This window comes from Aethalodelphis obliquidens, unplaced genomic scaffold (genome assembly GCF_003676395.1).
Source record: "Aethalodelphis obliquidens isolate GAN/ISIS:26980383/991018 unplaced genomic scaffold, ASM367639v1 scaffold17, whole genome shotgun sequence".
Taxonomy (NCBI): Eukaryota; Metazoa; Chordata; class Mammalia; order Artiodactyla; family Delphinidae; genus Aethalodelphis; species Aethalodelphis obliquidens.
Window position 1 is genome coordinate 22,774,368 of NW_020837961.1, and position 279,934 is coordinate 23,054,301.

Genomic DNA, 279,934 nt, shown 5'->3' on the forward strand with positions numbered 1-279,934 from the left:
AATGGACAGATCATCCAAAATGAAAATAAATAAGGAAACACAAGCTTTAAATGATACATTAAACAAGATGGACTTAATTGATATTTATAGGACATTCCATCCAAAAACAACAGAATACACATTTTTCTCAAGTGCTCATGGAACATTCTCCAGGATAGATCATATCTTGGGTCACAAATCAAGCCTTGGTAAATATAAGAGAATTGAAATTGTATCAAGTATCTTTTCCGACCACAACGCTTTGAGACTAGATATCAATTACAGGAAAAGATCTGTAAAAAATACAAACACATGGAGGCTAAACAATAGACTACTTAATAACGAAGTGATCACTTAAGAAATCAGAGAGGAAATTAAAAAAATACCTAGAAGCAAATGACAATGGAGACACGACCATCCAAAATCTATGGGATGCAGCAAAAGCAGTTCTAAGAGGGAAGTTTATAGCAATACAATCCTACCTTAAGAAACAGGAAACATCTCCAATAAACAACCTAACCTTGCACCTAAAGCAATTAGAGAAAGAAGAACAAAAAAACCCCAAAGTTAGCAGAAGGAAAGAAATCATAAAAATCAGATCAGAAATAAATGAAAAAGAAATGAAGGAAACGATAGCAAAGATTAATAAAACTAAAAGCTGGTTCTTTGAAAAGATAAACAAAATTGATAAACCAATATCCAGACTCATCAAGAAAAAAAGGGAGAAGACTCAAATCAATAGAATTAGAAATGAGAAAGGAGAAGTAACAACTGACACTGCAGAAATACAAAAGATCATGGGAGATTACTACAAGCAACTCTATGCCAATAAAACGGACAACCTGGAAGAAATGGACAAATTCTTAGAAATGTACAATCTGCCAAGACTGAGTCAGGAAGAAATAGAAAATATGAACAGACCAATCACAAGCACTGAAATTGAAACTGTGATTAAAAATCTTCCAACAAACAAAAGCCCAGAATCAGATGGCTTCACAGGCGAATTCTATCAAACATTTAGAGAAGAGCTAACACCTATCCTTCTCAAACTCTTCTAGAATATAGCAGAGGGAGGAACACTCCCAAACTCATTCTACGAGGCCACCATCACCCTGATACCAAAACCAGACAAGGATGTCACAAAGTAAGAAAACTACAGGCCAATATCACTGATGAACGTAGATGCAAAAATCCTTAACAAAATACTAGGAAACAGAATCCAACAGCACACTAAAAGGATCATACACCATGATCAAGTGGGGTTTATTCCAGGAATGCAAGGATTCTTCAATATACGCAAATAAATCAACGTGATACACCATATTAACAAATTGAAGGAGAAAAACCATATGATCATCTCAATAGATGCAGAGAAAGCTTTTGACAAAATTGAACACCCATTTGTGATAAAAACCCTGCAGAAAGTAGGCATAGAGGGAACTTTCCTCAACATAATAAAGGCCATATATGACAAACCCACAGCCAACATCGTCCTCAGTGGTGAAAAACTGAAAGCATTTCCACTAAGATCAGGAACAAGACAAGGTTGCCCACTCTCACCACTCTTATTCAACACAGTTTTGGAAGTTTTAGCCACAGCAATCAGAGAAGAAAAGGAAATAAAAGGAGTCCAAATAGGAAAAGAAGTAAAGCTGTCACTGTTTGCAGATGACATGATACTATACAGAGAGAATCCTAAAGATGCTACCAGAAAACTACTAGAGCTAATCAATGAATTTGGTAAAGTAGCAGGATACAAAATTAATGCACAGAAATCTCTGGCATTCCTATACACTAATGATGAAAAATCTGAAAGTGAAATTACAAAAACACTCCCATTTACCATTGCAACAAAAAGAATAAAATATCTAGGAATAAACCTACCTAAGGAGACAAAAGACCTGTATGCAGAAAATTATAAGACACTGATGAAAGAAATTAAAGATGATACAAATAGATGAAGAGATATACCATGTTCTTGGATTGGAAGAATGAACATCATTGTGAAAATGACTCTACTACCCAAAGCAATCTACAGATTCAGTGCAATCCCTATCAAACTACCACTGGCATTTTTTACAGAACTAGAACAAAAAATTTCACAATTTGTATGGAAACACAAGAGACCCCGAATAGCCAAAGCAATCTTGAGAATGAAAAACGGAGCTGGAGGAATCAGGCTCCCTGGCTTCAGACTATACTACAAAGCTACAGTAATCGAGACAGTATGGTACTGGCACAAAAACAGAAAGATAGATCAATGGAAGAGGATAGAAAGCCCAGAGATAAACCCACGCACATATGGTCACCTTATCTTTGATAAAGGAGGCAGGAATGTACAGTGGAGATAGGACAGCCTCTTCAATAAGTGGTGCTGGGAAAACTGGACAGGTACATGTAAAAGTATGAGATTAGAACACTCCCTAACAGCATACATAAAAATAAGCTCAAAATGGATTAAAGACCTAAATGTAAGGCCAGAAACTATCAAACTCTTAGAGGGAAACATAGGCAGAACACTCTATGACATAAATCACAGCAAGATCCTTTTTGACCCACCTCCTAGGGAAATGGAAATAAAAATAAACAAATGGGACCTAATGAAACTTCAAAGCTTTTGCACAGCAAAGGAAACCATAAACAAGACCAAAAGACAACCCTCAGAATGGGAGAAAATATTTGCAAATGAAGCAACTGACAAAGGATTAATCTCCAAAATTTATAAGCAGCTCATGCAGCTCAATAACAAAAAACCAAACAACCCAATCCAAAAATGGGCAGAAGACCTAAATAGACATTTCTCCAAAGAAGATATACAGACTGCCAAAAAACACATGAAAGAATGCTCAACATCATTAATCATTAGAGAAATGCAAATCAAAACTACAATGAGATATCATCTCACACCAGTCAGAATGGCCATCATCAAAAAATCTACAAACAATAAATGCTGGAGAGGGTGTGGAGAAAAGGGAACCCTCTTGCACTGTTGGTGGGAATGTAAATTGATACAGCCATTGTGGAGAACAGTATGGAGGTTCCTTAAAAAACTACAAATAGAACTACCACATTACCCAGCAATCCCACTACTGGGCATATACCCTGAGAAAACCATAATTCAAAAAGAGTCATGTACCAAAATGTTCATTGCAGCTCTATTTACAATAGCCCAGAGACGGAAACAACCTAAGTGTCCATCATCGGATGAATGGATAAAGAGGACGTGGCACATATATACAATGGAATATTACTCAGCCATAAAAAGAAATGAAATTGAGCTATTTGTAATGAGGTGGATAGACCTAGAGTCTGTCATACAGAGTGAAGTAAGTCAGAAAGAGAAAGACAAATACCATATGCTAACACATATATATGGAATTTAAGGGAAAAAATGTCATGAAGAACCAAGGGGTAAGACAGGAATAAAGACACAGACCTACTAGAGAGTGGACTTGAGGATATGGGGAGGGGGAAGGGTAAGTTGTGACAAAGCGTGAGAGAGGCATGGACATATATACACTACCAAACGTAAGGTAGATAGCTAGTGTGAAGCAGCCCCATAGCACAGGGAGATCAGCTTGGTGCTTTGTGACCCCCTGGAGGGGTGGGATAGGGAGGGTGGGAGGGAGGAAGACGCAAGAGGGAAGAGATATGGGAACATATGTATATGTATAACTGATTCACTTTGTTATAAAGCAGAAACTAACACACCATTGTAAAGCAATTATACCCCAATAAAGATAAAAAAAAAAACAAAAACTTGGAAACTGCATTGTGAGATGGGCTTCCTGCAGACAGAGAATCCACCCCACGGTGTGAGGACTCTTAAGGCTCCATCAGAGAGGGTGTCCCCTTCTGGGAGTCCCCTTGACTCTACCTGTTCTTCTGCAGCCCAGCAGATCTCATAGGAAAGCTTCCCTAACCCTTGGAGATTCCTGAACTCCCAGAGTTATAGCTTGTGTGAGTCCGGGGCTTCCGAACGTTTTCCCAAGAATTCCTGGCCTTTTAACCTTCTGGTTCCTTCTATCTTCGCTCCTACATCTGTTTCTCTAATCTGAGTTTCATCCTGTTATGGGCTGAATTATGTCTCCCAAGAAAACATGTTTAAGTTCTAACCCTCAGTACCTCAGAATGTGACCTTATTTGGATGGAGGGTCTTTGCAGACGCAGTCAAGTTAAGATGAAATCATAAAGGTGGGCATTAATCCAATATGACTGGTGTCCTTCTAAAAAGGGGAAATTTGGTTACAGGAGCAGACCCTCACAGAGGGCTAATGAAGTGAAGAGATACAAAGAGAAGGTGTTCATGTATGAGACAAGGAATACCTAAGGCTACCAGAAGCCAGGAGACAGCTTTCCCCAGCACCTTCAGAAGGAGAATAGCCCTGCTGACACGTTAATCTCAGACTCCTGGCCTCCGTAACTGTGAGACAATGCGATTCTGCTGTTTTAAGCTATGTAGTTTGTGGTACTATTTTACAGAAGCCCTAAGAAACTCATCCATATGCTCTACAAGCCTGCGATCAGAGCTCTGCCCCTTGCCTTGAAGTACCAGCAAATCTGCTCAGGCTGGGCCTCTCCTGGGTTTACCATTTAGGTTCCCCAGAGCAGTGGCTGCACAGCCTCCACACTGCAGCCTGTGCGTCACACTCTACCTTCAGAGACACCTCACACTACAAGAAGCTACCTCAGAAGTGTAGGCTGGGCCCCTGACCGGGCCCATCTGTCATCTCCAAAGCTCTTGGAGTTCTAGGAAAGAACACCTCTCCCTTTCGTTTCACTATCATGAAGTTTAATGCTAGGGTTTAGGTTGCTGCTTAGATTTGCACCTACAGGCCTTTGTCACTATCAACACAACGGAGCAACAAGAAGATCTAGGTGTTACAGTGAAGAGGTGGAAAGAGAAGAGAGTTTGGGGCCTTTCCTTTAACTCAGCCTTGGCTTGACCAGATGGAGGGGCTGGTCCCCAGCAATAAACTCTCAGTGTGGTCAGGAGGGCATAATCTTGAAACGGAATGGCTAATCCAAGGGGCCTGCTTAATCTGTATGAAATATAATTGTCAAACATGCTGAAACACTCAGGTCATCGCTAAAGAAAAGTTCTCTTTTTTTCCTCTTCTAAATAAAATGCGTTGAGATAGGGAGAACCATGTTATGATCTAGGTTAGTGACAAACATCAAACCAGGATCATTGCAGGTAGCACACCCTGGTTATAGAGATCAAAAGCATGAGCTCTAGGGGCAGACAGAACTGGGTGTGAATTACATTTCTACCTCTTCTTGGCTCTATAACCTTGGGCAAGTTCCACAGTCTCGGTTTCTTCATCTGTAAAATGAAAATAATAATAACGATCACAGGATTATTATAAGAATTACGTGAGCTAATCGTGCCAAGGGTTTAGCACAGTGCCCGCCTAATCCTTCCAGAGGTTGTCTATTCCACATTTTAAAAGGCCACCTCTCTAAGCTAAGTGGATGGGGGTTAGTGGGAGGCCCCTAGCTGTTATTGGGTATTGTGTGTGGTTGTTGATAACAGGAACTTGAAATAATGGTTTAAACGAAGTAGAAGATATTCATTCTCTCTCTCTCTCTCTCTCCATCTCCCTCTCTCTCCTCTCTTTCTCTCCCTTCCCCTCCCCCTCTCGCTCTCGTCTCTCTCTCTCAGAGAAACAGTGGGCAGCCCAGGGCAAGTATGGTGGCTCACAGTCACCAGGGACTCGTCATCCTTATCTCTCTCCTCTTTGCTCAGGCCTCCTTATCATGTTGTTCCTTCCTCAAGTTCACTTCATAAGACAAGACGGAACCCAACCATTACATCTGCATCACAGACAGCTGTCTGTCTCCTTGAAGGAAACTTTTCAGAGTTCCAATGAACAACTTCTGTTCACACTTCATTAACCAGACCATAGTCACACGGTCACACCCAGGTGCAGAGTGGGCTGCAAAAGGTAGGTTTTTAGCGGGGGGCACTTTGCTTTTCCAAATAAAATCAGAATTCTCTTACTGAGGAAGAAGAGGAGAATGGATTTTGATAAGCAGCTCTGGTCTCTGGAAAAAGAGCCTTCGTTCTTCTCTAATTTAATCTTCACACAGGCTTGGAGCAGGAAAGGACCCGTGGCTCTGAGGTCCAGAGAGAAAGAATGGTCACCCAGAGAGGCCAAGAGAGTGCTGAATCTAGGAGATTAGCCAGGATCTCCTTGATCTAACAACAAGGTTGTTTCTAGAGACAGAAGAGGAAAAGCTCCAGGAAGAAATGAAGGCCCTGACTTCATAGGGCTTCTCAACATTTTATTTTTATTTATTTATTTTTTTCTTTCTTTTTTTTTTTTTTTTCTGCAGCGTCAGGTCTTAGCTGCGGCATGCAGGCTTCTCTCTAGTTGTGGCATGCAGGTTTTTCTCTCTCTACTTGTTGCGCTCGTGCTCCAGAGAGCGTGGGCTCTGTAGTTTGTGGCACGCAGGCTCTCTGGTTGAGACACGAGAGCTCAGCGGTTGTGGCGCGGGGGCTTAGTTGCTCCATGGCATGTGGGATCTTAGTTCCCCTACCAGGGATCAAACCCACGTCCCCCGCATTGGAAGGTGGATTCTTTACCACTGGACCACCAGGGAAGTCACTCTCATCAGTTTAGAGAACAGAACTTGAACAAGTCTCCATATCACTGCCCACTATGGTCTGGTGCTTTTTTAATGCCTGAAAGGCAAATGATGTAAAAATAAATCCTGGACACAGAAACCTGAGTCTGAGAACTGAGTCTACGGCTCCCTCAGTGCGGGGCTTTGAACAAGTTACTCTCCTTCTGGAGACAGAGGCAGGAAAAGGAGTAACATTTATGGAGTGCCTGTTTTAAAGAAGCTTAATATACTTCATACCATTTTATCCTAACAATGGTGAGGCAGATACACTTAATTCAGGGCATAGATGATTAAACTGAGGATCAGAGAAGGTCTAAAATCCATAAGGTAGTCTAGTCCCTTAGGGAGACCTTGGCCGAAAACCCTTGATAATGCTACACTCCAACCATATGGAAATCTTTCCAGTTCTTCAAATGTTCTACCCCATCTTTCCTCCCCACCTTTGCGTACACCATTCCCCCTGCTCGGCACACTCTTCCACCTCTTCATCTGGTGAACCCCAACTCACCCTTCAAGTCTCAGCTGAAAATTCCTTTTGCTCAACAAAGCCATTGCCCAAACCAGAAACAAGGTTCTGTTTCCTGTCTATACTTCTTCTTCCCTTGTACTTCCCCCGTCAGAGCGCTCATCACTGGGAATGTCTTGTTTAATGACTACCTCCCTCACTGGAACAAGACCCACTGCTGTTTACTACTGTGGTCCTCACCTCCAACAAAAAGCCCAGCGTGGGCTTCCCTGGTGACGCAGTGGTTAAGAATCTGCCTGCCAATGCAGGGGACACGGGTTCAAGGCCTGCTCGGGGAAGATCCCACATGCCGCGGAGCAACTAAACCTGTGCACCACAACTACTGAGCCTGCGCTCTAGAGCCCGCGAGCCATAACTACTGAGCCCACGTGCCACAACTACTGAAGCCTGCACGCCTAGAGCCCATGCTCTGCAACAAGAGAAGCGGCCCAATGAGAAGCCCACGCACCGCAACGAAGAGTGGCCCCCGCTTGCCACAACTAGAGAAAAGCCCGCACACAGCAACAAAGACCCAGGGCAGCCAAAAATAAAAATAAATAAATAAATTTATTTTTTAAAAAAATGCCCAGCGTATCCCAGGCACTTAGGAAACATGTACAGGAATTCACGAGTTGTTTAATTTAATCTGACAGTAGAAATACATGCTTATTTATTTACATTAACTGAACCCATTTTAGAAAATACTGTTCCACATATTAAAACTGTTCTCCTTACCTGGGATTCAAGGGTCTTCAGAATCTTTCCAGCCTTCCTTCTCAGTGGTCTCTGTTCTCACCTTCCTATATCGGGGCCTTGAGGATAATTATTCTCTCCATCTGGAATGTAAGGTTCTGGTCTCTTATCTGCCCTGAAACATAACCACCCAGCAAAGCACAGCTTAGATTCAACCTCCTCCATGGAGCCTACTCTGCCTCTGCAATTAACACTAATTTCTCCCTTCCTTGAATACTTCTTAGAGCACTAAAATCCTGTCCTGGTCATTCTGCCTCTGGTGTTCATGGCCTTCTTGTTGTACAGTTGTATTTTTCAAACATTAACCACTATTTTCTCCCTGGGTCTTCCTACTTCCTTCCTCTCCCTACCTCATTTAAGGCCACGGTCAGACCTGGCCACAGGGAAGGAAGCAGGAAAAAAAGAAATTTCTGGGTTTGTGTCCCACTGATGAAATTTCCAGAGTGATTTTAAAAATGAGATCAAAGTGAGGAAAGACTAACAAAGGGTCCCCCCTTGGGGCAAGGTGGAGAGAGGAGTAGGAAGGAGCCGTGCTGAGCCAAGAGACATCAGTGGAGCCGAACAGCGTGTTTCTCCACCCATTTTAGGGCAGAAGCCTGGGGAGGGAGCGAGATCCCTGAGAGGTGTGGGGTCTGAACAGGCATCTGCCTGATGTTGACTGCACAGAGCTCCAGGGAGATGTAAGACCCCAGAGGAGCTCTCTGAAGATGGGTCTGAGCAGAGAAGCACCGGAACATCACAAATACTCTTAATCTCAGCTTGGCAAGAAGGAAGCCGAATAACTCCTGGGCCTCCCACGCACAGCATGGGAGTATTCGAGAAATATACAGGACCTAAAGGGACCATGCAGACCCTTTAGAAATGAAGGACATCTTAGCGGCAATCTCTACACAAAAGCAACTAGAGCGTTGGATGCTGCCTAGACAAATCATTCAAAGAATAGGTGGACCCCCTCCCAACATCTGGCCACTATTTATACCCTCTAAAGTTTAGACAACTTGAAGATTAACCCTACTGGACTATAAGCTTCTGGATGGCAGAGATGCCAAAAAACTTCATACTGACTAAATCGTGTTTCCTAGAAGGACATTCCTGTTCTTAAACTGGAGTCTCCTAGAGGTATATTCCTCTAAGCCAACCCACTGATACCTTGAAGCCTGGGTTACTACACATGGAGCTCTGGGGAAAAAAAAAAACTACTTTATCCCACTGTAGAGAGAAAAGGCCCCCTGGTGGCTCTATGGAACAGGGGTTGCTGAAGGGGTATCTGGGAGCCACGGCTCACCTCATCATGATTGTGCTTTCAGTATGGACAGTAGGCCATGGAGCTCTTTGCAATGATGACCGTCTCAACTAGGCCTCAGAGCTCCTACTTCTGCAACGGTGGAAGTGGACTAAGGGTCTTCGTTGAATGTTCTCTACCTTTCTATACTGTTGTTAATGTATATGTTTCTATCAATTTACTGAAATTTTATATTTAGGTATCTAAGTGCAGGGATAAAAGGGAAAAAAGAAGGCTCTTTGTTGGAATACATTAGTGCTTACATTTATATGACCTTAAATGACCATGAAAAAATGTGTAAAAGAAATCCTGCGAAAGTATGCACAGGTTATAATAGTTTCATACTCCACTACAAAACTGCATATGCTTGTACAATAATTGCATGAAAATTCTTAAGGTATGAAATAAGAGGATAAAACATTGACTAGAAAGCAGTACCATTTTTGGAAATTGCCAAGCAGTGTACAGATTTTAAACATCCTAACTTTGTTTTTATTGACTCAGAATGGCTCACAATTATAATAAGATAGTAACTATGGTTTTTGTTTCAGCCTTTGCTCATTGCCAACTTTTTGTCATGCAATTAACAATCTGAAGATCATTAATCCCTTATCCAGGAATTCAAAGATGTAACTGTTTCCAGATAAATATATCATCATTTTTCACTGAGGAAATCTCTGGACTTAACATTCTCATAAAAAAAAGAAAGAAAAGAGAACCACAATAAAACATATGGCTAAACCATTAGCTATAATTTGTGCAAAATAATTTTGACAATGAACGTAGGTAGACATTGGGTTCTGGAAATCACAGTTTTTACATCAGGGGGTTTGGAAGTCTGAGGTGAAAGGCCTGACATTCACAAGCATCCCAATGGCAACAAAACACTGTCAGCGTCTCCGTGGGCACTTTCCAGCCTTGCACCTTGGATTCTAATTGCTATTTAGATTTGGGATCTCCTTTTCTCTCATGCTTCCCGAGCTCGGCTGTTCGTAGATTTATAGATCGAGCAATACCAAGGTCTTTAGTGGCTTTGTCTTTGGTGCTGTCTGGATCAGCATTTTTATCAAGCAGTTTGGAAGAAGGTGGAGGTGAGGGAGAAGGTTTCTCCCCGGTGACCAGGTGAGGCCAATGAGGCGACCAAGGTCATTCACTCATGTAGACAAGAGTACTTCTAGGCTGAGTCCTCTATCAGGATGACCGGATTCTCCCAACTTCCTTTCTCTCTTACTGAAATTTGTATCTGTAGTTGCCCCCAGTTCTAGTTATTCCATTTGGTTTGCAATTCAGATTTGTCCCGGGCTACAGATTTCTGACACCCCCATCTCGGTACCTTTTACAAAAATATCTGTGGCCAGCTCAGCTGTCTGACCACAGTCCAGCCTTATAGATATTGTGCAACATCTGATACCCAATTGAGACCCCAGTCACTGACTGAGTATGCCCCCAGATTGAGTTTCAGACAAGCCTAATCATGCTAGGGTACAAGAGAGCAAAGTCTTCACATCTGTGGATGACCTGAAGCTAGGAGAGATGGCGAATATGAAGACTTTTAAAAGCTCTTGAGTGTTTTGGAAGCCTGGTTCAAGAGCAACAAAATGAGATTTAACAGCCGTGAGTTTGAATTCCAAATACCATCTCATAAATATAGATGATGGAAAAAATGGCTTGACTGTTTTATGTGAAAAGACCGGGCTGTTTTTGTTGATCATAAGTTCAGTGTGATACGACTTAGCTGCTCTAAAAGCTAATCCTCTTGTGGGCTGCATTAATAGGATTGCGTCCAAATCACGCAAGGCAATAATCTCTGTAGGCGCACCTTCAACTGGTCAGGCAACAGCTGACTACTCAGTTGTGATCGTCGTTCTACAAGGGGATCATTAACAACCACAGACAATTCTGGGGAAGCAGAACCGGGTGCAGAGGTCTGCGCTCTCCGTGGCACAGAAAATTGTTGGGCCAACTGTTTAGCCTGAGCAGTGGCTCTCTAACTGTTGAAACTCTTGGTTCCACAGAAAACTCAGCAGGCTTAGGCAAGAGGGGGTCATGAATCCTAATGACATAGACAGGGCTGCCACTCAGATAAGATACATAGGTATGGCTGAACTAGTTTTTTATCTCTGGCATCTGCTCTGATTCATTGGTTTCCATAGAGTACTGGCTTTAAATATTTTGAACATCACCCCTGGAAACAGGAGTGCCTCAGAGAATCCAGGGCTAGAATACAGCTGAGCTTTAGGAAGGGCTAGAGCCAGGAAACGGAATGTCACTGGAAGCCTGGCAGTATTGGCTCTCTTCTCCTCCCGTCTGCTTCATTCGTCTTTGTCTGTATGAGACAGCTTTCTCTAATCCCTAATCCACTTGCCAGAAACTGGCTTTCTCTCGATTCCACCTCCAAGTTCCCAAAAGGACTTGGGTTAGATTGGGATGCCTACCCCATCCCTATCAACTGTGGCCAAGGGCATGGAGTACATTAGGCAAACATGGCTGCAAGAAACCCACCCCTATGGGGAATTCCCTGGCGGTCCAGTGGTTAGGACTCCATGCTTTCCCTGCCAGGGCCTGGGTTTGATTCCTGGTCGGGGAATTGAGAACCCCCAAACCCCGGGGCGCGGCCAAAAAAAAAAAAACCGTCCCCTGTGATTGAGATGGGGATGATTAAGGAGGTCATTCTGTGGCGGGAAAATACCCAAAACGTTTTGTATCACTTTCTTAACTTTCTTTGATGTCATAAGCCCCTTTGAAAAGTTGGAGAAACATGTTTTACTCTATACAAAAATACACACAAATTTTGTTTAGACTTTCAAGAGATTCCTAGAACCTTGGAATATATCCGCGAACCGCACAGTAAGATACCCTGACCTAGAGATGAAATACTTAGGGGAGAAAATATGAGTGTCTTCCTTCAAATAGCTGAAGAATTGCTGGAGAAGAAGATTAAAATTATGTAAACGCATGCATAGGAAAAAGATTAGAATGCTATATAAAACTGAAAACGGTGCTTCCCCGGTGGTGCAGCAGTTGAGAATCTGCCTGCTAATGCAGGGGACACGGGTTCGAGCCCTGGTCTGGGAGGATCCCACATGCCGCGGAGCAACTAGGCCCGTGAGCCACAACTACTGAGCCTGCGCGTCTGGAGCCTGTGCTCCGCAACAAGAGAGGCCGCGATAGTGAGAGGCCCGCGCACCGCGGTGAAGAGTGGCCCCCGCTTGCCACAACTAGAGAAAGCCCTCGCACAGAAACAAAGACCCGACACAGCAAAAATAAATTAATTAATTAATAAACTCTTACACCCAACATCTTCTAAAAAAAAACAACAAAAAACTGAAAACGTGGTTCCCTTTGGAGATAGTGTAATGGGTGATTCTTTTTTGTGTGTTTCCCAATTATCCTGCCAGGGATATCTATGGTTAGTTTTATAATCACGTAAAGCATACTTTTTAAAATAAATTTATTTATTTATTTGTTTGTTTTTATTTTTGGCTGTGTTGGGTTTTCGTTGCTGCGCGTGGGCTTTCTCTAGTTGCAGCGAGTGGGGGCTACTCTTCGTTGCGGTGCGCGGGCTTCTCATTGCGGTGGCTCCTCTTGTTGCAGAGCACGGGCTCTAGGCGTGTGGGCTACAGTAGTTGTGGTGCGCGGGTTCAGTAGTTGTGGCGCACGGGCTTAGTTGTTCCACGGCATGTGGGATCTTCCCGGACCAGGGCTCGAACCCGTGTCCCCTGCATTGACAGGCAGATTCTTAACCACTGCGCCTCCAGGGAAGCCCCATGTAAAGCATTTGTTAAAAAGAAATGTAATCAAAATTTCAAATGCTTCAGAGTTTAGAAGAGTGGGTAAAACTGATAAGAACGGAGATTTTGACTCAGTGGTACTGGTGGCCTTAGGAGTAATCACAATGTCCCTGAATCGATCCTTGCCCTCCCGTAATCTGTTCTCAGAGCAGAAGCCACTTGTGTTAACACATAAGTCAGAGTATTTCTCTCTGCTCAGAACCCAGCAAGGGCTCCCCGATTCACTCAGAGCAAGGGCCAAAATAAGGCTATAAGTCTCCATGTGACCTGTCCCATGTTGTGCCCCATCTCATCTCCGACAGCTGTCCTCCAGCTCATTCTGATTCCTCGTTCCCCAAATTTCATCACTTCCTGAAGTCTCTGCACATGACATGTTCCCAGTGAGACCCCCTCAGTTTTAAATTGCATACCTCACCACTGCTGTCACTCTCCATGGCTCTTGCCCTACTCTCTTTCTTCCTTTCTTTTTTTTTTAAAATAATTAGGGACTTCCCTGGCGGTCCAGTGGTTAAGACTCCCATACTTCCACTGCAGGAGGCATGGGTTCCATCCCTGGGCAGGGAACTAAGATCCCACATGCTGCATGGCCACCCCCCCAAAAAAATTTTAATTGACTAATTTTTAATTGAAGTACAGTTGATCTACAATGCTGTTTCAGTTTCAGGTATACAGCAAAGTGATTCAGTTACATATCTATCTATCTATCTATATCTATGTATATCTTTCTCAGATTCTCTTCCATTGTAGGTTATTCCAAGGTATCAAAGATGTGGTATATGTCTACAATGGACCTACTTGCTTTCTTTTTTCTCATAGGACTTATCACCTTCTAAAATACTATGTAAAATTTTTATCGTCTGTTTCTCCTCACTGGAATGTAAGCTCCATGAAGACAGAGGATTTTGTCTTTTCTTTCTTTCTTTCTTTCTTTTTTTTTTGTCTGGTTTGCTTAATCCCAAGCACCCAGTGCCTGGCTAAGAGTGGACACTCAACAGACATTTGCTGGAGGAAGGGAGGGAGGGAAAAAAAGACTTGCAGTGGTCAAGCAGAGACAGAATGGTTCTCTCATAGAAGGAATTCCTGATATGGGGGAGAAGCCTGGACAACTTTGAAGTTTCATTGCAAATGTGAGATTCTACATGATGGACTCTTCCCTTCCACCACCATAACCCAGATTTTTACTTACTTAGAGTACTTGCTGATTGTCTTAGACAGGAATCGTTTGGATGCAAGGAAGAGAAACCACTCAGGTTACATTAAATACAAAGCAAAGTTTTAATTTAACGCATGGAATCTCATGGATTCCAAGGGCAAGAACTCCAGGGTGGCCCCTTGAGGAGCTGAAACCAGGATTGTCTCTGCCTTTCTGGTACTTCATGAGATTTAATCTCTCCCTCAGCAGACATCTCATTTCTCCTTCCTGGAGAGCTACAAGACCTCCCAGCTCCACGGCCCATCACTAACTAATTAAAGTCTGTCTCAAATCCAAATTCTTCAAGAGAGAATCTGATTGGCTTATCAATTGTTTTCCCATTCATCAAGTGGTACTGTCAGCTGTCAACGGAGGCAAGAGCATCAGAGAGTGCAACCATGACCAAAGAATCCACCCTGGTGGGCTTGGGAAGGGAAGCAGTTCTCAGAGAAGCAACACATGAGCTGAACAGGCAAATTGGCTAGCACTCCAAGGCACCACCCCACTGGAATCTAACTGCACTAACATTCTCAACAATCTAATTTCATTTCCCCAGCAATTTCCTGTCTGGAAGAGGTTGCTGATTTCTTTGAAGCTAAAATCGGCACATCCCTCACTTATAAAAATAATAAACAGCTTTCTGAGAAACTTCTGAGGAAATTTTTCTACCACCTGGAAAAGCACAGTGAGAGGATTCATCTCCTAGAATAAGAGTTGCAGGGACTTTACCCTGAAACAGAGCTGCAAAATGTCACAAAGTTCTGCACCATGAACACAGATGTATATAAAATTGCTTTTTATAACAAGATTTTTTTAAAAATTGAAGCATAACACAAATACACAAATGTGCACAAATCATAAGTGTTCAGCTGGATGAATTTCCAAAGTAAACACACCCTCGTAGCCAGCACCCAAATCGAGAAATCAGCATCATCGTCCTACTTCCCACCTCCCCTCTGTCTGCCCCACCACCCGCAAACACACACTAGCTCCTGACTTCCATAGATTAGTTTTGCCTAAGTTTAAAGTCTTTGGTCCTTTTTTTCCTACTGGGTTGGCCATCTTGTTTTGTTTTATTTTTAAAGCAACTTTATTGAGGTATGATTGACATGCAATAAAGTATACACATTTAAAGTGCACAGTTTGATAAATTGAGGTATATGGACATATCATGAAACCATCACCACCATCAAGCCCTCCCAGCCCCAGACAACCACTGATCCATCATTGGCTGGATCAAGGATATCATTATCAATTGTTTCTATTTCTAGAATTTTATATAAATGGAATCACATAGTACATTTTTGTCTGGCTTCTTTCACTCAAAATAATTATTTTGAGATTCATCCATGTCAGTACACGGATTACTAGTTCATTTCTTTTTATTGCTAAGTAGTAACCCGTTGTATGGATATACTACCCTTTGTTTATCCATTAACCTGTTGATGGGCATTTGAGTTGTTTCCAGTTTGGGGCTATTTAAAATAAAGGGGTTAAGAACATTTGCGCACAAGTCTTTGAGTGAACATATGATTTCATTTATCCCAGGTATTTAGGAGTGGAATGTCTGGGTTATATGTTATGTGTATGTTTAACTTTACAAGAAGCTGCCAATACGTCTTCCATCATACATTCTCACAAGCGGTGTATGAGAGTTTCAGCTGCTCAATCTTCTAACTCTTGGCATAATCAACCTTTTCAATTTTATGCATTCTAATAGGTGTGTGGTGGTATCTCATTGTGATTTTAATCTGTGTTTCCCTAATGACTAACGATTTTGAGCACATACATGTTTTGCTATGGCTTGTTTGCCATCTGTATGTCTTTTTCAGTTGTGTGCATAAAAATCTTCTGCCCATGTTTTAATTAGGTTGTTTGTTTTCTTATTAAGTTTTTTTTTAAAGAATTAACTTTTTTTAATAGATTTTTAAAAATTTATTTATTTTTGGCTGCGTTGGGTCTTCATTGCTGCACGTAGGCTTTCTCTAGTTGCGGCAAGCAGGAGCTATTCTTCGTTGCGGTGCGCAGGCTTCTCATTGCGGTGGTTTCTCTTCTTGCGGAGCATGGGCTCTAGGCGCACCGGCTTCAGTAGTTGTGGCATGTGAGCTCAGTAGTTGTGGCTCGTGGGCTCTAGAGTGCAGGCTCAGTAGTTGTGGCACATGGGCTTAGTTGCTCCACGGCATGTGGGATCTTCCTGCACCATGGCTCGAACCCGTGTCCCCTGCTTTGACAGGCAGATTCTTAACCACTGTGCCACCAGGGAAGCCCTTATTATTAAATTTTTATAGTGCTTTATTTATTCTGGAGACAAATCCTTTATCAAATATGTGATTTGCAAATATTTTCTCCCTCATTTTGTGGCTTGTCTTTTCATTCTCTCAATGATGTCTTTCAAAGAGCAGAGATTCTTAATTTTGATAAAAGTCCAATTTATCATTTTTTTCTTTCATGGATCATGTTTTGAGCATCATATTTAAGAGATCTTTGCATACCTCAATCACGCAGATTTTCTCCTATGCTTTCTTCCAGAAGTTTTCTTTTTATCAGGTTTTACTTTTCTATTTATAATCTATTGTGAGTACCCTTGTGCATGTGCCAAAGGTATGGACTGAATTTATTGCTGTTGTTTTTGCATTTTGATATCCAATTGCTTCAGCATCAATTACTGAAAAGACTATCCTTTCTTCTTTGAATTGTCTGGGCACCTTTGCCAAAAATCAATTGAGGATATATGTGTGAGTCTATTTCTGGACTCTCTATTCTGTTCCATTAATCCATTTGTCTACTTTTTTTTCTTTTCCATTATAATTTATTATAAGATATTGAATATAGCTCCCTGTGCTATACAGTAGGACCTTGTTTATCTGTTTTATATATAGTAGTTTGTATCTGCTAGTCCCAAACTCCTAATTTATCCCTTTCTCCTTCTTCCCCTTTGGCAACCATAAATTTGTGTTCTGTGTCTCTGAGTTTGTTTTTCTGTTTTGTAAATAAGTTCGTTTCATTTTTTTAGATTCCACATGTAAGTGATATCATATGATATTTGTCTTTCTCTGTCTGACTCACTTCACTTAGTATGATAATCTCTAGTTGCATCCATGTTGCTGCAAGGGGCAATATTTCATTCCTTTTTATGGCTGAGTAATATTCCATTGTGTGTGTGTGTGTGTGTGTGTGTGTGTGTGTGTGTATATATATATATCACATCTTCTTTATCCATTCATCTGTCGATGGACATTTAGGTTGCTTCCATGTCTTGGCCATTGTAAATAGTGCTGCTATGAATACTGGGGTGCATATCTTTTCAAATTAGAGTTTTCGTCTTTTCTGGATATATGCCCAGTGGTGGGATTACTGGATCATATGGTAACTCTATTTTTAGTTTTTTAACATTTGTCTCTCTTGATGCCAATACTACACTGTCTTTATTACAGTGGGTTTATATGTCTTGAAGTCAAGTAGTATAAGTTCTCTAACTTTGTTCTTTTTCAAAGTTGTTTTAGCTATTCTAGGTACTTTGCATTTCCATATGAATTTTAGAATCAGCTTATCAATTTTGCAAAGAAAAAAAAACCCAGCTTGCTGAGGTATTGATTGGTATTGTGTTAAATTTACAGATCATTCTGGGAGAAAACTGATAACTTAATAATATTGTGTTCCCACTCATGAACTCAGTATATCTTACTTAGGTCTTTTAAAATTTCTCTGAGCGATACTGTGTCTTGAATCTATGGATTTACAGTTGCAACAAATTTGAATATTTTTTGGCCATTATCTTTTCAAATATTTTTCTGTGCTCCCCACTTTGGAGACTCCAATTACATGCCTATAAGCCATTAGAACTGGTCCCATTTTCACTGATGCTCTGTGCATTCTTTCAATCTTTTTTTTCCCTCTCTCTGTTTCATATTTCTATGTGTTTAAATTCACTAAACTTCTCTTCTGTGATGTCTAATCTGCCATTAATTGCACGTAGTACATTTTTTTTTTTTTACGTAGTACATTTTTCATGTCAGTCATTATAATTTTCATCTCTAGAAGTTTGATTTAGGTCTTTATAATATCTTCCATGTCTCTACTTAACATGTTAAGTCATTCCTCTAGCTTATTGAACATATGAGATATAGCTATAACAACTATTCTGTTTGCCAAATAATTTTACCATCTATATCATTTCTGGGTTGGCTTCGTTGATTTTTCTCCTCATTGTGAGTCATACTTACCTGCCTCTTTGTAATTTTTGATCAATGTCAAATCAAGAATTTTTGATTATTAAATCAGATTTTATAAACAGTGGAAGAAGCATGGACTTAAAACAAGGCATGCTAATTAGGTTTTGTCAAATTTTACAAAATATGTGATATATATTTATACTAAAACTAGATAATCTTCAGATTTAGGAGAGCAGTCAGTTAATATTTTTAGCAGATTAAAAGAGTATTAAATACTGGTACAAGTTGGAAATTGAGAAAACTGTGGGTAGAATTATAGAAAATGAGTTGGTGTTAGACGTTTTTTTTTTCCTATGAATATACTGAGCTCTGATTTAGGACATAGTTAAGTTTCTTGGGAGCAGTTTGAACCTATGGGATCTTGTTATTAAGTTTTCTTAGGCAGAGTCACAGCAGCATTTAGTCTAGGGCTAATTTTTAATTTTGCCCACTACTAAGACAAAATCCTACAGTGCTTTGTGAATTATGATGTTTTTTGCTCTGGTTGAAAGAACAGGAGCTATTTCCACCCTGAATGATTCCCTGGTGATTTTTTTTTTTTTAGTTTTTTTTTTAATAAGTTTAAAAATATATATTTATTTATTTGGTTACACCAGGTCTTAGTTGCAGCACATGGACTCCTTAGTTGAGGCCAGCGGGCTTCTTAGTTGCAGCACGCATGTGGGATCTAGTTCCCTGACCAGGGATCAAACCCGGGCCTGCTGCATTTGGGAGTATGGAGTCTTATCCACTGCACCACCAGGGAAGTCCCTTCCCTGGTGATTTTTTCCTGTTGTTCTTTCCAGTGACTCTTGTCCTAGTGTCAGGAAGTTTCTTCACCTTCATCTGCTGATTCAGCTGAAGACATGAGGGGACCACCTGAGTGGGGATGGCCAGAGCTCTCTCAGTGTAGCTCTTTCCTGTCTGGTCTAGTGTCCTGCGATCTCTAACTGCATTAGCCTCTCTGAATTCCCAGATCCACCTCCTCAATTCGGAGAGGACTGCAAGCACGCTGTGCTGTGACCCAGAAAGTAAGGCAGTAAACAAGCAGTGCTCTCCTTGTTTGTTTTACCTTGGGTGTTTCATATATTTTGTTCTTTTTAAAAAAGTTGTTTCAGTAAGGTGGGCAAATCTATTCTCTTTCACTCCATCTTGGTTGAAAGCTGAAGTCTTGGATTGCCTATCATCTTCTTATTGATTCTAGGAGTATCTATATGTTCCAACTACAAGCCCTTTGACAAATATAGGAATTAAAATATCTTCTTCAACTCTATCTTCTTCCACTCTGACTTGTTTTTGTATTCTCTTAAACATGATTTTTGATGAAGAGACGTTGTCAATTTTAATGTTGCCCAATATATTACTTTCTAAACTTTAGGGTTAATGCTTTCTGTGTCTGTTTACCTTTCCCAAAGTTAAGAAGACACTTCTCTGTGTTTTTGTTTGGAAATGTTCTGGGTTTTTTACTTTAACTTTAAAATCTATAATGCATTTGGCATTGATTTTTGCATATGTTATGAGCTAGAAATCAAGATTCTTTTTTTTTTTTATATGAGTATCCAATTGACCCAGCACCACTTACTGAAAAGTCTATCATTTCCCCACCGTAATGCAGTGTCAACTTTGTCATCCATTTAATGACCATGCATGTGTGGGTCTATTTCTTGGTTCTCTGTACATACAGTTTTAACCTCTGTCTGGTAAGCAGCATTGATCTGAAGCAGTCATTTCATAATTTTCAGTTTAAAAGACAACTGAGTTCATTTTTCTTTCCTTTTTTTTTTAAAATAAATTTTATTCCATTTACTTATTTATTCTTGGCGCCTGGACAGGGACTTGAACCCTGGGCCCTCAGATTAAAAGTCTGATGCTCTCCCAGCTGAGCTACCCAGGCACTCTCTAGCCTGTCTTACTTTAACTTAAGTATACATAAGTTTTAACTTAGTAGACTATTGTTTTTCATCCAAAATAAAGTACAGTTTGAACACAAGAACTGTGTAAATGTAATTATATTAAATAACTCTAATACTATTATATATAATGTTTTAATGTCACAATTACTAAGGGAGTTTGGTTTACATTTTACAAAATAAAAACTCTCTTTTACCCCATGAGTAACCTAAATTTTGAAATGTCAGGTTTGAAACAAAATGATGCAATTCAGGCAGTGTTATTATAATCTGTTTAAAGTTATCATAGCCCCTAATAAATTATAACTGAAATATTCTAAAAACAAACAGTATTTTATTCCTTTGCAAAAGACCATCTTCTCACTATATCTATATAAACCTTATTCCAAGGATATTTTCGTTTCTTTTTTAGAAAATATACTGAATTTCATTAATATGCTGTAGACAGCCTGAAGTGTTCATCTCCACCTCTACCTTTAAGACTTCCGTTATGATGTACAAGGTGTATTTACCCTCTAACCAAATAACTTTTGAGCAACGTAGTGGAGCCTCCAGTTTACATATCTTACAAAATATTTTCATTGCAGTTGCAAATTCTTATACTTTGCATTGCTGGCAACTTTTAATGATATATATGTGGGGTTATAGATTTTATTTATTTATCTTTTATTGGCGTAGAGTTGCTTTACACTGCTGTGTCAGTTTCTGCTGTACAGCAAAGTGAATCAGCCATACGTATACATACATCCCCTCTTTTTTCGATTTCCTTCCCATTTAGGTCACCACAGAGCACCGAGTAGAGTTTCCTGTGCTGTACAGTAGGTTCTCATTAATTATCTATTTTATACATATATAGTAGTGCATATATGTCAATCTCAATCTCCCAATTCATCCCACCACCCCCTTCCCCCTTGGTATCCAAACGTTTGTTCTCTATGTCTGTTTCTATTTCTGCTTTGCAAATAAGATCATCTATACCATTTTTCTAGATTCCACATATATGCATTAATATATGATATTTGTTTTTCCCTTTCTGACTTACTTCACTCTGTATGACACTCTCTAGGTCCATCCGTGTCTCTACAAATGACCCAATTTCGTTCCTTTTTATGGCTGAGTAATATTCCATTGTCTATATGTGCCACATCTTCTTTATCCATTCATCTGTTGATGGACACTTAGGTTGCTTCCATGTCCTGGTTATTGTAAATAGAGCTGCAATGAACATTGTGGTACATGGCTCTTTTTTTTTTATGGTTTTCTCAGGGTATATGCCCAGTAGTGGGATTGCTGGGTCATATGGTAGTTCTATTTTTAGTTTTTTAAGGAACCTCCATACTGTTCTCCACAGTGGCTGTATCAATTTACATTCCCACCAACAGTGCAAGAGGGCTCCCTTTTCTCCACACCCTCTGCAGCATTTATTGTTTGTAGATTTTTTGATGATGACCATTCTGACCGGTGTGAGGTGATACCTCATTGTAGTTTTGATCTGCATTTCTCTAATAATTAGTGATATTGAGCATCTTTTCATGTGTTTGTTGGCCATCTGTACGTTTCAAGGATATTTTCATTCCAAATTATTTAAACACAACTTCCTTAGAAATATTTAGATGTGTGAAAATTTCAATGTTTAAAGTTTAGGTTTAAGTTACTTATTAATTTGAAAATATTATATCACTTCTGTTTTTTAGAACTTGGAATTTCCTATTACTAAAGGAATACATTTTTGTTATAGGAAAATCATCAAATATACATAAGTGGAAAATTTTAAAAAGAAAACCAATCTCACCTTTAGGTATCAATAATAATATAAAGCACAGTTTGTCACTTTTTGGAGTCTGGTTATTCAGGGGACAATTCCTACCTGTCTTAGTCCATTTGGGCTGCTATAACAAAAAAACCATAAACTGGGTAGCTTATAAATAACAGAAATCTATTTCTCACAGTTCTGGAGGCTAGGAAGGCCAGTATCAAGGTGCCAGCAGATTCGGTGTCTGGAAAGGGCCCAATTTCTGGCTCATAGTTGGCACCTTCTTGCTGTGCCCTCACTTAGTGGAAGGGGGGAAGGGAGCTAGCTCTGCCTCTTTTACAGAGTCATTAACCTCACTCACTAGGGCTCTGTCCTTATGACCTAATCACCTCCCTGAAGCCCCACCTGGGGGTAAGGATTCTAAGGGGACAGAAACATTCAGACTGTAGCAATACCCAAACACCTCGACTCCAACACCAACTCCTGTTACCATGTCAGGAGCGAGCAAACATCTGGGTCATCAGCCACCTGAGGAAAGCCCTTCACTTCCTTCATTCACTCATTCATTCCACAAATATGCATTAAGAACTGATTACATGCCAGGTACCCTGGTAGGTGTTAGGGGTACAAATAAAGTGAATAAACAGAACAGACAGGGTCCTTTCCCTCCACAGAGTCCATTACCTAGTGAGAGCAGTCAACATCAATAAAATAATCTCACAAACGATGTAAAATGACAACTATGATATCTATTTCTTACAACAGGACAGTAAGAGGGTAGAGTAGGGAATATGACTCAACCAAGGTCTGAGGAAACTTTTCCAGAGGGAGAGATGGGTGACCCGAGATCTGAAGGGTGGGCAGGAATGAACCAGCCCCAATAAAACAAAAGGAAAGTCACACAAGGGAGATAGCAGCATACCAGGTGCAGGAACAGAAAGAACATAGAGGCCCTGGAGGGGAAAGGAAAAAGAGTGTGTTTGAGGAACCGGAAGAAGGTCTGAGTGATTGAGCACAGAAGGAGATGGGTAAGTGGTCCAGATGAGGCTGGATGGACACCTGTGGAGGGGAGAGGCCACTCACATCTGGTTGGCCACGTTAAGGATGTTGGTTTTTATCCTATGCTCAATGGGCAGCCATTGAAGTGATTATATTTGTGCTTTACAATGATTTCTCTGGCTGAAAAGTGGAGAATCTATGGGGCAGGGGAAAAAGGAACCAGATACATTAAGCATATGACCAAAAATCCAAGAGAGAGAGGAAGTAGCTTGAAAAGAAGTGGTAGTACAGAAATGGATGGAATGGAAAAATAATCCATAGACAAGCTCATCTACATTTGGTAGTGGGTTGGTAATGGAAGACAATAAAGGAAGATGTAAAGAGTGACTCCAAGAGAAACTGGAGTTGATTTGGTGAGAGTTGAGGAAGAGATCATGATTCTGATTTGGTTGATTTTTGTAGAGCAAAGTGGCATGTAAAGAAGGCAGTTATATTTACAGGTTGGTGGTTCAGAAGAGAGAACTGGGCTGGGGATGAAAATTTGTGAAGTGTCAAATACCACCCACGTGAGAAAGTATAGGATGAGAAGAGTGGTGGGCTAGACTTTACAATGCCAAGGGCCAGTAAAAGAAGAGCCTGCAAAGAAATCTGAGTGGAGCAGGGAGATAGGAAGGCTCAAACCTGTGATGTCTCAGAGGCCAAGGTTCTGAGAGTTTTAGGAAGGCGTGAAAATTCTCCTCTGATTTAGTGACGTGGGGGTCATGACCTTGGAAAATATAAGAGAGAAAGTGGGATGGAAGCCAAGGTGAAGCAGATTGAAGAGTAAGGGAGGATGAACAAGAGATAGAAACTATAGCAACACTCAACAGAAGTCTGGCTGTGAAAGAGGAGAGAAAAGCTGGTAGAGAAAAAGGTAGCTAAAAAGCAATATATGGGGGGCGGGTAGTGGTGGGAGATTGGGATTGACATATATACACTAATATGCATAAAACAGATAACTAATAAGAACTTGCTGTATAAAAAATAAAATAAAGTTCAAAACAAAACAAAACTAAATGTGCAGGGACTAAAATACCTACAGAGGGACTTCCCTGGCGATGCAGTAGTTAAGACTCCACGCTCTCAAAGCACGGGGCCCGGGTTCGATCCCTGGTCTGGGAACTGGATCCCACACACATGCCGCGACTAAGAGTTCACATGCCACAACTAGGGAGCCCGCCTGCCGCAACTAAGACCCGATGCAACCAAATAAATAATTTTTTTTTTAAAGGCAATATACGTTGTAGAGGATTTTTTACATTGTTTTGTCTTAAGAGATGTGAGTATATTTAAAATGGAATGGATAATTTCACTTAGTTTCCAGTTAACACTGAAGAGAACTGTAGTCTGTTGCCTACAATCCTTTTGTCAAATACAGTGCAGCCAACTTTCATTTTAATGTTATGGTAGTTTATTCAGAGGAACAGTGCTAACATTCAGAGAGAATTAAATAATCTGTACCTGCATGTTATCAGCAATTTCATATAAGATTCCTCTCACAATAGCTGTTTGAAAAGGCATCATAGTAATGGCTCCTTTCCATTTAAAAAAGAGTTGGGTGTGTATGCGTGTATGTGAATGTACACCCTATCAGAACATGGTGGTATCAAACAAAATTTGGCAAACTACAGCCCTTTGGCTAAATCTGGCTCACTACTTGCTCACTACTTGTTTTTTTTGTTTTTTTAATTTATTTTTGGCTGCATTGGGTCTTCATTGCTCTAGTTGTGGCAAGTGGGGGTTACTCTTTGCTGTGGTGCACAGGCTTCTCATTGCAGTGGCTTCTCTTGGTGCAGGGCACGGGTTCTAGGTGCACAGGCTTCAGTAGTTGTGGCACGTGGGCTCAGTAGTTGTGGCTTGCAGGCTCTAGAGCGCAGGCTCAGTAGTTGTGGTGCACGGGCTTAGTTGCTCCACAGAATGTGGGCTCTTCCCAGCCCAGGGCTCAAACCCTTGTCTCCTGCATTGGCAGGAGGATTCCCAATCACTGCGCCACCAGGGACGTCCCACTATTTGTTTTTTTAAATAAAGTTTTATTGCAACACACACCAGTGATACAATTACATAGAGAGTATTTAGATATAGAGAGAAGAGATTATTTATAGGGTGATGTTCTTGAAAAGATGCAATGGCATGAAATCCAAAGCATAAGTGGAGGGACTGACCTCTCATAACAGGAAAGTAATGCCTTTCATTTGCCGTGGGAAGGGGGGAGTAGCAGGACTGAAGATGGTATGTAGGTTTGCACGTTTGATGGCTAGTGGCTGAAGGAGTTTCCATCTGAGCACTTTGGCTTTCTGATGAAACTATAAGATCTTTGGCTGATGGAGGGTTTGGACATTTGAGATATCTGAAGCTGGTTTAAGAATTATTGCAAGCATCATTCATAATAGCCAAAAAGTAGAAACAATTCAAATGTCCATCATCTGATAAATGGATAAGACAAATGTGAAATAGCCATATAATGCAATAGTATTTAACATTTAATGTTTAACATTATAAAGGAATGAAGTACTGATGCATGCTACAATAATGGAAAAACCTTGACAACATTATGCTGAGAGGAACCAGTCCCAGAAGGTCACATGTTGTATGATTCCATTTATATGAAATGTCCAAAGGAGGCAAATCCATAGAAACAGAAAGATTACTGGTTGTCAGGGATGCAGGGGAGGAGGAATGGGGTTTCTTTTCGGGGTGATGAAATATTCTGAAATTAGAGAGCGGTGAGGTTGAAGAATTTTGTGAATATACTAAAATCACTGAATTCTATATTTTAAAAATGTGAATTTTATGGTAGGTGAATTATATCTCAATAAAGCTGTTGTTTAATAAAAAGAAGACAGAAAGAAAGAAAACTTTTTGCAGAGAATATAGTGCACTGTCCAGATAAAGGAAGTGGGATTGCCAGGTACCAGAGACATCCATAAAGCTAATGAAGCTGGCTGCACAGGTCCCCACGAGAGTAGGGAGCTGCTGGGAGAGGTTGGGTGTCCTAGTTGGGAGGGGAAGTTAGGATGCACTCAGAAAGCATACCTGTGTAAGGATTCTGGCAAATTATCATAGAGGTCTCAAAAGAAAGGCATCTGTATCTCAAAGGCGCCAGTAATTTGTTCCTTATTCATTTCCTCATTCTAGATTCATATTCATCGTAATTTTTAATTTGTAATTGTATATTCTTTTCCTTTAAAATGACTCCCCAAACTGTATATGCTTCAGGTTCCAGAAGACCGAGATCTGCCCCTGCAGAGAGCTGAGGATCTATCTATTTGAGGTCACTGACCATGAATTTACAGTGACATCACTGTTTCTGTTGTGTAACTTTCTCCAACAGCGCTTGGCTGTTTGGGTGCAGAAGAAAGTGCAGTCAGGTTCACCCAGTGTTGGGGTTTTGTGAGTCGGAAGCATGTTATTAAAAATGTGGACCGCAAAATTCAAACTGGATAAGGGGGAGGGAAGTGAAGACGGAGAGGTCTGATGGGATATGCGAAAGCAGAGGTGTCAACAGGCTAGAAAGCTGTTGGAGAAGAAAGATTACAGAGGAAGAACTTGAAAGATCAAGTTGGAAGACGCGTAGCTGGAGTGGGCTGCTGGAGGTGAATGACAAAGTCCACAGAGGGGTGATGGTTTGAGGCGATTTGAAGGCCATGGGAGGTGACAATTGGCACTTGCTCTGAGGAAAAGTCTAAACTCTAAGAAGATCTCCAGGCCTCAGCACAACCTGTCCCTTGTCTGCTTCTGTCACCTCACCCAGTCCAATGTCCCTCTCATTCATCTCCCTGCTGCCTTCATTCAGGTCCTCCGGAGTTTCTTCCAGCCTGAGGATTTAGACACCTGGTAGTTTCTCTGTTGTCTGGAATACTCTTCTCTGCTGCTTGGCCAGGCCATTTCTACTCACCCTGAGGATCTCAGTTTAAAGTCAGTTCCTCAGGGAAGTCTTTCCCCACATACCCATCCTTCTCCCAGGGGGTAGAGCCTCCAGTTGTATGCCCAGGTAAGACTCTTTGTTTTTCCTTCACAGCATTTATCAACTGTATTGTAGAAGTTAAGGGGCTAATGACTAGTAAAATGCTCTTCTCTAGAATAAAGGAGTGAGGTAATAGGTCTGGCTAACCTCCCTATTATATCCTGGGTCCTCAAGAACTTGTATATACAAAGACATTCCATAAATATTTGTTGTATGAATGAAATTTAAGATACTGATGTGTAGTAGTGTTTTCCAGCATACCTTTTAACATATAAGGATACAAAATGTAATTTTACAGATCATCTAAAAATGGCATATAATGTAAAGATAAAGCCAATTTCCTTTCTAACATACATACATGAAGACATATCTATCTTCAACCTCTCCTCACTTATTTGATCTCTAGAAATATAAATCTCAAACAACATAGTCGAAGATAAGGGAAAATACTTAATGATTTCTTATATGGAAATGAGATCATTGAATCCCTTATTTGAAATAATGAAAAAGATTACTGGGTATACAGTCGGTCCTTCCATATCCTTGGGTTCCTCATCCGAGGAGCCAACCAACCTCGGATGGGAAATACTCGGAAAAAATCCAGAAAGTTCCAAAAAGCAAAACTTGAATTTGCTGCATGCTAGCAACAATTTACATAGCATTTACATTGTATTAGGTATTATAAGTAATTAGAGATGATTTATAGTATAAAGATGTGAATACTACACCATCTTATACAAGGAAATTGAGCAGCAAAGGATTTTGGTATGGGGAGGGGTCCTGAAACCCATTCCCCAGGGATAAGGAGGGCTGACTGTATTACAGTCTTCCATTAAAAAGAATCTGAAAAAGCAGATATGTATGTATATATATATACATATATACACACACACACATACATAAACACACATGTGTATCACTGAATCACTATACCATACACCTGAAACTAAAACAACAATTGTAAATAAACTATACTTCAATTTAAAAAAGAAAGAACTTTAGGGATTTCCCTGTCTGTCCAGTAGTCAAGAATTCCTCTTCCACTGCAGGGGGCATGGGTTCCAGCCCTGGCTGGGGAACTAAGATCCTGCATGCCACATGGGTGTGGTCAAAAAAAAAGAAAAAGAGACAGACACAGAGATTTAAAAAAAGGACTTCATAACAGGAGTGGAGGAAGTGGTAAATTATCTAGCCAACAGTTAACTATGAAAGAGTGGACTAGTCTTAGCAATGTTAATTATAAATACTTTGACTCAGTGTACAGACACACTGCCTGTGGGAGAAGTGGAAAATGAATTCAGTGATTTATTTTCATTTGCATGCTTGTGGTAAAACCTGAGTTCACATAAAAATTGCTTTGGTTTATGAACTGCCATAAAAATTACACTCACTTGTATTCTAAAAAGCCTTAAAATGTAAGAAAAACAATGAACCCCCTTTGCTTGTTTTTTCTCTCTCAATTCTCCTTACGGTTATCCCTTTGATCCTTCACAAAACAAGTCTGATTCTCTTCTTCACAACATCTTTCAAATCTCTGGCGAGCTGCCTCTTTAAGGAAGACTTGTCTCATCCTATCTGACCTGGTCCCACCCTGGTTATTCTTCTAATTTACTGTGTTTATTTCCCCCAGGGCACAAGATTTATCACAATCTGTACTTGTGTTGACCCCTGTTTACTATCCAACGCAGCCACAGAAATGTCACTTCCATGAGTGCAGAGACCTCTAGTTCTCACCACCCCAGCACCTAATTTCCTACAACTGTACAAGCTTTTCAAACTCAGAGGAACTCCTGAAAGTGAATGTTGTATTAACAAGAAAATGCCTGAGGTTATTTTTGCCAGAAACGTTCACTTATCTCCTACTATTTTTAGCACTTTTATCTGATTATTTATATTACCTTCCAAAATTTGTGTGAGGTCTTTGTTTTCCATAAATAAACTGGAAAAGATATTTCTATTACAGGATCGTGTTAAACTCAGGACCACGTATCATAATTGTAAAGCACACGCAAGAAAGCAAATAGCGCTAAGACATCCAGTAAGTTTCCCTTTTCTGGTCCAACACCCCAAAGGTAGATTTTAAACAAATGCCAAGTCAAGTGGAAGAAACTGGCAACAAATGGAGGGAGTGTGAGACTTCAAAATGTCCCAGAGATCGATTCAACCAAATCCTTTGGCCCCGCTAAGCGTTCCCACACCACTCAGGCAAGGCTGCTCCGGGGACCAGCCCACACCAGCCCGGAAGGGTCCCCCTCTGCCCTCCGCTCCAGGCTGGTCGCCTTAGCGCGTTCCCCCGAGTCCTCGCCCTCCTGGTCCCTGCCCTTCAGACTCGCGGGCAGGGATCCGGGGGTCGCAGACTCTCCAGGGCGCGCGGTCTCCCTCCGGGCTGTTTTGCTTTGCGCGCTGTCAAGTACAAACACCCCAGCCCCTCCCCCTCCAACTCCTGATCTCGTGCACAGTACTAACTCCGAACTGACTGACACTCGGCTGAGCCAAGATGGCAATCTCCAGACTTGAACATTCGAAGGTTCCTCGCTCCGCCCGGAGCCCGAGCCCCGGCGGCACCGCCCTCGCCGAGGCCTCGCCGCCTTCCCCGGCGAGCAGGCCGCCGGGGGCTCCGGTCTCCACGGCCGCCGGGCGGCCGAGGACCCCTCTCTAGCTTTCCGAACTACAGATCCCAGGGTGCCTCTCGGACTCCCGCTCCCTCCCTCTCTCGCTCCCTCCCTCCGTGCGTCTCCTCCTCCCTGGCCCTTGTTTTGGCTGGAAGCGCTCCGGCGGAGTTAGAGAAAGTCTGGGCAGAAACCGCAGCCGGCCCGAACGTGGGAAGGGGAGGAGGAAAGGAAGAGGGAGCCGGGAGGCCGGGAGAGGGAGGGATCGGGGCCGGGGGCCAGGCCGCTCAGAACCTGCCGCGCGCCCGGGGGTGGGGGAGGCGGCGCGGGAGGAGCGCGAGGGGACTGGACGGTGGGCTCTGTCCCCGCAGCCAAGCAGCCGAGAGCTTCGTTCCTTCGCCGCCCTCCGCCCTCTCTCTCCCGCGGCGGCGGCGAGCGCGGACCCACCCTCCGGCGGGACCTCTGCCCTGCCCAGCGACGCCGAGCCGGCGGCTCCCTCCGTGGCCCTGGACCAGCCCTGCGCCCGCTGTCCACGGGACCCTCGCGGCTTCCCCTTTCCTCCCGGCTGCCCAGGCGCCGCGGGGAAGTGACCCACCCTCCCGCGAGGAGGGGGAAGGAGAGGATCGCGCAGGGCGCACCGAAACCGAGAGCGGGCGAGCCGGAGTGGGCACCGCGCAGGGCATTGTGTGTGTGTGTGTGTGTGTGTGTGAGTGTGGGTGTGCGCGCGTGCAGCGTCGTGTCTGTCTAGAGAGCGCTCTGGGAGGTCCCGTCCCGAGGGGGCGGAGCGCAGGGGGCCGAGGCTTGGGCTCCGCGCCGGGGCAGAGTCCCGTTGAGCCCGAGCGCGAAGGAGGCAGCCGGCGGGACGGCGCGCCTGGCGGCTGGGCGGGCGCACTGAAGGGAGGCCGGGGCGCCCTCGGCCCGGCCGCGGACCCTGCCCCGAGGTATCGGCCTCGGCGGCGCGGCCCGCTTCTACTCAAGTCCGCGGACCTGCTTGCTGGGGAAGAAGCTCGGAGGCCGAGAGCCGGCGCGCCGCGGAGCCCGTCCGCCCGGGGTGCGCCGCGGGAGAGCTAGGTCCCCGCCGCTGCGCGGCTGTCCGGCGTCGGCGGTGTCGGGAGCGCGCCCGGCCCGGAGCCGGAGAGGCGCGCACCATGAGCGGCGGCGAAGTGGTCTGCTCCGGATGGCTCCGCAAGTCACCCCCGGAGAAAAAGTTGAAGCGTTATGTAAGTAGAGCTCGGCCGCCGTTCCCCTTCCCGGGAGGCTCGCGCGCGGGCTGCTGCTTACCCTTGGTCTCCATCCTTTTCCCGTGGGCCCTTTCCCCGGCAGGCTGGGGACCCAGGCTGGACACTCACGCCCGGGCCTCCTCTTGGCCGGGCATCTTTCTTTCTCCAGATTCCAGACATCGGCCCGTAGGAGGGCCCGGCATGGCCAGCTGAGCGCCGGCTGCATGTTTTTATTGTTCCTTTTAGCAGGGGCGAGGGGGAAAGCATTCTCCTTTCGTTATATCTGCAGGGAATCCTTAGGGACTGCTGTATAGTAAATTTCCCGCAGTGGGAAACCCACGGAGGTGTTGGAACTCATCAGCCTTCTATTTGGTCCGCGCTCCCTCCCGCCTTCCCCTCGGGGTGGTTGCCGGAAGCGGGAGGGGGACCTGGGAAGTTGGCCTTAGAGCCCAGCATCTCCAGTCCGCGCACACGGGAAAGAAAAGTTATTACGCGCCCTACCGTTTGCTTAGCACGGTTCACATTTTCGCGGTTTTGAAGCGAGGGACCTTGGAGTTTGGCCCGAGAGCCTTGGCAGTTTGCTGCGAAAGGAGGGCGCTGTGGGGAGCCTGGTGGCTGGTGTTCGGGCGCCGTGGACACGCTGTCAAACCCCGCAGGAGAGGACAGCTGGGGCCAGTCAGGATTTCTGTGTGTTACGGTACTTTCCCAGGCCACCCGAATTGCTTCTGCTGATTATGTGTTAAACCGTTTTAGCTGTTAAGGAAGATATTCCTTGAAAGAACCAACCTTGCTTAGGTGGAAATCTGTGTCCTCTTCGGGGGGGGGGGGGGGTGTCTGCGATCTTATCCCCTTCTCCCCCATTGGCTCTTTGTTGCTGCCCCCTGCAAAAGACAGAAATGACACCTTCGCCCTGGCATATGACGCAAATATTTTTCTAGTAAAGTATGTCTCGAAAACAAAATGTATGCCCCCTTAAATATAAATTTACTACCAGGGGGCCGACACTAATAATGGAACCTGTTTCTTGTGGAAGGGTATCTACATCCAGAGAGCTCGAGGTAATCCTATTAGTCACTGTTTGCTTGCATAGACGGAGTGAAGTGCAATATTTAACTTCACCAACAACTCACCGGTGAGTTTCTGGTTTACTTTCTGCCAGAATTTGTTATAGGCAAGTAATTCTTATTTAAGGATTTGATGCCGCAAATCCTAAGAAAGTTCTCCAGAGATTTCTTGAATCCTTCCAAATCCTGTCTCTCCACCTATCACACTTTGCCTGAATATTCTGGTAAATATGCTGACTTTAATACAAAAATTGGGGAGAGGCAGTGTTGTTTTCAGCTCTGAGTTCTGAAGAGAAGGTTGTATGTGTGTGGGAAGAGGGAGTGGATTGATAGATGTATTTGTTTTGAGAAGGCGCTATTTAGGAAATGATTGGGTCCTTGGGGGAACTGAAGAGCACTACATTAGCTGAAATAGGTAGTGGTAATAGAGGTTTAATGCTTTCTTTCACATGATTGGTTTATGGCTCTCTCAAAAGATGCCCTGCACTGGACTAGGGACCATAAGATTAAAAAATACAGTAGGAAAAAAGACTTGCCTCTTGGGCTTGCAATTTAATGTAATACAAACCAGGAAGAAAATCAGCCCCAAAGATTATGTCTTAACAAGGACCAAGAAAATGGAAAATCTGAATTTAAAAAAATTTATTATTTCATTTGATCATTACAACAGTTTTATGAGGCGGGTATTATCTATGTGTTTAACAGATGAGAACACAGTCTACATAACCAGAGTGTGCCAGAGGCAGGGTTTGAACCCAGATCTGCCTGCCTGACTGGCCTTTAAAAGGTTAATGAGTCATCTAGTTGATTTCAAGCGGCACTCAGGCGGGTCATCTGTAAACAGCCTTTCAAGTTGTAACTTTCTGTGAGTCTATGGATATTGGTTGAGCATGCAAGGAAGGGACGGGCTGTGCATCAGAGGTGCAGTGCTGAAGAAACACAAGACAAGCATGTGTGCACAAAAGGTAGCTAGCAACGCCACATGGTTTCTGATTGTGTGCCCAAGTGGATCACTATGGGTATCGCATAGATGTTTTGAGGAACAAGCTTCTTGTAGACTGAAACCACAGGAATACTTCAGGGAGACAGTGGGCTCCCTAAATTGTTGTCAGCTGAGGGGAGAATATACCTAACAGCGGAGGGAGGTGGGCTTTTCTTTGTCTGGCTGGGCACTGGGGTTTTCTTTCCACACCAGTGAAGTACATAGAGACAGCCCAGGAAGAAAGTGGGCAGGGTGGCCACCAGAATTGAGGGGTCCAAGAGGGTGACTGGAGACTTACAAGTTAAAATGAGTCTTGTCTTATATTTGCACTGTCAAGTCGGTTGCCCAGATTTTGACATTCCCAGATGATTGCTCTTTGGCTTGGTATCCAATTCAGACAGTTTTGGCTAAAGAAGCTTTGCCCCTCAAAGACATTGGCATATATACATGCATCTCCTGTGCTGGTTTGGTTTTCATGTAGAATCTTTATTTTCTGGATGAAAGGAAACATTGTTGGCCACCCAGTAGGCAAAATGTTGCTTGATAATCGTTTTGAATGAACAGATTCACTGTGATAAGATATCTTGGATGCCTGGTACTGTAATTGTTAAATGAAACTTCAGGGAGTTTGAACATTGATTTTGTTGGGGAACATTTGGCCAGAGAACTTTGACAGTTGTCTCGCTGTTTACAGTATTTATAGGGTAGTCCAAGCATTGATTAAGATGATCCATCAGGGCTTTTAAGTGACAAAAAATTGTTTTAGTTTTATCTTCAAAGTCATCTCAAGGTATGGCCCCCATGCATTCCATTTACAACTCCATTTTATGTTTGCTTTTTTATAGTCAACAGCACTGTTTTTTTATATTAGTATGTTCCTCAGATATGGAAGCTTTTCTTGAATTTCCTAAAGAGAGTGGAAGTGGCATAAAAGACAGTTAAGACAAAGACTAGCGAGCAGATTCTCCAGCCTTTTTGCCTCTTTTTAATTTTTTCTATATTTATTTGCCAAAGGGTAAGAACCTCTTGTATGTGTTCCATCCTCTGAGAATTTTTAGAAGTCCACTTAATATGGAGGGGAAGATTTTTCTGCTTTCTCTTAGTTTTGCTACTACTGTGTTGCCGTTTTCATCCTGTGTTATATATTAAACAGCTGATTTTTCACTCTGTCAAGGACCTGAGTAGAATCACATACAGATCAATGTCACTAGGGTTGTAGAAACCAAGTAGACTCTTGGTAGTATGCACTCAACGGCAGCGCTCAGATGTTTAAAGGGCTGTTTAAAGACAAATCAGCCATTTGAAATAATGGTAGAATTTTCATCAGGATTTGAAATTTTAGCTGAGATAAAAGGTAAGTCTTAAAAACAAAGGATTGCTCCAAGCCAGCTGGCTGTCTCCCTATCTCTGCAGGGGGGAGCTTCCCTGTGGCCTGCCTCAAGCCAAGACACCAAGTTGGGGCTCCTCCATGGCCCAGATGTCTGCCTTGGGCCGGTGTGCAGTCTCAGCAGGAGAACCTGCTTCTGGACCAGGGCAGGGTGGCCAGCTAGCTGCCAGCCAGCTGGGGAGCAAAACGTCAGCCAGTTCTTGGGTGTGTAATCTGCACCCAGCTTGGGCTCTGCTCTTCAGCTGTCAGTTTATAGGATGTTTTTTGTCTGAACTTGTGGTTCTGGGAATGGACTTAGAAACAAATAGCATCTTCCTCTGGGTGGGCACCTGACATCTTACATGGAGAAGAGAGGCATGGGGAAGGCAAAATAACAGCATCTCCTTGGTTCAAGGACAACCCAGGAGCTGGGCTAAGTCCCTGTTCCATAGTGTCACTACAACAAAGAGGGCTGGGATGTTTGGAAGCTTTTCCTGCCCTTTTTTGGCAATTCCCAGTAGCAGATTCTGCTACTGGGAATTGCCAGTAGTCAACAGATTCTGAAGCTTTTGCTTACAGTGACTGAAGGAGCATAATTATTCTGTTCAAGGAAATTTTTTTCCTGCAATTCTCCCATTAGTGAACATACCATTCAAATTTCGAATGTTTTCTTTTTACCTTTTCCAATAAGGCAGGAACATTGTTTCTACTAAGAAAGATCATCAACTAGAAAGTACATTGTCTTTATGAAAGTTAATGATAGTTAATTCTTTTGTTGTGCCTGGGCTTAGTGATATGAGTTGCTGAATCCCTAAATCTGATTGTTGTCTTTTGGGATTCAAAATTACTAATAAGGTGTATCAGCTTGGAGGATAGTTTTAGAATTCTGCTGTTTTTAAATTTTTTTTTAATTGATCATCTTTGAACAAATACAAAAACATGGCAAGAATTTATACTTGGATAATCTGGTTGACAGGTGAACTGGTTATTTCAGTGTGTTTTGCCATAATGAGTCTGCTGAAATATGAAAGAAATGAAGTGACAAGGCACTTTTAAGCCTAAGTAAGATTCCCTAGTTTGGAGTTGACATAAAAAATACGTAGCTAAGGTCTTGATGATTTGCAGGTTGAAGACATTTAAGAGGTGATTAACTGTCGGCACTGCTAATTTTCTTACGGAGACTAACACACAAGAAAGAACATCGTAGCAGGTGGATTACCACTTTATTTTTGAAGGGTTTTGGGTAAATTGGGCCATGGTGGAAGGAACCCTGAACTGAGTGTCAGGACCCAGAATTCACCTGGGCTTTGCCACTATTCACGTGATCTTTGGAGCCTTCTGATCCTCAGTTTCCTTATCTGTAAAATGGGGACGTGGTGGGCACCACATCTACACTCTAAGCTCTCTTGCCCTCTAACATTCCTCTTCTCAGACTTTCCCTTGGCAGGGAGGGGCAGATGGGGGGGGGAAATAAATCTTCATTTCTTGCTCATCTTAAATAGCCTAGTGAATATGTTAGAACTACAGAAGCAGAATTCTTGGGAGACCCTTCGGCGCCTCCCTTAACAGAATGCAGGCTCACTGAGCCCAGGGCTGCCCGAGTGCCTGTGCTGCTGTGTCTGATACAGAGTGGAGGCTCACCAGGTATCTGTTGACTGAATCGATAAACAGGTATCTCTGGAGCTTTTGTAAATGTGCCACGTGTTGAATACCGTGGAGGGAAAGGCCCACTCCCTTCCCTTAAGGAGTTTCTAATCTGTTCCCCAAGACAAGCTGTAAATGCATGTTCCTTTAAACCTTTTACAAGAGCTATGTTTATAAGGCTGTATATGATGAATTGCCAAATGGTTGATACAGACAATAATTGCTTAAGAGCTCAGACTAGAGGGGAGGGGGAGGGGGGCAGCCAGGGAAGACTTCACAGGTGAATTTCAGGCTCTATTCTTGGAAGAATCCAGGTGCTTCTGACAGAAATAGCAAAATCAGAAGGGCAGCCTGGTTTTCAAGGAAGAACGGGGACTTTGTGTTGAGTTCAGACATCCCTGTGAAAAGAACAGAACAGCTCCGTTTCATGCATGGAATTTGGATGTCAGCTGTAACTTGCAGTTTGAGAAGTTTCAGTTTCTGCCATGACCTAATGCTCTTGATGGGATCCTGACCACAAGTGAATTTTCTGTCCCAGGCTAGACAACAAACCAAACAACCCCACTTGTCCGGTCACCTGAACTTATTAAAATTCCAAGGGACATGTGTTATTTAAGATTTCTTTATGTCTGTTTGGAACTAAATAATTCATTCTGGCAAGCATTTAGTTGACAACAGAGAGGGAGCATGTTCTGGTAGGAGGGAGAATAAAAGAGCCTTTGATTCATTTGCTTCTGAGCTCCAGCAGGAGGGCAGGGGCTGCCTTGGGCTAGCGTCTTATTTTGGACTTTGGAAGCCATCTTAGCCCAGCTGTGTGAGTGCCAGCCAGTGCTGGAGGAAAGAGAATAACACCAATGGATCACATTAAACCCCTCCTGACTGTTGATGGAAGGGTTTCTCCCATTTCACATTCCTTGCATTAACATGGTGGCTCACTTCCCCCCAAGTCAGAGTTCCATCTGAATTTGCCACTTGAACTTGGATTGAAGGCACAGCGCTTCTGTGACTCTTTATCTCAGTCGACTAAGTACAGGAAACTTAGCAAGACCCAGGTCCCTGTCTGCTCCCCCTCTTCAGCTACAGGAACAAATAAAATCAGCATTCTTTTCTTCTTTAGATGACTCCTGGGCGAAAGTGGCTCATTGTACCATGGATTTCCACGGCCCTTAAATGTAGCCTCTTCATTTGCCAACTCAATGGCTGGGGGAGCCTTAATGAATTGGAGATGGCGATGCAGGCCTGTGGAATTACTGGGAAAAGTCATTTTAGGAACTTGGAAGCTTCGACCATTCCAGGCTTGTCTGTGTGAGCACCTCAAATCCTACAAGAATGCCTTAACTGGAAAAGAATCTTTTATATTTTAAGCAATTCTTTTATTCGTAGGAGCAAAATGCTCCCTAACTGAAGAGAAAAATGCTCATTGCTGAATGTGTATAAAGTAGAACCCAGCAGCTTTTGACCCTCCCACAGCCTGCTTCATAAAAAAAAAAAATAGTTAAGACTCTGCACCGAAATGCATGCTTGGTCGTTATCTGGGTTACATTAGCCCTTGAAGCATTCTGATTACAGCTTGTAGCTGCCAAGCCCTGTCCTGCAGTGTTATCTGGAACAAAAATTTTCCATGTGGTTGTTTTTAGCAGAGCTACTATATGCAAACTGCATGTGAAGATGTAAGTCGCAAAGAAATAGAGCTTCTAGAAGGGGAAATGTGAGTGATCTTAATTTTTTTTCCTACTATTTAACTGTTCTTTCCTTTCTGTGTATTTCAGAAATTTTTTTCATATTTCTAAACTGAGTTTTCTTTTACTTTTATACACTGGAAAGAATCCCAAATTTACCACAAGTTTTTCATATGGTGGTGTTTTTTTTTCTCCCAGCTTTTTTCTTTGAATTCATACTTGGCCTAGGTAATTCCCCATGTGTTCAAACAACAACAACAACAACAACAACAGCAGTGTCCTAAAAGGAAAAAAACAAATGGCTACATTGTTCCATGAGTTAAAAACAATATACCAAGAGTCCAAACATTTCTCTTCAGTGTAGAAATCTTAGGTCATTTTTTTTTTTTTTAAGGAAGAAAAATACCAAACTTTGTTTTAACTATGCTGCTCATTGATTTTCTTTTCCCTTTTTTATTTATTTTCCTTTGTTTGAACTCGTGTCGTTTAATTTTTTTTGAAAAGTTTTACATATGGTTCTTCTTTAAGAATATCACACATGGAAAACGAAAACATTAAAATTTCATTTTACTTTTCATCCTCTGGTCTGAAGAGGGGAAAAAATGTTAATTAACAGTAAGGGTTTGTAACTGACTTCGTGTTGCTTGGTGGAATTGAATATTTATCATTATTGCCTAGAGGTATTTAGCAGTTTTATGTGAAATAAGCAGGTAAATATTTTAGTTAAGAGGCTTTTTTGCTTTTATGAAATAAAATATGCAGGACGGTAGCATCAGGGGATTGAGAACTCAATCTATTTTTGTCATTTTTACTGTAGTTAATATTTGGTCATTGATATTTTGTATTAAATATTTATTGTATTTAATATATCGGTTAGCCAGTTGCTATAAAATTTTATCTGCTAACTTTTTTAAGTGGGAGAAAGGTAAAAAGCACTCTTTCCCCTAGGAATCCCTACCCACTTGCCCTTTTCCCCTTTTCCCTTTGTTTTCCACTTCTTCCTCTGTAGTAGAAGCCTCACTACCAACATCTCAAAGTATTCATGTCAGAATCCTTACACACACAGTCTTCCACCTTTTCTCTAAAAAAGGGGGAGTTATTTATGTCCTGTTATGTAGTAATCAAGACTAGGAATCATAATGTTCTACCCAGCAGGTAGATTGTTGTTCTCTCCTGAAATGCAGTTTTTAGTTACTACTGTATTGGGAAATGCGGTCAGGCCACTTTCTGACTAGCAGGACTCCTCCCTGAGATGACTACCTGGTTAAAGAATTAAGTACCTGGTGTGCTTTGTCAACTCCAGTCCATCACACATTCCCATCGGTGCCTTGGCTAGGGTCATGGTAGCCAAGAGGAAGGTGCTTCTGATTGGAGGGAGGACCACTTGATTTGCGGGAAAGAAGTGCTTTTATCTTTGTCACTTGGAAGAGAAACACTTGGTAAAATGCTACCTCCAGTGCTGGGAATTCCAGTGGCGTTAAGTAGAACTTGGTGAGGAAGGCTCACCCCACTGGGTTAGGGAAGCATCATATGAAGCCCCTACCCTCTGGCAAAGTTATAATCGACCCCAGAGTTGTGTAGGAGGATTGTATTTTACAAGTTCTCCCCGACAATTTCAGATTTAAATGTTTGAAGTGTTGGAAAAAGGTAAAAGGAAATACTGAGCTAGGAAGAATGCGAAATATTTGGGCAGTTAATTTGTTCCTGGTGGTGCTGTTACATAAAACCAAAGCCTTCTGAGTAATCTTCACAGGGTATCTAGGTCATTTATCTCCGAAGAAAAGTGCACAAAATTAAACTGATGCTGTAGTTCTTTTTTCTTTCTCTTCTTTTTTCTTTCTCTTCATTTAAGCAGTGGAAGAGTCAAAACAGGAAAAGCATGCCTGGTACATTTTTCGTTTTAACATATCTTTCTAGATGATTTTCCTAATGGCCCACAGTATACACAGTTGAAAGCGTGTACACATGATCTATTTACAAAGAAAATTATGGCTTCATTTATCATCCTTTGGTGTTTGTAATAGGTTATTAATTTCCAGAGGACAAAGACGGCATTTGTTCTCTGCGTCTGAAATGCACAGAGTGGTACCTGGCACAATCTCTTGAGTAGCGTGACCAAATACTTGTTGAATTTTAAGCCTAAAATGATAAATCATCTAGTTCAATGTTTCTCAACCTCTTCTAACCCATTTCTCTATCACGTATTGTTTGAGTTTCCCATGGCTTTTCATCCAGTTTTATTTTCTATGATTTGCATTACAAAAACAATAGCTATATCAAATATCTCTCCCAATTATACTTATCTCCTTCTTCCCTAGTAGAGAGTCCAACCTCCTCTTTTTACAGGGAGTGAAAATAAATAGCCTCCGAGAGACTTAATTGATTTGTCCGAGGTCATACAAGTTAACCAGCTGTTCTGGCGGGGCCAGATCTCTTACTTCTCAGGTCAGACCCTGCAGTCCTTGAGGGGATGCCCGCTGAGAACAAGGCATTGCAAAGAATTCAGAAGAGGCCCAAGAGGGCACTGCGTCTACCTTTCAGGAGTTTATATGCTACTAGGGACCTAGGAGGCACTCAGTACTGCAAATTGTGTTGTGATCAGTGATGTGTGAGGCCAGGCTTTAGAAGAATTCAGCCGAGGGAGGTGAATTCAGGGATTCCGGGAAGGTTTCATGAAGGTTTCATGAAGAGAGATTTCACCAGGACCTTAAAAGATGGATTCAGGGCTTCCCTGGTGGCGCAGTGGTTGAGAGTCCGCCTGCCGATGCAGGGGACGTGGGTTCATGCCCCGGTCTGGGAAGATCCCACATGCCGCGGAGCGGCTGGGCCCGTGAGCCATGGCTACTAAGCCTGCGCGTCCGGAGCCTGTGCTCCACAACGGGAGAGGCCACAGCAGTGAGAGGCCCGTTACCTAAAGAAAAAAAAAAAAAAAAGATGGATTCAATTTTCAAAGATGGGGCTGGAGCGAGACTCTATTGCTCCCTTTTCCAGCCAGACTCGTGGGTGGGTTGTGTCCACCTGGCGGCCCCCTCTTCCTCACCTGCTGCTCATCTCAGAGTGGAATACAGCCCGGGTCCTCTTCCACCATCCTTACCTAACCCGGCTCCCACTAAGATCCCAGATGGTTGCCCAATCTAGCAGAACTAGATCTGAACTTTTTATTTTTCATGAAACTCTTGACTACATCGTTGGAGATAACCAGTCCATTTTCTCAAAATATGTTCTTCCCTGTGCCTTCCTGATACCAGGCTCTGGTTTCTGGAAGTGTTGGAGTTCCTAAGCGTTCTAGTGCTGGCTAGCCCTGGATGCTCTCTACTCCCATGTCACACCGTTAGTAGTTCTTCATCCATTGGGCGTTCATGAACTTTTTTGAAAATTTCATAAAAGCTCCATGTTCTCCATTTCCATAGAATTCTTTCTTTTTTTTTTCCCCCTGCTTGGCCAGTGCCCACATCATGCTGGTTGCTAGTTGATTTACAGTTTTGTTAGTTTCAGGTGTACAGCAGAGTGATTCAGTTATATATTCTTTTTCAGATTCTCTTCCATTGTAGGTTATTACAAGATATTGAGTATAGTTCCCTCTGCTATACAGTAGGTCCTTGCTGGTTATCTATTTTATATATAGTAGTGTCCACAGAATTCTTACAAACTTACACACAAACCTTATTATCCCCTTGCACGCTTCCTAACTTTTAAAGCCCATCTGTGGATCATAAAGCCCAGTGAAATGCCCCTGAATTATATGCTGATGATCTGAAGACACCATTTCAGCCCATTTGTCACTCCACATCTTTGGCTCTAACTGGTTAGTAGATCTCTAACTGCTTAGATCCCCACAGCAACGGAGAGTCCGCATGCCCACAGCAGGGCTTACCATCCTCTCCCTAAACTCCGTCCTCTCGCTGTTCCCTCTCTCAGTCAGTCACACCACCATCCCTTTCCCAGTGGCTTAAGCCAGAGGGTTTTCTTTGTTCTCTTCTCCTTCTCCACATCCAGTGACCAAATCCTGTCAGCTTTACCTTCCAGAGATCTCTTGACTTCCTGACCTCTGTGTTGCCTAAGCTGCCTTTGCCTTTCTGCCGGATTTCTGCAATAGCTAGTTCATCTCCCTGTCTCCATCCTTGCGTCCCTCCAAACCAGCTTCATCAAGGCAGCCAGCATGGCCTTTCTGAAACCCAGATCTGATCGTCCCGGGCTCCAGTTTGAGGCTGTTCCGCAGGGTTCCTTTGCTCTGAGGAATGCCCAAACCCCTTCTCTTGGCTTGCAGGGTTCCCTGTGATGTGGCCCATGCATGTACCTCCTTCTCACTCACCCGCTCCGCTTCAGCTGTACTGAGCTTTCAGGTCCCGGATTGGCTTTGTGATCCCTCACTCTGGCCTTGGCCTGCGCGCTTCTCTCCTCCAGGGATTCCTGGCCCTCCTCTCTCTGCCTCCACACCAAGGCTACCCCGGAAGCCTGCCTTGAGCTCCCGCCACCACTATCACTCACCCACGCAGACCCAGCAGGCCAAGAGCATCTGTTTTGTTCCCCTTCGATGCTCAGCCATTCCCCCAGGACAGTGCCCATCGCACCGGATTGCACTTGTTTGTTTAATTTCTTGTCCCCCCTTTTGATGCTGGGGCTCATTGTGATTCTTCACGAGCCCCCAGTACTTTTGCCTTCAAGGGCTCCCTTCCTCTAACAAAAAAAAAAGAATAAAAATTATATTTTGCAACTGTGTCCAGATAGATGAATATATTCCAAGCTGGATTTATTATTAGATAGTTATTATCCTTATTATGTTCATGTTTTATTCTGATTTTAAATGAATTTCATATGAAGACACTTTTTGTGGGCTCCTGAAAGTTTTACGGGCTCTAGCACTTGGTGGCCTGTACCTGATGGACACCTTGGCTGTGTCAAGTGGACATGAATCCTTCGGCGATAAAGTTGACAGCTTCTTGATTGTGACTCGGAAAGGCAAGGAGCCCACTAGTTATTTCCTTACGTGGCACGTTTGTAGTGGCTTGAATAGCTCCCTGAAACCATATTAAGATTGTGTATTGTAGTCCCTGGTATCGGAAAAATATATTTTAAAAAGTAGGATCACAGACTTAAGAGGTGTATATTATGTATATTTAAAAGCAAAAATCATGAGATCTTTATGATGTCAAAAATATGTTCCTCGAGCTAATTCACTAATACGAACGTTTCCTCGTGATGTGTCCGTGTACAGCGGTGGTTTTTAGTGGAAGTGGGGAGGTGATTTTGCCCCCGCCAGGGACATTTAACAATGTCTGGAGATGTTTTTTGGTTGTCGCCACTGGGGGTGCTACTGGCAGCTGGTGGGTGGAGGCAGGGATGCTGCTAAACATACTACAATGCACGGGACAGCCTTTGCAACCAAGAATGACCCAGCCCCAAATATCAATAGGGCAGAAGTTGGGAAACCCTCAGGTAGAGGAATCCTTCATAAAGCTTGGTTCCTACAGCTGTATTATTCATTTGGTTTATTTCCCTGTGTTTCCTTTAAAAGCCATAATTCAGGTACAGGACTGTGTGGCAGCCTTGCACCCAGGCATTTCCTTTTCTGGCTTCAGTAAGGTTGAGAAAAAGTCATTTAGATGCCTGAGCTTTTGAACCCCAGAGGTTGGGGCCATGCACCCCTGTCACAAGGGTTTCTGCAAGAGACAGAAATCTCTCTCCAATGGTAAATGGTCTGTTATCATTTAAATCATTGCCCCAAATACTCTTTTTTTTTTTTTTTCCCCATGCTAATCCTAGCTGGAGTACAACCAATTGTTGTCTGGGTGGGGAGGGGGATGCTGAGTCATTTATTCATGCTTTTTATTACCTCTTGGCTTGAATATCACCATTCATTGTTCACAAGCTGCTCAGCTTGTTTACTTTTTATAAATTACATGTAATCAGTCTTCTTGCAGGTCTGGCTACTGTAATTGGCAGCAGCCATGGAGCAGGGCTGATGAGTCTGCATTTGTGCTGATGTCTCACAGTCAGCTCAGTCTCCAAACTTTGTGAGCTCCTCTCTCTGTATTTCAAAAGGAAGGTGAACAGAACTGCCATGCTGCTCTCTCTTCTCAGATGCTCTGACGGCACTTGTTCATGTAATAGTTCTGTGGAGTCCCTGTGTCCTTTGGTGAAGGAAGAATCAAGGGTTTGGGGCAGTGGACCTCAAACTTTAATGTGCATACAAATCACCTGGGTAACTTCTGAAATGAACATTCTGGAGACTTTGCCCTTTCTGAAATTTTTAGTAAATCTCGGTAGAGGTCCAGAAAACTGCATTTTCTAACTCTCAAATCCCTGGTGATTCTGATGTAGGTGGTCCTTACCTTACACTTGGATAAGTGCTGAGTTAGCATGGAGGAAACACGGGAAAAGGAAGAAAATCCAGTAGAAGTAAATGTGTATAGAGAGTGGGATAGGAAGGCAAGAACCAAAACTCAGAAAGTAACTTCAGCCCCTTTTCTGTGAGATAAGGGAAATATGCGGTGATCCTTTAAAAAATATGTGATTTAGATCAAAGCTTCCCCTAAAGGGGACATATTTAGAGGATGACAGAAGTGAAAGGGAATTTTTAGAAAGGTAAGAACATGAGAAAGTACCTAACCATCGCCAAGAAGCTCAAAGATGTGATGAAATCGAGGAAGGTACTGAGCAGGTATAGATTTGAAAAAGAACGCGCATTCGTGAATCGAGAGCTTTATGAATGGCTTAAAGATGAAGAGGATTGAGCTTCCCTGGTGGCGCAGTGGTTGAGAGTCCGCCTGCCGATGCAGGGGACGCGGGTTCGTGCCCCGGTCCGGGAAGATCCCACATGCCGCGGAGCGGCTGGGCCCGTGAGCCGTGGCCGCTGAGCCTGCGCGTCCGGAGCCTGTGCTCCGCAACGGGAGAGGCCACAGCAGTGAGAGGCCCGCGTGCCGTAACCAGAAGTTCTGGTTATTCTGGTTATGGGATCTGAAAGCCTATTATGAAAATACAGTCCAGGTTTCCTGGAATAGTTCTAATTTCAGATATTTTTTTCCCACTGTCTTTATAGTACATGTATAGTTTGCCCTAAGTTTTGGTTAGTTGAGATGTGGTTGGTTTGTAACAGAGCACCAAAATAGTTCTACATGACTAAAGAAGTTCTGTTTTCAAATTTCTGTCTGCCTGTCTGTCTGTCTCTCTTTCTCTCCCTGTGTGTAATGTATATATTCTAATCTGTTTCTTTGAACCTAAACTTTGATGTTAAAGTCCGTTTTAAAGAACGAGAGCAAGAGAGAGAGAGAGATAAGACAGACTCTATCTTAGAAAATTGGCCAAGAAATGGCCCAGGTGGGAATGGTTATTTAATCCTAGCAGAGGAATAAAGAATTCATTTCCAACTACCTACTGAGTTCACTCTGTTTTTAGAAAGCTATCAGATAGTATTTTCTTAGGGGAACTTTATGATTCTATTTATACCTTGCAGAAAGAGATTGACACCCTCCTCCCAAAATAAAAGGCATTGGGGGAGTTACTTATAAAATGATGGCTATCATCAGCTTTTGTTAATTCCTTCCTTACCCTGCTCTAACCATCTCTTCATCAGAGTGTGTGTCTTTCAATTTACTCTACCCTAACCGTCTCGGTGTCAAGAGTGTTCATTTCTCCATGCTGGGAACCCAGATTGTACTGTCGACTTTTCACCACTGTGGTGTCATACTGATGAGCTGGCTGACCTTTCCTCCCTCCCTTCCTTTTCTCCATCCTTCACTCTCTCTCCCTTCCCCTCCATTTCCTTACTCAGGGAGATACTCTGCCCATCTGCCTGCAAGATCTTAGAGACTCTTCCCATCTGCTTTGTAAGTGTTGAGTAGCATTATTGCTGTTACACGGTATCACTATTGTTATTATACGAAGTGTCTGCCACACCCTCTCACTGCACCGAGAGTTCAAGTACGTTCAGTTAGTAGATCACTTTGCTCCCGAAATGAATAGAAGGGCTGTTGCTGGCTGGTGGTGGAGACCCAGAACCAGCTTCTATCAAGAAAGGCTAGACTCCTGTGACTTCTGTCCTGCACGAAGGATTATACGGTATCACTATTGTTATTATATGAAGTGTCTACCACACCCTCTCACTGCACCCAGAGTTCAAGTACGTTCAGTTAGTAGATCGCTTTGCTCCTGAAGTGAATAGAAGGGCTGTTGCTGGCTGGCGGTGGAGACCCAGAGCCAGCTTCTATCAAGAAAGGCTAGACTCCTGTGACGTCTGTCCCGCACGAAGGCTGGGCTCACACCTTGCTCTTTTCATTTCAGGTGACTTTATTGCCTTGCTTTCCTGTATTTTTAAAACCACATACTTGGTAGACCTGTTTTCTTAGGAGTCTCTTGATAGTTCTAGTTATTTTTTCAGATTTTTTTCTATAATTTATTCTAACCCATATGTTGTTTAACACAGTGATAGATGTTTCCAATGAATATTTAAATTTGCTGTAAACAAGTGTAAATGCTCCTGGGGAGAACCGCAACATTAGTCATCCAAGTGCAGCGTAAAAAAATATATAGCTTATCAGTTTTCAGTGGGAGTATTTTAACTTTAAAATTTCTGGCTTTGCTTTAACATATAGGAAAAAAAAGTTATAAAATGTTAGTTAAGCAGAAGTTGTAAAATATTAGGTAAGCAGATGTATTGCCCTTTGCATGTTACTAAAATGTCTCTTTCATAATTAAATAAGACATCATTAAACTGAATATACATATTTTAACTTCTAATGATTTTATATTTACTTATATTTAAATAGAAAATGCATAGATTGACTTAAAATTCATAGGATGTTAGTACTTTGATTATTTCTGTTTTAAGATATAATTTTTAATACTCAGCTATATTTAAAAGTTTAGTATCTCCCTACTGATTTCAGTGATGCTTATTAAACAGCTAAAACATACTCTTTTATGGTAGGTTTTATGCATACTAAATATGTTAGCTAATGCGATATTTATTCCCAAGCTGGAGAAACAGTTATATGTTGAGAAACCCATGTTCTTATTAACTGAGGGATATTGGAACATGGATATTGAAGTATTTTTAATGTTTCAGATAAGGTTCTCGTGTTGAAAACATTCATGTTTGTTTTTCAAAGAGAATCTGTTGTTTCTAAACCGTGTATTTCCAAAGCAGAATAACTTTTCATAACTTTGAGATTTTTATTGAAATACTTAAGGAGAAGAAATGCTTTTCTTAAAGTAGTGAAAGGAGGAAAACTTAATTACTGATCCTATTCGCAGTGAGAAAATGAGGACCTAGGGAATTGAGGCCAAGGAAATACCCTGAGTTCAAGGCCAGTTAGTTGGTTTTAGCAGGCAGAGGTAGTCATGGATGCAAGCTTCCTGACACCCAGCCCGGTGCCATTCCCAATCTGCCGCATCTATCCCCATCTTCAGAGGGTTGTTGTACTTTCCAAAATCCAAATGCTTTGACATTTTAAGAGCATTTTAGCTGCCCCTCAGAGCAGTGACAATGTGGTAAGTTCACCCCAGTCTTTCACTCTTTTTTAAAATTTTTCTTTTTTTTTCTTTTGCGGTATGTGGGCCTCTCACTGCTGTGGTCTCTCCCACTGTGGAGCACAGGACCAGCAGCTCTGTGGCATGTGGGATCTTCCCAGACCGGGGCATGAACCCGCGTCCCCTGCATCGGCAGGCAGACTCCCAACCACTGAGCCACCAGGGAAGCCCTAAAATTTTTATTTTTTTAAAAAAACACATAATATAAAATTTACTCTCTTACCCATTTTTAAGTGCACAGTTCAGTAATGTTAAGTGTATTGACACGGTTGTGCCACCCCAGTGTCTTTTGCTTCTCCATCTAATCTCTGGAGCCTTGGAAACATCTGAAGGGGCTTTAGACTGGCACCTTTTGGGAAGGCATGCAGCTCACCTGTGTTTGCTCCTTTCTTGTATTGATAGTAGGAAGTTAATTATGTGGGATTTGCTCACCTAATCCACACAGGAGATCCTACTTTAGTGCTCATTTGGAAATGCCACACCCCTTTCTGCCCCCGAGAAAAAATTCTTTCCTGATTGTAGATTCCGTGCTCAGTTTAATCTTGATCATATGAGCATGAGTCACCCTGGGTAAGTATGTAATCCCATTTATACCTTCCTTCCAACCTCCCTTTAATTTTTAAACTTAAAATACTGGATCCTGTTTTCCTGTATAAGGTCTGGTGATTTGGGGCTAATTTAGGGACCAGGCGATGCTGAGATTTTTTTGGAACCGGCAGTTTCTAGTCTCCTGACAGTGAAGCTGCATGGCCTATTTTAAAATTCAGACTATGTGTGGAATGTCTGTGTGGATGAAGAAACAAGTTAAAGCTTTTTTTGGGGGGAGGCAGGGAGAAAGAGGAATGAAAACTTTTAGGTAGTCTGATTTTGTGGGGGAAATTTTGAGTTTTTTTAGAATACATACAAACCAAAGATAAAGCTTTGTGATTTCTTTGGGTTCACAAAGGAAATACTTAAGGTTGGGCTAAAGAGATATTGTTGAATAAATTCCTTAACCGATAAATTAACAAATTAGTAAACCTGCCGGTGATTTCCGGTTATCATTACTTTCCCAGTGTGTAACCACTAATTCCATGTCTTCGTTTGCAGAATGAAACATATGTCACTGGGAAGTTCTTTTTAAAAGAATACTTGTCAAGTACCTTGGAATCTTTAGGATACTTTGAATATGGCACTGAAAGAATGTAAATCATTGATGCTTATATTTTTACACCCATAGAGGATTACTGGAGTGGGAGTGGGTTGAACGTCGAAATATTCCTTTCAAAAGACAACATACATTTGAGCAAAGCCATTCTCCCTAAATGCTTATTTTAAATTGGCAGTCACTTAGCTAACAGTCAGTAATCTCACTTAGCAAGTGTCTGGCACACCTGTTTTAACCTGCACAGGTTCAGTTCACACAAAGAAAGGGAGGGTGGGGTGACGTGGTGGGAGCACCCTGTTAGTCTCATTAACATATTTGGAATAACTGTATTTGAATATTTGCCAGCCGAACTAGGCCATCTGGACGCCTGCCAAGTGAGCGATGGGAATTTCTGGGAGGAGTGTGGAGATTCGAGCCTGTGAAGTGTTGACGTTTTCTTCTTGAAGGCGAAACCTTTTAGAAGATGCTATTTAGGATACTTCCCTTACCCTCTGAACAAAATAAATTTTTCGTGTTCTCCGTTCAAATTCTGCAGAAATTTCAGATCTCTTTCCACCACCATTTTTTTTTTTTTTTAGAATAGTACCTTAGGACTTCTCTCCCAAAAAGCTTTTGGTAATCTCTCCGGGATGAGTTTGAGTTCTTGTTCTGCCTGGTTTTTGTCTCTGCAGAATTAGTCCTGAAGCTCTTTCCGTGAGCCTCGCTGGAGCACCTCTTCCGCAAGATTATCATGTGAACACAAATATGGGAACAGGACAGACAGGATAAACTAGGGCACCTGTGGAGTCACCGCCTACCCAGTGGTTGCTCAGATCATAAAGATGGCAGCCTGGCTCAGCTCTGAGGCGTAGAAAAATGGTCTTTACAAGGTTCTCTTTTGGGGGCCTGTATCACAGTTGATGCCTTGACACCTGTCTGGCTGCAGCCACAACTTTGGGCTCTAAAACTAGTCAGGGGAGTAGTCAGTTGAAACCAGGTGTTCTCAGGTATTTGGATATAGTGCATTTAAGGGTGAGATGAGGCAAGGCATATCTTGAGTTCTCATGTTGGGGGGCAGTACACAGATGCTCAGGGGTATACTCAGGAGAGTATAAAAATCAGCAGGGGGCTTCCCTGGTGGCGCAGTGGTTGGGAGTCCGCCTGCCGATGCGGGGGGCGCGGGTTCGTGCCCCGGTCCAAGAAGATCCCACATTCTGCGGAGTCGCTGGGCCCGTGAGCCGTGGCCACTGGGCCTGCGCGTCCGGAGCCTGTGCTCTGCGGCGGGAGAGGCCACAGCAGTGAGGGGCCCGCATACCGCAAAAAAAAAAAAAAAAAATCACCAGGGAGCTTTTTCAAAAACCATGCAGTTTGATTTTTTTTTTTTTTCCTGTTTCCTAGTGCAGCAAAGGGTAGGTAGGGATGACAAAGGAATGAGGTGAATCTAGTATCTGTTGAAGCTGTGGGTGCCTGCCACAGTGTGGCAGGTTGCATAGTTTAGGCCTGTTTGCTCTCCTGTCTCATGCTTACTCTCAGGAATGGAAAGATACCCCCTGATGACAGTAACATTCACTCCTCCTGCGAAAGATTTTGAAATAATATGTTAAATGTACATTTAATAAGATTGTCAGAAAAGGGTTTATTTTTCCTCTGATTGGAGCTTTGTTTTTTTCCTTATCTCTTCAAAAGTGGGCCATAAGACTGATATTTTAAAATCACAAGTATGGAGTATCAAAAACAGGAAAGAACAAATTTGATCATAGCTATTAAAACTTAAAAAAAATGAGAACCTAAAAAAGAAAGGGCTGGTGCATTAAACCGAGCCTAAATTTTTTTTTTTTTTTTTTTTTTTTTTTTGCGATACGCGGGCCTCTCGCTGTTGTGGCCTCTCCGGTTGCGGAGCACAGGCTCCGGACGCGCAGGCTCAGCAGCCATGGCTCACGGGCCCAGCCGCTCCGCGGCACGTGGGATCTTCCCAGACCGGGGCATGAACCCGCGTCCCCTGCATCGGCAGGCGGACTCTCAACCACTGCGCCACCAGGGAAGCCCCCAAGCCTAAATTTTTAACAAATATTATAATGAGCATATATATTTACATTTTATATGCCAATCATGTGTGTGTGTATAAATATATATGCTTTTAAGTGTCTAGACCAAAGTTATTAAATTGCAGCCAGCTTTTGTTGAACTTCACTGATTTCTTTGTAAGTTTTTCAGTGTTCTATATGATTCTTATATTTACAAAATCACCATCTACTCTTTTTTGTTTTTCAAAAATATTTATTTATTTATTTGGCTGTGCCGGGTCTTAGTTGCAGCACGAGGGATCTTTAGTTGCAGCATGCGGGATCTAGTTCCCTGACCTGGGATCGAACCTGGGCCCCCTGTATGGGGAACGTGGAGTCTTTTTTTTTTTTTAATTGGAGTATAATTGCTTTACAATGTTGTGTTAGTTTCTGCTGTACAACAAAGTGAATCAGCTATATATATACATATATCCCCACCCTCTTGGACCTCCCTCCCAAACGCCCCCCCACCTCATCCCACCCCTCTAGGTCATCACAGAGCCCTGAGCTGAGCTCCCTGTGCTATACTGCAGGTTCCCACTAGCTATCTGTTTTATACACGGTAGTGTATTTATGTCAAACCTAACTTTCTAACTCATCCTACCCTCCCCTTCCCCCTGCCATGTCCACATGCCTGTTCTTTATGTCTACGTCTCTATTCCTGCCCTGGCACTAAGTTCATCTGTACCATTTTTCTGGAGTCCACATACATGCGTTAATATATGATATTCGGTTTTCTCTTTCTGGCTCACATCACTCTGTATTACAGACTCTAGGTCCACCCATATCTCTACAAATGACCCAATTTCGTTCCTTTTTATGGCTAAGTAATATTCCATTGTATATATGTACCACAACTTCTTTACCCATTCATCTGTCAGTGGACACTTAGGTTGCTTCCATGTCCTGGCTATTGTAAATAGTGCTACAATGAACATTGGGGTGCATGTATCTTTTTGAGTTATGGTTTCCTCTGGATATATGCCCAGGAGTGGGATTGCTGGGTCATATGGTAGTTCTAGTTTTAGTTTTTTAAGGAACCTCCATACTGTTCTCCATAGTGGCTGTATCAATTTACATTCCCAGCAACAGTGCAAGAGGGTTCCCTTTTATTCACAACCTCTCCAGCATTTACTGTTTGTAGATTTTTTGATGATGCCCATTCTAACTGGTGTGAGGTGATACCTCATTGTAGTTTTGATTTGCATTTCTCTAATAATTAGTGATATTGAGCAGCTTTTCATGTGCTTCTTGGCCATCTGTATGTCTTCTTTAGCGAATGTCTGTTTAGGTCTTCCACCAATTTTTGGATTGGGATGTTTGTTTTTTTGATATTGAGCTGCATGGGCTATTTGTATATTTTGGAGATTAATCCTTTGTCCATTGCTTCGTTTGCAAATGTTTTCTCCCATTCTGAGGGTTGTCTTTTCATCTTGTTTATGGTTTCCTTTGCTTTGCAAAAGCTTTTAATTTTCATTAGGTCCCATTTGTTTATTTTTGTTTTTATTTTCAGTACTCTAGGAGGTGGGTCAGAAAAGATCTTGCTGTGATTTATGTCAAAGAGAGTTTTTCCTATGGTTTTCTCTAAGAGTTTTATAGTGTCGGGTCTTACATTTAGGTCTTTAGTGCATTTTGAGTATATTTTTGTGTATGGTGTTAGGGAGTGTTCTAATTTCATTCTTTTACATGTAGCTGTCCAGTTTTCCCAGCACCACTTATGGAAGAGACTGTCTATTCTCCATTGTGTGTTCTTGCCTCCTTTGTCATAGATTAGTTGACCATAGGTGCATGGGTTTATCTCTGGGTTTTCTATCCTGTACCATTGGTCTATATTTCTGTTTTTGTGCCAATACCATACTATCTTGATTACTGTAGCTTTGTAATACAGTCTGAAGTCAGGGAGCCTGATTCCTCCAACTCTTTTTTCTTTCTCAAGATTGCTTTAGCTATTCGGGGTCTTTTGTGTTTTCATACAAACTAAAATTTTTGTTCTAATTCTGTGAAAAATGCCATTGGTAATTTGATAGGGATTTCATTGAATCTGTAGATTGCTTTGGGTAGTATAGTCATTTTCACAATATTGATTCTAACCGTCCTTGAATGTGGTATATCTCTCCATTTGTGTCATTTTTGATTTCTTTCATCAGTGTTTTATAGTTTTTGGAGTACAGGTCTTTTGCCTCCTTAGGCAGATTTATTCCTAGGTATTTTATTCTTTTTGGGGGGATGGTAAATGGGATTATTTCCTTAATTTCTCTTTCTGATCTTTTGTTGTTAGTGTATAGGAATGCAAGAGATTTCTGTGCATTAATTTTGTATCCTGCAATTTTTCCAAATTCATTGATTAGCTCTAGTAGTTTTCTGGTAGCATCTTTAGGATTCTCTGTGTATAGTATCATGTCATCTGCAAACAGTGATGGTTTTACTTCTTCTTTTCCAGTTTGGATTCCTTTTATTTTTTTTCTTCTGTGATTGCTGTGGCTAGGACTTCCAAAACTATGTTGAGTAGTAGAGTGAGTGTGGGCATCCTTGCTTTGTTCCTGATCTTAGAGGAAATACTTTCAGGTTTTCTCCATTGAGAATGATGTTGGCTTTGGGTTTGTCATATATGGCCTTTATTATGTTGAGGTAAGTTCCCTCTGTGCCCACTCTCTGGAGAGTTTTTATGATAAATGGGTGTTGAATTTTGTCAAAAGTTTTTTCTGCATCTATTGAGATGATTATATGGTTTTTATTCTTTAATTTGTTAATATGATGTATCACGTTGATTGATTTGCATATATTAAAGAATCCTTGCATCCCTGGGTTAAATCCCACTTGATCATGGTGCATGATCTTTTTAATGTGCTGTTGGATTCTGTTTGCTAGTATTCTGTTGAGGATTTTTGCATCTATGTTCATCACTGATATTGGTCTGTAATTTTCTTTTGTTGTGGTATCTTTGGTTTTGGTATCGGGGTGATGGTGGCCTCATAGAACAAGTTGGGGTATGTTCCTCCCTCTGCAATTTTTTGGAAGCGTTTGAGAAGGATAGGCGTTAGCTCTTCTCTAAATGTTTGATAGAATTCACCTGTGAAGCCATCTGGTCCTGGACTTTTGTTTGTTGGAAGATTTTTAATTACAGTTTCAATTTCATTACTTGTGATTGGTCTGTTTATATTTTCTAATTCTTCCTGGTTCAGTCTTAGAAAGTTGTACCTTTCCAAGAATTTGTCCATTTCTTCCAGGTTGTCCATATTATTGTCATATAGTTGTTTGTAGTAGTCTCTTATGATCCTTTGCATTTCTGCAGTGTCAGTTGTAATTTCTCCTTTTTCATTTCTAATTCTATTGATTTGAGTCCTCTCTTGTTTTTTCTTGACGAGTCTGGCTAAAGGTTTATCAATTTTGTTTATCTTCTCAATGAATCAGCTTTTAGTTTTATCGATCTTTGCTATTGTTTTCTTCATTTCTATTTCATTTATTTCTGCTCTGATCTTTATGATTTCTTTTCTTCTGCTAACTTTGGGGTTCTTTTTGTTCTTCTTTCTCTAGTTACTTTAGGTGTAAGGTTAGACTGTGAGTTTATTTTGTTTTTTTTTTGTTTTTCTTTTTGCGGTACGCGGGCCTCTCACTGTTGTGGCCTCTCCCGTTGCGGAGCACAGGCTCTGGATGCGCAGGCTCAGTGGCCATGGCTCATGGGCCCAGCCGCTCCGCGGCATGTGGGACCTTCCCGGACCGGGTCACAGACCCGTGTCACCTACATCGACAGGCGGACTCTCAACCACTGCGCCACCAGGGAAGCCCCCAGACTGTGAGTTTTTTAACCACTGGACCACCAGGGAAGTCCCAGTCACCATCTACTCTTAACTAATTATATAAATACAACTTTGATTCTTTTTCTTTTTAATATATATATATTTTTTGGCCATGCCACGTGACTTGCGGAATCTTAATTCCCCGACCAGGATCGAACCTGGGCCCTTGACAGTGAGAGTGCGGAGTCCTAACCACTGGAATGCCAGGGAATTCCCAACTTTGATTCTTCATAGTTTTTTTTTTCAGTTGATTCCTAACAGCCTGTTTAAAATTAAAAAAATGTATAAGTGATTGTAATCATGTCATTCATGAAGCAATGTAGGATTAATATGAAAAACTAGCAGTTCAGTGTTTTCCTTTTTTATTATAAAATGTCAAGTATTATATTCTTGGGGCTTCTCTGTCGGTTTCTTGTATTATAGAATTAATAAAATATGTAATGTTACCAGTTTCACTATTTAGTACATCTTGTTACCACTTTCACTATTTAGTACATCTTGAACATCTCTGAGGGTGGTAGATATTGCATCTATTTCTTAAACAAGTACATGTGTGAAACTATAAAAGTTTATTGGCGTCATAGAACAGCACTAGTGAAACTGGAGTTCAGGCTCTTTCCCCACATTTAAACTGGCAGCACATGTGTGTGGGAAGAAGCTATTAATTACTGATAACCCCTTTAGAATGTGTTAATATTGTTAGGTCCAAATATGAGTTATTCAGTAGGTGCACCAGATTAAAAAAAACTAGACGAAATGTAAATATTGACTTTCATGTCCCTTTTAATTCACTTTAGTGACTTACTGGTCGGTATTTGTGGGGACACATCTAATAACTTTTTTGGGTCGGTTTTTGTCTTCTCCTTATTTTAACTATAAAGTGCTAGGAGGGAGCAGGGAAAAGCTGCCTTCAGGTGTACTGAGGTTGAACCGGTTTAACCATAGTTGCAGCTTGTCTGCTGTCAGCTCCCTCCTTAAAGCCCAGGCTTATTTCCATGTTATATAATCCAGACTGGTTTGTCCTGTTTGGTAGGTTTGTTATAAACTGCAGAGCTAAGTAAACGTGGGAGAACATTTTAAATGGCATTAAAAATTAACCAGTACTTGAGGAGGGATGTAGCAGAGGGGCCCAGCTGTCAGGTGGCCCAGGGTCAGCCTCCTGGGGAAAGAGGGGGGCATTTCTGTTTTCTCTGAGGAACAGGAAGTCGACGTGAAACTATAGCAACTCCTGGCCAGAGGACCACTCCTCAGTGCAGATGACAACCAGCCTGCCATGTCTGATACCAGAAACATCTGATCCTAAAAGCAGATGTTAACTTTGTCCGTTAATGAACTGTGTACACAAGCAGAAACGGACAAACCAAACCAGTGGGACCATTTTCATCCATCTGTGCCCAATACAGAAACAATGAAGGAGAAGGTGACTCGGTGAGTCTTGTCCCCCTCCTAGCTCAGTGCACAATGAGAGAACGTGTCCACATGCTTTGTGATGAGCGTTTCTGATGCCTGCTCACTGTGGGGTTACGCTGACCTATGGTGTTTAATTCACCCACAGTTATAGGGTTATTGGGTTTCCTAAGGCATCCTCTGTCCTTGTCAGTTGAACTTTCTGACAGGTGTGCATCCTCTCGTGTGTGATTCCCCTAAACCCTCTGTAGGACTGTGTGTCCCATTCCATATTGACCGTGTCCTTCCCATATTCGTTTATCATCAGGCCCCCTACCTAGAAATTGGGATCTCCTGGTGGATATTTTGGAGTCTTCCCTGGAATGCCTCTCCCCTCCATACAGGGCCTCTCTGAGGTTTGCAGGGGTTCCCAGGGCCAGAGGGTGTTGGTCAACCTAGAGTGATGGTGATGACCTCCTCCACCATATAACAGTCTCTCCCTCTAACCTGTGCCCATCGCGGGGCTTCTCTTTGAGCAAAAACCCGGGGAACCCTAACGTGGAAGATCTCAGTTTAACAGCAACCCACTTTCCCCCATGAGTCACTCTTAGTTCGAAATATCCTAAAAGAGGTTCTTATTTCTGAAGGTCAGGCAGGTTGCAGCCTGCTTGATTTTTCAGGATCTCTGGTTAATAAGGATTTTGGAGAGTAGAAGAGAAAACAGATCTTTTATGAATGTGGCATAAAACTATACGGCCTTGTGCAAATGAATCCTGGCTTATAGACAGAAGCTTCCTTTGTATGACTAGATTCACCACTCTATCCTTCTCTGAAATACTGAGAGACAAAAATCCCATATATATCACATAATTAAAATAAAAATCAGAATTCAGAACTGGAAAAATTTACAAACAGTTCACATTCTTCTGATTCTGATTTTTTTAAAACATTTTTGCTGTTTTAAATTTGCTTTTATTGTTTGAGATCGAAAATACATTTTCCTATTCTGACTGTTTATTTTTTGAACTGAAACCTACATCCATGGAATTACCATCTTTTCAGTGGTTGACTATTGGAGTTTATAATCAGAAGATTGTGAGACCTTTGGAGGATAAAATAGAAAATAAAGTTAGGTTTAGGACAAGGAATTCTTCTTGGACATTGCAAAAATAGCAAAAAAAAAAAAAAAAGTGTGTGTGGCAACACACACTTTTTCCTGTAAGTTCCTTTTTCCCAAACCCTTGCCGAAATACTAAAAAAAGTTTTTTTGTGCATTGCTTTTTCTCAGAATCCTGCTGCTTATTGTTAGTAAGAATTTCATGTGCCAAAGTTTTGTTTTTCATGTGATTTCTACACATGAAATCACATGGGTCTTATTGAAAATATGTTTTTTTTTAAAGTACAGTGGTAAACGTTGCTGATAATAAACCAAAAGAAAAATTTAATATGAACTTCTATACAATTTAGTTGTAGTGACTAGGGGAAATTCAAAAATGCATTATCCAAGGTGAATGAAGTTAGATGATTGTAGGGGAAATATCAATTCTAATTAAAGATAAAGTATATGAGTGCTCTTTTCTAGTTTCAGAAATTACACTTTTCATTTCCTGCCTGGTCTTTTCCCCAAGGATGTGTGTTTTTAAGATTTTTCTGTCAGGCTAGTATAAGGTGATACTCCGGACCGAGCTCGCTTAATGGAATGGCATCACCGTTTCTTTGGGAATAATCAAGCAGGGAGGTAAAAATTTAAGTCTATGGAGGGAGTCATTGGAATTCTTGAGCAATAGGATACCGTAGAGCATGTGAGAAAGAAACTGAATGCGTTTGAGGGGATGGCCAGTGTTCTGCATCTCTCAACCTGATAGTATCTAAAATATGACTGATTTTTTCGTACTATTAAAACACTGTGGTGACGCATTCATCCTGTCATGCCTTTTAAGAGATGATTTCAGAAATGCTCAGTAACATCTTGTTCAGCTGCTCACTCTGACTCCCTGACTTACTGGTAGGATCTCACCGTAATTGTTTACTCTGTAAATCTTATAGTGGCCTTTGACCGAAAGTAATAAAATGTCACGTGACTTGGTGTAGCCGTCTGGATTCTCAGGTGTAAGCAACAGAAACCTCTGGCTAATTTCATCAGGAAAGGAGTTTCTGAAGGCAATTAGGTAGCTCACAGTTTCCCTGGGAAAGCTGAGAACCTAGCTCAGAACCTCATCAACCAGGAGCAACACCACTGAACTGGTCCAGGGAACATCACTACTGCCTCCTGGGCTGTGACTTTAGACCCGACATCTTGCACCAGCAACATCACTGACACCACACCCCAGACGCTGCCACTACTGCCTCTGGAAGCCGCTCACACTGCCCCAACCCCAGATCCCGGTTTCTGTACAGTACTTGTTTCTTGAGATTTCTTGGGATTCAAAATCTGGGGTGAGTGTGTTTGGCGGAGCCAGCAGACCTGATTATGTGCCTGCTCTGTATTGCACGGGGGAGTGGGGTCAGGGGGAGGGCTAAGAAAACTGTCATCTGGAATATTCTGCTTTTGTAATATTAGGGTTAATGATTTTACAAACATAGGAAGGGGAGTTTAGATGCTGGACAACCTAACAGAGTCAGGTAACTCTACCACACCCAGCATGTTGGTGGTAGAGGCAGAAGGATTAAAACTAAGGACAGGGGCTTCCCTGGTGGCGCAGTGGTTGAGAGTCCGCCTGCCGATCCAGGGAACACGGGTTCATGCCCCAGTCCGGGAAGATCCCACGTGCCGCGGAGCGGCTGGGCCCGTGAGCCGTGGCCGCTGAGCCTGCGCATCCGGAGCCTGTGCTCCTCAACGGGAGAGGCCACAACAGGGAGAGGCCCGCGTACCGCAACAAAAAAAAATAAGGACAACAGTGACCCTCCCACAGAACTTCAAAAATAAAAACTCTGCTACCAGTATGAGGAAGCGAAGTCATCACAAAACCAATAATTTCTTAGCAGACAGTCCCCGACTTACGATGGTTCGACTTAGGATTTTTGTGACTTTACAGTGGTGTAAAAGAGATACGCATTCAGTAGAAAATGTACTTTGAATTTTGCATTTTGATCCTTTGTGGTACAATCCTCTCTCATGATGCTGGGCAGAGGCCGTGGCAGCTCCCAGACAGCCATCTACAATCACAAAGGTAAACAACCGAAAGACACACAATCATTCTGTTTTTCACGTTCAGTACAGCGTGCAATGCATTACGTAAGATATTCAACACTTTACTATAAAATAGGCTTTGTGTTAGATGATTTTGCCCAGCTGTAGGCTCATGGAAGTGTTTCAAGCACATTTAAGGTGGGTAAGCTATGATGTTTGGCAGGTTAGGTGTATTAAATGCATTTTCAGTTTACAATATTTTCAACTTACGGTGGGTTTATCAAGATGTAACCCCATCATAAGTCGAGGAAGTTGTGTATTCTCCTAACAGCCACCTCCACAGACATAGGAGCAAGCACTCTGTTTAGTGAACAACTGTTATGTGCTGGGTGGTGGTTTTTTGGTTGTTTGGGGGTTTTTTGTTTTTAAATTTTTATCACTAATCCACTCAACAACCTTGGAAAGTACACATTATTGCCACCACTTTTACAGGTAAAGAAGCTGATGCTCAGAGTAACTTAGCAAAGTTACTCAGCTGGTATATGGCAATGCTGAGATTCAAACCCATTTGTGACTGTTTCCAAACCTCTGTTCTTTCTGTTGTACCAGGTTTCCTCCTCACAGAAATTCTGTGGAAGAGCACAGATGCCCTCCCTGATTTAAACCAAACAATTGTATGTTTGCTTCTGCATTGTTTCCCTTCATAATCCATTACTTACCATTAATGTGAGTTGGGAGATGCTCCTAGGCTCAGGCAGGTGACTGGGGCTAGAGCTACAGATTCAGGAACCACAAGAATGTAAGTGTCCCTTGATGCTCTGGGCATCAGCGTGGTTGTCTGGGAAGAGTTTGTGGAGTGAGAGGACACATGGTGAGACCTTACAGAACCCTAGTTTGGGGAGTGAATCAGAAGGAGAGGAACCAGCAAAAGAGACAGATTGATTTTCTCTTAGTAGGAGGAGATCGTGTTAGGGGAGCCAAAGATCACAATGTAAGAAGGAAGGTGTGGTTGGGAGCCAGGTGCTTCAGGAATCAAAATTGGGTGGAAAATAGGCTACTGGGGTAGACCAGTCAAGCAGGAAGTTAGGGTGGCCTTTTGTAATTTGAAGTAATGTTCTCTGAATCTTACCCTTCTCTGTAAATCTGATAGAAACACCACCCTGTAGTTTAGGTTCACACACTCAGCGGGCCCGTGCAATTTTGTGTTTAAAATTTTAGTTCCTTTTTTTAATGATGCTTTAGTTTTGGTGGTCTTTGGGCCACACCCATAGAGTGACCAACCATTGGACTAGTGTTTCCTGCGTCCCATTCTGGAGTCATATTTGTTTATCTAGAGGCCATCATCCCTGAAGAATGACTTAGATTGATTCCCCCTCAGTCTGTTATTTTATGTCTGCCCACGTGGAAGCGAATCTGCCTCCTTCCTTCCAACCCACGGGGCCTGGTGAAATCTTCCAACCACTTAACCTATTTGTTTGTCTTTTTGCAAATCAAAAGAGCCTGATGTCATCCTAAAGCATCCTTGTGATTAAGCTTCGGAAAGGATGAATGATTAAAAATTAACTATTTTCAGTTTATCTGGTTCCTCCCTCTTTAGAGAACCTCGTTAGAATATACAGGCATAGGAGTGGAAGTATTCCTGAGTGAGTTATAGAAAATGATGGGGAAAATTGAGAGGTGTTGGGATGGATTTTAATGTCTGTGAGGTTATATGTCCAGGGCAGAGTCTGTCTTGGGTGGGCCCTGAGCGGGAGGGCGTTTTTCTCTTTTAGGTGCAGCCTTGTCTTGTCCATTCTTGATCACAGTGTGATTTCTCCTTTGTTCTGGGGTGGTGAGATTTCCTTCCTCTGGGTCCTGTGGTCCCTGCTGTAGCCCTAGTGTCTGCTGGTCCACTCCCCCCAGCCCACATCAGTGCCAGTCATCTCTGCCTGTGCTTGTTGGCATTGGGATTTATAAAAAAAGGGTGAAAACAGGGGAGATGAAAATGAAAGTTCTCCCTGCACCTGCTTTTTAGTTGTTCATTTCTGTCCCTCACCTTCTCTCCCTCCAATGAGGAAAGGAATGCATGATGGGAGAACAAAGAGGAAATTATACCTTACATTTCTAAATACTCTTCCTTTTCCGCTCATCAGACCTCTCCCCTCTCCCCACTCACCCTCACGCCATTCTCCTTTCTGACCCTTCAGTGTTTGTCTTCCCTGTTAGACTGTAAGCTCCGGAAGGATAAAAACCGTGTGGGTTTTGGTCTCTGCTGTGCCTCCCAGGGCCTAGTATAGTGCCTGACATAGAGAGAAGATGCTTCAAATACGCACATTTAGTGGATGAGTGAGGACGACAGCGAGTTTGGGGTGGAAGGGGGAGTAAGCCATGATTTCTATTGTTGCTGACAACCTTGCCCTGGTCCCATTTCTTGGTCATCCCCCATCTCTGATCTTCAAGGAGCCCACCTCCTGGCAGCAGCAGGGTGGTTCTCACAGAGGGGTGCTGGACACATTTTCCCATGGCACGTTTTTCTGCATGGTCCTTAGTCTGTTGGAACTATATACTTAAGGGAGTTTTAGTGGGCTGGCCAGAGAAGGGAGCCATTATGTACCACATTGTTTCTATGGGAAAATGCATTCTGAGTTCAAATGAATCTACTTACTTAGAAACTTTTGGATTGCATCCTTTCCATTAGTTGAGGACTGCCATTGCATGATCTCCCATTCAGGCTTTTATTCATTACTGATATGTAAATGAACAGTAAGCCATTTCTTTGTAGAAGGAGCAGAGCCAGAAGTCTTTCCTTCTGAGATGATAAACTGTTACATTAAAATGAATTTCCTGGGCTTCCCTGGTGGCGCAGTGGTTGAGAGTCCGCCTGCCGATGCAGGGGACGCGGGTTTGTGTCCCGGTCCGGGAGGATCCCACATGCCGCGGAGCGGCTGGGCCCGAGAGCCATGGCCGCTGAGCCTGTGCGTCCGTCCGGAGCCTGTGCCCCGCGGCGGGAGAGGCCACAACAGTGAGAGGCCCGCGTACCGCAAAAAACCAAAAAATGAGTTTCCTTCATCTGACAAACATGGTGGTTCATTTCAAATGTATTCATAGAGTGCCTGTTACATTCTGGGCTTTGTGGGAAGGATTCACACGTGAATAAAATAGGGACTCTGTCCTGGCAAGGGCACAGGCAGGTTTCCATTTAAAAAGGAATTGCACTCCTATAGCACACAAGGTCGCTTCCAGGCCAGTAATTCTGTGGTTTTGAATTGCTCTATTCATTTGCCCATTTTCCTTATCACATGTGGTTCTGTTATGAAATGTATTTTTAGATAATGATGGAGAAAGCATATTGACGTTCATGAGTAACAATTAATATCAATAACCCCACCTTTACAGCTTTTCAGTCATTCTGAATTTGTCTGTATTATTGAGAATGAGAAATCCAGGAGCAAACCATTTATTTTTATTCCAACTTTTTATCATGAAAAGAATGAAGCCGGACCCATCATGAAATTGACATAAAAATAGTGCCGTGGTACTTTAATTTGAAAGCATATTCCTCAGGGATAGTATGTATGGGTGTTGGTGTTAACAGATAGTTTTAAAATGCTCTCCTGCAATTTTCAAACTTTTTACAGTGTTTCTCCTCCATTGTCACCGTCACACACATACACACGTAACACATGCGTACAACACAGCATCTCTTCGTGTAAGTAAAAATATTTCAGTGAGATGTCCTTCTTTCCCCAAATTGTTTACCCATGCATCTTAATAAGTACTTGATGAACAGAATCTAGTTTCTGGGAACTGGAATGTGGGAAATGTGGATGTGTATATAAAAAATTCTACAGGTATTTATAAAATATACTTGGAACTCCCTGTAAAAAAAATAATGGGTTTTTTTGGGGAAAATAGTTGTGTTTGTGTGGAAATAGTCTTATTAGTCTGCCTTGAAACTTGGAAAAGTTACCTGGTAGTTTATTTCAAATCTGATTTGAGCCACAAACTTCTTTGTTGCTGGATCTCTTTTATTTTTAATTACAGTCTATAATTCAAGTAGTATATTAACTGTTTCTGGTAAGTGAATTAATGACTGGTTCCTCCCAGGATCTGGAGAGAAACTGGTACTATATCTAGCTTCTGGAATTCCATTTAGTGATCAGGGTAACAGGATAATTCCTGAATTAGTGCTTAAACTTGAATTTGCAAATACGTTTTGGAGTGTTATTTTTCCTCTCTACAATAACTACTAATAAACTACATGTTTTCTTGCCTTGTTGGTTTCTTATTTAGCAGTTTCTTTTAATGTAAAAAATCAATCCTTAGCTAGAATCTGGTCCCTGTAGTTATGAGAAGTTGAAAACCCACATTTGAGGAGTAGTTCGGTTTTAATGATAGAACAGTTCATAAATTATTCAGTAGCTTGCTTCTGTGAGCAAAATACTTTCAGTATTCTTTGCTGTTCTGTTTAATACAGAATGATACTTCATGCAGGTATATATCACGGTGTTCGTACTGTCAAAAAGATCATTATTTAAAGTTGGCAAGAACCTTGAATTATTAAAACAAACTGTATGCATATTAACTTGGTTTAATCAATACTTGGAAGATTGTTTTTAACTAAAGTTTCCTTATAGGAGAAAATCAAATTATTGCAGTGTAATGAACCACGTTTGAAATGAGGGAAATGCTTTTCTTGATAACTGGCACATAATAGGTACCCAATAAGTAATCCTGTCACTTGTGCTAAAGAACGTAACCATTTAGACTCAGAAGTTCAGACCGTCTCACAATGCACAGGTCGGCACATTGTGAGACATTTTCCTTCTGTTTATGCCTTAAGTATGTGCACATGGTATAAAACTGGTAAACTTTTTATCGTTTTATGTGCATCTGTATTATCTTTTTCACTTTCACTTCCTTTTACTCATAGAATGAACATTTAGCTAGATTTTTGCTTGTGATGAGTCGTTTTGCTCCTACTTGAGTTTTTTCTAAGTTCATTGTGTACAAAGCAAAGCACAAAATCAGAAATTTATGATAAATTTGACCCAGAAGAGGAAACTGTTAGCTTTCTAAAGTCTTTGAGTCTTTCTCAGAGGAAGACAGAATAAATTAAATACTAATATCAGGCCACTTTCTGTAATTAAGAACAAATAAATGAACCATCAACATGCACAAAAACGTGGCATCTGAAAATGTATGATTGGTCTTTTTTATATTGTCTTGGAGAACATATACAATGGAATGCAGCCCCCTGAGCTTCAATAAAAATGCCATTCGAAAATTAAACCTGATGCTATATAAAGGACACTAATCTTTTATACTAACTACTTTGTGTTCCAGTGTTAAAAAGCTTCATGTAACTTATTTATCATTTATTTTTTAATACTTGAAATGTACTTTGCAGGGTTTGGAGGGTTAGGAAGACAGCAGGTTCATTTCTTCTAGGAAAGTTCTAAGGCGGTGAACCTTAAACTTAAAAATTTCAACCTGCTGTTATGTTTTATGTCCTGTACATATGTGGTATTCTCGATACATAGTTAATATATATGTCAAAGTGAAAAATATGTATAGGGCACTAGCCTAGGTATTCAAATTCTATATAAATGTAAATATTAAATGGATTAATTTTATTTTCTATAACAGCTCTATTGAGATATTAAATCACATACTATCAAGTTCGCCCGTTTATATAAGTGTGTACAGTTCACGGGGTTTTAGTAGACTCACGGGACTATGCATCCATCACCACTATCTGATTCCAGAACATTTTCATCACCCTAAAAAAAGAAACCCCATAACATTATCAGTAACTCCCATCTTCCTGCAGTGCCCCTCCCCCCACCAGCCTTAGGCAACCGCTAATCTACTTTCTACCTATATAGATTTGCCTATTCTGGCTCTTTCATATAATGGAATTACATGTGGCCTCTTGTGTCTGGCTTCTTTTACTTGACCTAGTTTTTTTTTTTTTTTGGCTGTGTTGGGCCTTCGTTGTGGTGTGCAGGCTTCTCATTGTGGTGGCTTCTCTTGTTGCGGAGCACGGGCTCTAGGCGCGTGGGCTTCAGTAGTTGTGGCACGTGGGCTCAGTAGTTGTGGCTCGCGGGCTCTAGAGCGCAGGCTCAGTAGTTGTGGCGCACGAGCTTAGTTGCTCCACGGCATGTGGGATCATCCCGGCCCAGGGCTCGAACCTGTGTCCCCTGCATTGGCAGGTGGATTCTTAACCACTGCGCCACCAGGGAAAAGCCCCTGGCCTAATGTTTTTAAAGTTCATCCATGTTGTGGCATATATCAGAATGCCATGCCTTGTGATTGCCGAATAATCTTCCATTCTATGAATATATCACAATTTGTTTATCCAAAGTGGATTAAATTTATTTTTTCATTTTTTGCAATCCTCAAGACCCTCTGTAATTTTTCCAGGCTGCTTTCTCTTCCCTCTCCCTCTGTTCACATTCCATACCTTTCATGGCTGGGTTTTCACTGTACTGTTTCCTTGTTTGAAGACTGTCTCAAATGCTACTTCCTTTTTGAATTTTTTTCTTTGGTCCCTTGAGTGATAAGTAATCTCTCTTCCTTCAAATTGTCACAGTCCTTTGTTGTGCCACAGTTTCAACTTGTGCTTTTGGTTATTTATGTAGTTGTCCCTCATTTCAGATTTTAATGCATGAGACAGGGACATTTCTGTTGCTACCAGAAATAGCCTTGCAAAGAGCCAAAAATCAGTAAGTAGTTTTTAAATTAGTGAATGAAATCATTGGAGATCACCTGGGTGTCATAAGACTAAAGCCATAATTGATAGTTACTGTGTCTAGTCAGGATGCCAGAAAACTGAACCAGGAATTAAGGGAGATAACTACATTTTTGGAAAAACTTATCTTCCCATTATTCAGTGTCTGGCACATAACTGGAACTCAGTACATGTTTGTTGAACTGGATCCAGGATCTGGTAGCACGACTAGGGAAATCTTCAATGTCTCTAGAAAGGAAATTCTGTATTTATAAATATACTTAGTCACCCCTAGTTGAAATGGGAGAGAGTGAGAATGTATGTTGGTCCAATGAGGAAAATGTTTGGTGAGTATCTCTTTGCAGGAGAGCCCCAGAGCAGTTGCTTTTCACTTTTATATTAGGTATGTCATGTTTGGATATGTCATTAAATGTTTGCTTTTTTCTTTTGCCTTCCAGAGGCATAAGTTCTAGTAGCCAGTTACCACTGAAGCCTCAATAAAACACGCTGTCGTGAGTTCCCCTCTAAGTACAAGGGCTTGAGGGTACATCTTTCAGCTTTTTTGAAGCTGTGTTTGGACCATCCTTAAGTCAGGGGTCAAGCTGCAAATTCCGATGAGGATCTAAGTTCTGATGATGGGGCCATCCACAAGGGCTCCCCTCGGGTGTAACAGGGGAGGGACTTTGCTTCTAGGCTAGTGTTTTCAGCCCCATCCACAGGGCTTTCATCCAAGGGAGAAAGATGTTATTGGTGGGTCCTGTTTTTGAAGGAAAAAAAGAGTAAACAGGGGTTCCTGCCGGTGTAGTGAAGAGTTTCTTACATACTGGTACTAATTACTTTACGAAGTCAAAGTTCAGAGAAAGGGGGCCCCAGGCAGGATAGGACAGCAGCCCAGTGTTGAAAGAAGTAAGCACCTAAACTCTTAGGATTCGCTTAGTTTCTGATTTTTCCCTAACGGTGGTCTGCCCCAAATAGGACTGTGCTGTTTTTGGAGTAGATGATGCTACCCCATCATCCTGTGATTGTCTAAAACTTAGATATTTAAACAGTTTGAAAACTTGTTGCGAATATAATTATAAATTGAAATAATAGAAGTTTTATGGCTTTCATTTTTATCTTCTCCGTTTCTACCCACCTAAGCTGTTACAGAAGCCGAATTTCTGTAAGTATATACAATTAAAAATAATTATGATAGGGCTTCCCTGGTGGCCCAGTGGTTGGGAGTCCGCCTGCCGATGCAGGGGACGCGGGTTCGTGCCCCAGTCCGGGAGGATCTCGCGTGCCGTGGAGCGGCTGGGCCCGTGAGCCATGGCCGCTGAGCCTGCGCGTCCGGAGCCTGTGCTCCGCAATGGGAGAGGCCACGGCAGTGGGAGGCCCGCGTACCACAAAAAAAAATAATAAAGAAATAAAAAATTATGATATACAAGTAGTTGTTCTTGGCAGTACATTCCTATGGAGGTTTTTCTGCATATTTTGGGCAGTTCTCAAGGTTTTGTTCTTCTTCATTTAATAACTTAAAAAGTTGTCTTTATTTTCCTTTGTCTAAATTCATCTGGTTTTATGTGTACTTTTCCCACTTGATGTTTTGTTTGCTTAATGCTTGCTGTGACACTAGGCCATGTAAAGAAAAACGATTCTTACCAGACATTTTCATTCATTTTATACCACTCTGTTGGCAGTGAGAAAAGAATATTTCCCCACTGGATACATTCTTTATAAGATCAAAATCAATGCAGAGTGAAATTATCCTTTTGCTCACGTTCCTGCAAAAAGGCAGCCTCCATAACAAGGGATGAAAAGGAGAAGTTTAGTGGTGTTTGCTCTTTCACAAAGTTGTTTTTGGAGAAAGAACGTTAATATATATATGATTTCCTATTAACCGTTTTTGGTGTCCAGGTTTGATGCTGTTGTGTGACAACCTAACATTGCTTCCTTTTTCTGAAGAATTGATTGAATGTGAAGCCCAAATGCTTGCTAAAGTAGGAAACTGCTGTTCCGGAATGCACAGGAAATCGAGCTGTTTAAGCATTTCTGCTGAGACACAAGGCAGGCTGTAAACTGTCAGGCTGCATTGCCTTCCCACTGTCGTGACTGGTTTTGAAAGCTGGCTTCAAATAAGTGAAAGGCCTGGTGTTATCATAGCAGCACTAAAACTAATGAATAAGAATTATGGAGTTGGCTGAATAGAAAGGAGGCACGTCTAACAATTAGAGCTGTGCACCAGAGCTCTCCAGAACCTGCTGTGCTCCCTCCCTGTCCCTGGGAGCATTCAAACAGACACCGGGTGAGTCCCCGCTTAGCTGGTGCGCGGATCGGGGCCTGGTGGGAAGCAGGTGGCAACACTCCAGTTGGATAATTTGAGGAACATTGAATAAAAAAAACGCTTACCCAAATCTAGGGTATAGTGAGACTCCAAGGACAAGTAAGAGGGGAGGGCGAGGGCCAGTACCTACACCTGAAGAGGAAAGAGGAAGGAATATTCCCAGACCCCAGGAGGGATGGCTGTGTAGAGATGATGCCTTTCAGGGATGCATAGGGCTGCAGCCAGGGAATCAGTCTCCTGCCCTCTGGCTCCTCTCTCTCTTATCCCCATTGACCAAACCCATCCCAGAGCCAGAGAACCAGACATGATGCAGTCCTTAAGTTAGCCTCCCTCAGCTCAGCAGGACAGGACCAGGTGGAGACTGGATCTGGAGGGGTAGCTGGAAACTGTCCAGCACAGATGTTGTAAAAGAAGTTCCTATGTTGAAGGAGACATCCCTGTTATCCCCATGAATACTGTGGAACTTGTTTCTATGAAGAATCATTGGCTCTCAGAAATACTTGAGGTTACCCAGTTCAGGCATCCAGAAAGTGTAGACTTCCTATTCATCCAACATCTAGTTTCATATTTTCAGTTGTAGAGAACAAAATTTTACTTGAAAGAGCAGCTTGTTCTGTTGTGGAACAGCTCTAATTATTAGGGAGGTTTTTCTTGCATTGAAAGTGCCTTCCTGTAACTCAAGAGTGGTTTCTTGTTCCCTCTTGGAGCTACACAGAACAAGGCTACTGTCTCTCTCTTTTTTTTTTAAATAAATTTATCATTTATTTTTGGCTGTGTTGGGTCTTCATTGCTGCGCACAGGCTTCCTCTAGTTGCGGCGAGTGGGGGCTACTGTTCGCTGCGGTGTACGGGCTTCTCATTGTGGTGGCTTCTCTTGTTGTGGAGCACGGGCTCTAGGCACACAGGCTTCAGTAGCTGTGGCGTGTGGGCTCAGTAGTTGTGGCTCGTGGACTCTAGAGCGCAGGCTCAGTAGTTGTGGCGTACAGGCTTAGTTGCTCTGCGGCATGTGGGATCTTCCTGGACCAGGGCTCGAACCCGTGTCCCTTGCATTGGCAGGCGGATTCTTAACCACTGCGCCACCAGGAAAGTCCCAAGGCTACTGTCTTGCCCTGTATCTTTTGTCCCCATTATAGCCTTTTTGTTGGTTGTTGTTTTAACCGTCATTCATTTATTCAACATGTGCTAATTGAATGTCTGCTAGGAGCCAGGACTTGTTCTAGGTGTGGGATATTCAGCTGTGAACAGGGCAAAACTCCTCCTGCATTCATGAAACTCATATTCTCGTGGATAGAGGTGGACGTTGAACACAGAACTGTATAATGTGATGACCGACCAGTGTTGATAACTGCTGAGGCTATCAACTGTTTATCTTGTTCACAAGAGAAACTTAAATTTGTTGTGAGTCAGCTGTGTAATGCAGTTGCCAAAAAACCTCATTCCGTCTTAGGCTATGTAAACAGAATGCCCAACACTAGAGAGGTTATGTTTCCTCCGCCTTCTGACTGTCCAGCTGGACCTGAAGTGTTGCATCTACATTCTAGAAGGACATTGGAAAACTAGAACTTGATCAGCGGATGTCCCCAGTGTAGCCTTTTTTTAAAAAAAAAATTTGTTCAAGTATAGCTGATTTACAGTGTTGTGTTAATTTCTGCTGTATAGCAAAGTGACTCCGTTATACGTATACATATTCTTTTTCATGTTTACCTCCATTCTCTAGATGTGGTTTCAACTTGGGTAATGCTTAGTAGACTGTCTCTTCCCTTGACCCAGTAATTTAATTTTAGTAATGCAGCCATGGATTGAATTTCCTTTTCTTTTGAAACAACTGTCTTACTTCTGACTCTCAATGTTAAAGTACTGTTAAGCCAGGTCTCCAGCATTTCTTTTTGTACAATTTATGTTTATACTTAAATGTGGGGCTCAATATCTATCTCTATTAAAATGTCATCTCACGTAGCCTTCTGCATTCAGATTCTTCTGAATATTATCTTTCATCTGACTTCATGCCATCTACAAAATTAGTAAGCGTATTCTCAAACATCATCTATGTGATTAATATAATTACTCAATTAAAATCGAATAATGATACTAGGGCATTCCTTCAGGTTATGACAGCTTAATAATTAGTATTCTTTGTGGACGGTATTTCAAATAACTGTGACTACCCTTAACTATGTCATCCAGCCCACATTTCTCCATTTTATCCAGACCTTTTTGGAAAATGAAGAGACATTCTCTTTGTGGCATTTCTCTCTGATACCAGGGTTACCAGAAAACATGTTAGGATAATTTGACATGACACTGGAAATACAGTAAGCCATTGCTGCTCTGTCCTACCCCTGAGTCTTTAAAATCTATCTACTGAATTGTGTTTGAATTGATACCAGACTTGCCTGTGGTTTACCATTTTTGTATGTGCCCTTTTCTTCTTTTCTGGAACCTCTGCCTTCATGTGTGGAGAGCTTGCCAGTAGTGACTCCCTTGGTACCTAAGGATGAGATGAGGCTAAAATTGAAAAGTGACCTCTGTTCCCTTTTTTCAGGATGGGCCACCGTTGCCCGTATTAAGTCTCTTCCTTGATCAAATATAGAACATTGAGGTGAAATAGAAGTTGAATAATTGGGCCTTCTGACTTTGGTGAAGGTTGTACCATCTTTACCAGGATTTTTTTTCTATTTTTTTTTTTTTTTGCGGTACGTGGGCCTCTCACTGTTGTGGCCTCTCCCGCCGCGGAGCACAGGCTCCAGACGCGCAGGCTCAGCAGCCTTGGCTTACGGGCCCAGCCGCTCCGCGGCATGTGGGATCTTCCCGGACCGGGGCATGAACCCATGTCCCCTGCATCGGCAGGCGGACTCTCAACCACTGCGCCACCAGGGAAGCCCAGGATTTTTTTTTTTTAATATTTTATTTATTTATTTGGTTGCACCGGGTCTTGGTTGTGGCAGGTGTGCTCCTTAGTTGCGGCCGGCAGGCTCCTTAGTTGCAGCTTACTGGCTCCTTAGTTGTGGCATGCGAACTCTTAGCTGCGGCGTGCGTGTGGGATCTAGTTCCCTGACCAGGGATCGAACCCAAGCCCCCTTCATTGGGAACACGCAGTCTTAACCACTGCACCACCAGGGAAGTCCCTTTTCCAGGATTTTTTATCTTGCTTCTGATAAAGCTTAAAAGGAAGTGGGAGGGGATGCGGTGTCAAGTCCTCGCATGCTTGCAGGGGGTCAGGGCTCGCATGCAGTCTTCGTTCACGTGCCCAAAGCACTAGGACATGTTTTTGGTTTGGTTTTTGATTTGCAAGCTCCATGTAAGATTATAATGTTTTCTTAAGAGGCTACCTTGTTTATGGGTAAGAAAAAAGACAACATTAACCTTACTGATCCTGGGAATATTTTTGTTTTCCAAAGCAGTGGGTATCCTGTTTTCTGTTCCACTCAAATGCCCAGGAACCCATCCACCTTGCTGGTCATGGGACTTTAGGGGAGAGTTACTGAGGCTGTCCGTTGCCTAGTACAGAAGTTTCCATTGGGACCAGAATGTGATGAAACACACCATACCTGCCAAGACATGGCTTTCAGCAGAGGGCTTGCCTTGACTGCAAGTACCAGAAGTTCGCTTGGGCTGACTGAAGGGTCAGTGTATTAAGGGGATCAGTGTATTAGCTAAGTGGATAGACTGGAAGCTGTTTCACAGTTTTTCTTGCTTTTCACATGCCACAGAGAAAAGACTACGTCCCATCTGGAGCGCACTATTGTGGGAATCTCGTACTTTAGATTCATAAACAGAGTGTGTTTGGGTTTTCCAGATTTGCCTGTGTTGACTGTATATTCCTGAGTATCGCTTTTCTTTCCATTTGACTATCACTGATTTTTAGTTGACTAAGAAAGTGGAAGTCATACTTCTGTTTAGTGCCCACGGCTGTTCCGAGGTTCCTGTGGGCATCGTCTTCCACCAGGCATTCAGAGGGGCTGCCACAGCATAGCAGTCATAGCTGTGGTGAACATTGGTCCTGGTTTATCCTGTTGTCCTGGCATAACTCACTCTCAGAAGTTTCTTGGTTTGGAAGAAAAATTGTATGGTTCCCTTGGGTACATCCCAGAGTATCCTAGAAAGCAGTGGTTCCCATGGTGCAGTCACCGCTCTGACCTCTGGGCCTTCCTTACTCACCTTGTCCTACAAAAAGACTCCAGAATGACTTGCAGGACCTGAACACCTAACAATCCTTGGAGTACTGTTAGTTTTCCTGGACGCACCTGATCGTATACTGCTTTAGAAGGATAAAGATGCTATTCATGGCTGAGGAAGAACTTTCATCATTTTGGTAGATTGAAAAAACATCTTCTTAATGAAAACACATCATCTACTTTTCTAGCTGCACTGATCTATTTAAAAATTTGTCAGTGAAGGTTCTTTAGTAATATCTGCTCATTAAATGAAGATTTGATACCTAATGGGTCTTGAAAGAACCTGTGGGCTTTTGCAAGCCACATCACATCTTGCTACATCCAAAGCACTGACCACTGTTGATTTTCTATCTCTTTCACTAGATGGTAGCACTGGGAAGGCAGGGACCGTGGCTTATCCATCCTGCCTCCATCATTGATCATTCTGTGGGTTTGGATGAGAGAAAGAGGGAAATAGAGGAAGAACGGGAGCTGTGAATAAGCTCTGTTGCTTTCTGCTTCCCTTTTAGGAGTTGAAGCACCCGAGCTGCCTGTCTAGGAATATGAAAGGTAGTAAATATTTTAGGAAGTGGCTTCCACAACTTTATGAATCTGACAAGTCATTTAATTTCCCAGGTTTGTTACCCTACAACTTCCAGCACTATTGACAGTGCGGGCCTGGATGATTCTTGGTTTTAGGGCTACCTGCCGGTGGTAGGATGTTTAGTTAACAGCATCCTTGGTCTCTACCCACTCGATACCAGTAGCACACCCCTCCCTCAGCTGTGACAACCAGAAATGTCTGCAGACATTGCCGAATGTCTGGGGGGGGCAAAATAGTACCCCCTCTGCCCCCCCAAGAACCACTGCTCTATGGGAGCTCATGTCTGGGATAAATGCAGACCAGAGAAACCAGCAAATAATAGAACTCTGGAGTTGGAAGCGAACTTAGAAATCATCAAGCACGTTTTTTCCCCTGGTACTACCCACCCCCTCTCCAACACACACCACCATTTTATACCTGAAGAAACTGTGGCCCAGGGCAATTAATGACGAGAAAAAAGAAAAAATGCAAGTATTGGAGGTAATACTGATTTTGGACTGTAGGCTTATTTAAGATGATTTACAGGTCATGAAAGTGTATCTACTTTCAGGCAACTCAATAAGAAAACATGAGCTTATGGAAATAGATAAGAAAGATGAACAAGGATTCACATCACAGGAAAATCAGAGGCTAGCACCACTAAAAAAAGAATTTAAGATATTTATTGAATATTTTTTAGATTAAAAAAAGAACAGAGCAAACTCACTAGAATATGACTGGCTTTCTGGCACAGCCCCGTGGAGCCTGTATGGGCTTCATATTAGACTATTTTAAGTGTATATATATAGAGAGAGAGAGAGAGATGGAAACAGAGAAGAGGATTTAAGGTAACAATAATTGGGCTTTTTCAAACAATGATTTGCTTTTTAGATCTAGATAATCTAGACAGTGGTCCCCCCCCCCATGAGATATTTCCACTGTCGGTTAAGTTATGTTTTATTAAGGGCATTTTGTATCTTACTAAGAATTCTCACAGAAAGGCAAGAACACCAAATTAAATATTAGCCGCTTGTGGTTATTTTAAGACTCATCTCGATAACCAAGAGAATTTGGGTCTCACACTTTGTACCTTTTGATTACAAACAGCTCTAAAGAGGTTTATGTTGTACTTCATCAAAAATTAGAGAGGATCGGCCGGCTGAGACGCTTGGGGACTGACATTAGGCAATTCAGAGTTTCTCATGCGTGTTAGCTGCCTTTTGTTTTGATCCCTGTCATTCTTAGTCTGTCTTTTTCAAGATTCTTCGGGAAAGACTGTCCTGAGTGAGGACAGGATCCTGAGCCACCGGTCCACACAATCCTTCCTATCTGAGGTAGGGTAAAAGGCGACTGACAGATTTCTGTCTGAACTTTCGGTTGGGAGTATTATATTTAGATTCCATCTGACTGTTCTTTCTTGTGGTGTCAGTTAGGTTTGGTTTAAGCATAACCCAGTCACGTCTGAACTCACACAACAGGAAGGTTTCTGAAAAATGGTGTATAAATCCATTATTAACGAATCAAAAAGCATCAGGACAACTTGTTAATGGAATTTATCCCAACGTTCTGGTCACCTGTTTCCTTGAGTAGACACAGTGGTCCCAACCCTACTCTGATTTATCTTTTAATATACGCTGTATTTTTTATTTTAATCGTAAACCTGGCATCTCAATTCTTTTTTTTTTTTTTTTGCGATACGCGGGCCTCTCACTGCTGTGGCCTCTCCCCTTGCGGAGCACAGTCTCCGGACGCGCAGGCTCGGCAGCCATGGCTCACGGGCCCAGCCGCTCCGCGGCATGTGGGATCCTCCCGGACCGGGGCACGAACCCGTGTCCCCTGCATCGGCAGGCGGACTCTAAACCACTGCGCCACCAGGGAAGCCCTAGCACCTCAATTCTTGATGAGAGAGCTTTCAACCATGTATGCTGGGTAATTTGTTGAAAATTCATCACTGAAAAGCTGCCCTTCTGCTTTTAGCATTTGAAATCCCTTGGCAGGGAGACATTTTTCTCGGAACAAATCTTTTGAAGGGCCATAAAACGATTCTCCTGGCAAGAAGTCCTTTTTAAGCTTTTTAGATCATTACAGTATTACGCTGATTTGTCAAAAACATGGATTCTGACTTGAATAGCTGTAGACTTCTGGCAGACATAGGCATGTCAGATGTCTTGGCACAGTTTTGGGGTGGAAGGGGACTTTCCCACTTGTTTATGTAGTCCACACTCATCACATGTGGGAATTTGATGCAGTTTCTTCTGTTATATTGAAATGCTTAGCTTTTCATACCGGACATGCTGCTCCGTGAAAACAGGCTCTGGGTATGTCTGTATATATTTAAATGAAATGAAAAAGAAAAGCAAAATCCAAGAAATGCCTTCAGTTTGCAGTGGTGATTATTTTTAGGCCGTGTTCATATGCACCAAAAGCTCTCTTTTAAGTCAGCTGACTGGAACTTGGAACAGAGCTTCCCATAGAAACAATAGTATAGTATGTGTGGTGCTAAAGTTTCCAGACTAGCCCTCAAAGCTTAGTTAACCCATCATAGGCTAACATGCTTTGCAGCAAAGGGACAGTGCTGTGTAGCATATCAAAACACTGTTCGGATATAGAGAACAGACTTGTGGTTGCTGAGGGGGAGGGGAGGTGGGGAAGAGATGGATTGGGAGTTTGGGATTAGCAGATGCAATATTATACATAGAATGGATAAAAAAGAAGGTACTATACTGTGTAGCACAGGGAACTATATTCAATATCCTGTGATAAACTATAATGGAAAGGAATATGAAAAGAATATATACGTGGGTGTATAACTGAATCACTTTACTGTACAGCAGAAATTAACACATTGTAAATCAGCTATACTTCAATAAAAATAAAAAACAAACACTGTTTAATGATATTCAACCTGCAGCTTGTTTCAGTGCTAGACCTTAAAATTGAAAAAAAATGTATTGCATAGGGATACATTTAATTTCTCTTAAAAGGTGGGTTTTGAGGAAAAGTAGTTCTAAAGAGACTTGGCGTAGTGGAAGAGCCCCAGGTGGACCTGAAGACCTGCTACGTAGCAATTTGGGCATCTGAGGCCAGTAAATCAACCTCTTGATCCTCAGTTTGTTCAGTGTCATGAAGTGATGGTGAGGGTCAGAGCAGAAAGTGCACGGGAAGCTGATTTGTAAACTGTGAAGTTCTATACAGAGGTCCAGGGTAAGTTCTGATTCTTTCCTTAGTTATGAAAGTCCTGTGACTGGGCGTTTCTTTTTCCCGACACATGTGTACTAGTAGCAGCACTGCTTAACAATTAAGATTGATCCCATTTCACTCACAGACACAATAAATGCATGTTATTTTGACTCATTTGCGAGACCGTAACATTTGCTTTATTTTTATTTATTTATTTTTTTTTGCGATACACAGGCCTCTCACTGTTGTGGCCGCTCCCGTTGTGGAGCATAGGCTCCGGACACGCAGGCTCAGTGGCCATGGCTCACAGATCCAGCCGCTCCGCGGCATGTGGGATCCTCCCGGACTGGGGCACGAACCCGCGTCCCCTGCATCGGCAGGCGGACTCCCAACCACTGCGCCACCAGGGAAGCCCCACATTTGCTTTTTTGAGACGGTTGGTTGTAATTTCCAAAGCAATCTCTCTGTCATGCTCTCATCTTTCTAGTCTTCAAACCTCTCCTGTTCTTTCCTTTGTGTGAGTATCTCTTTCTTAATCACCTTCTCAAGTTTCAGGTTACATAGCAGGGCTCCCCCTCCAGCCTGGCCTCCCAGCGGCCCTGGCCTCTCTGTGACCCATGCCTCTGGCCTCAGACCAGCTCTGCACTGTCGGCACCTCCTGCAGTTGACCAGCTCTGACGAGGGGCCCCTTGTTCTCAAAGCCTCGCTGGACACCAAGCAGAGGCGGCCTGTCTGGAGGGACCACAGCCTTGGAACAGTATTTTTGATGGGACAAGCCTGGCCCTAGACCCTGATGCTAAGTGTAACACTTGAAGTGCTATGGGCCTCATCGCCCAACCCAGGAGCTTTTCTGGTGCAAGTGGTGTTAGGAAAGAAAATGGGGGCTCAGTGGCCATTGCAGAGCAAAGTGTTCCCATTCCCCGCCCTATTCACTGGGGCAGGTTGGGGTGAGACTACTTGTATACATGTAAGATTTATGGTAACCCACCAAAGAGGTGCATTGAAAGGGACTTATTAAAGTATTGCTTTTTGTGTCAAAGTTACAAATTTCGGGTCTAAACAGAATAATAACATTTAATATTGGAAGCAGCCATTAGAAGTCAGGAAGTACAGCTTATTACTTTTGGAATAGAGAAATCTTTTTTTTTTTAATTAACTTTTTAAAAATTAATTAAGGGCTTCCCTGGTGGCGCAGTGGTTGAGAGTCCGCCTGCCGATGCAGGGGGCACGGGTTCGTGCCCCAGTCCGGGAAGATCCCACATGCCGCGGAGCGACTAGGCCCGTGAGCCATGGCCGCTGAGCCTGCGCGTCTGGAGGCTGTGCTCCGCAGTGGGAGAGGCCACAGCAGTGAGAGGCCCGCGTACCGCCAAAAAAAAAAAAAAATTTAAAAAAAAATTTAAAAAATTTTTGGCTGCACCTCGGCTTGCGGGATCTTAGTTCCCCAACCAGGGATTGAACCCAGGCCCTCTGCAGTGAAAGAACAGAGTCCTAACCATTGGACTGCCAGAGAATTCCCTGGAGGGGAGAAATACTGAGCTGGACAAGTCAACTCATTTGCAAGTGTCTCGTGCCTTCAAATCTTGAGCTCTTTCATAGGATGTCCTTAAGGTGCTACATCTGCTCACTACCCACTCTGTTCTCTGGGTAAGGTTGGCACTGATTGGCACAGCTGTTCGCTGAGATCCTAGGATCTGCCTAACAGTCTACAAAGACCAGACGTGAAGTAGGGGGTAGCCTACTATACTACCTCTGATTCCTGTCTCCCACCATAGAGAGAATTAGTATCATTCATTAAGCAAGGCAATTTGTAGGAGCTACAGAAACAAGACACACGACAGTTTCTGATCTTTTAGAGCTTACAGTGCTGTATTATCTCACATAGTTAGAGGGAACCAATTCTGGACCACACAGCACGTACTGAATTGGATATTAGTGTTTCTCCTACTGACTCTAAGATTTAGAAAAGATCAATTTACTTCTTGGACCTTAGTTTTCTTAACTATAACGGGAGGAGATTGAAGTCTGAAGCCTTCATATCTGTACGTTTTGTGAGTCACAGTCTCCTGATACTTTTTCATTTTAATCATCAATCTTTTGATTCCATTTATTCTTTTTATTTCAAGGAATTCTTAGCTAAGATGTAGATGCTAATTAATTTACATTCTGATGTGTGATAGGCAACTTAGCCCTTTATAGAACCTCAGGCTGGAGAAAGTGGGGAATAGTATAATGGTCCATTTCTTCAATTTTAAGGCAGAATAGATCCCAAACCTATGTAAAATAATTTGGATTTTTATACAGCTCATTAGGAAAATAGAATATGCCTGCTTTTGAATATTCAAAGACTTAGAGCATGTGAAAGGGCTTTTGACTTTACAAAGGGATTTGACCACAGAATTCTTTTCCATAGTGAGTTAGTTCCTCCAGTGCATTTAAAATGTAATATGTTATTTTCTTTTTCTTTTTTTAAATTAAACTATAGCTGGTCAAGGAGTCTTTCATTATTATGGAGACAGTTCTCAAAGTAGATGAGGGCTCAGAAGGTTTTAGCAGGAGTTTCCCACTATAAATTTTGAAACCAAATTATTTTGCCACTTCAAAATAATTTGCATTATCAAGGCAGTCAACTGCCCATGACTAAATTTTCCTTTCAAATAAAGAATCTGATCTACTGAGACAACTTCAAAAAAAAAAAAAAGAAATGTAATATGATTTGCAGAGCTTATGTGCACCAGAAATATCCAGTTCTGTATATTTACAATTCATAGTTCTGCAGCAGTGCTGAGCATGTACGCACAAAATATGCTTTCTGTTACCTAACTGGAATTTTCTATGGTGTAAGAGGGTTTTTTGGCTGTTGTGTTGGAATTTTCCTGACCTTTCTTCCCTCTCTGTTCCTCCCAATCGTCCAGGCGGCATTCCTTTGTGAAACAATTAGTTAAAATATGGGAGTTCATCTGTGGCTGTTAGATGTGTCCCCCAGTTAGGGGGTGAATTTGTGACTGAGGTGGGAGATGCCTTCTGTAGTGGCCAGAACACAGACCAAGTACAGACAGATTTAGGTCCTGATGCCAACACTGCCTCTCACTAGCCTTATGCAAGGTATTGACACTTAACCTCAGAACCTGTTTTTCATCTAGAAAACGGAAATTACAATAATAATGCTGAGATCGCAGGATAGAAGAGAGCATTTCTCTTTTCTGAAGGGGCTGACATAAAATAGGCCTTCCATGAAAGGTAGCTCTCTGCCTTTCCCCTCCAACCCGTGGAGCAGCCAGAAAGCAGCAACAAAACTGCAGTCTGTGGAACAGCAGGGTCTGAGACCTCCGTGGGGTTAAGGCATATGGAGGGCAGGAGGCATGAGCAGGATTCAGCACAGGGTAGCCTGGTGTCGTGGTTAAGCCATTGGCCACCAGAGCCTGAGAGCCTGGGTTCAACTGTCCTAGCTCTGTGATTTTGGTAAAGTCACTGATCAGTTGAGTGCCTCAGTTTCCCGATCTGTAAACCAAGGCTAGTAGCACTTACGTCATCAGGTTGTTGGAGATCCCATGTGTTAATTTGCGTGCAGCGTGCAGAATGGTCCCTGGCACCTAACAAGTCTGTGTTTACTGCAGTCTGTTACCATGAAAATCGTTTTTTGTTGTTAGTGTCATGCAAACATTAAAACCATTACATGAAATAACTGTAGTCTTTACAAAGAGAACAGATCTTTTCCATCAAGGAGGAACAGGGCTTGGCCAGCATCTTTTAACAGGAGATAGATTTGCTCTTAGAAGTCTGCTCCGGTCTTTCATCTCGCTCCCTGCCTGTCCACTCTGTACAGCTTTTGTTATTAATGTGGAGCAGTTGAAGTCACTGACTTGGGTGCCGGCCAGGCCAGTGTTTCTGCGGGTGCATATTACTTTCCTAGGCTGGTCCTGAACAGGATGATGGAAATCAGAGGTACGGGGAAGCTGTCCTTCTAGGCAGCCTGCACATAAGGTGTGTTTGCCGTCTTCTTCGTATTGGTGCTGATGGATCAGAATCTTACTTAGTATCCTAGTAATTTTTTTTTTCTCTTACCCTACAACCTTTATCTCTTCCTTTAGCTGTCGTTTTGCTTGTTCTCGGGTTAGACAGACTGACGGTGATTTATTATTTGTCTTTCTCCATTGTTGTTTTATTGTTGAAAATCTTCAGTTAACTAAATATTTATTGAAGGCAGGTGAAATTTCTCCATAAAGCTGTATATTTCTGTACTGTGTGTGTCTATATAAAGAGATGTGACATTTGGGGACTATTCAATCTATATTGTTTTTTTTCTTTCTCTGTAAGTAAAATAACCCTGTGGGGAAAATATTTGTCGAAATAGCAAGTGAAAGTGTGTTTCCCTCAGGAACTGTGTCGCTTGAGAACCCACTTTTATTTTCTGCTCTGCTTTTGTATTGGGGGCTTGGGAAACTATGTTTTTGTTGTTTTGGAAAAGCCATGGAATTTTATCAGACATTTTCCTGAACCTCCCTACCTTCACCTTTTCCTGAAATATTTCTTTCAAAGTCCTGTTTTCCTCTGTTAGAGGATTGATCCATCATTTTAAAAATATAGGAGCTTGCTTGACTTAGGCCTTTTTGGTGATCCTTTGGCTTTATATAAAAAAGAGACGTTTGTCTGAGAAACAGCACTTGAGAGATCATATGACCATTAGTGTGAAACCTGGGGCAGCGATCTGTTAGCTTGAGCCATTACAAATTTTTTTTTCTTTTCATATCTGCAAACGAATGTGTGTCCCCGGACCCTGTTGGGCATTGTGACTGGGGGTGAGAGATACATTCTCCAGTTTTAGACTTGATCTAACTCCTGTTGCCTAATTGTGGGGCTTTCTGTGGTTTTAGTAACTCCCATTGTGAAATAGAAACTGATTTCTAGTTAATCTTACCAACTGCTCAATTGTGACGTGCATGTATTTCTTTTCAGTTTCACAGTTGTTTTCTGCTGTTTTCTGAATCTGTAAGCAGTACTTGGGAATTCAAATAACGGGAAATATTTTTCTTCCATAATGGTGTGTCACAGGTGTTTGAGTGCTACACGTACTCCCTACTCCATTTTTAATGTCAATTTAGTGGAGATAAAACATGGATAATAGCTGTGGGTGTAATGAATCTGGACCCTCTCCCCAGTGGCTCCATATCTCCATATGTTATGGTGCCCCTCTGATCTTTCTGAAATGTGCAGCGTCAGAGCACGGAGACTTGGTGTTTAATATAGGCATTTCTGAGATTTTTCTCTATGGTTTGGATATAAAATAGCTTGCACAAACCACATTCTGCATCCATTTACAGAATGCAGTGAAAGGAGAAAGCTTTTAGTGTTATCATACTCTTTATATAGTCTAGTTCTTTTAAAAATATACGTTTTTTGGCTATGTTAGAAAATTTTGAAAATGCCGAGAAGACAATAAAAATTACTTGTAACTACCACTCAGAGAAAAACTGACTAATTTTCCGGACTACTTTTTTATGCTTATTTATATGGATATGTAGTTATTCTTTTACAAGAATGTCTGTAAACCTTTTTGAAACCTGCCTTTTAAAAAGCATAATAATAGATATGAGAACCTTTCTCACATCCCAAAATTATTCTTTTTTTTTTTTTTTTTGCGGTACGCGGCCTCTCACTGTTGTGGCCTCTCCCGTCGCGGAGCACAGGAGACACTCAGGCTCAGCGGTCGTGGCTCACGGGGCCCAGCTGCTCCGCGGCATGTGGGATCTTCCCGGACCGGGGCACGAACCCGTGTCCCTTGCATCGGCAGGCGGACTCTCAACCACTGCGCCACCAGGGAAGCCCCCAAAACTATTCTTTGAAAATATGATTTTAAGTAGCTGCAGTTTGGCATCCATTGTCATATGGCTCTGGAAATACTTATTCAAGACGTGCCAAAGAAAAACGTGCATTTTGGGGGTGAGGTCTTTCTTCCTAATTTTAAAAATAATTGGGTTAAAAAAGTAATTAAGAACGTGTTAATGTTGTGCTTTACTCAAGATAAATTTATTTAATGTTTATTACATTTCTATAATAAAACATGTACTTTATATAATTCTTGGTATAGCAACAACTAATTATAAGTAATTAATGTTTAATTAGCTATTCACAGCTGATTAAACAAGTGATGTTTTCAAAAATGAACTTATCCTATTAAAAAAATCAAACTAGGGACTTCCCTGGCGGTCCAGTGCTTGAGACTCTGCGCTTCCACGGCAAGGGCCGCGGGTTCAATCCCTGGTCGGGAAACTGAAGATCCACATGCCTCATGATACAGCCAAAAAAAAAAAAGACTTAAAAAAAAAATCAAACTAATTTTGAAATAGTTTTCTTTTTTTTTTCCTTTTTTTGGCTGCATCAGGTCTTGTTGCTGCACGCGGGTTTTCTCTAGTTGAGGTGAGCGGGGGCTACTCTTCGTTGTGGTGCGCAGGCTTCTCATTGAAGTGGCTTCTCTTGTTGCAGAGCACGGGCTCTAGGTGCGCGGGCTTCAGTAGTTGTGGCTCACGGGCTCTAGAGCGCAGGCTCAGTAGCAGTGGCGCATGGGCTTAGTTGCTCCGCGGCATGTGGGACCTTCCCGGACCAGGGCTCGAACCCGTGTCCCCTGTATTAGCAGGCGGATTCCTAACCACTGCACCACCAGGGAAGCCCCTGAAATAGTTCTTTCTTTTAAACTTGAAATAAGATGAAAATCTTTTGCACCTGAATTTTGGGTTCACCTACCGCGGTCAGTTGGTACCATCAGCTAGGCTGTAATGTGGAGGTGAACTTGACTTTCCTTGGGCCTCCAGGCTGTACAGGACAGGAAAGGCCATGCCGTCAGGGAAACAGAGGCAGATGGTCCCCATGATGGGTGCCAAGACCCCAGCAGAGACGGCTGCTACACCTCACAGCCTAGGGTCAACAGTAAATGTCGGTGGCCTTGCTCACCCTTTCCTGGAGAGAAAAGAAGCTCCCCTCCTCTGCTGGCATATTTTGAAACTGCTTTGCAGCCTCTGTTCAGCCTGGGGTAGCAGGTGTCAAGGCAGTTAACTTCTAATGGGCAGTGAAAGAGGAGGTGGTGGCAAAGCTGGGGCCGAGTTGGCAGCCCCTGTGGCTGTCTCATGCAATCCACATTCTGGCATTCTCAGAGTCTTTCAAAGGAATCAGTCATTTAACCTTGTGTCATCCTGGCGTACTTGGCTCCTCACGGGGAGTAGTGATGAAACCAAATGGAGCCGTCAGTCAGTGAATCTTAGTGACGCTTTTCAGTTTGAAAACTAAGCCTGCAGTCACAGAACCTTCTCTGAAAATCACTCTAGAATTGACTACTGTGGCTTGTCCTCGACACAAGGGAGCTGATGTGGGCAGAAGAACGTGCTGGAGAATCATGTGTCCCCGAGTGTATATATCTGTGCAGCTACTTTGGAGTAGTATGACTTTGGGCATATTTCTTAATCTTTCTGAACGTCATCTGTAAAAAATGATGGGAATAAGAATTGCTTTCAAGATAAGCGAGAGCTTGTATTTTATAAGTGCATGGCACAGACTAAGCTTTTGCTCAATATTAGTTCCCGTGATGATGATAGATGCGTGCTGTGTTGATGATGTGTGCCGAGTCGTCCGACCACCCTGTGGGTGCTTGATTGATCATTGATTATGCGGTAGCTCTGCAACAAAGTCGTTTCCCCTTCTGAATACAGCCTCCTCGTGCACTGAGCTAAACTCGAAAACGCAAAGCTTTATAAAGAGATGCCCCAGAATACACTGACTTAAGTTAAAAGGTTTGGGGGGGCTTTTTCCTTTTTCTTAGAACAGTCCAGATGGTCCGTACTCCGGGAGAAGTAGGAAGCCTCAAATTCCTTCCATCTTGTTTCTCTGCTATCCCGTGAGTGCTGCCCCCATCTTCACAGTCAAGGTGACTCACCATGACCTCTTTTCAGCCAAGAGAAGGGACATGATCTGGATGTTGTACAGATCATTTTCACTCAGAGTCACACGACCACAACTAGCTGTAAGGGAGGCTGGAAAATGTCATCTTGAGCAAGCCAGACACCCTGCGAAGGCTTCTGGTACTGTAGAACGGGAGCTGGCAAACAGCGGTCTGAGCATCCAATGAGCCAGCTACCTGTCATTGTAAATAAAATTGGATAGGCTTATGGTTGCCAAAGGGGATAGTAGCGGGTAGGGAGGAAAATTAGGAGTTTGGGATTAACATAGTCACAGTACTATATACGCAATAGGTAAACAACAAGGTCCTACTGTATAGTACAGGGAACAATATTCAATATCTTATTGAATGGAAAAGAATCTGAAAAAGAATATATATATACACACACACATATATATATGTGTATATGTATATCTGAATCACTTTGCTGTACACCTGAAACTAACACGACATTGTAAATTAACTATAGCTCGGTAAAAATACACAAAATTTTAGAAACAAATTATATAGGAACACAGCCAGACCCATTCGTTTATGAATTGTCCACAGCAGCTATCCCATTACCATGGAAGAGGTGAGGGGTTGTGACGACCTTACTGCCTGCAAAGCCTAAAGTATTGACTACCTGGCGCTTTACAGAGGTTTGCTGACCTCTACTATAGAAAAGGGGGAAATGACTATTAAGGGAGCAGTTGATAGTCTCTGGTAAGCAGGTGAGTCACTGCCTTGGAAATTCAGAGTTAGGAGTTGGGTCTTATGAAGACTAATGAGCCCGGGAGAGTGAGTTTGTGTGTGGGTGGTCATTGAAGAAGCATTGGGAAAGCACTGGGAAAGATGTAAGGAGCCAGGCCTGAAGGAGCCTGGTGGAGGTGAAGGGGGCAGCTACAGAAGGCTGCTTCCTGAAGTGAGCTTCCATCTTTAAAGTGGAGCCTCATGACTCAAGTACCGCTCCCCGCCACCCCATGCCCTGCAGCCCTCTCCTCTGTCTTGCACTGGATGCTTGCTGCGTTCCCACTGCCGCTACCGTGGGTCAGATCTTCTTTTCCCATTGCGTCCTCACTGGTCTCCCTGCATAGAACCTCAGCCTCCAAACCACCCAAGGTAACCTCGTTTCAGTGTGGCTTTTTTTTTTTTTTTTTTTTTGATGTGGACCATTTTTAAAGTCTTCATTGAATTTGTTACAACATGGCTTCTGTTTTTTATGTTTGGCTTTTGGGCTGCAAGGCACGTGGGATTCCCAGCTCCCCGACCAGGGATCGAACCCGCATCCCCTACATTGGAAGGCCACGTCTCATCCACTGGACCACCAGGGAATTCTGTCAGTGTGTCTCTTCGGTTACTCCCCTTTGAAGGACTTCCAGTGGGTCCCGTTATCTACTCAATACAGGCCCAGCTCCTTGGCTGGTCACTCCAGATCTTTCCACCCTTTGATTTCCTATCCTGTTTTCCTTATAGCCTTACACACACTCCAGTCCCCAGGAAACTGGGGACTGGAGTGTGTGTAAACATACTCCAGTTTCCTCACAGAAACACCTCTTGCCCACTCTGCACTTGGCTGTCTCCACGGATCTGCTCCTATCACCACCTTAGCCTCGCTCTATCGAAAGGCTTTGGGGACCTAGGCTACGGTGGGTGCAGGGTAGGCACATTCATAGCCAGGCAGATGCGGGTGCTGACTTCCTTTTGGTGCCTCCCACATTTGGATTTCCCTTTCCAGCTGGGCCCTGTCTCCCAACCTAAGGGTAAGCGCTCCCTCCTCAAACGCTTCTAGTGCTTTGTTGGCAACTTACGGCACTCGCTACTTTCTGTGTGGGACGGGGCGGGGGGGGGGGGGGGGGGCGGGGTGTTGGTTAGTCATCCCGTGTCTGTTTCTAGTCTCTCAGGGGCTGTAAGGCCTCTGAGGCTGAGTCCAGGTCCACCTGAGCCCTGCCCTCTTCACTTTTACCTAGTAGGTGCTGGTCAGTGGTAGAGTGATGCTGTCTACAAATGAATGCCTGTAACGAACGAAAAATGAAACTGACTTACCTGGAGGAATTTAGGTGCAAATGAAAATAGGGCTCTGATTAATTATGTGGAAAATGAGTGCCGCTTAAGATCTTCAAAACTCAGTGCAGTATTTTAGCGAGTTTTTAGAAGATGAACACTACATTGTAAAAGTGTTTTCTTCAGATCCGAAGACATAATAAAAGTGTTTTCTTCAGACTGGAAGCAGTATTGAATGCATTCTTTTTTTTTTTTTTTTTTTTTTTTTTGGCCGCGCCAAGAGGCTTGCAGGATCTTAGTTCCTTTACCAGGGATCAAACCTGGGCCCTCGGCAGTGAAAGCACGGAGTCCTAACCACTGGACTGCCAGGGAATTCCATATGTGTGTGTGTGTGTGTGTGTATATATATATATACACATATACAGTTATATATATATATATATATATATAAAATGCATTTGGAAGTTTCAAGCAGTTCCTTGGAAGCCAAGGCTGAGCCAGAAACCAGACAGCCCTTGTGTGACGCCTAAGGGGGAACATGTGGACACAGACCCCGAGTACAGGAGATGGGCCACCTGCAGAAAAGCCTCTTAATCCACTCCCAGGGTGGGATTGGAGCCCTTTCTAACCAGTGCTGCCAGAGACATACCTTATCATGTAGACGATCCATCTAAAATCACTCCCATCATAATCACAGAAGGTAGCATTTTCACAGCTTCATCTTTCCACAGTCGCTCATCAAATGTCAGAGGAACTTTTATGTTTATAGAAATGATGTACCCTATGGAATGCCAACTGCTTTTGCTCCCTCTGTCTTTTTAACCAAGCCTAGAACGAGGGGACCCATCTAAATCATGAGATACTTGCTTACGCTGGGAAAGAATTCATGCTGTTCACTTATCCATCTCCTGTTAATTAAAACCTAGTGACGGGACTTCCCTGGTGGCTCAGTGGTTAAGAATCCGCCTGCCAGTGCAGGGGATATGGGTTCTATCCCTGGCCCAGGAAGATCCCACATGCCATGGGGCAACTAAGCCCATGCGCCGCAACTACTGAGCCCACGTGCTGCAACAGCTGAAGCCCGCGCGCCTAGAGCCTGTGCTGCACAACAAGAGAAGCCACCGCAATGAGAAGCCCCTGTGCACCGTGATGAAGAGTAGCCCCCGCTCACCGCAACTAGAGAAAGCAACTAGAGGAAGCAACTAGAGAAAGCAGCGCAGCAACGAAGACCCAGTGCAACCATAAATAAATAAATAAATTTAATTAGAAAAACAAGAACTTAGTGAAGTTGGCAATGATGGCAGGAAGCAGATGGATAAGCATGAATTTTAAATGTGTATTCAGACTTTCTGAAAGGGTCGGAAGGAACGATACTACCTAGACAAAATGGTACAGCTCCACCTGGGAGTTCAAGAGCTGATGCTTGAAGCACACCTAGAAATAGTGCTTACAGCCTCTTTTGTCAGAAAGGAGGGAAGGGGGGGCTTCCCTGGTGGCGCAGTGGTTGAGAGTCCGCCTGCCGATGCAGGGGACACGGGTTCGTGCCCCGGTCCGGGAAGATCCCACATGCCGTGGAGCGGCTGGGCCCGTGAGCCATGGCCTCTGAGCCTGCGCGTCCGGAGCCTGTGCTCCGCAACGGGAGAGGCCACAACAGTGAGAGGCCCGCGTACAGCAAAAAAAAAAGAAAGGAGGGAAGGGAAGGGCCTTCTTTTCTTACAGTCTGTGCAATTATTAAAGAATTAAACAATTTATTCTGGAATTTTTACTCAAGCTTAAGTTACGATTAAAAAACCACCTTCTGTCTCTTAACTCATCCTGTACTTACTCTTCTGTGTCCAGTGCCTGGCACAGTAATCAACAGACATTAAGTGTTCAATACATATGTGCTGAACGAGTAAATAAATGGCTCTTAATAAAGGAAGGAATAAATAAAGCTCTTACTTATAAGAGCTTTCTGGAAGATTACATGGACTCTTCAGCAAAATGATTTTTTTCCCAGAGGTGAAATGTAAAGACAAAAGAAGCTGATCTTTCTAATCCCCCTCTCGCCTTCACCTTACCAGTCTCCTCCAGTACACATGTCCCTGGCACCTCTCCTGGTTTTAGTTTAAAAAGTTCATGAGGAGTGAAGGTGTGTGGCCTCATATTACTGAAAGGAAAACCCCAGTGTTGGGTAAGGGGTTCATGGCCCCTTTCATAATAAGCATGATATTAAACACAGCCAAGATGAGCTCATTTTGAATTAAGCTTGTGTTACAGCACTGATTTGAGGTACAGATCTAGGCTTTGTGTGTCACATAATAGAATTTTGGAAAGGAAGTAGGTTTCAACGAGAAGCCTCTTTCAACTTGCTGCTGTCTGATTCCTTTGAAGCTTGGGGTTTTTTTTTTTTTACAAATTTTGATCTTCAACGAACAGTAGGTTAGCGATGTTTATGAGCAACCAAATATAATTTATACCTCTTCATTTTGAGCTCGTAATATTTCTCCTCCGGGTATGTAAGAGAGAACACAGCAGAAAAATCTCAGCCGGAGGGAGATGATTTGCAAAGTGATCCGTAGGGGACACTGCAGTGTAGTGGATGGGCGTTTGAATTTTGCATCGTACAGACCTGCAGTTTTGATCATTGCAACGTCCTTTTGTCCTTGGAAAAAGTCACTCAATCCTCCAAGTCTATGTTTCTTCATCTGGAAACTGGGAACAGTAACAGTACTTTGCTCAGAGGTTCATTAATGAGATAATTCATGGAAGGCTCTCAGAACAGTGCTACGTACAGTGCTTGCATCGACTGTGATAAAACCAATGCTGTTGGAACAAAGGGATCCCAAAATACAGTGAATTAAAGAAGATACAACTTTAGTTAGTGCATCCAGGCTTGCAAGGCAAGGCAGTCATACTCCTTGCAGAAATCCAGGGACTCAGGTTTTCTACTTTGTTACTCCATCCTCCCGACATCGCAGAGTCCATCTGCAGGGTCAGAGTGAGGTCATGGGCACTTCTGTGTCCAGGCTTGAGGGGAGGGGGAAGAGTGTGGAGGTGTCATGCTCAGTGTCTTCAGGCCCAGACCCAGAAAAGGTACACACCCCTGCACTCACCTGACCACATCTGGCTGCCAGAGAGGCTGGAAGTAGAATTTCTAGATTCTGGGTACTGGACAGCATGTACCCAGTTACGAGACATTCACGGTGGAAAGATGGAAAAACAGACTTGGGGGAGCAGGACTTAATCAATGCAACCATTATTTTTTTTTATTAAAAAATAACATCTCAAGTGAGGGTTTCAATATCCCGGCTCTGGGGGAAGAGGAATGAAAGAGCTGTTGCAGTACAGAATTTGTGTCTCCCCTAAGAGGTTAGTTGTTTTCTGAGGGAGGGGGTCCTTTAAGTGTTAAATGGCAAACCCAGGTAAACCTTGAGGCAGAGTAGAAAGGGTGGGTAGAAAGCTGTAGAAGGGGTGGGAATGTGATAAACGGAGTGAAGGCTGATTAGCTGTGCTCCTCTTGAAAGGCCTGCTCTGTAAGTAAAACTTAACCCCTCCTGTGACCCGGCAAGGACAAAGGACAGTGGCTTCTAGAGAAACTTTTTCTAGGCATGAGGAAGTTATTTCAAAGCACAGAAAAGAAAGGCAGAGAAGTGGAGACTTGCACAGAGAAGTCTTATTCGTCTTTTTCTCTCTCAAAGATATACTTTGTGCTATGCAAAGGAAAAAATTACATAAATATTCACTGAGTTATCTCTGACTTGTCACTGTTGCCAGAGAAAAGACAAATACACGAGTTTCTGCATTTAAAGGCAAGTACTTCAGGTCAAAAGATGAACTATTAAATACGCAACTTTTCTCAACAGAAGAAATGCCCAGATTCTTAAGGACAGCCAAGTTGGGGGTAAAGCTCTAGTATTAGAGCAGAATATTTTCAAATGCTAATAAAAATGATCTCCAAATTATTTTATTCTTGTGTATCTAGCAGTTGCTAAGAAACAATTAGAAGGAATGAAATGATGTCCTGAGTCGCTCCATAATATTTTTTAAAATCTCCTACAATTTTAGACTTGGCAAGTAACTTACACTAGGCTCTTTTGTATGCAAGTAATGCTCATACATGAGCAGGCATTGGTTTTTGTTTTTCTAAGTAACCCTTTGCCTAACCACTGAAAATAGCTGCAGCTATTTTAAACAGATGGTCCAAAGTTCATAGGAAAGAAAGGAGAAGTGAGACTGTTTCTCAATTTTTATTTTTCCCCCACCAAAATGACAGAAATAAATAACAGCATATACTCTGAACCAGATTTCATGGAAGTGTTTACCTCTAAGGAAGTTAAGTTTCCTAAGAGGTGGGATTTTGTAGATTGACCTGTATGACTTGACTTGTACAGTCAAAATATAGTGCTTAAATTCCTAGTTTCTGATTGCTTTTATCAAAATGATTGCTATGCTGTTGAAATGGAGTTTTTGTTTTTTAAAGGAAAATTAAGTTGTGGTGAAATATATGGAGCCTACGAAAACTTATTTCAAAAATTCTGAAATCTTAGAGGGTGGTAAGTGGTGATGACGTGTTGATAATTTATGTTCCTGTTGCCGGAGACTCAGCAAGAATTCCAGTGGATGAAGTTCAGATTCTTACGATTTCCAAATTCTTCAGGGTTCTTGGGCTAGGAGTTAATTAGCTACTCTTTAGTTTCTGACATATTTTGATAATTCAATAATGAATTAGTATGAAGGACTTGGAAAAAGAAGGCATTTCTTTAATATTGCAGATGCTGTTGTTAGATGTCGGGGAGCAGATTACAATAGTAGTTTTGTCCAACAGATAAAGGAAGGGATATCCAGAGTTTTCTACTTGTGAAATATATACTAGGTTGCTGAGGCTTACCTAGATTTTTGTTTTTCATGAATTCCCATTAGTGATAACTGTACCTGGTTCATGTCTATAAGCTCTGTGTCCTTCTGTGTGTTCACAAACCCCCTACAATTCTTTGATTCTGATGCTTGCATTTTCTTTTTAATTAATTAATTTTTAAAATAAACTTATTTATTTATTTATCTATTTTTGACTGTGTTGGGTCTTCGTTGCTGCACGCGGGCTTTCTCTAGTTGCGGCGAACGGGGGCTACTCATCATTGCGGTGCACGGGCTTCTCATTGCGGTGGCCTCTCGTTGCAGAGCACGGGCTCTAGGCACGCAGGCTTCAGTAGTTGTGGCGCATGGGCTTAGTTGCTCTGCGGCATGTGGAATCTTCTGGGACCAGGGCTCAAACCCATGTCCCCTGCTTTGGCAGGCGGATTCTTAACCACTACTCCACCAAGTAAGTCCCTTCTTTTTTCAAAATTGAGGTATAGTTGCTGCACAATATTAAATAAGTTACGGGTGTACAATATAGTGATTCACAAGTTTTAAAGGTTATGCTCCATTTATAATTACTATAAAATATTGGCTGTATTCCTTGTTTTGTACAGTATATCTTTGTAGCTTATTTTATACCCATAGCTTGTACTTCTTAATCCCCTACCCCTGTATTGCCTCTTCTCCTTCCCTCTCCCCACTGGTAACCAATAGTTTGTTCTCTATTGAGAAGTGAGTTTGCTTCTTTTTTGGTATATTCACTAGTTCATTGTATTTCTTAGATTCCATGTATAAGTTATATCATACAGTATTTGTCTTTCTCTGTCTGACTTATTTCACTTAGCATGATATCCTACAAGTCCATCCATGGTGCTGCAAATGGCAAAATTCCATTCCTTTTTAAAGACTGAGTAGTATTCCATTGTGTGTGTGTGTATATATATATATATATACCACATCTTCTTTATCCATTCACCTGCTGACGGATGCTTAGGTTGCTTCCAGGATGTTTGCATTTTCTTTACCTTTACTGTTGCAGTGGCAACCTATGATTGGTAGCTCTTGGGCATTCATTGGCTAGGGGTTATAAACTACCCATCTGGAATCTTTCACCTTTGCTTCTGTCTGAAATTGTCTAAATAAAAAGTAGTAGAGTGGTGCATATGAATTAATAAAATCATAGCCCAGGGGCCAGCAAACTACAGCCTTGTAGGTCTGATTATATCTAAGAAGGCTCGTTATATTTTTAAAAGATTGTAAAAAAAAAATAAAAGAATATGAGACAGAGACCATGTGTAGCCTGCAGTGCCTGAAATATTTGCTATCTGAGCCATTACAAAAAAGTTTGCTGGGCTTCCCTGGTGGCGCAGTGGTTGAGAGTCCACCTGCCGATGCAGGGGATGCAGGTTTGTGCCCTGATCCGGGAAGATCCCACATGCCGCAGAGCGGCTGGGCCCGTGAGCCATGGCCGCTGAGCCTGCGAGTCCGGAGCCTGTGCTCCGCAACGGGAGAGGCCACAACAGTGAGAGGCCCGCATACCGCAAAAAAAAAAAAAAAGTTTGCTGCCCCCTGTCATAGACAGATAGTATAATGTTAAGTGGTTAAGGTACAGACTCTGGGGCCGGGGGACATTGGTTCAAATCCTGGCTTTACCACTTGCAGCAAGTTACTTAATTTCTCTGTGACTCGTATTCTCCTCTGTAAATGGGAATGAGTACAGTGCCTACCTCATAGGGTTGTGGTGAGAACTGTGTTAATGTATAAAGTGCTTAGAACAGGGCCTGGTACTTAGTACTCAGTAAATGTCAGTGATTATTATTACTGTTGTGGGGAACAGCCTTTAGAGATCATCTAAAGTAGCCCATGCTTTCAATTGGTGAATGAGGAAATTATCAAATGCCACATTCTGTTTAAGGCCATTTTCTTTCTAATAGTGCCTACTTTACTGAAAAAAGACATTGAGACAGACCCATACTCAGATGTTAAAAAAAAAAAATGCTCAAAAGCATAAAAGGAAATAATAAAGATACCTGCTTTTTAGGTTCAGAAAAGAATATTAAACGTGACACTTTAAAACAAAGCAGATGGACATTCTTTGATGTTACTTATGACAAGCGTAAGAAGAAATAAAGTGGAAATGAGAGTGATTGGAGAAAGGATAATTGTTAGAGAGGGAAAGAAGAGGAAACAAGAACACGAAAGGCTGTCAGCAGAAGAGGAGAAAGGTTAGATCAAAAGGGAGGCTGGCGGTTTCTGCAGCATGTCCAGCGTTAACATCCCTTCTTCCCTTGGGAGCCCACCTTAATCATTCTGTGTGTCCAATTTAACTGCTCCCATTTGAAGGAAAGCCTGTCGCCTTTTGTTTATTTTTTTCTCTGCAGAAATAAATTTTCAGCATCAAGTCAAGGAGTGTTTACTGAACACACATTATAGGTAGGGTGTGTTCCCTCAGAAAACCTGTCACATATATGTGTGTGTGTATACACAAAATCATCATATTTTGTATATTTATTTGTGAAGCCAAGTAATTTTATTACCTTTAGCCACTTGTCTTCATCATCATCATTCTCATCATGAAAACATCTGTCGGATTCCTGAATACCTTTCTTCATTTTCTCTAGTACCCCTTGATTTGCCATAAGTAGGGGAAGAACAAACTTAGTTACTTACAAAATATAGAAAATGTTACAGGAGACACACAAGAAATTAGTTAAGTAAAATTCATTCTTTTTCCTTCTATTTTTCTCTAGTCGTTTATTCTGTTTGTGGATATCGGACCCGAGAGATGAATGGTCCAGGATTGGTATTTGATGATGTCAGGGGACTGAAGTAATGGCCTCGCTCGAAGATTACACAGTGAAGCCACACATTGATTATTACCTCATCTTATTAGCTGATGGAGACCTTTGAGGAGACAAGACTGCAGAGCTTTCAAGCCTGCAGCTCCCAGGATGTGACCCTGAGAGCTTGATAATTGTTACTGCCCAGTGGGACCGTGTGAGGGATAGTGGTGGCTTCGTGTACTAAAATACGTTTTATTGGAGTGCTATAACAGTTCCCCCCATCCTTTGGATTGTTCAGATAAGGTTAGCACTTTCAAATTGACTTCAGTTTTCCTTTGTAGCAGTTACAGAACTAAAATCAATCCTGCTCGTTTACTTGGGTTTGCCCTCCTCCACTAGAATTTATGTTTGCTGAGGCAGGCGAGTTCTTGTTTCTTAAACTATGTCCTTGTAGCAGCCAGAACAGCGGCACATGGAGGTGCTCAATAAATACTTTTGGATGAGTGAATGAATGAGTAAATTAAATACAGTTGTTGATTTCCACTGAAATATCCTCCCCAGATGCATATAGGTTGCCAGTTGGTGTCATTCTAGATGTTTTTGTGCTAAGAAGAATATCTTAAGAATACTTTAAATTTTGAATGAATTCTGTTTAAACCCATGAACAGTTGAGCACATAAAAGGGAAATTGAAAATGAAATCCATGTTTTCATGGGTTAATACTATTGTAACTTAAATGGTGAGCAGTAAGATTGTTGGATACCCACGGCTCAGGCAGTTAAAGCCTTTAGTTGTGCTAAACATGTTTGAGAGGGCTTGTAAAATACAGTTGTCCCTTTTGGTATCTGACAGGGAGTGGTTCCAGGACTCCCCTCGGATACCACAGTCCACGGGTGCTCAGGTTCCTTCTATAAAACGGCTCAGTGCACATCCTCCTATAGACTTTCGATCATCTCTAGATTACTTGTGATACCTAATACAACGTAAATGCTATGTAAATAGTTGCTGGCACGGTAAATTGAAGTTTTGCTCTTTGGAACTTTCTGGAATTTTTTTTCCCCGAATATTTTTGATCCAAGATTGGTTGAAACTGTGGATGCACAACCTGCAGATATGGAGGGCAGACTGACTGTATTGTTGTTCCCTTTATTCCAAGAGAATAGCGTAATAAGTACTGATGTTTAAAGTAGTGTTCTTTCAAATAACAGTGGATTGTAAAACATTATTAACCACTATACTCTGCTGCTGCCTTTTACTTTTATTTTTAATTAATTATTTAATTTTATTTTTAATTAAATGCAAAATTAATTAAATTTTTAATTTTCTTCGCACCTCTTTTTTTTACATCTTTATTGGAGTATAATTGCTTTACAATGATGTGTTAGTTTCTGCTGTATAACAAAGTGAATCAGCTATATGTATACGTATATCCCCATATCCCTTCCCTCTTGGGTCTCCCTCCCACCCCTCTAGGTGGTCACAAAGCATGGAGCTGATCTCCCTGTGCTATGTGGCTGCTTCCCACTAGCTATCTATTTTACGTTGGATAGTGTATATATGTCATTTTTTCAACTGAAGTATAGCTGATTTACAATGTTGTGCTAGTTTCAAGTATACAGCAAAATGATTCAGTTATGCATATATATATGTGTATATATATACATATATATATTCTTTTTCAGATTCTTTTCCATAATAGGTTATTATAAGATATTGAATATAGTTCCCTGTGCTATACAGTAGGTCCTTTTTTATCTATTTTATATACAGTAGTGTGAATCTGTTAATCCCAATCTCCCAATCCATTCCTCTTCCACTTCCCGTCCCCCTTGGCAACCACAAGTCTGCTCTCTATGTTTGTGAGTCTGTTTCTGTTGCAGATAAATTCATTTGTACCATATTTTAGATTCCACATATAAGTGATATCATATGGTGTTTGTACTTCTCTTTCTGACTTACTTCACTTAGTATGATAATTTCTAGGTCTACCCATGTTGCTGCAGATAGCATTATTTCATTCTTTTTTATGGCTGAGTAGTAGTATTCCATTGTATATATATCAATATATACCATATCTTCTTTATCTGTTCATCTGTTGATGGACACTTAGGTTGCTTCCATGTCTTGGGTATTGTAAAGAGTGCTGCTATGAACATTGGGCTGCATGTATCATTTGTACTGCCGTCTTTTAAAGCATGCCTTTCATATACCCTTTCTTAGGGTTTGGATGTAACAAAATGAGTAGTAAACCAAGAAGGAGGAAGGCATGGCCTGTAGGGCTTGGTGGACGCACCTTGGGAAGATAAGGTGGGAAATCACAGGAGGAAAGCCTGGTGAAACAGAAGGACAGGGCAGGAGAGGACTCCAGCGGAGTGGACCTAAGAAAGGAGAGGATTGGTAAAATGGGAATTACAATGGGAAGCTTGGGAAAAGTTGACGATCTGATAAAGGCAATTGGTGAGGTGGAAAACAGAGACTCCATTAGACCACAACCCAAGGAGCATTCTCTGTTGTGTGGCCTGGGGATAGTGACACTGACCCTGGACAAGAAGAGAAGCCAAGGCAATTCTAGCCCCAAGGGGCTGTAGGAAACAGCACACATCCACGGCCATGAGAGTGTAAATGCCCTTTACTGATTTTAAACTCTTAGACTCAACCTTTAGAGTTAAAAAACAGAAAATTGAGATGGTTATAGAACAGTGTGAAAGTATGTGTACAGCAGATGAAAATTAGGCAGTGGAAGAGCGTGAGGGAAGATGGAGGAGAGGATGAAAACTAATTGTTCCAAGAAAGTTACACTCTGTGCCTCATAAACTACAATAGCAGCTTAGTATGTGGCTCAAAGTTTCTCTGATTGAGGGACTGGAATGGGGGTATCACTACTTTGGGAGGAAGGAGGGAAGAGGCAGTAGGGAGAAAGAGAGCTGTCTGTCAAGGCTGGACCTCAATAGAAAGACAGTTGTCTAAAAGGGACAAGTCATATAGAAGCATAGTGTTTGGAAATAGGATATATCTTTTACTGTCCTACTAAGAGACTCAGCTCAGTTCAGATGGTTCAAATGTAGACTTTAATGAAGGGACTATTTATGGCACTGTGGGTTGGGCTTAGATGAGGGTCCTTATACCCTTAGGCTGGAGGGACAGGGGAGGAAATAATAAATGCTAATTTAAAACACTGTGTATACAAGACCAGTGAGCTCTGGAACAATGAGGAGTGACCACCCAGGGACGCTGTGCTCAGGAATTAGGTAAAGCCAGGAGAAGAGAGGAGGATAAATACGCTCACCCCTTCCCCAAACAGAGAAGGGTGGAGAATGGGTGGGCGTGAGAGGTTTAAACCAAGAATAACCAACCCAGGGTAGCCACCCAGAGAAGCCAAAGCCAGGACATGCTTCTCTTTGGAGTCCAGCTGGGGGTGAGGATGCCTGCAGTGGGGATTTTTGTTATTGTGTTGCCTGATAAGCTCTTCTGTACAATTTGATGTTTTAACCTCCTGCAGGTATGAATTTAATAGAACATTTTAATATACATACTTTTATTCAGCACCTATTGTTTCATCTAATGTGCTAGGAGCGACTCAGTCTGTTCTTAAGTTGCTTATCGTCTCCTTGGAGAGAAAAGATGCTAAACAAACCAGCAAACAAAGTAATAAATATTACAAATTGTGATTAATGCTATAAATTTAATTTCATAGCACACAAAAAGTTAGTGCTACTTGTATAAACGTAAGTCTTTAATAATGATACTGTACTAATTTTTTTTGTTTTTGCGGTACGCGGGCCTCCCACCGCTGCGGCCCCTCCCGTTGCGGAGCACAGGCTCCAGACGCGCAGGCTCAGCGGCCATGGCTCACGGGCCCAGCCTCTCCGCGGCATGTGGGACCTTCCCAGACCGGGGCACGAACCCGCGTCCCCTGCATCGGCAGGCGGACTCCCAACCACTGCGCCACCAGGGAAGCCCCTGCACTAATTTTTAAAATATAATTATTTGGGAGTGGGGACAGTTCTTCTCTTGAGTAGCTTGTTTTGCTCTAACCGTAATACATGACATGCTGCAAATCAGATATACAAACAGAACAGCTGCCTCTTTGTTGTTTTGTTCCCTTGTTACTCATTTTAATGAATAATTTGAACTGACTCCAAAACATTATATTAGATATATAAGCATGCTTTAAGAATTAAATCATAATGTTAGTGTATTTAAAACTTAGTAGTGATATCATTATCTAAATATAGTAAGTTTTAAGAAAGTCAATTATTTTAGCTGCTTTGCCCTCTATAAATATTGTAATTTGGTAGTGAAACAGACAGCAGATAAAAATTAACCCGAGGAGCCATAATATCCAAGTATAGAGAGCTGGGAAAACTCCACCCACCTTCCTTCTTCCTGACATAGGAGCCTCGATGATTGGAGTAAATCTTCTGGGGGGGGGCGGTCTTTGGTGGAAATTTGCCTTTCCTTGCTTTTCTAGTAGAGATTTTTTTTTTTTTTTTTTTTTTGCGGTACGCGGGCCTCTCACTGTTGTGGCCTCTCCCGTTGGGGAGCACAGACAGGCTCCGGACGCGCAGGCTCAGCGGCCATGGCCCACGGGCCCAGCCGCTCTGCGGCACGTGGGATCCTCCCAGACGGGGACACGAACCCACGTCCCCTGCATTGGCAGGCGACCCTCAACCACTGCGCCACCCGGGAAGCCCTTTTCTAGTAGAGGTCTGAGCAACAAAAGAGAAATTGGGAAAAGCATAACCAGCACAAGAGTTTTCTTCGGTCTTCTTGATACTTCCTGTTGCTGAGGGTTTGTCCAAAGGGAAAAAGATAAATGATCTGAGGAAGATGGATGTCAGCTGTCTCATCCCTCTCACCTTTCACAGCATGCACAGCAGTCTGAGAACAGAAAAAAATCTAAGTCTTGGGTTCCTATATCCTGAGTATTTGCTTGTTAAAGTAAACCTTGAATACTTCATCTCCCCTGATTTAGGCCCCTCTGTTTCCTCCATGGAAAAGCTGGTGAGAGTGTTTTAAGCTGATAACTGCGCTACATGTAAGATGTAGTCATGAATCACTGGAAGTGAACTGTTTTTAGAACCTGCCAGAATTATCATACGAATGCACTTCTACACAGGGTGTTAAAACATGCTAATTAAGGAAACTGTTTATTTTGGTGCCTTTATTCGTCTCTGAATGTTTTTTGTATAGATCTTCTCATTTGAACTTTTTCATACAGTTCTGGGAAACAGAAGTCTTACCGATGCAGGAGTTTTAAATGTTCAAGTACTTACATATGGGAGAACATCTAGTATCACCTCTCTAGAGATCATTTTGTTTAAAATAGTCATGAGTTATTAAGCATTCTGATTGCTCCAGAGGTTAAGAAATAGAACCACTGGATCACTGAAGCCCAGAAACTCCTAAGACCTGTATCTCCCTTCAGGGATGATTTTCTGACATTTTGTTCAGTGAGTGTAGTTTGTCTAACCCTGGCTGGCTGGATGGCTGCCTTGCAAATGTGTGTCACCAGTCACAAGGGGGGAGGGGGGTCACCGGACTGCTTGTTTACGTAAGTCAATAGCAGTGACTGTCATTTTCATATTTAAAGAAATGTACATGTTGATGCAAAACTCGAGTACAAAATGCAGGTTTGGAGGAGAGTCGGTTGTTGCTGCTGATGAGATCATAGATAAAACCCACACCTCTTTCCAGACAGAAAGCTCCCCATGGAGATAAGCCTGCTTTCCAGAGGAGTCCCTCAGCCATGCCTGTCATCACTGTTCAGCGTCTCCGTTTCACTTTACCCGTGCCTTGATTTGAAGTACGGTGAAAATGAATCCATAGCTTTCCAGAGTCATCTTTATGGAAATGATTTTGTTTTAGCCACTCATGTCAAAGACACCTGAAAACCAGAAATTAAAGCGGGCTGACCACATGCACTGAGAAACTAGCAGTTAGTAAATTGTCTTCTTAAATATCCTGAAACCCATATACTACCTAGATGCAATCTACAGATGCCGACTTTTCCTTAAAAGGTAATAATCAAAAGTCCAAAGGTGCGCAAGGGAGTAGTGAACCTACCTAAGTTGATACAAGCGTTTTGTCTTTGGGGCAAAAGCGTTGAACAGGAATTTCATAAGTTAACTTTCTGCTCTTGAGTAGCTGATTTGTAGAAGTCCAGAGTAACCCCTTTGGGCTTTGTGCTTTGTTTTGTTCGGTTCTGTTGTGTTCCGTTTTGGTTTTTCCTGATTTCTGTAGTGCCTGCCTTTCTTATATTTTTCTCTGCTCATAAGGACTCCACTAGGGGGCAAACGACAGAATGGAGAAGAAAGGAAACCTATTCAATGCATTGCATTTGCTATAATTTTATGCCCTGTGTTTGCTGCTCCTTCTGGATACCTTGGGGGAAGGTTTTTCTATTTAGTATCTTTCATTTAGTAGCATCTATATTATGCTTATTTCTATATTTAAAGTGTAAATTTTTTTTTTTTTTTTTTGCGGTATGTGGGCCTCTCACTGTTGTGGCCTTTCCCATTGCGGAGCACAGGCTCCGGACGCGCAGGCTCAGCGGCCATGGCTCACGGGCCCAGCTGCTCCACGGCGTGTGGGATCTTCCCAGACCGGGGCATGAACCTGTGTCCCCTGCATCAGCAGGCAGACTCTCAACCACTGCGCCACCAGGGAAGCCCTAAAGTGTAAATGTTTGTTCAGTCTTACTGGTAATTTTTCAATTTAATTCATTGTCACAGTATACTTCTTTTGCTTTCCTAGCAGGTTTCCATTTCCACCATCAAATCTCAAACCACTTAATTATTATTTATGGACGACTGTAACGGTGATCATTGTAAGGTTCATCTTATTCATGAAGACTTTCGTTCATTCATTCACTCAGTCACACTAGCTGGGTCCCTACTTTTGTCAAGCATTGTGTGTGTTAGGTTTTGAGAATAGAGCAGTAAAGAGAGAGTTCTAGGAGTCTGCGTATAAATAAATGGTTACTTACGGTTGCCCTCTAAGCCATTTGGTGAAAGGACTAAGCTGAGAGGAACCCTAAGGGATTCTTTTTTTTTTTCTTTAAATTCTTTTTTCTTTTATAATTTTTTATTTTTTATACAATTTTTAAAGGTTATACTTCATTTACAGTTATTACAAACTATTGGCTATATTCCCTGTATTATACAATACATCCTTGTAACCTGTCTTACAGCCAATAGTTTGTACCTCCCATTCCCCCCCCCATATTGCGCCCCCCAAGGAATTCTTGATAGCTACAGTGCTGAATAGTTTTTATTTCTGATTATTCTTTTCCAACTGCTCCTAAAGATTAGAAAGCCATATGGGGTTGGCGTGGGGACTTCAGTGCCACGTCTAGGAGGCTAGCTAAAAAGATCTTGTGTTTTTTATTCTTTGTCTTTGCTCCACCAAGAATTAGATCTAGTTACCCAAAACTCATTGACCTCAGCCAGCCTAGGGTTACATAATCTTAATCTTTAAATGAAAATCTCATTACTTTGCCTTTTCATGGTCAATTACTCAACAAAATACAGAGCAGGTACTTTTGTTTTCATTTTTTTTAAAGTTAGTCAAATTTTAACTAGAGATATTTTGTTTCTCCTTAACTTCTCCTCTGTTTTTGGACCAAACTATCCTTTGTTCATAGTAGATAATCTATAACTAGATTGCCTCATCTTTTAATTTTTAAGGTATAAACATTTAAATGGCCGAGAAGTCGAGATGTTTATTCTGAGAATGTCTTCAGGTTACAATGCCTAACATAAGTTGAAGTATCAAAAGATCTTTTTTCCTGGAATAAATTCTTCATCTGTTAGATTTAATAAATTGGTCTATACAGTATGAGATGGCCATTCAATAATGGTCATACAAGGTGATAGCATTTCTTTGGAGAAGATATATGTTTGTTTTCATCATTATTTGCTTAGAGCATCAACTACATACTGTAGCAAATTGGACAAGGCCCAGCAGGACATCATTCGAGTTATAATTAAATATCTTAATTGCTCGAGTGTATCTGGGATGCTGTGCTAAGAAAACCCATGGTAAATAAATGTCTTGTGTGTTTACAATCGTTAAGTGTGTTTTCTTTATCGGGTTTCAGAAAGCATTCAGTGAGGGCTTCACCTTTATTTCCATAATTCTAGCATGATAAGCAAGACCTGGAAAAATTAATCAATACTAGTGAATATTCGTGAAATATTAATGAATTAAAATTTTATACCTGAGAATTTTAAGCTCCTGAAAGTTAGAAGTGTGGCTCAGGAAACCAAAAACACAGTCATCTTTATTTAAACAGTATACTTAGAAAGTATATATGTAAATGAACAAAAATTAGATGAAAATATGGAAAAATATATACTTTTGATGGTGGTAGGATTATATATAATTTCCCCTAATTTTTCATTTGAATTTCTTATTGCTTGTAGTTTATTACAAATAAATTTGTTAAGAAAATGCCCATACGACTGACGTAACTTTATTTTGGAGAGTATTTCACTTGGATGTTGCATAACCTCCAGAAATATAGATTCTACCACAGGACTTTAAGAGGCACAGACATTTGAAGTTTATAACATACTAGTATGGAGCTAAGTCTGTTGCTGTAGGTTTTTCTTTCTCTTATTTTTTTTAATAGCTGCTAAATTTTAAAGATTTAGTAGAATTAAATTCAGGGGATAAAATCTAAACAAATTCTAACCAGAAATTAATATCAAAAAGTAATTTTACATAACTTAAGAGACCAAATAGACATGTTTTTCTGCACTAATAAAATACTCCTTTAACTCTTTCATAGTCTTAGTATACCACTTTCCCCCTCAGCAATCCCAGTTGATACGAGCATTGTGGGTTTTAGTTGGAATTTTCCCGTGTTTGATTCAGAATGATTTCACTTTTCAGGAACTGGACAAGAATTAGAATTGTTGCCTTTGGGAATTCCCTGGTGGTCCAGTGGTTAGGACTCTGAGCTTTCACTGCCAAGGCAATGGGTTCGATCCCTAGTCAGGGAACAAAGATCCCAGAAGCTGCGTGGCGTGGCCAAAAAAAAAAAAAAAGAATTGCTGCCTTCAGCACGCCTACACTCGTGGACCAGTTGGGATGCAGGGACTTTTACACATGTGTACATGTTCCATCTGACTTTCTGTCTCTATCTACTGCAGTAGCACCTACAGTCTTAGGAAGGGGGCAGGGACTGGATTGGAGAGTGGATATAAAGAGTGGAAAAATATAGGCCAGATCTCCCTTTTCAGAATTTTATGACGGTCTGATCCCACCACAAAGAATTGGGGGTTTGTGGTCGTCTGAAGCCCTCTAATTAAATGGGGGAAGAGATACCATCTTTTTCTGCACATCCTCTCCCTTCCAGATCCACCCCACCTTCTCTCTAGTTAAATACTACCAATTATATATTTAAAGTAAAATAGTGAAATGTGAATTTCTGTGCCAAAGTGTGGGATGTCCCAATGACGTCTCTGAAAACCCAAAGCCAATCCCTGTGCTACAAACTCAAGGTTTATATTTAGAAAACAGTGTGGATCCTGTATTTTCAAAATGCCTGTAAACATGTTTGTGGGGCTATTTTTAGCTTTTATAGACTTTAGTGAACTTCCAAGTTGGCAAGTCAGACACAGTCAGTTGTTGTCTGTTACCTCCGATGCCAGCACTTTCTGAATGACTGACTGTCTCACAGGGTTTCTAACATGCTTAAAGCAGATGGGTGTATAAGTTGTGTCCACTGCATCTGGTGTATCTATATATGTACTACTGTACATACTGTCCTTTTTTTTTTTAGCTTTTATGAGCTGTATAACTGCGATAACAGTTTTGTATGGAATTCAAGATGAATTGGGTCCTGCCAAATGGCACTGGCAGAAATAGCTAGTCCTTTTTCTCTTTCCCCCAGCCCTTCTCTCCTAGTCCTCAAGCATTAAATTGTGCATTCACAAATCCTTCCAGTCGCTGTTATTTTCAGTCCATTGTATCTACTTCCTGTGGGTCAAAGGTCAGGAGGCTTGGGTGGTGTAGAGGGAGATGGAAAGTTGACAGGAAAAAGAAAGCTGGGCTCATTTTAGGGCCAACACATCACAGAATGGGCAAGATAGCACCGATTTGTTGAAAACAAAGAGAAGTAAACGATCAACAGTTTTTCTTGTACGATGAGATCATTATCTGGATGTTGCATGAATGAAAAAGTGTTTTCCCCCAAAGAATCACGTCTTCAAAGGGTGACACTCCCCTCTGTGATTGGGTGACACGCCCCTCTGCGATTGGGGGTGGGGAGAACATCATTATCCGCACTTGGGCTAAGTCTTCCACGTTCGCATCAGAGGTCCTCTTGATTTCAGTATCTGTGGAGTAATTTTTGTATCATGTTCAGCTTTGTGCTTAGTTCTCCTCTCTGGGTGAGAACTTCCCTGCATCTTGAACTTCCCTGCATCTTGAACTTAATGTGGTTTTCTGGGGGTTTTTTTTTGCGGTACGCGGGCCTCTCACTGTTGTGGCCTCTCCCGTTGCGGAGCACAGGCTTCGGACTCGCAGACTCAACGGCCATGGCTAACGGGCCCAGCCGCTCTGCGGCATGTGGGATCTTCCCGGACCGGGGCACGAACCCGTGTCCCCTGCATCGGCAGGTTGACTCTCAACCACTGCGCCACCAGGGAAGCCGGAACTTATTGTGTGATCAATGTAGCCATTTGCATCATTGCAGAAAGTTCTCTTGGACAGTACTGCTCTAAAACTGCAATTAGAATTTGTATCTGTGCTGGAAAATCTTGTGACTTTAAGATGTGATATCAATTTCCTACCACTTAAACAACAAAATTTAAGTAACGTTCTCACATCTTCTTCACTTAAACATGTGCATTGACACTATACTTCATAGTACATGGCATTTTGTCTTTATTCTCCCTAACAACATTGCATTCGGCCCTCAGAAACTGGGATGTCATTACACACACACACACACCAATGTTGAATATATGAAGAGAGAATAATTATATATATAAATAAATATACTAACATAAATATGTAGACTTTCCAAAATACTGTAGGCACTGTCTGAAGTTGTAGTTTCTGAATTTTCGCACATTGGCATGGTTTCATATTGATTTGTTTCTTGATTAAGTTAGTTTCCCTTTTTGTTGGCTGAAAGATTTGATAGGATTTATGGCTAAACTCCTAGCAATAAGAAGGCCCACTGTTGGTTTGGCGTGTCATCCATTTACGTGAAGACTAAGTTAGCGAAGGACAGAGACAGCGTTTTCAGGGTCACCAGGAGACATTGATTCGTTCGTTCATTTGTTCAGGTAAGTTATCACACATGCCTTTTAAGGCGCGAAGCCCTTGCCTGCTATGCACTGTGCTAAGCACTTAGATAGAGGAGGAATGGGACAAGATCTTGGGGAGGAAAGCAGCTGTACAGAGGACTGCTTGACAGTCAAGAGGAGAGTACTCAAATAGAAGTTTGCACAGGTGCTCTGAATACCCTGGAGCAGTCAGCTTTACCTGGTGCAGGTGACAGAGAGCCAGAGAAGGTAGAAAGGCAGGTGTTCCAGTTTTCCTTCACACCAGATTGCAGTTACTCCAAATGCAAAAGGTTAGTTCCTTGCCAAGCTCTCTGAATGTTTTGGAAATTTTTCAGACCACGGGGAAGGGGGATCTTAAAAAATGCCATTGAAAAGCATCTTTTACTGATTTTGTCAGACACCTTCATGGAGATATATCTTAATTTATTTACTCAATTTCCTGCTGTCACCAACCTTCCTGGTTTGCTCAGGACTGAGGGGTGTCAGGACGTGGAACTTTGACTTCCAAAACAGGGACAGCCCTGGGAACATGGGATGGTTGGTCACCCTATTGTTGGATATTTAGATCGTTTTCAAATATTTACTCATATAAACAGCACGGTGTTGAGTGTTTTGATGCCTATATATTTAGCTGCAGAATGCATTGTTTCTTTAGGTGAGATTCGTAGAGATGAAATGAATGGTTCAGTGACTTCTGGGCGTGTTTGGAGCTCACAGCCCTGCGTTGTACTTCTGCTGTTTTCAGCTAGATTGCTAAGAGTCTGCCTGGACATTTGTGCCACCTCTGCCTCCACAGGTTCTTAGGGAGATATACAGACGACACGGCCAGGTACATACTTGCTCTGTCGCTAGCTGTGGCACCCATTCTAAATCTCTAGCTGGCCAGATTGCATATGACTCCAGCTACCTTTTGTCTAGGCTGGAGGCTGATTCCAAAAGTTCAGGTGGATTCCCTGACCCCACTTTCCTATGACCACACCCTGATATGAGCTCACTGACCCTTAGTGCATGTGGTGGCAGGAAAAGGGTGAGAACAGATGAAACCCAAGGCAGGTGGTCTTTCTTACCAGTACAGGTTCAGCTATACCATCACCCCAGACCTTCATTCCCAGACACACAGGACATAGCAAGCTTATCTTGGATCCACTGCTAGCCAGGCTCCTGCCTCTCTTCAGACTCATGGTCAGGATAAGGAAGCCTTGAAAAGCCCCAGAGTTAGTGTGGAAATATGATGAGAGATGAACTAGTATTCACAGGTAAAAATATATTCAGCCTGCCCCACAGTGCTGTATTGAGAGTTAATGCCATGAGGTGACCTACCTTCCTGTGGAACTTTAGTAACCGATATGCCTGGTTGGGGTCCAAGGTCTCATATCAAACTGTTCTTTGTAGTAAGAAGTATTAAAGGGTAGTCCTATTTCGAGCATTCTTAACATGTGCCCCAGGGGTCATGTGAACCCCCAAAACTGTGCAATATTATGTATGTGCCTTTTTCTAAGAAAAGGTTCCATTGCTTTTATTAGATTCTCAAAGCGGTCTGTGACCCCAAAAGGTATAAAAACTAGCTTGTGTGTATTAAATACTGGGGAGTTTTCATCATTGCTTTTTTGTTTGTTTGTTCATTTGATGCAGGACTTAACACCAGAGCTTCAAGGTAGGCATCAGTTTAGCAACGATTTCAACAAGTAAATGATATGCACATTTACTTTCAACAAGTAAATGATATGATATGATTATTCATTAATAATTTAAAATTCCCTGAATTTTTTTTCCCAGCTACTGTAGTGGTTGAGTTAAATTTGATTTTTTGCTGTTGCTTTGCTATTGTGAAATTGGTTCAGGTCTAGCTAATTTGTTTTTGTCCGGGCAGCATATGTAAACTCCCATTTAAAAGGTTTGTGGCACAGTTGTGAGCCTATATCTAGGCATTGTTCTGCATTATTTTTGGTGTATTCTTTTGTTTATATTACTAAGCTAAAGTTAGCACAGATAACACTAGGCTAGAAAATGGTGACAATAGTTTGAAAACAGGAAATTTTAGGCTTGTGTGTGTTTGGAACAGATGATCATAATGACAGAGGCAGTGGAGTGGAAACTTCCACCGAGTGTGTTTTTTCCTTATTTTGCTCTATGAGAAAAGATGGTGCTTCCTGGAAAACAACTCAAGTATTTTAAAGTAAACGGTTTTCTTTTGTCCCTGCTTCATGGTTAATTTGTTTTTCTTTATTTTATTTACCCTGGTTGTATTATTATTATGGAAATTTAATATTTTTAATAGGTAAAGTAATTCCCAAAGTGCTTATTTTAGATAGTTAACTATCTAAGTATGTTAACCATTTACTAACATGGTTTTTAAAATAAATTAAAATTGTGAGAATATTATAACCACTGGACTTTGGTGGAAGAAATTTGTTTCTCTATTTTAAGTGTTCCTAACTTTACTTTTTTTTTTCTTTTTAACCCTCTAAATTCCAGTCTTGAAAACAAAGTAGTTTTACTTTGTCTAAGCTATTTCCTGACCAAGACTCTCTCCAGATGTATCCTGGAATTCTATATTTAAAAGAAAGGCTAAATTTATTCACTAATTGCAGAATAAGAAGAAGAGTATGCATTTCCATACAGAAATAAACTTTTCTGTGTGTGTACATCATTCCTAGATTTTAAAATATTAATTAATAGACTTTGTTTTTCAGAGCATTTTTAACTATAAGCTTTTAAATCATGTAATATTTTAAAAATTATAACAGGAGTAAATGGAAGCTCCTTGAAAAAAATCAGACTGCACAAAATCATATCAAATAAAAACATGAAACTGGTCTGACCCTCCCATCCCTATTCCTGGAATGACCACATTTAACACTTCCAGTGTGTCTCCTTCCAGACCTGCTCTCTAAACATAGTTTACATGTACAAGCACACAATCATTTCAGACTAAATGAAATCATAAAGTTCTGTAACTCACTTTTTAAAAAAATTTAACAATTATCTTGTGGGCATTTTTCATATATAAGTGAGATCTAGCTCACTTTTTAAAATGTTTTGCATCAACTTACTATTGTATAGATAGCTCGTAATTTATTTAAATTTAACCATTACCCTGCTGATGAAGTTTAGATTAAAACCTATCTTATTAAAAACAGCATTTTCATTTTGTGAAACCCATGTCTTCATGGGTTAACATTTTACAGATTTCTGAGATTCTACGTAAATTTTGAATTCACAGTCACGACCTTCTTTCCTTAAGTATCAGTCATGAAATACCTTTTAAGAGATTTCAGAATAAGAAAGTTGCACTCTCCTTTTCCCCCCAGTTTCCTAGGATAATATAGGGTTAGTAAAATTAGTGGAATGCTTCATGATAGAAAGGCTCAAGAATATAGCAAGTGCTGTTCTTCAGTTTATCGGGTCAAGGTAAACTCGAGGATTCAGCAACTAGAGAGACCTGAATGCAGTCATCAGAGGTCACAGAATGGGCTTGTTAATGGGCTACTTGGGACCTGTGTGCTGAGAGTTCAGAGAAGCCTTAACTCAGAGAAAGTTGAGGGAAGCTGCAAAGAAGAGGTTATTGAGCTGACTCTTGAAGACTGAGTAGGATCATTGGGTGAGAGAGAGAGGATGCATTAGACTCAAAACAAAACAACAAAATGCGCGCGTTGGCTGGAAAGGCCAGGCAGGTAAGTATGGTTTTGAAGAACCTTGTATGGCAACCTGTAAAGGCAGTTTGGGCTACCCTAATAACAACTATGGACTTCTTTTTTTCTTTCCCTGAGGTCTTTTCATTTAAGTTCACTGACTCTCCGCAATCATTGTGATGAACAGAAAACTTTAAAAGCATCCTGTCGAGGCTTTGAGGGCTTCACAGTGGGTGAAGCGCTGGGGCAGATATAAAAAAACATTTAAGGAATGATCTCGGCTTTCAAAGAACTCAGGAAAATAATTCACAAGCATTTGGAACATTTGGAGATGTACACAGTAAAATAACAGGTGGTTCCAAACTGTCTATAGCCATGCAGAAGACTTTCCAGGGCAGTATCTGATGGATGGCCAAGACTCCAGAGGGAAGGTGTGGCGAGGAAAAGGGAAAGTTTGGACAGAACCTTGGAGAATAGATTAGGTTTCCAACAGTAGAAAGGAGTTCAGACATACTCGCCAATAGGATAAATATTGTCAACAAAGACGAGAAGGGAGAAGATAAACTAGCTTGGCAAGAGCAGAAGCCTTGAGAAGATAAGGAATTAGATAGATGAAAGCTTTAAAGGACCTCTATGTTTGTTTCTTTAATTCTATTTTAAGAAGCAACCTAATTCTGTCTATTGATTGGACCAGTGGTTCTCAAGTCTTGGTGGCACAGAGAAATCACCTGGTGAGCATTTAAAACTACCTATGCTGGTGCCAGGGCTGATGCCCCACGCTCCAGTTTAGTTGGCCTGAGGTGAGGCCCCCAGGCATCAATCTTTTTTTTTTTTTTTAAGTAAATTTCTCTAGGTATTTCTTACCTAGAGTTAGAGTTGAGAATCACTGGACCACCCTGACCTCTTCTCTTTGCCCGTCCATTTATTGGCTATTTCTTCAATAATTAGCTCTTCCAGTTAGAAGTACAGGGAAGCGATTAGGGAGTCTTGGAAAGCATTGTACCAAGCCCGTGTCACATCAGTTATAGCAGAGAAAGCTCAGGAAACAAGTGTGTGCAGCATTCGCAATGTTTTTCTTTAAAACTGAGCCCGTTTGCCATTTAGGCAAATTAGACATATTTTGTAAGTTTGTTAGTAATATGATTACAGGTCGTGGTTTGGGGCTAATCCGTATTGAAATTTTTTTCTTCCCACGAGGTAATGGGACTCCCTCTGTACTTTCTTGCCAGTGTGTACATACCCATACTCTGTAGGTATGTGATAAACCTGTATTAGAACCTTGCTTCCACATGACAAGTCTGTCTTCAGTATGATGTATGCAGCTGGCTTAAATACAGAAATTATTTAAAAGAACAGTTTTCCTTTAAAATGGAGTATAAAAATTCCTCTCATATCTGTAGAGTTTTTAAAACAAACGAATTGATGGTTTATGCACCTCTGCCTTGCCTGACAAATTCTTGTCAGCCAAATTGCAAATGGGCTGGGCAGATGGCAGTCATGTCAATATCCCCAGAATGCATAGAAAGTGTGAGAACTTCCATATTTTTAGCCATGGTTCCTTTGATTGGCATATTCAGCAGATGCTGACTGAGCACCTCCTTGGGACTAGGAGAAGAAAGATGAAAGGTGAAAAGACATGGCTCCAGCCCTCAAGAGGCTCACTTGTAGGGATGTCAAACACGGTAACTGGGAACGAGGGGGAAATGGAGAGCTTGGAGGGGGCCGCTTAGGGATGGTGCCCTGAGATCTGAGCTAAATCCAGGGGGTGGATTATGTGCCAAGGGGCAGCCTGTATCAGGGCCAGAGGCAGGACAGAAGCAGAGTGTTAGGGGACCTGCAAGCATTTCCGATGTGGTTGGAAGGCAGAGAGGCAAGAAGTGAGGCTGGAGAGATAGGGAGAGGCTGGAAGAGCCCCGTGTGCCCTGCCAGAGAGTTTGGCAGGGCAAACTCTGCAGGCGGTAGGCAGTCACCAAACATAGGGAATGGGTAGATGGCAATGCAAATACTCCATTGGATATTGGATACTTAGTTTGGCAGTCTGATCTAAATGTATTTCCATTGGGATCCATGGACTCTCCGTGCTGTTCTCTTTTGATGTTAATACAGTAGCCAAAGTTAATCTTGAAACCCTGAGCTGGAACACCTGTATCAGAGTATGGTGCTTTTAAAGCTGCTTCAAAATGCAGACCTGCTGGTGAAATCTTCTTACTGCATCATTGATTCAACTTCAGGTTGAAGTGACTATTGCATTGTAGGAAATGACAACAAAATAAATGTTTGCATAGTTCTTCTCAAGCACACCTGCTCATTTGCCAGTAGATAAAACGTTTTTTCACATGCATTTTGTTTAAAATTGCTTGGAGTGTTTTTGAGGGTTTCTAGAAAACGTGTCCTTTTTGTCTGTTACTGCTCTGTAGGATTGGTGAGGCAATGTACAGCTTTCTCTGGGGCTACCAAGGCAGCAAGGATAAAAATAGGGCAAACTTTAAGAATCCCAGATATTTTCAGATAACAAAGACTGATTTATGTGGACCCGTTTTGTGCTCAGACAAAACATAGAGAAGCTTTTGTGCTGTGATTAGCAAGGGTGCTGATGTCAGTTCTCTTGTCGAGCATCAAGCTTTATTCTGTGGCTAAATTGTGCTTTGTACCCTAATCCAGAGAACCTTTGTATCTGCCTTATTAAAGTGTGTAGTTTATGTAATTGCTTTTGTTTTCCAGTTTAATCTGTGCCAGATTCAATGAGAGTGACTCATTTTGTGACTGAGACAAACATTCACATTTGGACCACATTAAAAATAAATAAATAAGTGGCAGGTGCTGCTTGGCTAAATTCTGTGTTTTCATGCTGTAATTTCCTGCTGCAAGGGTTCATCTCTTAGATAATGTCTTCTCGGCCTCTGTAATCGCTAGCCCAATCTGTCTAGTGCCCCGCAGTTCACTGCTGTTCATTTCTTGGCTAGGTATTTTAGTTTCCAAGGGCCTATTACATTTTCACAGTATCATTTCAAGAGGGAAGCAAAGAAATGTTTGGGGGAGCCACAGTCAACTGGATGACAAAGAGTGACACATGAGCTGTAGCAAAGGGACATATTTCATTCTATTCTCTTTTTTGTCATTTTCCCAAGGTGTTCTGTGTGTGTGTTTTGGTAAAGCTCAGTTATGTTTATTTTATGATGTAAATGTTCAGTATTTTTCTCAAGTGGAAGAGGTTTTGAAAGCACACGCCTTTCTATTCAGGGTGGCCAATATATCTAATCTAATAGTCTCAAAAATTTTACAACTTCATAGTCTTAGGGGAATTCTATTTATTGTACAGATATTTCTAGGTATTCGGCCCTTGCTCTGCATTGAGTATGTAACGGCAAATCAAGCAGACATGGTCACTGTCTTCTTGGACTTTATGGTCTGCTTGGGGAGTTAGATACTAAATAAATAAATACAAAGAAAAACTGGATTGCAAATTACAAAAATCACTACATAGGTATGTGATGGGGTCCCTAACATTATGCCCTGCTCTACAACCGGTGGTGGTTGAGTTGAGGTTGGTCAGGGAAGGGAAGGCCTAAAGGTCAAAGTCTGCCTGGCAAAGAGAGGAAAGAACATCCCGGACTTAGGAAACAGCATGTGCAAGGCCCCTGAGGCAGGAGACAGTTTGGCATCCTGTAAACCAGCGGTCCCCAACCTTTTCGGCACCAGGGACCGGTTTCGTGAAAGACAGTTTTCCCACGGAGTGGGTGGGGTGGAGGGGAGATAGGGTTTGTTCTGGTGGTGATGTGAGAGATGGGGAGCAGCAGATGAAGCTTCACTCGCTGCCCGCCGCTCACCTCCTGCTATGCGGCCTGATTCCTAACAGGCCATGGGCCAATACCGGTCCGTGGACCAGGGGTTGGGGACCCCTGCTATAAACCATATGATTAGAAGGGAGAAGTGACAATTGGTGAAAACTTAAGAGAAAAAAAAAAGACGGTATTTAAATGGTTAGAGATGAACTATATACAAGCACAGCAGTATGGCACTATTTAGTATAGGGACAGATAACCCTCCGAACAGTCCTGCAGCCCGAGAGCTTCTCTGAAGTGCAGTATAGAAATTGATGCCTGTAATACTTAGTCTGAGTCATTGGGGACTGGATGAATTATGTTCAATGAATTATGTAGTAAGGCATTTTAGAAGGATTTCCATGAAAGACATTAAAGTTTTAAAAAGTCAGTTATGTATTTAAAGACAGAACCTTCACTATCTGGAGAAATCACTTTTACAAAAAGATGTGATTCCTTGATGGCCCTGGATAAGTGACATAATACTCTGTTTTCCTTTCTCTTTACTTCTCTATTCCTTTTTTAAGCTTACTGTTTGATAGGGAGGTATCTGTGAAGGCGTCCTTTTACTAAGAGATGATATTTATTTATTTTGAAATAAGTAGATGTCATATATTAACTAAATGGATTTTTTTTTTTTTTTTTTGCGGTATGTGGGCCTCTCACTGTTGTGGCCTCTGCCGCTGCGGAGCACAGGCTCCGGACGCGCAGGCTCATTGGCCATGGCTTATGGGCCCAGCCGCTCCACGGCACGTGGGATCTTCCCAGACCGGGACACGAACCCGTGACCCCTGCATCGGCAGGTGGACTCTCAACCACTGCGCCACCAGGGAAGCCCATTAATCATTTTTTAAGTGTACAGTTCAGTAGCATTAAGTACTTTCACATTGTTGTGCAACCATCATGGGCATTTATCTCCAGAACTTTTTCATCTTCTCAAACTGAAACTCTACCCACACTAACTCCCCATCCCCCTTCCCCCTAACGCCAGGCAACAACCATTTTGCTTTCTCTCTCTGTGAATTTGATTACCGTAGGTACCTCATATAAATAGAATCCTACAATTTTTGTCCCTTTGGCTTATTTCATTTACCATAACATCTCAGGTTTATACAGATTGTAGCATGTGTCAGAATTTTCTTTTAAGGCTGAATAATACTTCATTGTATATATTTCATTTATCTCTTCATTCATCAATGCACACTTGGGTTGCGTCCACCTTTTGACCGTTGTGAATAATGCTGCAATGAACATGGGTGTACAGATATGTCTCTGAGAGACCCTGCTTTTCATACTTTTGAGTTAGATACCCACACTGGAATTTTTTGAAGGACCGCCATCCCATTTTCCACAGTAGTTACACCATTTTACATTCGTACCAGCACTGCACAAAGGTTCCAGTTTCTTCATATCCTGGCTCACACTTGTTATTTTCTGCCTTTTTGATAATAGCCATTCTAATGTGTATGAAGTGGTATCTCATGGTGTATTTCTCCACTGATAGTCATGTTGAACATCTTTTCTTGTGCTTATTGGTCATTTGTATATCTTTCTTGGGGAGTCAAATTCTTCAAGTCCTTTGCCCATTTTTTAATTGGGTTGTATATTTTCATTGTCACTGAGTCGTAGGAGTTCTATATGTATTCTAGACATTAATTTCTTATCAGATATATGATTTGCAAATATTTCCTCCCATTCTGTGAGGTGCCTTTTCACTCTTTGATCATGTTCTTCAAAAATATAAAAGTTTAAAATTTTGATGCAGTCCAGTTTCCCTGGCGTTTGTTTTGTTTCCTGTGCTCTTACTGTCATAATCAAGAAATCATTACCAAACCTAATATCATCAAGGTTTCCCGTATTTGTTTTTCTAAGAATTTTCTAGTTTTAGCTGTTACATGTAGGTCTTTGATCCATTTTGAGTTAATTTTTATTTGATACGGTGAGAGTCTAACTTTATTCTTTTGCACTTGGATATCCAGTTTTCCCAGCACCATTTGCTTTTTATATTTAGTAAAAACAAAATCTTCCTTGGTTTGTTGACTTGATATTACCTATCAGTGTAATAGCTTCTAATATCAATCGGTGTCTTCTAATGTTTTATCAGAAGCTCTAATAGAAAACAATAAATGTGTATACACATATTATTAAGTTAATTGAGGAAGCATCAGTAAACTCTGCTGGAGTGGTAGATTATTCTGTGGAAACAAAACATTGTCTATGACTTTCTCTAGTCAGTGCATTTATAAAATTGGTTTGACAAATGTGCATCTTGAAAAATTTCTCTCGAGTTAACACTGGATGGATATTTTTGTTTTGTTCCTAGGCATGGAAGAGGAGATGGTTTGTGTTACGCAGTGGCCGTTTAACTGGAGATCCAGATGTCTTGGAATATTACAAAAATGATCATGCCAAGAAGCCTATCCGTATTATTGATTTAAATTTATGTCAGCAAGTTGATGCTGGATTGACATTTAACAAAAAAGAGTTTGAAAACAGCTACATTTTTGATATCAACACCATTGACCGGATTTTCTACTTGGTAGCAGACAGTGAAGAGGAGATGAATAAGTGGGTTCGTTGTATTTGTGACATCTGTGGGTTTAATCCTACAGAAGAAGGTAAGTTCAAGATTTTGTGACTCAACCTGAGTTCTCCTTTATTACTACATTTTAAAAACCGTTGTAAAATTCTTTGTTATTTCAGTTACACAATATAATATTTTTTTATAATAGTAACAACATTTAGAAAAAGCAAACCTTTTAATCAGTTTAAGGAGAAATTTTTATAGATTTTAGAAAGAGAGACTACCATTGTGGGGCAGTGTCTAAATAATGTCCTGAAGAAGATGACAAGAAGGCATACTTATTTAAGAGCATTTCTTGAGTTCCAAGGTAAATATTAAGTTGAACCTTAAATAACACTGCTGATACTTGATATTTCAACTTGTTAAAATAACATTTTCATGCGGCTCAACTTAATTCTTCAGGAGTTTTTTTTAATTGAAGTATAGTTGCTGTACAGTATTATATGTTACAGGTGTACAGTATAGTGATTCACAATTTTTAAAGGGTGTGCTCCATTTATAGTTATTATAAAATATTGGCAATATTCCTTGTGTTGTACAGTATATCCTTATAGCTTGTTTTATACATGATAATTTGTACCCCTTAATCCCCTACCTCTCTCTTGTCCCTCCTCCTTCCCTCTCCCCACTGGTAACCACTAATTTCATCTCTGTATCTGTGAGTCCCCTTCTTTTTTGTTATACTCGCTAGTTTGTTATATTTTTTAGATTCCACATATAAGTGATATCATACAGTATTTGTCTTTCTTTGTCTGACTTATTTCACTTAGCATAACACCCTCCAGGTCTATCTACGTTGTTGCAAATGGCAACATTACTTCTTTTTGATGGCTGAGTAGTATTCCACTGTGTGTGTGTGCACACGCGCACGTGCGCGCGCGCGCGCACACACACCACATCTTCTTTATCCATTCATCTAATGATGGATACAGGAGTTATGTTTTTTTTTTTTTTTTTTAATAAATTTATTTTATTTATTTATTATTTTTGGCTGCGTTGGGTCTTCGTTGCTGTGTGCAGGCTTTCTTTAGTTGCAGCGAGCGGGGGCTACTCTTCGTTGTGGTGCACGGGCTTCTCATTGCAATGGCTTCTCTTGTTGCAGAGCACAGGCTCTAGGCACACAGGCTTCAGTAGTTGTGGCTCGTGGGCTTCAGTAGTTGTGGCATGCAGGCTCAGTAGTTGTGGCTTGTGGGCTCTAGAGCTCAGGCTCAGTAGCTGTGGCACACGGGCTTAGTTGCTCCGCGGCATGTGGGATCTTCCTGGACCAGGGCTCGAACCTGTGTCCCCTGCATTGGCAGGTGGATTTTTAACCACTGCGCCACCAGGGAAGCCCCAGGAGTTATGTTTTAAACTATATTGGATTATGGAGTTATGAAATAGCCAAGGTGACTGTCAGTGCCTATGAAAAGCAAATGAGAATCAGTCACAAAACATGATGAAAAAGTAACAAACAGACAAATTTACTTAACACAAATGTCCTAAAAAAAGCATGGAGGAAGAGGGGTCTCAAGTTTTGAAAAAGAGGTAGTGAAGAAAAGCTTCTTGGAGAAAGACCAATTGTGAACTGTAGGCTTTTGAAGGAAGTAGTGTTATATCTACATAAATGAAAGGAGGAATGCAGAACCTGCAGGCTTAGGGGCTAGGGAAGGGCCCAGAGATGGAGTAGACTCCTCCTTGGCTGGAGCAGAGGGCTATGAATGATAAAGGCAAGGAGAGACTTGCTTGAGGATCTGAGATTTGAGTGCCTTTCCTGGGAGGAGCTGAGTGATTAAAGGCCTCGAGAAGAATTTTTTTTTTTTAATAAATTTTTATTTATTTTCGGCTGCATTGGGTCTTCATTGCTGCATGCGAGCTTTACCTAGTTGCGGCGAGCGGGGGCTACTCTTCGTTGCAGTGCACGGGCTTCTCATTGCGGTGGCTTCTCGTTGTGGAACGTGGGCTCTAGGTGCACGGGCTTCAGTAGTTGTGGCACGCGGGCTCAGTAGTTATGGTTCGCGGGTTCTAGAGTGCACGCTCAGTAGTGTGGCGCACGGGCTTAGTTGCTCCGCAGCTTGTGGGATCATCCCAGACCAGGGCTCGAACCTGTGTCCCCTGCATTGGCAAGCAGACTCTTAACCACTGCGCCACCAGAAAAGTCCCTCAAGAAGAATTTTACAAGTGGAATTCCTCTTTGGGTGCTTTTATATAGCTGTCATGACCTCTTATATTCCCTGTCTACTTCTGTACTTCTCTTCCTTTTTAAACAAACACTAAGAACCCAGGGAGGGGACTCCAATACTAATTTAGGTTTGCAGAGCCAAGAATCAGAAATAAAGGTGACCTTATTAAATAGGGTCTTTGACCCTGTTGTTTTCATGGTTATACTCACATTGACAAGCATGCATTTCCAAATACCTATATTTAGGAGTGCTGGAGATTCAGTGAGGGGTGGAAAAATTGTATTAACAATCAACTTCAAGAGTTAGATTGAAGTGAAACAGTCATCATCTCTAATTAGCTCAGGTCAGCATGCTGTTTCCTCTTTGGCCAGGCAGCCCCCAGGAGAAGGAGGCTTCCAGGGCTGGGATTGGCCCAGTGGGCTGGGGGAAACCCCTTGCTGAGGAAATCTAGAATGCTCGAGGGAAAACAGCCCTGAGAAAGGGAAGGAGGCGTCTGATTTAGACCCGAGGCTAATGACCTAGAGCTCTTCAGCAGAGTTGTACTGATTAAAAAGCCTAAGCAATTGTTGCACATGTGGAATTAAAGCTTCAGTTGTTTTTGGGAAGTTACTAAATCTGTTCACATTTTAAGCGGGCCTGCTGGTATTACTTGTAACTCCAGTTAAACTCCTTTCCCTTCTTGGTGGCATACATGATCTATATTTGAGCGCCGCAGAGGATTTTTCAGTTGAAGTCACAAATGAGATCGCTCTCTTTTTAATGGGTAACAGCCCCTCAGTAATGATAATGATTGGATTTAGACCTCACATTCATTTCCTTGCATGACGGATTTTCAGCTAAAATAATTTAAGTGGTTGTATAATCTTTGTGTTGATGTTCTTTTGCCCACTACCTTTTCAATTTAGAATTTGGGGGGCTATAAATGCAGGTTTCTGTCTCCATTGGTTGCCTGTACAGATTCAGCAGATCTGAAAGACTACAGTAGGTGTTCTTCTGTCTCTTTTTGTTTTCTTTATAACTGTCCGACTTAGCAAAGGATATAAGATGCCCTCTTAGTGCGTTCTCCGGTTAAAGAATGTGCGTGTGTAATTTTTGGAAGCACTTTTGGGGGTCGTTAGAGTTGAGAACCCCCAAAATAAGAATTTGTCATGCTCAAGTGTCCCAGATTAGCTTTGCAAGTTTTAAGGCAAGGAGTCTGGTCCATCTGTCCACCTTAGAATGATTCTTACCATCTGGGAGCCAGTCAGCTCTGGGAAGTAGATAGGTTTTGTCTGCTTTAGAACATTAATTCAGTTATCTACCCAATTATTTGAGTTTGCCAGTACTCCACTAGGCTCTGGGCATTCATTCAACGGATACATATTAGGTGGCCAGTTAGGCAGACAGATGAGAGGTATTATAGACAGGAAACTGAGCATCTAGTGAGAGAAGAGTCATACCCAAAATAATTCAGTACAGTTGATAAGTGCAAGTTAGATGTATATGTATGTACATATATGTGTTCACATTTTTTAATATAAATCATACTTTAACATATATTTAAGTGTTAATATATAACATTAAGATATAATTTTATATATTAAAGTATGATACTGTGGAAGTGTATAAATACAGTTTTTGCCCTCATAGAGCTTAAGTCAGTCTAGTAGGAAAGACAGGCAAATAATCTAGGAATTATAATACCAGTTGTTAGGTGCTCCGCTAAAAGACAAAGAAAAGCATAGATAGCAGCTGATTGCATCTCAGGAGGATCAGGAAAAGCCTAGGTAGTTTTAAATGGCTCTGTGACTATAACTGATAACGTACTGAGAACTTTATTTTTGTCCTTAGTGGAACATCTTCATTGGCATTAGTAGTCAGAATCAGTTACAATGCCTGTTTTCACTTCATAAACTTACTAGTATAGGGAGGGGGAAAGTTTCAAAACTTGAAAGCCACCTTTCAGTGGCAAAACTCCCAAATTCTTATAAAACAGATTAGAAGTATATTTGCCTTGAGTGAAGCTCTCAATTTGTGAACTTGTAATCTTCGCAATATCCATAAAAGGGGAAGTTGTAAGAAAATTAATAATATGATTAATCAAATTTGATGTATATAAGCTGAGTTGGTTACCAAGAGTAGCTATGCTAATCACAGATCTTTTTTTTTTTTTTTTTGTGGTATGCGGGCCTCTCACTGTTGCGGCCTCTCCCGTTGCGGAGCACAGGCTCCGGACACGCAGGCTCAGCGGCCATGGCTCACAGGCGCAGCCGCTCCGCGGCATGTGGGATCCTCCTGGACCGGGGCACGAACCCGTGTCCCCTGCATCGGCAGGCGGACTCTCAACCACTGCGCCACCAGGGAAGCCCCACAGATCATTTTTATCTGTTCATTAAAATAAGTCCCTAAGGACTTCAGTTTGCCAATACTTTTAAATTTAGTTCCTGATCTATATCTAAATGCAATTGTACGTATTTTTTCAATTCTATAATTTAGATGTTTTTACAAGTTCATCCTGGCCATCTCCCAAATAACCACAGTCAGAAATGTCTTACTAGATTGTGTTGGAGACTTGAGTTTCTTGGAATAAATCGGTGAAAGATGAGCAATCCTCCATTGTGTCGTATCAAGGAGCTACACAAATAGTTTTATTTTGCTCTATAATTTTGGTTTTTGAGGCATAGTAGCAAAACTGCAAAAAGCCTTTAAAAGCCAGCCATTGTACTTCCCTACTCATTTGTAGTAGCTGACTTTGCTAGATGCCGCCTTCAAAATTCCACATATTTAAAGTTTTGTATCAAATTCTAAACTGCAGAGAACTGCTGTTATCCTTTGTGATCACATTCATACAGTTTAATATGACAAGGGGAGTATCAAAATGTCTTTGTTCTTCCATTAACTTTACTACCTGCTTTATATTCTCCTCCACTCACTGTATAATAGGGGCTTTTGTCTTTACCTACATCTGTCCCCTGAGCCCTGTGTTCTTCCCTTTTCAGACAGCCGAATACACTCCCACTCTTGGCGTAAAATTAATAACACAAAATGATTTTTTCACTAAAACTAGTTTCAGGGTAGACGTGGGAAGAAATAGACTGTGCTTGGTATTACAGCCTGAGAACATAACTATCCCCAATCCCTAGGAGAACAACTAATTTTCTCCTGAAAACAAAAGGAAAGGGGAAAATTCTGACCTGTGTTTTGATTCCAGGAACCTCTCAAAATATCATTACCATGTTATTTCCGCTGCCCCAGGTGACCATTGCTATTATTGAATACTCGGAATGCTGGCAGGCTGAATCTGTTTTGCAGTTCTAGCTCATTGCCCTGTGTGTGGTTCCTATGAATGCTTTTATTTAGTAAACTTGAGCCCAAGAAACTAATTTCTTTTGTTTTTCTTGGAAATGTGCAGATTTATTTTTGTTTCTACCCGGAGGTGGAAGCTGGACAATCTGCTAAACAAGTGCCAGGAAACTCAGCCTTAGGGCTGAATGCAACTGACTTGGTGCAGAGGCTCCTGGTCTCATTTCAGGGGCAAGTTTAGAAAGTTGCCTCTTAATCAGTTGAGTTGCTTTTCTCAAAATGCCCAGATAATACTGGCTTAAAAAAAAATAGTGTGATTCTCTGATATTCTTCCTTTTAGAAAAGTAGGGAAGCTAATGTGAGAATATACACACGCTGCCATTCCTGCAAAGCAGTGCTTCTTAATTAGGGAACTTAAATTTCTTTTTATTTACTCTTTCATACAGGTATAACTTATTACTGTGCAAGGCACAGATCTTAAGTTTACAGTTCAATATAGCTTTATGTATCCATTCTGTATCTATACATAGAAATAGAAATCTGTGAAACCCCCACTCAAATCAAGAAATAGAACAGTTCCAGTCCCCTAGAAGGTTTTCTCACGTTTCTTCCCAGTAAAAACCCAGAAAAAAGTTCAGATGTAACCATTATTTTGCTTCTATCACCATAGATTAGTTTTCCCTATACTTGAACTTTACACAAATAAAACCATTGAGTCTGGATTCTTTTTTCCAACAGTAAGCCTGTGAGATCCATCTATGTTGCATGTCGCACGAGTTCAGCATCCTATGTAGCATTCCACTGTGTGAATATATTGTAAATTATTGATCTATTCAAATGTTGATAGACATTTGGCTTGTTTCCAGTTTTTAGTTAATACAAATAAAGCTGCTGTGAGCATTTTTACATCTGTCCTTTGATGGACATGAACACTTTGCTCTTTGGTATATATACCCATGAATAGAATTGCTGCAATTCATCATAGGATATATATTTTTAGTTTTAGTAGATTTGTTAGTAGCTTTAGTTTTCCAGAGTTATTGTGCCAATTGCTTTCCTACCAGCAGCATATAAAACTTCTAGTTACTCTACATTACTAGCATTTGGTGTTGTGGGTCATTAATTTTAGCCATTCTAGTGAGTGTGTCTTACTTTGCATTTTCCTGAGGACCAGTCCAACCAGAGTCTGTTCTGTTTTGTCTTCTTTTGTTTTATCACACATTTTCAAGCTACTGCCCCTGAGATCTTGATTCACTGAGTCTCCTGAGTGAGGCCCAGGCACCTAGATTTCTCAAATACCCAACAAGTAATTCTGCCAAGATGCCATGACACCTCTGGATAAAAATTAAATCATTTGTCAGCACTAAGGGTTTGTTTTAAAAGTCTCCAAGAATGTTTTCACATTCTATTAAGGAGATAGATGGTCATGACAGATAAGAAGATTGGACTCTGATGAAAGGTCTTCGATTTCTGATTAAATAATTTGAAGACATTTCAGGTTGCTTCAGTGAAAATTGTGACTACCGCCCTTTCTTGTTTGTATCCATTTGATAGATTTACCCTTATAAAATGTTCTTCCATAAAGAAGGGTATGTTCAGAAAGTGAGAAGACGGCCATTTTTTTTTATTCCTCTTTTTACTTTATTTTATTTTTTATTTTTTGGCCACACCGCACAGCATGTGGGATCTTATTAGTTCCCTGACCAGGAATCAAACTGGCACCTCCTGCATTGGAAGGCCAAGTCTTTTCTTTTTTCTTTTTTAACTTCTTTTTTTTTTTTTTTTTGGCTGTGTTGGGTCTTTGTTGCTGCACGCTGGCTTTCTCTAGCTGTGGCGAGTGGGGGCTACTCTTCCTTGTGGTGTGCAGGCTTCTCCTTTGCAGAGCACAGGCATTAGGCGCGCAGGCTTTAGTAGTTGCAGCACGCAGGCTCAGTAGTTGAGGCACGTGGGCCCTAGAGTGCACGAGCTTCAGTAGTTGTGGCTCGTGGGCTCTAGAAAGCAGGCTCAGTAGTTGTGGCACACAGGCTTAGTTGCTCCACGGCATGTGAGATCTTCCCAGACCAGGGATTGAACCCGTGTACCCTGCATTGGCAGGTGGATTCTTAACCACTGCGCCAGCAGGGAAGTCCCAAAGGGGGAGTTTTAGCCACTGGACCACTGGGGAAGTAGAAGATGGCCATTTTAGCATTAATAGTAATGCCTACTCTTTGTGAACTCTTATTTTCTAGGTTAATTAGATATAAATCACATAAATCTATTTGAAATGCTTCTCTTTACAGAAAAAAAAAAATCTACAACAGACCTGGTAAATCAGGAATCAGTAGATATAGAGCAACCTTGACCTATTTACCTTTAATTGTGAACATAAAGGGAAAGCTTTTGCAATAGCAACAAACAAATGTTCTGTCAACAAATGTAGCCCATCTTGGGAGGAAAGGATCTCATCTGGTCTCCTGACAGGAAGTGAGCAATACCACAGTTTTATTACCACATGCTCAGGCAGGGTATGTCAGTAGTTACAAAATCAGAGGATCTTATCACATCAACTTTGAAATAGTCTACCTTACCCATAATAAAGAGTAAGATTGCTTCCCTGGGCTTAAGCACGTGTACCATTTGATTTAAAAAATATTATTTTGAATATTTCACGGCATTGGCTGGGCACCCCAGCTTGTATGAGGGACACTAACTCCAGAGCGTTATGCTTCCAAATGGGATAAAACTGTGCATTGAGGTAGGGGTCGTGTGAACCCATCTATTATTCGTGGCTCCCCTCACAGAACAATCTATTCCTCTTCACTGAAAACCCGTTAAGCCTTTCCTTTGCAGTACTTATTAGCTTTCTAAGTAAAATTAAATTAAGAGTTTGCTGCAGTAGCTTATCAGGCCTTTAGTGGATGCCAATTACCGTCTTCATGCCTTCTGAATTAAGAGACAGGAAATAATTTTACACACAGAAGCACACCCTATGCTGATGTTTGGTTCTCAGAAACTTGATACGCCCGTTACTTAGAAAGAACAGTAAGTCAGAAACCCAAGTGAGGCAGAAAGCAATAAACATGGTCTGCTCAATTACTTGTAGGGTAGAATGGGGGCTAATCCCATGTGTTTCTAAGGTGGAAGAGAAGTTTCTTTCAGACCAGTTGGTTAACTTTGGCTAGCAGTTTTATGTTAAAGAATATTTAGATACCATGCCATGCTGGCATTAAAATACACAGAGTTGAGGATATAGTCAAATTACCATGAGTGAAATCATCCCAAACACTCAAACTTTGAAGATGGTGCATTATCTGAGCCCAAGGTGGGAAAGCAGTGTCCCCTTACCTTTTAAAGTCCTTTGGGTGCCATGTTGTTTGGAACGGTTGGGCTTGCTGTTCACAGCTATTTGAAGGTCTTTTCTTCCATGAGCTTGCTAGTGAACATAATGGAGGTTTCTCTCTAGTTCTTGCCTCCGAGAAGTATACATAAGTCTTCCCATATTGTGAACAAGATTTTTTTGCTTAAAAAGGAACCTTTGAATCCCAGTCCTTTTGTCAGAAAATGGAGAGGCTCTTGCAGCTATAAAAGAGTAAAACACTTTCATCATTCACAGGTGGCAGAAATGGAAGGTTAAAAATGAGATAGTCCCATTGTGTTAATAAAACAAGGCCAAACAAAAGTGATTGTTTGGCTGGGTGACTTTTTTCCCCACTTAAGATGAATCACTCAGTTCGTTTAGTATATAGCCATCCAGTTTAGAAAAAATATTGAAGGAAAAGTGTATCTATAAAAACAATGACTTGAAAAAAACAAAACAAAACAACTGCCTGGAAAAGTTATTTTAGGAGTTACAGTGGAAAACTAGAATTCATACTATTTTATACGGTAAAGTTTTTCCAGTGTTTAGTTTGATTTTGTTTGGTCAGAACTAAACATTGAACTGGATTATACAATTTTTCCATATCTCTGTGGTAGAAGAAAGAAGTATATAAAATATACTTGTGAATACACCCTGTAGGCTACATAGAATACAGCAACTACTTTCTGATTCCTCTGCTTTTTTTTTCTCCTCAATGTTGTATATATTTTTCTTAAGGTCTTTAAAGGGTAAATATTTGTCATAGTTCTCTGAAGTTTAACACTCCACAAGGATTTACTCTGAGTCACTGATTAATCTAGGGCATTTCAAATCCCCTTAAATACATCTGTTTATATTTGTTTCAAAATCAAAACAGTAAAACATTTCATAGGGTATGTTATAAACACTATTTATAACCAGCATCCATTAGACATGATGAGGTACTTATGAGTTCCTGCGAAATTACGCCATTATCTTGTATAAATGTCGAAAAATTAATTTATTCTTTTCTCACCATCGTCTGTTCTGGCCTTTCATAAATAAGAAAGAATGAATTAATTTCTGTCATAAAGTGTTAGCTTTTGTTAGATGAGCTTGTGTGAAGACTTGACATTGCATGCAGCATAGCAAAGATAGAACATTAGAAATTAGCTCAAGGTCTCCTTAACCCAGGACGAAGTCTCCAACAGAAAGAAATTTTCATACTCGGTTAGCATCTAGCAGGGCTCACAGAGATTTCTGGAAGAGCAAATTCCAAACTGCACGTACAGGTGAAGGGGTCTTGCAGATTGGGGATTGCTTTCACCTCTTCCAACCCGGTATAGAGAAAGTGCTAATAAGTGAGTTTCTGTTGGATGAATGGAGTGTTTTTGAGCATCTGCCCCAGGAGTTCTGATCCTTTTGGTTTGCTTTGGGGACCCACAATTAAAGATAAACTAATTAAAGATAGCCATACTCACGTGTTATCATTCAAGCTTTACCATTAGGATATGAGCTTCTCTGCCTAGGAAGAAGAGTTTTGAAATTAGCTACATAAACTTGGCTGTAGTGCATATGTGGATGTTAATGTTGAATACATAAAGACCTCATCAAAAGCACATGGACTTATTCTGTAGAATCTAGAGAAGAGAGAGCAGACCTTTCGCTCTTCTCTGGGGAATTGACAGACCAAATGACCTGCCTGTTATTCTATTCTGTAGAACATATTAAGTCTTCTTACCACTTTTTAGCATCGTTAGATACTGTTTTGTTGTGAAAAATCTCAGTTTCAACCCAGCCTTTTCTGTTCTAATATAAACAGACAATAAACAGATTTGTTTATCCGAATATGCGCATTTACCTTTTTTTCTGGATTTATAGCCCCGTATTCCTAATCAGACTAACAATTTTTCTTTTGGGCCCTCAAAATTTTCCTTGGTTGTGTCAGTGAGATTTTATTTCTAGGCTTTCAACTTGTTTTCAAATTACTTCATTCTACACAATTTAGCTATGTTCATATGTCTTCTCAGAATGGAGTTAAGTGCTTAATAAATGACTTCTTTACCTGCTGACCCCTTTTGCATTAAAATACTACAGAAGTCCGATAACGGCAAATGAGGCTATGAGCGGAGGGAAGAGGTGATGCCTTAAAGAAAAGCTCTTTCCTTAAATGTGAATCCTGGAGTTAGACATATTTCTCCCTAGTCGGTGGCTAAGAAATAGAAAGAAAAGAGTGAACAGCAAGACGAACATGGGGTAAAGAGCTGGTCCTGGTACACACAGCACCATGGGCCTGTAGATACCACATAATAAAATGCGTCTCCTTGGAAGGTTGGCTTGCATTAGAAAGTGCTTTATTATCATGAAAAAAAAGTCTGCTGGTGCTTGTGCTAACATCTCCATTCCCAGTAACCTCAAAACCAAAGAGCGTTCAAGGCAACGTTAACCAAGGCTTTTTTTTTTTTTTTTTTTTTTTTGCGTACCCTGAGGCTTGCGGGATCTTAGTTCCCCCACCAGGTATCGGACCTGGGCCCTGGCAGTGAAAGCGCCAAGTCGTAACCAGTGGACCGCCAGGGAATTTCCACCCATGGCTTTTTTAGAGCCTCTGGAAGAAAGAACCCTACCCTTCAGATCTCTTTAACGAGAACCAGTAATTTTCTGTGTCAGCGTTGCCATTTAGGTAGCACGTATTTTAACTGACACTGTCCTGGTTTATCCTGTTTCCGTGTGTTTAAACGATTTCTCTCCAAACTTCCGAGTAGCTGGTCACAAAGCACCGAGCTGATCTCCCTGTGCTATGCGGCTGCTTCCCGCTAGCTATCTGTGGGATATGGAGGGTGGGAGGGAGACGCAAGAGGGAGGAGATATGGGGATACATGTATACGTCTAGCTGATTCACTTTGTTATACAGCAGAAACTAACACACCATTGTAAAGCAATTATACTCCAATGAAGATGTTAAAAAAAATGGGATGGACAGTGACGGTCACACTTGGGTGTTGCAGATCCTGTGAAGCCACCTGGCAGCTCCTTACAAGCACCGGCTGATTTACCACTGGCGATAAACACAGCACCACCATCCACCCAGGTGGATGCCTCCTCTGCCCCTCCACCTCCTCCATATCAGCTCATTAGCCTTCCACCACACCTGGAAACCCTTGGCATCCAGGAGGATCCTCAAGACTACCTCTTGCTAATCAACTGTCAGAGCAAGAAGCCCGAACCCACCAGGTAAATCACCTGTGTCTCTGTGCGTGTACGTGCATACCCTTAGGCATCTTACCTTTAAACTTTTTAAAGCCTGATTTGAAGGCTTAAAAGTAACCATCTGTAGAAGCTCATCTTTTAGGCTTATAATTCAGGTTGATGTTCCTCCACGAACGATTTCCGATATTCAGGAGATTTTATTGGAGAAGCACATTGTCTTATCATTTTTGGCAAAGAATACTTGCGCCTTCACGGCTCCTTTGGAACTCTGTCTCCTGTGTCTTAGTCCTTGTTACAGGTTCACAGTGTTACTTGCTTAACAGATTTCACTGATTTATATATAAATGGTGATCTTGCTCCATTTCTTATGTGATTGTAAACCAGCCAAGGCTCATCTTTTGTTTCTGAAGAAGGAGAGGAATACCTACTGCTAGAAGATTTTGAAAGCAAAACGATCCCATTGCAGTGAGTGTGTTGTGGTTGCTTTGGATCTGTGTGAGAAATTAATCATACAGGTAAAATCCCACTATAGCAAATCCTATGGAATACACACACCAGAGGTTAGTGAAATTTGATGAAATCAAATATATTGCGAAAAACTTTGACACTTTCCAATCTTCACACCTAGCAATGAAGCAGCGCTTACCACAGGCCTTGACTTTGCAGATTTTTAAGTAGAATGAAGTATATGGATTTCACTACTTGACCAAAGATATCATAAAACTTTCCCGAATCCTTGGTTTCCCTGTCATCTTGATCTCTGCTCCCATACCCCTCTTTTCTTCTAAGCTATGAGATATTTTAATTTAATCATTCTTCTCATTTGATGTTGAATCATTGGAAGACTGGAGGTAACAGTGAGAACTGAGCCAGAACTTGATGATCACAAGGGCTGTCATACCGTTAATAGCTATGTGACAACTAGTGATATTGGGTATATTTATTATCTTAATTTGCAATATTAAGGAGGGAGGTGAATTGCATTGAAATATAAAAGATTTTTTTTAAACAGGGGTATTAGATTCAAGCATTATTTTTATGAAAATAAAAAGGATTTTTTCATGTCAAAAGTGACTGTTACTGGGCTAAAGGATCATACAAAACCCTTGTTCAAAAATTTTTATATAGGGGCTTCCCTGGTGGCGCAGTGGTTGAGAGTCCGCCTGCCGATTCAGGGGACTCGGGTTCGTGCCCCGGTCCGGGAAGATCCCACGTGCCACGGAGCGGCGGGGCCGGTGAGCCATGGCCGCTGGGCCTGCGCATCCGGAGCCTGTGCTCCGCAACGGGAGAGGCCACAACAGTGAGAGGCCTGCGTACCGAAAAAAAAAAAAAAAAAAAAAAATTTTATATAGAATTTGTTAAGATCCACAAATTAGTTTCTGTGAACCATTCCCTGAGATAGTGGAAATAGCTCACAGATCTTCCAAAGATGAGTTTCTATATATTTGTTGTAATGGGATTTTACCTGTAAAAGTTAAGGAAAAAAAAAGGGAAAAATTATAAATCAACACTGGTTAATATCAAATTCTAACTTGATTTTTGCTTGTTTGCTGTGAGAATTTAAAATTATACACTCGCAACGTTGTTGCATATGCTACTAATAACTAAGATTTTATTTTAGGGAGCTCCACAATTATTTTTCCATCTCAGCTTTTCAAAAGCCAACAGCTAAGTGACAGTTTTCAGTACACTTTCTTTTTATATAGTGTCTTTCATTGATCTCATTGGTATCATAACTTTCCTATTGTAGTAGAAATTATGCTCAAAATCATTACTCAGATATATTTTGTATCTGTATTTTGCAAAAGTGACAGTTAAATAGCAAATATTTGTGAAGTACTTGCTGAGGGCCCACTGTTCCGCTAGGTGCTATGAAGGTACAAACTAAGTACATAAGGTAAAGCCCCCTTAGATTCAGTCACCTTCAGAGTTTAAAAGTAAATCTTGTGAAGGAATCAAAACATGCAAGCATGAAGTGCTTGTAGGTGAAGGTAAGATGTGAGCATTGCCTTGCAAACTCCCGTTCATCCTGCAACACTCAGCTCAGACATCTGCTCCTCTAAGGAGGCATTCCACTAAACTCCCAGGCTGGATTAAATGCCTCTCAGGGTTTTCAGAGAATCCTGGTTGTACCTCCATATCTCTGTTTTATTGGGTTGGCCAAAAAGTGCCTTCAGTTTTTTAAGTAAAAATAAAAGACATCTTTCATTTTCACCAAGAGCTTTATTGAACAACATATTCACCCTTTTGTTCCACTGTCTTCTGCCATTTTTCAGGCAACTTCATAATTCCATCTTCCCAAAACTTTTTATCTTTTTGAGCAAAGAACTATTCCAGGTGCCTTTTACAGTCTTCCAGGGAATTGAAATTTTTTCCATTAAGAGAATTTTGTAAACACCGAAATAAATGGAAATCCAAAGGTGCAATGTCTGGTGAACACGGCGGATGAGTCAGAACTTCCCAGCCAAGCTGTAACAGTTTTTGTCTGGTCATCAAAGAAACATGCGGTCTTGCGTTATCCTGATGGAAGATGATACGTTTTCTGTTGACTAATTCTGGACGCTTTTCATCAAGTGCTGCTTTCAGTTGGTCTAATTGGGAGCAGTACTTGTTGGAATTAATCGTGTGGTTTTCCGGAAGGAGCTCATAACAGAGGACTTCCTTCCAATCCCACCATATACACAACATCACCTTCTTTGCATGAATACTGGCCTTTGGTGTGCTTGGTGGTGGTTCATTTCGCTTGCCCCACGCTCTCTACCGTTTCACATTATTGTACAGTATCCACTTTCCATCACCCGTCACAATTTGTTTTAAAAACGGAACGTATTCATTACGTTTAAGTAGAGAATCGCATGTGGAAATAGGTCAAGAAGGTTTTCTACACTTAATTTATGTGGAATCCAGACCTCAAAGCGATTAAAACGTAACCAAGCTGGTGCAAATGATTTTCAACGCTTGATTTGGATATTTTGAGTACGTCAGCTATCTCCCACGTGGTATAACGTTGATTGTTCTCAGTTAATGTCTCGATTTGATCGCTCTCAACTTCAGCTGGTCTACCTGACTGTGGAGCATAGCCCAGTGAGAAATCTCCAGCACAAAACTTCGCAAACCACTTTCGACACATTCGATCAGTCATAGCACCTTCCCCATACACTACACAAATCTTTCTTTGTGTTTCAGTTGCATTTTTACCTTTCTTGAAAGAATAAAGCATAATATGCTGAAAATGTTGCTTTTTCCTTCCATTTTCAATATTAAAATGGCTACAGAAAAGTTCACCAATTTTGATGTCTTTTTTTTTAAAATGCACGCTGATATGACAGCTGTCACATACAATCTAACAAAACTGTTTCAAACGAAGTTAAAGACAACTAAGTGCTACTAGAACCATCTTACGGAAAAAACGGAACGAACCTTTTGGCCAGCCCAGTATCACAGAATTGGAAATAGCTTGATAATTTTATGTATTCTCCACTACACTCTAAGCTAGTCAAAGACAGGGAACTTAGTACTCATTGTACTTCTAGCTTCTTCTTAACTTCACGTTTGAATTAACTCAAGTACAAATTTTAGAATATGTGTTAGAAATTCCTAGAAAGGTCAGTGCAAGTGTTTTTGAGAGGGAGGGTGAGATGCCTCATAGGAGGAGTAGCCTCAGTGCCCAGGGGAGTTGTTTGCAGGCTTTTTTGTAGTTCCTGCAGCCTGTAGGAACCCTTAAAGGGACTTTCTCTGAATAGGTGAGTGACCTGAAAACCACGTTTTGGAAATATTGATCTTCTAGCAGTCCTGGTCCTATGGATGGTATGATAGATTGGAAGAGGGAGAAACTAGAGGAAAGAAGTTTGCTGAGGGAGGGGTCCGTGGTGTAGATCTCAGCAGAGATACGGACCTGAACTTGGGGTGGTAACAGTGGGAACAGAGTGGGGGAATGGGCGCTCGGCTAGAAAGAAGCACTTTGTGCCCAAGTGATGGTGGTGATCAAAGAGAATGAATCAAAGTTGATTCGATTTTGAGTTTAGAGAATCTGGGATAAAGACATTTCATGGCAAGTCAGAAAGGACCACCAATGTGAGAAGTAAGTTGAGTTTAGTTTGGTACACATGAGCAAGGGAACACTGGGATAACCAAGTAGCAATACGTTTGAACCGTTTGTAAATACAGGACTCGGAGTTTGGTGAGAAGATAGCGGTTGTCAGCATTCAGTAGAAGGGGAAGTTAACGGGAAAGGAGGAGTTTTTAATGGTGTGTGCTGTAAAGACTTAGAAGACTGATTTCTGTTGGCCATTTCCAGGTTGGAGAGACAGGAAGAAAGAGGCAGTCAGTGAAACAAGGGCATAATCAGTGAGGAAGAAGGAAAGTCAGGATATTGCAATAAAGGTCCTCTGATACTCGCGGGGGAGAGTTTCAGTGAATAAATGCAATACACAGCGCCAGATGTTACCAAGAAATCAGAGAGATGTGCCCTTAAAAAAAAAAAACTGTCACAAGTTATTTGTTTTAAATATTGAGTTTAAATTCCTACAGGACTTTGGACAACACACATAGGTAGTTAAGGTATCTTGTTTAGCATTAAGGGAGGACCAGCGTTCGGGTATTGGTAGCTTCATTTTGACTTATTCCCAAATTTCGTGATACCACAAAATCCAGAGATCAAAAATGTACCCAAAGCATAAAATACACTCTAATGAGATTTCTCAAGGTGAATTATTGTTTGGAGTTGGCTAACTCCTTGCTTTGTATTTTGATTCTTTTCATAGTATTGGCTAAATATTTGTTAAAGAAAATAAATAGAAAAGAAGATACACAAAACCTATCAAGTTGCCACCTCCTTGTAGATCACATTGAATTTATTCAATACCAGGTAATCATTAGACTTTTCATTTATCAGAACAACAGAGTTGCCACAGGTGGGCTAAAGAGCAATGGATCACCTTGATAAACTGTTGGCACGAGGTTTTTGCATGCTTTTCAGAGGAAGTGCTTTTCCTTGGTGTCTTGTGCCTTAATCATTTACCTTCCTCCAAGTTTTGTACCTTTCTAATTACAGTGCTTCAGGGATTGTGGTTTTACGTGTGGACTTACTAGGTGGAGTTGGGGGGTGTGGACAGGTACAGAACGAGATTAGGGAGAATGCTTTTGGTTTTGTGGTGGCGGTTTTGTTATCTGGTGTATAATCATAAAAACTCAGGAACATTCGCGCTTTCAATCAGATGGGTCACACACACCAAAAACTTGAATGAAAAAACCATGGAGTTTGATTGCTAAGCTAGAAATATATTTATTAAAATGTAGTCTTCGGTCTTCACCGTGTTTTCTGTCATTAACAATTTTTATTTAGAACGCATGCTGATTCTGCAAAATCCACCCCTTCGGAGACAGACTGCAATGATAACGTCCCTTCTCATAAAAATCCTGCTTCCTCCCAGAGCAAACATGGAGTGAATGGCTTTTTCCAGCAGCAGATGATGTATGACTCTCCACCGTCTCGGGCTGCATCCATTTCCGTAGACTCCAGCCTTTATAACCTGCCCAGAAGTCACTCCCATGACGTCTTGCCAAAGGTGTCTCCTTCAAGTACCGAAGCCGACGGAGAGCTCTATGTTTTTAATACCCCATCCGGGACCTCGAGTGTAGAGCCTCAAATGAGGCATGTATCTATTAGTTATGACATTCCTCCAACACCTGGTAATACTTATCAGATTCCACGAACATTTCCAGAAGGAACCTTGGGGCAGACGTCAAAGCTAGACACTATTCCAGATATTCCTCCACCTCGGCCACCGAAACCGCATCCGGCTCATGACCGATCTCCTGTGGACACGTGTAGCATCACACGCACAGCCTCTGACACTGACAGTAGTTACTGTATCCCGACAGCAGGGGTGCCACCGTCCCGTAGTAATACCATTTCCACTGTGGATTTGAACAAATTGCGAAAAGGTCAGCTCCAGTTGGCTTTTCCTGGCTTAGAGGTTAATGATAGAAAATCTCTTTTTCTGAGTATTTGTTCTTGGACACTTAGTGTGACATTAAATGGGAGTCCCTTTTTTCTTCAGCGCTGCAGTTACCCACTCGGGTAGCGAAGCTGTCAGAGCCTCAGTAGATCCCAGGAAGTGTGTTTGTGCAGGCAGCGTGTGCCTGTGTACATGTTGTGGTGGAAGGGAGAAAGACGAGGAGATTTTCATCCCTAAGAAGTATGGCCTTAGTAATACTTCCCTGCCTCAGGGAGTGTGCACCACTCTCTCTCACTTCCTCTACATCCTGGGTGAGCAGACCCGATGGGGAAGAGGCACAGGAAATGGACCAGCCGCAAAGCCTTTCCCAGTCATACCCTTTCCCGTATTTGTGTCCTATTACGGCCGCTTCTGTGTCACATCTGTTGGGCTCTGTTTCCTTCCTTCCCAGATCAACGGTTTTTACGTTATGTCTACCAGGTGATATTCAGTTGCAATCAGGTCATTCTGCTTTTTGTTTGTTTGATTTTATTTATTTTTAAAGCTCTGAATCTTCTCTCCCCTTACCCCTTAGCCACTTCACTGACTCCTGTACCATCTTCCTAGAGCCTGCCAAAAGTTATAGACTTTGAGAGGAGAAAAATTGAGTCTGGGTTAGCCTCTGAGGGTCCTAAAGTCCTGAAAATAAAAAGCCCAAGTTTAAAAGGCACCCACCCTAAAAACTACATCTGACACTTCTAGATTTTGTGGTAGAGTTATCCAGCTGTTCTAAAGAAGTTAAAGATTTGATGCCTTGTGGATGGTACTTATGTCAATACTTATTTAGCCATTCAACACCAATTTCTAACTTCTTTCTCGAAATGGCTGTAATGTATCTTGAGATGGTTATAAGTTAGTGAGATATAAGTTATACCCAAGGGTGCAAAAGATAAGAAAACAGAAGTATTTCTTTTCTCCATCTTTAAATAACCCATCTCACTGTCATAATCAAATACTGGTACTGGGGCTTCCCTGGTGGCGCAGTGGTTGAGAGTCTGCCTGCTGATATAGGGGACATGGGTTCGTGCCCTGGTCCGGGAAGATCCCACATGCCACGGAGCGGCTGGGCCTGTGAGCCATGGCCGCTGGGCCTGCACATCCGGAGCCTGTGCTCCGCAGCGGGAGAGGCCACAACAGTGAGAGGCCTGTGTACCACAAAAAAAAAAAAATACTGCTACTGGTTAGCATATGAATAAATGTCTGCATTTTCTAGTGGCTTAATGTTTCAATTCAAGATGTTATTCTGTGAGCATCCTTTTTAAGATCTGTGTGTGTGCATGCATGCATATATGAAGAGAGAGAGAGAAGGTCATTCCTGATTACTCTGGGAACTGGGGAGAAATATTGATAGTTTGTTCTCTGTTTTAGATGCTAGTTCTCAAGACTGCTATGATATTCCACGAACATTTCCAACTGATAGATCTAGTTCACTCGAAGGCTTCCACAACCACTTTGTAAGTATAATTGACCTTGGCATCATCAAGTGTATTTCATTGTCAAAACCTTCGCACTTAGGACCCTGAGACTAAATGAGATCCTGAAAAAAAGTCCCTTCAGATCCACGTGAATAGGCATAACTCACAATTGTGTTTTCCTGTTTGACAGTAGTTCTTCTTTATTAAAAGAAATGTATGTGTGTTTTAGAAAATCAAAAATGTATTGACAGTGGGGAGTGTATCAAGCGAAGAACTGGATGAAAATTATGTCCCCATGAATCCCAACTCTCCTCCACGACAACATTCCAGCAGTTTCACGGAACCAATTCAGGAAGCAAATTATGTGCCAATGACTCCCGGGACATTTGATTTTTCTTCATTTGGAATGCAAGTGCCTCCTCCCGCTCATATGGGCTTCAGGTCCAGCCCGAAGACCCCCCCTAGAAGGCCAGTTCCTGTTGCAGACTGTGAACCACCCCCCGTGGATCGGAACCTCAAGCCAGACAGAAAAGGTAAGGAGAGCGTGGCATGGTAAAAGGGCCGGGGGTTGCCAGCTGAGATCTGCATTTAACTGTCGTTAAATCCAAAACAGAATCGGGACTAGAAATTCAGAAGTATTTCATATTACCTAAGTTACCAGCTTGTTTAAGTAAAGTAGTAGTGCTGTGTATAGATTAATAATTATTATGTCATATGTTGATGCCCAGGTGAGATTTTTTTTAAGACTCCTATCTCTGGAGCAGAGGTTACAAACTAAACTATTCACAAGGATTGGCAAGCAACAGGAGATAATTAGGAGAGACTGGAATGCCCTTGGCCCGGCCAAATGGAGTCACTAATTACTGCCTGGCTACAATCCTTTGTGGACTTGTGAAGCTAACATGGGCCCCCTAGAGGAAAATCTTCTGATTATCAAAAGAAGTCAAAAATTTGGGGGTTTTTATATGTATTTTCTTTTGATTTTTAAGTTCTACCAGCTAGTTTAATTATTTAAAAAAAAACAAAACATTGCAGACCGTACCACAGACTTTTACAAGCTAGATATGGTCTTTGGCTGGTCTTTTGTAACCTCTCCTCCAGAGTATTTAATATCAAATCAGACTTGAGATTATTAGTGCACTTGCCATGATTCTTTAAGATCAGTAAGGTTGCTTGTATACTCTTTGCATTCTGTGCATATAACAACTTTTTAAAAATGATTCTGCCTTTGCTGGGGTGTAAACAAATGCTTCTAGTCTATTCTTTCATACTGGCCTTCATAAGTAACATTAAAGTCTAAGGTGGCATGGTTGGTTAAGAACTCAGTGTAAAAGAAACTTTTCAGCCAGTCTGGTAATATGTACCCAAGTTTTTGAAATTTGGGTTCAAGTGGTTAAACCCCAGCCAGCCAGCTGTGTTGCCGCAGGCTGCAAGTGTGATTGAATCTCGACAACCAAGTAAGTTAGTGTATTGGCTGTGAGATGCGTGGCACAATTTCTGGGGAATTCAGCACATTTGAAGAGTCTCCTATGCTCTATGTAGCTGTTTTTAAAAAGCATGTGATGTTTGTGTCAATTTCTCATTAACCTGGGCTTGGATCATTAATAGTCATTCTAATTAAGTTCCCAGTGTGGGGGACAGAGACTGAGACTCAGAGTATCTTAAGAAAATGAGTTTTGTTTTGTTTTGCTTTTAAGAAAGTAAATGAAAAGAGAACGTTAGCGGCAACTGAGACACTCCTAGGAGGCTGTCACTTTGTCCTGCTCTCCCTGCATTTCTGTCCTCTGGAAACTCTTTGATCCTGCTTTGCTCTCCCTCACATTCTTTCCTTCTTTCCTGTTTTCTTTTACACTGCATCCTCTACTTTCCGGCTTTCTGCTGTCAGAGAGCTTTGGCCTCTGATGCCCCTGCGTGGCCTCGATTCCGCCCCGTGCCTCCTTTTTATGGGCCCTCGCAGCTTCCACACCTGCTGCTAATTGCCTTGTTCATTATTGACTCACTCCAGATCGCTCAGCGAAAGTTTGATTGGTCTCCTTTGTCTGTCCACATCAGGCCACAAGACAGATTGTAGATTGCAGGCGAGCCCACGTGTTGGTTGCTGTTGGGTCAAGGGCTCACCTTTGCTCGGAGAGCGGGAGGGATGGTCGCACCCCCCCCCCCCCCCCCCGTCACCCCAGAGGCCCCAGCAGCAGAGCCATGATCAGGGCTGGCTATTTTAGAAACAGTGTGAGCATCCCAGGCTTTTTAGGTGATAACTTTTCCTTTTGTTTCTCTTGGTCCTCATTTGTTTTTAAATCTATTTAGACATCCCTCGTCATTTTCTTCTTTGCATACAACACACAAAAGTATGTTTGGACATGTATAGGTTTATAATTGAGCCCACAGAGGGTGGAAGGATTAAGATACAAGTGTCAGGAAGTCCGTGAAACATCGAAACCCTCATTTTAATGTGAAACTGGTTCTCTCCTTCTTCTCCTGTAATTAACGCATGTTGGCAGCAGATCGCTAGTTTTTGACACCAAATGTAACCGTTTTATATCTTGAGGTCCCCACATAAATATGGTCATGGTGTGCTGTGGGTGATGCATGGAGCTCTGAGTCCTTGCGGCTTTGCTCCCCTGCCTCTCCTTCCTCCCTTCAGGATCTGCTTAACACAGTTTGAAAATTCCAGTATATTTCACAGTTAATGGTTTCACGTGGTAAGCGCAATGCAGAATCAGAAAAGGTCCCTATTTACATGTTGGAAAGTTTTAGGATCGTAATGAAATGCTTTTAGTATCATCTAGGTCTGACAGAGTTCACGTACCCCCATATTGTAGTATATGTTATTTTACGTAGGCAGCATAATAAAATGGCATGTGTATTATACATCATGTATATTGCATAATTAAACCTCCCTATGTAAATATATAGTGAAAGTACTATATATTCTAGTACATGAGAGACTGTCCTAGTCCTCTAAACCAACCAATGGCGACCCTACTGTAGAACAGAACAAAGTAGGTTCCTTGGTTACTTTTGGAGATTCTGTTTAGTCTTTAAAAAATTAACTGAGCTATTGAAAGACAATCTTGAGCTCATGGGCCAGATTACTGATTTGGTATCATTGCTTAGATACAAAATGAACTGAAAAAGCACCCAGAATAAAATTTCCACATAGTTTTTGGCAAATTCAAGGAGAATAATAGGTTTAGCAAAACAGTAAAGAAGTTACTTAAAGTCTTAGTTATAAAAAAAAAAAAAAGGGGGTGGGTTGCTTTTCTTATTCCTCTACTTTTTAAAATAAATGATACAAGAGAAGGCATGAGAAAGTATCTAATATTGCAAGGCAAACTTTGTCAAGTCACTTTAGAAAGTTATAGCTATTCGAGAAAAACATTTTAAAACCCAAATTCAGATCTTGGAGCAAAGTTTATCCATAAAAACTTAAACCGTAAAACAGATGTCTTATTTCGTCCTGAAATTCTTCTCATGGTGCTAGCATCTGATGAGTCTGTTTTCATTTCAAATTTTGTGACATCAGATACATGAGTCTGTCTATTGTTCTAGTATCTCTTATTAACTAAACCTCATAATAAGCAAACCTTATTCTATAAAATATGGCTTGATTAGTTCTAAAACTCGATATAACTAACTCAACACCCAGTATAACTGGTTTCTGTGATCGTCTTCTTGGGAAGGGTCTACAATAAATGAGTGACATTCTAGTCTTGTTTATACCCCCAATTATAGATGTCAGCTGCTGTAGTTAGTAGTACGCATGAGTTTTTCAAATACTTCTGAGTAATTGAAGCTGCAGAAATACGTGCATGTTTTAAACACTTACATTCAATGTATTTTCATGGACACTTTACCCAGTCACCCAACTGTGGTAGCTATATTTTCACCCATACTATTTCTGTCACAATAGTATTTGTCCTGAACTGTATCTTGTGTATATTAACAGAGGAGAAAATCATAATTTACATGTACTGTGTTAAATATTAGGTAGGCAGATGAGTCATTGGAAATGCAGGACAAATTCTGTTTTGATTACTTCAACTGAAACTTTTATATTTTAATGGAAAAGCAACTTTGTAAAGTTTGGGACATTTCTATAAGATATTGTGATTTCTCTTAAAGTAAGTCCTTGCATAAATCTACCAGATTTCATCTGTGCATTTAACTGGGCCCATTCACTCTCTTTCTAACGTGATATAGCAGCTGTTCAAGCCTCAGATATACGGTCTTTATATTTTGTTTTGTTTGGCTTTGTCCATTCATGGCTTTCTGCAGTAGATCTGACCATTAGTTATTGTATTGGTTTTAAAAAAGCAGTGCGAGGTTACTTCTGGTGTTTTCGTATGTTCATTTGGTTAAAATATCTTCAGGTCCTGCTGGATCTTTGCTTTGCTATAGGAAGGATCCAGAAAACCAATCGAGGAGCTTCCCTAGGTGGATCTTTTTGGTATCTTTGCTATAAATATTTGCTCAAGAGAGCTTCTAAAGAAGTTTTTTGAAAGCGATTAAAAATTAACATGCTTTTGGGCTTCCCTGGTGGCGCAGTGGTTGAGAGTCCACCTGCCGATGCAAGGGACCACGGGTTCATGCCCCGGTCCGGGAAGATCCCACATGCTGCGGAGCGGCTGGGCCCGTGAGCCGTGGCCGCTGAGCTTGCGCGTCCGGAGCCTGTGCTCCGCAATGGGAGAGGCCACAACAGTGAGAGGCCCACGTACCGCCAAAAAAAATAAATAAATAAAATTAACATGCTTTTGAAAAACTACTTTTATACTATAATAAATGTTTGGAAGATGGATAAATGATACCAGTAAATATAGCTAGATTTTAATAAACAAGTATTAAAGTTTGACTCTCAAGTCAGATTTTTGGGTTGGTGGTTACAGTTTAAAGGAAATGAGTACAGAGTGCGTTTTTACAGCACAGCCTCTACGTGCGGGTTTTTTTACCCAAATATTCCTGACCTTCCAATATAATTATCATTATTATAGTCCCCTTTATACAATGAGACTATTCAAACAAGTGTAAAAGTTTTTCAGTGTGCTACCTTGATTACTCCTTGGAATTAGCAGAGGATAATAATGTTGTGAATTATTTTTCTTCTTTCTTGATTTCTGAGATGCCTACTGGAAATAGTAGCATCATCTGTGAAACTTCAGATAAGTGAATAATTTAGGCTAAGTTAGACCTATAATGATAGAGAAAATAAATTTTCCACTTTGAGTTGAATTTATGTAAGCAATACCTATTAAAATAATAATCGTGTATGGACTTTCCAAAAAGGACTGCATCTGCTTCTTTGAAGCATGACCTCGTATGACTGCCTTGACCATATCTGGAATGATCAACTTTTGAAACAACATTCAGTTGCTTTTTTTCTTTTTTTTCCTTCAAAGGCAAACACAAAGTTATGACATTGATCAGATTAAACACCACCATCAGATTAAGCTTTAAGAGAACTGCAGCTCATCAAAACAGATTGAAGGGCCTCCCAGTTATAGGATGTACCCTCTGATAGGTCTGGGGTCTGGAAACCCAAGGAAGGACAGGTGGCTTCTCTAAAGAAGCTCCCATTTAGTGGGAAAGTGGAAAAGTAAACACATTATCATAATTAGCACAGATGGGGGCTTGTGGTTGAGGTTAGCTCTTGGCCCTGCAGGCTGTCTCCTCTGACAAGAATCTCAGAGGGTGAGTGGCAATGAAATGATGATAGAGGATCTTCTATCAGAATAAACAGCATACCCAGATCCTTTAAAAAGAGGGGACTGGCTCAGAGTCTTGGGTGGGAGGGAGGAAAGTATGAATGCAGGAACGAATGCCAAATGCCTGGCAGGTGCCAGCTCCTGGGGTTTTTATAATCCATGCTAATGAGTTTGGGCTTTATTCTGAGAACACCATTAAAGGGTTTTATGTAGGCAAGTAACATAATCAGGTTGGCCCCTAGAAAGCTCGTTCTAAGATTTAAGGATACCATAGGGGAAAAATGGTATTTTTTAATGCAAACTGTTATAAAATCACACTTTTTTTCAGCATCTTCTTTAAAGAGTGCTTTGCCCGGTGTTCCAAACCTAGGGTTCTTGACGCCTTGCTTTGGAGATGATCAGACAGGAAGGCATAACAAAAGTCCCTGTCCTGACTCGAAATAGCTGCCTCCACTTGGGGACCTAGAGTGAGTGATTTTTACAAGTTTGGAGGCCACTTGGAGTGTAAGTGGAGGTCATTTAGCCATACCGTGTGAGTTCACTTTCAGAAAAACAAACCAGGTACGTGCAGTGCACATTAAAAAAAGGAAGCCAGGACTTCAGACTTACAGATTCTTTAATTTTCTTGGATAAATGAAAACAAACGATTGCCATTATAAATAGAAAGTAAAATTGATAAAGGGAAATCAGAGAACGTGGAATCTAGAGTAACTCTTAAGAGATCTGCTATGGCAACTGCAGACAGAGGAAACAAAGCAGGTGTGGTGGGTCCCAGAAGATAAATTCCATTTCGAACATGCAGTGTGAAAGCCTACAGAACAGAACCTCCATGTGGGGTGACTTTGTAGGTATGCCAATAAGGATCTTAGGGAAGATCTGAACCAGAGGTTAAGATTTACCAAGTTGTGCTCCTAATGAGAGAGCAGATCACATGATCCAGAGATTGACAGCCCCGGGTGAGATTGTTTTAACCCCTGAGGGTTAAAGCACAATGGGGTGCTCTTTGCTGAAGAAATGCCTCATGTCGCTTTCTTTGTTCAAACCTAATCTAGCTGAAGCCTCCTTGTAACTGTCTTGGATTTAAAAGCTGAGGCTCAAGTGAGTTATTTAACACTGTTGACTCTTAGAATTTGAGAATCAGTGTATCCCAGGAGTTGGTTCATTTGCTGCCTCTGCTTTAGTCTTATCTCATACCCTTTATTGTGGCACTTAAGTAATTAGAGAAGCATTCCAGTATTTGCCTCTAGGCAGCAGAGGAGAAGTACATACAACTTGGACTTTTTTTCCTTTCTCTCCTCATAAGTAATACTGAGCCATCATTTGAGTATCACTTTCATTTCTGTCTGGAACATAAATGTCAAATTGAGCCAGGCAGTAAAAATAACAAAGAAATGAAGCTACCAAAATGCCTGAGCGACTGGGTTCAATTCAGGGCAACATTTTCACCTTGAGGCGTTTGTCCTAAGCTCAGGCTTAAGTTTTGCATGGAGTAGAAAATACATGGAAATTTTATAAGTGCACTATTAAAAAATTCACTTAGTACGGTATCTTTCTGTGAAGAGCGCCAAGGAGTACCCTTGAGAGTACTTGAGAGAGTTAGGAAATTTTCATGTTTTATAAGCTAGAAAATCACATTTTCCAGAACTTGTAGATTTTGGTCAATAAGGTGCTAGAGATCAGCATTAAATCAGCGAACTCTAATATTATTTTCCATCTAATAGATGTCAACTCAGTTTTGTACATGCCAAGAAAAAAGAGAATTTGGTGCCATTGAGAATGAAGTAGTTTAAATTCCTGATTGAAATGATATTGCTACTCTGGCATCCAGGCTTCCAGTGGGAAAAAGTATGAGGCCAGCTGCTGGGTATTAAACCTGTACTTTTCATAAGGCTTTTCAGCAGTACTAGTACATAACAGAGATTAAACGAAAAAAAAAAAAAAAAGATGGCAACTGAATTTATACTTTCCAATTCTCAAATTAAAGCTAGACAGTCAGCAGTTCCAGAATCTAGACATCTAATCCTTGCAAAATGGTGTCACGGGGGCAACCACTGAGTGTTCAGGGAAAAGAAATGCTGGTCTTGATTTTGACTTTGGAGTAGCAGACATTGTATCAGTAGAACTTCTCTAGAAGGGCGCTTTCAGGTGGTGAAGGAGTAGTCAGATTAAGGTTTTTAAAACACCTCCATCAAGTTAAGAAAGTAGGCCTTGGTACTTTCGTATGAGACACCAGACTTCAAAGGAAAGATGTACTTGCGATCTGACTGAGAGGTTTTATAATTTTTTATTGGATCCAGTTTTCTAAGGCATGTTAGAAGAGTAACTAACATGACACGTTTTTCCTCTCTTCCTCCAAATAAAGGTAACAACTAACCAAGAAGTTATGCCACTAAAACCCTACCATCTTTTATAACAGTTTGCTTATTACATTGTTGCATGCAGCTTCGGCGTTCCCATGGTATTGAGCATGAATGATATGCATAGCCAGACTGAAATAGTCTCCACAAACAAACTTTTGTTTATGCTTTTGAGATGTAACATGTCTGCTCAGGGCTCTGTTGCTTTTTTACAGAATCCATTTTTTTTCCAATTAAAAAAATAACATTATATTAAGAGAGTCTTCTTTTTACCAATTAGGTCAAAGTCCTAAAATTTTAAGACCCAAACCCCATGGTTTAGAGCGAACTGATTCACAAACCATAGGTGACTTTGCTACAAGAAGAAAGGGTATGTACTTTAGCACCGCATGCTGGATGGGGTGTTGGGAATTTATGTATTCTGTGATGTTGTTTCCTTTAAAAGTAAAGGAGAAGAGTCTTAAATACTACTTTGTTGTAAATAAAACTTCCCAGCGTGTAATTTCTAAAGTGAATGCTTCCCATAATATACAGCGAGTATATTTGTTATGCCATTAACAGCAGCATGTTAAATATTTGATAATATATGATATTCAGTCTTTTCCTTTTGCATTATTCTTTTAACCTTTTAGACATCAATAGAGTGTTTTCTTTAAGCTTGTGAGATGCTTGTGAGTTCCAGTTGTCTCCTGTATTTATGTATAATGTATATATTCTGTTCTGAGACAATATATAATCATTTCCATGGATTCATTATTTTATGCCATTACTTAGAATTTGACAGCTAAGCAGCTCTTAGCCTCTGTGTTTTAAAAAAAGTGCAAACATCAGAGTTAAAGAAATACTTGCAAGTGAGCACAGCATTCTGTACATGTCCATTTTAAGTGTATAGATGAGCAAAATTATTTTAACTCAAACTTAAATCAACGTAGCCTTCAGAAAATCTCATTGAATTTTTTTGTGTTTGAGTTGCCAAAAATACTTCGGCATAAACCCCAGAGAATCTACGTAATCCTTTAAAATGACTACCTATTTTATAGTTGGAAGGTAATTATAACTTGGTTGATTCAATGTACACATATATGCACAAAGACTAGAGGAGGGATGCCTGGAAAAAATGAAGACTTTTTCTTTAGAGTGGCAGGATGACGTGTAACTAAAATATTTACCTAATATGTTTAAATAGTATCCTAAAATATAATGAATATTAACAAATAATATTGTTGAAGTTCTTTTGCTCATGTCATGAATTTCTGAAAACTGAGTCTTACTTTAAGGGCGAAGAGCTCTGTGGAATATATACTGGCAGAGTAATTAATTGTCCACTGCAATCATAGGGTAAATAAGAAAAGACAACTTATAAATAAAGCTAATAGGAACATTAGCATTTATTTTTACTTAATTTGTTAAAGGATGTTGTTGGTTAAATTAAGCTAAAAATTTGAGACAGTTGTTAAATTGTGGCCTTTTCTCAGAGCAGAGTTTGAGTATAAAGATATAATTATTGCTTTGTTTTATTTGGTTCCAGACTGGGCCTGAATTAATTTAAAAGGTTTGGTTATTAATTCTTTTTGTCAGTTTTTGGTTTTGGCGAAGTTTTGTGTGTATTGCTTCCTAAACATCATTTTATATGTATAGTTGTATAAATGATGCTTCAATGTTGATGACGAGGACTGTTTTTACATAGAAAATTAAATGTCCGTGTTTGAGGATAAAATTAGTGAAAAAAATAAAATAAGGAAATAATGAAAAGTACAAATCAAGTAACTATGAAGGAATTGGGTCACATTACTCTTTCTTGTTCTCATTGTTTATATTCATAAAATATTTACTTAAGAAGCAACATGTTGTAATAATAAAGTTTTATTTAGACTTTCAGTCAACAATCAGGAAACATTATCTGATTTAGCTTTTGCCACTAATTTTTTAGCTGTGTGACCTTGGAAAAATCACAAACCATCAGTGTGCTTCTTTTCATGTATGAAATTAAGCTGGTCCTAGGCGTACAGTGGCTATAATGTATAAATAGAGATGTAGAAAGAGGGTCTTGTTTTGTTTTCCAAATTTCTGTATGCTAAAGTCTCTTTTTTTTTTTCTCTTTTGTTTCAGTCAAGCCAGCACCTTTAGAAATAAAACCTTTGCCAGAATGGGAAGAATTACAAGCCCCAGTAAGATCTCCCATCACGAGGAGTTTTGCTCGAGAGTAAGTCTTTGTTTAAAATACTTAGCTTGATTGTGCATCATAATGGAGAGTAACTAGAACAGTGGTTCCCAAAGGATGGTCTGGGGAGCCTCCCTTTTTGGGGTTCTGTGAAGTCAAAACTATTTTCATGAATATACTAAGATGTCATTTGCTTTTCCACTCTCCTTCTCTCATGAGTGTACACTGGAGTTTTCCAGAGGTGGCATAATGTTGGACGATATCGTTGTGACAGCTAATAGTGTATGTATTTGTGTACACTTGTCTTTTTAAATTTTTTTCTATTATAGGTAATGTGGTAAATATCAGTAGATATCACCCATATTAACCAAAGTTCCTTGGGGGTCTCAGTAAATTTTAAGAGTGTGAAAGATTCATGAGGCTAGAAATTTCTGAGAACTACTGCTCTGGAAAATACGGTAGTTTCTTGTAGGGATTATTTAATGGAGATTCATTTAAATGTATATGTGGAAATGAAAAGAATGTTTGTAGTTACAAACCTGTGTTGAATGTGTACGTGTGTGAATATATGTGTGTGTGTGTGTGTATGTGTATATATATATGTTTTTTTAAATAGTAATTCTTAAATCTTCCTTTTTATATCTGTGTCTTTCTACTTATCCTCCACATCACTAGCAATACTTTTTTCGTTGTTCTGCAGAAGGTACTTTGTTGTTGTTTTTTTTAAACATCTTTATTGCAGTATAATTGCTTTACAATGGTGTGTTAGTTTCTGCTGTATAACAAAGTGAATCAGTTATACATATATCCCCATATCTCCTCCCTCTTGCGTCTCCCTCCCACCCTCCCTATCCCACCCCTCTAGGTGGTCACAAAGCACTGAGCTGATCTCCCTGTTCTATGCACTGCTTCCCACTAGCTATCTATTTTACATTTGGTAGTGTATATATGTCCATGCCACTCTCTCACTTCGTCCCAGCTTACCCTTCCCCCTCCCCGTGTCCTCAAGTCCATGCTCTAGTAGGTCTGTGTCTTTATTTCCGTCTTGCCCCTAGGTTCTTCATGACTTTTTTTTTTTTTTAGATTCCATATATATGTGTTAGCATACAGTATTTGTCTTTCTCTTTCTGACTTACTTCACTCTGTATGACAGACTCTAGGTCCATCCACCTCACTACCAATAACTCAATTTCGTTTCTTTTTATGGCTGAGTAATATTCCATTATATATATGTGCCACATCTTCTTGATCCTGCAGAAGGTACTTTGATGCTCAGAGATACCCCTTTACAGAAGCAGACTTGAAGACATAGAGAACAAGCTAGTGGTTACCAGTGGCGGGGTGGGGGGGGGCTGGAAATAGGGTGGGGAAGTGGGAGGTACAAACTACCTCCCACTACGAGATAAGTGGGAGCTCATCTTGGGTGTAAGATAGGCTCAAGGATATATTGTACAACACGGGGAATAGAGCCAATAGTTTGTAATAACCGTAAATGGAAAGTAACCTTTCAGAATTGTGTAAAAAAATCAAAAATTTTTTCAAAAAGAAAATATCCCTTTACAAATAGTTATAAATATTAGTTGTGCATTTGAATGTGTGTGATAAATTGTACAGTAATAAATGCGTACAATAAATGATTGTAAGCATAAATGTTTCTGGAAGAATGTATACTATCACTCATTTTTACTTTCAAAGCAAATTGAGAAATTTTGGTCAGGGTGTGTGTTTGTGATGGTCATCTCTGTAATCAGCTCCTCCAGGTTTCCCATGTCTCCCCGGCCGGATTCAGTGCACAGCACGACTTCAAGCAGCGACTCACATGACAGTGAAGAGAATTATGTTCCCATGAACCCAAACCTGTCCAGTGAAGACTCAGTAAGTAGAATCTTCTCTTAACGTCTCTCTTCCTGAGCAGCCCTTCTGAATCATTCACACTAGACCTTTCTTCCAGTCCATACACCTTACCCTTCCATCTTTCTTTACTTAAGGAAAAAGGATAAAAGACAATTTTTTAAAAATGCTTTTGGGGGCTTCCCTGGTGGCGCAGTGGTTAAGAATCCGCCTGCCAATGCAGGGGACACAGGTTTGAGCCTTGGTCCGGGAAGATCCTACATGCGCGGAGCAACTGAGCCCATGCGCCACAACTACTGAGCCTGCGCTCTAGAGCCCGTGTGCCACAACTGCTGAAGCCCATGCGCCTAGAGCCCGTGCTCTGCAACAAGAGAAACCACCGCAATCAGAAGCCCGTGCACCACAACAAAGAGTACCCCCAGCTCACCCCGCAACTAGAGAAAGCCCGCACGCAGCAATGAAGACCCAACGCAGCCAAAAATAAAATAAATTTTAAAAATTAAAAAAAAAAACTTTATATAAAAATGCTTTTGAAAAACAGCATCATCAAGTCTAAAACCAATAAAGGGTCAAAGTGTAATATTAATATCTATAAAGTAGATACAAGTTAGTTAAAAATCACAAAATTTGGGCTTCCCTGGTGGTGCAGTGGTTGAGAGTCTGCCTGCCGATGCAGGGGACACGGGTTCATGCCCCGGTCCGGGAGGATCCCACATGCCATGGAGCGGCTGGGCCCGTGAGCCATGGCCGCTGGGCCTGCGCGTCTGGAGCCTGTGCTCCGCAGCGGGAGAGGCCACAACAGTGAGAGGCCCGCATAGCGGGGGGAAAAAAAAAAAAAATCACAAAATTTTCCAGTTATATTTCTTTTAAGATGTACTTTACTTTTGAAACTATTCAAAAAACTACTTTTTACTGGAAGCATTTTATAACGCATTTCTCCAGACCCACATCAGCGCACTCAGTGAAACAGTCTTATGCCGAGGGTTTTTAATAACCTTTCAGTAATACATCCTTAGGTAGGGCTTAAAGATCAAAGAAGACCTGTTAAAACCTGATTTACTTCAGACTGACTGTTATTACCCCAAGGCCCAAGAATTTTGTAATAGTAGCAAGCATTATGTTCCCCAGAAATCAGGTAGTTGCCAGAAAATACTTCAGATGTTTAAAAATACAAGCCAATTTTAATTTTTTAAAAATCTTTTCCTTTTGCTTTCCCTCGAACCAGAGACACTGCTTGCTCTGTTATTTGCTTTTTAGTAGATAAGTATATCAGTTGGCATTAGGATCCCCTCTGAGTAACAGAAAATAAGCAAATAACAAGGCCTTAAGGCAGACGTTTATTTCTTTCTCATGTAGAATTCCAGAGAGTCAGTCGTGGTTGTTGTGGCAGCTTTTTGTTCCAGAAGCCCTCGGGGATCCTTGCCCCTTGCCGCTCTCCAGACTGCTGTCCCCTGGCTCACAGGCTCAATAGAACAAGATGATGCTCCAGCCAGCAGATGCACATTCCAGGCTGCAGAATGGAGGGAAGGAAGAAGAAGCAAAGGATGCAGCCCAATTGCCTCATAGAGAAGGTTCCCAGAAACTGCTGAGTCCAAACTGTTGACCAGGACTTAGCCTCTGGCCACATAAACACGAAAGGGACTGGAAACCGTAGCCTTTGTACCGAGGGACAGTGGGCCTGGCTAAAAACCCCCTTCCCGGTGGAAAGGGGAGAACAGATCATGGGGCACAACTGGGCAGCATATGATAAGCAAATATCTAATGTCAAAATTTGGCATGAATGACATTTTAGTGACTTTATTTTCACTTTAAAACAATTCTGTTCAGAGATTCAATATATAAAGCCCTATTTTTTCATTGAATTTATGTCTTTAATGGACTTTAGGCAGAAACAGATTTCTCATGACCATTTGTCAGGGAACAAAATTAAGTGATTTGAAAAGACTGATTTGATGCTTGATCTAATTAACTTTAAAATATTATCAAATTCATAGAGTATTCAAAAATGAATAAGATAATTTAAAATATTTATGTCAATCCTGAATTACAATACAAACGAACTATATCAATAACATTTTCACTAATGTTTCAAGGTAGGGCAATTTTTATTAACTGACTTTCACTTCTGGGTTTGTAATTTTTCCATTTGATGAGTAGTGTTTTATTATTTCTATTAACTTAATTTTTTTTCTTCATTATAGTAAACAGACTCTAGTAAGAGACTAAGTAGGGCTTCCCTGGTGGCGCAGTGGTTGAGGGTCCGCCTGCCGATGCAGGGGCCGCGGGTTCGTACCCCGGTCCGGGAGGATCCCGCGTGCCGCGGAGCGGCTGGGCCCGTGAGCCATGGCCGCTGGGCCTGCGCATCGGAGCCTGTGCTCCGCAGCGGGAGGGGCCACAGCAGTGAGAGGCCCGCGTACCGCAAAAAAAAAATCTAAGTAAATCCTCAGTGCTGCCTTGGAGTACATGTTACCCTCAATTTTCATCTTTAGGTGATTAAATGAATTTTTTTATTACAAAAGTAATTCTTTTCTGAGATACTAAAGAATCTTTTATTTTGCCCAAAATAGTAAATAAACATAAAAATATTGGAAAGGACCTGTAATAGGAAAGTTTGAAAGTATGATTTGTCATGAGTAGGTGTTAGGTGAAGGGAAAAATCTAGAAAAAATCTGTTACAATCAGAAAATCAAAGGAAAGGAAGATATAAAATTATTCTTTTATATAGTATAACACTAAGCCAGAAAGGTAATTTTACCTGCATGGTAGAGGTGTCTAAATAACCACCAGATAGTGAATTTCTAAGGTACTGAGGCCCTAAGGGTTAGAAATAAGCAAAAATGTCCCAAGTGAAAATATCCATCTGCCATTCACAATAGAAAAGTCAGCTGTGCCATTTCCATCTTATGCCACCAACTGCAAGGGCTCATCTTAGTCCAAACAACTTTTCCTTAGGAATGAATGTAATAGTTACAGCAATATTTCCCACACCTCTTGGAATTTAGTGTATCAGTGGAGAACCATAGACGTTCACAAGGTCTAACATATGCTCAGGTTGATGAAGTCGGTAAAAAATTAGTCTTGGAGAAGTTGAAACAGGATTGGATCAAATCTGGTTTATAGGGACAATGAAAATTAAATTCTGTAGGTTGAAATGTTGAAGCACAGTCTGTTTCCTATACTGGTGATCATGGAGCAGGCAGTGTCTAATGAAAGTGAATTGGTGATGCTGCCTGTTTTTTATACAAACATCCAAAGTCAAGCATTCGTGAAATGAACCCTTAATGTGACGCCTGAAATTCAAGTGACAGTACATCATTACTAAAGACATATATATTGTTTGTAACGACATCAAAAGTATGTTCAATAATTTTATATATTTTTTTCAAGAAGTTTAGAAAAACAAAGTACTACTATATTTTTTCTTTTAATTCACAGAACACTTCATAATAACTCTTCGAATCTTAGGGTTTTTCTAAACTGTTCTGGGAAAACACTGGGTTAAAGCCTAGAATGCAGAGACAGGCTGTTCCCAGTTGAGATTAGATTAGATCAAGAGCAAATAGACTTTTTGGAGGGACACACATTTTAACAATACTTGAAGATGAAAACATTTCCAGTCCTAGTAATTAGACAGAGTACAGTCGAACTAGCAATTCTGAGAAATTCTCTTTAAGAACAGCTTACTGAGATTAAATGTGTACATCATATGAACTCAAGGGTTTCTTTCGTAGCCTACAACACCGTGAATAATTCTAGATGTTTCCAATTAGGGAAATTTCAGGTATGGGCTCTGTCATTACATTTGAATACAAAATTTTACACACGCGCACATACACACACACACACACACACACCATGCAATCTGGCTTGTTTTTTTTATGTGAGAATGAAATATAGAGTCATTTGCAGAAAAAAATTTCAGTTTTTTCATGAATTAGAAGAAAGAGGGGGAGGGGATAGCTATTTGTACTAATTGAGCACTGACACTTGCTTACATTTTTTGTGCCCTACATGTTACTGTCAATATTTTTTTAATGTTTTATTAGCGGTAGTTGATAAATTTGGTTTAAAAATCTGTTCCTACAAATAGGGCCGTCACATTCAGTAGTGCAGGTTGCCTACTGCATACACATGCCACATACAGTATGTAGGATATACAGTAGGCCGCACACATGCTGCATCTGAGTACATGCGACCCAGACCATGTCCCCCTCACCAAGAGTAAACTCAGTGTTTTCCTAGCAATTGTCCTTTCCCTAAGTCACAGCTTAGTCTGTTTAACCCAAACAAAATGGAGTAGCAATATGAAAGAATCAGCAGAACCAGATTTATGCAGTTTCCAAATCACGTTGTTCATCCTAACAAGTATAAAATTGTCAGGTTGATTACATCGTTACGGTTTTCTTCAAAAGTATAAGCTAACATGTGAACAATAATACCTATGTGATAGAAGCCACAGGGATGAAAGTCCCTAATGAATATGTAGTGTCCTGAGAAGTCAGGAACATTCCCAGGTGAGGTTAAAAGCAGCAAGGCGTGGAAACAAGTCATTTGTTGGAGCACATTTGAAGACTGTCATGATCAGAGTAGCAGGTGCATGTAGGGACGTAAGTTCATGTCGTCCTTTCCTTTTTATTTAGCATTGATCTTCATGTTCCTAATAACCTATTTCTTTTTCATTTTTGTGCCTCAAGCTTTTTCATTCTTGTTGTTCATTGCTGTCCTCTCCCTTCCTTTTTTCTTTTTCTTTTCTTAGAGAGGAGTCCTTCTGTTGTACAGTTCCTATTAGAACAGAAAAGATAAGAAGACAGAAAATTAAGTGGTAAAAATTCCAGGCAGTTGAAACAAAACAGACTTTATAAATGGAGTCAGTATGCATAGCCCTTAGCTACCATACTTATTCTAAATTGATTTTAGTGTGAAAGCCTTTAACTCAAATATAGAACTTTAAAGTTTTTTTTAATTTGAGAGGTGAGCTCAGGGTCTTTCTACTCTGCCATCTTGGTCGATCCCTAAAAAAATTTAATTTGAAAGCATGGACTGTAAGGATCCTATAGTTAAAGAATGTTATTGAGAACAGATACCATTTTAATAGCGTTATTGAGAACAGATATCATTTTAAAATATCATTTTAATAGCGTTGAGTTAGACTATTCCAACTGGGAATTCCCTGGCGGTCTAGTGGTTAGGACTTGGCACTTCCACTGTCGGGGGCCTGGGTTCAATCCCTGGTAAGGGAACTAAGATTCCTTAAGCTGCGCGGCACAGCCGGAAAAAAAAAAAAAAAAAAAGGAAAGAAAGAACTGTTGCAGTTAACTGTAGCTTGATGGCCCAGCCTTAGTCTGAACCAAGTTTTACTTTTCAAACTACTTTTAGCTTGCTTACCTATGCTATGTTTTAATCAATTTTTAAAATATTACTTATTTTTCCCCATCCTAAAAGATTATTTAATTTTCTAAGGAGACATTTCTTCAAGCTGTGTCCTCTTAAAATTACTATTTAGGCTTGAGTAGATGGCAAACAAGGTAATAAGCAGTATGTCTCATGAATGTTTGACAGTTGATTTTGTTGTATTTTATTTTCAGAATCTTTTTGGCAGTAATAGTCTTGATGGAGGAAACAGCCCAATGATCAAGCCCAAAGGAGACAAACAAGTGGAATACCTAGATCTAGATTTAGATTCTGGGAAGTCCACGCCACCACGTAAGGTAAGTGAAACCTCATTCTATAAATACACTGAGCTCCCATTTGAAACCTGAAGAATCGGGTCTCCTTTGGGGGAATTTTCTTAGTATGTTTAATTTAAAGTCTGTTACTTAATGCTTTTTCATAAATCACAAAGGTGTTAGACTGATAAATTTATTTTTTCATCTCTGATGGTATGGAAGTTACACGCTTTGTACTCTCTTAGTGATTACCATCGAAATGCTTACTTACTAAATTCTAAAGTTCCAAAGTTAATCATGGTCTTCACTCCCTTTCCGATGTTAGTTCAAATTACTCCTTTTCTGACTTTCTTGGTATTTTTGTCCAAAAGTTTTAGGGTTTTTTGTTGTTCTTGTTGTTGTTACACTCACAAATTAGACGTTAGTAGTAGTAATATTCTTACTATATAGACAATGTTTATATACATTTTCCTACACGTTTACCAACTTCTTTTTTTATCATTCCTTCTTGTGTCTTAGACCTTCCTTCTCTAATCATTTTCCTTCCTCCTTCCTTTAGAAGTTCTTTTCATGGAAGTCTGTTAATGGTAAATTCTTGCAGTTTTTGTTTAACTGAAATGTCTTTATTTTGCCTCATTCTGGAAAATGAGTATTGAGGGTTTTGCGGGGGCAGCAGTTTGAGTTCACAATTCTTAATTGACAGCAAGTTTCTCTCAACGCATAGGAGATACTATTTGCTGTCACCTGGCTTCCATTGTTCCTGTGAAAAGTATGCTGTCAGTCTAATTGCAGTTCCTTTGTAGGTAATCTGTCTTTTCTATCTGGCTGATGTTAAGATCTTTTCTATATCTTTGGTGTTCAGCAGGTTCATTACAGTGTGTCTAGACATAGATTTTTCTTTATTTATCCTGCTTGGTAGAAGTTGTGCAGTCTTTATTTCTGGATTCATATTTTTTGTCAGTTATGGAAAAGTCTGAATCATTATCTCCCTAAATATTGTTTTTCCACGATTCTCTTTCTTCTGTCCTTTTAGGTTTCTGATTAGACAGTTAGAACTTCTCATTCTGTTTTTCTTATCTTTTACCACTCTTTCATATTTTCTATTTTATCATTTCTTTGCTTACGTGTAAAATTTCTTTAGGTCTGTCACCAAGTTCACTAATTTCTCAGTTCTTCTGCTTAACCTATGTGTTTAATTTTTAATCTCAATATTTTATTTTTCACTGCTGAAGTGACATTCTGCTTGGCTTTTTTCCCCCAAATATGCCTATCTGATTTGAATAGCTTCTTACTCCTTTTTTGTTATCCTATTCCTTTTATTTTTTATTTTCCAATTCCTTTAAACATTTTATACATATATTTTATACTATTTATGCAGTAATTTCCATACCTGAAGTCCTTGGAGGTCTGAATCTGTGTTTACCGTTTCTCACACACCTGATGGCTTGTTTCCTTGTGTGTTCGTGCATTTTTATTGTGAATTTATTTTGCTAAGCGTATCTGTGGGAAACCTGCAGACCTAAATTTCCTTCAGAAAGGATTTGCATTTGCTTCTGCTAGGAAGCAGGTGATGCTACCACCCTAGGACTACCTCAGTTTCCTTCAAGGGTCTCTATCCTAACAGGATAGTTTTGGATTCCGCATTCCTCCCACCCAGGCCTCCTGATTGCACTGCTCAGTTGACGTTCATCCTGAAGACGACACCGTCTTGACCCTTCAGCAGCTCTCTGCTCCCTCCATTTCCCTCACACCTTGGATATTTCCCTTAATTTCTCATGAGCCCAGCAACGCGTTAATAATTACATGTAAGTTAGTGAGTATCTAGTTGGATTTTATGTAGCCTGCCATTCTTGAAATACTCCTTTTCAAAAAACATTTCTTAACTCTGAAAGTAAACACCTGTACCTGATTCTCAGGACTTGAAAAAGTCAAGCTTAAGCTAAAAGCTAAAAGCAAGCTGTGTCTCTTAAGGTGAACCAGGGGGCTGCTCTCCTTCTTTTCTAAGAATTTCATCTGTTACGGGAGCATTAGTTTGAATTCTTAAATATAATAATTTTAAAATTAAGGGAAAAACAGAGTACAGTTAGGAGAGAGACAACATTGTTAAACTGATTTTTTGGTGACCCAGTAGAACTTCAAGAGTTATTCACAGTGCATATGTGTCTGTGTTTTAAGACTGGAGTTCACGCGGAAGCACCACTTTTTCTGTGGAGGTTTATGGGGTTTTTTCCTTTGCTTTTTAGCAAAAGAGCAGTGGCTCAGGCAGCAGTGTAGCTGACGAGAGAGTGGACTATGTCGTGGTTGACCAACAGAAGACCCTGGCTCTGAAGAGCACCCGTGAAGCCTGGACCGATGGGAGACAGTCCACAGAGTCTGAAACACCAGCCAAGAATGTGAAGTGAAAATGCCGCTTTAATGTCTCTGAACAAAAGAGGACTGAGCTGTAAGGAGAAATCCTGTTTGACTGAAGATAACTTGACCCTTGTACTCTAGGTAGATCCTCAACTGAACAGAGTCGAAGTCAGAGGACCTTTCAGACTTAATCAAGCCATTGAGCGTGTAAATGGTGCTTTGTGGTATCTGAACAATTCATCACATGTAAATAATGTGGGAAAATACTGTTGTTTGGTTCCCAGAGAAACATTTGTTTCGTAGTTAACACACTTGTAGTATTACTGTATTTATGCACTTTTTCATTTAAAACAGTGGTTTGGGTATTCCCGAATGGACCTTAACATGATTCTGTTGGGAGTTCTTGTTTTCCTCACACTACTCTTAAGAACAATGCTACGTGAACTAAGCTACTTTCCACTGGGAAATTGCTCTTTCAGCTGCAGGGTAACAACATGACGTGAGAAGTAGATTCACAATATACCTTTCTACCTGAAACTTCACGGGGTAACCGTTAGCTTAAACTACAAAGTAGAGTTGGACTCGTCATTCATTGCCTTCCAAAGTGCTAAGCATCATGTACCTACTGGTGTCAGGACTTTGTTCTCTGGTTCATGGACATTTGGTTTTCAGTGGTGGGACTTTCTTATATTTTGTTAATTACAGTGTTTTGGGCTCATTAAGTGAAGATTCTGCCAGATGGGATCTTACACCTTGGAAAGAGTGAATAATCACACTATCAAGTAAGCGTACAACTCACTGATGGCATGTGGTGACGATGTGCTCTCACATTTTCAACATGTATTAAACTTTACGTTATTTGCAAAGTGTAGATTATATAACTAATCAGGTACGTACCAGGCACTGATGTGCTAATACAATGATCAGGTTTAGACAGTGAGCTTTAGTTGTATTCGTGTTAGTCCTCTAATGCTGGTTTCCAGTTTGGAATTAATGGCACAATTGACATTCACTGTTAGTTATAGCAACATACTGTGATTTTTAATTAGACAGTCATTCAGATTTATTACTCTAAGAATGAAATTCTGTCTTTTGACACCATAGTGCCCTTTCTATGATTTTTTTTTAAACTTTACTTAATATTCTTCTTGGCCTTATCCTATTTAAATCCCTATGCAATTAATATTTTATATCTGCATTTTTTAAAAAAAACAGATGTTATATAAGTGATTCTCATATGTAGCACCTATTGCTTTTCCAGTAAAGGAATTAAGGCTTGTGTACTGTGATTTATATTCACTGCCCCAATTCAAGAAATATTGGAGCCTTGCTATAATGTGAAATCTTAAAGTCATGGACCTCTTCCAACCAGATTTCTGAAACCACCAGAGGTGTCGTATAATTCTTTCTCACCTATAACATGGTCCTATAGCAAGACCACACATTATCTATAGTAAGGCTACAATTTATCTGTCTTGGCTTTGCAATGTAATTTAGAAAGCAGGTATAGTTATTGGTTTGATTGGTTTTTAACTAAGTTACATACAATCTCTTATGTACTGATTTGAGACTTACTAACAGTGTTTGGAGGGGGCATAGAGATTGAAGAGCCCACAGCTGAGGCATGTTTCCCTCCATGCAGACCTTTAATGTTACCTGAGTACACAGATGTGCCCTGATTTCTGGCCCCTTGGTCACCGTACTGTGCCTAATCAATGTAATGGGTTTATGTCCCCTCCATGAGCTAAAAACGTTCATAACAAGATGAATTGTAGACAAGTAACATTTGATGCTTTTAAATGTTTGCTTCTTTTTAAACAAAAACTAAAACCCAGAACTGAATTTTGAGGTGGATTTTTAAATAAAAAAACATTGTTTGAGTTTGCTGTGAGTAAGCTGTTTTATAATGAAACCACAAAATAGAGTCGAAAATCATTGAAATGTGCCTCAACTGTCAAAACACATAACGCAGTTGATGTGTGAAGATACCAAATTGTGTTGCATGGAGGATAAACATACTCTGAGATTTAGAACACAACAATAAATATATTGTTAATTCAAAAATAGAAATCTTGGGGGCTTCCCTGGTGGCGCAGTGGTTGAGCGTATGCAGGGGACATGGGTTCGTGCCCTGGTCCGGGAAGATCCCACATGCCGCGGAGCGGCTGGGCCCGTGAGCCATGGCCGCTGAGCCTGCGCGTCCGGAGCCTGTGATCTGCAACGGGAGAGGCCACAACAGTGAGAGGCCCGCGAACCGCAAAAAAAAAAAGAAATCTCGTTTTAAAAGCTACCTATCAGAAGAGTCTAAGGCAATAATGAACTTTTTAGTGTAATTTCTCAATTTTTTGCAAGTTACCATTTTGAAGACCCGCAGCACTCAAATCTGTAGAAATTTTCCCATTACGCAGAGTAATTTAAGAATTGAAAATCAGGCAGTTTGTTAAACTAAATCACATTAAACATTGCATTAACAAATTAAATGAAAAGACAGTCTCTTATAGAGCGGTATTTCCCAAAGATTTTTTAGCACTAGAATCTCTTTTAAGTAAACTCTTGTGTAAGCCCAATATGTAAAGCCTGGAAAGTCCATTTGATCTGTGTCACTGTATTTTGAGTCCACATTTATGTTTACTTGTCTTAGAACATTACTAAGAATAACATTTCTAAGTAACACAAATGTGAAATTGGGGTTATAGATAGTTGGTGAAACCTTAGCCGCCAGTCTGTTTCTATGCCTTGTTTTATTCACATGCTATCAAGAGAATTTTGCTTCATGCAAATGTAAGTAAGTACAAATAATAATAGGGTTTAAACACACATTTCAGGAGATTCTTTAACTAGAAATAGATAAAGTTGTATTCCCAGGTTTATATAAACGTAAATTATCCTGGTAGTGGAAGTTTATACATAAGCAGACTCCAGTGTGGTAAAATAGTGTATGTAACACATTAGAATGTGCATTTTTACTAAGTTTTTAAACTACACACTTTTATAAAAACAAAATTTGAATCAAACTCTTTAATACCCCTAATCGCCCACAAGAAGCTGAGTTTTGGCCAGGCATGGGTTGAACACCACTGGTTAACTGTGTAACAGTTGTGTTATAAATCAGAAGTTTTTTTCTCCCACGTTTGATGCTCTCTACCTTTTATTCCTTCTTTTGAAAAACTGTACAATTTTATGAAAGTTTGAATACCAGTGCGCAGCTCTGCTTTCAGAACTCAAAATTCAGACTTGAATAATGTAAGCTATTTAACCCACAGGATGCATCACCTTAGAAAGCTATAAAAGTGGTTTTTATCTACACTCTATACGTTTTCATCTTTATTTTTATCAATACCATATAAGCTACTGTGAGCGTTTTAGAGAATTCCATAAAGGTACTATGAGTGTGTGTGTGTATATATAGCATTGTATTTAATCATAGACTAAGTTTAATTTGATATAGAAATACTGCCATACTTGTACATTAATGTCACAAGTCATAATTCCCTCTGGACTCTTTATATTTAATTCATTGGAGGTCGTAATCTTCATAGTCATAAATGCATTCAAACTGGAAATTGAACACCAGTGTTTGTTTTTCTTTTCCTTTTAGTGGGAAGTTGTCTGCTTTCCCCCTTTAGCAAAAACAGTATTTTTTATATTTTGTTAAACTGTTGACTATTTTATGCCTGTACACTATACCATAGGCATAATTCTTAGATATTCCCAAACACTCTTAGTGCCTCCTTATTTGGCGCATTGAAAGTATTGGTGTTAGTATTTCGAATGAATTATCCTTTAAAAATATACTAGCCTTAAACATTTTAGAAACAACAAGGGGGACGGAATCTTTTTATTCCTATCTTTGGGTCATGTGGTAGGTCTTATCCTCCATTGTTAGATAAGCAGTCAGGTCTGTAACAGGATTGACATAACATGACCAAACCAAGTGGATACAGAGAGAGAGAGGGGCATATCCCAGGATAACAGTTATTGTCAATAACATCAGCTATATGTAAATCTGTATGTAATTTAAAATACCAACAACTATGAGGTGAAAAAGCCATGGTGCCAATGAATGTTGTAGACATCATGGACTTGTTCTGATGAAAAATCACTTGTCGGGTTGTTGAGATGATTGGTTTTAATCTGACTAAATATGTTTATATATCACTGCAGCTTGAAATAATTTAGTTCATCCTCCATAGACTTATCTTTCTTTAGGATCAGTATAATGCATATTGTGAGTTTCAACAGACTGTTTCGTCAAGGGATTAACGTAGCTTCTGGCTTCCTTTACTAAAAAGATATGGCTTTGTGTGAGTTCTTGTAACCTAAATCAATTGTTGATAATCATTCCAAATTTCCACAGCAAAATCTTATGTATAAACTTATTTCTCCCCTCTTGCACATCTTCTTTTGTAAAGATCCTATTGTAGATATTTTCTGCTACCAAATAAAACTTTTCAAACAATTTGGTTTCAAGACCTTAAGTAGTCAATTTGGATACTGAAACTGTGACCCAATAAGGACATAAAACTTCTATTTCCAACTCTTCCTTAGAGTCTTTATCTAAATCAAAAACCCAATTCTGCCATTAACTACACTTCGCAGTTCTACTTCTATAGGGTCACTCATTTTCTGCAGTAAAGATCCCACTAAATCATGCTAAATATAATAGTCATGCTCTAACCAAATAGAAAAAGCTCCTGAGACCCAGTTGGCCTACGCGTATGCGCGTTATTCCTTCATGTAGCCAATGCTACCAGCACTTTGTTGAGTAAAAGGCCAATAAGTAAGGGCCTGTGTGCAACCTTTACCATCAGGAAATACATTCCCAACATGACTTGGGAAATGATAGCTGGCTGGGCTTCTTCATTTCTAGGAAAGTTTTCAGACACCTCCAGTGCTTCATAAAACCCCAAGAATTACCATAAGTCGCAGCATTTTGCAGCTCTGACTCTGTCATTAGATCATACTTGGGAAATTGGGGAAGAAAATTAAGTTCCTAAAGTTTATTCCTATAATTCATTAGACAGGACTTTATTACTTTTAATCATGGTTATGTTGGTGATTCACTCGTAGCTCAACATGTCTCTGATTTTGTGTGTGGTGCCCAGAGCATTTGGAGGACTCAGTATGTGGTGGTACAGAAAAGAAAACATCACATCAATGTTTTAAAAGCCCACTTTCTCCAATATGGTATCATGATGGTTAATGTGTCAACTTGGCTAGGGTGTGGTGCCCCTGTGTTCGTTCAAACACTGGTGTAGACGTTGCTGTGAAGATACTGTGTAGATGTGATTAACATTCCAATCCGTTTAGGTAAAGCCCATCACCCTCCATAGTGTGGATGGGCCTCATCCAATCAGTTGAAGGCCTTCAAAGCAAAAACTGAAGTTTCCCATCGAAGAAGGAATTCTGCCCCAAGACCGTAACATAGAAATCCTGTGTGAATTTCCGGGCTGCCAACCTGCCCTACAGATTTCAAACGTGCCGTCCCTATTTCCATAGATAGATGCACAGCATACATGGATGGATGGATGGATGGATGGATGGACAGATTCTTTCTCTGGGTCTACTCCCTATTCATTGTGGGAGGAGACATACAAGGACATGAATACCAGGAAGTAAGGACCGCTGGCAGCATCTTAAGAGGCGAGCTATCACAGAGGCAGAGTTGAGTGTTAAGAGATGACACTAAAGATGGAGGGCCTTAAGGACCAAGGAACTCAAGTGTATTGAGAATTAAGAACTTTAAAATGTCAGAAGACAAAGCCTGGAAAGAGTAGGCCACAGGAAGTCGGGAGATAGTGCTGAACCTGGGTCTATGAGTTTAGCTCTGTGTCCTTATAAATTACAAAGCTATTCAACAGTTAATTGAGACACTGTGTTTTATAGTCACTCTTACTTAATCCTCGTAATACTGTGAAGTAGGTAATGTTATTCTCTCCAACCTTCAAGTTCCAACTTAAACAGTTCCACAAGGCTTTCCCTCAACTACCCCACCCAGAGGTGCTAGCTCCTTCCTCTGAAAGTCACAAAATTGGCGAGTCTCTTCTGTTTTTCACTTTGGGCTTTTGTGATGGTATATTAATTTGCTAGGGCTACAATCACAAAGCACCACAGACTGGGTGGCTTAAATAACAGATTTATGTTTTCACGGTTCTGGAGGCTAGAAGCTAGAGGTCAAGGTGTAGGCTGGTTTAATTTCTTCTGAAGCCTCTTTCCTCGGTTTGTAGATGGTCGCCTTCTCACTTTACCCTCACTTGGCCATTTCTCTGGACATGGGAATCCTGGTGGCACATTTTCTTCTTATAAGGACAGCAGCCATATTGAATGAGACCCTCACCTTTATGACCCATTTAACCTTAATTTGCTCTTTAAAGGCCCCATCTCCAAACACAGTCATATTCTGAGGTACGGGGGGTTGGGTCTTCAACATGAATTTTGGGTGGAACAATTCAGTCCATAATAGATGGCTGTGTTTAGCTCATCTACCTAACTATATGCACCTTAGAATAAAAACTGTCTTATCTGTCGTTACATCAGTCACAGCCCTGGCAGGAAAAGATGGCACATTCAAAGGAGTAATTGAAGAGAGTTGAATGAAGAAACTGTTGCAAATCTGTAGATTGGGTGAAGGGAACAAATAAGGGGTGGTTAAAAACCACTAGCAACAGTAAGAAGCCATCAGCACTTTTGGAACTAAGGAGGGAAATGGTGCTGTTACTGACACCCAGCAAGAGCTGTCCACCAGCAGACATTTCAGCCTTAGGTAAAAGGACGCAACCACTACCAATTGCAGACCAGCGGGGAGGGAGTCAGGTTACCTCTCCTATGACTTGCCATTGGCTAAAGACAACCAGCAGCCAGAAATAACCCAAGAGATGTAATATCAATACATGGAGGTCATCTTCTCAGGGCACATGGCAAGACAGAGAAGGCAAGAGGGCAGGTCAGACAGAGCAAACAGAGAAAATCCTTCACAGTCGTCATATTTATTACCGTGTCAAACCATCAACGAAATAAAGGGTCTGGAAGATTGGCTTGCTTAACAGCTGATCCAAACTTTTTCTAGAGTGCCATCGTGTACTTCAGAAGCTGTAAGGATAAAAAACTACATTTCCCAGACTTCCTTGCAGCTAGGGCCCGGCCCATCCTCCACTTTCCACCAGTCACATTCAAAGTCAGGAACAGTTCAGTGGAGCGGGAGGCGGAACTCTGCGAAGCATCAGTATTGTTAAATCAAGCCGTTCACTTTTAGTAGATGAAGCGATGGTTCCTGATCCTTGGTCGACAGCTAAGATGGCATATTCTTGGAGCCTACGTCTGTGGTGGCAGCTTCCTGCACCCTCATGGCGCCATGGGCACGTGATCCTGGATTCAGCCACGAGTGAGGTGATTTCTTGAACCCAGATTCCTGATTGTTTCCATGTCTGGCTCTTCTGTGGCATTGTTCTGAGAATCATTCCTAAAGGCCTATACACCTGCTAGTGATTGTTAACTCTATAGTAAATTTCTTTTGGTTTAAAATTGCTAGAGTGGCTTACCCCTGTTGAAAACTGACACGGGCCAGTTTTCCTGCCTCTTGGATTCTGGAATATATTTTTTTCTTATTCTCATATTGCGAAACTGTATAACTAAAGAAAATTGGGGGATGGTGGGAGAGGAGAGGAAAAACACTTGCAATCTGTGTTACTTCCCTTTCTTTGCCTGCAAATGTGCAGACAGATTCTGCTTTTCGCATTTACTGCTGTCATAAATATCTTCCCAGGTGTTAAGCATCTATCTGAATTATTATTTTAAAGACTGAATAATATCCCTTCAAATATTTTAAAATACTTAATGATATCCAATTTGGATACAGGTGTGGGGAAGGGAACACTGGCATATACAGTAAGTCCCCTACATACGAATGAGTTCCGTTCCGAGAGTGCATTTGTAAGTCCAATTTGTTCATAAGTCCAACAAAGTTAGCCTAGGTACCCAACTAACACAATTGGCTATGTAGTACTGTACTGTAATAGGTTTATAATACTTTTCACACAAATAATACATAAAAAAACAAACACAAAAAATAAACATTTTTAATCTTATAGTACAGTACCTTGAAAAGAACAGCAGTACATGGGACTTCCCTGGCGGTCCAGTGGTTAAGACTACGCACTTCCACTGAGGGGGCATGCGTTCGATCCCTGGTCAGGCAATGAAGAACCCACATGCTGCGTGGTGCAGACAAAAAATAATAAAAATTTTATAAAAAGACGAGTACAGTAGTACAGTACAACAGCTGGCATACAGGGGCTGACATCAAGTAAACAGGCAAGAAGAGTTACTGACTGGAGGAGGGAGAGGAGGTGGGAGAGGGTAGAGCTGAAGGATCGTCAGCAATAGGACACGGAGGGCAAGCTGCAATTTCACTCACGCCTGACGATGATGGAACACACGTTGGAATCTTTGAAAGTTTGCAACTTGAAGGTTCGTACGTAGGGGACTTACTGTACTACCACTGGGAGCAAAAAGTGGTACAACATTTTGTTTTTTACATTTATTCCATGACTGTTTATTGAGAATCTACATCATGCCAAGTACTGTGCAAGGCTGAGTATTCAGAGATGAACAGACCCAGTCTTGTTCTCCATAATTCACAGTCTAGTGGTACAGCTTTTTTTAAAGAGCAGTTTATTGTTACAATTTTAATGTCTTGAAACTATACTTAACCATTAACCAAGCAACTGAATTTTAAGGAATTAACCCTAAAGAATTAATCAAATGTATGCACAATAATTTTAATTTATCTCCAAGGAGTTGGAAGTGTATTCAACAATGGAGGGTTGGTTAAATTGTGCATACATATGTATATAGCCATTTATAATATAGAACAATAATTTTCAAGTGTGTTCCTCTAACAAGAGAGACCTCTGAAACAAAAGGGAGGCCAAGTTTGGGAGGTCCAATGCCCTTTCACCTTGCTTTACTTAGGGTGTCTCTACTTCTTCTGTTTCCACATTGGAAGATAAGTGTAAGATTTTACTTGAAAGATAGGTTCTGCTAGTGGAAAACATCCTAACTGTTGTAATAAAAGTACATTTAATGTCATGAATGGTTTTTCCAAGATATACTGCTGTGTAAAAATTAAGGCTATGTAACTAAACATAGTATAATCCTATGTTTGTATGTAACTAATAGCACTAAAACAGCAGGATATCACTACAGATATTACAGACATTAAAATGATGATTAAAAAGATATTATGGACAACCTTAGGCAAATAAATTTGAAAATTTTATAAAATGAACAAATGGCTATTATAAAAAACTTACTACAGCTGAGAAAAGAAAAGAAAATTTGAATAGTCCTATGTCACCTAAAATGAATTTTATAATTAAAAGCCTTTTTTACAAAGAGAATTCTGGGCTCAGACAAAATCTCCAATAAATATTACCAAACTTTTAAGAAAGAAATCATGCGAATTCTACAGGAGCTCAGGAATGCAAGGTAATACACCACATCAGTAAATTAAAGGGGAAAATATTACACAATCATTTCAATTAATGCAGAAAACTGGTTGATAGATTTCAACATCTATGTATGGTTTAAAAAACAAAATTCTTATCAACATGAAGTAAAAAAAGAAACGTGTTACAAAGACAAGAATATCTATTTTAAAAATCCATCAGCAAACATCACACTTCATGGTTGTACTGTACTACTGTACTCTTCTTTTTATAAAATTTTTATTATTTTTTGTCTGCACCATGCAGCATGTGGGCTTCATTGCCTGACCAGGGATCAAACCCGTGCCCCCTGCAGTGGAAGTGCGTAGTCTTAACCACTGGACCGCCAGGGAAGTCCCATGTACTGCTGTTCTTTTCAAGGTACTGTACTGTAAGATTAAAAATGTTTATTTTTTGTGTTTGTTTTTTATGTATTATTTGTGTGAAAAGTATTATAAACCTATTACAGTACAGTACTCCATAGCCGATTGTGTTAGTTGGGTACCTAGGCTAACTTTGTTGGACTTATGAACAAATTGGACTTACAAATGCACTCTCGGTTAACTATAAAATTGTCAACATGGCACAATGGCCTCTTGGTAGTATAGAGTGCAACTGCGAATGCTTCTGGATCATTGTCTGCACAATCCCACCCTGTGAGGAAGTAACCCAATAATAAATTGATCTATTGATTATATTGAGCTGCCTGCCTCAGTTTCTGGTCTCAAGATGGCTTCTCAGTTCGGTGGGTACTTTTCTTTCCCTCTGTCCTCCAACACCTAACAACCACAATACCATATGTAAACCTTGATTGGGGGTAAAAAGCTGTATAAGACAATTTAGGCACAAATAGAAAATTGTAAATGGGCTAGATGATAAACGATATTGAAGAATTACTCATTCTCATGTGTAATAACAGTATTATGGTACTGTAGTTGAATAGCCTTCATCAAATGGATGCATGTTGAAATATTTAGGGTTAGAGCATCTGAAAAAATTGCTCACAATACATGTATATGTAGAGAAACAGATTTAAATAAAGCAAATTATTAATAATTGTCAAGGTAGTGAGTACTTATTGTAATATTCTTTCAACCTTTCTATTGAAGAGTTTGATAGTAGAAAATTGAAAAATAATTGAACAGATAATTGATCTTTCTTATAGAAAGAAAGAAGAAAGAGAAAAAAAGAGAGAAAGAAGAGAGAAAGGAAGGAAGGAATGAAGGAAAGAGAGAGAGAAAGAAAGAAAGAAGGAGAAAGAAAGAAAAAAGAAAAACAAAGAGAAAGAAAGAAGGAAAGAGAGAGAAAGAAGGGGAAAGAGAGGGGAAGGGAGGGAAAGAGTAAGGAAGAAAGGAAGGAAAGAAGGAAGAAGAAATAGAAAACAGAATGGTAAGAATAAATAATATACAGGAAATCCTTGAGTTCATCAGAACATGTTTTTTAAAAGCTATTAGTGTGAATTGGCACTCATTCTAAAAAACATTTAAAATAATGTCTATATGTTCGCATATATTCTTCACATCACTTTTATCAAATTAATATTTCAATCTAAATAAGAGCACAGTGTTTCCCTGGTGGCACAGTGGTTAAGAATCTGCCTGCCAATGCAGGGGACACGGACCAGTTCAAGCCCTGGTCCAGGAAGATCCCACATGCCACGGAGCAGCTAAGCCCATGCACCACAACTACTGAGCCTTCACTCTAGAGCCCGCAAGCCACAACTACTGAGCCCGCAAGCCACAGCTACTGAAGCCCACGTGCCTAGAGCCTGTGCTCTGCGACAAGAGAAGCCACCTCAATGAGAAACCCATGCACTGCAACGAAGAGTTAGCCCCTGCTCGCCACAACTAGAGAAAGCTCGTGTGCAGCAATAAAGACCCAATGCAGCCAAAAATAAATAAATAAAATAAATTTATTAAAAAATAAATTAAATAAATAAGAGCACAAAATAATCTTCCTTATGAAGTCTTTTTTCTATATATTTTGAATAAATAATACAATGACATAGTTCAAAACACAAAAAGTATCCCTTTCACATTGCTTTTCCAGATGTGCACTGATAAGCAAATTCATATGTATTAATGCAACTTATAAATTTCAGCTGTTCTTAATTATACTTTTGTTTTTTCCCCCGAGATTATATATGCATATTCCCAGCAGCTATGAACTTTTGTTGTTTGGTGGACATCGCCCCCTTGTGCATAAAACCGAATCTACAAGGGAAGTCCTGACAAAAAGTGAAATAAACTTACATGACTGTTCTTTCACAGAATTACAACTGTAAAAGTTTCTTGAAGCTATAGCTTCAATTACTCAGTTCTGACCAGCCCCCAAATATTCACCCTTTTCTTTAAACCCTCATTGAAAGTGTCCCTACACTTGCCTTAGTGATCTCATACGTATTTTGTGATTTTTGGTTTCCAAAGAAATCTCACATCCATATTTTGTTTAATTAGAACAGGAGTTACTGCCCTCCTTTTCTATTGAGATATAATTCACATACCATACAATTCACATTTAAAGTGTACAACTCAATGGTCTTTAGTATATTCAGAGTTGTGCAACCATCATCACAATTTATCTTAGAACATTTTCATCACTCCAAAGAGAAACTTCCTACCTGTTAGTGGTCACTACCCATTTCCCCAACCCTACTTGCAGCCCTAGGCAACCTCTAATCTATTTTGCCTCTGTAGATTTCCATTTTCTAGACATTTATTATAAATGGAATCATACAATATGCTGTGTGGTCTTTTGTGAATTTCTTCTTTCACTTGGCTTAATGTGTACAAGGTTCACCCATGTTGTAGCATGTATCAGCACTTCATTCCTTTTTAGAGCTGAATAATGTTCCATTGCAGGGATGCACCACATTTAATTATCCATTCATCAGCTGATGGGCATTTGGATTGTTTCCACTCTTTGGCTATTATTAATAACGCTGCTACCAACATTCAATTGTCCTCCTTCTACAGTTGCAAAGATGGAAACCTGAGCTGAGACGATCCCTCAAAGGCTTACAATAGGAGGAAACAATTGTCTTCTTTGCCCATTGCCAACACCACCCCAACCACAGTATCAGTCACCACACCTGAGGACTCCTCTCATCTGCAGTCTCCCCAACCTTCCCCGAATTCCTGTCACTATCATCTCCAGTTTTTTAACCTCCAAATGATCATCCCATCAACTACCACCGTCTCGCCCCCTCTCCTTTTGCCAAGCCTTTCCTCTGGTTCTCTGAAAAACCTTATCTCCACTTCATGCCTAATTTGCCTTAATGGAATGTCGGCTCCCCTGAGGAGACCACGTGGAACTATCTCCCGGCCCTGGGAGCAGGAAGTGGGTTCCCTTCCTGTCCAGCACTGCTCCCTCCTCCCCAATCCCTAGCAATTTAGCTTAAGACACCACTCTTCTTGTTGCTATAATCTAGTGACTCGTGGTCACCCCTTCTCCTTCAGTGGTCACTCCCTCTTGCCTCACCCCCACTCCACCCCATAGATCACTGTCTGCTCTTTCCTATTTTTTTTTCAGTGCTCTGGGTGACTTTAATATCCTCCTGAGCGGTGCATACGGAACACTAGCCTCTCTCAGCTCCTTGAACTCTAATGACCTTTTCCTCCACCTCCTTCAGCCATCTACCACCAAGTTTCCACCCTACATCTTACGGAATCAGACCAATTCACCAAACGAACAGTTGACAGAACTGACTTAATTCTCGTTACCATTAGTAAAGTTTACAATCATATCCCCATATCGGATGGGGCAGATTGAACAGCTTTTGATGATTTCCTGTGACATTTTAGTTAGATAGTTTTACTCAGCTTTTAAGGGATGTGTGGTTCAAGTCTGCTCTAATTCCCTGTTTTTGTAGCTGAAGAAAGATGGAGAAGAGAGGAGAGGGAGACAAGTTGGAGAGGGGGCTGGGCAGCACATGGTTGGTCAGACTGATGGCCAGGGCGGTGGGAGAGACCTCCTCAGGAAGAGAAATGTGTTACTGACACCCTCATACTATCAATGCATGTTTTGTGATATATTTTGATTGTAAAGACTTCTTATTAACATGTTTTTATAACTCTCAGTCTTTTTTCTCTACCCATATAATAAATGTCCCTCTTTCTTAAGTCCATTCTCTTCTCTTCTGCTCCTGCCTTCATTTAATCCTGTATCTTTTCTCACCTGGATCACTGCTGGGGATCACCTGGCCCCTCTGGGCTCTATTTAGGGCTCCACTCAAGCCTCTCAGGTGCCTTTTGTTTACGTCTGTTTTGTATTGGAGCATAGTTGGTGTACAATATGGTGTACAGCATAGTGATTCATAATGTTTGAAGGTTATATTCCATTTATAGTTATTATAAAATATTGGCTATATTCCCACCCAAGCCCTGCCTCAGAGTCTGGGATTTAGCGGACATGGGGCAAGACAGGAGACACACCTAAATACGCATTCTGAGGCTGCCAGAGCTGCCTATAGGTTAGTCCAAGCACTTAGGAAACCTGGTATTTGCTAATGCTCAGCATTACGTTCCTTAAAATCCAGGAGGTATTTTTTCCAAGACCTATTCAACAGTAGGCCTTGGCAGACTAGACATTAGGTGTGATTAATTGGATAGATTGTGTGCCGTTTATGAGATGAGATGCCCTTGAGGTTTGGAGACAAAGTTCTGTATTGCCATGTTAAGTCTGAGATAGGGTTCTAAACATTCTCAAAGCAAAGACAAATAGGCTGTTGAATGTGACAAAATTTCAGAGAGAGCACAAGGATCGAGATATATGTCCGGAAGTCCTCACAGTATAGATATATAGAGAGTCCTGGAAATGGATGAGGTCACCCAGGGAGAATGTGCAGTTAGAAAAGAGAATTGGTCTCATGACTAAGCTCAACATGTAGAGATCAAGCAGAGGACAAGGAGTCTGCAAAGGGGACTGAGAAAGAACAGGTAGTAACGCGGGAGGGAAACCAGAAGTGTGTGGTCTTAAGAAAGAAGAGTATTTCAGGAAAAAGGCAGTGGTCGAAAGTGTGAAATCCTACTGGGAGGTAAAGTGAGAACTATGAGTCTCTCATGTTTGGAAATTAATCAACTGGAAAAATCAAAAGGGAAATTAGAAAATATTTGAACTAAATGGTAATAAAGATATGACAGTCCAAAATCAATGATCCAAGTATTCATCTCTATAGATTACAAAGAAACCCAAATTAAATTCAAACATGAGAGACTTACAGTAATTTTTTAGTTACTGATTTCTAGCTCAATCCCCGTATAGTCAGAGAAAATACTTTGATTTAAAGTATTTGAAATTTGTCAACACTTCCTTTCTGACTCAGCATAGCCTCAAATTTGGCAAATGTTCTATCTGTTCTTGAAAAGAATGAGTTTCTACAGTTGGTAGGTGCAATTTTCTACGTATATTAATTAGGCCAAGTTTGTTAATCATACCAATCTTACATCTATCCATACTGATTTTTTTTTAGCTCCTTGTTGTATCAGTTTCTAAGAAAGGAATCTGAAATTTCCCACTTGATGGTAGATTTCTCTAATTCTTCTTATAACTTTGTAAAATTTTGCTCTGAATATTTTGAGGCTTTGCCATTAGATGCCTACGAACTTAGAATTTTTATATTTTCTTGGTAAATTGACCCTTTTATCATTAGGAAGCGTTCCTTTTTATTTCTAGTAATGCTTCTTGTTATTATAACTATACCAATTTTCTTTTGGTTAGTATTTGCAAGGACTATCTTTTTCTATCTCTTTCCTTTGAACCTTTGAGAATACTTACATTTAAAGTGTATCTCTTGTAAGTGGCATTTAGACTAGTTACGTTGTGTTATCCAGTCTGACAATTTTTTTTCTAATTGGAATATTTAGTCCCTTTCTTGATATCTGCCTTGGAGCCGAGCTGACATGTCCCTGGGGATGTGCCTGGCTTTGAGAATTACTCTTCTGAACCTGTATATTCTTTCTCCTCATTCCTGTGCTTGACTTTTTCCCTCACCAAAGAGCTGGGCACACAGATGCTGTTGCATTAGTTCTTTAATTATGTGGTGTGGAGCTGGGACAATGGGCCCTACAGCCTGCTTGGAGCTCTGCTTCCCAGCGGGGCGGCGTAAGTTTGCTCCAGATGCCCATTCCTCTGCCGGATTCCTAACAACAGAACTCATAATACCTTGTTGAGGAACTAAAAAGAGGTTTTCCTCTTTAATACTAGTCATTTAACATCCTCCCATCTTTCACTGAAGAAATGACAAGGGATAGTCCCAAATTCCAAACCCCTTTTTTCCCCTCTCTAAGACCACAGAAGCCACAGACATGGGCAAGCTCACAAGCTAATATAAGCTATTTTTCTTTTCTTTAATCTCCTCCAAGACTTGGTGGTTCCCAGGCATGTGCTTAGCTCCTATGTAGCCTAGGAAAGTAATCCTTACTTAAACAAAGTCATGTATGAAATAGAAAGTAAATTATTTTGTTTAGTATCAATAAAACTTTATTTCAGTATACTGAAGAACTCTGGCTCACCCTGGGAATGGATAAAACTTGTAATTATAAATGCATTTTAGCCACATTTACCCTTTTCTGGACAGACAACATGCAGATATTTATATAGACAGCAGAAATTTTAGAAAGAAACTGATTTGGGGGCACTTGGGAAGTACCGATTTTGTGTCCTGATGACATCCTTTTGTTTTTCATTGAAGGGCACCTGCTCCATGCAGAAAACCATTTTTGAGTCTCTGTCTCTAAATAACTTTTTTCTCTTGGTCTCAATTAGCTACGAAAAATCATATTCTCAAGGCCAGAATTGTGCACAGGAGAAAAATTAAACACTGTATTACTGAATGTGGTTTAGTGGTGTGTAGTAGGGGCTCAAAATAACAGTGGCTTGCACAACAGAAGTTCATTTCTTCCTCAAGTAAATTGCACTCATCCTTCACTTACATGGTTGCACGGGAGGATGGGAAATGCCTTCTTTACTCAGCATGGCCACGTGTCCAGCTAAAATGAAAGCACTGGATAATGGTAGTTAAAGAACAACTCTTAGTCTGTCATCATCACACACTTTAAAATACTTTCTTGGAATTCCCTGGTGGTCCAGTGGTTAGGACTCCACGCTTCCACTGCAGGGGGAGTGGGTTCCATACCTGATCGGGGAACTAAGATCCCGCATGCTGCGTGGCACAGCTAAAAAAAAAAACCAAAAAAGACTTTCTCAGGTAACAGCAATACAGGAACTAATGGAGGCACTAACCTTTTGGGTTTTCTTTAGAATTAACCTTCTTCCGCAATTGTGTTTATAGATGTGTATATGTACATCTTGTGTGTAGTACTTATCTAACTTTTTTCTGCAGAGAACCTCATTGCATGCATATATAGTGAGATAGCCTAAATAGCATTTTATCAGCATTATCCTTATAGAAGCAAACTATTATTAACAGAGTTCAGATAAAATGGATGACTTCTTTTCCTCTTGAGAGGCTGAATACACAAACTGATCATATATGACAATGGAACTCTGACCCACAACCTGTGTAGCAACCAGCCTGAGAAGCTAAACCACAAAAGCCTCTATGGCAATCTGCCCAGAATGATCAGAACTTGGTCAGTGACTGCCAACTTCTCTACTTTTTGCCTCAAACTCAGGACCTAGTCCACATCTAGCTTTTCCATGCCCACAATCTGTAATCAGAGCATACCACTATAAAGATTTTCTACTCTGCCTAGAACAAGTGATGGTCACTTTGTTTGTTCTCATTTGGGTGGTCTTCATTCATTTCCACACTCATAATAAGCTACCAGTCTCGAACTATAGGTTTCATCTTTTACTCCAATGCAATTTGGTCTAATTAATCTGCTGTATCATACATTGGCTGTACAGTGCTGTGCAAACCACTTTACCTTCTGTGTCTGTTTCTCTTTCTGCAAAATGGGGACAAATATTACCAATTTCACAAGAGCTAATGTGAAGGCCAAATAAGTTAACACATGTAAAACACCTGTACTAGGACCTAAGTTTACGTCTTGTCTACCCTGAAGATTGTGTAGTGTGTGTTTGCGTGTGTGTGTATATGTATGCATGTGTACATATGGGTATATAAAATCATTTGAAATTAGTTAAGTAAAATTAGAAGATGAATTTATAAAAAGTACATCTGGGCCTTCCCTGGTAGTGCAGTGGTTAAGAATCCGCCTGCCAATGCAGGGGTCACGGGTTCGATCCCTGGTCGGGGAAGATCCCACATGCCGCGGAGCAACTAAGCCTGTGTGCCACAACTACTGAGCCTGTGCTCTAGAGCCCGCGAGCCACAACTACTGAGCCCATGTGCCACAACTACTGAAGCCTGTGCTCCTAGAGCCCGTGCACCACAACGAAGAGGAGCCCCCGCTCGCCGCAACTAGAGAAAGCCCGCACGCAGTGACGAAGACCCAACACAGCCAAAAATAAAAATCTAAAAAATAAAAAGTAAATAAATAAAATTTATAATAAAATAAAATAAAAGTACATCTTTCTCTCTCCAAAACATATCATATTTGTTTGTGGCAATGGTAGGGAAGAAAAAAATGCTTTTTCCTTCTACCATCTTAGGTTCTCTGGCTGAGGCCCTGCAAAATTAGACTTACAAAAGATTACAAGAGAAAACCAAACAACTGATTAATGTGTAGTGCACATAACGCAAGAGAAACCTCAATGAAGAGTAATTCAAGGGGTAGTTAGAACTTAGGCTTCTATAGCGTCTTCACAAAAGAACAATAAATTTGTAGAGAAGTGACAAGGCAAAGGACAAGGTTTTAGGCTTTCAAGGGGTGTAAACTGTGGGAAGGTAAATATATGGGGGAAAGCGATGGAGTAAGGTTTGTGCAGATCCATCTGGGTGCCAACCTTCTATCTTCCTCATAGCTATAAAACTTCCCTGGGAGAGGAGAGTTATGACATTCCTCATTTTTCAAAAGTTTCTGCTTTTAGCTCCAGGAAGGCTTCTTTCTGCATCTGTTGATTCTCATTTGCTTCCAGCTCACAATAATCCTCATGCCAAAGTGGCATATTTTGGAGTGGATATTCTGGTCTCCAACACCACCGTGAAACTATGACACTCTATGACACTCCCAGTCCTCCATTGTTCCCCTCTTCTTTACAAGTGTTAGCCCTGCATCTCTGAAGATACCCCATACCCGCTTCTGCTTCCCCCTTTTATCCTTAACAGGCGTTTCCCCCGATCAATCTCTTGCATGTCTGATCCTGTCTTGGTGTCTGCTTCCACGAGGGCATGAACACGATATGTAAATAAAATGCCAACCAGCTGGAAGATACAATTACAATCACAATGTCCACCTTAAGGTATCGAGTTGGAATCAAAGTTGCATAAGATTTACCGGTTTGGGCTTCCCTGGTGGCGCAGTGGTTGAGAGTCCGCCTGCCGATGCAGGGGACACGGGTTCGTGCCCCAGTCCGGGAAGATTCCACATGCCGCGGAGCGGCTGGGCCCATGAGCCATGGCCATTGAGCCTGTGCGTCTGGAGCCTGTGCTCCGCAACGGGAGAGGCCACAACAGTAAGAGCCCCAAAACCCCAAAAAAAAAAAAAAAAAAAAGGATTTACCAGTTTCATAAAGGAAATTATAGCATAATGAAAATAACTACTTCATTGAGAATTTAACTATAACTCCAGAATTAAAATTCGATCTATTTCCAAATATCATGGTACATCAATTCAAAATACTGAAAGAACTGTAGAAGAAAATTCAATGGTAAAAGAATTTTGATTTTAAGTGCTCACCAAAAGGAGTGACAAAAGTGACAAGTAGGAGTGGCCTGCAAAGGTTACAGAGTTTTACAAACTTGTTACAAAGTCAAGGTCCCTGCTCTTTAATTCCTGATTCTCTTACAAAATAGTAAGTAAATGGGTGATGCCTCCTTTGACTTCCGTCCTTCTCTTTTATGTCTGAATGTGAGACTTACAAAATCTCTACTTCCTTCCTCTAGCTAGGCTCTGAAGTAGCCTATCTTCTGAGGGCAGAACCAAAAGTTGTGCTATTTTAAGAATGCAACTCAGTGGGTCTCCTGACTCTTAACCAAGTCACAGGATTTCCCCACTTACATACCCTCTGGGGCATTTACTATGGACAGAAGATTAAGTTCAGCACTTGTGAAGAGCATCTATTTTGAGAGAAGTCAAAAGCTGAAAGAATTTTTTAGAATTTATAAGATACTAAGTTCATATCTCCTTTCATGATTCTTACCTAAAGAGGTAAGAATCTAATTTTCAAATGGATGAAATTAACCCCCGGCTCTCACAAAAACATACTTCAAATACAACTTAGCTGAATGTATTTCCAATGCAATTGAGCTTAGAATTGACCTTTGATTAAATTTAAACTGTAGATGAAAATTAAAAGGATCAGAGTGCTTGAATGGGAATATTAGTAGATTTTTTAATAAAAAAATTAATCTTCTGTGACACAAATAGACTGTAGACAGTTGCTGGAGATGCCAATCAACGTTTTGCATCTATAACTCTTCCTTTTAAGAGAACCTGCCTCCCATCCTGGCTCCTGCTCAAGAGGTAGTCCTAGGTAACTATATTGGTATCTAGTGGCCCCGACCCCTATTAACACCAAATGAACTTGGGATGAGCACCTGATCTAAACTGGGCTAATCTGTCTCCCAACACCAGGAATTTGGAATTGAAACACTGATAGTAATCCATGAGATACTACAATGCATAGTCAACTGGAAACTTGGCAGACCATATACATTGTACTTAATCAAGAGCAGTGAAACCAAGAGAAAGTAGAGAAAGCCATTCTAGAGAGACGCAGGAGAATGACAGAAATATATACTACAGTGGTTACCAGCATGGACTTCAGTTGAATTTTAGTTCTTCCACTTATTGTAGAATAAAGAAAAATTAACCAGTTAGGAAGCTACATGATAGTCCAAATGAGAAGTATCTATAATAATTAGGGGCAATGGTGTGTAGGGAAAAATATGCTTCAATGAAAACTATGACTTGTCTAAAGCCTAGAGGACAACCCTCCGGGTTTTCTGATTCTGCAGCAGTTATTTCACAATTCTAAATCACAAATAACTGATACAAATGCAAAATAATTCTTGCCTATAGCAATGCAAATACTGTCTTGTTCAGCAGAGAGTAACTTGACTTTCTTTCCCCACTGTGGAACTGGTTTTCCCTCCTTTGCACATTCACCATTCCTTTACTTCTCATAAATTTATGCGTTTTTGACTTCTCCTTTGAACTGGTTGTAACATCTCATTAATTTCCTCATTAACTAGTTAAATAAAACATACATTTACTATGCATTCTTTTTCATATATGTATGAGAGTCATAATTTTACTTTTTTGAAAAAAAGTTTTAGACCGTTTTGAAAGTCTTCCACCAAGATGCCCAGTGGATTCCCCTAACAGGACCAGGTAAACTTTGCCATGAAAAAGTGCACCTCATGGGGAGTTTAAGTCCATGTCTGTCTTTTCTTGGCTCTCAGAGGTGAATCCAAAGCAGCAGATTTGCTGCTTTTCTATTTTTAATTTCCCTATTAATTTTGTTTTGGTTGGGTTCTTTTGCATCTGATCAATTATTTTCTATTAGTGGCAGCAATGACTGGCGATTTGGTTTTGTAGTTTGACCATTTGGTGATTTCCCTAAAAGAATTAGTGTTTTCTTTAAATTCCTTGAAATTCAAGGGCTACAAACCATATAAGATCTCATAAAGTTATTTTAATAAAAGCATTTGAATGCTAACATTTAATAAGCTAATTATAAATAATTGTTACCCAATTTTTTTATACAACTTAAAAAAAATTTATTTATTTTTGGCTGCGTTGGATCTTCGTTGCTGCACGCGGGCGAGCAGGGGCTACTCTTCGTTGCGGTGCATGGGCTTCTCATTGTGGTGGCTTCTCTTTGTTGTGGAGCACGGGCTGTAGGCTCGGGTTTCAGTAATTGTGGCACGTGGGCTCAGTAGTTGTGGCTCTCAGGTTCTAGAGCGCAGGCTCAGTAGTTGTGGCACACTGGCTTAGTTGCTCTGCGGCACATGGGATCTTCCCAGACCAGGGCTCGAACCCGTGTCCCCTGCATTGACAGGTGGATTCTTTTTTTTTCCTTTTTTAACATTTTTATTGGAGTATGATTGCTTTACAATGTTGTGTTAGTTTCTGCTGTATAACAAAGTGAATCAGCTATATGTATACATATATCCCCCATATCCCCTCCTTCTTGCATCTCCCTCCCACTCTCCCTATCCCACCCCTCTAGGTGGTCACAAAGCACCAAGCTGATCTCCCCATGCGATGCAGCTACTTCCCACTAGCTATCTATTTTACATTTGGTAGTGTATATATGTCAATGCTACTCTTTCACTTCATCCTAGCTTACCCTTCCCCCTCCCTAGGTCCTCAAGTCCATTCTCTACATCTGTGTCTTTATTCCTGTCTGGCAGGCAGATTCTTAACTACTGCATCACCAGGAAAGTCCCCATTACTTAATTATTAAAACACCAAGACTTTAGACTTGGAGCAGACTCTCAGCTAGTAATTTACTAAAAATGTCACAGATACTCCCTTGAATTTTCATAGCTGTTCTCACATGCCCATACTACAAAACTACACATCAGGAAAACAGAAATTTCATTGTGAGAATTTAAGCTGATGCTCAGAAGTGTCATACATAATGACAGTTCAGATAAATGTCTGTAAATTTATATACTTTAAACAAAGCTTTTGTGGGCCATCTGAGAAGAAGAGTTGGAGAAATAAATGAGAACTCCAATTAGGTAAGAATATTTTATATGACAGACCGTACACTAATAAATAGTTGTCCTCTACCATCTCTGTGCAGTAGAGTTACCTACAGATAATTCTCTTTGGAGAGGATACAGATACCCCAGGACTATGAAGATTCTGATTCATTTTTTTCTCTCTCTGGTGCATGTTGATGTCTTTTCATCCTTGCACTTAGCTTATAATTGTGACATGCCTTGACTAAAGATGAATAAACTGAAGTTTAGAGAAAAAAAAAGCACTAGTGTTTTATAGAGATCTATTTCCTGCTGAGTGAAAGACAAAAGAGTATTGGGCTTGTTAGTCTTTTGTTTGTCTGTTTATCTATTTCGAGTTCAACTCAATTAAGAATTTTCTGACCACCAGGAAGAATAGCTCTTTAATACCTGGACCAGAGACATATTGTGATGTTGTGTTTATTTTTGCTTGACTTGTGGCTGAAATCTTAGAATTGAAACTGTAAGTGCTCTCTATGTGGGTCTGCAATTCAGAAAGACCTTTACTTTTCATTGTGTTTCTTCATTGTGTAAGTGTGTAATGCTTTCCCATCTTAGGGTGTTACTGACTGAATAGGTTAAAACTCTTAAATTAAGCGATCTTGTTCTGATTGGCTAATAGAGGTAAATAACCACTTACATGGATTAAATATTCCTAAAATTCCCAGAAAATAAACTTCTAATACTTTAAATGTGCTAGAATCTAAAAGGAAAGAAAAGTATTCTTAGCAAAACTAACAAGTGACTTTTTAAGAAGCCAAGCTCACAGAATATAGATGAATCTTTGGCAAACAAAACTAGTTTAATATTTTGGTTTAATAAATCCAGCTGTGCCTTTTCTGATTTATCACTGTTAAGGATAATGCAAGCCTACATTTTACTCTAGTTGGGAATGACCTTCCTAAATTTATACTGGCTTATTGATCAAATAAGCTAGCATTACTTCCACTTAATGTTTAAGATTAAAAATATATAAATTTGTGCTTAACTAAATTGAATTATTATTCTGATTTTCAATAGAAGTTACATTTTATAGTATGTTAGATTGAAAATAATTTATTTAGGTAACTTAAAACCTTAGGCTTATATAATTAATTCCCAGATGTTCATTGGATGCCTAAATTATCAATATTTCTAAATCATGGAATGGAAACATTGATTACTGAGCATGATTTTCAGTTTATATGCTTTTGTTTTGTATTTTAAATGCTACAAAGAGGGTATTTCTTTGGGTCTGTTAACGAAGGTGCTTATTTTTGCCACTGTGAGAAGCCTTATAAAGGATGTGTGTGGCTATAGAAAGTTGTGTTCCGTGTATTCATAAGCGTTGCTAGTCTGCTAAAATGCCATATATCATACAGTTCACAATTACTTACCCTGTAGTTTTTGTAAAATAAAAGTTACTTTGGTTAAAAGTTACTATTAATACAAATGATTGAGACCATATACTTAAAAGCAATAGTTTCAGAGAAATACAACTGTGTACCTACTTTTGTTTTTCAAGGAAAATAATTTTTTCGTGAAGCAGCCATTCTCAGGGTTTTTGGTCTACAAACTCCTTTGCACCACATTTCCACCAGCAACGTGTGAGTGATTCATTTCATTGGTATCCTCACCGGCATTCGGCGTTGTCATTATTTTTAATTTTAGCCATTCTGTTAGGTATGAAGTGACATCTCATTGTGGTTTTAATTTGCATTTTTCTAATGGCTAATGCTTTTGACCTCTTTTGATGTGCTAATTTGCCATCTGTATATCTTCCTCAGTGAAATGTCTCTTCATTTATTTTCCCAGTGTTCTAAATAGACTGTTTGCTTTTTTTCCTGTTGAATTTTGAGAGTTCTTTATATATTCTAGACACTCATCCTTTGTCTGATATGTGTTTTGTAAATATTTTCTCCCACTCTGTAGCTTGTCATCTCACCTTCTTGACAGTCTCTTATAGAGCAAAAGCTTTTAATTTCGTGATTCAATTTATTAATTTTTCCTTCCATTGATCATGCTTTTGGTGTCAAATGTTAAGAACTCTATGCCCAGACCTAGATCCTTAGCATTTTCTCCTATTTTTTTCCAAAATTTTATAGTTTTCTGTTTTACATTAAATCTACTATCCATTTTGAGTTAATTTTTATACAAAGTGTCAGATTTAGGTCAAGGTTCCTTTTTTTTCTTCCTGTGGACATTTCTCCAGGACCGTTTGTTGAAAAGCCTCTTTGCACTGAGTCTACATGTTCATTGCTAGTTTATGAAAATAGAGTTGATTTTTGAATGTTTATTTTATATCTTGAAAACTTGCAGAACTCACTTATTAGGCCTTTGGATTTTTTGTAGATTTCTTGGAATTATCTAGTAAATAATCATGTAATTGACAAATAGGGACAGTTTTATATTTCCTTTCCAGCACTGTATTGAATATCAGTGGTGTGAGCAGAATCCTTGCCTGTTTCTGATCTTAGAGGAAAAACATTGTCTCACTAAGCATCATGTTAGCGGTAGGTATTTTAGATGCTCTTTATGGAGGAAGTCTCCCTCTTTTTCTTCTTCTGAGAGTTTTTATCATGAAAGGATGTTGAAATTTTGTCAAATGATTTTTCTGCTTTGCTTGATATAATCATGTGAGTTTTCTTCTCTAACCTGTTAATATGGCAGATAATATTAATTAATTTTCAAATATTGAACTACTCTTGCATCTCTGGAATAAATCCTATTTGATCAGGGTGCACAATTCTTTTTATACATTGTATAATTGTACTTGCTAATATTTTGTTAAGGATTTTTGCATCTATATTCATCAAGGATATTGGTCTTTCTTTCTTTTATATAGCATCTTTGGTTTGGTATCAGGGTTACAGTAGCTTCATAAAATGATTTGGGAAGTGCATCTACTTTTTTTTTTTTTTTGCGGTACGCGGGCCTCTCACTGTTGTGGCCTCTCCCGTTGCGGAGCACAGGATCCGGACACGCAGGCTCAGCAGCCATGGCTCACGGGCCCAGCTGCTCCGCGGCATGTGGGATCTTCCCGGACCGGGGCACGAACCCGCGTGCCCTGCATCGGCAGGCGGACTCTCAACCACTGTACCACCAGGGAAGCCCGTATTTTCTTTTATGGAGGAGACTGTGTAGAATTTGTGTAGAAATATATGGTAGAAATCTCCAGTAAAGCCATCTGGGCTTGGAGATTTCTTTTGGGGAGTTTTTAGGTTATGAATTTAATTTCCTAAATAGTTATAAGGCTATTCAAATTATCTATTTCATATTGTCGGAGTTATGGTAGATTTTATTTTTCAAAAAAGCAGTCTATTTCATTTAAGTTGTCAAATTTATGTTTGTAGTATTCCCTTTTACCCTTTTGATGTTTTCAGGGTCAGTAGTCATAGGTCCTGTTTCATTCCTAATATTGGTGATCTGTATCTTTTTTCTTTGTCAGTTTTCCTAACAGTTCGTCAATTTTATCCTGTCAAAGAACCAATTCTTTGTTTTATTTTGTCTAAGTTTTTCTGATTTTAATTTCAATGATTTCTGCTCTTGCTTTTATTATTTCCTTTCTTCTGCTTACTCCAGATTTATTTTGCTCTTCTTCTAGGCTTCTGAGATGGAATCTTAGATTTGAGACTATTCCTTTTTTTCTGAATGTAAGCATTTAGTACTACAATTTTCTTTTCAGCACTGCTTTAGCTGTTTTCCACAAATTTTGATATATTGTATTTTTCATTCAGTTCAAAGTACTTTTTCTCTTGAGACCTCCTCTTTGACCCATGGGTTATTTAGAAGGGTGTCATTAAGTTTGGAGATGTAATTTTTGGTTATTGATTCCTAGTTTGATTCTACTGTGGTTGAAGAACACTGTATAATTTCAATTCTCTTAAATTTGTTGAGGTTTGTTTTATGGTTTCTCTTGGTATATTTTCTGAAGGTTCTCAAAAAGTACGTATTCTATTTCTGTATGGAATGTTCTATAAACGTTAATTAGATTCTCTTGGTTGATGGAGTCGTTGAGTTCTATATCTTTCCTGATTTTCTGCTTAGTTGTTCTATTAATTATTAGAAGATACCATAGTCTTCACCTATAATTGTGGATTTTTTATTTCTCATTTCAGTTGTCAGTTATTGCTTCTGATACTTTGCAGCTCTGTTGTTTGGTGCATACATGTTTCAAATTGCTATGTCTTCTTGGTGGACTGACACTTTCATCATTATGTAACGTTTTTGCTCTTTGTAATTTCCTTTGCTCTGAAGTCTACCTAATAATGATATAGTCACTCTTGTTTTCATTTGAATAACGTTTGAGGGATACATCTTCCCATCTTCTTACTTTCAATCTTTTGAGCAAAGGAACACCAAATTTCTTAACCACAGCTTTGGCTACAGTTAATTCATTTGAAAATATTTCAGGAGTAGTGGTGGTTAAAATTTCATTTGGGATTATAATATTTGGGTTCCAAGAAGTTTTTTACCTAGAGCCAATTCAAGAAAGAAGAAAATATCTTTCACAAGGAAGGAAATGCACAGAGGACTCGAATTTTTAACTTGTAAATAGTAGGGGAAAAAAAGGTAATTTTAAATGACTACATAAATACATGAATTAACATCCAGCAGACACAAAGTCACCCACTGATATGAGTTGGTGACCAAATATGAGGGGGATGCATTGGAACCTTACTTAATGTTTTTGTTTAATAGTAGGAGAATTCTGAAAAAGATACATATGTGATCATTGGTACCTAGTGTTGGAAATCCCCATTCTTAAGATACTCACAAACTCAACACTGTTTTATTGTTGTCACGTAGTAGTCAGACTTTATTTTCCTAGGCTTTCACAAAATAAATGAGTATGTGAGGAAGACAGCCTCAACATTACTACTTTGCTTTTGATAAACTTAATAAAATCCTTTCTGTTACCATTCAAGGCCAAAATGTTGAGAGAGTCCTGGCTCTTTGGCATCTTTTGTCCTCTGGCAATATCTCTTTGCTCCACTCTATTCAGCATACAACATGCTGTTCCAGCACACTAAATCCAATAGAGGGAATTTTAGGTGTAAACAAAATGCATTTGCATATTTGAGATTAACATGATTTTACATTGTAGTATTCTATATCTGGGAACATGTTTAAAGTAGTAATTCCTTCTAGTGTTTTCGTGACACTACTCCCTTTACCCTCCTCCTTATTAAAAAACAATTAGATTACCCTTCCTACAGCTAGAGGCTGACCCTTAGGCTTATGAGTCTTCAAGATTAGAATACCTAAGACTTGAACCCAGAGCTCACTCTATGTCAGGCACTGTATTAAACACCCTATGTACACTAGGGTGTTTTACAATTAAATGATTAAATGTCATTTAATTCTTATGACATTATTATAAGAATGTTATCCAAACATAAAGTCGGCATAATATAATAGCAAAAAGATGAGAAAAGACTGACTTCAGAGAAGTTAGATAACTTGCCTGCATTCACACAACTACTAAGTTCTTGAGCTTGCATGGGAATCTAGGCTTGCCTGACTCACTAACCTATTCTCTTGCCACTATACCAATCCTATGTTATACTATCAATTTCGGAACTAGCTGTTAGTTTTAGCCTCTTAGTATTTGAAGAACAACAGTCCTTTGTCATTTGGCCACCATATAAGTACTACCATCTGCCTAACTCAATTAACGTCCCTATAGCTCAATTTCCGGGCATCCTGTCTTTTCTGTAACTCCTCTCTCCCCTTCCTCCCTGCTTCTAGACCCTGCTCAAAATTGGTTTCTCTGTCCCTGTTGTTAGATTAGTGATTCAAACATTCAAACATTGTTTTCTCTTCTTCCTTTTTTTTTTTTTTTTTTTGGCTGCATTGGGTCTTCGGTGCTGCACGGTCTTTCTCTAGCTGCAGCAAACGGGGGCTTCTCTTGTTGTGGAGCACGGGCTCTAGGCATGCGGGCTCAGTAGTTGTGATTCATGGGCTCTAGAGCACAGGTTCAGTAGTTGTGCACAGGCTTAGTTGCTCCGCAGCATGTGGGATCTTCCCAGACCAGGGCTCGAACCCATGTCCCCTGCACTGGCAGGCAGATTCTTTAACCACTGTGCCACCAGGGAAGTTCCTTCCTCCTTTCTTTTAAGTATCTTTTCTCTATAATTTTCCCCACAAGATTCTCATACAGCGTTCATATGCTCATATGAGAAACGCACTCACAATATAAATGTGTATGTTAAAAAAGACAGTTGTCATTTTGGAGGCAATTTTATTTATTGTTTTTCTTGCTATTTGTTTTTCTTAAATTGTCAGACTTAAGCTTCATCCATTTATATATTCAGTATATTTTTAGGGTTTCCAAACCAGGACCCAAGATATTTACCTTTCATTATAGGGTGAAGAAATACTCTGAATATTAAATAAATGTTATATTCTTTCTACTTAATGTCAATATTAAATAAATATTTACTCATAAGTATTTATTTTATTTTTATTTTTAAAAATATTTATTTATTTGGTTGCGCCGGGTCTCAGTTGTGGCAGTCTGGTTCCTTAGCTTTGGCATGAGAACTCTTAGTTGTGGCATGCATGTGGGATCCAGTTCCCTGACCAGGGACTGAACCCAGGCCCCCTGCATTGGGAGCACAGAGTCTTAACCACTGTGCCATCAGGGAAGTTCTCATAAGTATTTATTGAGTGTCTATATGTCAGCTACTCCCCTAGACACTAACTTTTTACCCTTCCACACAATCTATTTTTGGTGAAAGTATTTTTTAGATATTAAAAATAAGTTTGCTCAATATAATAATACACAAATTCATTTTAGAAAAAATTAAAAAATACAAACAAAAAAGAATTAGGAAATATACACCAACAACAATCACTTTCAATACTTTTATGATTATCCTTCCAAAGTTTTATTCATATTTTTGAACTGCTAAATTTTCTTTTCAGTTAACACTATAGAATAAACATTCTTCTACATTAATTGTTGTTAAAGGTCAAGAATAGTTCATTTTGTGGGTGTACAATAGTTTTAAAATCATACTTTCAATGTTGGACTCTTAGCCTATTGCTAGTTTTTTTGCAATTACATGCGAAGCCTGTGATGAACATCATTTAGGTATTCTTCTTTTCATATATCCTTAGGCGGTTCCTTATAGTCTCAGAAATAGCATTTATAATGGGCTGGGGGACATTTTTCCAGATCTCAATTAAAGAATTATCACTCGATTGGTTAAAAGTTTGCAGCCTATATATTCATAGGAGATCCCTTCTGTTTGAAATTCAACATAATCAACAGTTTGCTCAAGCCTTAACTCTTTAAAAGTGTGTCTCCTTTATTCAATACGTACTGATAAGATACTGGACATGGGGATACAAAGATGAATAAGAGCCTGTGCAGGGCAGATAGCAATTTATTGCAGTGTGCAGATTTGCTACTGAATAGAACACGCTGCGCTTAAAATCTGCAGCAGATGGGTGCGCAAGACCCTCAGACTGTGTTGAAGAGCGGGCAAGGCAGGGTACAAACCAGTGGTGAATAGTTGTAACATTTCTTAAGAAGAGAAGAATGTACATTTTAATTTAATATTTGGTGGTTGAGGAAAAGATACAACCCATCGCCTCTTATCTATTGATTACTCACGTTTCTCACTTACATGGTGGTGGGCACAGTTTGCTTACTTTCAGCATGTAAATTCAGAGGAAATATCGCTTAACTCTGCACCGAAGAGTAGAAGGAATTTAGAAATGACTGATATAGCTAACATCTGATGACAGAAAAATAAAAAATCACACTAACGGGCACTCTTCCTTAGACAACAAAACAGTGAGACGTCAACTGGAATAACCACAACGTCGTCAACACAGTGGCGTCACGCGTATAAGCGAAGGCGGTTAAAGTGTTAAGGCCTGCCCAGACCTCCATGCTGCAGTAGGCAGCGCAAAACCTGTGCAAATTTTCAGGGAGTGCCGCCGATCGCTGCCAGCCACAGGAGATGCGACGTCCGGGGACCGTGTGCCGTTAAGAACGCCTGTAGGATTGCACTCGCGTCTTGCCCGGGAGCGGAAGCACAAACCTACGCGTCCGAGCCCTCCCTTGAGGCCCCGCCCACTCCTTGCCCTAGAGCTTGCTGGGGGCCCTGGAGGGGGAGGGGCCAAGGGCGAGGAGGAGAGAATGCGCATGCGCAACTGGAACTCAGTCATTTAGCCAACTATCAATCTCGCGAGTGTTGAAAGTCGGTGGCGTAGGTAGTAGACCTGGATGCAGGCGAGATAGATGATATCTACCACAGGAAGAAGAGGAGGCGGCCAAGTCACTGCGCGCTCCCGGTCCCTCTTTCGCTTTCCTTTCCTTCTCCCTCAACCCTCCGCCCTACAGTAAATCAGCCCGCCTTCCTGACCTCAGTGACCCGGGTGACCCCGCCCACTCTCGTCGACGTGATTCCCGCCGTGAGGTAAAGCGCTGGTGGAACCCCGAGCCCGGCGGAAGAGGAGGACGACGAGAGGGGGAGGCTGCTGGGCCTGGCTAGGGCTCGTCGCGGAGCCGCGGCAAAGGGGGCGTTCGGGTGGTCCTCTCGCTCCTCCACCAACTCATTGCGACGTAGCCTCCCAGGCCTAGGCCTCCTCCTCATCTCTGCCGGGCCCGGCCTCTGGCAGCAGCGGGTGACGCAGAAGGAACATCATGTCGTCCGCGGTCGACCCTCCGCCACCCCCGCCTCCCGAGAGCGCGCCTTCCAAGCCCGCAACCTCGGCCGCCGGCAGCGGGAACAACAACAGCAACAAAGGCGGCCCCGAGGGCGTCGCAGCCCAGGCGGCTGCCTCTGCGGCCAGCGCCGGCGCCGCGGACTCTGAGATGGAGGTGAGAGCGGCTCGTGGCGTGGGGAGACGGCGGGATGGGGAGGAGGAACTGGTTCCCTCGCCTCTGTGTTAGTGATGAGACGCAGAGCCGAACTTCACCCCTGTGCACCCAGACTCGGCCTCGGACCCTGTGGATCCGAAATGATGCTCTCACCCTTGCGCCCTGCGCCTAGCCTATCCCAGCCGACTCAAATGGATCTCTGGCACCTCACATTTACATTATTTGTCTCTTTGGCGAACCTTGCCAAACCCTCGAACGCTCTTGTTAGACACATGTTCTTGATTACTGAGGCCTAGTGGGATCTACCTTTTTTTTTTTAAGCTAGACTCCCATAATTCCCTCGCCCATCTCTGAATCTCGATTTTAGTTTCCACTAAACTTGGGGGGAAGGCGAGGGAGATTTCCCCTTAGGAAAGAGGGTAGATGGGCGCGGTGGGGAAGGCATTTAAAAGGAGCGCCTCTGAGGACTTGGGCCTCCTTTTCTTCATCCCGGTCCTTGCGGGGGAGGTATCTGTTCCGGGCAGAAACAATGGCGAGAGCTGGATAGCCGAGGGCGCAGTGGGGATAAGCGGGGCGCAGCTGCTCCCTTGGAGGGAGAGGAGGCTCCTCCCAGGCACTGTTCCATGGGGAGGGAACTCACCAAGGCGGCAGCAGCTGTCTTGAACCCCCATCTCATTTGGGGAGGAGTGATGGATGGATGGATGGATGAATGAGTGAGTCAGGGGCTTTCAGACCAGCGCAATTCGTCTTTGGGGGGCTTGGCCTTTTTTTTTGAAAATTGGTACCTTTCGCTGCCGAGCCTGTCTTCTGGGCTGGGGCTGGCCGGCCAGGGGATGGTGACAGTACTGCGGGGGTGGAAAGATTGGGGAACTGCCAGGCGGGTCTCTTGGGTGTGCTCCAAGGCTTTGCGATGTCTGGGAACAAAGTGATTGCTTGCTCCTTCCAAATTTTATTCTTGGCCTTCAGTCTGTTTTGAGATATTTTATAGTTGCAGCCCAAAGATTTCTGGGAGTTTTCCATCCTTGGACAGATTGAGCGAAGGTAATACTATTCTAAAAACGAACGTTGCTGCAGGATTAATAAGGAATTGGTAGCGCAGTTTACCATTGAAGCATTTGGCGCAGTAGTTTTATTTGGGCAACAGCGGTCTAATCTAGGGTGAAGTAACATGTTACTAGTTTTTCAAAGAACTTTTAGGTGACGGTGGGTTTTGGTGGATTAGGACATCTGGTGTTCTGTAGTTTTCAGTGATGAGATTTGTTTCAAATTCATATCTGGTGTTACCTGTTTTCTCTTTCTTCAGGTTTTAAATGGTTCTTTTGCATTCCCAGGGTTAACTTGGATTCCTGCTTCGTGGTTTAAGGGGGTTTGAAGTTTGACACTAAAAGCAATTGTATGTAAATATGCAGTTCTCTGCAAATTGCTGTCCTTAGTTGTCCTCAGCTTCTCAAAAGGGGCTGTCATTCAACTGTTGGAATAACAACCAAAGTCTCACAAGAGGTGTTACGGAAACATCAGAAAGCAGAATAATTTAAAGCCTAAACTAAATATTTTGGCTTTCAGTTGCTATTTTTAAGTTAAAGTGGAATTAAAGTTTAACTATGAATATTAATGTTACAACAAGTACCAAATGATGTCAGTGGTATTTTTATTTGCCGGATGGGGAAATTGAGTCTTCTGGTAAGTAGAACCCACATCTGGCTCTGAAGCTGACCCTTTCCCCGAATATCTTGCCCTTTCATATTCTTAGAAAAAAGGTGTTTGATGATTTCATTTATTGAAGAATGACTTAGTTATTTTTACCTTCTTAGAATAGGAACATCAGTAATTTTATCAATCTTTTTACTGACTAGTTTTAGTTTTTCCTTCACATTATACTGTGATTTTTCTTTTCTTGGTCTTTTAATTTGGGTTTTTCCAAAATCATTTATTTTCTGACAGAGCCCACTTTCCTAGAAATATTAGCTAGCTTTCCTATGTATTAGGTTAATTTTTTTCTTTTTGCTTGGTACTGATAGGTCACAGAAGCAGTCTCATTTTTTGTTTATTATTGTGATCTTTTTGGCAATGTGGATGGGGGCCTGTCTTTGTTCATCCTCATTTCTCAGTATTGACTCGACTGATAGGTAGGTACACTGTATACCAATAACTATATGACCTCAAGAGTCCTAAATCCAAACCTTTTTTTTTTTAAATTAAAACTGTGAAAGAAATAATGACTGCTGTTGGAAAGCACATCTTATTTTTTTAGGATGTATTTGACCTTCCATGGTATCCCATTACCATTTTGTGAAGTAGGCTAGGTTGGTGGCTTTGTCATTTTTACTTGTGGAGACCAGAGATTTGTGATGAGCTTAAGGTTACACAGGTTCCTACAGGTCTTAGCAATGAAGTTAGACTTGAATTTGGGTCAGTTGACCTCTTAATTTTAGTGCTATACCAGCCCCATCCCCCCAACTTCTTAATCACAGGTAGTTTTATTACAGTATGTATTGACACACACAGATTAGTACATCATTAATGAAAATTAGACTTTCACCAGCTCTTCTTATGTTCTTTTAATGGATGAGTGGAACTTTGCAGTGTAGTTGTTGCTGTTATTTTGTTGTTTGTGGCGTTTTGAATGTCAGGGTGAATAAATTTGCAAAAATAGCACATTTATTACCAGTTAAGGAATCAGATTGTACTTAAAGGGTATTCACTTTAGGCTGCATGATGAAATTTTTTAATTTTCCAGAAGATGGGAATCACCGTTACTAATGCGGCTTTCCAGGTGTATATTTGTGTAGCAGTACAGTAGATACTGCAATTTTATGATTAAAAGGGAACGTATTTTCTTCACATTTTATACTGTTGAATTTAGCTTCATAATTTTTGATTAGAAAATGAAACATTTGCTTAAAGTAATTTTGTTCTGGGATGATGGAGATAATAATCTTGTGTTTCAGTCTTGGCAATAGCCATGCAGTTTACATATTTGGATTAAATAAGTTGTTATCATCATGGTATTTTTCATCAAGGTTTCCTATCAGGTAGGATGACAGCCATTTAAGTATCTGGGAAATTTGGGACAGGAGTGTATTACTTTGAATGTGTTTTGGGCAGAAATCAGTCTAATAATGGTGTGTTGAGTATTCTTGAAGAACAATCCATGATTTTTCCCTCCTACCAGGAAGTATTTGATGATGCGTCTCCTGGAAAGCAAAAAGAAATCCAAGAACCAGATCCTACCTATGAAGAAAAAATGGTATGTTCTAGGCATATGAAGAGTTTTATATCAGCTTTTATTAGGTGATTAAGTGTACCAAAATTGAAGCACAGATACCCAATTTAAATATGTATAACGTGGAGTACTATAACTTTTGTACCTTACTTGACTTACTTGACTGTGTAAACCAAATATAGAAGTATGGCATGAATTCACATATTATGTAAATATGTGGGTTATGCTAACACCCCTTATATTTTAAGATTTAGCATTTGGGAGTGAGGTGAGTTAAAGACCAGAGAAGTAATTATTCAAGGTAATGTTTATTCTGCATGTGTCTGGCATTGTACTCTACTGGTTATAAAGGAAATAATACATGCTCCTTGCCTACAGCCTTCTTATAATATGGATGGGATCTTTACAAAAGAGAATATGAATGTTATACTTGAAAAATACCCAGCTCATGTTTCATATCCTCTTAGGAAACTTTATTTTACCCTGAGTTAACCAGTACCTACAAAGAGCTTTAAATTTAAATTTAGATTCAGTAATAATGACTAATAGTGAATGATTATTATGTAGCAGGCCCTGTTCTAAGTGCTTTGTATGGATTAAACTCATTTAATTGTTTTGAAGTCTTAAAAAGTTAAAATAGCAGGTGTAATAATAACACCACTACACAACACAGTATGCTTCTTAAGAGTGGGGACAGTGTCTTCATCTTTCTGTCTTCAACACCCAGAACAATATCTGGCACATAGTACATTTTAACAAATCTTACTTTCCCCTTGTTCTTTGACTTTCTCTTCAATATCAATAAATGTTTCTGAATCTCTTAAATAGCTTCAAAATCCTAAAAGTATGCACATGTGTATATGTATACACACATATAGTGTGCATAATACATATTGCAATATGTAAAGTAGAAATGATGTATTATTCTATATGATTTCTATTACATTTATATATGTGTATATCTGTAACTGTCCTGCTGCCTTTCTTTGCTGTCAAACTTAATTGAAGGAAAAGATATAATTTCCAGCTCTACTTTTCCCATTCGTTCCATTAACGCTTCACAACTTAGATTCTGTCATTAACACTGTACTAGTGATTCTAATGGCCAGTTCTTTGGCTTAATTGTAGTTTGATTTTCCTTGCTGTCACTTGTGTTTGACACCATTGACCACTCCACAGAATTTTTTCTTGCCTTGAGAGACCTTTTTTTCCTTGATGATATCCTATTTACTTGACTAATTCCTTTGTCCTTCTCATTACATTCTGAACATTTGTTCTTGGACAGTTTGATCCTTGTCACTGGTTTTCATCTGCCATCTCTAAGTGAATACTTCAGATGCCTCCAACCATTGCATTTTCATTTGTTTGTTGGACATTTAAGTTCCTTTGGTACCTCTTATTTAGGAGTATCCAAAATTGAATTCCTTATCTCTACCCCCCACACTTACACTTAGGATTATCTCAATGAATGAAACTTTCTCTTAATAAATACCCAAGCTGTTACAGTACCTCATAGTTTTAATAGTCTTGGCAAATTTAACTTCATAAATATTTCTCTTATCTTTTCCTCATCACCCTAGTTCAGTATTCTTCTGTTGCATGAATAATTGTGTTGGCATCTTTATTTGGCTCCTTTCTGATGCTCTGGCTTCTTCCACATCTCTTTGTGTTTTTGCAAAGTATATTTACAACACAAATCTGATTATATAATGGAGGTTTTCATGGTTCTTTACAATGTTTCTTGTCTTCACGGTTCCCTTTATTGTAAATTTTTTCTCACTTCCTACAGATTTTTTAGTCTCCTAGTTTAATTTCCTTTTTCAACATCATGATCTTGAGAAGCAGTTTTCTTCCAAGCAACTTCTTTATCATCTGCTAGATCCTATTCATAGGTAAGTCTTGATATCCACTCTTCATTCTTGAACCCAAGATGCTGAGTACTACTTGAGAAAACTAAAATAATAGTGCTGACTGGTACCGGAATAAGTTTATGGTTTTTACTGTCTTTGGCTTTCAACAATCCCATTTAGCCATTCTAAAACTTTGCCACTCTGATTAAGTGTTCTACTCCTTTCTGCCACACCCTCATTTTCAGTCTTCCTCCACAAAGAATTGCAGGCCCATCATCAATTTACTTCCTCTTTGTTTCCAAGCATGTATGGCTTCTACTGTCCTGGTCGTTTCCTTCTGTCTCAGAGAAAGAAGCTTTTTCCAAGGCTATTGATTTTAATCTTCCATTTGATTTTATGCTTCATTCCTTTTAGGTTCCTAATCTTATTCTATTGTTTCTGATTTTTAGGAAGCGATTTTTCTCCTTAAACCTTTTTTTTTAATTGAGGTGTAGTTGATTGACAGTGTTGTGCCAGTCTGTGCTGTACAGCAGAGTGACTCAGTTTTACACATATATGCATTCTTTTTTTAATATTCTTTTCCATTATGGTTTATCCCAGGAGATTGGACGTAGTTCTGTGTGCTAAGAGTAGGACCTTATTGTTTATCCATTCTAAATGTACTAGTTTGCATCTACCAACCCCAAATTCCCAGTCCATCCCTCTTCCTCCCCTCCCCCCCCCATTGGCAACCACAAGTCTGATCTCTATGTCTGTGAATCTGTTTTTATTTTGTAGATAGGTTCATTTTCCTTACCCCTCTTTTAAGATCTCAAATCATTTTTTTTCCTGCTGAAATGTAATTACTTTATTTTTTTAAAATTTTTTTTGTTTATTTTTTTATTTTTTTTGTTTTTTTTTTTTCAAGTCATTTTTATCTTAACCTTCTCATTTTTTCAAGCAGCAAGGTCTTTGCCTGTTATTCCCCTCAAACCTTTGCCACAGTTCTACTGAAAGCTTATTCTGTGTGTTCTGAACTTGGTTTTTTGCAACTAGTTTGTAACCGAGAGAGAATTTTGGAAATTATGGAATCTTTTGTAAGGCCCTGGTGAAACTTATATTTAATTCTTTAAGACAGTAGTTCTCAAACTTGACCTTGTAGAAGATAACAGAGAACAGAGATCTTGGATATTTTTGGTCTGATGGATCATGAACCACACTTTGAAAAAATACCACCTTAAGACATCTAGAGCCATTAAAGGTTTTTGAGCATTAGAGAGGTGTGATAAGGTCTAAGAATTGGGGGGACCCCCTCCCTTCTCTGTTGAAACATTACCTCTGTTCGAATTTTCCTGATCTTCGTGGTTAAAATTTCAGTGCTCCTTGCACTTGCCATCACTCTGCTTTATTTTTACTTCTGAGTATTCATCATTTTCTGACAATCTTACATAATTTACCTATTTTCTGTTTTCAATATTGGATTATAATGAAAACTTCCTAAAGAAACAAAACACCTTTTCTGGTAGACACACAGAAGTATTTTTTGAATTGAATAGGTATTTATGAAGAAAATTTTGATTTGAAAATGTTTTTAAAGAAGTGAAGAATACATATTCAGTGATTTGAATACTGTAGAGTACTTTTACTTTAAAATATCTAGACTCTGACCTATCTGAATTTATTTCCAGAGCTTATTTATCTTGATCCAAACATAGCAACAATAATAGTCTTTTTTAAGTAGCAGCATCTTTCTCATTGCATGTTCTTGGCTTTTCTTTTATTATACATGTATTAGGAAATGAAATTGTGCAAAATACATATATGTATATGGATCTCAGTTCAGTACTTTAAAACAGTTTTTTAGTCTTCAGAAACAAACAACTGAAGCTTGTCATCTATAGAACATTACTAAGGAGAAACATGTTGACCTGTTGTTAGTTGTATGGACTGGGCTACATTTGTGGTCCAGTGAAACAGTCACCCTGTGCCTTCCTGATAGCAAATTGGGCTTCAGTTTTACCTTGGTATGATTTAAAAAAATTATGTTTTCCTTTAAAAAATACATAGTTTTTACAACATTACGATGTTTGAGTATCTCTGGTGTTTGCTAGGTAAAATATTGTTTTGGAATTCATTCTAAAATTGACATTTTAAGCATTTATAGGTAGAGATGTTGAGTTGAGTAACTGGTTTCTCTGTTTATTGAACTCTTGTCTTCTTGTTTCTCCTTTTTTTAACCAAACTGTTAGAGTGTCTGTAAAAAGTCTGTTGTCTTAAAGGCTCTCGATTTCCCTTGTTTATTTATTTTTATTTTTTAAAATTTTATGCAGTGTTTCACAGAACTAACCCCCAAGGGTTTTTTTTTTTAAATAATTCTACAGCATTTCTATTTATTGATTGATTGATTGATAGGCTGTGTTGGATCTTCGTTTCTGTGCGAGGGGTTTCTCTAGTTGCGACGAGCGGGGGCCACTCTTCATCGCGGTGCTCAGGCCTCTCAGTGTCGCGGCCTCTCTTGTTGAGGAGCACAGGCTCCAGACGCGCAGGCTCAGCACTTGTGGCTCACGGGCCTAGCTGCTCTGTGGCATGTGGGATCTTCCCAGACCAGGGATCGAACCCGTGTCCCCTGCACCGGCAGGCAGACTCTCAACTGCTGTGCCACTAGGGAAGCCCCACCCTTGTTTATTTTTATAAAAACTTCATTTCAAGATCTTAAATGTTTTTTGGTTTAAATTCTTCCATTATCTTTGTGTGATAATAGGGAACATTCAAAGCAGTAGATCTTAGATATGAAAATAAGAAATGGTATTAAGAACTGCATTGGGTTAATGAATATTTCATGAGCTTAATAGATGTTTTTCAAGCCTGATAGCCTTTTAAAATTTAAAACAGCCTAACTGATGAATGACCAATGCATTTTCCCCCTTCTGAATAAATACACTTGTATTGCATAATGTCTTTTGATTCTTTATTTGATATTTTTTCGTCAACTGTATTGAAGTATAATTGACACACAGTAGTTTTATATTTGTAATTCAGTGAGTTTTGGCAAACACATCCGGTCATTTAACCACCTTACAGTCATGATGTAGAACAGTTCTGTGATCCCCAAAACTTTTGCTCCTGCCCTCATCCCCTTGCCACTTCAGATCTGCTTTCTACGAAATCACTGCTTAGAATTTCATATAAGTTGGATCGTATAGTATGTAGTCTTTTATGTTTGGTTTCTTTCATTTAGTATAATGCTTTTGAAGCTCATCTGTGTTGTTACCCATAGCAGTAGTTTGTTCCTTTTAATTTCTGAGATTGTTGTGTGGAGGCATGTTGAAACCTTGATTTCTGAAGTTGTATTAATATTCTGATAAAATGTGTTTTAAAATTTTTTGCAGCAAACTGACCGGGCAAATAGATTTGAGTATTTATTAAAGCAGACAGAGCTGTTTGCACATTTCATTCAGCCTGCTGCTCAGAAGACTCCAACCTCACCTTTGAAGATGAAACCAGGGCGCCCACGAATAAAAAAGGATGAGAAACAGAACTTGCTGTCAGTTGGCGAGTGAGTAATATTTGATACTTAATAGTTGAAGCAAACTTATTTTTGATAGTCTTCATTAGGAGCATAAAATCACTTTATTAAAAAAAATTGTTTTGGTGCTGTTATTTATTTGGCCTGATTGGCTTGGCAGGATATAGCCATACATGTATAAATAAATAAAAATTTGCATAATGCTTTTTTTATATGGACTGAATAGGGAATTCAGATGTATTCCACTCCTTGGAGTGGAAACAAATGCAGAGGTTAAGCGGCCTATTTAACATCACCTAGAAGGAATTAGAATAATCCAGCTTTGAACTTAGATCTGACTTGGGGTGTGCTCTGGTCTCCTAAACCACATACATGCATTGAGGGTATTGCTATTATCTGAAGTCTGTGCTTGTGTGTGGATGTTGTGATGATTTATGCCACAGCAGTTTGTTTAAAATTTTTGTTACATACTTAGTTTTCTTTATATAAATTGAAGTGTCAAGGTGTATGATGACACTGTTAGGTGGTGGTTCAATATGTGTAAAGTAATTCTTACATATTGAATTTATAAATTTTTTTAGAATTTGTGCTGGTTGGATAACTAAGATGTTCAGTTTGTAATAATAAATTTAGGGCAATCTCAGCTCCCTGGAATGGCTATATGTAATTTCCAAAGTGAAAAATGAAATGTGATCAGTAATTAAAATATGCTAGGTTATCTAAAAGAGGAGAGTACAAACTGTTATCAACACTGTTAAATTTACTACATAGTATACAGAAACATGGAGGTATTAGCTCTATCTCGAGGGCATTATCATCAAAAAGCATATTACCTTAATTTTATTTGGGGTATTCTACTCATCTGATATATCTTTTTTGCTAATCCATTGTTTGTAACCAAAGTGCTTTTGTTTTAATACGTATGAAACTTCATGAGAACTTTGCAATTCAGATGTATTTAAATTTTTCAGACTTGAAGTTTGCAGCTGTTTAAATAGCGTCAGTCTCGTGCTCTGGAAATGCAGACTGCTGTAATGGATATTGTTATGGGGTCATCAGTATGATGGCATGAGAAGAAACACTTCTATTAAGAGCCTGTAAGATAAAGATACCATGTAGTAAATAGATAAAAAATTGTTCAGCTTTGATCTTATTAGTGTTGGTGAAGAAAAGGAGTCTTGGTTAATAGATTTCTTTTCTACCCATCAAACCATCTTAAATGGAAAATTAGCTTAAGTGAAGTAATTAGGGTAATGGTACTGTCCTGTCCTTCAGTAAAAGTAGATATATGCTTTTTTTCCCCTTTCCATCATCCAGTTAACAATCAACGATGCCTCAATTTGAAGTAATAAAGCATATTCCAGCTTTTATCTTCAGTTTTAACAACCATAATAATTATCTTGATAATATATTGTGAAGGAGATTTTATAAAGAAAAAAACGAAGTTAATATTCTCAGTTTATGGAGAATAACTTGGGGTTGGGGGGGCAGGTAGATCTTTGCACTAGGTTTCATAGGGTTGGAATGCAGAGAAGCACAAGAAATAACACTTTTCACTAAGACCTTCTGATTAGAAGCACATAAAACAAACAAAAACATCCTTGCGTTTTTATTGCCTTGGCCTGTATTTCTGAGGAATATTTCTCTGTCTGGGAAGGCTGATTATCCTCTCCCATCAAGCATGTAGTTTTGGTAGAAATAAGCAGTAAGTTAGATTTAGAGGTCACAAGAGTGGAATAATCTACTGTTTTCTAATTTAAATGAAAATATTTGTTGAAAATATGAAGGTATAATTGGGAACTTGAGAATTGGGGAGTAAATAGTTTTACTTACCTGAGTCCTTTAGAGATTAAGACATCTGGCAATATTATAACTACAGAAAATTAGTTATTAAGAGGAAGTCTCTGATTCTCTTGGGATGTAGAATCTGGGCAAGTGTATTTAAAATGCTTTGAGTAATTCTGATGAATCTAGTTAAGAGTCATTGCTTAAGCCCAAAGTCTCTATTCTGCATATTCTGCAGCTTTTGGTGAAAGCTGTAGTTTTAAAAATGTGACTTTTGGTACTATTTGAGGTCGGGGGGCAAAATACTTAACTTTAAAATGCAAATTATGAGGTTTTTCTGACTGCATATTTCCTTGAAATTAGATTATCACATTTATGTTTATCAGGTTCTGGTTAACCTAAGGTATTACTCTATTTTGAAAACTGTATGTATATCTTAGAAAGCCATGTAAAACATTTCAGGTTTAAATTTACTAATGATTTCTACTGTTTACTTTTTTGTCTTAATTTACATCCCTGTTAAGAGATTATTGTGTAATCTTGGTCAGCCTCTTGACTATTATGTTGAAATAGTAGCTGGTAGTCAAAATTAAAGCCAAAACTCAAATCACTTGATTTTATTTTAAACTTGACAGCTATCGGCACCGAAGAACAGAGCAAGAGGAGGATGAAGAATTATTAACAGAAAGCTCCAAAGCAACCAATGTTTGCACTCGATTTGAAGACTCTCCATCATGTACGTTACACATATTTAATTACTTGATCTCTGAAACATCCCCTTGTGAGATATCCTTTGGTTAATGTTCTGGATTTTTCTTGGCTGTAATTTATAAATGGAATTTTTAGTGATCTTTTGAAATTTATTGATAATGAAATGAACTTCAGATATTTTTTGGATGGAAGCCATAGTATATTAGTACAATAGTGGTGCTGTATTTCAAAGGGTCATAAAACGCCATTGTGCTTGTTGTGGCCTGAATGTATATGTAAAACTGGGAATGAAGTTTGCCTTATATTTGCGCCAGATAAGAAGACTAATGTGTAAAAAAGGGCACTTCATAAAGACTGTTTTTACTCATCTTCTGATTTTCTGTTTTAAATTTTTTTCCAAAATGTACTTGTTATTAAAGGTTTTCCAAGAGAAAACATGGTTAACAAGGTTTAGGTTTTACCCATATATGATCTTGGTTGTCTGGTGGCACGGTTGTCTTCACTGAAGCCCAGCGTTTTTTTCCTGACCTCCTTTCTCTGTCTCACTTGATGACAAGTTTGTATGATCATAGTGGTTGTGAGCAAAAAAAAATTTATAATAGTCAATATAGGATGTATAGTTTGGATTTGTTATCTTAATAATTAGCAAACTGAACTTCGGGGAAGATAGGATTTGGTTAGAAATTCAGCAGGCTGGTTAAAGCATGTACCTCCAGATTTTTTTTTTGTTTTGCTACACAGTACGCAGTTTCCATTTCTTTTCATGAAGCTAGAGGCCAGAACCAGATTTACCAGGAGAAAGGAAATTTGAATGATTTGTTATCTCTTTCTCACATTCCTACATTGTAACTAGTTTTCCCAGCATTGATGAACTCTTCATCTCAAAGCAGTGTTTTTCAAAAGGGATGGAGTACAGAATACATAGTTTTTTAAAAAAGTTGGGTTATTTATGTTCCATATACTTAGTAATTATTATGGGGTGGGAAATATGTAATAAACCCTGAAAGAGATACAGTTCCTTTTTGTAGGACCCCTTGGAAAAGTAAAAAAAGTAAATTAGGGAAGGGTAAAGGAAAAACGATCTCTTCTAATTCCTATTTCCTCTTTGTTAGGACAAAAACAAAGTCCCCAGAGGTCATCAGGGAAGGTGAAAACGTTTGGTTAGAAACACTTGTAGTAACATTGAAAAAGGAAATAGAGAGGCCAAAGAGTCTCTAGGACCAGTATATGGGTAACATAGGAACTGAGTGATTGAGGTACTCTGATGCCACCTGTCATGGTTCCTGTACTCGGTTGTCTTCCATATCCGTCATCTCCACTCCAGACCACCGCCACTACCTCCACTGATTTGAAACTTGCAAAATTCCCATTCTTAAGACCTAGTAAAGAAAGTACAGTCAGAATAAACATGTGTAGGCCCAAGTTAAACCTCTGAGTATCAGATGGAGGGGGAGCTTCCCACCTGTTTTTATTGTCTTTAAAATGTGCATGTCGTTTTTCTTTTGTTCTTAGATGTAAAATGGGGTAAACTGAGAGATTATCAGGTCCGAGGATTAAATTGGCTCATTTCTTTGTATGAGAACGGCATCAATGGTATCCTAGCAGATGAAATGGTATGTGTTTGATAGCTTTGTACAAGTCCACATTTTATAATTTAAAACCTTATACATCATTAGACTTATAAAAGTTAAGGCTTGCAGCATATAGTTTATTGATTATACTCTAGAACTGTTAGCAAACTAACCCTCTGTCAAACTGATAAAAGCTCACTTTAGTTGCATAAGTGGGATCTTACATCTGTACTTCAGCTGTGAGGAATTATTATCTATGAAAGTATAATAAATTTAAAAATAATACATTTTGAGAAACATGCCTTTGGTTGACTTTTACAATGTAATGATTTGGCCATCTCCCTTCAATTCTACAAAACACAGGTGGTGGGGTCAATTGAGTGTCATCGAGAAATATTTTATCCATGATGGTAGCTTGTACAGTTCTGTCCCGTAAAACATTATATCTTGTTTACTATTTACTAGTTATGTAGTGAATGTTTTATGTTTCCCTATAGCTATAGTGCCAAGACAATTGCTTAGAGAAAGTATGGAATCAAAAGAAATAGGTCTCAATTCTAGCTCTGCTAGGTGACCTTGGGAAAGTCACTTAAATATCTGGGCCTTATGGAGATGGTAATAGTACATCCTTCAAAGGCTTGTGAAGGTTAAATGACGTAACACTCGTAAACTTGACACATACCAAGTTTTTGCCATTTGTTAGCTGTACACATAGCTTTTCTTTTAAATGTTTCCGTATATGTCGGGAAGGATGAATATGGAAGTCTGTTTTGTTTTTGTATTTCATTGCTTTGTGTTTATTTTTCTTTCAGGGCCTGGGAAAGACTCTTCAAACAATTTCTCTTCTTGGGTACATGAAACACTATAGAAACATTCCTGGTCCTCATATGGTTTTGGTTCCTAAGTCTACATTACACAACTGGATGAGCGAATTCAAGAGATGGGTACCAACACTTAGATCTGTTTGTTTAATAGGAGATAAAGAACAAAGAGTAAGTTTCTCATATTTCATTACATTTTTGATATTAAAAGAATTTGAATTTAGGTTTTGTGGGAGGGGGATAATTAGAGGAGGGATAAAAGGAGAGAAAAAGGGTCCAATAATAAGCTTGGTCTTCACAAATATTAGTAATTTATAAGTGGAATATTTTTTTGATGGTTAAGATTTATACTATGAAAATGGAGTTGTAGACTGTAGAAAGCTATAAGAATATAGTTGTTTTCTCCTGCTTTCTGGGGGCAGTTACAAAATCAAAGGCTGTGTCTCATTCTAGCAGCATTTTCTTTTTTTTTCTTTTTTTTTTTTTTTTTTTTTGCCGTACGCGGGCCTCTCACTGTTGTGGCCTCTCCCGTTGTGGAGCACAGGCCCCGGACACGCAGGCTCAGCGGCCATGGCTTATGGGCCTAGCGCTCCGCGGCATGTGGGATCTTCCTGGACCAGGGCACGAACCTGTATCCCCTGCATCCGCAGGCGGACTCTCAACCACTGCGCCACCAGGGAAGCCCCATTTTCTTATTTTTAAAAGAAGTTTTGAGTGTGTGAGGTGGTTAGAAATTTAAGGAGCCAGATTTTTAGATTGATGTATATAATGGTAATAGTCATGGAATAGTAATTTGTAATAGTAAATAATAATGTAAATAGTAACGTGATGAGTCGGTATGATAACTATCGAAATAAGTTAAAATATTGATAAGTTGGCACATCCTTTTTGGAAGAAGATATGGAAATAATGACACTATTAAGAGTATAAAATTCAGATTAAAAAATGTACTCATACTGCATTGAAGGACTATGTACCTAATTTTGTTTTCCCTTTATTCAGATATCAGTGATGACTCTAGATTTCTTTTCTCCCTTTTTGTATTCTAAGTTACAAAATTGCTTATTATGCTTTGAAGCCCAATTGTTTAACCAGTCTTTAGTTTCCTCACCTGTAAAATGAGAAAATTAATAGCAGTGTCTTAATAGATCTATAAACATAAAAGGAATGAAAGTGCTTACTGCAAACTAGCCTTTACTCCTTATCTATCTTTATGTCAGAAAACTCTATCCTTTTCTAAACCTATGTGCTAAGAATTTCAGCACCTAGTGGAATCGAGGAAAGAAGACATTTTAATAGTTAGTCTGTTGACTTTTGTACCGAAGAATTTTGTCAGTTTGTTTTTACTAAATGGCTCTGACATGATTACTTCATGGTTAATGAAGTTACTTTGAGCTGGTTCTAGCTGCTTGCGTACTATAGATGACTCTTCTTTTTACTCTTCCCACCCCCTTTTACATAGTAGATTACCTCCTTGTCATCAGTAAATTTAATGTATAGTTTATTTCTGCATGGTGTAAATTTTTTCTTTTGCTACACAGGCTGCTTTCGTCAGAGACGTTTTATTACCAGGAGAATGGGATGTATGTGTAACATCTTATGAAATGCTTATTAAAGAGAAGTCTGTTTTCAAGAAATTTAATTGGAGGTACTTAGTTATAGATGAAGCTCACAGGATCAAAAATGAAAAATCGAAGGTAATTTGATATTTAGATGTGCAAATCATTTGTACCTTAGTTTAGAATTCGATCGATGTACAGAATATTCATCCTAATGATGAATTTGTTTCTTTCAGTTGTCAGAAATAGTGAGGGAATTCAAGACTACAAATCGACTATTATTAACTGGAACACCTCTTCAAAACAACCTGCATGAGCTTTGGTCACTTCTTAATTTTTTGTTGCCAGATGTCTTTAATTCAGCTGATGTAAGTATTATTATTTTCTAGTTGGAATAATGTTTTTTAATACTATACATTTTTGTAATAGAATTGGCCTGCTTCAGAAATCAAACAAATGGGGCTTCCCTGGTGGTGCAGTGGTTGAGAGTCCACCTGCCGATGCAGGGGACACGGGTTCGTGCTCTGGTCCGGGAAGATCCCACATGCCGCGGAGCGGCTGGGCCTGTGAGCCATAGCCGCTGAGCCTGCGTGTCCGGAGCTCTGCAACGGGAGAGGCCACAACAGTGAGAGGCCTGTGTATAGCAAAACAAACAAACAAACAAATGAACTCATAGAAAAAGAGATCAGATTTGTAGTTACCAGAGGCAGAGGGAGGGGGGGAATTGGATGAAGCCAGTCAAAAGGCACAAAGTTTATTGTACTTATTTATCTTCCACTTATAAATAAGTAACAGAGATGTAACGTACAGCGTGATAAACGTAGTTAACACTGCTGTATGTTATACATGAAAGTTGTTGAGAGTAAACAACAACTAAGAGTAATTAATAGTAATAAATCCTAAGAGTTTTCATTACAAGGAAAAATATTTTTTCTGTTTCTTTGATTTTGTACATATATGAGATGATGGATGTTCTGTAAACATTGTGATAATCATTTCATGATGTGTGTAAGTCAAATCATTGTGCTGTACACCTTAAACTTACCCAGAGCTGTGTGTCAGTTTATCTCAATAAAACCAGAAGAATAAAAAAAAAGAATTGGCCTACCTTTCAGTCTACTTGAGATAATCATTACTTTTTCACGCCTTTAGGTAGTTAGCCTCGTGTAACCTACTAAGTTTTGTATGCATTCTGAGAATTTACTTCTGTGCCTTTTGATTTTAGTCTTATTTTAGAAATCATGGTTTGTTCTCTCTGGAATGTCATAGAGTCACATTCTTATTTGGTGGTCCTGTTGGCCTGACATTGTTTCAGTGGCTCTAGGTGGACTGCTTATGTTTTTAAGGTAGTGCTCAGGGTGTTCCCCCAAGTGAATTTGCATACTTCATGTTGCCTGTGTTTTAAGTCCCCAGGATGCCCTCTCCCCAAGATGGCCTTCAAGTTTGGTGAAATACGTCTAACCATTCTTTCTTACGGTCTAGCAAACATAGAACCTAATCCTCACCTTTGATAGATTATTTGCAGTGATGGAAATGGTTAATTAACTATTTGAACTGTTGGTTGTACTTAGGAACATAATGTACATTATGTCGAGAGTCTGTGCTTATTAGTAATTTCATTTTTTTGTTGGGCTAGAATTCATTTTTGACCCTTTGTTCCCATTGCTGGAGTGTGTGTGGCTTTGAAGAGCTTATTCAAATAAGTTCCAAAAAGGTGTTAATTTTGGTTTGTTGTGTTAAGTAAGGATCATTTTAAGAGTAGAGAAAATTGTGTTCTTGAAAGACATTTAGTCAGTGTCATCAAGCTACTTTAGTTCTGCTTTATGTATTTTGATTTTGTTTTTGAGATAATTTTTTTCCTACCACATTGACACTTCCATTTGTTTAATAATCTCTGCTAAAGCTTTGTTTTAGTTAACACAGTGAACTCTAAGATTATGTTTACTAACAAAGCAAATACAGTTGACCCTGAACAATACAAGTTTGAACTGGGCGGGTCCACATTTTTTTTTTTCAGTAGTAAATACTATAGTTCTGCATGATCCACAGTGGGAGGGCTGACTATAAGTTACATGTGGATTTTCAGCTGCATGGAGTATTGGTGCTCCTAACCTCTGCATTGTTCAAGGGTCAGCTGTATATAATAAATATGCTAAAGAGGTAAGGATAGGGAAACTGTCCTTGTTCAAATCCTACCCAAATACTAATGAAATGCTGATAATCTCAATTTCACTTTTAGTAAGTTTAATGAAAATTGACATTGCTCTAGAAAGCTTGTGTTTGAGTAGTCTGAATGGTCTTTGAGAACAAACCGTGAAGTGGTTTTAGTTTTTAAGGTTTTCTGAAACTGAAGAAGGATATTTTTTCAAGGATATTGATTTTCTAATTCTGTAAAACTTGGTTTCTAACAATTTTCTTTTCACTATGAAACTTGGCATCTGGATGTTTTTGAGAAAAATGTTAAGGAAATTATGATTCTCAAACTAGTTCTAAAATTAATTGCTAACAATAGCGCATATGAAAAATAAAGAATTGAACTAAATGATATTTGTGGTTCACAACTCAAACATTGAATTAATTTTAGAAATTATTATATGCTATATAACTAGCATAACAGGGTATTTGTAGTTAATATTATCTCTGATCTTAACGTATTTTTTATTTGTTAATCTAGGACTTTGATTCCTGGTTTGATACAAACAATTGCCTTGGGGATCAAAAGCTAGTTGAGAGGCTTCATATGGTAAGTATTTTGGAGTAGGGTTAGAAAGCATATTTCCAGTGGGAAAAATGCTACAGATTTAAATTAGTGCATTATTTTTCTGTTAACAGAAAGCACAGTGGCTTTAGCATCAGATCTGTTTGAATCCTGCCCACTTAACTGCTTAATCTTATGATGGGAGGAGGGGTAATATAGGCAGTTTTAGCCTTAGAACGAACCTAGGGTGGAATACTAACTTTATGAAGGAAAAAAGTAATCCCTTAGGGTTAAAAAAGTACAGTGGGGGAAAGAAGAGTTGCATAAGGACTTAATATAGATAAGTTTTGGAAGCTTAGTTCCATTTACATTCCGTAGGAGAATCTAACAGATTTTGTTCTAAAAGGCCAAAGGTCCATCTGTTGTTCTTAAATCCAGTGACTGTGTGTAAGCAGTTGCTAATAGCTCAGTGCGAGAAGAGTTGATATGTTTTTGCCGTGAAGTATGGCTTCGTTTCTTCCTGTGGAGATTCACAAGTGAAAGTTGGTAGGAAGATAGAAATTTCTCTGATAGACCACAAATTGTGATACCCTGGCCTGCAGGGTAAATCATGTAAGCATGACATAGAAGGCCTTTCATGACCTAACTTAGGGTTCCTCAACTTTTGTTGACATTCTGGTATAAATAATTTTTTGGAGGGCGAGGAAGGGTGGCTTTCTTGTTTGACAGCATCCCCAGGGCTTCTGTGCTCTAGATGCCAGAGTATATGCCCTCATTTGTGATAATGAAAAATGTTTCTAGGCATTATAAACATGTCTTGCAGGGCAACATTGCCCCTCCTCCAAAACGTTAACCTTTCGAGTATTTTCCAACTTCTGTTTCACTTCTTATATCAAGCTTTAATTTGCTAGAGTTGCTGGCTCCATTGTCAGTTTTCTGTAAACATTGTGCTAATTTCAGTCTCTCTGCTTACCTTTTTTGCCACATCTAGTATCCCCTTTCCTGCCCTCTTACTGATAACACCTAGGCCAAGACTCAGTGGTGATGTCACTTTCTCCATGAATACCCAGGCTGAGGCCAGCCTAGAGACTCCTTCTGTATATTCTATCTTTACTAATCTTGACATTCTAAGTTATAGGACTTTGCACAGGGTACTGAAATGACTTATTTACACATGTTTTCCTTGCTGCATTGTAAACACAAAGGCAGAGTATGTCTTAACATTTGTTCTTGTATCCCTAGCACAATGCCTGGCTCAAAGTGGATATTTGATTAAGGGGAAAAAATTAAAAATTTTATGAATGTTCCGATATTTCTTTCTACATAAATTAATTTTTAAGATACTTTGAAATTCTATGTACTGAAATTTTATTTTGTTAAACATTTGAAGATGATGATCTAGACACCTTTGTTTCAATTTAGATGGCATTCAAGCATGTAAGCACTTAGATTTATCTGTTTGAAGGACTGTGGAGTATATATGTAGGCTTTGCTTTAATAAATAGATGGGTACATGTAGGTAAAGCATACTAAAATCCACACAACAGAATACCAGTTTTGGCATTTGTTTGTTTGTATGAAGATACTTACCAAATCAGGGGAAAAGGTCTGGTGGCTACCATTCTGCTCTGTCCTGAAAATCCCACCATAGCTCCTGTGATCTCATAATGAAAGAGTATATTCACAATCACATGGGTGTACTTAGGAATGAGATAATTCTTGTCGTATGAGTTTTCTATTGTTGCAACACCCCCCAGCACCCCCAAAAACCCGCACCAAAACCTAAATTGTATGTGTTTTAATAATTCCAGAAGTTATGAGTTGGCTGAGAGGGCTCTTTGCTGGTTTTACCTGTACTTATCCAGCTGCATATACCTGGACGGTTCTGGAAGAGGACCAGTGGGGCTGAAGGTCCTTGCTCATGTGTCTGGCAGTTGGTGCTAGCTTCCAGCTAGGGCCGCACTAGCTTCCTTACGTGATGGCATTAGAGTACTGTTGCTTATTATTTTTCTCACCAATTTTTAATTTGTTTTGTGGTGATTATATTTTTATAAGCTAGTGTAAATAGAACAAAGGATGACACAAATAAAAGAATATCTTTAGTTTTATAGATGTCAACTGCATACAACATTGGTATGTCTCACAAGTATAATGTTGTGTAAAAGAAACCAGATATAAATGAGCATGAGTCTTTATAGTTAAAAACAGGCAAAACTAATTTATGATGTTAAAAAGTATGAATATTGCTTACCTTTGGGAAGAAAAAGGGGGATAGTGACTGGTAAGTTTACAGAAGGATTTATGGGATGTTCTGTTTATCTAGGAGATGGTTACATGGGTATGTTTACTTGATTAAAATGCATTCACGATTTGTATACTTTGTATACTTTACATTTGTATACTTTACATTTGTCTACTTCCATAAGAAAATGGTAGTAAATTAAAAAACTGTAACCATGAAGACATCTTAATGTAGACCTAGCTATTTCTTAAGTAATGTTAGACAGTCTACATGCAGGTAACTAGTTTGAAATCTGAGAGGCAATGAATGTTGAAAATATCATCTTGAAAATTTACTATTTTTAATACTTTATGACAGTATATATTTTTTAAAAATTTTTGTTGGAGTATAGTTGCTTTACAATGTTGTGTTAGTTTCTGCTGTACAGCAAAGTGAATCAGCCATAGGTATACATACAACCCCTCCTTTTTGGATTTCCGTCCCATTTAACTCACCACAGAGCATTGAGTAGAGTTCCCTGTGCTACACAGCAGGCTCTCACTAGTTATCTGTTTTATACATAGTATCAATAGTGTATATATATCAGTCCCAATCTCCCAGTTCATCTCACCCTCCCCTTCTCCCTTGGTATCCATACATTTTCTACATCTCTTTCTGCTTTGTAAATAAGATCCTCTATACCAGTTTTTTCAGATTCCACATATATGCATTAATATAAGATATTAATTTTTCTCTTTCTGACTACATATTGAAAAAATATTAATCTTAACATTACTCTTTAGGAAATCACTAATAATAAGCTGTATATTTGGAAGGAAGAAGTCCTAAGAATAATTTGATGTCCAAGAAGTTACATTTCTTTCTATGTATTTAATAGACACTTTTGAGATCCTGAAATAATACTTATATTACAGATAAGGTCATCTGCATTTCTTTTTGCTCTTTTAAGGTTTTGCGTCCATTCCTCCTTCGTCGAATTAAGGCTGATGTTGAAAAGAGTTTGCCTCCAAAGAAGGAAGTAAAAATCTATGTGGGTCTCAGCAAAATGCAAAGGGAATGGTATGTGTTCTGAGACGTTTTTGAAATCACTCTTGATCCTGTACTAACTTTCATTTGTATTTTATTTTCCTAACTTGTGTTGTCAAGGAATTCTGTTTGCTAGATTGAACTCAGCCTAAAGAGTTTCCCAGTCGTATAATTTGATTAGGACTTGCTAATCAAATTTGTGATGCAAAGCCTTTATTAGATGAAGGAATCAAGTTGGGAGGTTTATGAATTCAAAAATTAAACTTGGCATTTAACAGGGATGCATTTAAAGCCTGCTGCTTGGGTTTCTATAAAAGAAGCTGTGGTGGCACATATGTGAGACATGTGGTTAACCCGGTGGTTCATAAATACTGGCCCGTGGACTAGTGTTAGTCCCTGATGAAGTTGGAGATTGTAGAGGTATGAGAAAACTTAAGTGCTTTCTCTTATCGCAGAAAGCTACATTTATTTAATTTAAAAGACTCCGTTCTGAGTTGATGTTTTATTTTAGGCAGGATAAAATGTCCTTTTGTGAAATTATGGTGATGACACATGGTAGCTACTTTTACAATACTTGAATAGGACATACTAAAAAAGTTGAAAACCTTGTAAGTTTTTATTATCTTTTTCTTCTTTTCTTTTTTTTTGAATTTTATTTTATTTTTTTATACAGCAGGTTCTTATTAGTCATCAGTTTTATACACATCAGTGTATACATGTCAATCCTAATCTCCCAATTCATCACAGCACCACCCCCACCACCCTGCGGCTTTCCCCCCTTGGTGTCCATACGTTTGTTCTCTACATCTGTGTCTCAGTTTCTGCCCTGCAAACCGGTATATCTGTACCATTTTTCTAGGTTCCACATATGTGCGTTAATATACGATATTTGTTTTTCCTCTTTCTGACTGACTTCATTCTGTACGACAGTCTCTAGATTCATCCACATCTCTACAAATGACCCAATTTCGTTCCTTTTTATGACTGAGTAATATTCCATTGTATATACGTACCACATCTTCTTTATCCATTCGTCTGGTGCTGGGCATTTAGGTTGCTTTCATGACCTGGCTATTGTAAATAGTGCTGCAATGAATATTGGGGTGCGTGTGTCCTTTTGAATTATGGTTATCTCTGGGTATACGCCCAGTAGTGGGTCATATGGTAATTCTGTTTTGAGTTTTTTAAGGAACCTCTGTACTGTTCTCCATAGGGGCTGTATCATTTACATTCCCACCAACAGTGCAAGAGGGTTCCCTTTTCTCCACAACCTCTCCAGCATTTGTTGTTTGTAGATTTTCTGATGATACCCATTCTAACTGGTGTGAGGTGATACCTCATTTTACTTTTGATTTGCATTTCTCTAACAATTAGTGATGTTGAGCAGCTTTTCATGTGCTTATTGGCCATCTGTATGTCGTCTTTGGAGAAATGTCTGTCTAGGTCTTTTGCCCGTTTTTGGATTTGTGTTTTTGATATTGAGCTGCGTGAGCTGTTTATGTATTTTGGAGATTAATCCTTTGTCCGTTGCTTCATTTGCAAATATTTACTCCCATTCTGAGGGTTGTCTTTTTGTCTTGTTTGTAGTTTCCTTTGCTTTGCAAAAGCTTTGAAGTTTCATTAGGTCCCATTCATTTATTTTTGTTTTTATTTCCATTACTCTAGGAGGTGGGTCAAAAAAGATCTTGTTGTGATTTATGTGAAAGAGTGTTCTTCCTATGTTTTCCTCTAAGAGTTTTATAGTGTCCGGTCTTACATTTAGGTCTCGAATCCATTTTGAGTTTATTTTTGTGTATGGTGTTAGGGAGTGTTCTGACTTCATTCTTTTACATGTAGCTTTCCACTTTTCCCAGCATCAGTTATTGAAGAGACTGTCTTTTCTCCATTGTACATGCTTGCCTCCTTTGTCATAGATTAGTTGACCATAGGTGTGTGGGTTTATCTCTGGGCTTTCTATCCTTTTCCATTGATCTGTATCTGTGTTTTTGAGCTGGTACCATATTGTCTTGATTACTGTAGCTTTGTATTATCTGAAGTCAGGGAGTCTGATTCTTCCAGCTCTGCTTTTTTTCCTCAAGACTGCTTTGGCTATTCGGGGTCTTTTGTGTCTCCATACAAATTTTAAGATTTTTTGTTTTAGTTCTGTAAAAAATGCCATTGGTAATTTGATAGGGATTGCATTGAATCGGTAGATTGTTTGGGTAGTATAGTCGTTTTCGCAGTGTTGATTCTTCCAATCCAAGAACATGGTATATCTCTCCATCTGTTTGTGTCATCTTTAATTTCTTTCATCAGTGTCTTATAGTTTTCTGCATACAGGTCTTTTGTCTCCCTAGGTAGGTTTATTCCTAGGTATTTTATTCTTTTTGTTGCAATGGTAAATGGGAGTGTTTCCTTAATTTCTCTTTCAGATTTTTCATCATTAGTGTATCGGAATGCAAGAGGTTTCTGTGCATTATTTTTGTATCTTGCTACTTTACCAAATTCATTGATTAGCTTTAGTAGTTTTCTGGTGGCATCTTTAGGATTCTCTCTATATATTATCATGTCATCTGCAAACAGTGACAGTTTTAGTACTTCTTTTCCAATTTGGATTCCTTTTATTTCTTTTTCTTCTCTGATTGCCATGGCTAGGACTTCCAAAACTATGTTGAATAATAGTGGTGAGAGTGGACATCCTTGTCTTGTTCCTGATCTTAGAAGAAATGCTTTCTGTCTTTCACCATTGAGAATGATGTTTGCTGTGGGTTTGTCGTATATGGCCTTTATTATGTTGAGGTAGGTTCCCTCTATGCCCACTTTCTGGAGAGTTTTTATCATAAATACGTGTTGAATTTTGTCAAAAGCTTTTTCTGCATCTATTGAGATGATCATATGGTTTTTATTCAATTTATTAATATGGTGTATCACATTGATTGATTTGCGTGTATTAAAGAATCCTTGCATCCCTGGGATAAATCCCACTTGATCATGGTGTATGATCCTTTTAATGTGTTGCTGGATTCTGTTTGCTAGTATTTTGTTGAGGATTTTTGCATCTATATTCATCAGTGATATTGGTCTGTTATTTTCTTTTTTTGTAGTATCTTTGTCTGGTTCTGGTATCGGGGTGATGGTGGCCTCATAGAATGAGTTTGGGAGTGTTCCTTCCTCTGCAGTTTTTTGGAAGAGTTTGAGAAGGATGGGTGTTAGCTCTTGTATAAATGTTTGATAGAATTTACCTGTGAAGCCGTCTGGTCCTGGACTTTTGTTTGTTGGAAGAGTTTTAATCACAGTTTCAATTTCAGTGCTTGTAGATTGATCTGTTCATATTTTCTATTTCTTCCTGGTTCAGTCTTGGAAGGTTATACCTTTCTAAGAATTTGTCCATTTCTTCCAGATTGTCCGTTTTATTGGCATAGAGTTGCTTGTAGTAGTCTCTTAGGGTGCTTTGTATTTCTGCGGTGTCTGTTGTATCTTCTCCTTTTCCATTTCTAACTTTATTGATTTGAGTCATCTCCCTCTTTTTCTTGATGAGTCTGGCTAATGGTTTATCAATTTTGTGTATCTTCTCAAAGAACCAGCCTTTAGTTTTATTGATCTTTGCTATTGTTTTCTTTGTTTCTATTTCATTTATTTCTGCTCTCATCTTTATGATTTCTTTCCTTATACTAACTTTGGGTTTTGTTGTTCTTCTTTCTCTAGTTCCTTTAGGTGTAAGGTTAGATTGTTTATTTGAGGCTTCTCTTGTTTCTTGAGGTAGGCTTGTATTGCTATAAACTTCCCTCTTAGAACTGCTTTTGCTGCGTCCCGTAGGTTTTGGATTGTCATGTTTTCATTGTCATTTGTCTCTAGGTATTTTTTAATTTCCTCTTTGATTTTTTCAGTGATCTCTTGGTTATTTAGTAACATATTGTTTAGCCTCCATGTGTTTGTGTTCTTTACGTTTTTTTTCCTTGTAATTGATTTCTAATCTCATAGCGTTGTGGTCAGAAAAGATGCTTGATATGATTTCAATTTTCTTAAATTTATTGAGGCTGATTTGTGACCCAAGATGTGATCTATCCTGGAGAATGTTCCATGCGCACTTGAGAAGAAAGTGTAATCTGTTTTTGGATGGAATGTCCTATAAATATCAATTAAATCTGTCTGGTCCGCTGTGTCATTTAAAGCTTGTGTTTCCTTAGTAATTTTCTGTTTGGATGATCTGTCCATTGGTGTAAGTGAGGTGTTAAAGTCCCCTCACTATTATTGTGTTACTGTCGATTTCCTCTTTTATAGCTGTTAGCAGTTGCCTTATGTATTGAGGTGCTCCTATGTTAGGAGTATATATATTTATAATTGTTGTATCTTCTTCTTGGATTGATCCCTTGGATTGATCAATCCCTTGAATTGATCATTATGTAGTGTTCTTCCTTGTCTCATGCAACATTCTTTATTTTAAAGTCTGTTTTATCTGAAATGAGTATTGCTACTCCAGCTTTCTTTTTGCTTTTTTTTTTGTTTATTTGTTTTTTTTGCGGTATGCGGGCGTCTCACTGTTGTGGCCTCTCCCGTTGCGGAGCACAGGCTCTGGACGCGCAGGCTCAGCAGCCATGGCTCACAGGCCCAGCCGCTCCGCGGCATGTGGGATCTTCCCGGACCAAGGCACAAACCCGTGTCCCCTGCATTGGCAGGCGGACTCTCAACCACTGCGCCACCAGGGAAGCCCTCCAGCTTTCTTTTGATTTCCATTTGCATGGAATATCTTTTTCCATCCCCTCACTTTCAGTCTGTATGTGTCCCTAGGTCTGAAGTGGGTCTCTTATAGACAGCATACATTTTGTATCCATTCAGCGAGCCTGTGTCTTTTGGTTGGAGCATTTAATCCGTTCACGTTTAAGGTAATTATCGATATGTATGTTCCTATTACCATTTTCTTAATTGTTTTGGGTTTGTATTTGTAGGTCCTTTTCTTCTCTTTGTGTTTCCCACTTAGAGAAGTTCCTTTAGTATTTATTGTAGAGCTGGTTTGGTGGTGCTGAATTCTCTTATCTTTTGCTTGTCTGTAAAGCTTTTGATTTCTCCATCGAATCTGAATGAGATCCTTGCTGGGTAGAGTACTCTTGGTTTTAGGTTCTTCCCTTTCATCACTTTAAATATGTCATGCCACTCCCTTCTGGCTTGTAGAGTTTCTAGTAGAAATCAGCTGTTAACCTTATGGGAGTTCCCTTGTATGTTGTTTTTCCCTTGCTGCTTTCAATAATTTTTCTTTGTACTTAATTTTTGCCAATTTGGTTACTATGTGTCTCGGTGTGTTTCTCCCTGGGTTCATGCTGTATAGAACTCTCTGCGCTTCCTGGATTTGGGTGGCCATTTACTTTCCCATGTTAGGGAAGTTTCTGACTATAATCTCTTCAGATATTTTCTCTGGTCTTTTCTCTCTGTTCTCCTTCTGGGACCACTATAATGTGAATGTAAGTTACGTTTAATGTTGTCCCAGAGGTCTCTTAGGCTGTCTTCATTTCTTTTCATTCTTTTTTCTTTATTCTGTTCCACAGCAGTGAATTCCACCAGTCTGTCTTCCAGGTCACTTATCCGTTCTTCTGCCTCAGTTAATCTGCTATTGATTCCTGTTAGTGTATTTTTCATTTCAGTTATTGTATTGTTCATCTCTGTTTGTTTGTTCTTTAATTCTCCTAGGTCTTTGTTAAACATTCTTGCATCTTCTCGATCTTTGCCTCCATTCTTTTTCCGAGGTCCTGGATCATCTTCACTCTCATTATTCTGAATTCTTTTTCTGGAAGGTTTCCTATCTCCACTTTGTTTGATTGTTTTTCTGGAGTTTTATCTTGTTGCTTCATCTGGTACATATACATAGCCCTCTGCCTTTTCATCTTGTCTGTCTTTCTGTGAATGTGGTTTTTGTTCCACAGGCTGCAGGATTGTAGTTCTTCTTGCTTCTGCTGTCTGCTCTCTGGTGGATGAGGCTATCTAAGAGGCTTGAGCAAGTTTCCTGATGGGAGGGACTGGTGATGGGTAGAGCTGGGTGTTGCTCTGGTGGGCAGAGCTCAGTAAAACTTTAATCTGCTTGACTGCTGATGGGTGGGGCTGGGTTCCTTCCCTGTTGGTTGTTTGGTCTGAGGTGAGCCAACACTAGAGTCTACCCAGGCTCTTTGGTGGGGCTAATGGCGGACACTGGGAGGGCTCACGTCAAAGAGTACTTCCCAAAATTTCTGCTGCCAGTGTCCTTGTCCTCACAGTGATACACAGCCACCCCCACCTCTGCAGGAGACCCTCCAACACTAGCAGGTAGGTCTGGTTCAGTCTCCTTGGGGTCACTGCTCCTTCCCCTGGGTCCCGATGCACACACTACTTTGTGTGTGCCCTCCAAGAGTGGAGTCTCTGTTTCCCCCAGTCCTGTGGAAGTCGTGCATTCAAATCCCAGTAGCCTTCAAAGTCTGATTCTCTAGGAATTCCTGCTCCCGTTGCTGGACCCCCAGGTTGGGAAGCCTGACGTGGGGCTCAGAACCTTCACTCCAGGTGGACTTCTGTGGTATAAGTGTTCTCCAGGTTGTGAGTCACCCACCCAGCAGTTATGGGATTTGATTTTATTGTGATTGCCCCTCCTACCGTCCTACCGTCTCATTGTGGCTTCTCCTTTGTCTTTGGATGTGGGGTATCTTTTGGTGAGTTCCAGTGTCTTCCTGTCGTTGATCAGCAGTTAGTTGTGATTCTGGTGCTCTTGCAAGAGGGAGTGAGAGCACGTCCTGTACTCCGCCAGCTTGAACCAATCCTCACTGTGGTTTTAATTTTCATTTCCTCCTCTTTTTGTCTTTTTTTAAAAGTTTTATGGGTATCTGAAATCTAAAAGGCTGGAAACCGCTGACTTAAGTGTAGTGTTCAGAGGAGGGGAATAAATAGCCAATGTGGTATAACCAGGAGAGAACACATCTCAAGTATATTGTTTCATACTTTATAAGTATTTGCAAGGGTCTGCAGTTGTTGGTAAAAGGACAGAAGGGATGTAAGGCAAAGAAATGGGGATGTTATCTGGTAAAGAGATGACCAGTGTAGAAGATAGGCCATCCTAAAAATTTTGAAAGGTGTTAGGGTTAGGCTTGTCTTATATAGTTCTAAAATACAGAATTAAGACATGAGTCAATGCTGAGGGAAGACAAATCTTTTTTAGTTATAGTCATATTGAGGAACTTTATATCAGTCAGAATTGTGGGTGCCTTGAGTATTTCGTGCCCCATAATTGGAGTTGTTAAGCATAGATTGCTTTCATTGTTTATGTTACTTTGCTCAGTGGGTTCAAGGTGCTGAATATTTGGTATTTGGACAGATTGCTCTTTCCTTTAGAATAATGTCTAACTTCTTAGTGTATACAGTCAAGGCTTTTCATAATCCAGCCTTAGCTTAACTGATCCCTTCTCTTCCCCCAGCCTGTACACTTTTACTTATATTTAAATCGCATTGTATTCATTTTATCATCATCATATGCTTTATGCTCTCATGATTCTTTCTCCCTCCTTAGCTCTTAATGTTCTTACCCAAATGCTACACTAGCTACGTTGAATTATAATGGAATAGTGGCACTCTTCTGTTGGAAAAGACTACGAATTGAAATTATGTTTAGGGCTTCCCTGGTGGCACAGTGGTTGAGAGTCCGCCTGCCGATGCAGGGGACACGGGTTCGTGCCCCGGTCCGGGAAGATCCCACATGCTGTGGAGCGGCTGGGCCCGTGAGCCATGGCCGCTGAGCCTGCGTGTCGGGAGCCTGTGCTCTGCAACGGGAGAGGCCACAACAGTGAGAGGCCCGCGTACCACATACACACAAAAAAATTATGTTTAAAACTGGTCTTTTAAGTTTTGCTTTATTACTTAAAAATGTTGTATCATACTGTTTCATTTCAATTCATCCCAAGGAGACGAATTTACTCTTTCGGGCCTCAAGGCCCAAAGCATTAATGGTACACATTAGAACACTGGGGGGAATAAAGAGAAACAGAAGAAGAAAGAGGTTATAGGTGATAGACTCCTAACTACACCTTAGAAGTTGATGGGTTGTTTCTTACAGGTATTTTGGGTTGAGATGGGATTGAGGATGTAAAGTGGCAGAGACTCGTCCCAGGAACATTTGAGCCCTCTTAAAATGTTTTTCTTCTCACTAGGTATACTCGTATATTAATGAAGGATATAGATATACTAAACTCTGCAGGGAAGATGGACAAAATGAGGCTACTGAACATCCTGATGCAGTTGAGGAAATGCTGTAATCACCCATATCTCTTTGACGGAGCTGAACCTGGTCCACCTTACACAACGGACATGCATCTAGTTACCAACAGTGGCAAAATGGTGGTGTTAGACAAACTGCTCCCTAAATTAAAAGAACAAGGTACTTACGTTACTGGTATCAAATGGAGAAGTAATGGAAACTGTCTTAAGACAGATATCTTAAGATTCTGATGTTAAGATGAAGGAGCCATCCTACCCTATGAAATGACTACTCTGGCACTTTCTAAAGTTGAAGTGTGGGACATTTAAAAACTTCTGTCCATTATCTGAGCTTCCCCCCCGCCCTCCTATTTTAAGCCTTAAATCTTTTAGAAAGTGATCAGTAGTTAGGGTAGCCACACTCCCTGGATTTGGGGGAGAGTTCTTTCTTATTTTATACATGCTTTCCTAGAAATGTCAACTTTTTGTTATAAAATGCCAAGAATGCTCTTCTCACCCATATGTAGTTCCCAGAGCCTTTGGTAGACAGTGGTGTTGTGTTCATGGTATTTTTTCTTAGCTGTTTGTGTGGATTTTTAATTTAATTAAATGACATGTGCACGGACCCAAAGCGGTTTTGTTTGTAACACATTGGCTTTTAATATGAAACTGAGTATGTGTACAGATGTATTTAAATTACAAGAATGTAGAGAGAATTTAGTAGGAAGCCAGCTTCAACAGTTATAAATTCATGGCAAAACTTGTTTTCATCTACATCGTACCTACTTTCCATCTCTGAGAACGTTTTGAACCAAATCCCAGACATCAAGGCATTTCATAGACAAATTATTCATTCTGTAATACGAAGTATACAGCCAGATTTAAAGTTTCTCCATTTGTGTTTCTCTGTATATTTTGGTAAGAATGAAAATTGTACCAGTAGATGAATTTCCTCTAGCATATTGACTGTTGAAAACATTGTAAGAGTTGCCAGTGAATTGGTTTACTTTTTTCTTTTTATACCTTTTTCTAAAATGTATTTTGTAAAATGCTTTCCTTGGGCCTCAGCCTGGCCTCATTGCATTCTAGGGGCAGTATCCCCCGCTTCTCCCGCCACTGGCCTTAACCGGCCCTCGGGCCCTCCCACCTCCCAGGACAGGGTGGCACCTGCCACTCTCAGGACCACCCTTCCAAGGCAGAGTAAACCGGGACCCTGTTGCTAAATAAATAAATAAAGATAGATAAATAAATAAATAAATAGTTTTCCTTAAAAGCTTAGTAATTGAAGAAATTGAATACATGGGGAGGAGTGGCAGGAACTTGCTAGGAGACTACTGAACGTCCGTATGCATTTAGGATGTGGGAGGGTGGACAAGAGCAGATTATCAGCCTCAGCTTCTAAGAGAAGATAGTTTCGTAATCATTATTTTTTAAAAGGATCCCTTTGTCTTCGTAAGTCCTATTGAAGGTGGTGTGCAGCTGGCTGAAGAAATGCAGTTGGATAATTTGAGTCACGGCATAAGTGAAGGGTGATGGTCTAGATGTGAGGCGCATATTTATGGTCCTTCCATCTGGATTGGGTCTTGAGAACTAGAATGAGACCAGGGTGTTGGGTGTGTGTTCGGAGATGTGTCGGGCTGTGCACAGGGAGGAGCTGTGGTGGAGGGTTATTTTTAAGTATGTGGGATAAAAAGATAGTGATTCTCTCAGCCTTTGGGATGGCAAGACCTCCCAGGCCAGAGGTGTAAATACCCTTTTCTGTTTACAAAAACACTTTCCTTCAGTGTGTTGTGTAAATACTACCCTTTTCTATTTGTGCATTGATGGGAATAATGTGGGGAGTGACTAACTTGGATAATAAATAATGTACAGTTTTTTTCTTGTAACTAACTACGTAACCTGGAATTAAGGAGTAATTGGTTAGTCTTGGTTTTGGTTAGCCTTAAATTTAAATAATTTTTTTTTTTCTTTTTACTTTTGAAGCTTCTGATAATGGGCTGTTAATGTTTGCTGACAGGTTCACGAGTACTAATCTTCAGTCAGATGACGAGGGTATTGGATATTTTGGAAGATTATTGCATGTGGAGAAATTATGACTACTGTAGATTGGATGGGCAGACACCTCATGATGAGAGACAAGTAAGTAAAATCTGGGGAGGGGAGATCAAAAAATTATCAGATAAAATAATTTTCTGACATTTATTTTGTGTCTATAGGAGTCCATCAATGCATACAATGAACCAAACAGCACAAAGTTTGTTTTCATGTTAAGCACACGTGCTGGTGGTCTTGGCATCAATCTTGCTACTGCTGATGTAGTAATTTTGTATGACTCGGATTGGAATCCCCAAGTAGATCTTCAGGCTATGGTAAGAGATAACAAATATATTCTGTGCCTAACAGAGTTTTAAAGTAAACTGATAAACAGTCTACAAATGTCAGTGACTTAATCCCGTAGAATTGTATTTTCTCTGACCTCATAGTACAGTGAGGGTATTTTGCTGGTGATCTTCCATCTAAATCAGGGTATTTCCATCTTACATCTTTGCCATATCTTAGGACCTTAGAGTCCTATTATATCTGCATCCTTCTGGTAGAAAGGGGAGGAGAGAAAGCTGAGAATTGCCCAGGAAATTTTTTTATGGGCAGAACTGAAAGTGACCCCACATTCATTAGCCAGCACTCAATCACATAGCATAACTTACTGCAAGGGAGTTGGTAAATGATAGTATAGTTGTGTCCCAGGAGGAAGGGGTAGTGGGTTTGGGGAGCTACTAACCTGCCTGCCACATTAGATGTTTAAAATTTCAGGCCCATGTGTGGGACTATCTTGGCCAGATCAAGAGGATCATTTCGTTTTTTTTTTTTTAATTAATTTTATTTTATTATTTATTTTTGGCTGCATTGGGTCTTTCTTGCTGTGTGTGGGCTTTCTCTAGTTGTGGCGAACAGGGGCTGCTCTTCGTTGCGGTGTGCGCGCTTCTCATTGCGGTGGCTCGTCTTTGTTGAGGAGATCAGGCACTAGGCGTGTGGGCTTCAGTAGTTGAGGTGTGTGGGCTCAGTAGTTGTGGCTTGCAGGCTCCAGAGCACAGGCTCAGTAGTTGTGGCGCACGGGCTTAGTTGCTCCGTGGCATGTGGGATCTTCCCGGACCAGGGCTTGAACCTGTGTCCCCTACATTGGCAGGCGGATTCTTAACCACTCTGCCACCAGGGAAATCCCAAGAGGATCATTCTTTTTTTTTAGTTATTTCTGAGATATACATTTTAAAGTAATAACTAGAATTATGACTTATAACATTATACCAGAACATATAAGATTTTTAGAAATTTCATGTAATGTCTGAAACATTTATGTTAACATACTTCCATTACAAATAACCCAAAGAAAGTTTAGTATTAGTTGTTTTGTTTTTTTATACTGCAGATTCTTATCAGTCATCCATTTTATATACATCAGTGTATACATGTCAATCCCAATTGCCCAATTCATCACACCACCATCCCCACCCCACCACGGTTTCCCCCCCTTGGTGTCCATACATTTGTTCTCTACATCTGTGTGTCAACTTCTGCCCTGCAAACCGGTTCATCTGTACCATTTTTCTAGGTTCCACATACATGTGTTAATATACGATATTTGTTTTTCTCTTTCTGACTTACTTCACTCCGTATGACAGTCTCTAATCATTCTTATGTTGAGAAAATTTATGGGCTATAGATTAATATGAAAACTTAAAAGTTCTAAAGTTTGATATTGCTAATAATTTGACCTGTGTTATTTACATCTTTGGTGTTGGCCACTTTCATCCTGTGACTGTTTGTAATGGTGGCTGGGGAAATTGATCAATTAGAAGTAGGGGTGCTTTGTAAGATGTGTTTTGTGAACTTACCAGAAGTTAAACAGAAAATGGAATTCAAATTAATTTGATTACTTATATGTAGTTAATTGGGCACTATTTAAAGACTAGGATTTTTTTTTTTTTTTTCCGGTATGCGGGCCTCTCACTGTTGTGGCCTCTCCCGTTGCGGCTCCGGACGCACAGGCTCAGCGGCCATGGCTCACGGGCCCAGCCGCTCTGCGGCATGTGGGATCTTCCCAGACCGGGGCACGAACTTGTGTCCCCTGCATTGGCAGGCAGACTCTCAACCACTGCGCCACCAGGGAAGCCCCTAGGATTTTTATATTGTTTGTGGAGATTGTTTATTCATGTCACTTTTTCCCCTAATTGCAATGAAAATTTAGATTTGATTTAGGTAGAAAAGCATTTTGAATTTAAACCTAAGAAAAAAAGATTTTTTTAAAAACTTTTATCATCAGACTTGAAGATTATAATTGTGTCTGTCTTGTCTGGAGACATTATGTATATTTTATTTCCGTATAACCTAGACAAATTAATACAGTAGTTTCTCACAGATTCAGCAACTATGACGTGTTCTATACCTCCTAAAAGATTTTCTTGTGAGATAACCAGTTAATTTGATTGAAACTGAGAATTTAAGAAATGTTAATGGAATATGAATCCGTTATAGTTGTTTTGTTTCGTATTTTTAAAACTATTTTGTACATGAGAATATTTTCATTTTGTTTCTCAGTGTACACATTCAAATGTTATTTATGTGAATTTTCAACTGGATTCAAAGTAACCTGGTTATTTTTCTAGGATCGAGCCCATAGAATTGGACAAACCAAGACAGTCAGAGTGTTCCGCTTCATAACGGATAACACTGTAGAAGAAAGAATAGTGGAACGTGCTGAGATGAAACTCAGACTGGATTCAATAGTCATCCAACAAGGTGAGCCTTAGGACTTTAAAAATTTACTAGGTTGAATTTATAACACTTTTTTCCTGGATTTTTTTTTAGGATATTCTTGTTGTTAAACATATATTAAATCAAGCTACCAGGCAACAATATTTATATTCCAGACTAAAGTAAGCTTCAGTTTTGTTAAGAGGATGGGTTTGGGCTCAGGAAGGTTGAAATTTGAATATTGACTCAGCTGGTTAGCAATTCTTTTACACTATCTGAGCCTCTTCTTCATGTGTTAAATAGGGATACAGAGATTTTTAAGGACTAAAGGGGATAATGTATATAAAAATACCCAGCATTCAGTGTGGTACATATTAAATAGAGGTGTGATGAGTGATTTACATGTACTAACACTCAATTGACTGCTCTGGGGAAACTGAAGAGATAACAGTAAAACTCAGAATTCTTTTTCCTAATCCACAACGATTTATTGAGCACCAGCAGATGTCAGGCACTGTTCTTAGTGCTGAGAATACAGTGGTGACTGAAACCAACCAGTGTTCTTACTTTCAAGGACTTTATAATTTAGTGAGAGCAAGACACACAATAAACATTTTTGTAAATAGGACTAGATGGTGAAAGTGGGATTTTATTTTGGATTAATTGAAGGGAACTTCAAGTTCTCATGCCAGATCAGCTTTCAAGGAAGACATTTATATTTTCATGAAGCTTAAAATAGAGTTAGTGATGGGATGTGTAAAATGTAAAAACCAAAACAAACCCTCAGTAACCTTGAGTCCACGTTGGTTTCCTTCCTTCCCAAATTGTGTCATGACCAATTGCATTTTATCTGTCTCTAAAGCTAAGAGGTATACTGTTGTATTATCCACTGATTATTACATTTGTGTGTCTTGGTTTTGTCAACCAGTCTCTAATTTCCTTGTAAGGAAGGGAATGTTACATTTCTTTGTTATCCCTTAATGCCAACCATAGAGTTAGCCACGTGTCTGTATACATAAAGTCAGAAAGAGAAAAACAAATACGGTATGCTAACACATATATATGGAATTTAAGAAAAAAAAAAAAGGTCATGAAGAACCTAAGGGTAAGACGGGAATAAAGACAGACCTACTAGAGAATAGACTTGAGGATATGGGGAGGGGGAAGGGTAAGCTGTGACAAAGTGAGAGAGTGGCATGGACATACATACACTACCAAACGTAAAATAGATAGCTAGTGGGAAGCAGCCGCATAGCACAGGGAGATGAGCTCGGTGGTTTGTGACCACCTAGAGGGGTGGGATAGGGAGGGTGGGAGGGAGGGAGGCACAAGAGGGAGGAGATATGGGAACATATGTATAACTGATTCACTTTGTTAAAAAGCAGAAACTAACACACCATTGTAAAGCAATTATACTCCAATAAAGATGTTAAAAAAAAAAAGACAATACATGATTGCTTTATTATTAGTTGTTTTTGTTAATAATTGCTTAACATAGTGAGCTTACTTTGTACCAAGCCATGTGCTAAATATTTAAATACTGAGTATTACCTTCTTTAGTCTTCATGCCAGCTGGAGGTTGGCATCAGAGGTAGAAGCAAGTCACTTATTTACCGTTTACACAGCTAGGAGGTGACTCATCCGGGGCATCAAGAGCTATATAAACTATTACAGTGCAGTGTTTAATTAGGAAGGTCTCTGGGGACTTCTGGGGCCTGCCAAACAGGTTTCTCATGAGTGATGTAATGGCTAGTCTTTTTCCCCCTCACATTCATCCATGCTTTTAGAAATACATCTGCCTTATGGTTCTTGTTCTCAATTATTTTCATTTCTGAAACCCTTCTCTTTTTTTTTTTTTGAAGATTAAAAATATACAAATTCTTTTACAGTCAGCTTAGAAAAGCTTTTTCAGTCTTTTGACTTAATGTTTTTGGGGTATTTTTTAATATTTACTAAGGCAACTTTTGGAGCAAAATTTTGTGCTAGAAGCTTTGTTAATCCCATTTATAGACATATTAGTCAAACAAGCCTTGGGTGCATATGCCTCTGTGTTAACTGTTTTGTGGACTAAGGGGTATAACTAAAACTATGAGAATATACAGAAGTACTTTATGTCTGAAAAGTTCCCTCCCAGTCCACAGGGAAGTAATTTCTGTAAGCTTAAGAGCATTTTGATAGCAGTGAGATAGCTTTCAAGAAGCATGTTCTGTGGATATATTCTAACTTTGAAAGTCACATATTTGATGGTGCATTCTATTAGGGATCCAAAACCATGATACAAGTATGTAAGGTCCCAGAAAACAGCTTGTATCTTTACCTACTCATTACAAGTTGGTTGAAGTAGAAAAATTAAAATAGAAGAAGTATATGTGAGTGGCTCTTGAAGTTTGGCAATATGAAGGTTTTTATACTTTTGTAAGTAGAACAAGCTGATTTGGGAGCATTAGTAATAATACTAATCAGTTTCTGCTTATCAGAAACTTCTTGTGTTTATAATACTCTCACCTTTTGATACTTAAAGTTATGGTAATAATTTTGATTTTCAGATATCCCAAGTTACTGTCATTCTCACCGTACAAGAATATATTTTATTGAAGTGGCATTCGGTAGGCTTCATTATGTAATATGTAAAGTTTAGAAATATTTCAGAGTTTACAGATTAGAATTTGGTATTTTATATAAAAATGAAAATTATCAGATGAGAATAAACAGAAATGATTGACGTTTGAGGCAAAATTATGTGGTATTACATCTAACATTTAAAATTCCAAATATCCAGTAACCTAAAGTTTGTTTGATTAACATTACACAATAAAACCTTTTTTTCAGGAAGACTTGTGGATCAGAATCTGAACAAAATTGGGAAAGATGAAATGCTTCAAATGATAAGGCATGGGGCAACACATGTATTTGCTTCAAAGGAAAGCGAGATTACTGATGAGGATATTGATGGTATTTTGGAAAGAGGTGCAAAGAAGGTGAGATGCAGATTAAATGATATGTTTAATATGTAAAATATTTTAAACCAGAACTGTTTGAGGAAATGGTTATGTGAGTTATCGGTAATCTGACTTCCACAGAAAGAAGTTTTTATGTAGTATAAAGCCTAATTTATTTTGACTATAGTTCTCATGCTTTTTAAATTCTCCATCTAATAGGATGTTTCTTTTGTTTCCTAGACTGCAGAGATGAATGAAAAGCTCTCCAAGATGGGTGAAAGCTCACTTAGAAACTTTACAATGGATACAGAGTCGAGTGTTTATAACTTTGAAGGAGAAGATTATAGAGAAAAACAAAAGGTAATTTAGAAAGAGATTTTGGTTACTTGAAGACTTAATATTTTACTTGAAACTTGGAATTTAAGTGTTAGGTGTAATGCCTTGTCTCAAACAGCAGTCATTTCTGTTTACTCACAACTAAATTATTTTCATTTTTGTGTTAAATTTAATGCGACATTTTCAGTTGGTAAAGTGAAATGTTTAAAAAGTTTATGTATACTGTTACAGTGCACGATGTTGTGTGGGGTGATTATAGTAATTTGGGATATTTGAAAATTAAAACTTGCCAAAAAAAATCATCACAACCTTATTAGACTTTTTTTTTTTAAACAGCAGAATTGGCTGGTAATAATTAAAGGGAATAACTTCTTATTTCATAAGTAATACTTGCTGTTATATAGTGAAATTAGAAAATACCTACAGGGTAGAAGAAAAAAAAATTCTACCTAGTGCTTTCCCTTTTAATGTTTAGGCATGTACATCCTCTGAATTTTTTCTAGGCTAAATATATATCTACATTTGTCTCCTAATTGGGGTTCTAAACCTTCTGTAGCATTGTTTTTCACCTAGTATTCATTTGGTCAGGAAATACTTACTGAATGCCTATGCTCTTCACTAGACCTCCTGTGTGTTAATTGCATAGTCCCTAGCCTCATAGAGCTTGTAGTCTAGAATTTTATGAATATCTTTGCATTTATAAATAACAGTCGTAGTGATGTACATAGCTGGAGTTGCATTCATGTAGGATTTGCGACTATATAATAAAGTTGGTGATTTGAATTGTTTCCCATGTGCTAGATTGCATTCACAGAGTGGATTGAACCACCTAAACGAGAAAGAAAAGCCAACTATGCTGTTGATGCCTATTTCAGGGAAGCTCTTCGTGTCAGTGAACCTAAAGCACCCAAGGTGAGTTGACAGAGCACAAATGTCTAAAAATATTGGAACTGTAAATCATTTTTCTTCTTATACTCTTGAGATAAAATCAGATTGAGAATTAGATTTTATGGTTTCTTACAGTACACCTGCTTCAGCTTTTGTTAAAAGTTTTCTAAAGATTAATTTTGAATGTAAGCATTTAAAATTTGATTAATGTTTGTTCAGTTTTAGTGGAAGATGCATTCAGTTGCTTGGAGAATTGGCTGTCATGATTTTATAGAATGAATAAAGGTTATAGATAGATTTAAAGCAAAATAGTTGCTTTCTTATGAAGAATACTTTTTGTTTTTAGGCTCCTCGACCTCCAAAACAACCTAATGTTCAGGATTTCCAGTTCTTTCCTCCACGTCTATTTGAATTATTGGAAAAAGAAATTCTATATTACAGAAAAACGATTGGGTACAAGGTAGAAGAAGTAACACTTTGTTCGTAACTAACCTGGTTTTTTGTTTTGTTTTTTAAAATATTTATTTATTTATTTGGCTGTGCCGGGTCTTAGTTGCAGCATGTGGGATCCTCATTGTGGCTTGTGGGATCTTTAGTTGCAGCATGTGCACTTCTTAGTTGCGGCATGCGCACTTCTTAGTTGCGGCATGCATGCGGGATCTAGTTCCCTGACCAGGGATCGAACCCGGGCCCCCTGCGTTGGGAGCGTGGAGTCCTACCCACTTGGCCACCAGGGAAGTCCCTAATCTGGTTTGTTTTTAACTTAATAAATGCAGAATATCAATATGTTTTCTTTCATGGCTGGATTAAAAATTGTGAAAAATTTGTGAAATGTCATGTACTTGGTTAAGAGTTTAGTTGATTGCATACTTCCTAAAATATATTGACTGATGACATAGGAAAAAAAAAATATTTTTAGGTGCCTCGAAATCCTGACCTACCAAATGCAGCACAGGCACAAAAAGAAGAACAGCTTAAAATTGATGAAGCTGAACCCCTTAATGATGAAGAATTAGAGGAAAAAGAGAAGCTTCTAACACAGGTATAGCCTTCAGTCAACACAGAATTTAGTAACATTATTTTGTAAGGTGCTGTCTTAGGCTGTGTTGGAATATATAAAGGAAGTACATTTTTTTGATTTCAAAAATGGAATAATTGGTGATCATAAAGCATGGGCATATGGTGTTTGCTACATTTTGATTGTCATTAGTTGTTGAGGTGGTAGAGAAGATTATGGATTTGCACCAGCCTTGGTAGAATGGGTATCCTTTTGATCACCATTCTTCCAGCACTCCCATCTTCCCTTTCCTGTGAATCTTCTACGTTGCTACTAAGTTATAATTCTCAATGACAAATCTCTGCTCCATACTTTTTTAACATCCTTTAAGTTTCAGTCAAGGCCTTTCAGAATCTGGCGTTAACCTACCTTTAAAGCCTTATTTTCCTTCTGTTTTCCCACTTGGTTTATATCTTTGCCCTTTAGTATATGTTCATTCCTCCTGGCAAACTTCTACTCTTTGAAAGCTCAGTGAAAATGTCACCTTTTTGTGCAGCATTCTTTATTCTCCCACTCAGCTTCAATTGCTTGGCTATCTAAGCAATATATGATGTATTGCTAAAAGTGCTCATCTATGTACATGAAAATCTACTACTTTAAAAGCACTTAACTTAAAAAGAAAACTTGGAGCAACTGAAAATTTTCTATAATACTCAGCAGCATTGGTAAAGTTTAATAGCTTTTCTCCCAAGTTCAGTGTGCTGTGATTATATATTTTGTTTCCATCGCTTTGAAGGGATTTACCAATTGGAATAAGAGAGATTTTAACCAGTTTATCAAAGCCAATGAGAAGTGGGGTCGTGATGATATTGAAAATATAGCAAGAGAAGTAGAAGGAAAAACTCCAGAAGAAGTCATTGAATACTCAGGTAATTCTCCTATTATTTTAATAGGTATAAGAATGTTCTCAGGCTTCTGGAGAGCTGTTGGAAAGTTCAGATTTTCTTACTCTGAATACTGTTTTGATAAGCTTAATTTCACCACAACTTAGTGCCTTGTTTTTTTTTTTTTAATAAATTTTATTTATTTATTTATTTTTGGCTGCGTTGGGTCTTCGTTGCCACGTGCAGGCTTTCTCTAGTTGTGGTGAGCAGGGGCTACTCTTTGTTGCGGTGCGCAGGCTTCTCATTGCGGTGGCTTCTCTGGTTGTGGAGCACAGGCTCTAGGTGTGCGGGCTTCAGTAGTTGTGGCACGTGGGCTCAGTAGTCGTGGCTCCCGGGCTCTAGAGCGCAGGCTCAGTAGTTGTGGTGCACGGGCTTAGTTACTCCGCGGCCTGTGGGATCTTCCCAGACCAGGGCTCGAACCTGTGTCCCCTGCATTGGCAGGCGGAATTTTAACCACTGCGCCACCAGGGAAGCCCTAGTGCCTTGTTCTGTTTTGTGTTTTTTAAAAATTGAATTGGAAAATCTCCCCTTCTTTAAAATGGCATCGTTAATTTTTTCTTTTTACCCCCATTCACTAGCTGTAGCCAAGGAAACAAGAATAGGTCACTGAATAATAGTGCCTTCATTTTTATTTCATTGTCTTTCATAAGTTTTCAAGTGTTATGTGTTTCTGTGTCTCCTGGAGCCAGTCAGATTGTCAGGTGGGTATAGCTCTGGTGGTCCACCCAGAGCTTCAGAATAGACACAACTAAGAATTGGGGGATACTTCCTATAATCATCCAGCTTATCTTCCTGGTTTCTTCATAGTTAAGGAAACTGAGAAATAATTACGTGACTTACTAGTGTTAGATGTGGGGAAAATGGAAACATTTCTTAATCCTTAGCAAGTAAAATAGAGCACTTACAACAAGAAGTTATTTATCTTTCTGCCCTTCCCCCACCTATCTCATCTGCCCAACTCTTATTCCTACAGCTGTGTTCTGGGAAAGATGCAATGAGCTGCAGGACATAGAGAAGATTATGGCTCAGATTGAAAGGGGAGAGGCAAGAATTCAAAGAAGAATTAGTATCAAAAAAGCACTTGACACGAAGGTACTTTGAATATTAATAAATATGATAGTAAAATAACTTCTCTCAGTAATATGAGAGTTTAAAGTAACTTTTAAAAAGGAAAAGAAATGATGATATAAAATTTTTTTTCAAAGGACAGCATTCAAACATTATAGGTGTTCTCAACAGAATTTACCTCAGTATTTCAGTTGATATATCTGCGTCAGAGTCACTATGATTGGCTCTTTGCTGTGTGGTATACCAGAAAGTCTGAGTCTGTATTTCTTTTTAAAATAATAAAGACTGAAGTTGGTTTAGAACAAAGATTACAATGTAACTGACTTTGGATAGAAAGTTGATGTGAAATACAACATTTATAGCTAACTTTACTAAAGCCGAGTTTGAAACATAGATTATATAGGATTTGTATTTTATATAATATAAAATCTGATTTTCATAGATTGGACGGTACAAAGCACCTTTTCATCAGCTGAGAATATCTTATGGTACTAACAAAGGAAAAAACTACACTGAAGAAGAGGATCGTTTTCTGATCTGTATGCTTCACAAGCTTGGATTTGACAAAGAAAATGTTTATGATGAATTGCGACAGTGTATTCGCAACTCTCCTCAGTTCAGATTTGACTGGTTTCTAAAGTCCAGAACTGCAATGGTGAGTACTGGGGGCTTTTTTCTGTAATGTAGTAGAATTAAACTTCCTCTGACAGTTCAAAGGAAGTAGGTTATTTAATGTTCTTTAAGGTAACTTTTTAAATTCTGTTAAGAGAAAACTGTGGTTCAGCTGTATCTTTGAAGTAAATTTTTGTTACAATATTGTTTGTATTACAGTTTAAATCAGTTCCTTAAGAAAGTTACATCCACAGTTAAAAACCTAATGTCATAAGTAACTTACAAAGTTTATTTTTTCTATTGTTTAATAGCACATCTTTTAACATCACTATATATGATAGGACTAATTTTTTATGTGAATTTTAATCAGGTTCTAAGTAGGAAATGTCACCATCAATTTTAACTTCTGAATGTAATGATCACAATTTAAAATTTGACTTTTGGTTTTATAAATGAACACATTTCTATAAAGAAAGGACTTGTACTCACGCATCTGCCCATCAGAATGCTGAGTTTGAGTTATTTAAAAAGAGCTTAATATAGTAAAACACTATACTGATTTAATCCTAGGTTTTGTTTTTATTCCCAATATCAACCTGTTTCTGATCAGCAAGTTCCATTTGTAATGACCTAAAATTAGAATTCAGAAAAGTTTAGCTTTGATGAATTGCTCTTCTCTTATGTATTTTTTAAACTTTTTATTTGATATTAGAGTATAGTTTATTAACAATGTTGTGTTAGTTTCAGGTGTATAATAGCAAAGTGATTCAGTTATACATATATCTGTTCTTTTTCAGATTCTTTTCCCATTTAGGTTGTTACATAATATTGAGCAGAGTTCCCTGTGCTATACAGTGGGTTCTTGTTGGTTATCCATTTTAAATACAGCGGTGTGTACATGTCAATCCCAAACTCCCTAATATACTTCCCTCATATACTCCCTAATATACCCGCTTCCCCCCGGTAACCATAAGTTCGTTCTCTAAGCCTTTGAGTCTGTTTCTGTTTTGTAAATAAGTTCATTTGTATCATGTTTTTTTAGATTTCGCATATATCATATGATATGTCTCTTTCTCTGTCTGACTTACTGTATTTTACCACCTTTGAGTTTTTAGCTTCATCTTGTGTTCTTCAGGATGATGATAATGCCAAAACAATTCTGTAGTCTTAATTTTGAGATGTACTAGGATAGCAAAGTTTAAACAACTTTATAGTAGGATTTACCTCAGTATATTTAAAATACATTGTCACTCTTCAAGATGGAGGATAGTGTTTAGTCTTTAAATGTGACCACTGAAGGGGTTTTTTTCAGTAAACATCAACAGAGGCTACTGTTTTATGAAACCCTAGTTTGGGAAATGTTGCACTATAAATGCATTATAAATACATAGTTAGAGGAGACACATTCAGTTGCTATAAGCTCTGTATTACGTCTTTTAAAGTAGGAACAATTTTAATAAGTGATTTTGTGGTGAGTGAAACAAGATGCAGTGTCACATTGATTTACTAGTACAATACCATGGTCTAAAACTGCGTGTTATTTCCTAATGTGTTTCATGTTAAGGCACACATACAAAATGATAATATGCGTATGGCCCCTTGTGATAAACAGTTGAGGCATAATCTTTCTCTAAGAGCCAAGAAGATTCATGCCATAGTACATCTGTAACACATTCTGGCATGTGTATCTCAGTGTACCTGTTAAAGGAAATAAAGGCAGTGTACTACCTTCTCTCTATATATACTATTGCAAATATTTCCAAACCTTATATGGTTGTGTCCTATACAATAATATTTTTAAATGATTTTATCGTGACCATTTGTGTAGAATGTTACGACAAGGAGAGGAAAAAAACAATTTTACTCAGTAGGTAGCCAGCAATGATACAAATGGACTCCTGTTTTCTTAAGGGGTATTTACTATTTCTACACTATAATTTAAAATCCTTTCTGGAGCCTGTGTAGACTGCTAAGGAGAGATGAGGTAAAACTCATCATAGATTTCTATGACTATTTTTCCCGAACTGGGAAAGACGGCAGGTGGTACACCGTCTACCACAATTCTAGTGGTAATGCGTTTAAGGGAAAGATTATATATACCTCTTATTAAGTTTTAGTTGATTTTGACCCTCAAATATGTGCTCTGTTAATTTTAAGTTTTGGAGGTAGACGACAGTTTTCAGGCATAGACACTATGTAGCAGAATTGCATATATTAAGAGATGTTCATTTTCACTGCTTCAGTTCCTAAGTGAAGGAAGGATTTATGAAAAATACACAACAGTATGGCCTTAAATAATGAAGTGAAAAGTTTACAGATACCTTTTTTTATCCTCCTAGCATGGATTGTGTATGAAAATTACCAGTTCCTTTTGCTTTTTAAAATTTTGTCTATTGGGGGTATATAAGTGATATTACACTGTTAAAACATACCTTTGGTTTTGAAATTGTAATCATGAAAACTTATGGATGGAGAATACAAGTTTACCATGTAAATTTATGTTTGTAACTCAGGAGCTCCAGAGGAGGTGTAACACTTTAATTACCTTGATTGAAAGAGAAAACATGGAACTAGAAGAAAAGGAGAAGGCAGAGAAAAAGAAAAGAGGACCAAAACCTTCAGTAAGTACTCATGAAAATGTAAATATTTTCTTGGGGAACTTAACTTTTTTCAAGAATTTGAACATTACTTGGCTATCACTGATGTGTTAGTTTTTTTTTTTTTTTTTTGGTAAGTAGTATGGCCTTGGATTGCTTTAAAAGTATAAATTAAACTTGATTGCATTGTGTGGGGAAAATCATGTTATGATGGTAGTTCACAGTATGGGGATTTGTGAGAATATGGGAAGGTCTGTCTTGTGAATGGCAAGAGCCTACACTTGATGTTGAGAGTACACATTATAATTTTAGAATATGTAAAGAAATATTAGGAAGGCAGTGGCCTTTACAACCTTTACTGTTCACTTCTAAACTTTGATTTATTGTACCAATGATATCTTAGCAATGTGAAGGCAAGAATTATAAGAAAAAAAGTCATCTAATAATGTTATCTAATTCTGTTATCTAATAATAATTTATATAGTCATGCGTAAGTGAATGTATCAGGAAAGTCTAGTTTACTCACAAAGTATTTCTCATTACTGCTTTCTTTTGATGAGAGGGCATGTTATACATTTGTTTGGTGTATTGATTTACTATTGCTAATTGTGAATTACTCATTTACTTCATTATTAGCATTAAGGTATTTATGTTAGTAAAATATGTAGATAAGATTATTTGGAGAATTAAGGTTATTCTGGTTAAGAAAAGTAATACCTGTTACTAAGTGGCAGTTATTAATAAATTGCTATCATGAGTCTTCCAATGTATTTCATGTTAATATTACTCTTGTGATGAAGATAATCCTTCTGTTTGTTTGTAGACCCAGAAACGTAAAATGGATGGAGCACCTGATGGCCGAGGAAGAAAAAAGAAGCTGAAACTATGAATACATAATTGTTTCATAATCACTAACTTTAAACCAGTAGTTCTTTAATTTACGGGTCTTCATAAGATGTACTGTACAATGCTCAATTGTTATGTCATTCAAAGACATCAGGTTCATCTGTTTACCAAGCTAGAAACATAGTATGTAGTTTCACTTTTTTAAATGCAACAGCTGTGCTGAAAATTTTTTATCATTAACACTTGAAGTAATAAAGTAGGCTTCATTTATTAATAAATGTTTCATTTGATTTATTTTTATATTATAGTTCCATTTGTGAGGCTTGTGACTTTTGTTTATCAGCTATAATTTCTACACTTGTAAGGCTTAAAAAGAAGCAAACAAGTTAAAAAACAGAAAATTGCAAATAACATTTGTCCCTTCAGTCTTCACTTAGTTGTGTAATTGTTTTAATTCACTTTGCCTTTGCAGAAGTTTGGGTATCTTTGTAGTGCTATTGAGTCTCATCTGGGAAGATTATGTAAATTGCATTCTCCTTGCTTATTATATGGGTAGAATGGGAAAAAAAGGCAAGACAAATTCTCATTAAATTCTATGCATATTTCTGTTACGCTTTCTGTTTCTGTAGTTGGTTCTGAGGTGAATATGCCCTATTTTGTTTGGAAGAATGGCCTTTTAGTTACATAGCCAAAGACATTTAGTATTTTCTGGTTCCTTAAGGTGTTGTTGTACCATTTTGTAAAAGGAATATTATTATTACTTTTTTTAATTGTTCGGTAAATATTTTTGACAAATTACCTTCTGAAGCAGCCACAGCTTAGAAATAATGTCAAAACTAAGGTGATTTTTTTTTTTAAAAAGACCTAGCCAAAATAAGGTGTGAATTTGTCATACTGTTAAAATGAAATTGGTAAAATATATCCCCTTCCAGTTTACTTTTTTGGGTTTTAGAGTAATTGAACGTTTTATTTTATTATATTTAAAATAATTTCTAAGTGTGAGCAGCAAGACTGACTATAATTCCAGTTTTTATTTTCTGTGGACAGACTTGATAAACTGGAGACCCTGAAGCAGGATTACCCAAATTGTAGTGTCAGGATTTTAGCTGTACCAGAGGCCTTTATGTGCTACACATAATTTGTATAAAGTTTTATATGTGCAAATTGGGTACATAAATAGTCTCCATTTTTCTAAGGGAATGCAATAAATGTAGCATCGTGAATAAATATAACTTTTATAATCCTTAAGTGGTCTTTTCTTTCCATTGCTGTAATTTTCTTTTCTCATTTGATTTTTATTTGCTTTTTTCCTTAGGACGTTATCTTTTTTCCTTAATTGGATTTTTTCGTCTCAGATTTCTATCAGTTGTTTTCATTTGCCCACACATAATTGGGATTTTTATTTATAAGGGTGATTTCTATAGTATTACTACTACTGCTTGCTTTTAAAAAGTGGGATTGCTGCCATCAGTGTCAAGCAAAATGCAGTGTTCATGGCTATTTTTGGAGTAATTTGGTTTGTTTTGTGTTCCCCCCAAATTGACTTCTTTATAGCCTTGGATTCTTAAAATAACAATTATGGGTCTAATATATGCAAAACGTGAGGAATGGTTGTTCCTTCCATGAAAAGAGCTATCATTCTTGAGTGGTGGCTTTATTTTGGAGGAAATAATTGGGAAAATATAAGGCCAAAGAAAACTTTACGGAGCTCACAAAGGAAGTGGTGATTTCAAGAGGAAGAAAACACAGCCTAATTTGTGTGTGTGTGTGTGTGTGTGTGTGTGTGTGTGGTGTTGGAGGAGGGAGTGGAGAAGGTGGGAGGAGGTTGAGAGTGGAAATACAAAAGGAACCTAGTGCCAGCCCTTCAGAGCTCAGGGACATGGGAACATGTGTACAGGGAAACACTTGAAAAAAGCATGAAAGAAACAATATTAAATTTAGCATTGTGGTTTAGCCAATGTGTGAGGCATTTGTGTTTCCCAGGTCAATTAGGATATCGCTCTTGTATGTCTATCCAGAATAAAGTAAAGCCAAGTTTTTATTTACACTGCTAGTTAAGGGAAGGAAAAATGGTAACTAAGCTCAACCCAACTGTTTTAAAAGAGGAATTGGTGGTTGGAGTGGACTCAAAATTGGAACCCAGTTTCCAGTTGATTTCCTCGATTTCCAGTTGAGGAATAGGAGGGCTTAAATAGGGGGAAGGAATGGTCCCTAAAACCAGCTTAGAAAGAGGCTGGATGTTTACACAGGTGACCAGGGTCACTGTCTATTGTTACCCAGAATATTTCATTTAATAGTTAATTGAGTAAGGCTCTCTATATTATTCTCTTGGGAAGATTATATTCTATTGGGAAAATATACAGGTAAAACTAATAAAATGTAATTTTAACTTAAGTCTTTTAAATATTAATGTAACCTTGGAGAAAAAAGATAATGGAAAATTTTCCAATAGCAAACATTTTTTAAAAAATTTAGGGTATTTTGTATTCATATAGTAGACTTAAGGTGTGTGCTTTAATTTTATAGCAGTGCTTACATACGCTCATTTTAATGTGTTAAAGTTTTATTCATTTCCTTAGGAAATCTGAACTGAATAGCCCTAATTGAGGGTAGTGGCATTTATGGATCTCTAAATGTTGGTCTTTAAAGGATACTGTCTACAATATTAAAAAAAAACCCAATCCAAAAATGGGCAGAAGACCTAAATAGACATGTCTCCAAAGAAGATATACAGATTGCCAACAAACACATGAAAGAATGCTCAATATCATTAATCATTAGAGAAATGCAAATCAAAACTACAATCAGATATCATCGCACACCAGTCAGAATGGCCATCATCAAAAAATCTACAAACAATAAATGCTGGAGAGGGTGTGGAGAAAAGGGAACCCTCCTACACTGTTGGTGGGAATGTAAATTGATACAGCCACTATGGAGAACAGTATGGAGGTTCCTTAGAAAACTAAAAGTAGAAACCATATGACCCAGCAATCCCAGTACTGGGCATATACCCAGAGAAAACCATAATTCAAAAAGACACATGCACCCCAATGTTCATTGCAGCACTATTTACAATAGCCAGGTCATGAAAGCAACCTAAATGCCCATCAGCAGACGAATGGATAAAGAAGATGTGGTACATGTATACAATGGAATATTAACTCAGCCATAAAAAAGGACGAAATTGGGTCATTTGTAGAGACGTGGATGCATCTAGAGACTGTCATACACAGTGAAGTAAGTCAGAAAGAGTAAAATATCGTATATTAACGCATATATGTGGAATCTAGAAAAATGATACAGATGAACTGGTTTGCAAGGCAGAAATAGAGACACATGTAGAGAACAAACGTATGGACGCCAAGTGAGGAAAGCACGGTTTGGGGGTGGTGGTGGTATGAATTGGGAGATTGGGATTGACACATATACACTAATGTATAAAATAGATAACTAATAAGAACCTGCTGTATAAAAAATAAAATTCAAAAAAGATACTGTCCAGTTAAGTGTAACAGGTACATGATAAGATAGTAAAAAGGGTCAATATGTTAACATTTAACACTTTAACCAATTAACCTATTTGTTGGTGGTTTCAAGTAATTGTTTTTCTCAAATAGGATTATGCTTTGTAATATTTTATTTCATATTTGTGTATTTTAAAAATATTGCTATTTTTTTAAAGATCAGTATGTCAGTGTGGTAGATAAGTTCAGGTATAGTAACATTTTAAGGAACATTTATAAATCCCTTTTCTGAGAGGCCACCAGCCCTTAACACCAGACCCTTCCTGTCAGTGTGTCTCAGGGGGAATTAATTCAGTGGGCAGGCAGGCTCAAGTTGAAAAAGTATGAACAGGTTGAATCAAGTGCACAATAATGCACTTGTTTCAGGCATAGAACACAGTTGTCCTGATTCCTATGACCATTTTAAAGGCAGGGGCAGCTCTTTGTAAAAATAATAGTGTAACCTATCTCGTGTCTGGAGCCAGAATACTCCTGCACAGTCCTCACACTCAGATTTGTGCACCAAGTTTTAGAATTACGGCCTATGTTTAGGCAGTCACTCACTGAACACTGGTGAACCTTGACAGCAGAAGCAGTCGGGGCAGTGTTCCAACATCCTCACCATGTACACCTTTCTCAAACCACTTTTCTTTTCTGCTTATATCTCAGGCATCACAGTACTGCAAATTGCACTTAGAAAAAAGTATCACCCTGAATCTGATGTATTTTGAAAACGGAGATATCATAGTAATCTGTGGACTTACAGTGATAAACTAAAACCTTCACCTTGGGAGCTTGTAAGAAATGTAGAATCAGGCATCATGCCAGACCTGCTGAATTAAAATCTGCATTTTAATAAAACCCTCCAAGGTGATTCATATGCACGGGAAATTTTGAAAAGCACTGCTTTAAACTGCCAAAGTAAAATAAAATGAAACCTTAATAGTTGTTTAACAGATATATTGACATGATATCATCAGGGTAACAGATCTTTTAGTTTAGGTCAGGAAGATCATTCAATACTATTTCAGAGAAAATGCTTTTATGTTGAATTTTGGATGTGCAGATAGTTTTAGCAGGGGTTCCTCTGGTGAGCTGTAATATACTAGCATTTAAGTCACCACATTTCAATTACATTGGAGCAGCGTGTGGTCCGAGGACCAGCAGCAGTGGCGGCACCTGGGAGTTTGTTAAAATTACAATTGCCACAGCTTACCCTTCCCCCTCCCCATAAAGCGAGAGAGAGGCATGGACATATATGCACTATCAAATGTAAAATAGATAGCTAGTGGGAAGCAGCCGCATAGCACAGGGAGATCAGCTCGGTGCTTTGTGACCACCTAGAGGGGTGGGATAGGGAGGGTGGGAGGGAGGGAGATGCAAGAGGGAGGGGATATGGGAACATACGTATAATGGATTCATTTTGTTGTAAAGCAGAAACTAACACACCATTGTAAAGCAATTATACTCCAATAAAGATGTTAAAAAAAATTACAATTGCTCAGATCAGATCACACCACACTCCGTTCTGCTGAATGAGAAGCGGGGTTGGGGGTGGGTGGCTTGCATTTATGTCCGAGGCTCTCCAGGTGATTCATACTGAAGTTTGAGATGCACTGGGTTAGTACCTCTCACTATACCTGTTGGTTTCCCCTTCCTTTAAAGGGAACAAATGTTACATGACTTTGGATGGTGACTTGCTTTTTTCTACTCACCTTTTTATAAATCCAATTATGAGACTATAAAAGGAAGCAGGCTGAGTGCGTGGGTCATTAAACAAATCATGCCTGAGTCATCTCATTTTTATAACGAAGGTGAGGCGTTCATGGGTAGAGCTATAAGCCACCTCTCCTTATAGGGATGATGTACAAACAGTGGTTAAAGAACCAGACGTGGTGACAGAAGGGTTTTGGATGAGTGTGTCATCTCTTTCACAGGAAGGACCATTTTTAACATCAAAAGTTATTCTCAGCACATTTGTCCTGCTGTATGTTGTCACTTTCGATACATGGTTGATCTGGTTTGAAGTCAGAAACTTTTGTCCCCCTGTTGACGCACAGACGACAATATCTGCTGCTAGGGATGGTCAAGGTCAGCTTGTAGCATGGCAGACTTCTGAGGAGTCACCATAACTGCTGAGTGGAGTTACTGTCTGGTTGCTGTTAAAGTAGCTTACAGATTGGTCATTTTTCTCATCTGCGACATCAACCTTATGTCTGAGTAGAAGGGAAGTCAGTAACATGAGGCAGCTCAGGAACAGGAGCTGCGTCCCCCACATGGACATGGTGCTGCTTGGAGGATCCATACCTATAGTTTCTAGTCCCGTGAGCTGCGCCACCTGGGAGCAAGTCTGGAGGAAGCTGGCTTTTTTAAAGGTTCAGGGCGATATGCTGAGTATGGGTGCCCTTGTTTTTATCAGCAGGTGTATCTGGAGATAGACTCGGGAACTCAGGATTGGCTCTTCTGCATTTGAAGGCTTTGCCCCCAGCAAAGGAGAGTGCGGACTGATAATATTCCGGACTCCTCTTTCCAAACGCTCTGTTTGCACTCTTCTTCTCTTTTTTTTTTTGGCTGCAAGCTTGCAGGATCTTAGTCCCCTGACCAGGGATTGAACCCAGGCCACAGCAGTGAGAGTGCCAAGTCCTAAGCACTGGACCGCCAGGGAATTCCCTCTGTTGGCACTCTTTCTTGATTCGACAGTATAAATTGTATGTATGTACCACTCTCTTCCAGTTGCCACCTTTGAAAAAAGAAATCTGCTTTGAGGAAGTTTACACAGTAAGAGAAATTATAAGGGGGTGGGAGTTTGGAAGCTATCGTTAAAGGCATTGGTGGGGCTGCACTTCTTCCAGGGGCTCTAGAGGAGGATCCAGTTCTTGCCTCTGCCAACCGTCCATGGCTTGTCACTTCGATCTCTGCTTTTATGGTCACATTGCCTTCTTTTCTGTGTCATCTCCACCGATTCCTTCCTATAAGGACACTTGTCAGTACAGTTAGGGTGCCCCAGGATGATCTTCCCACCTCAGAATCCGTAACTTAATCCTATCGGGAAAGATGCTTTTCCCATATGAGCTGGGGCTCACGGGTTCCATGGATTAGGACCTGAATTCTTTAGGGGCCGTTACTCAGCCTGCTACAACTGTCAAATTCAGTTTGTTTCGTTTCCTTTGTCTTACCTCCCAATGTTTAGAGACACATTCAGTGAAGCCCAGTTACTGAACTCCACTTTTCTTTTTCTTTTCACTTCTATTGTACTTAGTTTTGATGGCTTGCATATACCTCTTGGTGTCTGGCTCATTTTTCCAAAGTCAGAGTTAATGTTCCCAAAGGGACCCCATACGACTCTGTCCCAAGTTGTGATATTACAGTAGAGAGAAGTCATTACAACCTGTTTAATTTCCTTTATTTCATAAATAGCAACAACTTGCCATTGAAGAGATTTACCAATAGAACTATACAGTAAGTTTGGAAAAAATGAGTGATAATCTCATTACCCTAACACAAAGTTCTTATCTTTTCGAGGCATGTCCTTTTAGTTTTTTTTTTTTTTTTTTTTTTTTCAGTACACGGGCCTCTCACCGCTGTGGCCTCTCCCGTTGTGGAGCACAGGCTCCGGACGCACAGGCTCAGCGGCCACGGCTCACGGGCCCAGCCGCTCCGCGGCATGTGGGATCCACCCGGACCGGGGCACGAACCCGTGTCCCCTGTATCGGCAGGCGGACTCTCAACCACTGCGCCACCAGGGAAGCCCAGTTTTTTCCATATTTTTTAAGGCTTGCAGTAGCAACATGATCACTGATAATCTAGAATGCATTATGCCATCAAGTGGCTATCTCATGATTCAATGAACTATTTCCTGAGTACTGGACATTTAGGTTGCTTATTATTATTATAAAAAAGGTTAGTAGGAGCAATATTGGGGTGACTAGTGTCAAATAAATTTTAGAATGCTTACCTGGCAGAAAACTAATTGTGGAGCCCTGGTGGGTATAGCAGCACAGCAAGGACCTGTGCCTGGTGTCTCCACTATGGGAAGTGAATGCCCTTAGCTGCCTGTCTTTTTCATTCACCCTGTATGTGGGCTCCTTAAATTTGGCACTGGGTACTGGAATGAAATGTACAACATCTTTCCATTCATAGTTTACACAGTAACAGTGACGTCATGGGCATCTAGTATATCTCCATTATGCCTTCCAAATCCCTAAGAAAACTAAAATATTAAATGAGGAAAAATGTATATGCTTTTTCTCCATAAAAATGTTATCCCTGGGGAAGAATATGTGAAGAGTGAAAATGAGCCCAATTTTCCATAGTGTGTAGCTCCATAGTGTGTAGGAAATGAGGCATTTTTCACTCTTTTAAGCCATTAGATCATTTTCATAACCCAGCTACCGAATACACCATAGGTTGTATCTAGAATACACTAGGTTTTATCCTAGAAGCCTAAAAAACTTAGTTTTGCTTCCCTGGCATGTCTTACTGGGAGGAAACTGGGAATGTAACAGATCAACTTCATAGAAATCGCCGTGGGTAATGTCACCCAGAAAAAAAGATGTATGCATAAGCACTGCATTCATCTGAATGTAATTCCTTAACAAAAGACAGAATAAGAGAGAGAAAGAGAGTGATTTTCTGCAAAACACTGAAAGGCTAGGATTAATTTCAGATGCAAAATAGAATCCTCCATGGCTTTTTTTTTTTTTAACAAGGCTGATAATGTGAATTTCTCCTGGGCACAGAAGTACTCAGTGGGAAGGTCAAATTGGTTGCTTCATTTGGAGACTAAGTCAGGGCATCAGTAGGACCTGTTGGGTGTATCTGAGAGTTATCCTGGCCAAGATGTAGTTTTCTCATTATTATTATTTTTTTAAACATTTATGAAGGATCCATATCTCTCTGACATGCTGGAGAAGGCCAGTAAGTGTTTGTTGAATTTAATTGAGTTTAAAAGACTTTTGATTGTGGTGGTTGGGAAAATTGGAAGATGAGGGAGGGTGACTTTCTGTTGGTAGATATTTACTCAGACAGGAATTAGAACTGAAAGGGATCTTAACAGAAATGGAGTGCAAACTTCTCATTTTACACAGGGAGAAGTGAGGTGAAGAGTTGTGAAGTAGTTTGGAGAAATCTCCTCTCTGGTTGGGGAAGCTGATGTTGTCTAGCAATGAAGCACAACCTGGGCTGATGGGAGAGAAGGACTTCTCTACCTATATATGCAGACCCCATGGTAGTCAAGAGCCTTCTTATCCTTGCCCAATATTTTGGGAGATGGCTTCTTCTTTTTTTTTTTTTTTGCATTTGTAGTTTTTTAAATTTATTTTTTATCAAATAATACAATATTGTGTTACTTTCTGGTGTACAGCAAAGTGATTCATTTATACATATATATATACACACATATATATTCTTTTTCAAATTCTTTTCCATTATGGTTTATTATAGCATATTGAATATAGTTCCCTGTGTTATACAGTAAGATCTTGTTGTTTATCCACCCTATATATAATAGTTTACATCTGCTAACCCCAAACTCCCAATCCATCCCTCCCCCACCCACCCTCCCCCTTGGTAGCCACAGGTCTGTTCTCTATGTCTATGAGTCTGTTTCTGTTTTGTAAATAAGTTCATTTGTGTCATATTTTAGATTCCACATATAAGTGATATCACACGGTATTTGTTTTTCTCTTTCTGACTTAACTTCACTTAGTATGATAATCTTTAGGTCCATTCATGTTGCTGCAAATGGCATTATTTCATTCTTTCGTATGGCTGAGTAGTATTCCATTGTGTATATGTACCACATCTTCTTTATCCATTCATTTGTTGATGGACATTTAGATTGTTTCCATGTCTTGGCTGTTGTGAATAGTGCTGCTATGAACATAGGGGTGCACGTATCTTTTTGAATTATAGTTTTGTCTGGATATATGCCCAGGAGTGGGATTGCTAGATCATATGATAATTCTATTTTTAGTTTTCTGAGGAACCTTCATACTGTTTTCCATAGTGGCTGCACCAATTTACATTCCCATCAACAGTGTAGGAGAGTCCCCTCTTCTCCACACCTCTCCAGCATTTGTTATTTGTAGACTTTTTGATGATGGCCATTCTGACCGGTGTGAGCTGGTACCAGGAGATGACTTCTTGAAATGGCTTCTGTCATGTGCCATGTTGGCTTGAGAATACGTTAAGTCATGTCTGTAATAGAAATTTAAAAAATGTTTTTACAAGAAATACCTAAAAGATAATGATGGGGCACAAAGATGTGGTTTTCAAAATAGTTTGGAAACTCTAATTTATGTAATATTAGCTGAGGCACAATAATGGTGATTTATATTGTCAGCTTAAAATGAGTAAAGAATTGGCAGTTTGAAGATTTTACAATTCTTTAAATTTTCTTTGTTCTCTCTTGTGATACTTGCATTTTTACACTTTATTGTTTATTATCTTCTTTTATAAAGGAGTTTGCAAAAGAAGGGAGAGTTGATGAAAGGATTTCCCTTCTAAGTAGCCCTGATAAAGACTTGTGGAGGAAAACTGAGCAACTGGCAAAAAAGGAGGTTTAGGCTTATCTGCAAATCTCAGTAAGGGCACTCAGCACTATAACCAGAAAAACTGACAGGGGATGAGGGTCTCTCTACAGTTGAAAAGTGCTTCCTGTCCAGCATGAATCAGCAAAGAAAGGTCGACCCTTTTGTTCTTAACTGTTGATTTAATTGAGGACAGTGGGTTTCACTGGCCTTGGTAACAAAGTAAAAGAAAATAGAAAAAAACAAAGAGCACGGTCTAACAATCCTTTGTCGGCTGGATCCTTTCTCTGTTTGTACATATTCATACAGTTACATAAACTAGATTTGCACATATCACCAGAATATATGTAACACCAATGTCAGTTCAATACCATTGATATCCTGGAGTTGCTAAGATCTGGAAACTGTGGTTAGGAGATGTGTTTTAGCCGTTTCCCCTCCCTTGAAGTCTTTCAATCAAAAGAACGACAAGCACTCTGTTTAGAGTCAGTGACGGTGTCATTGATGAAAATGGTGGTTTTACTGGGTTCTCCAATTGCTGTGTCCAGAGGCATCTGGAGAAGTAATTCAAACCTCTCTGAACCCTCTGAGATGGGCTGTCCCAGGTCATCAAGGATTGTCAATCGGAACATCTCAACACACACTCCTGGAGCGAAGACCAGTTTTGGGCTGATGCCAACATAGTCTAGCCCAGCTAGTGGGAAAGGAAAGCCAGGAGTGAGACTGCAGAATTCACTGCCAGAAGTTTTCCTTCAGAGAAAAAAAAAATTCAGAGACTGTCTGTAGCATTCTTCTATGTACACAGCACTTTCAGATGCATATTTTTTTGGCTTGATCCTGAGAAAGGGGAAATTTCCATGTTCTACCAAATGCCGCAATAGCCAGTGATCTGTCACCACATGCTCTCCATCACCTTCCAAGCACTTCCACAAAAATCCCACCTATAGACTGACGGCTCTCTGAAGGCAAATTCTATTTGTAATGAAAGCGTTTCCCTTTTCTATTTGGAACTGTTAAGATGATGATCATGACTTTTAGTTTGACTAGGTTTCACTCATTCACCTTTGCCAGACCTCTGGTTTAACCTTACAACATTCCGCTCAATTTACTCGGCCATGAAGGCTCTGCTATTTTCTGGGTTATTAATCATTTTGCAAGCTGGCTCACCTGATCGTATCGCTTCTTTGCTACTTATTTAAAAAATCATCCAATGTCATGACAAATTATAATCAAGAGAATAAAATAGGAAACCCTGAGTGATATAGATAACTATATAAATAAATGGAGGAATAGAATATTTACATTGTCTTAAAGTATCTCTCCATAAAAGTCTTCTTAATTGCAAAGGAAGAAAAGTAACTTTATAGTAAAGAAAACTGGCAGGTACCACTTTAACCAAGTGGTCAAAGTTAATACCACCAACAGTGGGGTAAATTGAAATTGTGTGCCATTGGGTAGAATGCAATGAGAATGCAGTACCACCTCTGTGATATTCCTGCTGGAGATGCATAGCCTGAATCTGATTATGAGGAAACATCATACAAGCCCAAACTGGGGGATATTTTACAAAATTGGTTTGTAATCTTTTTTTTTTTTAATTTTTAGTTTATATTGGAGCATAGTTTATTTACAATGTTGTGTTAGTTTCAGGTGTACAGCAAAGTGATTCAGTTGTACATATACATATATCTATTTTTTTTCAGATTCTTTTCCCATATTTGTTATTATAGAATACTGAGTTCCCTGTGCTATAGAGTAGGCCCTTGTTGGTTATCTATTTTATGTAGAGTAGTGTGTCTATGTTAATCCCAAACTCCTAATTTATCCCTTCCCCCTGGTTTGTAATCTTGAAAAATATCAAAGTCATGAAAGTCAAGGAAAGACAAGGAACTGTCCAGATGGAAGAAAACTGAACGACATGATGACTAAATACAATGTGTGACTCTGAACTGGATTGTTTTGCTATGATTTGGGGGACAACGGGTGGAACTTGAATGAGGTCTGAAGATGAGATTGTAGTAATGTATCAGTTAATTTCCTGATTTTATGCTTGTACTGTGAGTACAGAGGAGAATGTCTCTGTAGGAGTTGCATTCCAAGTTTTTGAAGAGATGGGTCCAGATTTACTGGCAATCTATGGTTCAGGAAAAAAAGTGTTTTTACTGGACTTGTCACTTTTCTATAAGTTTGAGATTGTATAAAAAATTTTAAAGCCATTAAATAATTACATTAAGAAAAAACCAAAATGAGATTACGGTGAAAAGTACCAAGTCAGGAAAGTAAGGGAAAGGGGATTTGGGATCTTATGCACTTTGGTTCAGATCTTAATTCCACTGCTTACTTGTACAAACTATTTCATCTGTTTGAGTCTCAATTTCTTTAACTGCAAAATGGGGATAATTATTGCTACTTTACAAAGGTAGTTGTGAAGATTAGAGATAATACAGCAAAGATGCTAGCACAGAGTCTGGCATATAATAATGATAATATAAATACATATGCATAATTATTATTGTTAATTAACCAACCTGAGCTGATGTCAGGTATTTACTAGATTCTGGAGATTATCAAGTCTAAACTGCTATCTCTGCATATCTCCCATGAATCACCACCTCAAGCATGGATTAGTCCATCCCTACCTGAGAGCTAGCCGATGGGTCATTCATTATTTGTATGCAAGGAGATTTATCTAAATGAATTTTAATTTCTTTTCCCAACCATAAACAAAAAAGCCCAAGGAGCCAACTGGTCTATTCACTTTTGGTTTCACAAATACATATAGAGTGAGAAATAGCTCTGTCTGAAAATTACAAGAAAGAAAGGAAAGCAAGAAAAATAAAAAAAGAGCAAAACAACAACAAAAGAACTTTAAGGATCATCACTGGTGTCCTGTACAGTATGATGTGATATATTCCCTGAAGTGTTATAACACGTTAATTCTCCCAAGAGCAAGCTCTGGGCTGTAAAGCTGTCTTTAGTTTCCTTAACTGTTTCTGGGGTACATGCTGAAACTGGGTTCACATTTTCATAGATACATTTTCTCTTTTTGTCTTGTCCGTTCACGTAGGTTTTAGACTGCTGAGTTTTATTTGCAGGATTTGTGCTTTCACTTAGTTTTTATCTTTACATATTCTCATGCGTCTTGGCTGTGGATGATGCTAATCCTTAACTCTGCTGCCTGTCCACATCCCAGGAGACTAAAAGGTCCCTGTTAGCAAATGAAAAAATGTGGGTATCAACGTAGATGGAAATTTCCCTTTCCTTTCCTGAATCCTACTGTGCTTTTAATGTTTTTTTTTTTTTTTTCTGGTAAAGCAGCTGACAGGCTCACCAGAGGAAGCGGTGTTCAGAAACATTTAGCTCCACTGCCAACGTCAAGAAAGGCAAAAGGGAGTGGGACATGAGGACATGCTGCTTGAAGCCAAGGAAAATGTCCAAGAATCAGAAGTGAGACCCTCCTACCCTCCTAGGAGCTAACAGGTGCCTGGATTCTCCCAGGAGTTGGGACCTGCTCAGCCATCACAGGTATGCCTTGATCTGAAATAGTGTTTATGAGCAGCTTATGGTATCTACAAATGTTCTCAACTTTGGAAAATTAATTTGGTCCCAGGCAAGTGGTTAATGAACAAATCATAAAGGTTGCTGAATGAATATTCTATTTATTTTATAAACAGCAGAAGTCATTCTATGTGCCCAGGTAGGAGAAACTTTAAATCAGAGCCCATCCACAAAGACTAAGGCATGCTACGCTGACAGACTAGACCTTGCCCTATACGCATGTCATGATAATGATACATTTTAAAATGGCCCGCTCACCTTCTGCTGGTGCCGGCCCTGTCTTCCTGGAGCGCACGGTGACAGAGGACGCTCGGGAAAGGTCAGTGCCTGTTCTCCAGACACAAACCTCCATGGAGCCAGCACTTTCATCAACACCAAAGTGCAGGGCAGGCTCTAGGGAGACATAAAAGGACAAACTAAGACTGTTTCAGCCTCCCAGGCCTCTTCTCCTCTGGCCCCGTGGGAGCCTGGGTGTTTGTCACAATCATCAGACAAGACAGTTCCCACAGGCTCGACAAAAAACAAGCAAAACACACATAAAAAAACACATCAAGGAGTCACATGCCATGGCTTTGATTCCAGGAAGTGCAGTGAGATAACATCAGTTAGAATTGTATTCATTTTTCTGCTTTAAGAGATAGCTGTGGCACAAAGAAACTTCCCAATTGGGAAAAACTGGCCAACTAGCTTGTAACCCAGGTAAAGTCAGCTATTGTTTGGGAAAAGATGGTGAGGAATTCAGGAGGCTTTTTCTCAGGAGAGACGTGCCCTTCATGTTGAGGGGCAGTCCAGCCAGGGGTCTGAATTTGGGGGCTGCGGCTGTGCCTTTTACCATAACATTTGCTTATTACAAAGATAGATAGAAATTCTGGGGATCCTGTTAGCTGAGATGCCAGAAATGCTACCCCCAGAGGCAGAAAAGGGCCCCCCCTAGAAAGAGAAGGCTTAAGGCAGCTGGGGCGGGCATCAGACTCTGAGGGTACGTGGAAGAGAACAGCACATCTGATGGGAGGAAAAGTTTGACAATGAGGAAGTCAAGATTCGGCCAAGCAGACGAACCCATCCATCTCCAGTTCCCCCAGTTCTGAAAAGCAGCCTATGAACTTAGCTGACTCTTCAAAGCTTACACAAGGTTTAGCTGTTACACTAGATAGACTGTCATGAAAAAGGTTTGGAAATGAATGTTCTTCTTTGGACTGTGAAATCCAGAGGCAAACAAATGTAAACACCAGGCAGCAGCTTCACCACGGAGGCATGACTCCTGAGACAGTAAATGGAAAATCAACATTACAGAGATGATACCTTGGGAAACACAATGCAACGCAGAAGCATATTGGAATGAAGTTTATTAGATTTTGGAAGGTGGAAATCCAATGTAATAAGTACTATTTGCTCAGGATGTATTTTAGTAGATCTCTTCGTGCTGTGGAGAGTTTTACCAAAACTTTGACCATGGTGTATAAGAGCTCCCATAATCTGACTTGAGTCCATTCTTTCTGGAGTCATAATGTACGACACCTGACCCTGTGCCCTGTGTTCCAGTTACACTAGCTCTCCATGAGCCAGCACGGCACGTGGTCATGGCCTCCATCTTCGCTGGTGATGTTCTCTGAGCTGAAACTCCCTTCCCAACATGTGAATTTCACACAGTTCTTCTGTAAGACTTTGATTGAGTTACCTGCTTTGGGAGGCCATATATGCCCTTAAGAGGTTAGTTGTTCCTTACCCCGTGCTCCCCTGACAGTTTGCATTGCTCTATAACTGCAGTGATGGGTCACACTTGCTAGTTGCTGTCTTCAGGTGCACTGCAGGTAGGAGCCTGCACTCAGAGAAGGGTGGGGTGATCATCCTCTCATTTGACCCAGAAGTTTCACTCCATCTCCCCACTGTTGCTAATAGATGTTTCAGATACCTCCAAGCCTGGGACAAGAAAGAGGGAAGAGAGGCAAGGGGAGCAGGAAAGGTCTTTCTTGATGGGTTTTATCACGGTGATCACATTCTCGGATCTTAGAAGATGGAAGAAAGCAGATTCTGTTTCTCATGGGCACTTTTGTGTGTTCTTTGGAGAGTTCTTGTTCCCATAGTTGGGTATTTCTCATCTGCAGTTCCCTTGATGAGGATGACCACATCCCTATCCTGGCTGGTCACTTAATTCTTCCTCAACCATCAGCATTCGGCAGTGCTCGTGCTGGGGATTGTACATCCCTCTAGATGGCGCTTTTGGACAAGACCAAAGATGGTTCCATTCTGGCTCTCTATTGAGTGCATGGCTCACATCTGGTCCATGGCAACCCTCCTGCATCCTTTGCCTTGATAAACCCTAGGAATACTGCCTAATCTTAATGCACTCCCCCTTTTTCGCTCATCCATCAAAGCAGCCAATCAGCTTATCTCCTACACTGAGACTTTCCAGGTAGAGCCAGACCCCAGTTCTCTGTATCCGCCACAGTGTAGGTGACACACATTACACTCCCCAAATGGTCTTGTGATTCAGCACCTCTTTGAAAAGCTAAAATATTAAAGCCACCATTCTTATACACTGTTCTGTGTTTTTATCAGAGCTCTAGAAGCATCTCAAGATCAGGGACCACATTCCACATGTCTTTATGTCTTTATACCCTTAGAAGCACATCGGCTGGTATATTATAAGTACTCAAGAATTTGTCGAGTGGATAATTTTAACTCACTTCTGATATACTTTGAACTTATTACAAAAGTTTTTTTTTTTTTTTTTTAAGTTGGGACCAAGTGATCTTTTTTAGCACAGAAATTATTCTGTGTGGTATTGCGGAAGGGAGAGAGGTAAGAAAGATAAAAAAAAATTTTTGAGTTATATTACTGTTCAGAGAAAAAATGTAAGAATCAAGCCTCTCTGAGTACAGTAAGATACACGATGTAAGAGGAGCACAAGTGTCACTTAGAAGAAATATCATGAAACTCTTCTGAGATGCTCTGTAGATTGAACATCAGGAAATTTGTTGAAATAGAGAAAAGAGCATTATCTCCAAGTCGTCTCCACCCTAGCTCTGTCTAAAAAAACTGAGGTGCTGGCAATAATTCTTAAGGGCGGGCAATTATGAGAGTATGATGTTTTGACCACATCCTACTTATGTTAAATGGATGCCATAGGTGTGTTTTTATCTCCTGTAAGAGAGAACGTTCTTTAAATGGAAATAAGAAAGAGAAATATGACAAGGTAAAGCTTTCAAAAGAGATATGACCATCCTTTAAAAATGAGTTCAACGTCCAGATTCAGAGAAATTTCGTGCCAAGATCCAAAGAGGACTTGCAGCTGAAGTGACAGAAATACTGTCGGTAAACTTTGACAAACTACCCGAAACAGGATAGATGCCAAAAGATGGAAGACTGGAAAATGTTTTTTCAGTTACCTCAGAAGAGAGAATAGATTCTAGAAACAAGCTGGTAGGTCTGATCACTAGAAAAAGTCTGGGACAGCTTATTGAAACAGTTTCTGAATTTTTGGATAAGAAAGAGGTTATGCTTATGAGTTAATATCAGTTCTTTAACATCTAGTTTCATGAAATCAAATTTAATTTTTTTTTTTTTTAGTTAAACAGACATCTATTGGACATCCTCTATGTGTTCTAAATGTGCTAGTTACTGGGGATGTAAAGAGATGTGCGTTCTCGTGGTTGAGGTTATTTCTGGTGTGATAGGGCAGCCACACCGATGCCAATCAGCTAAACCCTGAGTGCTTTGACAAAAGAAGGAACCAACCTCAAGGCTCTGAGGGAGGAGTCTTGGGAGAAATAATGCTGTACTAGAGTCAAAGAATGAATGACAACTGATCCATCAGAAAGGGGGGAAGAATGTTCCCAATGGAGTGGCTAATATGAAAAAAGGCACAGGGGCATGACACAGCCTAGCGTTTGTGTTTCTTAGAAACGTGTAAGGTGAGAAGAGATGAATGAGGGAATAAGTTTAGAGAGGAAGGTAGAAGCCAGATCCTGCAGAGACTTGGATCCATTCAAAGTAGATGGGACTTCACTTTCTAGACTCTCCGCAGAATGTGGGGACCAATTTTAAGCAATGGAAACGTGGTTGGTTTTTTGTTTTCTGTACATCTGTCCAACTTCGGTGTGGGCCACAGATTGAAGGAAGAGTTAGGGCTACTGATCAGGAAGCTCTTGCAATTATCCATGTGAGACAGAGGATGGTCTGCACTATGCACTGGTACTAGGGATGGAGTGGAAGAGATGGATGTAATAAGTGTCCTGAGCAGCATCCAGTGATTGGATGCAGGTGGCTTCTAGGATGCCCTGCACTCGCAGCTTCAGGCGAGTGGGGCTGGGTTAGTATGATCACGTCTATAGCACAACCAACCACTTCAGCTCAAGTTCGCTCAGCATAGAACCAAGGAAAGATAAAGCAGCCAAAAGAATTTCAAAAATGGGCTGCCTGTTTTCAGCCATGTTAAGAGAAAGAATATTTTCACTATGGACCTTGAGGGTCTAGGACCCTCAGCAATTAGTTTTGGCCAAGCTAGTGGTGGTTCTATTGGCTTGATGGCGTTGCTAGGATCCCATTCCCATACTCATTGGCCCTTTAAGGAGAGGGTATCAAGCAGAAGATGCTGGTTTTTCCTAAGCTTAGCAAAGTGCTCGATCCTCAATAAATGTTACAGAATCTGAATGCAAGCTCCCTGGATCCAATAACTATGAACAGTGACTTTCTCAGAACAGTATGCAGCAACTAAGTTTGTTTACACTGAACAAAGACTCTTCCATCACTATTTCTGTACATGATTTTTTTTCTCATTGAAAAGCCTTCACGAGTTTGAGAATAATTAAGGATCAAGTCAGATGTAATAGAAGGCAGGGAAAAGAGCTTATTTGACTTTGGGTCCTATACTAAGCGCACGGTACGACACTATGAATGTTTCTTGAGTTGCTTGTTAAAAATCTACTAAAGCCATTTCAAACAATATTGGAAGTAAACAATTGGGTCGTACATTGAATTCTGTGTTAATTTTCTTCCTTTATCTGCTGTATTTTTTTCTTTCTTTTTCTATTTGGCATTGGAAATGTCTGCAACTTCTGAATGTAGGAAGATTTAAAACAACTAAGGTTTTAAAGTAAAAAGTAAGTGGTGGTATGGCAGGGCTCAAGGAGGAAATATGTCCTCAAGAAATAGATCTTAAGACATATTTATTTTTGTACATTCCTGCATTTAGCTCTTCCTACAGGTTAGTCCGATTTAGCTCATCTTACTTATTTTGTTGTTCACATAATGACTTTGTAGTTCATATAATACTGTGGCACTAACAATTCATTTCAGGTGTTCCTGGCTTTAGGTTTTTTTTTTTTTAATTTGTTTTATCCAAGTATAGTTGATTTACAATGTGTTAATTTCTGCTGTACAGCAAAGTCATACACATATATACTTTTTCATATTCTTTTCCACTATGGTTTATCACAGGATATTGTATATAGTTCCCCATGCTCTACAGTAGGACCCTGTTGTTTATCCATCCTATATATAATAGTTTGCATCTGCTAGTCCCAAACTCCCAAGCCATCCTTCCACCACCACTGCCCCTGCAACCCCTCCACTGCTTGGCAACCACAAGTCTGTTCTGTTTTTTTTTTTTAATTAATTTTTGTTGGAGTATAGTTGATTTACACTCTTGTGTTAGCCTCGTTTTTTTAAAAATTTCATTTATTTATTTATTTTTGGCTGTGCTGGGTCTTCTTTTCTGTGCGTGGGCTTTCTCTAGTTGCGGCGAGCGGGGGCTACTCTTCATCGCGGTGCGCGGGCCTCTCACTGTCACGGCCTCTCTTGTCACGGAGCACAAGCTCCAGACGTGCAGGCTCAGCAGTTGTGGCTCACGGGCCCAGTCGCTCCGCGGCATGTGGGATCCTCCCAGACCAGGGCTCAAACCCGTGTCCCCTGCATTGGCAGGCAGACTCTCAACCACTGCGCCACCAGGGAAACCCATAGCCTCGTTTTACGGATTGGGAAACTGAGCCCCAACAGCTCCACTTGCCCGAGGTTACGTGGGAAGGTAGCAGTATCCCAGATTCAGAGGCCAAGTCTTCAAGCCCCCAGTCCTGGCTTTTCTCACTCTATCATTTCACCTCCCCATTCTCTTCTTTTTCTCTTCTCCCGTTTCTTTCCTTGTGCACCTTGACCAGTAATTAGGTCCAGCAGAGAGTGAGCACGGATGTTGTGCTGGCATCACTCTTCAGCCACAGGAGAAGGTATGACAGTGAAGATAAAAGGAAGTGAAAGCTATAGGTATACCGATTTCAACTTTTTCATGTTAATTCCTCATCACCCTAGAAAACTGAGAACTGGTTATGAACGGAAAGAGCTACTATGAAGCAGAGTATGTAGAACAATGTAAAAGAAGTCCATAACTTTGCTTCTTTCTCTCTCATTCTGCCCGGCAAACAACTTCTGGGCCTCGAGAACTTGGTTCAGGCAAACTTGTCCCAACCTCTCAGTAAGAGATAGGTGCTCTAGCTATAATGCTAATCAGAACCCTGATATTGATTTTATTTTTTTTGCGGTACACGGGCCTCTCACTGTTGTGGCCTCTCCCGTTGCGGAGCACAGGCTCCGGACGCGCAGGCTCAGCGGCCATGGCTCACGGGCCCAGCCGCTCCGCGGCATGTGGGATCTTCCCGGACCGGGGCACGAACCCGCATCCCCTGCGTCGGCAGGCGGACTCTCAACCACTGTGCCGCCAGGGAAGCCCTCCAGCATTTATTAGTTGTAGACTTTTTGAAGATAGTCATTGTGACCGGAGTGAGATGATACCTCATTGCAGTTTTGATTTGCATTTCTCTAATTATTAGTGATGCTGAGCATTTTTTCATATGCCTGTTGGCCATCTGTATGTCTTCTTTGGAGAAGTGTTTTTTTAGATCTTCTGCCTGTTTTTTGATTGGGTTGTTTGTTTGTTTGATATTGAGCTGTCATACACATTATTTTAAGAAAAAAATAGTTATCTTAATTCTAAGGGGTCAGTTTTTGAAAAGAAATTACACAATGAAGAATGCATAGACTTCAGAGTCTACACTTATTCTTAGTCCTTGAGACATGCGAAAATATATTTAGGAACTGAACTTAGTCCTTGGCAATTTTTTTTTTTTTCCCAAGGCTTTGATGGCTAGCCTCTTTTCCCCCCTTTATTTATTTGGCTGCGTTGGGTCTTAGTTGCGGCACACGGGATCTTCATTTGAGGCATGGGGGATCTTTTTGTTGTTGTTATTGCAGTGCATGGGCTTCTCTCTAGTTGTTGCGTGCGGGTTTTCTCTCTCTAGTTGAGGCGCACGCGCACTCAGTAGTTGTGGCCCGTGTGCTTAGTTGCCCTGCGGCATGTGGGATCTTAGTTCCCTGACCAGGGATCGAAACTGGGTCCCCTGCACTGGAAGGCAGATTCTTTACCACTGGACCACGAGGGAAGTCCCAGCAACTTCTTTTTCTTAGTGGAGCAAAACTGGCCTATCGTACCATTCTGAGATCAGGGTGGGATATCAACAAACAAACCCATTTAGGAGACCAAACTAACAAAAACCAAACCAACTTTTAATCTCATTCATATTTTCCTTTGTTCTAGAACAATATAATACATAAATTTGCCATCCCCAACTAAAGAACATATACACTCTTCAACCTCTGCTCCATCTGGTTTATCGCTTGACATAGCTCAGTTTCATGGAAGCTCTGTGCTGTATCTATAAATTCACACCAATTTGGGGTCTGTAACAGCAGCCCAGTCTAATCCTGTCTAGATCTGAACACAGCAACCCATAGCCACTCAAATCCTGACAGAGGCGTGTTTGAGAGATGAAGTGGTCAAACTAATCTGAGACTCGCAATAAAATAGTCTGATCCCGTCCCTGTCTTTATCAACATTTTCTCTTGAAAGTGCCTCTTGTGGAAAGGACAACTGAGGCCTAAAAAAGTAATACTGGGCTTGATGCTTATCGAGTCTGGGGGTGGGAGGGGGTGGTTCTGAGAGGTGAGGAGCCCCCTATTCTTTTCTGGCTCTGAGTTTCAGCTGGGAGTAGAGCCAAACTCCCCGCCAGGTGGGGCTAGGAAGAGAGATCTGGATGCTTACACGTGGGAGCCCCATGGTACCCTGGTACCATCTGTAGACTCATGTACTTTCTGTGAGGGAGGCCTTTTTTGGGCTGCTAAGATGAGTGTCCTTGTGGGGCGGTCCTGGTTGGGCGATCAGACACTTAACCTACCTCCTCTCCTCAGCTTCCTTATAAGTCTTAGGTCACCTCCTTGGGACACGCTTTTCAAAAAATTTTAATAAACTCATACACAAATAGTTAATCTTCCTGCATTGCTGTGTTGTCCTTGGTGTTGGTGATACCTATGTATTTGAAAAGCCACTCAGAGCCTCTGGAGAAGGAGAAACATCAACAATTCCTTTAACAGACCTTTTAAGTTCGATTTGTCTTTCAACTGTTGAGGGAAAGTACGAGAAGAAGGCAGCTATTGACAAGAGTGGAAAGCAGGAAATGGACTTACCATCATCAGGGTCAGCCAGGATAATCCCCTTGGTGGTGGGGAATTCGGCCCGCAGTTGTCCTCCCATTGGCAGGCTCAGTGAAACGCTGAAGGATCCCTCCTCTTCATAAAGAGAGTCATTGATGATCAGGATCCGGCAGGTGTTCTCAGCCTCATCCTTGTCAAAGCGGAGGATGCTGGTGTGATCTTTTGGACGGGAGATGTAGTCAGCGAAAGACAATGCTGTGGAAGAAACGGTGCCTGTGGCAGGACCTGAGGAAGTAGGAGATGGAACAGAGAAGGTGAGAAGAAATGGAATTCTAAACAGGATAACTGTTCCCTACCTGGGTCTTCTTCAAACTCTTTTTAGACAATAGCTATCAGAATTATAAGGCACACATCTCTTACAGTCACAAATATTAGTATCGTTAGTAGAAGGCTTTTAGAACAGACCCTGGTATTTTGACATGGTTCATAGTTAGTGGTCTTTAAATAGGGTATATATTGAATAAGGTTTGTTTAGATTAGGGGCTAAATAAACTGATGGATCATAGGGTGGTGGGTCTGGTTTAGCTTAATTTGTTCATGTTATAGATTGGAAAACTGAGGTAAAGATAAATTATGACCAGAGAATCTATACTATGATTATGGTATAGATTTGCCCCTGCCCCTTGCCCTTCCCATAGTGGCAGAGCTGTAAGCAGCATTTGGTAACCTAACCCTCATGCCCTGACTAGAGTTCTTTGCAACGACACCAAAATACAGCCATGAAATTACTTGTTATTTTACAAGGAGTACAGGATTGATTGGAGGATTTCAGTTTACAGGCAGTGCATTTAAAATTTTATTATAATAATTTACGTAAGATTCCCCAGGGGCTTCCCTGGTGGCGCAGTGGTTAAGAATCCGCCTGCCAATGCAGGGGACACGGGTTTGATCCCTGGTCCAGGAAGATTCCACATGCCGCAGAGCAACCAAGCCCGTGCGCCACAACTACTGGGCCTGTGCTCTAGAGCCTGCGAGCCACAACTACTGAGCCCACATGCCACAACTACTGAAGCCCGCGTGCCTAGAGCCCGTGCTCTGCAACAAGAGGAGCTGCCGCAATGAAAAGCCTGTGCACCGCAACGTAGAGTTGCCCCCGCTCGCTGCAACTAGAGAAAGCCTGCGCACAGCAAAGAAGACCGAACACAGCCAAAAATAAAAACAAATAAATTTGTAAAAAAAAAATTCCCCAATTTAAATGCACTATTTGATGAGTTTTGACAAATACATACAATCACGTAACCATTACCATAAGCATAATATAGAACATTTTCATCCACCCACGTGTGTACCCCTTGTAATCCATCTCCTTCCCTGTCTCCCAGCCCTGGAAACCACTCATCCATTTTCTGTCACTATAGATTTATTTGCTTTAATGAGAATTTCATGTACATGAAATCATGCAGTTTTTAGTCTTTTGTGTCTGATTTGTTTCATTTAGCACAATGCGTTCAAGATTCATCGACGTATCAGGATTTTACTCCTTTTTATTCCTGAATAGTGTTCCCCATTGTGTGGCTACACCACAATTTGTTTTCCTGTTTACCAGTTGACAGGTTAGGTTTTTCCCAGTTTTTAGCTATGCCGAATAATGCTGCCATGCATATTCAAGTTCAGGTCTTTGAGTCGATATGTAATTTTATTTCTCTTGAGTAAATACTTAGAAGTGAGGTTTCTGGGATCTAGTGCATTGTTTTTAGTGTGGTAAAATAAACATAACCTAAAATTTACCATTTTAACTATTTTTGAATGTACAGTTCAGTAGGGTTGTCTGTTCACATTAGGAAGCAGATCTTCAGGACTTTTCCATCTTGCAAAACTGAAACTCTGTACCCATTAAACAACTCCCCACTTTTTCCTCCCCCCAGTCTCTGGCAACCACCATTTTATTTTCTGTCTCTATGAATTTGTCTATTCTGGGTACTATAGGTAAGTGGAATCATACAGTATTCATCTTTTTGTGACTGGCTTAATTCACTTAGCGTAATGTCCTCAAGTTTCATCTATGTTGTAGCATGTGTCAGAATTCCTTCTTTCTTAAGGCTGAATAATACTTCATTGTATGAACATACCACATTTTTTTTTTTTTGGTCACGCCACACGGTATGTGGGATCTTAGTTCCCCGACCAGGGATAGAACCCATGCCCTCTGCAGTGGAAGTGTGGAGTCTCAACCACTGGACCGCCAGGGAAGTCCCTGCACAAACCACATTTTGTTTATCCATTCAACCAGCCATGGATACTTGTATTGTTTCCCCTCTTGGCTATAATGGAATAATGTTGCTTTGAACATGGGTGTACAAATATCTCTTTGGGACCTTGCTTTCAATTCTTTTGGATATATACCCAGATGTGGGATTGCTGGACCATATGGTAGTTCTATTTTTAATATTTTGAGGACCCTCTATACTGTTTTCCACAGCGGTTGTACCATCTTATAATCCCACCAACAGTGCAATTCAGTGTATTTTCTTTTGCAGTGTTGAAAACATAGCAACACATAGGTTTAGACCTAAAAGAGTAAAGAGTAGTCATGGTAATTGAAATGATTTAGACAGACCAGATTTAGGAGACAAAGACTGTATAAAATAACTAAATACACCAAATAAGTAATTTTTGTAAAGCATGAATATTTCCTACCACTCTTCTCCTTAGTAAGAAGCAATGTGAGGGAGTTCCCTGGTGGCCTAGTGGATTCCAGACTAGACTAGACTAGATTCACTACTGTGGCCCAGGTTTAATTCCTGGTTGGGCGGCCAAAAAACAAACAAGCAATGGGATATGACAGTGAGCTTCTGGGCGGGACACTAATTTCTGCAAGGGTCTCTCTTGCTCATAGCTAAGGTATATGCATATCTGCATGCTGACACCAATATCCACCTTCTTCTTGCTAATATGAATCAACACAAATACAAGTTGACGTCTATTAGTGGGTGCTGTATGCATTAAATATAGCTTGTTAAAAAATGAGCATTGTTTCCAAATTGACTTCAGAGGATTTGCTCTGAAGTTCAGTGACTCACAAAATGTTTCAGGATGATTTTTTGATAGAACAAGTTTTAGAATTATTAGGAAACAACAAATTGACTGCTTTGTAATTCCCGGAACCTAAAAAAGGTTAGAGATGGAGAAATTGATGAGTATAAAACATGTTGACTAGGGCAGAGAGAGAAACTGCTAGACATAGACGGCTTACAGGGGGATTTTCACTTGGTAGGGAAGCCAGCAAAGTTCTAGTGCCAGCCTGTGCTTTGAAATTTTATTCCTCCATGACTTTCCCTCCCTGTTCAGTCCTGGGAAATCTATGCATGAAAGAGCTCTCTGAGCTCAAATCAGGAAGGAGAGGCAAGCGCTATCAAGTGCTAGCGACAGGCAGTCCCCACGTAAATGAGGAGGTAAGTGGCTAGCAATCTAGAAAGCCCTCAGGAAGAGACGAGAAACTCTGTCAAAGAGATTTTTTATGCTCCAAGATACACACACAAAAAGGAAAAAAGGTTGTAAATTCTTACAATAGTCTGATTAAGTAATAAGCAATTGTTGGAAAAATTTTTTTAAGAGCCTGAGGTTTAAAAAGAATTACACGTTGGAGAATACACTTTTTTATTTCCCCCTAGTCATCTAGAATGCAGGAAGTTGGCATGACAGGTGGTGTTAAGGAAAAAAACAACCCTTGTCAGAAACTATGCATTTAACCCCTCTGAATAAATGGCAAAAGCAGATAAACACTAGACTTGCATAGTAAGTACCTAATACTATCTTTATAAATCTTTATTAAATATCTTTCTCAATATATTTCACCTAATGAAGGGTCAAATATTGATTTATCACAGTTCATGAAGCAAAAGTGATTGGTATTTCCCCCTTTTCTGTTGATTTTTTTTTCAGCTGACTGCTCCACTGATTGAAACAGACATACCTTTAAGTAGGTAGATTTATGGGTTAAATAAAAGACTGAAATATAACTCTTATTGAAAATCCTTTGGCTGTGGAGCTAAAACAGAAAGCAAAACAATACATTTTAGCAAGCTTTTATTAACAATGAGAGTCGATGGGGAAAACAAAGATGGTTTAATTACGGCTCACATAATCAAAAAATTCAGATTACCTAAATGGCCCATTCCTCCTAGGCGTCTGGAAATTTTACTTTGGGAAACCATTTGATTAAGAACACGGAATACTGGTATTTATTTTAGTTTAAAAAGCTCTATTTTATTGAAAGCAAGTTAAGAATCCCCAAGAGTTAGAAACTTCTGTTCCAAAAACATCAAAAAGAACTTGAGATATAAGCTGAGGTCTCTGGTGATGGTCTGGACAAATCCCTTACTTAATAGTGAAGAGTCTCCAATGAGTACTGGTGTGTGATTTCCAGGCTGCTTTCATAAAGATGCTTTAGCAGTTGGGCCTCAAGCCCTATTCGGGCAATTTACCCAGTAGCTGTGCTATAACATCTTTATGAGGAACATTAGAGGTAGGTTATGGGGCAGAATGGAATGTTTTTCTGAGTATGGGTTTAATTCTCCAAAATTAAAGCTAGAACCAAAGGATTCATCTCAGACTAACTGAGCATGATGTTGTGTTGGTAAAGGTTTAACAAACAAAACAAAACACACAAAAGTACCACAGCCAGTTTCACTATCAATGTGAAGTCACTGAATCCAGTGTTGGAAAGAGATGCACCCACTTGTTTCTCAGGAGCAGTTACTGGCTGGATCCAGCAAGCCACCCCATCCATGCTGACAGTGGCACGGATTTTCCCTCACCCATGCCCATCTCGGACATCACTGGGAGTCTGAACATCTCTGAAACTATTTTAAAAATTGTTTCTTTACAGAGGGTATATATGGCTCAGTCTTTGCAGCTTCAGAGTACATTTGCTTTGTAAAAACCATAAATGATGCTTAAAGTCAGAGAGAAAGTTCTATCAAGAAGCTACATTAAAGGGTAATTGAATCACTATATTACGGCATTTGATAACTTTATGAGCTGGCTAGGGTAGGCAGGGAACACCCCAGTGTCTTGTCCGGGAGTCAAATTCCCATTTCCTGATAGAGCATTTAAAAAAAAAAGTTTAATTTATTTAATTTATTTATTTTTGGCTGTTTTGGGTCTTCTCTGCTGCACGCGGGCTTTCTCTAGTTGCAGGGAGTGGGGGCTACGCTTCGCTGTGGTGCGTGGGCTACTCATTGCAGTGGTTTCCCTTGTTGCAGAGCACGGGCTCTAGGCACGTGGGCCTCAGTAGTTGTGGCATGTGGGCTCAGTAGTTGTGGCTTGTGGGCTCTAGAGCACAGTAGTTGTGGCGCATAGGCTTAGTTGCTCCGCGGCATGTGGGATCTTCCCAGACCAGGTCTCGTACCTGTGACCCCTGCATTGGCAGGCAGGTTCTTAACCACTGAGCCACCAGGAAAGCCCAGATAGAGCATTTTTAACCTCCTCACTTTGTCTTTAGTTATTATATTACATGATTATACATTCTTTTAAGCATACAAATTTCCTTTCATATATAATTTTAATAGGGCAGCAAGACAAGAAATCCCTTTCTTTAAAAGCACAGCATCTAATTCCTGACTGAAGCACACAGAGTCAGAATCCCCAGGCCCAGTTCATTTCATGCCCAGGAGGGTCCATGACTGGGGGGAGATGGGGTAGTGAGTGGAGAGAAGGGGAGAAGGGGACAGGGCTGGAGCAGCATGGGAGCTTCTGTCTAGAGGAGTCTTTGGGACTTCTGTTCCCAGCAACTTGGCTGGCTAGGTATTCTGGGATACTCTCCCACTATAAAATATCTAGAAGAAATAATAATTCTGCCTTTTCTGTGCTCACAGGAAGTAAGGGAAATCATCAAGGGGCAAAACAAAACAAAAACAATACCCTAAACGCCCCAAACTCCAAGCCCCCTAGAGCTAGAGAAGATACTTCCACTCAAGCTGGGATTCAGAGTCAGCACTTCAGGGGAGACTGGGCCATGAGCCTGTGGCACCATCAGGGAGCTGAGTCTGAAACTCTGGGATTTGGCCTGGGACACAGGGGATCAGGAGTGTTTCTGGGTCAGCATAGCTCTCGATCCCAGAAGAAGCAATGCAAATCCTCCTTAGAGGAAAACTTCTTCAAGTAAAGCCCCCAGACCTTTCACAGATTCAGATCAAATAAATGTGAGAATATCTTAAATGCACAGAAAAGATAAATCATTAGAAAGACAACTTTTAGACTAAGGGCAGACTTCTTAACAAGACAATGGAAGCTGGAAGACAATGGAATAATAACTTCAAAATGCTGGGAGATAGTAACTGTCAATCTAGAGTTTCAAGACTGAGGGTGATATAAAGACATGTTCTGATATACAAGAGCATGTACCCCCAGCAGACCTACAGTCAAGGAGCTTCTAAATCATCCAAAGAACCCCTCTGAGATGCAAGATATAACTTCTATAACTTACATATACTCCTATAACCAAATAAATAAGCAGATTTTTTTCCTAAAGGAAAGAAAGGAGAAAGTCTTTTGCTGGATGTGCTTGGAAACTGCTTTTCACCTCCTCCTTAACTTGACCCAGAGAAACAGCCAATCAGAGAAGTGGGGTGGCCCATGGCTGTGGTTTACCACACAATCCCTTTTAACTGGATAAAGCTGATTATTTAAAAAACCTCAGCATACTTGACTTGGGGTTGAGCAAAACCACAGGATGACTCAACACTGTTCCTGTTCTCTTGGTTTTAGGTTCTGTGGTTTGCTCTTCATTGGCTGTTTTTCCAATAGGAGCAATTTCCTAACAACAACAAAAAAAGTGACTAATAAGAAGAAAAAGACAGATGACATTTATTTTGAGAATAAGACAGGGTTAAGAAGTATCTAATTTGCACATCCTTTCCCAGCATATCCCTGAGCTTAAACATTTTACTATAGAGCAATAGTTCTCAGCCAGTGAAGGAGAGTTTATTCCTTAGCTCTTCTTCCTCTCCCAGACAATGCTTTTTTAATACAACACCTCCATGTTATTGTCTGAGAATACTGACGACAGACATTTTGGGACCTTGAGGTCACCATGAAAGCACAGCATAAAACTAGCCACTTCTTTCACCTGCTTATAAGTGTAATACATGTTTATCATCTGTGAATTATTATTAATGTACAGAGCGTGAGTCTCCTTTCCATTCAACTATTTATACATCAGCTTATGCTTATTTTATTCATGAAAATAAGTAACTGGTAAACATTTATTTTAACAAGACTTCCAGAAAGGTTTAAATAACCAAATTGAACTTTTATCCACTGAGATATTTAAGTATCTGTGGGGAGTGGTGACGACAAATACCACGACACTTGAATATGCATAAAAATTGTGTAAGTTCTCGCTGTCTTATAATTCCACAGAGGTATGCAAGAATTGGATGTGGCTGTGTGTGTCCTGGCTTCATGCTCCAGGGAAGGACCCTCACCCTGTGTACTCTCTCTCTTTTATTTTTACTGCAAGCCTGAGAACCGTCTTTTGTGTGAGGAATCAAAGGTTCAAGTCCAGGTGTCAAGCACTCTGAGCTGTGTGTCAGCTATGCAGGAAGTTTTCTGGGAACACCAGCTCTCTTGAACCTGAAGACCTTATGCGGAGGCCAATTTGGGTGTAGCTTCTCCCACTTGAGGTGGAGGCATCCCCATATCCCAGCTGGCTCACAGCCATACACTCTGAGTTTTCTGGTTCCTTCTACTTGTCATCCCAAGGGTAGCTCTTTCCAGAGGCAGGGGGATGGTCCCTTCCATTTTAGCAATTACACATAATTTTCCAAATTGGGCTGTTTACTACTTCATTTCTCTCCTTCACAGAATCGTTGTCTTCCAGACACTCTGCTCATGGACATAGAATGTGCCACTGGTACCGGAAGCAGCCCAGCTGGAATCACAGAGCAGAGGATGAGGGCAATTTCTCCATCAGCTGCTCTGCCCACCTGCGGCTACTGCCCCGCTTGCCCAGGCCTTCGTTCCTTGTAAGACTCCAACGGGAGCCCTGTGTGGACTTGGAAGAGAAAGCTGGCGCATCCTCCCAGGAATTAACTGGCAAAGAAGACCTCAAGGACTACTTCACCTTGTTATTTCTTCTTGTTGCTTTTCCTGCATGAGGTAACACCAGGGTAAAACTTAAGAGTTGAAGTTAGATGTAGCTGGAAGTATCTGGTGCCTTCAAGAGGGGAGCTGTACTTAAAGAACAGGCTATAGGGCTGCTCAACCCTAAACATATAGCCAAACACACACATGAAGATCTTAAAGATGTTCTACAAGGCCTGTCCTTGTAGTTGGTTTTGAGTAACTCAAAATAAATTGTTGGCTTACTGCCAAATCCCTAGTCATCTGGGGCAGAGGAGAATTTATTCTTATTCCTCTTCTCAGTCTTGGCACTACTGATATTTTGGATAGATAATTCTTTATTGTGGAGGTTACACTGTGCATTGTCAGATGTTTAGCAAGTGTGAGCATAGATTTTGACAGATGAGATATATGCAAGGGGAGTGGTCAGATCATGTGTAAAAATAGAACTCTGACCCACAATCTGCAGTAACTCGTGTAGGAAGTCAAACCACCACCTCTGTTAACAATCCACTCCAAATGGTCAGAACTTAATAACTCCCGGCTGCTCTGATTTTTGCCCTCACTTCCAATTTAGGAGCAACCAAAGAAACCCAGGTATGCTCCCCTAATCAATTACAAAGGTGCCTCCAGCTTCCCCAAGCCAACAGCCCGCAGTCAGGGCATATCTTGAAGACTTCTCTCTCTCTCTCTCTCTTTTTAACATCTTTATTGGAGTATAATTGCTCTACAGTGGTGTGTTAGTTTCTGTATTATAACAAAGTGAATCAGGTATACATATACATATATCCCCATATCTCTTCCCTCTTGCGTCTCCCTCCCTCCCACCCTCCCTATCCCACCCCTCTAGGTGGTCACAAAGCACCGAGCTGATCTCCCTGTGCTATGTGGCTGCTTCCCACTAGCTATTGGTTTTACATTTGGTAGTGTATATACGTCCATGCCTTCTCTCTTTATCACTGTAAAGCTTCCCACTCCTCTGCTTGCCTTTGAGCCTCCGCCAGATGCAAGTGATGGTGGCTGGTCCTCTTGCTATAGTGAGCTCCCAGTAAATTAGCCTGTGACATAATACACTTTTGGTCTTTGTCCCTGTTTCCTGTCACCCAGCTCCTAAATCCCTTGGAGTCTTTGAAGCGATGTGGTTTTTTTGTGTGCTAATGAGATGACTGGTGTCTGGGGCTCCCAGAGGCTCTGGATGGGGACTGGTTGCCAGGGAAACCAACCAGGTGATCAGAAGGTTGGAAATTTTGGTCCCACTCCCTAACCTCCAGGGAAGGGAGAGGGGTTAGAGGTCGAGTTACTCACCAATGGCCAATTATTTCATCAATCATGCCTACGTAATGAAGCCTCCATAAAATAATCCTAGCCAAAGGAGTTCAGAGAGCTTCCAGGTTGCTGGGAGGGTGACTCGCTCAGAGAGAGCATGGAAGTTCTGTGTCCTTTCCCACATACTTTAGCCTATGCATTTCTTCCCTCTGGCTCTTCCTGATTTGCATCCTTTCTAGTAATCTGTAACCTAGTAAGTAACCTGTTTTCCCGAGTTATGTTAGCTGTTCTAGAAAAGTATCAAACCCAAAGAGGGGGTGGTGGGAACCTCTGATTTATAACCTGTCGGTCAGAAGCACAGGTGACCACCTGGACTTGCGATTGGCATCTGATGAGGAGGCCGTCTTGTGGGACTGAGCCCTTCCCTGCCCTCCCCAAGCGCTTGGCTCACCACCCGGCCACTCCCAGCATCACCACAGTCCTCTACTAAGGACCCTATTCCTGGACATCAGTACGCACAAAGCCTCATACCTTGATGTGTAGAGCAAATGACCGTTGAGTTCCTGGCTTGTATCTCCAGACCGTCTTACAGCGATCAAAAGCTCCCCAATGTCCTCCTCTGTTTTGTATTCTGCCTCTGGAATATAAACTGCTGATTCTAGAAAAGATGATAGAAGACATTTTAGCAAGACTTAAGTTTGATTGGTGATATTTTAACCTGAGTGGAAATATACATAATCTTTGACCCTTATATATTCCAACATGATTAACTGCATGAAATACAGTAAGAATAGGAAATATATATCATTAAGTGGAGCTGGAGGGGCAGTGAAATTGAGTTTAGCAGACCCCTTCTGAAAGCTTAGAAAGGTTATCTAGCACTAAAATGGAAAGAATTAGCACAGCACTTTTGTGTCTTTTTTTTTTTTTGAGGTCACATTTCAGGTCTTCTCAATAAAGACCTCAGATTTCTGCCCTTGCTTTATTTTAGTGTCTGTGTTTTTTTTTTAATGCTTTTAACAATCAGGTAATATAATTCATTAATGCATAAAATCTTTTCCAGCTTCATTCAACAAACATTTGATTCATTTATTGAGCAGATATCATGTGTAAGACACAAGGCTGGACACTTAATATGCTAAGAAAAAGAAGCTACTCATCCTGCCTTTAACTCTTAAAATAATATTTCCACTGAAATTTCCTGAGCTGGGTATGTGGGTATGTGTGTGTGCACTTCTGTTATATTATTGTAATCTGTCATGCAGTTTGGGGCATTAAAAATATACACATACGCATCATCAGAACAGTCAACGAAATACGAGTATGAATACTGGTCATCTCTTGTTGATGGAATTATGTGTACTATTTTTGGGGGGGCGGGGCTTTTCATTAGGCATGCATTGTGTAGTTAAAATACATGTGTTTGTTTAAAAATATAAAATTTTGAAGTGGGTTGTTCCTACTCACAGAATCAAGTGGAGAACTGAAGTAATTCTCTGGATTAAACCACATTTAATAGACTCAGATCTCTCCTCTGTATCATATATATATACACGCACAAAATTTCTTCCTCTCAGTAATGGAAGCAAGAGGAAAAATATTGGAGTAGACCATCCATTCTTCTTTTGGAACTATTACTAAGAGTTTACCCAGAACTCAATGTTGAATTATCTAGCTGATCATTTGTTAATTTTTTTCTTCTTTATTTTCCTGCCTAAATTGATCTCAGCAGATACTGGTATCAGTCTTTGGAAAACACTGGTCCCGAGTTACAGAGGAGAAAGACCAGTGATAATTTTAATTCTGCCATTTTATCCCCCTCTGGTAGTCTACTGTCTGGACATCAATTGATTCAAAAAGTTGTCATCATGGAGGAAGTTAAAAGTGAATTACAGTTATTAATGTCATGTGAAAAACCTGATACGTTACGACTGAGTTATTCAGTAACGTTCTCTATTTTCCCATTCTGGGTAGCCTGTTCATATCCATCTAGGAATCCAAATCCCATTTTATTCTTCAAGAGTCAGCTCAAATCCTGCCTCCTCCAAAAAGCTTAATTGTTTGGAATGATGGTGATCTTTCCACTTTCTTAGCTCAGAACTCTGTTTTGGCCATGTACCCTCACATTTGGCTTTCCTAATTGATTCATGTGTTTAAGTGTTGCTATCTACAAAACGGATCAGATTACCTCATTCATTGGGTGGTGAGGGCAGTGTTTTCTATTTTTGTCTGCCGGAGTGCAAAGCATGTAGAACAGTATTTCTCAAATTGTGTTTCAAGAAAACTAGAACTCAAAGGTTTTTTTTCTTTTTTTTACTGAAATATAGTTGATTTACAATATTGTGTTAGTTTAAACAGGTTTCTTTATAGGAGAATTTCTCAGGAGCCTTAATAAGCTAATGTGAATTATGATGCTTCAAAGGAAGGGAGATATTTGAAGTTTCCTAGACTTACTTGGTCCATGGAAAGCTTACTGACCCTGTTGTATTAATTCTATTTTATTTTCTGTTATGCAGTTTGGGACCTGCTGATACAGGAGATTCTTCATAGATTCTTGTGGCATTTAACTAAGACTTCTTTTCTGATAGTTAAGTCATGCACTTCTAGGGGATCCCTGAAGTATTTCAACTCTCATGATAGTCGATGTGTCTAATTAACATTCAAATATGAATACTAAAATCTTCTTTTAGGGACTATTCTACTTTCACAAAAAGGGGCAACAAATAGCACGATCACTCGCTAATTTTTTTCCTTTTTAATGTCTCTGGGGAGATATTTGCTGAATGAATGAACCAATAAATGAATAGAATGAACCAATGAATTCAAGTCTGTGATGCACAGGTGTAACAGAACTTTGTGGAACACATGCTAAAAACGAATCAGTTGGCTGGTTCCCAATGGCCACATCTAGGGCGAGGGATATATGAGGTCTCCACCTGAACCGGTGGGGAGCTCCCAGAAAATTGTGAGAAGATGTGGCCTGGAATGGGTCCTGAGGATTAGCCATTTGGGGGCGAAGCCGCGCCGTATTTAGTGTGCAGAGAACTAAGAGTGAGGACTTGGGCATTTGTTAAAGGAAGGTTGGCAAACCTATATCCCTTTTCAAAAATCCTAAGAACAAAGGAAAAATTACTGCCTTGGACTGATTTACTTAACTTTAAACTCTAAATGGGATTGAACGTGTCCAGTGGCTTATGGAGCTTGAGGGGGGTATAAATGCCTGAAATGGACCCAGAACTATTCACAGTGCCTCATCGTGAGGAAATGTGCTACTCTGAATTGTGGCTTGATGTGTACAGCTCCAGCTGCATGTCTACAGATTATAAATATAATGGTTTTTTTAAAAATAGAGTTGTACATTCAGGGAAAAGTAAGTAACTTGAGATAGAAGAATTAGAAAATTGGGTAAGAGAAAAAGTCAAATTGCGTATCAGACAGATTCTCCATTTTCTTCCCCTAGCTGTTTCCCTTTGATCTTGGAGCTGTAGGTAGCAATCTAAAAAATGTGCTTTGTTAGTTGAAATATGCCACATTCCCTTCCTGCACAGGAATATTTATTATTCCACTCCCATTTCTTTTGTGTAATTCACTTCTCTTCGTGATTCCTTGGCCTGCCTGGTTGTCTGCCTTCAGTGGGTGCAAACGCCCATGTCCCGGGGCTGCAGAGGAGAGCTGTCTCCTCTTGGAGTCTCCGACCCCAAAGGGTCATGTCCATTCTCTTTTTGGGAAATAACAGGCTGTTTTGTGTAGGCTCACATCAGGTTCTTCAGAAAGGCAGGAACCCAGAGCAAACAGATAAGCTATCTGCAGTCATTTCTCTCCGTGTGCTCTCCTCAGCTACAGCAAGCTTCCTCCCATGCTTCTAAATCCCCTTCTGCAGTCTTTGGAAATGTGAGAGCAGGTGGTGGAGGGAGAAGCCTTTGTGCTCACCTGGTGGGCAGGTGAGGGCAGCAGGGGGTGGCAGGTTTAATGTGTTTTATTTTTTATTTTTATTATTTTTTAAATTTATTTTATTTATTTTTGGCTGTGTTGGGTCTTCATTGCTGCACGCGGGCTTCCTCTAGTTGCGGTGAGCAGGGGTTATTCTTTGTTGTGGTGCACAGGCTTCTCACTGCGGTGGCTTCTCTTGTTGCGGAGCACGGGCTCTAGGTGCACAGGCTTCAGTAGTTGTGGCACGTGGGCTCAGTAGTTGGAACTCGCGGGCTCTAGAGCGCACGCTCAGTAGTTGTTGCGCACGGGCTTAGTTGCTCTGCGGCATGTGGGATCTTCCCAGACCAGGCATCGAATCTGTGTCCCCTGCATTGGCAGGTTTCTTAACCACTGCGCACCAGGGAAGCCCTAATGTGTTTTAAGAAGAAGTGTTTGGTATATTCTTTTGGGAGATGTCTCCAAACTGTCTTGATGATATATTTGGCTCTCCATTTCGAAGGCTATGAAGCCAACATGTTACTGCTATGGATAACAATACAAGTTTTCTGTGTCCTTTCCCTCCTTCTTAGAGTTTTTCAATATAAACTCAGTGGAAGCGGTGTGAAAAAATACAGACCACAAGCTTTTATTAGATTCTTCTGTAAGTCTCAGTAGGGGCACCACTGGCTGCTTTTGACACAAAATAAAATTACCCAAGAAACTCTTAAAGCAAGACTTTAGAGAACAATAATAATTTTAAAAAGATTCTATATGTTGATTACTTGATTACACAAATCTATACATGTGATAAAATGACACAGAACTATGCAAACCCAGTATACCAGTGTCAGTTTCCTAGTTTCAACCAGCAGGAAAGTACACTTAATGGCCATTTGCGAATGGCCATTTCTGTTTGGGAGTTAGGGCTCCATATGGGTTAACTGGAAGGGAGAAAACATTATGCCTTCTTCCTTCTCTAGAGTGTATAAGATTCAAGCAAGATGTGAAACATATTCTTCCTTCCAGAGAACGTAATGTAATGTAATGTAATATAGCAACTTCCTATTTGGAAATCAGAATAATCATTCTCATTTCTGGATACAATCTAGATAGATCCAGACAAAGTGATGGGGTAATTTCATGTATTTAACGGAAGAATCTTTTAATCTAATTTTTAAAAATCTCACTCTATTTTCTTTGCTCTCGCCATTGGAGGTGGAGACTATATTCGATTACTATGCTTTAGGGCCAGGGATGCTAGGGGTCTCTGTTCCCTAAGCAATCTAGCAATTTAAATAAATTGCCCATGACAGAGTCTTGATTTTTCATTAGGGAGAAGACCAGAAGCAGTGAATTCCAGCTCCACACACCAGACTAATGGGGGTGTTCAGGCAGCAAGAGGGGTCGTGGCCCTCAGTATCCCGGAGAGCCAGTCAGTGCCTGACTCGGTAAGTACCACACCCAGGTTCATCCTCTGTGCTTAGTATCACTTATTTCGTATTCATGCTTCTGATTACTGACCCTGTGAAACAACTTATGCTCACTTCTACAATATTTATTTGGTTATATCTTAATATAACTTTTCTTTCAGAGATTCTTCCCTCTGTGTTGAGATTGTAATAAGGATCAAATGTGATAAGGGATGTGGAAGTTTTGGCAAAGTTTGAATTTCCCTAAAGCCAAGTTTGCAGGGATCTGAGTGGGAAGAGAGCCTTCTCCACCGGCAGACGTCACGGAGGGAGTGGGATCTCGGCAGGAAGCTGGCCAGCTGAGCAAGTCCTTCTATAGATCAAACCACAGGAAATGACTGTTTTCTTCAGATCAAAAATGTCAGCAATTTTGTGTAGTTCAACTTGGTACGCAGAGATGAGGCAGGATGCAGTGGGAAGAGAACCGGACTCAGGGTGAGGAGACCTGGGCTACGGTCTTAGGGGCACCACTAACTAGAGGTGTAGCCCTTAAGGAAATACTTCCTTCTCAGGACCTCATTTCTTCTTCTCTCAAATGAGGGAGCAGAATTAGAACCTTTCTGAGTTCCTTTGCAGGTTGAACATTTCATGATTCACAGCCATAGAGAAAACATATTAACTTATTATGTCCCAGTTTGGACAAACGATAATATTACTTCGTCTAAGTTGGTGTAACTTGACAAATTAAATGTGAGCGGTAAGGGCTGATTGCTTGTGGCTTTTCATCATGGAGTCCCTAGCACGTAGCACAGTTCCCGGAGATTAATTAGGACTCATTAAGTACCTGTTGAATATGACTAAATCCCTCCTGGATAAAAACTGACCTAAATATAGATTTAAAGAATAGACTGAGCACTGCTAATAATTTAACCTATTTACAAGCTGTAAATGTATTACTTCTATTACCTCACTTCATAAGAATATAGACGATGGTTTAAAAAATCTAGTAATATCATAATATAAAGCTGTAGTTATAGTCTAGTTAGAGCCAGGACCTGCATGCCAGGCTTTTATATTCTTAGCTTAGAGCTTGTTCTTCTACAAAATACTATGCGTACAGAGTGTGAAACAACCTTTAAGTTTGAGGGTCTTGTTCTAGAGAAATCTTTTTAAAAATGATAAAAACAATGCTTTGCATTTCCAGAGTACCTATTATTTAACCTTTTCCCCATGGTCCTGCATTCTTCTCATGTTCTAGAAATTGATACCGTAACACTTGTCATGTAAGTTTGTGCTTGACTGGCATTAGAAATGAGATCGTATAAGAAAGGGAGGAAGGAAGGGAGGAAAGAAAGAGAGGAAAAGGCCCATTTCCTGAAAAGCCCTAATGCACTGTATGCCTTAGGGAGACATGATCCCTTACCAAACCAAGCCCCTGCAGTTCCATATAGATATCCAACAACAGGACAGAGTCCCCAATGTGGCTATGCTAATGTCAGCGACAAGTGACTCTGAAATAGTGGGCATAATACCTAGATCACCTATTCTCCTAAGAAGAAAGAGATCCGTGTCACATCCCACCCCAGCTCATGTACGTAGTACAAAGGATGCATAAGACAGTTCCAAGAGCAATTTGATTCGTAAACATTAGGAAAGGAGGAGCCACGTGAAGGTCCACATGAAGGAAAAGGGGATCAAAAGGAAGCCTTGTGGAGGCATAAAAATAAAGTTCTACTGATGACAGGCCAGATTTTAGAGCCAAGTGTATCGACATGCTATTTTAAGTGGGTTTGGCCAAACCTTGGAACCATCCAACAAACCTCTAAACAAATGGAGGATGACCTCTGGTTGAGAGCTCTTCCTGAGGTTTGACAAAACAATAATTAGGGAGGAAAGGTTGGGAGTTAAAGTAAACCACAGCCCAGCTCTGTAGTAATCATCTCCATTGTTAGTCAGCGCTTTACAAAAAACGGTCAAGCCAGGGAGCCCAACAGATGTCATTAGCCTGGTGCTTGGCAAGCACTTATCAGGCGAAGAATATAAGCTGAGCTTTTCTTTCCAAGGGAAGCATTCCATGTGTCAGCAATTCCTTTCTGCCAGACCACAAATCAACAGTTGCTAGATAAATGAAAAGCTTCCACTCAACTTACAAACTCTTGGGTAGAATATTCATTTTCTAGAAAGTAAAATGCCTTTTTTTAATAGCACAAGCTATAAACGGTCCCAGGGGGTTCCACTAAAGCGATCAAATGTCAAATTCATAAATCTTATGGACCCTTAAGGAAAATGGAAATTGAATTATGCTATAGATTGGCAAGAATTAAAAAATGGCAGAATAGGTCTTAGCTCATAGGTCCCTGAGAGTCTGGACTGAACCCCAGATACTGCCTGTATTAATGGTAAAGAAAAATTCAGTTTGAAAATCACTTAGGATGTATTTTATTAAAATGAAAATCATTTTGATGACTGTGGATTACATGCATTATTTTGCGAATTACGTTGCTGCATACTTTGACATGGGATACTATTATATAATGATCAGTGGACTTTTAAAGTGGAAAGAAATGTTGTAACTGGGGCCAAACACACACAGAATAGCCTACGCTTCCTGACTTTCTGTGTCCTTCCTTCTCTCTTATTCCCTTCCTGGTGTGTGTGTGTGTGTGTGTGTGTGTGTGTGTGGTGTGTGTGTGTGTGTGTGTGTGTGTGTGTGTGTGTGTGTGTGTGTGTGTGTGTGTGTGTGTGTGTGTGTGTGTGTGTGTGTGTGTGTGTGTGTGGTGTGTTTCCTTTGCCAAAGCCCCTTGTCCTCTGTTTCTTTTATCTTTCCCCCCTCCCAAGTATCTGCCTCTCCTTCTGTATTTTTATTTCTTTGTGTAAACAAGAGCCCTTTCCAGCTTCTAGAAGACTGGTTAGTATTTTTGTATACACTCTCTTTTTAAAGTTTAAACACACAAGAAATGATTATTTAGTAAGCAGCATCTACAAAGAGGTTTCTTAATTTATTCTTTGCCTTTAGCCTTCCGTTGGAATTAAACCTAGTAGTTCCCTTGAAGTTTGTGATAAAATCTCAAGGTAAATCTCCTACATCTTTCATTGAACAAAGGAATAAAAATGGCTATGATCTCCGAAGTCATTTCTAGTCTTTAGGTCTGTGATTCTAAGTGAGTATTATCATAATAACAACAATAATAGTTTCTATAATTTTGCTCTTTTTTAAATAAAAAAATGAAAGCTCAATCTGAAAAGCATGTAATTTCTTTTAAAAAGTGTTTCTTGGTGTCTGTAAGGAAAAGAAACATTTCCCCACTAAAAGCATATGAACTGTACAGTCCAAGATATAGAACAAAAATATGACTGCCCCTTAAGCCAAGGTCCTGTGTTTGCCCAGCATGGAGTTTCCACAGTTATAGTAGAGTAGTTCTATAGTTCTATAGAGTAGGTGGCTTTGGGGTTTCTCCAGGCAGGCACAGGCAGAAGACATGAATCAAGAATTAAAATATGCCATTTCCGTCATGATTACCCTTTCTACAATTATTATTTTCATAATTTCCCAGAGACTAGCCCTCACTCTACATATCAATAATGGGTGACATGACAAACTGGGAATAAGCGTCACTGGGGAAAAGAGGAGAAGTACTTCTTGAGACATATGACGCTGTTTTCTCAAGCACCCCGTGTGCATGAGGTTCCGGAAGGGCCTGACGGTGGATCTGTAGTCTGCCTCAAGAGGAGGGAAACTCAGCGCTTTGGGAGGATGGTGAGATGACCAGTGAAAACACTGGGCTTTTGCTGGGGTGAGTGAAGAGCTCAGTGGTCTCTGGAACTGTTTATCAGCTCTTCTAAACGCCCCTAGTAGTGAAACCCGAGAAAAAGAGACACTCAAGCTAGCTATATGTTAGGTGTTGTTAATTTCTCTAATCAGGGATTCACATCCTAGGGACTGTCACGTGTCCTTTAATCAGAACAGCTCCATTTTAGAAGCAGATCCATCTGAGATACATGTGTACTTCATTATTTCATTCGTCGTTATTTCTGGTCATATATTGCACAATTCAATTTCTGATACAGGGATTCACTGCTGAAATTAGTGGCTTGTCAATTAGCATAATGAATCACAGGAATAAAATCTCATTGGTGAAATCAATGAAAATAAAGATAAGAAAATTTGCTATAACATTATAGATACACTCTCCACATTAACTGAATAGGTTATGCATCTAGCAGGTCCTATAGCCTGTGCAGTTGAGAAGCGTGCTTAGGACTTTATTCTTAAAGAATTCTTTGTCCATTTGTTGGCAGGATTTTCACTGGTTGAGGATGATTATAAGCTATCTCTAAGGTATAGGATTCCACGTTTAGAATATTATTGTACCTGCCTCAAGTAAACTACTCATGCAAGATCAGGTCAGTGCCTGAAAAAAAAAAGAGATGGGACGTTATCAAACTGCTAGAATGGGTTATGTAAACTGTTTTCTTTCTTCATCTAAAGAATTCAATAAATGTTGGTATGTGGTTAAAAAAAAAAAAAAAAAGACACTGATTTACCCTGATGTCTTTTCATCAAGTGAGGGTACTTCTAATTGCTTCAGGAATGGCTAAAACTTTTTGACAGAAACGTCACTGTGATAGTTAATTTTGTGTAAACTTGGCAAGGCTATGATGCCCAGTTGTTTTGTCAAACACTTGTCTAGATGTTGTTGTGGTTCTGTAGATGTGATGAAGACATCAGTTGCCTTTTTTTGTTTTTTCAGTTTCATTTATTTAGGGACCTCCCTGGCAGTCCAGTGGTTAAAACTCCACGCTTCCACTGCCAGGGGCATGGGTTTGATCCCCAGTCGGGGAACTAAGATCCCGTATGCCACATGGCAAAAAAAAAAAAAAAAAAATTATTTACTTATTGAAGTATATTTGATTTATAATGTTTCAGGTGTACAGCATATATATATATATATATATATATATACACCCCCCACATATGTATACACTTTTCAGATTCTTTTCCATTATAGGTTATTACAAGATATTGAATATAGTTCCCTCTGCTATACAGTAGGTCCTTGTTGTATATCTATTTTATATATAGTAGTGTGTATCTGTTAATCCCCAATTCCTAATTTATCCCTCCCTCCTTCCCCTTTGGTAACCATAAGTTTGTTCTCTACGTCTGTGAGTTTGTTTCTGTTCTGTAAATAAGTTTATTTGTATCATTTTTAAAGATTCTACATATAAGTGATATCATATGGTGTTTCTCTCTCTATGTCTACTTACTTCACTTACTATGATAATCTCTAGGTCTGTCCATGTTGCTGCAAATGGCATTATTTCATTCTCTTTTATGGCTGGGTAATATTCTGTTGTATATATGTACCACATCTGCTTTATCCATTCATCTGTCGATGGACAGTTAGGTTGCTTCCATGTCTTGGCCATTGTAAATAGTGCTGCTATTCAGTTGACTTTAGGTAAAGCATAATGTGGGTGGGTTTCATCTCATCAGTTGAAGGCCAAAAGAGCACAGACTGAGGTTTCCCCAGGAAGAAGCAATTCTACCTCAAGGCTGTAACACAGAAACTCTGCCTGAGTTTCCTGCCTGCTGGCCTGCCCTACAAATTTCAGATTTACCAGTCCCACAACTGTGTGAGTCAAAAAATTTCTGTCTCTCTCTGTCTCCCTCTGTCTCTCTCTCTCTCACACACACACACACACACACCCCTCCCACTGTTCTGTTTCTCTGGAGACACTTGATTAATACAGTCAGCACAATACTCCCCTCCACCTCTTTTTTCTCTGATATGTTAAACGTCTCTGAAACCTTCCTAGATGCAGGCACCTCCCAACACGTCCTGCCCTAGTTACCTTTCATCATATTTACATGTTCAGACCCTGTCTTCCTGTTTCATTTGCTTGTTTTACTCCAGTCAGAAGTATTTAGCACATAGACTTTGCAGAGAAACTCTCTGTAGGGAGAAGTCTTCTCCTTCCCCAGTGAGAGAGAGAAAACACTTTAATGCTACTGAATTTGCCAGAGAACTATCAGGATGCTTTAAACCCAGATTAATCATAAAAGAAAACATAATGGATGGAAAAGAAAGATAAATCTGTGTTTCTAAAACCTACGGAACATTTAGAATTGCTTGAAAATGCTAGGAAAGATTAGAAATATAATACAAAGGCTTAGGAGTGTTTTTATATACAATATACCTAATATTCATTCAAAGATCCTACAGATCCTCCTCTCCGTGAACCTTGCTGAATTTCTTCACTAGTATTTATTTCCTTTCCCGGCAAGTCTATCAACTCAGTGCTCACTTTTTTTTTTAATCACTGCAGTGGTCTAAGCATTTCTTTTAATAATATTTGTATGTTTCTATATTACTCACTATTTAAACAGGAGCTAATCCTATCTGGTTTTTGCCAGAGCACAGATAAGTAAGTCCACACTGTTAAACCAGGACTTAAGAAACAACAGATTCCTTGAGTGGTTTTAAAAACACATCCCATTTTCCTGTTTTAAACTGTTGCTAGTTTTGCTCTAATTGTCATAGACTCTACAAGCAAATAGTTAATGTTCATCTATTAGATGGTTTCTGTAATTATTGTTTTGCTAACTCTCTTCAAGCATTTCGCTTGCTGTACATGAATTGAGCAAGGTACAGACTTTTGGTTTCCTATGAATTCAATAAAAGCTCAGAGGATGGGCGGAGATACATGACAAAAGACCAACATCCTAATTCTCAAATACTCAGTGACTTCAGATAAGACAGTCCAGAGTTTCACCAGTAAGCAACCCCAATGTCCTTGATGGAGACATGGAAACGCAGAGGCATAGAACAGAATGCTGTGGCGGGGGGAGTGGAAGGGGTAGGGGGTGGTTAGGATTCATTTGCTACCAGGGTGTAATTTGGCTTTCATTTCAGTGGTTATTGATTAGTAAAGTGGTCAAATAAACTGCTATAAATCTGTTTACTTTATTACCGAGTTGATCAGACCCTTGACAGGATCCAGCTTCTACATTAATTGGAACTGTGTCTACCCAAGGAGAACATCAGAAAATATTTTGACCTGTGAGAAAGCAGTTTCTCTCTATACCTCTTAGAGGATGAAGGAGGAGAGAGAGGTAAAGATGACACAGGTTGCTTTTATACAGAAGAATCAGTTGAATGTTGAATGAAATTGTGTACTTTAATAGTATGAATATTTTCATTTCAATGGACCAGTTCTTGGAGCTACGTTTTTTCTTTTTTTAGTCTCTGAGAAACAAACAATTTAAATTTTTTCCATGTTTTATATTTCTGTGTAAGTCTCCAGCTGTGTATAGCATCTCACCATTTTGTGCTTAATTTTAAATGTTGCCAATTTCCTCCCTGTTTATTTGGTTTTTCTGGTGTGCCCTAAAGACATAATTTTAAAAATAACTAAGCTATTCATTCAAATGTGCTTTTTTTCTGCCTTTAGAAGAAAATAATAAAACATAAGAGTTCTAAAGGCCATAATGAACACAAAATGAAGCTGGCAGATGAAATGGAATATAGAAATAAAGCCCATTCAGTCCCTTTGGATCTTGTGAGTTGGAAAGATTGAGGTAAAGACCATGCATGCTTGTTATGATTCTGATACCAATTCCAGTGTATGTTTTTCCCAGCACCACCAAGCAATCCTTCGACCCTAGCTAGGTGTCCAACCATTCGACTCAGTTCTGACACTATCTACCGGGAAATAGCATCAGATTCCTCAGGTTGTTAGTGAAGATAAAAGGAAGAGATAAATTTGAGTAAATCTAATTCCTTCCAATCTTCTAGCTATACTTGCTTCCCATTAAATGTGGTTCATAGATTTTGCTCTATGATGTATACACCAGGTTCTTCCTAAACAGCTGTCGCTAAAGCAATGCCATCCACTAATCTGGACTGGCCCCGTTTTCCTTGATACTTGGAATTCCTGTTCAAAGAAAAGGAAGATTCCACTTTCCTGAACTTGCCAAACAATAACTCTTGAAACAGTATTTCCAAACCTGTGTTCTTTCTACTATGCCATGCTACTTTGCAGTAAACTGTGCAGAGAGTATTTTGGGCTGGGTAAGGAAACAGGTTAGAGTTAGAGAGAGATTACAAGGAGCCAATGGCTGGAGGGAATAGTCACAGTGCAGCTGTTCTCTCCATTTCCACATCAGGTGGTTCAGGCAGGTGAGTCCTCGGGGTGTAAGGCTGTGGCTAGGACCTACAGTCTCTGTAGAAATCTGACTGTCAGATCCCTTCCAGATATCCCCATCATACCATGTACCAGCACTTTCCAACTTAGGAGAACTTAAAACTCTTTGTCTTAACAAATGAATTCAAGGGAGAGAAAAATCGAAGCTGCAAAGGGAAATCAATGAACAGCATGAAAGGTGAAATTATGTAGAAAAATATCACGCTTTCATGCTTAATGAATCACAGAAAATGTGTCTGCCAGCATGAGGCTATTTTATCAGAAAATAGCCCAGGTGGAACAGTTAAAGGAAAGGGCATTACCAAGTCCAACTCTGTCACAAATGACAAAATGAGAGAAGAGAAACACTGCAGACCAACAAAACTGTATCCAGAGGTTCATAACACTGTAGTGTTTTACATCTAGAGAGTACTTTTTCCATGAATCTCTTCTCAGTGCACCCAAATTAACATTTGGGATGATTTCTAACTAATTTTTCAGTCAACTTAACTTTTGAAATAAAAGGCAAAGGTGTAAATTAAGAAAACAACTCCATTCACAATTGCAAAAAAAGAATAAAATACCTAGGAATAAATTTAACCAAGGAGGTGAAGACCTGTACAGTGAAAACTGTAAGACATTGCTGAAAGACACTGAAGATGACACAAAGAAATGGAAAGATATTCTGTGCTTGTGGAATGGAAGAATTAACATTGTTAAATGTCCATATTACCTAGAGCAATCTACAGATTCAATGCAATCTCCATCAAAATCTCAATGACATTTTTCACAAAAATAGAACAAAAAGTCCTAAAATTTATATGGAACGACAAAAGACCCTGAAGAGTCAAAACAATCCTGAGAAAAAAGAACGAAGTTGGAGGTATTACAATGTAATATATTCACATTATATTAAAAGCTATAGTAATCAAAACAGCATGGTATTGGCAGAAAAACAGACACATAGACCAATGGAACAGAACTGAGAGCCCAGAAATAAATCCACATATACATGGACAATTAATTTACAACAAAAGAGTAATGACCACACAATGCAGAAAGGATAGTCTCTTCAATAAATGGTGTTGGGAAAACTGGACAGTCACATGCAAAAAAGTGACATTAGACCACTATCTCATACCATGCACAAAAAGTCAAGTCAAAATAGATTAAAGACTTGGATGTAAGACCTGAACATAAAGCATAAAACTCCTAGAAGAAAGCATAAGCAGTACATTCTTTGACATTGGGTTTACATCTTTCTGGATGTCTCCTCAGGCAGGGGAAGCAAAAGCAAAAATAAACAAATGAGACTACATCAAACTAAAAAGCTTCTGCACAGCAAAGGAAACCATCAGTGAAATGAAAAGAAAACTACTGAATGGGAGAAGAGATTTGCAAATGGAAACTAAGCTTTTGGTAGTGAGCACATTGTAGTGTATACAGAAGTAGAAATACAATATTGTACATATAAAACTTACATAATGTTATATATAATGTTATAAACAGCAACAACAAAAAAAGGCAAGGGTGTAACTTTGGTGAAGTGCTCTACAGGCCTGTGGGCCACTGACAGGGATCACAGTTTGAAGACTGTACCGGGTAGTTCTAGATCTTTTGTTTTGAGCAAGAGCTAAGAGAATTCTGCCGTCTGAGAAGTTTTAAATTAAAGAAACTATACATTTGATAAACAGATTATTTCTTAAATATATTTAAACACAGGATTTCTTTTTTTCTTTTAATGTAACCCCTTTTAACTACTAGTTCTACAGGACTCCATTCAGGAAATAACATTTAAATTATTTTGAAGTCATGTCAAAACTACCTGAAGAAAATAGATTCTTTCCATCAGTGCTTCTCAAAACCAGAATATCCCTCAGGGCATATGACAATGAACCTGTCCTGAAGAGGTGCAAGGAATGGGACCTGAGGCACAGCTACAGGCTATGAGCTTTGAAGTCTCAGAGATACCTTTCAAAATTCCCTATGAATTTTGTATTCTGATTCGTAACATAAGCACTTGTATGTAAAGAAAAGTAAAACTCTGCTCGGTGGATTTGTGCCAACTTTACTGAGTCTTCCCATACACCCACACTCATGGACCCAACCCCTGTATTAATGACCAATATCACTTGCAACAAGTGTTATCGAAGCGTTGAATTCTCTTAAGAAAAAAGATCACAATCTTAGGTAACCGAACCTCTCTAATGTATTGCACTACAAATATCTCAGCCCATCATAATTATAAAATAACTGATTTGTGCATACTCAGAAAATGCCCAGGTCTAGATGTGTTTTCTAAAGAAATTCAGGGACTTTCCTGGCAGTCCAGTGGTTAAGACTCCATGCTTCCAATGCAGGAGGCGTGGGTTCGATCCCTGGTCAGGGAGCTAAGATCCTGCATGCCATGCGGCATGGCCAAAAAAAAAAAAAAAGAAATTCAATTGCTTTCCTATCAGTTGACAATCATTATTATTCTTCCTACTGAATAAAAAGGGTTCCCCAAGGCATCAATGACAGCAGATATCAAGAAGCCCTGAGTTCTCAAAGCTGAGGGGAAGGCTTCCACTCCTAGGTATATACCCAAGAGAAATGAAAACATATGACCACATGAAAACTTGTTCATGAATGTTCCTGACAGTATTATACATAGTAGGCCCAAAGTGGAAGCAATCCAAATGTCCATCAGCTAATGAACAGATATATAAAAAGTGGCATATCCGTACAATGGAACATTATTTGTCCATAAAGGCAATTGGAGAAAAGGGAATACTCTTGCACTGCTGGTGGGAATGTGAATTGGTACAGCCACTATGGAGAACAGTATGGAGGTTCCTTAAAAAACTACAAATAGAACTACCATATGACCCAGCAATCCCACTACTGGGCATATACCCTGAGAAAACCATAATTCAAAAAGAGTCATGTACCAAAATGTTCATTGCAGCTCTATTTACAATAGCCCAGAGATGGAAACAACCTAGGTGTCTATCATCGGATGAATGGATAAAGAAGATGTGGTACATATATACAATGGAATATTACTCAGCCATAAAAAGAAATGAAATTGAGCTATTTGTAATGAGGTGGATAGACCTAGAGTCTGTCATACAGAGTGAAGTAAGTCAGAAAGAGAAAGACAAATACCATATGCTAACACATATATATGGAATTTAAGAAAAAAAATGTCATGGAGAACCTAGGGGTAAGACAGGAATAAAGACACAGAGCTTCTAGAGAATGGACTTGAGGATATGGGGAGGGGGAAGGGTAAGCTGGGACGAAGTGAGAGAGTGGCATGGACACATATATACTACCAAATGTAAAATAGACAGCTAGTGGGAAGCAGCTGCATAGCACAGGGAGATCAGCTCGGTGCTTTGTGACCACCTAGAGGGGTGGGATAGGGAGGGTGGGAGGGAGGGAGATGCAAGAGGGAAGAGATATGGGAACATATGTATATGTATAACTGATTCACTTTGTTATGAAGCAGAAACTAACACACCATTGTAAAGCAATTATACCCCAATAAAGATTAAAAAAAAAAAAAGGCAATGAAATACTGATACATACTACAACCGGGAAGAGCCTTGAAAACACTATGTTAAGTGGCAGAAGCCCAAATAAAGACCACATAGTACATGATTCTGTTTATATGAAGGGTCCTTAATAGGCAAATTTATAGAGATGGAAAGTAGATTAGTGGTTGTCTGGGTCTAGAGTGAGGAGGTGGGGTAGGAGGAAATGAAAGTGACTGCTGGGAATTCCCAGGTGGTCCAGTGGTTAGGACTCCGAGCTGTCACTGCTGAGGGCCTGGGTTTGATCCCTGGTCGGGGAACTAAGATCCCACAAGCCACATGGCGTGGCCAAAACAGGAAAAAAAGAAAGTGACTGCTAATAGGTATGAGTTTCTTTCTGGGGGGATGAAAATGTTTTCAAATTTGTGGTGATGGCTGCATATACTGTGAATATACTAAAAACCACTGAGTTGTATATGTTAATTATGTAAATCCCATTAATTTATTAATATGTTACTATAATATAATAAATGAGCACTATATATTAATAAGTAAGCTATTAATAATTTAATATAATAAGATTTAAAATATTGTACATTTTCACACATTACATTGTAAACATTACATGAAATTGCATTTGTAATTGTAAATAAATAGATTTTGTAAAAAACAAAACAAAACAAAAACTAAGAGGAAGGTGAAGCCCCAGGAGTGGCTGATTATATTCCACAATAGAGAACATAAAATGATCTAGAAGGGAATTGTTTAGGGCTTTACAAACTTTCTGCTTTCTGCAATTAAAAGCACAAGGAAAAACCAAGCTTTATGTATTCACATCCACCAAATGAAATTGAACAAGAACTACTTTTTGACAGTTCATTGCAGCAAATGTATCACATTTTATTCAATACCATCCTTTAGTTATACTCAATTATACTGTTTCTGCAACACACTTGCATTTATCAAGTAACATATTAGTCACATTATGTACTTGTTTGTATACTAATGGTTTCTCAACAGCTTAAGCCTTTTTTCCATAAAGTAGGCTTATACTGAAAATTTTTCTTGAGATGTTTTTATAAAAATAATCCAGGGCTTCCCTGGTGGTGCAGTGGTTGAGAGTCCGCCTGCCGATGCAGGGGACACGGGCTCATGTCCCGGTCTGGGAAGATCTCACATGCCGCGGAGCGGCTGGGCCCGTGAGCCATGGCCGCTGAGCCTGCGCGTCCGGAGCCTGTGCTCCGCAACGGGAGAGGCCCCAACAGTGAGAGGCCTGCGTACGGCAAAAAAAAAAAAAAAAAAAAAAAAAA

At 40.0% G+C, this 279,934-nt stretch overlaps 3 protein-coding genes and 1 non-coding gene across 10 annotated transcripts in view; 2 read left to right on the forward strand and 2 right to left on the reverse strand.

Moving 5' to 3' along the window:
• Positions 1 to 20,164: 20,164 nt before the first annotated feature.
• TRNAK-UUU (transfer RNA lysine (anticodon UUU)) lies at positions 20,165 to 20,237 on the reverse strand. The gene has a single exon. It is a non-coding gene; the product is annotated as a tRNA-Lys (tRNA).
• Positions 20,238 to 30,434: 10,197 nt separating this feature from the next.
• On the forward strand, positions 30,435 to 155,787 carry GAB1 (GRB2 associated binding protein 1). Of its 6 annotated transcripts, none has more exons than XM_027117071.1 (11): positions 30,742 to 30,837; positions 114,183 to 114,477; positions 126,206 to 126,431; positions 131,752 to 132,353; positions 133,775 to 133,860; positions 134,051 to 134,354; positions 142,158 to 142,247; positions 143,987 to 144,080; positions 145,790 to 145,913; positions 151,475 to 151,597; positions 153,799 to 155,787. In XM_027117071.1, exons 1-11 carry the CDS (start codon positions 30,766 to 30,768, stop codon positions 153,955 to 153,957), a joined length of 2,175 nt encoding a protein of 724 aa, XP_026972872.1. In that variant the 5' UTR covers positions 30,742 to 30,765; the 3' UTR covers positions 153,958 to 155,787. The 6 variants fall into 6 exon arrangements, with proteins under 6 accessions (XP_026972873.1, XP_026972872.1, XP_026972878.1 ...); XM_027117075.1 differs by lacking the exon at positions 30,742 to 30,837 and adding an exon at positions 44,824 to 45,630; XM_027117073.1 differs by lacking the exon at positions 30,742 to 30,837 and adding an exon at positions 45,648 to 45,852.
• A 28,640-nt stretch (positions 155,788 to 184,427) lies between these two features.
• On the forward strand, positions 184,428 to 231,387 carry SMARCA5 (SNF2 related chromatin remodeling ATPase 5). Its single transcript, XM_027117078.1, has 24 exons — positions 184,428 to 184,991; positions 188,164 to 188,238; positions 193,433 to 193,599; positions 195,990 to 196,090; positions 197,578 to 197,678; positions 198,449 to 198,628; positions 199,999 to 200,154; positions 200,253 to 200,384; positions 202,691 to 202,759; positions 205,906 to 206,015; positions 214,118 to 214,344; positions 216,181 to 216,302; positions 216,380 to 216,532; positions 218,825 to 218,957; positions 221,742 to 221,890; positions 222,092 to 222,211; positions 222,989 to 223,099; positions 223,422 to 223,535; positions 223,995 to 224,117; positions 224,869 to 225,001; positions 225,990 to 226,108; positions 226,527 to 226,739; positions 229,210 to 229,317; positions 230,117 to 231,387. The coding sequence occupies exons 1-24, from the start codon at positions 184,815 to 184,817 to the stop codon at positions 230,180 to 230,182; spliced, it is 3,159 nt and encodes a 1,052-aa protein (XP_026972879.1). The 5' UTR covers positions 184,428 to 184,814; the 3' UTR covers positions 230,183 to 231,387.
• An 8,292-nt stretch (positions 231,388 to 239,679) lies between these two features.
• FREM3 (FRAS1 related extracellular matrix 3) overlaps positions 239,680 to 279,934 on the reverse strand; it is a 56,977-nt gene continuing 16,722 nt past the window's right edge. The window contains exons 2-6 of one of the 2 annotated variants that reach the window (XR_003435001.1): positions 262,133 to 262,259; positions 252,245 to 252,496; positions 243,992 to 244,126; positions 240,547 to 240,869; positions 239,680 to 239,843 (exon numbers count right to left, since the gene is read on the reverse strand). Coding sequence is in view for 1 of the 2 variants with exons in the window: in XM_027117079.1 (XP_026972880.1) it covers positions 240,628 to 240,869; positions 243,992 to 244,126; positions 252,245 to 252,311 (444 nt within the window). In the remaining variant the exon portion in view is untranslated. Of the gene's footprint in view, positions 240,870 to 243,991; positions 244,127 to 252,244; positions 252,497 to 262,132; positions 262,260 to 279,934 lie in introns of both variants that reach the window. The other variant, XM_027117079.1, reaches the window with a different exon arrangement.

Bases quoted from the DNA above. Each gene is read 5' to 3' on its own strand.
- SMARCA5 (XM_027117078.1), top strand. From the start codon at position 184,815: ATGTCGTCCGCGGTCGACCCTCCGCCACCCCCGCCTCCCGAGAGCGCG. The intron at 216,303-216,379 runs GTAAGTAAAATC...TTGTGTCTATAG, and splicing joins CACCTCATGATGAGAGACAA to GAGTCCATCAATGCATACAA. The intron at 229,318-230,116 runs GTAAGTACTCAT...GTTTGTTTGTAG, and splicing joins AAAGAGGACCAAAACCTTCA to ACCCAGAAACGTAAAATGGA.
- GAB1 (XM_027117071.1), top strand. From the start codon at position 30,766: ATGAGCGGCGGCGAAGTGGTCTGCTCCGGATGGCTCCGCAAGTCACCC. The intron at 30,838-114,182 runs GTAAGTAGAGCT...TTTTGTTCCTAG, and splicing joins AGAAAAAGTTGAAGCGTTAT to GCATGGAAGAGGAGATGGTT. The intron at 132,354-133,774 runs GTCAGCTCCAGT...TCTCTGTTTTAG, and splicing joins TTTGAACAAATTGCGAAAAG to ATGCTAGTTCTCAAGACTGC.